The sequence below is a fragment of the Ascidiella aspersa genome, chromosome 8 (genome assembly GCF_963924565.1).
Source record: "Ascidiella aspersa chromosome 8, kaAscAspe10.2, whole genome shotgun sequence".
Classification (NCBI taxonomy): Eukaryota; Metazoa; Chordata; class Ascidiacea; order Phlebobranchia; family Ascidiidae; genus Ascidiella; species Ascidiella aspersa.
Window position 1 is genome coordinate 291275 of NC_139454.1, and position 209314 is coordinate 500588.

Here is a 209314-nt window from a genome sequence, read left to right on the forward strand (position 1 = left end):
AAAAAAACCCGGTGAGTTACGAGCAATACTCGCAAACAAATGAGTTTCGGAAAATATTTGTGCGCGAAATCAAGGGAGTTGTTTGTTTCAAACATGGGAAACAATAGGGACAATAGAAAACAGCGCTTTCAAACAATGGTTTGGAGTTTTCTATCTATTTTGCATTTTTGGAGTTTCAAAGGGGGGAATTTAATTTCTGCGAAAACCTTTGTGACAGCAACAAAAGAAAAGGTGCCACATTTTTTGGGAAGGTTTAATAAAATAGAAGTTGAACAAGATTTAAATTTAAGGAAATAAACCACAGCAACTAATGAGTTTAAATCCATTTTGTAATAACGAACACTTTTTGCGGTCATCTCAAGGCCTACATAAGTATTAAAAATACATTTAAAACTTAAGAAACTAAAATAGAAGTTTGTTATTTCAAACTTCAAAATCTAGCAATATTTCCCAACTCACTAAAGTTTGTGGAATTTAACGATTCCGAACATTTCATCGAAGTTTTTACATTTCGGAAAGTTCGCTGCGCAGACACGTTTGTGACGTCATAGAACAGTGCCTTGGGCGGGGAGTTACTGTTTTACGTCACACAAGGCTTTTTGCGATTACAGTAAAGCGCTCGGGGCGCTTTTGTGACGTTTGGTCACGTAACATCGGATTGGTATTACGTCATCACATTTAAACGTGAAGTTTTGTCTTGGTTCAAAGTTTCTGGCGAAATATTCCGTTTAGAATTTAACGATTGTCGAAAGTTTCAGCTTTACTTTGGTAAATGTTTCGTGTGAATTTTAAAAATAAATAGGATTTCAATGTAATAATATTGCATATTAAACTGCCACAATTTACTACCTAACAATTAACACTTGTTTCCTTTCTCAATGGTTTGCATGAGACAACTTTAGCTTGTGACCGTGGGTTATTTTCGCTTTGCGTTGCATTTCTTCGAATCCAAAAAACCTACAAATTCCCACATTCTGTGCCTTGTATGCAAATGCACAGACACTACAGTCACAACTATTTGGAGCTCATAAACTTATTCCGGTAAAATACATCTTCAAATAATTAAATTACTTTAAGTGGAAATTTTTAAAGTAAACGCGTACAGAAGTTAGGCTCATTGTTTCAACGTTCCAATACAACAATTAACAGTAATGACGTCATAATAGCATAAGGTTCCAGTAAGATATACAATATTCAAAGCTCAACTGCAGTAGCGGAAGTTGCGTAAACGTTTTTTCTAAATAGGCTTTTACATTAGCAAGCTTGTTAAGGGGCGGTGAACAGTGGAGCGTGTCCGATAATATCAGATCGGCACCGATACCAGCCTAGTATCGGACGACAACCGTTGCCAATATCACCTTTAAACCAATCCAACGCAATCTTTTCACCGTTAGGGTAAACTACAGGGATATAAGTAAATTAGAGCACAAGGATGTTCCATTTTTAAATTCTTAATTTTTGCTTACCTGCCTGGCTTTAATTTTATCGTATCAGACTACTTTTTACCACAATATCAGGTATGGGACTACGAAATATCAGACATCTTTAGTATAGTGACATCACAATGAAACACATCAAAAAAAGCGGAGCCAGCACTGAAACAAGTTCCTGAATATTGGACAAACATGCCCGGTTTAAACCATCGGTAATATTTCTCAAAAGCACAACAGCTAGCCTGGTGTTGTTTAACCCGCTGTGCAAATATCTGGTCGCGTTTAGTTGATTTATTTCCCCCTCAGCAGAACCGGTAATCCCGCAGATTTCCGCACTTTGCCTCTCGGCGGGAAATCAAGACAGAAATTCCCGCGGAGATCGCGGTTTCCGATTGTGGGCTGAATGCACTTTCGCGAGGAAATGATTGTTGCGTGACAATTACGTCGCTTGACGAATCGCGGTGTGAGCGGAAACTGGGATGTCCGATAATATCGGATCGGAACCGATACCGAGTGGTGTTGGTATCGGTGGTATACCGAAGACGACAAAAATATCGCCTTTTTACAAAATGTAAAATATAATTAATTGCAATAAAATAGGTAGAATCCAACGTTCAACCATGTTGTTCATCAAAACTTCACTCTTTCATTACTTGCATATTTATTACTAAAAATTCTAGCTGCAAGATTGGCTTTAAAAAGCCGTGATCGTATATTTACTCATGTTTGCCTCGCCGTACTTTTGATAAAGTTTACTACCTTATAAATACATAATTTATTTCCCTTTGCGTTTGCAGCCTCAAAAACACAATAAATTTAATTTGGAAGTTGCTATTTGCCCGGCTCGCTCAGGTACACATACACTCATTAGTGATTACATATCGATTTGGGTTTAAGTTTACTTTCCTGTTTCGCATTATTTCGATGATTTATTCCCAAGTCCATTTAAATTACTTTTTTATACGAGTAAATAGCTCCAGCAAGTGCCCGTTGCCTATTTCCCCTGCTGTGGTACAAATACAGTAAACCTATTAGCAAACATACATCGGTTTCCGACTTTTTATTAGCCGGGTAAATAGCCTCTTTCGTTTAGTAAGTGAACTGTTGCTACAGGAAGAGTATTGAGTATTAATCGCGCACGAACACAAGCAACTAAATTATACACTGCCAAGGCACAAACGTACAAAAGTTTACATAATAACCTGTCAGATAACGAACATACACATACTTTTGTGTTGAACAACTGCGATGGTTTTCGGTGTGCTATTCCAAATAGTTTATAAATTTTAACGAAAGCGGCAATATTCTAAACATTCACGACCTAGGATTCTCACAAGAATTGAAAACACAACTTCTCGAACTTTTAAGCAATATGTAGGTATCAGCAGTGTACTACAAACAGCAGCTTGCCTAAGCTTAAACGTGCGTTGTACATTAACAGCAGCTGACTGGGGATTCCCCCAGTTGCTGTTTGACGTCACAGACGCAACTGAAATTGCGTCAAACGTCACAATGGCTGGCCTTCGGTGGTCTGTTACGTGCGACAGTGAAACAATGTAGTCTGGAATTAAGGCCATAAAAGAAGATGTGTGATGTAATAGACGGACCTTCGATTGGAGGAAATAATTTAAATTGAAGTGGGAAGTTTACTGAACTCTAAACGTCATTTTTATGCAGGGTCAATTCAAGGCAGTATGACCAAAACTTATTACCGAAATCCAATGACAAAATGATTTGAGTGTAATATTTACCAAAAAGAAAAAAAAAACTCTTGAACTTCAATAAAAAGGCCAAATTAACGATATTTTCAAAATGCCACCTACTTCTGTATGGGCTTTGATACTTTTTTTATATCAACCTCCAAACCATTGTGCTTCAAGAATGGTTATAATAAACAGAAATTTTAATTAATAGTTTAAAAGTCATCAAACAATTCTATTTGCTCACATAGTTATCACAAACTGAATCAATTTAAAGTAATACAGAGTGAAAATATATTTCAAAAAAGATTATAAACATTTAAAAGCAAAGATATGAGTTCTGAAAAATGGCACCCAATAAATATCAAGAATTACCACAAATTAACGAATCCGCTAATTTCCTTTTGTCCATTAAAACATGAATTTGGCTAATTTAAAGTAAGTTAAAACACAATTATAGCCTTACATTAAACAAAAAGCCCTACAATTAACCAAGAAGCATTAGTTATATAAACCAATACATTGCTCACAAATACAAAATGTGTATCTGCAAATATGTTACTATCTTTAATTAACACCATTGAAATATTGAAAACAATTTTCTCTTGTATTTCCTTCTAAGCCACAGCAGCAACTTCGAATCGATCAAATAAGGGAATTGAAAAACCACAATATCTAAAGTTTTATTTGCTGACATATAAATGTAATCACAACTTTTAAGTAAGTTCAAAAACAACCAGAAAAAACATAAAAATAGCTAGTTATTAACTTGAAAACAAAGAGAATAACATAATTAGAAAGACATCATAAAAATAGTTTGTTAACTAAAAGTATATTTATTAAGCAGTGTAAATAATCCCATGCCATTCATAATTTCTGTAGAACACTATAAGAGGGTCATAGATCACAAATGTTAAGCCTTTAATGTGTCCTGGTAGGTTTTACCAAATTATTTTTTTTAATTGCAGTTTGTTTGTGATTTAGTTCACATGTTAGAAAAAAATGATGCAAAAGTTATAAGAAATATACAAATGCAACACATCTTAACCAAAAACTATTTTGCAGAGTATCTTCAAAAAATGCATTAAATTCTTTAAAAATAGAAAACCATTGTTATACTGACACAAAGTTTTAGACTAATGCGTTGTGATTCTTATAAACAAGTCATTTTAGTTCCAGTAGAGTCATTTGTAAAATAACTGAAGTCAAAGTCAAGAATTTTAAAAAGTAACAAATCAAGTCATTATGAGAACAAGTCGACTTCAAGTCAAGTAACTGAGATAAAATAAAAGTTGAACTATTAAAATTGGAAAGCTCGTCCGATTATTTGGGCAATAACTCAACTAAAAAAACACAACAAATAGGAAGTGTTCATGCATCAAAATTACAAAAAATAGACTAATTTTATTGAAAAAAAAAAGCTAAACTAAAACAACATATATCAAAGTCCAATAGAAACTGTAAATGAATGATTGTTTAAGAGCATAACAAAAATCAATTTATGCCAAATATTGCTTAACACATGTCATATGCAGGATAAAATGTTTGCGGGCCGTACTCTGGTTCGCCCTGCTTTAAACGAATGAACCTAGGCTTTCAATAAATGATTTATTTACCACAGCAGATATTCTTACGTTCGGACTTTTTGCAATCATTTCCCGAATTTTAGATCATACTTTATCCGCGTGGAAATGTTGACCTTCAGTAATCCTGTTTGTTGGGAAAATAGTTAAGGATTGTTTGTTTTACAAAATAAAGCAAAACATAAAAAAGTAGATAATTATTGCCCCTGTGGTTATCCAACATGTCATTGATGCATCTTTGATTTTAACATAAAAAGTGTAGATAGAAGAGTAAATTTGAACTCCACTTTTAGCAAATCTTCTACTCACTGACTTAACAAGTTTGATGAGGTTAAATTTGTTCACCAGTTTGTATTTTACAAAACGAACGTATGACGTAGTTTGCGCCACAGTCAACAAAAATCGCAACAAAAGACGAAACTTTAACAAAAAGAAACTAGACGGGGGTGCGGTTGTTGTATATTTTGTCAGGGGATATATTTTCAGGGCTTAGTGTTTATTTTCAATTTTTACTTTATTTTAATTTTTTTTTTTTTAATTTTTTTTTTAATATTTTGTATTGTGTACTTTATATTATATATTTTGTTTTTCATTTTCCTTAACTTGTTTCTGCAAGCAAAAACAGATATGGGCCGAAAACTTCCCCACTTAAAATATGCCTTTGATGCGAAAGTGGTTCAAATATGGCGTAGAATTTGGGGAATGATCGAAACATATATTTGATAAATAGAATTTACTTAGATAATGCATATGGCTATTTTATTAAATTTTGACCAGCTTACGTGTTTGAAAATCAAATATTATCATTCTCTTAAAGACTAAAAATGGTTTAACGCCTATGGTTTGCTATACTTTTGCAAACTTTCACTAGGTAATTTTTTTACCATAGCTTGGTCCGAGCAATCACTGTTAAAACAGGCTTTAAATCTGTCGTTTCAAACAATATGAAAAACACTATTACGTGCCTAATACGCAAACTATTAAATCGAAAGTTTTGCTAGATAAGTTTAGGCCTGATGTTGGTATGCTGGTTGGAGCAAGATGCACAACAGGTGCTAACAGAGAGGCGTAGACTGCCTTAAGATTTCGCATTTAAACTTGCGGCGGTAAATACACCCTATTGACACTTAATTATTAGGTGAAGCTTATCGCGAAGTAATTGGTCGCCCCAAAAAATGCTGACGCCGCATTTAAAGCAAGCATTATAAATGTGTCGCCGATATTCTGCCTTGAACATCCCTACTCGAAATGCTTCCCTCCATTAATTGTACGGTGGGTGAAACTTTATTCACGGCCTTACCTCTTTGTGTATTACCGCGACAATACGATGAAATACGATTTGGAGAATATTGGAAACATCGTATTTGGAGATTATTTGCTATTTGCACCTGTTCTGTATGTTACTCCAATCCAACATATCTACACACAATTATAAGTTGTGTATAATAATATAATAACTTATGGCTTTGAAGCGAAGGGGGTTCAAATATGGCGTAGATTTTGGCAAATGATCGAAACATACATTTGATCAATAAAAATTTACGTAGATAATGCTTACGGCCATGTTATCACATTTTGGTCAGCTAGCATGTTTAAAAAGTCAATATTTTCATTCTCTCTAAATGATTTAACGTCTATGGTTTGCTATACTTTTTCCAACTTTTACTGTGTAAATTTTTACCATGCCTTGGTCTGAGCAATCACTGTTGAAACAGAGTTTAAATCTGTAGTTTTGAGCAATATGCAAACACGTTTATGTGCCTAATAAGCCACGTTTTATATTGAAAGTTTTGCCAATTTAAATCCAATAAACGCAAGATTTATTTATTTATGACGCCATGTTATGACGTAGCTTTGTAACGTCGTCGTTAAGAATGCGTTAAACTTAAGCTTTTTGTTGTTGCGGCCCTTGTATAATTATATTTGCTTAGACCTGGTGTTGATATGTTTGAATGGTGCAACAATTACAACATGTGCTAACAGAGATGTGTACACTGCCTGTAGGATTCGCATTTAAATTTGCGGTGGTAAAATATTTTGTGTTGTAAGAGCAATAGGTTTTTTTTACTTAGAGAGGCCTCTTTATGAAAGGCAAGTCGCATGTTCATAGTTTTACTAGGCGAGCCACTTCCAACACAAATGTTGCACGCGCGGGACAATAGGGCGCAGCAGGGATGCCAGCAGCCGCCTCGTCGCGACGCGAGGTGGACAAAGCAAGCGAATATGAACGAATTCTGTATGAAAGTTTTTCTGCTGCTAGATGGCTGTCGTTAGCTACAAAGTGCTAAAACGCACTATTTCAGGTTTTTACCCCCCAAGCAAAGGCCCCTGGGAGTGCAGCCTCATAAACTTTTACAAAGCACCTACATACCACTCTACGCCATGTCTGAAAATTTGAAGGTTCTCCAAAGTCTACTTTTTCTATAAAGCTTCGGACAAAAGTCGGTCTGAAACAAACCATAGGAAACCATAGGAAACCATAGGAAACCAAAAAAGAACTAGACGGGGGTGCGGTTGTTGTTTATTTTGTCAGGGGGTATACTTTCAAGGTTTAGTGTTATTTTTTTTTAATTTTTAATTTTTTTTTTTTTTCGATTTTTTTTTTAATATTTTTGATTGACTTAATTATTTATTTTTATTTTTCAATATTTTTATTTTTTAATGTTTTTATTTTTATTATTTATTTTTTTGATTTATTTTTTTTTGATTTTTGTTTTAATTTTTCATTTTTTATGTCTTATTTTTATTTTCATTTTTTTTTTTATTTAATACTTTTTATTTTTTAAATTTTGTATTGTGTATTTTATATTATATATTTTGTTTTTCATTTTCCTTAACTTGTTTCTGCAAGCAAAAACAGATATGGGCCGAAAAATTCCCCACTTAAGCCTTTGATGCGAAAGGGATTCAAATATGGCGTAGATTTTGGGAAATGATCGAAACATATATTTGATAAATAGAATTTACGTAGATAGTGTGTATGGCCATTTTATTACATTTTGGCCAGCTTACGTGTTTGAAAAACAAATATTATCATTCTCCCAAAGACTTAAAATGGTTTAACGCCTATGGTTTGCTATACTTTTGCAAACTTTTACTCGGTAAATTTTTACCATGGCTTGGTCCGAGCAATCACTGTTAAAACAGACTTTAAATCTGTAGTTTTAAACAATATGAAACACACTATTATGTTCTCAATACGCAAACTATTAAATCGAAAGTTTTGCTAGTTGTTTAGGCCTGATGTTGGTAGGTTGGTTGGAGCAACATGCACAACAGGTGCTAACAGAGAGGCGTACACTGCCTTAAGATTTCGCATTTAAATTTGCAGCGGACACTTGATTATTAGGCGAAGCTTATCGCAAAGTAATTGGTCGCCCGAAAAAATGCTGACGCTGCATTTAAAGCAAGCATTATAAATGTGTCGCCGATATTCTGCTTTGAACATCTCTACTCGCAATGCTTCCCTCCGTTAATTGTACGCTGGGTGAAACTTTATTCACGGCCTTACCTCTTTGTGTATTACCGCGACAATACGATGAAATACGATTTGGAGAATATTGGAAACATCGTATTTGGAGAATATTTGCTATTTGCACCTGTTCTGTATGTTACTCCAATCCAACATATCTACACACAATTATAAGTTGTGTATAATAATATAATAAATTATGGCTTTGAAGCGAAGGGGGTTCAAATATGGCGTAGATTTTGGCAAATGATCGAAACATACATTTGATCAATAAAAATTTACGTAGATAATGCTTACGGCCATGTTATTACATTTTGGTCAGCTAGCATGTTTAAAAAGTCAATATTTTCATTCTCTCTAAATGATTTAACGTCTATGGTTTGCTATACTTTTTCCAACTTTTACTGTGTAAATTTTTACCATGCCTTGGTCTGAGCAATCACTGTTGAAACAGAGTTCAAATCTGTAGTTTTGAGCAATATGCAAACACGTTTATGTGCCTAATAAGCCACGTTTTATATTGAAAGTTTTGCCAATTTAAATCCAATAAACGCAAGATTTATTTATTTATGACGCCATGTTATGACGTAGCTTTGTAACGTCGTCGTTAAGAATGCGTTAAACTTAAGCTTTTTGTTGTTGCGGCCCTTGTATAATTATATTTGCTTAGACCTGGTGTTGATATGTTTGAATGGTGCAACAATTACAACATGTGCTAACAGAGATGTGTACACTGCCTGTAGGATTCGCATTTAAATTTGCGGTGGTAAAATATTTTGTGTTGTAAGAGCAATAGGTTTTTTTACTTAGAGAGGCCTCTTTATGAAAGGCAAGTCGCATGTGCATAGTTTTACTAGGCAAGCCACTTCCAACACAAATGTTGCACGCGCGGGACAATAGGGCGCAGCAGGGATGCCAGCAGCCGCCTCGTCGCGACGCGAGCTGGACAAAGCAAGCGAATATGAACGAATTCTGTATGAAAGTTTTTCTGCTGCTAGATGGCTGTCGTTAGCTACAAAGTGCTAAAACGCAATATTTCAGGTTTTTACCCCCCAAGCAAAGGCCCCTGGGAGTGCAGCCTCATAAACTTTTACAAAGCACCTACATACCACTCTACGCCATGTCTGAAAATTTGAAGGTTCTACGATGTCTACTTTTTCTATAAAGCTTCGGACAAAAGTCGGTCTGAAACAAACCATAGGAAACCATAGGAAACCATAGGAAACCAAAAAAGAATAACGGCAAAAACAAGATATGTCCCGAAAATAAATTTTCGGCCCATATAATAACGGCAAAAACAAGATATGTCCCGAAAATAAATTTTCGGCCCATATAATGAAATCGACATAAAATATGAACATATACAAGTCGCATAAAACTTTATTTTGTTTATTGGTTTAAAAAACAAACATATTATGTTGTAAACTGCGCAGAAATGTGCATTTTAATCGCAACACACTGTAATGAAATAAAGTACTGGAAAGACGCTTTGTAAATCACCGACTTTTTGGAATGGAATATTTGACAAGATTCCAATGGTCCGGATCTCACTGTCGACTCCATACAAAGTCAAAAAAGCAAAGCGAAAAAAAAAACGAAATAAAAAAATCGGAACTGATTGAAAGGTAAAAAACATAACTGGGCGATAATAATGAAAAACAGCTCCCCTGGTATTTGTAATTCTTTACCAACGTTTCGGCAAACTATGGAAGTCGCCTTTGTCAGGGTGAATGACACTGAACCCTCGTAGTACAGTATATGGAAAAACACAAAAGAAAAAATGCGTTTATATTGCACAATGAGCGTTCAGTGTCATTCACCCTGACGAAGGCGGCTTGCATAGGTTGCCGAAACGTTGGTAAACATTTACAATTATTATAAGAGTTGTTTTTTATTAGTATTACTATGCCTGGTAGAGCAACAGTTTGTATAACTGGGCAAGAAACACATTAACACAGTTCGGGATTCTAGGTTTTTGGGACATCAAGAATGAAAAACATATAATTTTACACCAAATGCGAGTTTTTAAAATGTCCAATGATTTTAAAAAGCGGTATTCACCAAACTATTGGCGGAAATAGGCAGGTTGAAGTTGCTTATTAAATGCCCGTGGTAACCAGCTGCTAGATCTGGGGTTAGTAAACTTTTTTCTGGACCCCCGAAACATTTTACATGGACCAGGGTGGACGAAAGTTTTAAAGAAATGACGTCACAGCACAAGATATTTACGAAACCTGCTGTTCTTGCTTTTATGCAAATATTAAACTTGTCTCAAAAAATCACATGGATTGCAAAGCGTTTGTTACTTTCGATTTTAAATCGTCCAATAAGAATTCAATGGGCCTTCATGGAACCCAAAAAATTACCCCAGGTAGCCCCAAGGAGGTCAATGAACCCAAGCTTAAGAGCCCCGTTTAAAACCAATACATTCTACACTTTCCTCTTCAAGAATTGCACGTTTCTTCCTGCAACCGCGCAACCCCACCTAGCGACGATCCCATGATAAACCTGGATCCGCATGTTGGCGCCAGAGAGCAGATATTAGTTGGTCTGATCTCTGGCGTCGCCTGGTGGGTAGGAGAGCATTCTATCGATATCTACTTCATTGTGACGTAACCAATCGTGCTGGTTCCGATTGCGCCCCTGAAAATAAAAGTTGAGAATGTTTAAATTGGTGATTTAAACAAGAATAATTCGTTTTGGTTTCTCCACAAGATTTTACTTTTAACAACTTGGTTTAACAAACGTGGTTTTGTGATGAAGAGGTATTTTAGTGGCACACGATTATAAACCCTTCTTTTAAAGGCGAATTAAAACCACTGAAGGCTGAAGATTTTATAAAAATGTTTCGATGTACTCGTGCAAGCAACGTGATATGCTCGTATGCTGGGGAATCTGCCCAGGAACGGTTGCAAACAGAGATGACCAATGCCCGGTATTTTTGACAAAACTAACGCGATCCCCTACCAATGACGTCATTACTTTGTTTAAACAAGCAAAATAGATTAAATTGAAGCAGTTAACGGCAATTTTCCAGGTGAGCAGGTCAAAGTTTACTCCGCGTTAAATATTTAGTTACCAGCAATCATCAACCTGCTATTATTAAGAATTTAGGTTTTAAGGTAGAAGTTGCTGAATCGCAAATCATGACTAAAATATCTAAATTAATTTCGGTATCAGACGAGAACCGATACAACCACTTGGTATCGGGTATCGGCCCCGATCCGATATTATCGGACTCCCCTAGTGACGTCATTACCTCTTGTGTGTTGTTTGTTGTCGACCTCGGTCTCCTGCGCGGCAGCGCCCCCCGGTGGAAGTTCTCCTCTCCGCCGTTGAATCTGAACAAAGGAAGCATTGTTACGTCAACAATCAACTTGTTTTTGTTCAAACGTATTTGCAAATAAGAGGACAAGATGGCGTTATTCAAGAAATAAAAGCAAGGAAACAATCGAGCTGAGCTGGGATTTGCGCTTGATCTGGTGATGAAGAACGTTTGTGCGACAGTTTGCCTTTTTATAAATCTGTATATTTTCATCAGCTGCGAACCCGAAGCTTGCTTCTGTCACTTTCAACAAATTCTCGAGCGGCAATTAAGCAAAACAAAAGCATGACGTCATTATGACTCTGATTGCAACATGACGTCACTAGCTGATTATAAGCGTGGTTGTGCGAAATCTTTGTCAACATTATAAAGAATTCGTCTTTTAACGGTGACACATGATTTCCAGAATTAAAATTAGACAAACACAGCCATCGTCAAAGACTTTTATGTTAACTATTAATTTGCACGAACCGGTGTGCGAAGTAGTCGGGGGGATCGAGGGGGGTTCCCCCGAACAAATTGGCGTCGCCCTGGTAACGGTTCCGGCTCGACGAATCGCGATGCATCTGGAAACAATGGGTGGGAATTATAATCGTGCTGACGTCACATAAAGTTTGAAAATTGTTTGAAAACCGGGAAGCAACCTTTCGCAGTTTAATTATAACAGGATTTTTTTGTCTAAAACTAGTAAATAAAAATAAATAAATTTAAAATACAGCGCAAACCGTGATCATCTATCTTTTAAACCACTCCTTAGAAATGTTTTTTATGTTCCAAATAAAATGATATCCATCTATCTTATAGTGATACAAATACGCATTGAAATGCTTAATTATGATGATGTTAATTTAATTAACTTACACCAAAGTAATACGCTAAATTAAAAGAGTAAAAACTAACAATAAAAACAATAAATCACAAACCACTCCTTACAAATGTTTTGATGGCACTTTAAAAAGAGTTTAAAAAAACTAATAAATAAGTGCGATACTACCACTTATCTGGGGTTATCGACTGTAAAAAAACAAACAAACAAACATAGAAGCCACAAACCGCGTTCATCTGTCGCTTAAGGCGCTCCTTGTCTCGCCTCTCGTGCTTAAAGTCGGCCTCATGTTGCACGATTTGTTGCTGGAGTGCCGACAACTCGTGCCTCGCTCCGACCAACTCGTCGCACAGCTTCTGCTTCTCAACTTGGCTCTTCTCACGATCGCGACGCTCTGTCTCGAAATCCTCGCGGTAGATCTTCACCTGCAATAAAAGGCATTGTTCGAAAGAAGCTGCGAACAATAGGCATTGTTGTAAAGTAGCTGGGAACAAGGGGAAGTATGATAACATCGGATCAGACCCGGTGCTAGTTGGTGGTATCGGTGCCGATCCGATACCAAATAATATGGTAATTTCAGCCAAATTTTTCACCAAATAATCGATTCTGCGCAGGTAAATGTTTTTATTGTATAGGTATATAAAAACTTGAAGTAACGGAACTTATAATGGTAAATCAAATTTTGGCTAACAATCTGTAAAAAAAGCAAATTGAACGCTTCCATTCCACATATCGCATAGTTATGACGTCATTTGGTATCGAATCGGATTGTGATGTTTTTTTTTTGAACAAAATATCAGGTATCGGGTACCCCCTTATAGGCATTGTTATAAAGAAGTTGCAAACAATGGCCATTGTCACCAGTTTAAAAAACAATAGAAAAATGAACTTTAAAAAAATATCATCGTAGAGTTTTCAGAAAAAAACATCTTATTAAACTCCACGATCACTTATTCCTCCACCTGCTCTTGTAGGACTTCCACTTGCGTCTTCAAGTCATCCAGGTTTGTTCCTGAAGGTGAGGATCGCATCCGGTTTTCCGCATCAAGCGCGTTGTACACGTCGCTATCTAGCGGATGCTGCTGGTGGTGTTGTTCGCCGCTAGAGTGCAGTACAGAGGGCGCTCGCTGGAGCTGGATGCTGCGAAGATTTTGGCAGGTTTAGGTTTCAAAAGATCGAGTGTTACTTGTTTTTAATCGAGGTCAGGATAAAAGGAACGTGACGAATAATACTAGTGTGTAAATTTACAAAAAAATTGCCTATGATTTTAATCTTTCTTAGCCACAGAGCTGCGGAGTCGGTTAATAACAAGACTCTAGCGGAAAATTTGAAATTGAGTCGGACCCAGAGCCTACAGCCTGTATTTCAACCATCTACGTAACTATATAAGCTGGATATTCATCAACCACTCAGAGGGTGTCATATAACTCATCTACCCGCAATACATGGTTGGAAAATATACCTGTTATCCAACATAGTTTACGGTTTCGAAACTTGCGCATGCGCACGTCGGACTCAGGACTCGCGTTGGTTTACTTAACATACGTAAGTAGTTTTGTTGAGTCCCGAGTCCGACTCCGCAGCCGTGTTTAGCATATCTTCACGAAATCAACATTTCCAAAAAGTGTAAAACACTCATTTATTTGTGTCTTTTGTATCCTTAGCTTGGCACCATTTGTAAAAATCATTCAGAGCCAGCAAAGTCAACAACTAACTTAATTAAATTAAAAAAATTAGGATTTTCATTATTCCTAAAAAATAATTCGAAATCTGAAGAGCTTGTGAATTAATTGCAATTCAAAATAATGCAAAATTAAGAAAAATACTTTTTTTGGCATGATCTAACAAAGTGATTTACCTGTAAGCTGACTCAAGTGCGAGGTTAAGTCGCTGGTTCTCCGACTCGAGCAGTCTCTTCTCCATTTCAACTTTTTTTCTTATTTCTTTTGATTGGTTCAACTCTCTCTTCAGTGATTGGCTGAGAGAGTGGGCGTTGGCAAAATTCCGAGCCAATTCACCTTTATCTTGCTGCAAAAACGAATTATGAATTTAAAAAACGAAAAAGTAAAATTCTGTTATTAATATGTGGGATAATATCGAGGACAGGAAAGAATAATATCAGTTTGGGGCCGATACTAGATTCCAATCGAGGTAACCGGTCCGATGCTAGGGCGGTATTAGTGCCAATCCTATATGCTAATATACATATAACTTGTAATCATAAAAATATATACTGTATATCCACAGAGCAGTGTCTCCAACCTATGGGTCGCGACCCAATGTGAGGTCGCCATCAATCACCAATTTCTGCAGTTTTAGTGATTTCGTTGCGATCATTGGCGTAGCCAGCCCCCAATTTTTATCTGGAGGGGGGGGGCTAAAAGTTTGAACTTTTTTGTTTAGCTTTTTCCATTGTATGAACTGCCGTATTGAACACAAATAAATATGCTAGCAAACCGTTTCGAGCAGCAACTGACTGAGTTTTAAAGCAATGCTGAAAAACCATTTAAAGAGCAAGGGTTGTGACACCCCTGGCTACGCATATGATTGCGATAGACGAGCGCAATTAATGTATTAAAACTGCTAAAAAAAATTTAAAAAAGAATCTGAACTTGTGTATAATTTAAGCATAATATAATCGATCGCTTGTGTTATTTAATTCAAGTATTACTCATCAGAAAAGTTGGGTTGCATGTAAATGCTGATTCTAGTTTAACTAAATTGAGATTAAGTAATAAAAAGGTTGATGACCACTGATGTGCTCAGATTATTTATTTTGAATATAATTCAGTTAATTTTAAAGTCCAGGCTTGTAAGGTCCAATAGTCGATACTTTATTCTGAAACCTTATAAGTTTAACAAAAAATGTTGGGATCCAATTTCATCCCTAAGAAAATTGGTCAAAAAACATTACAAAATAATATTTTATTAGGCAAAAACAACCTTATTGTTAACATTATATTTTCAAACAAAAATTACTTATTAAATAGAAAAAGCTCAGTTTGATCCCGAAGTACAAAATAATTTGGAATCAGATTGGCCGCAATATGGCCTTAGTATCGGAAACGATACAATATTATGGGACGTCCCTAATTCAGAAAGTTAATTCCTGCAAACTGTAACATAAGCAAGCAGTTTACTTAATTCATTTTGACTTTTTATTTAATTTAAACCTAAAATCAATGTAGCACTGAATATGTGATATTGGAAATCACCTTGACCGACCTCAATTCCTGATCAGTAACAGGACAATACTCCAAAAAGCTAATAATTCAGCTCAGACACTTTTTATAGATATATATTGAAAGATATATATACACTTATATTATTCAAATATAGTGACAGTGCCTTTGCCTGCAGAATATATATATACATATCTTTTAACATCTATAAATAGTGTCTGACCTGAGTTACTAGCTTGGCTAGACTATTCTGCTAAACTTGAAATCAAATATCAGGTGTGCTGTGGATATGTTAGACTCTTATGGCATTTTACTCGCGCTTGTGCTTCTACTTCATGTATGTTAATTGCTTTCATTTTTACTTGCTAAAGCGCAGTTGTGTGAAAGCTTGTTGAGATTTTCATAGAATTTGTCTTTATATAGTGCCATCTAATTACGCTTTTTAGAATTAGACAAATACGACAATTTACAAAGTTCGGTAAATTAATTAAGAATTATCTCACCATTAGAGCACGGATTTCCTTTTTTGCATTTGCGAGCAAAATGTCGACATCTTTTCTCCGCTTTTGCTCACCCCCACTCTGGCTGGTGGTGGAACCCGAGGGGCCCGGTTCAACCTGGAACTTCGTCGGGGTCTTTGCAGGGGTTTCCCCTACAACTAGCGCCGACTTGGTGTCGAATTCGTGCTTTAAACGACGATACTGAGTGTCCCACTGTCGATTGACGCGGAGAATCTGGAAATCAAATTTTATTTAAAACCAGTCACATAATAGAAATATTGAAGCCCACATAAAAGTAATGTTTCGAATAAATAATAAGATAATGTCTCTAAAGACTGATGTTGCCTTTTTAGTCGAAATTCATTGATATTAAAAACTTATAAATGACTGAATTTTAAACAGAAAAGCATCGCTTACCTTTAAGTGCGAGGAAATTAAGTTTTTAGGCAATTTTCTGCCATATTTCTTATTTTAAACACTTTCTTCTAATATACAATAAGTTTATTTACCTCGGTCCTCTGGCTTTCCAGCTTTTTAACCCTGGCCTGAAGTTTCGCCAGCAGCTCCACATTATCGTCTGCTGCCATCGAGTGGTCACTAGTGTCGACTTTAACAAGTTTCTGATTGGTGTTCTGTTGAAGAGCTTCGTATTTTTGCTTAAGTTCCTCAAGTTGAGTCTTTGTCTTCACATTTTCTTTCATAAGAGCATCACAAAAGGCCTGCATCACGAACAACAAATTAAAACTTGCACGGCCGATAATATCAGATCAGAGCCGATACCCGATGCCAAGTGCTAGTATCAGTACTTGTCCGACACTAGGGCGGTATCGGTACTTGTCAGATACTAAATTAATATAAAAATTACAGACATGATTTCCGATCATCGCAGCAAGTCATAGAGAGCAAAAAACACTCAACAAATTAGCTTTAAAGAATTTATTCACAAAGTGAAGGTCACGACAATTTTGTGTAAATATCCTAAAAAAAAAATTGCATAAACCAACTGTTAAAATTATTGCAGACATAACGTAAAAAAATACTTAATAATATTTTATTTATTTTTATCGACAAACATACCGCGCTGTGCAGTAGGAGGGGTACGGCCATTCCGGTTCCGTCGACCTCGTCCAGGTACCTCGGGTAAAGAGTCTTTAGGTTGCGAGCGAAATCCTCGCACACCTTGGCCGCATCCACCACACCATTTGGGAGGTCATTATCACCACTTGTGACATCATCGCTTGTTGAAGGCCGCGCCAAGGTTGGCACGGAAGTGAAGACAGGCTCGTCGTTCGAGCCAGATTGTTCGCTGTCAGAGTTTGCGTCTTCAGAATCGCTTTTATCCATTATTTCACTAGGTGGAGACACAGTCATTTCTTCCTCGTTTTGCCCAGACATTCTTTTGTTGAAATTAGCACCAAGATTTTAAGAAAAACTTAAAAAAGTAAAAGACACACATTGTTAAAATGTCAAGCTTTTAAAACATATTTGCATTTAAATGATTTTGCTAAGTTTATCGTTTAGCAAACCTTTTACATAAAAAAGATAATTAGGAATTAAAACACTCTGAACTCAAATCATTAAACCCACCATCAATTAAAGCACAAAGGGTTTAGTTTAACTAACATGGGGTGCAGTTGGCTCGATGTACCTTACGGACGGTCATTTACTGCATCCTGGAGCAAACAACTGTAATTTTCTTTGTTACTTTGTACTGAGTTTTAGTTGTTTCATTTCCAAAAAAATAAATCTATCTATCAGCAATTACATCATAAGCTCAATTTGAAGAGATGAAAAAACAGATATCTAGGGAATGATTGAATTCAATGAACTTGCAGTAGAAGCTAGTGAGGTTTCAAACTATGTTGTAACTTTAATATTGTAAAAAAATTTAAAATAGAAAAATTTTTAAATAGAAAAAGTTGGAAAGTCTGATACGGAGAGATCCTTTTGATTAAGGAAAAAAAAAACTGATTCTATGTACAGAACCTTAAAAAATGAGCTACCTTGTAATTCAACCAGGCTGAAATAAATCAAAACTCAAAAAAGACACTTAATTAAAATACAGCATCTCAAAAACTAAAAAAGTAGTAATTTTTGCAATACTATTTTAGACGCTTAATTATTAATCAGCAGTATTGCAAACAAGGCACAAAGCAAATTGTTTTACTGGCAAAAACAAGGATAAAAACAATTTTAGTAACAAAATGTATTAAAAACACATAATTTCAACCAGAATCATTTGACACAATAAATGTCTAGTCATTTGTCTAAAACACTCAAGCCCAAGTTAAGTCATTTGTCCAAAACACTTCAGTCCAAGTCAATCATTTAAAAACAATGACCTAAGTATACTTGAGTCAGTCACCAAGTCTTTACAGCACTTCAGCAGCAGTAGGCCTAGTTATCGACTTTTCCTCCACCGAAATGCCCGTCTTACCAAAGGTTCACTTCCAAATACTGCTCAAAACATCGCAGCTCGCCATTTTAGTCCAAAGCAGAAGCATAAAGTCCCTAGTTCAGAAAGCACCGAAGTAAAAAATTCCCTGTGGGCGGCCACCGCTCCTAAAATGTAATTTGTTTTGCGCAAAAGAAGAGAAATACCCGGGAAATAACCGCTCATTTCACCGGGGAAACACCTACTCGGTAGTTCCACTTTTGAGTTGTATGGCGACAACACTGGACAGAAAAACGCGTTCAGATGCTTCTCGTTTCGCAACTATGGTTATATTGAAGCGGTGGCTTATTGACGTTTGCCGTTTTACCGCTGGTGAAATCACAGCTTTTCCCTCTGGATAAAAGAATGTTCTTCAATGTGAATGGTGAAAAATGATCGGTTCTAAAGTGTTAATATCAAACTAAGTAGGCCTATAAATCTTTAAAACAAAAATCAGTTTGTTGGGATATAAATATAAGCACATTTGGGAACACACAATAAGACCTACAAGGCAACAATACCAGAAAAGTATGTAATATCATAGTATTAAGGCCACCGACATAATACAGCCAAATACGACCATGAGGTATTAGTCCTATTTTGGTCTTATTCTGACGTTGATGTTGTTCTAATTTCGGTCTTTAAGGCTGGAGTGTATATTTCACTAATATTGTTCAATGCAGCGACCAATTAACAAAAATGTTTAATTTGGTATCGGATCGGCACCGATACCACCCTAGTATCGGGAGAGAACCGATATTTTCCCTTGGCATCGGGGATCGGCTCCGATCCGATATTATCGGACATCCTTAGTTAGCACGATACAAGATGAACGTTTTGGCTTGTTTATAAAGCCCACTGAAAAGTTCCACGTCGTTCTTAAGATATTAATGAGATGCTTTTTATGGTGGGATACATGAACTAACAAATTTTAACAATGGTTTATTATTTAAAAATTGAATAGTGAAGGTAATGTATAACTGGAGCTCCACTATCACAGCCCTTAGTCGTTAACATACTTAACTTTTATCGCATATATGCTACATCAGTGTTTGTAAACTCATGAGCCATGACCCACATTTGTGTGGCAGTTTTGGTTGGGTAGTTTAAATGGTTAGATTTATTGAGATTGGTTCTGGGAAAAATTGCTCCAAAATTTGAGAAACAATACGAAGGCATGGCTCATAAAACGATTAAATTCGAACTTATTTATCCAAATAACGTCTCATGTTTTGTTTGCGTTAAGCTTAAAACAGTTCAGCAAATATGAGGTCGCCAAAGCTTCGTTGTCATACTAACGCTTAGTATCTTGGGTCGCAGGAAAAAGGTTGAGAAACACTGTGTCAGATCACAAGAACAACTGCGTGTATTTAACTACAGGGTTCTTAAACTGGGTTCCGTGGGTCACTTGGTGTTATGTGGACCAGTTTTAAGGGTCTGCAAAGGCCTACTTAAATCTTAGTTAGTGAATAAGTTAAAAAAATCGAAGAAAATGTTCAAGAGCAAAACTGTAAATAAAAATAGTTTTTGCACCTTCTTGGATAAAATTTCACTTTTTTTGGACCGAAATCAGAAGGTTTCTTATGTCTACTTGTTTTGTGGCGTCAATTTATGACGTCATATCGACCTTGGCCAACACGAACATTTTTTGGCCTCCAACTCTATGTGTTAAGAAAAGTTTAAACGCCCCTCGCCCAAAAATACCAACAGAGCAGTTAATATGTTGGCCTGACCTAATCCTAAAAAGTCTCTTGCTTATGATACGACCTTTTTAATTTGAAAAGTGGAAACCAAAGTGTTATTGAGTTGTAGAAAGGAGAACTAGAGACAAAAAACAGAAATACGTCGAGTTACTTTTTGAAACGGGGTTTACCATTTTAAGGAAACTGAAAATTTACTTCCTGTGTAAGGAAATATGTTTGACCTATATTAACCCCGAGTATCACCCCACATTGGGGGTAACAAGAGGTCATAAGCCACTATCTGTGTATGTTGCGTTTATAAAGTCTACTTTTATATAATGCTGGTCTATAAGCTCTTGTTTATTGCGAAATTTGCGAGGGTTCAATTAATCCTATTTTAGTTTCACTCAAAGTGGTGAAATCAACCAGATTTTGTCATTTGAGGTTAACAACCACACAAAACTGTTGTTTCATATCAGAGGTTTAGAGTTGGACAAAATAGACCTGTTGAAAATAAACAATTTTTCCTGTTGTATTACGAATAACAGAGACAATACAATGGTAGGCAGCATTTTAAATGTTTCGAATAACTGTATTCGTTCACCTCCAACCCTTATGCTTTTTTTGCTATTATTGTATAATGTAAATATATAAAAACTGCCTAAATTTGTTCAAAAAGGGAAAGTGTGCTTTAAACGTTAAAAATAAACCTGTGTTTTGGTTTTAACAAACAAATAAGACAGTTGCTACGTTTACATAGATATATATCAAATATGTACCTTTGATTTTAAATAGCAACAAATTGTCACAATCGGTCACCGTTTGGTTTTGCTGCCGCCATTTTTACCTTTGAAAGCAATTTTGAGCCAACAACATTATGGAAACCAGGGGGTTAACAGATGAGTGGATTGCTGTTTTGTTTGGAAGCAAAACTCTACAACTTTCACTTTAAATACCAACAAACACAAGCAAACCTTCTGATGTAACAATGCTCATTGTTATGGCGGTTGTGAACCAACAATGCGGAGGGAGATTTCGAATGAGACAACAAAGAGCCCAGAAGAAAGCGAAAATTGAAATCCCCGATTGTGAATAAGAGCTCGCGTGTTTCCCCGATGACCTTAAGTGACCTTCCGTGATCAGTCACGCGTAGCGAGAGTCGGCAGACAAGTGTCCAATAGTAGAAAGCCAGTAAGAGAGTAAGGTATGTTTGCTTAAAACCCAATAAGCTGCTGCTAGACAAGGGCACCCATTCTATAACGATTGTTTCAATCGATAAAAGTCTTTCAATGTCTTTGAATTTAGTTGCATAATAATTGAAAAGCAAAAGTTTTTTCAAAAGTTTATTAATAGTTGCTCTAGCTAGTCTAAAATGAAATAATATTTTCTAAGACTTTTAAAAAAATAAAATAAAAATCGCTTTGTCGCCTTGTTTATGTCTTCAATTTATCAAGTCATTTTTGTAAATTTCACGCCTACCCTAGTCCACATAAAGCAGCAAGTTTTCAGGGGTGTGCGTTACAAAAGGTTTAAGAACCCCTGCTATCGACAAGCTCCTCATAAAAACCACTTAAGCAAGATGCGAATTCAATAGTTCAACGTTTTCCAGAAAAACACTCAAACTGCTGGCAAAGGTATATATCGCTTTATATTGATGTGGGGTGTCATAACTCATCTATCTACAATACGTGGTTGGAAAATATTCCTCATTTACAAATTACAGTCTTCGGTCTTATCAGTTTCGAATTTGGTACTGCGCATGCGTACTGCGTACTCGGGTAGTCTTACTGGACATCCAAATCTGTATTTAACCCATTTACGTAATTAAAATAAGGTATAAGGCAATCCACTTATAAGTGTGTCCATTCAACTCCACAGCTTGCTTGTAACGCAAAAGGTTGCCAAATTCTGTCGTATGACCTGGTGTCTAGTCAAACGAAACAGGTAAATTTCCTGAGAAGAGAGCAAGAATTACACGCATTGTGAGTCAGTTGTGACGAAACACTCGACATTCTTCGCACAACAGTCAAACAACAATGCGATATTTTCAAATAACAACATAGTCGGTAGTTGTTAACTTTTTGGGCAACGGCGCCCGCAAAAAGGAGTGATAGATTGCGATAACCTCACTGGCATTTTTGAATTTACTGTGTTTTCATATTAAATTAATTAAAACAACAAGCATCAACTGTGCACAATGTAGGAAAATTTGATTAATTTATTACATTATACTTGTGTGCTTATTGTCATGTTAAACTAATTAAAAATATATAAAAGATAAACGGGATGCTTGACCAAGTCACATAAATATGCACATCAACCCAGTAAGCCCGTTTAACCAGGATTTAGTTAGATTTAAAAAACGGTCTGAAAATAAATTCTTCTGGTACTTATTGCTTTGCCCGATGCATAAACAGGGGACGTGGGGTTACTGTGCAAAAATGTGCGCATATTTTAAACTGCCTTTAAAAAAAGTGCGCACATTCTTGAGTTAGAGTTAAATTTACCATTTTTATCAAAAAATGTGCGCACATTTTGAAAGAACCAGTGTGCCCACTTTTTGCGCATTTTCGCGCGAATTGTGCAAAGAATTTTCGCATCCCCGTCTTTATCACGCCCAACAGCACACAAGAAAAACTACACATAAAAAAATATAAAAATGCGCTAAACAACGTTTTTTTAAGAGCGACCACACACAACTAAGTTATTATCTTTACAGACAATTTAAGTTATTACGTGACGTCACATAGCTACGTAACCTTTTGTACACAATTTTTATTTTTTTAAAGTTTTAGATTGGAGAGTTGTTACTTTTAATACAAAAACTGTTGCGTTGTTATTAATTCGCGCAAAACGAAAGACGCATTTATATCGCTAGAGCTTTTGGTTTTCCAAAAATTTTCGATGTTGCGATAGGTCGTACGACGCCTTTGGGACAAAACAATTTGTCAAAATAAGCATTGAGCAACATATTAAGAACAATTTCCAATATACCTAGTTGAAATGGTTTCTGTAGTGTACACATCCAAATATAAAACACTTCCTGAAACATTTTCCCAGGGTAATTTAATCCACTCAACATAATTAGAATTTCGCGGAGCCCTCCTAAAATTTAATATACTGAGTTGAAAAGGCCTAAAAATAAAGTTTGGAGGGGTCACGTCAAGTTAACTGTTTAACCACCTTTACAATAGCTCGCGTGATTAACAGGCGGAAAATGAGTAAAGGCGTTGGGGGCCAAACTGAATGGATGGAGCCTTAACGTCATTTCCTTTAGAACAAGGAAATACTTGCAGTCCGCCTTCAACAAAGAGCTAGCGTTTGGTTGTTGCCTGCAGCTTGATGCAAGCGCTTTACTGCTGTACTGAGGTGAACGCGAAATGTTGTGTTGGTATATGAACTGGAATGTCAGGTTGCTTTACAACGTACAAACCTTATATCAGTCAATCTAATATCGTGACGTAGTAATGTGACATGTTAAACTTAACATGAACATACCCAGTCTTGTTTGAACGGCTTTGTTTAAAGTTAAACTTGTGAATTTATTTGTCACATACTATAACGCATTACGTCATATCGTGACGTAGTAATGTTATATATCAAACTTTGCATAAACATATCAAGCCTTATTTGAGCAGCTTTGTGTAAAGTTAAACTTGTGAATTCATTTGTCAAATACCATAACGAATTACGTCATATATTGTGAGGTAGTGATATATGTTAATCTTTACATGAACATACCAAGCCTTGTTTAAGAGTTTTGTGTAAAGTTAAACTTGCGAGTGAAAATGGCCGAAGCAGCCGAAGCTGAACAGGAGATTGTTGAAAATGTTCAAGATATTAACTTGGTGAGTTTGTTCAATTTTAAACTAAATATTTCGTGACAACTTTGTGGAAACATAGAGTGAGGTTTACAAACCAACAATATCGTGGGTTTAGGTAGGATTGTCATACGTCCCGGTTTAAAGGACTTGTCCCGGTGTCCCGCCCGGTTAACCAATTTGTCCCGGATTTTTCAATTTGAGATTTACAAAAAAAAAAATAAAAAATGTAAAAACTCTTAAGTTAGCCAATTAGCAATTCTTTCTCAAAACTAAGTAACACTTTTTACTTTTCATTTTTGGTTGGTAAGGCTGAGCAATTTGTTTAACATAAATTAATTATTTTTCCAGCGGGTTTTAAGAAATATTTTTCTGGGGTTGAGGTTGCTGGGGCTAGTTTCTTTCTTGTTTATGGTAAGTAATTTAGGTAAAGTTCGCAAAATTTCGCATTTAATGCGGCGGTTTTAATTGTAACCAATTTTCAGTTCAAACGAGATTTACTTACGTTGGACGCAGTATGACACCAGGATTACTTATTTGCTGAATATCACGTAATGCGAACAATGGCTGCTACAACTAAGGTTTTACGTTTGTGAGTGGTCAGTGGTTTTCGTTACGTAAAATATGTTTGACGTGCTTAGCCGTTTGGTATTTAGTCGTTTCATTTCAAATAAGCACACATTATTTGCAATTTTGTTTCAACAAAATGTAAAATGTTAGTTTGCGAAGACGAACAATTACGATGTTTCACAGTAACGCAGATAAATACGATAATTTATAACACGCCATTCGATTAAATGCTGCTTCCACACAGGCTAAATAATGTGACTCCATTTGTGGGGAATCATTTTTAGTTAACCCATTTCATGCACAATAAGCAAAGAAAAATAGTCAAAGGACGACCAACATCTGTGCTGTAACAATTAACGATTAGAAAAATTAAAATGTTTTATTTAGAAAAAATTAAAATGTTACGAACTATTTAGCACTCAAGCCAGGAAATTACGCTATCCGTAACATTACTTTTTAGTAACATGACAAATTACATTTTTTAAATCATCAGCAATAAAACGCGGCTCAAGCAAATGACGCAAAGTACAACATAATATGTAATAGTTTTAAGAGGCCACAGCTTGATGGAATCTTACATTTTGTTTAACCCAAACTCGGGAATGATTCGGGGAATACGAATTTGTTATGGACACACCGCTTTTCCAATATGTAGGGCCTAATATTGTTGCTGCTTTCACGAGGGCCGCGTCCTACTTTGATTGTATAAAGTAATTACCCGACTAATTTTTTTATTATACAGAACATTACTATCGGTTACAATTTAAATTACTTAGAGAAACTAACCTTCTAAATAGGGCCCTGAAAAATACCCGCTGACAAAATATCAAACAACCGCAACCCCGTTTAGTTAATTACCTGCATTAAATTATTTTGTATTAGGTCTACATTAAGTTTGTTTGCATTTTTCAATATGCGTCCCGGATTTACGTTTCTAAAAAATGGCAAGTCTAGATTTAGATCTTATTAAGACTTTGTTCCGTCTATTAGCTATTAATCCTATTTTTAGTCTTATTTTGACGTTAACGTTATTTAGATTTCGGTCGTATTGCTATATATTGATGTTAACTTACCTTTTTCATCTCAACAGAACAACGCAACTATTTTCGCTGGAGCAGAAGTTCACCTGACAGAAGTGACGCAAAATATCAACGTTACAGAAGTGACGCAAAATACCAACGTCACAGAAGTGACGCAAAATACCTACGTCACAGAAGTGCGTAACGTCACAGAAGTACGTAACGTCACAGAAGTACGTAACGTCACAGAAGTGACAGAAGTGCGTAACGAGTACAACGTTCAAAACATGGTCGCGGGTGACGCCTACTTCGGTAACCTTGGCAACGTTGTAGAAGCAGATGACGTCACTGCACGAGGTGAGGAAACGAATGCAAAAGTTTTCCGATATAACCTTCCTTCTGTTATGAGTATGTTTCGCCCGTTTTGGGAAAATTTATTCAGTTAAAAGCGCAATTCAAAGTATAGCCTACCATGTTGTGAAGTGTGAACTTACAAATTCGAAAAAAAGCAGTTTCTCTTTAGAGTTTATAATTATAAATGCCATCAAGCAATATGCGAATCTCTATTATGCGCCTATTGCGTTACGTGTCCTTTACATTTGTATTTTTCTTGTGGAAGTAGCAACAGTATTGCATATTAGCAAAGGCGCTGGTGGTCCCTGTGATGTTTGCAGCTTATTGTGGTAAAATGTCCCCACTATACTATTAATAAAGGACACAGCCCGCGCGGATCCAGCAATTAAAACAAACGCTTATTGCCGGCGCCAAATCGTCCTCGGCTAGGTTGTGTGGCACTTGTGATTTTATAGATCTGTCGAATATATTTGAACTCAGTGACGTGCGGCGAGGTTCTTAGATGGTGAGGCACTAAATTTTTTAAGTCACGTTTAAAATAAATTTTATTTAACAACCACAAAGCGATATCGTATAGGTGCTAAAAAAAAATTAAAAGTATGCTTTCACATTTATTTAAAATTTATAAACAAGAGACGAAAGCAGAAACGTAGGCTGCCAATCCCTCTGAAAGTTGCAATGCAAACCTTTTAAATGTGGAACAGGTCTCAGCTGAGATACTAAATCTTTCTGCAAGAAGTCACTGTACATCGGGGCTGCCACACTAAATTTTCATTTCCCCCCCATCACACTTGACAGTTCCCCTACATATTGGCGGGTTGATCTGTGGGCCATATGACGACTTTACTGACGTTAACACTGAGGTATTGTAACAATCTGGCTGAGTCAAACATAAGTTAATTAAGGTAGCTTATTGTGCTTTGTTTTAGCATTGTTTTTGAATAGTAGCCTAATATTTGAAGTAACAAACACACACAATGACGGCATAAGCTTACGGTCCGATGGCCTCAAAATAGACAAGATGTGGTGGTGGGAACACACAATAAGACCTAAAAAGCAACAATACCTAAAGCAGAAAAATCTATAAAACCATAGTATTAAGACCAACGACATAATAAAGCCAAATACGCAGTAATGTCCAGTACAGCATAAGATCAAAATCGTCTGAATAAGACCTAAATCTGCCGGAATACGTCGTAAAATCATCGGAATAAGGCAGGGGTGCTAACCTTTTTGGCTTCTTGTACCCCTTTGTCAGCGTTCTTCGTACCCCCAAACAATTCTGATGGAATTTTTCAAATATATAGTGCTAAATGACTTTGCTTTTATAGCTCAATTAAAAGTTAAACTGGTATTTTACTAAACAATTCAAAAAATCAGAAATAAATTAAATGCCAGTTGTTTTGTTTGTCACTTCTCAGTTAGATATTTGTTGCTTCATTAATAAAATTCGCTCAAACGATGGTTCGATTATACTCAAGGCGACACAGAAATCATCTGCAGTTAAAAAACGCATTGTTATGAGTAATGAGGTTTCTTACTAAATAACAAGTATTTGTAGAAATTATTTTTTTTAACGCAAACACTTAATGATATAGCCTAATATGGTTGAAAATTGTAAAATAAAACTATATTGTAAAATATGTTTGAAAAGCTGCTCCGTGGCCCAAGGATCTTCGTACCCCTTGATGTTCAATCTCCCCCGGTACCCCCGGTTGGTAACCCCTGGAATAAGGCCTAAATGTGTAAAATAATCCCTATAACTGTAGGTAGAGGGTATGGGACAATCGGGGGTCGTCGGTCTGACATCGGCCGTTTTGGTGACGACGTTTGGACGCCCTAGTTTTGACCGGTGCTGTTTGGCACTGGATTGTTTCTCCTGTTTGGGGTTATAGGTGGGTAATGGGTGGGATTATAAAATGGGTTAGGGTTGGAATTATTACGGAAGTTAGTGATTGTACGTTATATAGGCCTAATTCTAACCCTTTAAGTATTATTCCGACGGTTTTAGGAATAATTGCGATTTAGACGGTATTAATACCATTAGGTATTGGTCCTATTTTGGTCTTATTCCGAATTGTGTTTATTGATGTTGTTCTCTTCTCGGTCTTATGGCTGGAGTCCGTCTAAAAGTAGTAAAACTACATTACTGTATAGCAAACGTTGTATTAAAACTACATCGTTTGTGACGTAACAATGCATGACAATTGAAGGCGTGGCATGCCTGTGATTGACTGTTGTGGTACTGCTCATAAATGCTTATAAACAAATTATTAAGAGGAAAATATTTATAAATATTTTTTTTTCTGGGGGGGGGGGGGGCATGGTCCCTCATCCCCCCTGGCTACGCCTATGCTAACTGACAAAAAAATAAAAACACATTACAGCAAGTTGAGACGTAGCACTTCCATTGTGATGTAACACAATTAAATTGTCAAATGGAAGCCAGCACTTAAAAAAGCTCGCATGTACTGAATTTGAGTTTATGCTGTTGTTCTGTAAGACAGCTAGTCATGTCGAAATTAAGAAGATATGCAATTATCTTAAGTTAGGATTTACGACGATAGTGAAAAGCCACACTGCTACAGTATGTTCTATTGTCCTATATTGTGCTATGTTACTTTATTGGAAAGAATTAAACGCAGATATTACACCACAAATAATGAAAGGGTCCTCGACTATTTGAAAGCATTAAAAAGGAGTCACGGGTGCAAAACCAATGATGTATACTTTATTAATTTTGATTCTTTTGTCTCTAATAGCCTTATTAGGCTTAACTTTGGCAAGTAGGCCTACTTTTATGGTTTCACATTTATTTAATGTTAACCTAATATTTTATAACTTGTCCCTTTAAACCAGTGGTTCTTAACCTTTTGTGTCCGTGGCCCCTTGTTGATGCTTTCTAGTGGTCCCTTCATTTTTCTGGTGTAATATCTGCGTTTAGTTCTTTTAAGTAGACCTGTTACGTCACATTAAATGCGATTTACAAGTTACAACGTGATTTTGTCACTTACCAAGATTGTGATTAAGTAAGTTTTCAAGCGTCAATTAATTTACAGAAGGTATATTTAGAAGTTTTTGCGGACCCCTTAAAACATAATTGTGTAATATTCGGCTCCATTCCAGGTCGTCTCCTTAATATCTTACATAACAATAACGTTCTGGTTCGGGTTCGGTTATAATATGAAAATATTTATTTCTAATACTTTATGAAATTGGATTATAAACGCTTTCTAATTATCTGAACGCCGATAGAATACTTTGAAGTTTAGGGTGAATATCCACTTATAATGAACATGGAGTTTTAACTTGAGCCCACCTTACTTATGCATGCGTTTGTGTGGCTTTTGTGGGTAAGTTGCGACTTTTGCTACGACGGTAAAAGTACAAATAAAAACATTCTAAACCCCGTCCCAAAATATGATTTGTTTTATTGGGTGCTGGCTGAATCCGTGTGAAGATATAAACTCGTTATAATGACGTCATTTTTTTTTCAATTAAATTTTAAACATTGCTTTAATTTATTTTTAGCCGGGTAAATAGCTTCAGAAAGTTCCCTTTGTCTATTTACCCGGTTTATATAAATGAAAACAAGTTTTAATTCGGAAGAAACTGGTAAGGGTCCTCTTCCGAATTTAAAACTTGGTTTAATTTATATTTTTATGGTAACGAGCTGGATGTTGTGGTTTCATAAAACTAAAACTTTCAGGATTCTAACCCAAATAGTGTGCGTTGTGGTCGGATTGTAATGAGCGTAATTCGCAGATGGTTTTAATTTTTTTGCGTTACCTTCTACGTATCAAAACGAAATAGCCCCAATCTTTCTTAAAAAATAAAGGCTAAAAAATGCTCATATTGTTATTATCAGCAGTACATTGTGAAGTTATTCGATTATTGTAACTTGTAAGCAAGCAATTTAACGGACGCTGTTGTTTTGCTTAATAGAAGATATTATGAAATATTTTGTGTAATTTGAGTGGCGACCACAAACGTATTCTTTCACTTGTTTTAAACTTTTATTATTCTTATTGTACATTTACGGCATTGGCTGCTTATGACTGATGTTGCTATTGCCAAACTGTTAGGTTTTAGCATTTTGTAAAACACTTGCTTAAAATTTCATTCTTTATCCAATTTGTTTCTTTAATACCACTTGTCCACCGTGTTACTTAAAAAATATTTAAATATTTGAAATTTAAATTATTTAAATATTTAAAAAATCTTACTGTATATCCTACCAACTCTTTTAAATTGCTTTAATTATGATATTTTATGTTTTTTGTCATCGCTGTTGAACTACAAAAATTGTTCTGTTAATCTGTTGTAAGTTGTACTGCATTATTTTGCTTTCCTAGTCTCATTTACTTAGTAATATAATTTATTTATAATTTCTTTGCAATTATAATGTCTTCCTTATTCTTGATATGGCTGGTCACTGAGTAGTTTGGTGAAAAGGTTGTTGGATGCTGTGTTCAAAAAGGGAACAAAATGCAGATATGTTTAGTTATTTTCTGTAGCCATCCTATATAAGCAAATTATTATCTGGTTCTATTTTGTAGGGGTTAAGCACAAAAAAGGGCATTTTGGTTTGTTCGCTTCGGTCGAGTGACGATTGACACCCACTCGCATGATTGGCGAGTGACTTCGGCGAGGAATTTAATTAGTTAGTGTAGGGCAATTTGTGCTAAACACCACTAAGGCAAAATATTACTTAGCGCCAGTTATTTCCTTAAACACTAAGGCGCAAATACATTCAACCCTACACAAATAATAAGGTTAATGGAGGTCATGTTCGAAACTCGTAATAAAGACTCCTTGTCCCGTTTTAAAAAATTGTTTACCGGCAATCAAAAGACGTCATTGCTGCAGTGGTAACTAGTTATTTAAATGTGTTACCGTGATCTGTACAATAATTAATCAACTCCGAATCCTAGAGTGTTAATTATTTTTTCCCTGATTCATTTTCGTCCATTCTGTGAAAGTTGATAAAACCTAATTATTGAGAAAACGTGGCAAAGCTTGCTCAACTTTATATTAATGTCAAGAGAAAACGTGGTAAGATAAGAAATAAAAGCGATGAAAGCCTTAAAAGAAAAAAAAAAGCATTTTAGGTTTTTTGTGCGACTTTTTTACGTAGGCTATTTTAATGTTAAATTTTTGGTCAACGCTCCCGCAACTTGGTAAACGCCAAAATATCAAGCAATGTATTTTTTTTTTTTTTATCTGTGCTCAATTGAAACCAATATAGTCGCAATTTTTTTGTTTAATTATGACTAATAACAAGTTCGTTAGCTTATTTGTTTTATTGCGTCAGAGTATGACGTCATATTGCGTGTCATTGAGATCCTATTTTAGACTCGGCCGCCGCAATATTTAAGTTTCTCGTGCGGCCCGCGGTTAAAAATAATTACCCACCCCTGTTCTTGGTGTTATTGCAAACATTGCACCAGAGAAATTGCAACCGAACCTCACATGTAAAAAGGCCCATTATTGAAGCAAAGGTTTGTGATTATTCACTTTGAAAAGTAGCATTTTTAAACCTTGACTTATAACTCTCTTCGTAGCCGCCAACAGCAAAATTTGCAACAAATAGATCAATATTTGCGCTCGAGTCAACCAGCAACACAAAATTTCCTATCGAAAATTAATTCGAGATTCCCAAAACAACCAAACATACCGAAAGTCACCATAAAACATTATTAAACTTAAAAGTAACAATTCTACTTTCGTTTTAATTGCTGGCAAAAAATGTCCTCTTTTTTGGTGCTGAAAATATGGTAGCCATATTGTAGCAGTGACTCTTAACCTCTGTAATTGCCGAGTTCGACAAATTACGAAATCTTTCGTTGAACTCCGAATTTTGGCTCAGTCACCGAAATAAATATCCGTCACATTTGAAATAGATTTCTGTATCAAATCGAGTTCTGTTGTTGATATGTGATAGAACAATATTTTTTTGGGTGACCAGTTGTGAGAATTGAGGCTTTAATGCAGTAGGTCTCTAATGTTTGTGGCACACTACAAAAATCGCAACACACTTTCTATAAAAACAATTTTATAACTTGACAATTGCCCTTCATACATGGCAAGGCAATTGGTAAATGTCTTAAAGTTATCAGTTTTCTAATATATAGTGTGCCAAGCTACAAACCCCACCATGCCACTGAGCAGCAACAAGTAGTATTACCAATGTTATCTTTTTATTTCTTTGTGAACACTGGCTTTAATGAACATGTATTTTGCTAAATATTCCACAAACCACTCAAATTACATGAAATATTTTATATTCTCATGTTGTTATGTAAATATGCGTCTTTGTATATTTTGACAGTGGACACCAACTTGTGTATTGTTTCACTGGCTAGTTTAGTGGACATATTAGGTTGCAACAGTTCTGACACAGTTCTAACAGTTATTTTTTGAGTTAAAGTGGATCTGAAACCTCCGGGCAATCTAGTCACATAATATCGATGTGTTCATTGCATTGTTGTGGTCGTCCAGAGTGGAGAAGTTATTTGGATGAATTGTTTCTAGGATTGCATAATAGCCGTTAAATGTGATGTCTGGTCTAAACCTGTGCTTGGTTTTGAAAAGAGGCAGGCCGGATGATTTGCATTTGTCAGTCCACAGGTTGTCGATCCCTGCTTTATAGAATTGCAGTCTCTTTTCTGTCATCTCTCAAATCCAGTTTGAAATGTAATATTATCATTGTATGTTGACTCAGATTTAAACTTTTTCTTCGTTTGATTTATTTTAAACTTTTGTTCAACTCATTAAACCATTACAAGGCCCCAATTTGTCGGCTAGCGATGTTCAAAGTAGGGTTCATTTGGATATTAAGAGCTATTAGTATTTGAATAACGGATATATCTGGATATCTGTACTTTAACCTAACCGGTTAATCGCATAAAAAAATCTGCATTCTAGAAAAGGAAAACATTTGCCCACAGCAAATTTGGCGAACACAAGCTAAAAAGGTGTACTTTTCAAAAAGTAGAATATGGGGTCTGAAAGATAAAAACTCTCAGATTTTTTATTCGAAATACTGCTGTTTATTCATGTATTTGGAGAATCAAAATTTCTTTAAATGGTTTCACCGCGGAAGTTTGTGTGTAATTTGCATATAAGCAAGTGTAAAGGTTTAAAGTGTCTATTGCTGTGGTAAATTTTTCTAACACCCTCAAATGTCGAAAGAACTTTCCTTGATGTTAGTTTTTGTTCTATTTCAGAGGTCGGGAACCTTTTTAGCTAGAAGGGAGTCATGAAAGTAAAATATTCTTGATTTTGAGAGACGTATAATACTTTTAACATCTGGCAAAAACTATAAATTGTTCAGGGCCGTTTATTTGGTTCTCATTTAAAGGACAAAACCAAAAATTTCCCAAAAAAACAGCTTTGGTTACGGAGTTCTGTTGAAAGAATAGGGCCTTTCGGATATAAAGAGATTCGCGCGAAGCGCCAAAAATTTGATAATTTGTGTAATAAAAAGGAAATATAAAGTTAGGAAAGCCGTCGTTTAGCCGCTTACAATTTCAGATTATGCTGTGAAATGATTTATCTGCAGGAAAGATTCTTTCATCACTAGAGCCATATATGGCTCGCAAGCTAAAGGTTCCCGACCCCTGTTCTATGTAGAGGTGCCTTCCAAATTATTGTTACACAGACTTTTTGGAAAAGAAATGATTAATTAAAATCTAAAGCTTTGAAAAAGGTGTATTGTAAACGACCTTTTCATTTCACTCATTATAGTAGACCAGTGGTTTCAAATGCTGCTTACTGTTTCGTAATTGTCACCATAGCTGCGTTTCCTTATTTTGTGTTGTTTCTTGAAGTTGTGCTTTTGCAAAAATCTGTTTGATTGTGCAGGGCTTAAAGTTCCATTTCATATTATCTGTTTTTCAAGTGTTGAGTTTCAGTTCAAGTTCTTCAATTTTAGTCCAGTTTTTTAATTCTCAGATGCAGCTTTGCGAGCGAACCAGAAAAAAGTGGCCAACATCAAAATCAAATCTCAAGAAACAATCTTGGTTAAACTCCTGGTCATTAACAGGAAGAATGTCGAAGAAGAAGGTTTTAACGCAATGTTGCTCTATAGAGCAAATGAGAAAAATGTTACGTTTTTTGAGGTGGATGAATTCTCTCAGGCTGCAAAAGAAAATGCAATCAAAGAAGCAGAATCTAAGTTCAGCGACCAGGCAGCGAAAATTAATTTCATTGGAAAGTATGGCAACTTCATAGTTATTATTGGTGGAGCTGGTTATGGCAAAACCACCTTAGGGATACAAATTCTGCAATATGGTTGTGATACTCAACCTGCATCTGGCTACATCTTCTATGTAAACCTGCCATCGTTAGACAACAGCAAAGAAATGAGTGTTTTTGAGTTCCTGATAAAGCTATTCAACTCCAACTGGAAATATCATTTGGAAACAGACAATAAAATTCTAGAAAGAATCTCCAAATCAAATAATGTGTTGATCATCATGGATTCAATGGATGAAACAGGTTTTAATCTTTCAATGAAAGCACCAGTCATTGGTTTGTACGATAGAGCAAAACCAGAAGTCATTCTCCAAAACCTTTTGCGGTCTGACGTTCTTGGCAATGCTTTCAAGTATCTTATTACACGACCGGAAGCATATCTCCAGTTGAACCCAGACTGCAAGTCACACTTCCCACTTGAGGTACTTGGTCTCGGCGAAAATTCACAGGATTTGCTTTTCAAGAAAATTTGCAAAAGTCAGAAGAAATACGAAAAAGTGAAAGAGGTTCTCAACCAAAATCCAGCAGCCAATGCATTAAGCTTCATCCCATTATTTGCCAAAGCAATTCCAAAATACATTCTAAAGCATGGATTGGATGGTGGTGCATTTACTACTACTGATGTGTTCACATCGTTTCTGAACGACTGCATTCGCTCACCTCACTTCAAGAAAGACGAAAAGGTACTTCGCAAGCTCTCTGATTTAGCTTTGTATGGAATGCTTAAGAAGAAAGTCACCTTTGAAGCACAAGATTTCAACAACGTTGAACTTGAAACAAAAGGTTTAGGGGATTTTCTCAAAGTTCAAGGTCGGTCCAGTGATATCAGCCTTAAAATCTTGGAAGGAGACAGAACAATTTTGTTCAATCACAAGCTCCTGCAAGAGTTCTTCGCAGCACTCAAGATTATGTTTGACACCCCCATTAAACGGTTTAAAGAGCTACTGAAAAACTTGAAAACTGGCGATTGGGAAATGGTTCTTCAATTTCTCTTCGGTCTGCTTAATCCGAAACTCCAATGCAAGCTAAACGCGCTGTTTCCAATCTCTTCAGCTGATGTTTCTGCCAAGAGAGGCCTGCTCAAGGAACTGCTTGTTTCCATGACCAAAGATTTCGCCCAAACATCTGTGAAGGATTTCCCAGTTTCACTCGCTTTATTGTATGAATTTGGTGTTGAGGCTCTTGTAAAATACGGAGAGTTCAACGCTCGTCCAGACGACAAGAAGTTGTTCACGCTGTGCAGTCTCGCCTACGAGTCTATGCTTGATGACATCACAAGATCAGTGGTGGAAGTTTTCCCGGACATGGTTTTGCTTTCGCGCACGATTCTTCCCAACCACGTGGCAAGTCTCTGTCACGTGCTTCGCGCCGCCGACCATCCAATCACCATCAACGTTGGAGCTTTCGGGGAACGAGCCAAGTTCATCGCGGATGGATTGAAGATGCTGATCGAGACCGTTGCTGAAACACAACACACGGTTGGTTATTTATAAAGTATAAAATATTGTATTTTGTCGATCATATTGTTGTTAGCATTGTTTGTACAAATTACAGAATCTAAACTTGCTTGGATCATTTTTAGCATTTCTATTTATTGCTCAGATTATTTAAACCAAGATTTGGGTGAGTGTTGCCAAAATCAATCGGCCTGACGTCAATAGGAAAAAGCTAATTAGAATTCGCCAATAAACGCCCAGCAAAAGCAAAGATTTAGACGCAAAGCGAACAGGTGCGTCGTCAACACTCCTCGCCACGTGCAATACTAAACGAAGAACGTTTTTTTGGGGTGTTTTATGTCACGATTAGTACAACATCTGCGCTGAACAGTGTGCCAATTAAGTAAGCTAAAATACAAGCTGCGGTGGAGGTAAAACAAGTTGTCTCATTTACACACTTAACACGTAGTCTTAGGATATGCTTATAGAGAATAATTTTTCGGTGACTATCATTACATAAAATTGGCGACTATAAAACTCGCACGACAGTCACAGTTAGCCAACTTGTCGTAGGGGAAGGCGGGGCAAAACGGACCCCATAAGGATTAAATGCTATATTTCGAGTTTCACAAATATTTTTTGATGAGTAGCCTATTAACTGAAAGGTCTTTCTGAAAGTTACTCCTATGCTAAAAAAACAACTGAAAGAAACACCGTACCTTCTGAATAAATTAACTTTTGTTGTCGATTTTTAAACGGGGCAAAACGAACCCCACTTATAAAATTTAATTTAAATGATTTGTTGTGTGGAAATGCTGGATAAATGATTTGTGTTCAAGTGACGAGTAGAAATTTTCAGAGATATTGTCACAAGTTACGTCACAACATGACGTCATAATTTAAGTAATGGTATAGGGCAGGGATGGTGAACCTTTTCATCGCGCGGGTCACAAACGCAATCCCGATCGTTGCAAAATGCACAAGGGGGTCGTTTTGTAATATAATGATAATTTGATGCAAAATTTTGCTGCTGCGTCGTTGCAAGTGTTATTGTCTTGGGGTGGTAATTCAAGGTTTTTGGGCGATTTCCAAATACGAATTCCCACGAAAATTAAGAAGCTAAATAGTTAACAAATGTTGCAGCATTTTTTTATGGGATTGCAGAAAAATGATTGACAAAATTTTGATATTTCTAGAGAGACAGGTGGGTCATTGAAAATCTGTGGTGGGTCACTTTGTGACCCGCGGGTCAGTGGTTTCGCCAGTCCAGGACTGGTATGGGGGAGGGTTGCCCTAGATGGGACGTTGCCTGAGTCGGGACCTTGGGATTACGTCAACGCGTTTTTTGGTGGCGCCAATTCGTAATTATTTTTTGAAGCACCCAATGGTAGCCATCATTTTAACACAAAAACATTTCAGTAGGCTGACGGCGTTTTTACAATATATCAATTTAAAGAATATAAGGGTGTTTTTTTGCTAGTTTAATTGTTTTTATATCTATGTTATTTCATATTTGTTGAAGTTGTATAAAATTCATTTTTAACTGATGTATGGGTAACTTACGAGGCTTACTTCTACAAGTAAGTTTTTTTTATTATCTTGTACCTATAAGCAGCCAGTATATTTTCTGTATATGGTGATGTGGGGTGCGTAAGATGGGACAGGCCGTTCCCAAGTGAGGAACTATTTGTTACAACCTACATTTTGGGTTATTGTGACAAAAAATTGGACTAGCCATACCTCTTTTTAAGAAGCTAACATTTTGTTATAGTTCAAAAGATTTTTTTTAACAAATTTTAATATAGTTAGTTTTAATTTTTTGATGTATGTCGTAAAACATTTTACATGGTTTTCCTATCCATAAAATACGTTAAGAAATGCACCTGGTTAAAATGGATCTCCGTATCAACATGTTTGTAAGAAATATTACAAATACAGGTAAAACTTCACTTAACAAAACCCATACCTATTCGAATTATAACAAAATTATTGTTTAAAAGTCCACTAAAAAACAAACGATATTAATAAACAGACCCTTACCTAAAAATTATTTAGCAAAAAAATTACTTCGCCTTTACTTGAACTTTAGTTATAAAGGCATCTTTTAACTGCGCTATCCTTATATCAATATCCCCCGAACACATTTTCTCCCCTCCCTGGTTTGTGAAAAATCGAATCTGCCTATTTTTTAGCCACAAACGTTTTTTCGCCGATAGTCATTGTTCAGCAAACAAATATTGACGCTGGCAATTTTCGTTAACTAAAAGAGTGAGGAATCAGTTTTGTCCCGCTTTCCCCTACTTTTCAAGAAAACATTCCTAAACCAAAGAATAGCGAACTTTACAGTTTTTTCACTTTGTAAGAAGGATTACCTTATTTATTCTTGATGTTTTGGTCAAAAGTACCGCGACCCGGTCCCATACCCAATAACGTCATTACTAAGCTTAAATAGCAAAATAAATAAATTTGCAAATATTTGATGTAATGTTCCAGTATAAAAACTGAACATGGCTGAGTGACTAAAATTATTTGCAATCGGATTTTTGCAAAACCTTATTAAAAACTTGGCAGCCACCGAATGACAGAAGCGTTGATTACTTCACATTTATGACGCCCGTTTTCATTAACTGTGTCCGATAATATCGATTTGGAGACGATACCTGATGCCAAGTGTTAGATATAGCTTGCAATCGAATAGTGAACCTTATTTATTTTTGTATGAAAACTTTTCCGGCAAAGTAGCCTACAGTGTTTTTTTACTACCTCTCAGCATGACTTATAACATGCATTGGTAAAATACGATTGCCTTATACCAGGGGTTACCAAACTATGGTATGTGGGTCAGGTTCGGCCCACCAGTTTAATTCATCCGGCCCTCGGCATATCTTCCTAATAATCCGTAAACAAGCTGATCTATGGTTTATTAACGAAACTTTATCGGGTACAAATCTAAGCTCAATTTTAAACCTAATTCACACTAAACGTCAGTTTCATAAGCTCAGTTTCTTTTATGGAAAATAAATCTAAGGGTTTTCTTTGACTTAGAGTAATCAAGTCAATCTGGTGCGAAATCCCGCCCTTGATGAAAACGTTTGATTTAGCGCACCTAGGAAGTCTAATCTATCATTTGAGTTTTCACACTCTGCTATATTTCAGATTCGCAAGTTCCACGTAGATGAGGCCACCACCAGCATGACAATTCTAGCACCGATGATTCCACAGATGCAAGAATTGGCGATCATACGCAGCAACCTTTCTGCCGACGACATCAAACTTATCTGCGAAAACTTGCAAAGGAAAACACAACCGGTACTAATACATATATCACACATAATAATTGAATTTATAAGCTGTATGTGTTATGACAGAGCATGAATTATTTGAGAGTAAATAATTTCTTTCTAAAGTAATAAAAAAAACACAAAAGTATAAACATGGTAAACACCAAGCCATTCACTATTATATTAGATGCAGGTGTCAATGTTGATATGTGAAACCTGTAATTCTAGTTACGTCACTTGCTTAATATGACGTGACATACAGTCACCCCAGACAACCAACTGGTACAATTTCATCTACTTTGTTGCATGTAGATTGAGTTTCTTGATTTGAGCTACAACAATCTGGATGAAGCTGGGGTGAAGCTGCTATCCGGGTGCATCCCCTACATCGAGAGGCTTAATCTCACGCGATGCGGACTCACATCCGACCATCTCCTGGTGTTGGCGAGCAGCATCAAACAACGACAACATCCCGTGAGTTTTAACAAAGTGTAGTAATATTGTGTGATATTATCGACACTCATCCTATACAAGTGGAACACACAATAAGACGTACTAAGCAACGCTATAGAAAGCAGAATTATCTGTAACAGCATTATTTTACGACCAACAACATAATAAAACCAAATACAGTAATATCTGTGACGAAATAATACCTGAACCTGGTGGAAAAGTAATAAATTATTCAGATTTAGATCTAAAGTCCAAATGACATGTCAAACTGTAGGGCGGGGGTTGATTTGGGGCAAAGGCCTGGCATCGGCCGATTTGGTGCCACTGTTTAGGCCTCCTAATTTTGGCACCGGTTGTTTGCCCCTGTTTGGGCTTAGAATTTCGGAGTTAGTGTAATCCCACTAATATTTTCGTACTGTGACGTAACATACAGTCACCCCAGACAACCAACTGGTACAACTTCATCTACTTTGTTGCATGTAGATTGAGTTTCTTCATTTGAGCTACAACAATCTGGATGAAGCTGGGGTGAAGCTGCTATCTGGGTGCATTCCCTACATCGAGAGGCTTCAACTCAGGCGATGCGGACTCACATCCGACCATCTCCCGGTGTTGGCGAGCAGCATCGAACAACGACAACATCCCGTGAGTTCACAAAGCACTGAGGCTTCGAACCTCTTGATTGCCCAACCCGACATTTCCGTGCAATGGTCGTCCTCTGTCAGACCAGGGACGAATAGAGTGATAAAGGAACCCGGGGCTGCGAACAATTAATCAACCAAATACTTAATTTACAATTCATATGTTTAGTTAAATGTCGTTGAACGACGCAGCATCGTGTTTATTTTATACAAATACACAATTTGTTTACAATTCAGTATTTTTAGAATATTTTTCAATATTTTTTCTATTGTATTTTTCCTTGTTAAAATGCTTTGGCCCCTGTTTGGGACTTTCAACAACACAAACCATTAACAAGGATTTGAGCAACGAAAATTTGAGCAACGTGAAAGAATACCAGAAAGCAATATTGTTGATCCTTGTTTATTTCTGCTGTCTAAACCTCCTTGTGTTTATGCAGATGGATTTGTTGCCCCTTGTTTATTTCTGTTGTTTAAACCTCCTTGTGTTTATGCAGATGGATTTGTTGGCCCTTGTTTATTTCTGTTGTCTAAACCTCCTTGTGTTTATGCAGATGGATTTGTTGCCCCTTGTTTATTTCTGATGTCTAAACCTCCTTGTGTTTATTCAGATGGATTTGTTGCCCCTTGTTTATTTCTGTTGTCTAAACCTCCTTGTGTTTATGCAGATGGATTTGTTGCCCCTTGTTTATTTCTGATTGCTAAACCTCCTTGTGTTTATTCAGATGGATTTGTTGGACCTTGTTTATTTTGTTGTCTAAACCTCCTTGTGTTTATGCAGATGGTTTTGTTGGCCCTTGTTTATTTCTGTTGTCTAAACCTCCTTGTGTTTATGCAGATGGATTTGTTGCCCCTTGTTTATTTCTGTTGTCTAAACCTCCTTGTGTTTATGCAGATGGATTTGTTGCCCCTTGTTTATTTCTGTTGTCTAAACCTCCTTGTGTTAATGCAGATGGATTTGTTGCCCCTTGTTTATTTCTGTTGTCTAAACCTCCTTGTGTTTATGCAGATGGATTTGTTGCCCCTTGTTTATTTCTGTTGTCTAAACCTCCTTGTGTTTATGCAGATGGATTTGTTGCCCCTTGTTTATTTCTGTTGTCTAAACCTCCTTGTGTTTATGCAGATGGATTTGTTGCCCCTTGTTTATTTCTGTTGTCTAAACCTCCTTGTGTTTATGCAGATGGATTTGTTGCCCCTTGTTTATTTCTGTTGTCTAAACCTCCTTGTGTTTATGCAGATGGATTTGTTGCCCCTTGTTTATTTCTGTTGTCTAAACCTCCTTGTGTTTATGCAGATGGATTTGTTGCCCCTTGTTTATTTCTGTTGTCTAAACCTCCTTGTGTTTATGCAGATGGATTTGTTGCCCCTTGTTTATTTCTGTTGTCTAAACCTCCTTGTGTTTATGCAGATGGATTTGTTGCCCCTTGTTTATTTCTGTTGTCTAAACCTCCTTGTGTTTATGCAGATGGATTTGTTGCCCCTTGTTTATTTCTGTTGTCTAAACCTCCTTGTGTTTATGCAGATGGATTTGTTGCCCCTTGTTTATTTCTGATTGCTAAACCTCCTTGTGTTTATTCAGATGGATTTGTTGGACCTTGTTTATTTTGTTGTCTAAACCTCCTTGTGTTTATGCAGATGGATTTGTTGCCCCTTGTTTATATCTGTTGTCTAAACCTCCTTGTGTTTATGCAGATGGATTTGTTGCCCCTTGTTTATTTCTGTTGTCTAAACCTCCTTGTGTTTATGCAGATGGATTTGTTGCCCCTTGTTTATTTCTGATTGCTAAACCTCCTTGTGTTTATTCAGATGGATTTGTTGGACCTTGTTTATTTTGTTGTCTAAACCTCCTTGTGTTTATGCAGATGGATTTGTTGCCCCTTGTTTATTTCTGATTGCTAAACCTCCTTGTGTTTATTCAGATGGATTTGTTGGACCTTGTTTATTTTGTTGTCTAAACCTCCTTGTGTTTATGCAGATGGATTTGTTGGCCCTTGTTTATTTCTGTTGTCTAAACCTCCTTGTGTTTATGCAGATGGATTTGTTGCCCCTTGTTTATTTCTGTTGTCTAAACCTCCTTGTGTTTATGCAGATGGATTTGTTGCCCCTTGTTTATTTCTGTTGTCTAAACCTCCTTGTGTTTATGCAGATGGATTTGTTGCCCCTTGTTTATTTCTGTTGTCTAAACCTCCTTGTGTTAATGCAGATGGATTTGTTGCCCCTTGTTTATTTCTGTTGTCTAAACCTCCTTGTGTTTATGCAGATGGATTTGTTGCCCCTTGTTTATTTCTGATTGCTAAACCTCCTTGTGTTTATTCAGATGGATTTGTTGGACCTTGTTTATTTTGTTGTCTAAACCTCCTTGTGTTTATGCAGATGGATTTGTTGCCCCTTGTTTATTTCTGTTGTCTAAACCTCCTTGTGTTTATGCAGATGGATTTGTTGCCCCTTGTTTATTTCTGTTGTCTAAACCTCCTTGTGTTAATGCAGATGGATTTGTTGCCCCTTGTTTATTTTGTTGTCTAAACCTCCTTGTGTTTATGCAGATGGATTTGTTGCCCCTTGTTTATATCTGTTGTCTAAACCTCCTTGTGTTTATGCAGATGGATTTGTTGCCCCTTGTTTATTTCTGTTGTCTAAACCTCCTTGTGTTTATGCAGATGGATTTGTTGCCCCTTGTTTATATCTGTTGTCTAAACCTCCTTGTGTTTATGCAGATGGATTTGTTGGCCCTTGTTTATTTCTGTTGTCTAAACCTCCTTGTGTTTATGCAGATGGATTTGTTGCCCCTTGTTTATTTCTGTTGTCTAAACCTCCTTGTGTTTATGCAGGTGGATTTGTTGTCCCTTGTTTACTTCTGTTGTCTAAACCTCCTTGTGTTTATGCAGATGGATTTGTTGGACCTTGTTTATTTCTGTTGTCTAAACCTCCTTGTGTTTATGCAGATGGATTTGTTGTCCCTTGTTTACTTCTGTTGTCTAAACCTCCTTGTGTTTATGCAGATGGATTTGTTGGACCTTGTTTATTTCTGTTGTCTAAACCTCCTTGTGTTTATGCAGATGGATTTGTTGCCCCTTGTTTATTTCTGTTGTCTAAACCTCCTTGTGTTTATGCAGGTGGATTTGTTGTCCCTTGTTTACTTCTGTTGTCTAAACCTCCTTGTGTTTATGCAGATGGATTTGTTGGACCTTGTTTATTTCTGTTGTCTAAACCTCCTTGTGTTTATGCAGATGGATTTGTTGCCCCTTGTTTATTTCTGATTGCTAAACCTCCTTGTGTTTATGCAGATGGATTTGTTGTCCCTTGTTTACTTCTGTTGTCTAAACCTCCTTGTGTTTATGCAGATGGATTTGTTGGACCTTGTTTATTTCTGTTGTCTAAACCTCCTTGTGTTTATGCAGATGGATTTGTTGCCCCTTGTTTATTTCTGTTGTCTAAACCTCCTTGTGTTTATGCAGGTGGATTTGTTGTCCCTTGTTTACTTCTGTTGTCTAAACCTCCTTGTGTTTATGCAGATGGATTTGTTGGACCTTGTTTATTTCTGTTGTCTAAACCTCCTTGTGTTTATGCAGATGGATTTGTTGTCCCTTGTTTACTTCTGTTGTCTAAACCTCCTTGTGTTTATGCAGATGGATTTGTTGGACCTTGTTTATTTCTGTTGTCTAAACCTCCTTGTGTTTATGCAGATGGATTTGTTGTCCCTTGTTTACTTCTGTTGTCTAAACCTCCTTGTGTTTATGCAGATGGATTTGTTGCCCCTTGTTTATTTCTGTTGTCTAAACCTCCTTGTGTTTATGCAGGTGGATTTGTTGTCCCTTGTTTACTTCTGTTGTCTAAACCTCCTTGTGTTTATGCAGATGGATTTGTTGGACCTTGTTTATTTCTGTTGTCTAAACCTCCTTGTGTTTATGCAGATGGATTTGTTGCCCCTTGTTTATTTCTGTTGTCTAAACCTCCTTGTGTTTATGCAGATGGATTTGTTGGACCTGAGTGAAAACAAGATCGGGTCACGTGGTGCTGGTTGCCTGGCAACAATTGCGCACAAAGTGAACAAGCTGGTGTTGAGATATTGTGGAATCGATGAAGTTGGAGAACTGAGCGAAGCAATCGCACGCAGGGAGCATCCAGTAAGTTGCCTCATCCAAACTCGATCGTGGTTCCTAGGGCGCGTGCATTAGGAGTGTATATACATATATGTTTTTAGAATTAATATTATTCATTATTGTGTGAAAATATACGCAAAAAATTCCCGCAAAACGTGGCTAATCACCAGGGCTGGATAAAAGTTGATCGCCACCAAAACTAATTTAAACTTTATATTCATTTAATCATTCCCTGAGTAACCATAATGTTGAATTCAAAATTACAAAAATTAAAAAATTATTAAAAAAAAAATTATTATTAAAAAAATATTATTTTTTTTTTTTTTTTTATTATTTTTGAATTATTAAAAAATATTATTTTAGCTTTTTATTGAAGTCCAATAAATGCCTTTTCAGCAGCGTAGATAAAATGTCTGGGCTAAAGTAGGTTCTATTTCAATCGTGGCCTGGGATTACATAAGAGAGGAAATGTATAAAGATAAAATAGTGGAATTATGAAGAGGCTGTCGGTAGTCTTATCATTGCGATACATATTTCGTTTCTATTGGTTTGTTTTATATATTCTTCCTCATACAGCGGTGAACACAATTAGTGGCGAAATACACCGACATTTTGTCAATTAATATAACTTAATGTGCAGGAAGTGTAAGCCGTCCATCAATTACTCTCAGGATTAAAGTCTGATAATATCGAATCCCAGCCAATACGTGGGTGGTATGAGTGCCTTTTCTTTATATGCCAATTTAATATTACAATTTCGGTCATGATTTGCGATCATCGCAGTGATTTCACCTTAGAAGGTGAATTTATATTTATCGAAAAAATGTTACATAAACAATTGATTGTAGCGAAACTTCCCAGGGCTAAAGCAAATTTTAAACTAGAAAAATTATATTTTAACATTTTATTTCCAATTATTTTACTGTTTTTACGATAGCTATGACGTCATTTGGTATATACTTTTTGGAATAAAATGTCGAGTATCTAGATTTCAAATGAGCTATTATGAGTCTATATTGGTTGTCAACATTAAGTATAAGTTTGTTGTTACCTCCAGTTGTAATTGTTCGCAGATGGAGGTTCTTGATGTGACCAACAATCCAATCGGCGACCGCGGGGCCAGTGCGTTGGCAAGATGCCGGGGAAAGATTGGACTGTTGTGGACTACCAACTGCAACTTCACATCAGCTGGAAAACAAAAGTTGGAATCGGCCAAACGACGCCACCAAGTGAGAACTTGTTTCAACTAATCTCTGTTTGATTAATTTGCATATTGCTGATAGTTGGACAACCGGCTGATGGTCGCTTTATGATAAAAACAACAGAATCGATATTTTTCCTCGATAATTTTAGTAGAGCCTGGTTTAAAATGAAGCAACGCAACAAGATGAACCTTTTGCCGACAACTATCGATACTGGATCTTGAAAACCATAGTTAATCTATTAAGAGTTAAGATCACTTTCTAAACGTGTCTGCCTTGTTTGATTAACAATGTTTCGCCACTAGGAGTCATCAGTGAGCGTTCCTACATCAGGGGATTCGACGAAAAATCGACCAATCAAAAAACGATCAAATTGTCACGTGATGTGAAGCAACGATGCGTGACCAAGAAGTTTCATCGCAAAGTTGGAATTGTTCAAATTGAAGCAACTTTTTACGCAAAGTGCTACCTCCAGATTATAACTGCTGGTGTGGAATCGTTCGGGCGTGACCTAATCACCGTCACGCTTGAATGACAATTAAAGGGCCTTTGTATTCTGATCCCTGCATTTTTGTTAGAATTAACCTTTTTTTTCACATAAATATTGTTTAAATTACTTTACAGATTTGCACTTTTAAGGCGCAAGAATTTTTAAATCTTAATTTATTTTCTAAGTTTTCACACTTTGCGTTTTTTTTTTTAGATTTGATTTTGTTTGACAGAATTCCCCCAGCTTGCTTTAATCTGTTGTTTTATGCGAAACTTTGCTTTTTATTTTATATTTTCTTGTTTTTGTAAACGAATTTATTCTTGCGCGATTCACTGTGGCTTTGTGTGATTGACATTTCCACTGTATTTCTCCAGAAACAAAAAACATGATTTAATTTGTAATTAATATCGGTGCATTGTTCGTGTTTTTAAGCTTAAACTCCTGTTAAGTGATCGAATCGTAATTATCAAACATTTTTTTAATTCTTAAGAGTTTTTCTCCAACTGCTGTCAGCTTATCATATTTCTTTTTGCTGTTCTAAGTTTGTTTATTGCTTATATATTTACCCAACTGTCGAGTTTCTCACAGCTTTGCAAGAGTCTACAGACTTCTTTACCGAACATCCATAATTAACATTAGTTTGTAGAAACAATTAACAAATTACCAATTAAAAGTTACAAGCAACCGGCCAGTAACGATGGGTTAAGCCACAGCAGCGGTTGTTTCCCTTGTTGATGAAATATCTATTTGCTTCGATCAGTTGTTTATTGCGAGGCTCAAACTTGTCTGTTGTTTTCTTGCTTTTATTTGAATGAATTTCTTCGTGCTTTATTCTACCTGAATTTTATTTCTTGGAGTTTTTCTCATACTGCTGTCAGCTTATCATATTTCTTTTTGTTGTTTATTGGTTGTATATTTTGTCGGGTTTCTCACAGATTTGCAAGTTCGTTTCCTCAACAATGCCACATAAAAAACCTTACAATGCTTCTCACCAACGCAGCCACTTTTCTTTATTTACAGAGTTGTGTTGTGTAACTTGCTCGCAGTTATTAAACCTGATGTTGTCAGTTGTTTCTTCTGTAAATTTGTAATAATGTTTAAACCCTAATCTCCTTGGGTCTACATACTTTTATCCTGAACATCCATCACTTCCCTTAGTTTAAAAAAGCAAGCAAACAAATTAGCAATTAAAAGTTATAAACACCCGAACAGTGACGATAATGTTTTAAAAACTTTCGCTGAACGGTTGTGTTTTCTCGAGGAATCCCCACAAAGACCCAGGCCACACCCATCTTTTGGTCCACTGCTGCTTCACCTGGGTCACTTTGGGTACCACGGGTTAAGCCACAGCAGCGGTTATTTCCCTTGTTTGATGAAATATTTATTTTCTTCGATCGTTTGTTTAATGCGAGGCTCAAACTTGCCTGTTTTTTCTTGATTTTATTTGAATAAATTTATTCGTGCTTTATTCTGTCTGGATTTTATGCGCGTGTATTTGTCGTAATTAAAATTCCATTTTGATGAAGAAATTTGCAAATGTTAGTTTTAATTAGTTTTCCTTCGGCAATTAACACTTGTAGCAGCTATGTAAGACACACCAGCATCGATAAGCAAACAAACCTAAATAAATCTTGACCCGACACTTCGGCTTGGCTTGGGACGCCCAGGCGAGTAGCAGCTCAGTATACAACAGGCGAGTTAAAGACGCGTTAAGGTTAAGTAAGGGATTCAACGAAAATTCAACACTTAAAAGTTACACAAATCAACACCAACTATAATAATCTGCCCAAGCCAAAAACGCATTGGTGTTTATACAACAGACGTGGTTGCAAAACGTTGCCATCAAAAATGACCGGAGTAATATGCAGGGGGTATAACTGACTGCTAAATTCAATATTTTAATGATGATTAACTTGGTAAAAAAGGTCACTACATAGACCGATGTAAAATGAAAAATGCATAATATAAGCGGCTATTCAATGAAATACGCACACACAATTCACACATGCGTGCCAAACCGGAACTTTTGGTCAATTTTTTCCGAACCTTAACCTAACCCGAACCTGTCAAGAAACTGGTTTACTCCAGGATGACGTAACAACTTGTATTTTAAAGAGTCAAGTTACGCCATGCGCGGAATTTTATGAATAAAATATGAATAACGATTAAATAAAACGAGGATTTTTCTTGATATTTTAATTATCAGTGCTATTTTTTTAATACGTTATGTAACTTAGATTAAATCACTTACAGTTCAAATTTATATTCTCTACGTTTATTGACCCACATTTTGAGATTTAACGCAACTTATAATGTATCCGAACCGGAACTTTATGAACCGGTTCTGAAATAACGACTCGAAAACGCTTGAAACCGAAACTGAACCCTTTTTAAATAAACAACCTAAGAATACTTACTCTTTTAATTTGATATCCATGAATTTTGTCTCCATTATTGTGAGTGGAGTAAGAACAAGCTGATCCATTACGAAAAAATGATGCTTTCGGCACTTTTAGCAGCAATCTTGTTAAAAAGATCACTTGTGATAATTATTGACAAACAATTTAGTATGAGTTTAAAAACTAATAGGAGGACTAGTTTAAACCCATATACAATCACTCCTGGGTCTATGCCAGTCTGCATTTAAATGTGTGCCCACCTAACAACTTCATGTTCAGCTAAAGTTGAGTATAAGGGATTAAAAGTCCCTTGCACACCCGAGGGTTCGACGAAAATTACTCAGGAAATGCAATGGTAGGATTCTACACCAGCGCCGGATAAATACAATAATAATACTCTCATCTAAACCCAAACGCTAACCCGCACCTAACTCAAATAATGTTCGTTGTGGTAGGATTCTAGACCAGCGCCCTAAGTAATTGACTTTATGTTATTATCCCTAATCTGTCTCAGTGTATATCAGTGGTTCTCAAACTGGGGCTCCGCGGTCCTTTTAGGCTCCGCGAGACAATTTTCTGGGACCGCGAAGCACCTAACAAAAAATCAACACGACGCTCCTGAAGAAGAAAATTTTTTGTGCAATAAAATTTTGCGGCAGCTTACTTTTCCAAACCAAGTTGATTATTAGTTGTCCATTGACGTCATTGCACGCTTCAAGTTAAATTGTCCATTGTGACGTCATAGTGTTGCATTGTGCTAGTGGGAACTACGTTTTTACAGCTTGCTGCGCTGCCACTGTAGGCTGTACGGTCACGGTTTTAAAACTGTTCGTGATTGCTTCACTCAAATAAGTGATTTGTTAGAGGTTAACAAAGCCGAGCTGATAGCAAAGAAGCAAGTGCACCCGTCTCATTGATACCATTAAAAACAACATGTTATTTTGTGTTTATTGGTATATTTTTAAGGGACCGTGAACAATTAAAAAAATTGCTGGGGGACCGTTGCGTAATTTTTTTTAAAAAAGTTTGAGAACCACTGGTGTATAGGAACCAAAGCGGGCAATACATCAGCTTTTATTAATTATACACATTAAGTATCCTGGTCACCAAACATAGACAATCGTATCGTCGCTGTATGTTGTCGTTAAACCTACCTTCTTAGCGCCCCGATCTTCACTTTGCTGCTTTAAAATCCACTTTGTGCAGAAGTTTTTCCGCTAAATTACAAATTTATGACGTAACCATGTTGACATTTTCATCCATGATATAACGAAAGTTCCCAAGTTGCTTGTCATGCATAACCGCCCATGTCAAATTCGCCAGTTGATTCATTTAAAGATGTTTAACCTTTTATTTAGTTAAAAATAAATAAAATGTTGAAGTACAATATTAAATCTACCCGCAGCAACTAGCTCTTCCAATCCCTAAACAAATTTAATGCAAAAAGTTTAAAATTTTGGGAAACAGTTTCTAATACCAACTTTTATTCCTGACGTAATTTTCAAATTTTATTTGTCGTCACATGTTTTTCTCGGGATTTCCCCAAACGGATAAAAATATTTGTTAGTCAATTCATGATTTAAAAGCTGTAATGTAAAGCATTTATCAATTTTTTTTCTTAGGCAGAATCCCATCGGTTAGACAAAAACGCTTTAAAGCAGTCTGATCGCGACTAATGAGATGGAACGCTATTTCTTTTGTTGTCGCGTCTCCACCGACCAGACTTGACGCAAATCTTACGCACAGCAGACAGACACGACTAAACGCGTTTTTAGCGAGATAGCGCGTGCACTACTTTTTTACCGTGTCTGAAGATGCTTTTTGATAGAAACCAGGATTTTTTTTACGGGTTTTTATGCGTTTTATAGTAGGATGCATATTTTTATTAGTCTTGGAGCTTGCTGACTGATTTTTGTTCGGAGCGGTTGAGCTTTTCAAGCTTTTATTGTAGGAATGTTACTTTAAAAGGTTAAGCAGGTATTTTTTTAATTCCAATAAAAATTTTTAAAAAAGGTCTAAAAGCCTTTTAATTCGTATCTTTCTTTTCCATGTATGATTTTACCAGCTTGACTAGTTAAAGCCACCCTTGCGTAATTTTGAAACTTATTTTCATGTTTTATTAAAGTGCGAAAAAGTACATGGAAAGAAACCTCTTTACCTTTTTTTCACAAATAGGTTGTACCCAGTACTTGTGTTGTCGTATAAACTGCTGGTTACGTTTCCAAATACATATTTCTTCCAAAATTTACATTTTATTTGCCTTCGCCATGATCACAACTGAATTATATCGCTTAGCTTTGACCAGTTCAAGTTTCGCGCGCTTCGTCGGTGGGGATTGGACAGAGTCGCTTTCAGGCATGACGCGACAAGTCAACAGTCAGACATGTTTCGTCGCGTCGTGCCTGAGGTCCGGTGGGGATCCAGCCCCCAGGCGACGTTTTTTAACCGTATTTTACATAAAAAGTACTGGATAAACAAAAAGTTTGGTAAATCTGATTTGAAACCAAAAGTCTATTTTTTATCACGACCCAGAAATGCTGTAAAGGTCGAGAGCCTGAGGTTGATGTTGGAACCACGACGCAGCAAGAGCTTGACAAACATTAACCCTTCAATCCGCGATTTATTTACTATTTAATCCTTGATTGATATATTGTGAAGCTAACACCAAATCAAGATGAAAATGCCGTTAATTAACGTGAAAAAAATTATGTTTTGAAAAACGACGAAAAGGCGTGAAGTCCCGGAGAGAAACTTTGTGTAAAACTTCAGCATTTCCTTAAAAAAGCGAAAAACACCGCAACATTAAATATAAATCCATTTCCCAGAAAACTTGTTCTTTTCCTTTAAACAACATTGGCACGATGGGTGACGTCACAGCGTGACGTGATGACGTCAACAATACTCAGTTATGACGTCACTACATCTTATGAACTGGTTTAATGCCGAGGATTGCGAAGCAGCGATCCATGACCTTCGCAGTGGCTTCACAGAGAAGGAGACGATTGACGACGTCACCTGAAATACGTCATAAGTAGGTTACGTCATAATCAGGGGTGTCCGATAATATCGGATTGGATGTGCCGCACGATACCAGGGATGGATCGGGCGACATTATCTTGCCTGAAATATCAGAACAAAATGTTGTACCGGTCGTCCTAATAAATCAAACAGTAGTTTTTTTATTCTAAACCAACTTCTGATAAATATTTTACAGACCGAAAATTTCAAAAAGCTAAATACAGTTTTTGTTAATTTTGTAACAATTTTTTGGATTTTGTAAACGATATTGATCGGAAATAATTTGACAAATTATGACCCAACTTGTAAATTTTATATTTTTTAATAATCGCCCTATTTAAGGCACCTGACTGTCGATCCTTCTCGATGCAATAACAATTGTCGTAGAACTCTGTGAATGACGTCGAGAGCTCGTATATGAAGTCACAAAGGAGGTTGGGCGTCAGGTCTTCCTCCACGCGACCAAGCACTTCCGGGAAACGCAGGATGTGACGTAATAACTTCAACTCCTTCGGGTGGTCCACGTGCACGCCGCTGGGGGACGCTAAAGAGGGGAACAATTACTCAGCAATTTGATGGCGTGACTCATCACGAAAAGTGGTGGTAACAGAGTTTTGAATCTTTTTGGGCTTAACCTAACTAATGCAATTTTGTTATTTTGTGGTTTAAGTAAACTTCATTTTGTTGAAAACAATACTTCATTTTATTAAAAACAATACTTCACTAACAATGTCAAACCATCATTTGAAACTCTTTTGATTAATTTTAATTTACTCATTTGGAAATTATAAAGTTTTGAATCAAATAATTAATGAATACGCAACCCCAAAACGACCTTCATCGAAATTAACATTAAATATTTCATCATTTTGAAAGCTGATACTAGAACGAAAAGTCATGTAGTGCTTCCCTGGGACTCGGACCATGAGACCGAGATAAAAACAACATCACCCTCAGAATAAAACAAAATTCGGAATATTACCAAAATAGAGGACTAATACCTAATGATCGTTGTACCGTCTAAATCGGATTACGTCATGAATCCGTCGGAATAAGACCTAAAAGGTCAGAATCAAGCCTAAACAACACTTTATCGAACCCCTAACCCCACCCCTAAGTACATCACTAACTCCCCTAATAATTTCAACCCTAATCATTTTTCTAATCCCACCCATTACCCACCTATAACCCCAAACAGGAAAACAAATCCAGCGCCAAAACCGCGGCGCCCCCCTGCGAACTAAGGCGTCTTAATGTCAACACCAAAACGGCCGATGCCAGACTGATGGCCCTTAATCGTCCCATACCCCCTACCTATAGGGGGGGGGGAATTTGGATTGTTCCAGGTTCCAGGCGTTATTTTGGCCATTTAGGGCTTATTCCGATGAATTTAGGACTTATTCAGGCGATTTCGATCTAATTCTGAATATTACTGCGTATTAGGCTTTATTATGTCGTTGGTCTTAACACTGTGGTTTTATTGATTTTTTTGCTTTAGGTGTTGTTGCTTTTTAGGTATTATTGTATGTTCATTCCCCTGTACCCACCGTAGCATTTTTGCGCGGCAGACTCCAATTCTTCCTGGGGAACTTTTGCAACTCGGGCGATCGACCTGCGAGGAAAAAGTTGTTAGGGAAAAAATCGGGTAAAACATATTGTTTCGATATTATGAGGCAAATATCAAGTGACGAAATTATAAAATGGGCAACATTCAAATCGTTATAACTATTGTAGAGGACGAATAACGATATTATCGGACGAGTGCTAATACTATCGATATCGATCCAATACATCTTACTTCACCCTGGTGTATGCGTATAGAACAGTGGTTCTTAAACTGGGGGGGCACGCCGCCCTTGGGGGCGCGAGAAATTGACAAACACTTTATGAAATTGACAAACCAATTAAACCTTAAGGAGAAGTGATATTTCCCTGCTACTAATACATTTGTTTCCAAAAAACAGTTACTTCCTTCAAATTAATGCAACTTACCTGGAAATAAATTGCTGTTCTGCTCTATTTTTTTTTTTTTTTGAAACAAGGTGGGGCGTGAGTTTTGTTAAAATTGTAAAAGAGGGCGTGTCTCAAAAAGTTTAAGAACCTCTGTTACAGAAGGTAGCAGTATATTTTACTTTATCCTGGTGTATGCGTATAGGAGGTAGGCAGCCGTGTTTCCTCGGTCGTCCAACATTTTGTCGAAGGAGAAAACGTAATCGTTGATTCTGTTCTTGGAGAGATCGGCGTATTTTATGCAACCGTAGGCCACCGCCTCCTGCAAAATATAAAGAAGGGGCGGTTTAAACCCAAGGTCTCAGTATTTTGATCTTGGTCCATCTGCGTATTTGTATTTTTTCATATTTGAATAATTCTTAAAATCTACCGCCCCAGTATCGGACGATACCGCCCTAGTATCGGACGATACCGCCCTAGTATCGGACGATACCGCCCCAGTATCGGACGATACCGCCCTAGTATCGGACGATACCGCCCTAGTATCGGACGATACCGCCCTAGTATCGAACGATACCGCCCTAGTATCGGACGATACCGCCCCAGTATCGGACGATACCGCCCTAGTATCGAACGATACCGCCCTAGTATTGGACGATACCGCCCCAGTATCGGACGATACCACACTAGTATCGGACGATACCGCCCTAGCATCGGACGATACCGCCCTAGTATCGGACGATACCGCCCTAGTATCGGACGATACCGCCCTACTAACGGACGATACCGCCCCAGTATCGGACGATACCGCCCCAGTATCGGACGATACCACCCTAGTATCGGACAATACCACCCTAGTATCGGACGATACCGCCCTAGCATCGGACGATACCGCCCTAGTATCGGACAATACCGCCCTAGTATCGGACGATACCGCCCTAGTATCGGACGATACCGCCCCAGTATCGGACGATACCGCCCTAGTATCGGACGATACCGCCCTAGTATCGGACGATACCGCCCTAGTATCGAACGATACCGCCCTAGTATCGGACGATACCGCCCCAGTATCGGACGATACCGCCCTAGTATCGAACGATACCGCCCTAGTATTGGACGATACCGCCCCAGTATCGGACGATACCGCCCTAGTATCGAACGATACCGCCCTAGTATCGGACGATACCGCCCTAGAATCGGACGATACCACCCAGTATCGAACGATACCGCCCTAGTATTGGACGATACCGCCCCAGTATCGGACGATACCGCCCTAGTATCGGACGATACCGCCCTAGTATCGGACGATTACCAAAACTTCCACTGGGAATCGGTTACGATCCGATATTATCGGACATCCCTGTTGTGTGTTACAAGAGTCTGACCTGGGCGGCCTTGAGTTCGTGGGGGGTTAATTCCTTGTCCCTCCCCCGGTCCGCCAGCTTATCCGCACAACGCTTCAGGCCTTCATCGAGGAGATCCACCAAGCGAACCGTCTCGCCTGAGCGCGTTTTAAACTTCTTTCTGAAAACGGAAAAAAAAATTGCGAAAAGACGGAAGCGGAAAAGCAAAATATTGTTAGATTTAGCTGAATAAAATTATTATTGTCGGTTAAATCACCGTTTGTATAACATTTGTAGAAACAATCAACTTACAAAGACCCTTTGTTTAATACACGCCAGGTCGCTCGTGTCATAGGTGAATCCCCCGTCCGACTTTACTATGGTAAGCGGAAATTGAGAATCTTCTGGAAAAATCAACTTTCTTCCCTCTTCGGTCACAACGATTCCTGCAACATAGAAAGCTTACTTGCGCGGGAAAGTCCCTGGGACAGCACTCTCCTGTTACTTTGTAACGACAGAAAAAACCTTGCTATGACGTAACATGGGAGTCTTGTGATGACGTCATCTTAAGTATTATATTCGCAGGTGCATATCCTGTGATCTATACTCTACATCAGGGGTGGGCAATTATTTTGAACCGCGGGCCACATGACAAACCTACAATATTGTAGCGGGCCGGGTCAAAAAAGAGGATCTCAAATTCACGTAATATGACGTCATACTTTGACGCTAAAAAGACAAATAAGCTAACGAAGTTGTTATTACGTTAGGAGTTGTGCGTAAATGTGAGATTAACGTCGAATTTAACAGAAAGAAAAAAAATGCGACTATAGGACCTTATTAAAAAACGCAACTATACAGTATAACCTTATTACTGACTCGCAAATTGTTTCAAAATGCAAATTTAAATTTAGACATAGAGGGGGACGTCAAGCACAGATAAAAATTGTACATTGCTTGATATATTGGCGTTTATCAAGTTGTGGGACGAGTTGAAATTAAGGTTAAATAGGCTACGTAAAAATTTCTTACATAAACTTACAATGTTTTTTTTGGCTTTTGAGGCTTTAAGTTACCGATGTGTTACTTGTAGTACAATGGCCATATTGCAAAGACGGTAGGCCTATATGTAAAAACGTGATTCTGTATGTTTCAGAGTTTATAAAACCGGTGGTATTTATTTTAAAGAGGAATACATTCGACCGCAGCGCAAAAATATGTATATCCCAAGGTTAAGTTTGTTAAACTTTTGTTGGAGAGACTGCCACAGTGCACAGGACGCTTTTCGTCTGTAAAGATGCCCAAAATTAAAAAAATACAGCAAAGATTTGCGCGAAGCGTCTTTGAAAACAAAAATAGTGTTCACGATACAACGCAACATGTAGAAATTTGTTTTCGCTCGGCTTATGTATTTTAAGAATTTGTTTTCGCTCGGCTTATGTATTTTAAGAAAACTAAGCCCGCGGGCCGTATGTTGCCCAGGTCTGTTCTAGAGTCACTAAACTCATCCGAAATAATTGTCAAGTTTGCAGAAATCAAAATGCGTCAAAAATACATTTTAATAATATTGTTGCAGTTTTATATTTCTTGCAAATAAAATTACATTGGACTGTTTTGTTGTAGAATGTAGATTAAATTCATAAAGTATTTAATTACTCGCGGTGATTATTTTTGTACATCAGATCAATCTGCCACAGCACTTAGTTAATCCGGCACTGCCCTGACCTAGTGCCTTGCCGTTCGTTATTGATTGTCAACTTAATATATTATTGTTTTTGTGGAAAGTGTATGGCGAATATGATTTTTTCCCAGGCTACTTTTGAATTCAGTAAGCCCTAGATAAGAGCAAGGGCCGCAACAAGAAACACTTATTTAGCTGGCCGTATACTAACTTGAATGTAACAACCGTAACATATTATACTGTGATCTAAACAAAAGATATTTCCGCGTTAGATGAATGGAACCAACTGCTTAGAAGGCCACCTTTAAGGAACGTGATACTAATATTATAATGTTAGGATAATGCAATAAGCAAGGAAGTCCGCATTCATTCAGTATTGAAGCCACAACCTTAAACTTGTCATTACATTGTGGATCGCATTAAAAGGTTACGAGGGCCGTGTGCTGCGTAGGATGTTTCATTTAGTTTAAGCGCACAACTTATCTCAATGTGGTCGCTAGAAAAAACCTAAACATTAATTAAAAGATAAGCGCGAGTTTGAACAATGCCCACCCATTATGACGACACACACAGGTCGACAACCCGACTGTAAATCAGTAGTTGTCAGACTTATAAAAAGCCTGCGGCAGACTAAAAAGATAAAAACAAAAACCATGAAACATTTTTCACCAAAACATTCCATTGTACTTGGGTACGCTATCAAAGTCAAGTCTTAATCAAGGCTTAATCCAATCAACCGCTTTGGCTTTGAAATTCTTTCCCACCTACGTACCTTTAATCCTTTATAACTTTACAATCATCACGACAAGGTAGTAAGTAAATACCACAATGTTCTAGTTAACTCATAAATAGTGTACATCTAAGTCTCACATGCGAATTTAAAAAAGTTTATTTTTTCAAATACAGAATGGTTCCGCTTCCACTTTAGAATGTCTTGAGGCACAAAGTTTAGGTTCACCGCCATAGAACAGGGTTTCTCAAACTTTTTTGGACCAAGGACCACTATTTGTGAATGTTTTTTCGCGAACCACAATACAAAGCAAAAAATAAATAAAACCAAATTTCATATATTTACAAAACTGACAACATCAATGGGACGAATGGGATTGCTTCCCTCTGCTTAAATCATTAATTCATCATAATTTCAAAGCGCAACAAGTAAGACTTACGATACTGGATAGCAAAATATTTCGAAATCAATAAGTGGCGAAATCAATAAGCGGCAATTTAATTATTTTTGAAAGAGTACACATACTGTACAATAGGGGTCGGCAAACTTTTTCTAGTCGAGGGCAAAAACCAAACTTAAAAAGGTCTCTGCGAGCCGCACAAAATGATAACTAAGAGTTGTGGTATTAAAATGTTAGAACAACTGGTAATCAGGCGGGCTTCATATATGTTTTTGTACTTAAAAACGTGTTTAGTTACTTTTAAGGAGGCAGTAAAGTGTTGGCGCAATGCGAGACAAAAATCGTTTGTTAGGTTCAAAGTTCAAGTCCACACGTCGTTATTCATATTGAAAAGTGTAATAAAACCACTTTGGGAAAACGTTTCTAATTTCTTGCAAGTTTTTATTACATTTCAAAAATAAAAATTGAAAATGTATGTTCATATTTTTGAACACGTTTTCCGTTTGTACGCGACGCACTTTGCCAATTGGCAGTCAGTCTTCCACAGCGCAAGAAGCGCTGATCTAGTTCAAATGACAGCCTCACAACGTAAATAAACCTGATGTATAAAGATCGTTAACGCAAAGCGCGAACATTTTTCGACTCGGTATTCGGGAGTCGGACTCGGGTGTATTTTTTTGGCCGGAGTCGGACTCGGGAGTCGGACTCGGGTTTATTTTTTTGGCCGAAGTCGGACTCAGGTTGTTTTTAACCGACTCCGCAGCCCTGGTTAAAATAGTCAAAAAGTATGAAAAATGGACTCGTGTTTAGTTTGTCAAAAGATAAATTACATTCGCGGGCCGGATTCGGCCCACGGGCCGTAGGTTGTCGGCCCCTGCTGTACAACGTATATGTGTAACTTTTTAATTTCTTGTCACTTTGCCACGGACCACCTGCGCAGTCGTCGCGGACCACAGTTTGGGAAACCCTGTCATAGAAGGTAAATAAAGGATGTCGATCTGGAAAAGCCATACCAGTGTTTCTAAACCGCTTTTTGGATCGGGGGAAATTAAAAACAACACTCCAATTTATAAAAAAATAATTTATAAAAAAATAAAAAAGTGCTTTTTGAAAACACTCCATTTCAACCAAAGTCATTTGTTCAAAAGACTTTAGTCATGTCATTTAAAAAATAATCAAGTCATTTCAAAATAGTGACTTATAAGCACCTAAGTCAAGTAATCTGCCCGCGGGTCGTATGTTGCTCGCCTCTGCTTTAGATAAATTACCAAACTTGTTATTTCATTAAGGGATAACTGTTAAGATTGGTGTTCGTGGGCCGGATTTAAAATATTTTGTTAAACTTAATTGACTTCATTACTATTAATCAAAGAAAATCCTAAAAAGTATTTTCCAAAATATTAAATCAGCTTTATAAAATCGTTTAGTTTAAAATTTATTTACAATTTATCTTTGTTTACAATTTATCTTTATTTACAATTTATCTTTGATTTGCACCTGGGTGAATTAAACTTGCAGACTGTGGTTTGGCACCCCCCTGCTTTACATTATTTAACTTGGCCCTTTTACTTCCGATGTTTACCAAAGTTGGATTCTTGTAACATTCGACGTAGCAGTTTCACTTTGGTCGTGTTTACCAAAAACACTTCAACATCCGCCATAAGCCACGCACTTTGGTCTTTGGTGGTCATTGCGAACCTTGCACTGAAATATTTGCAAAGTTTAGAAGGCGATATTGCGGTGGAGCATTATTTTGGAAAAGGTTTCCGTTGAGCGTTAAACACATTGTTGTTTGTGGAAGTCAAATTACTTGTTTTTACGCCCATCCCCTAACTCGCGACGGCCTTTGCATCGAACGATTGAATAAGTTTTTTAAAATCGGAAAATCTTTACTTAACCGGAAATCCACGGAAGCACGTAACCTTCCCCTCAAACTGTTTAAATGCAACATTCGCGCATGAAGCTTTTGTATTGGAAGTAACACCTTTTTAACCTGAAACCTATTTAACAAACTCTTCTTAAGATTACTCATCATGTGACGTAACTTTGTTACATTTTGTGTGTGCGGGTTAGATGCAAACCTTGTATTTCAACACAAAGGACCAGCCCACAACAGGTCACGTGACACGAGGCCAGGCCGATATAGCTGCTAGTCGATCACGTGATCACACCAAGGTTCACTTTCCTAAAACAAAACCAAACAAAAATGGTTTCGGTCCACACATTATCCATTTTAAACTCGACTAAAAAATACGTTTTTGGGCTCTATTGTTTCGTTGGGTTTATACACTTTTGCCAGACAAACTTAAACATTAACTAAAAGTTAGGCGCGAGTTTGAACATACATTGTTACGACGCACACAGCTCAACAACCCTTTTACGATTCCATGGCTGTAAACTAAGGTTGTCGATCTCTGTAAAAAGCCACGGCAGTGTTTGCGAACCTCTTTTGGAATCGAAGGAAATTTACGACAGAATTCCAATATTAGGCAAAGGGCTTTATCTGCTGGTAAACCTCGCAGCGCTTTAAAGAGCGTATGTGCAAGTGCAGCTACAAAGCAACTCACCACACAATCGTTATTTTTGTGGCGTATAGTGTTGCAGCACAAAAAATAAGTTTTTAAACATTTTGTCCCTTGCATTGCAATATCTGCAAAGTTTCAACAACAGTTCAAACTGACATGGCCGCTAGTCGATCACGTGAGAAACCTCGCATGTTTGTGCCAAAATAAAACATCGACCCGGCAAATTAAATGTTGTTTTTCATTGTTGTTACATTACTGCGGATTTGGTCCAATAATTTCGAAGGTATTATTTATTATTATGTTATAAATAATTCCCCGCAGATGGCCTGATATATCGTACTGTAGGGGCGGATCAAGAATTTTTTTTTGAGGGGTAAAACAAGTTTTTTTTGCATGACGTCATCAAACAATCTACAAAGCACTTGACTAAAGCGAAGTCGTGTAAAAAAACGCAGCTGAAATGCGTCAATTTGGTTTAAATTAGCTAAATTTTTATTTAAAAGGACACGTAACGTATTAAGCGCATTACAGGGTTGATATTAAAAAAAATTGGTCATTTGGCACGTTTATATGGCGCAACATGTCGTAGTATGCATAGCGTCTTTGGAATAAAAATATTTCTTGAAACGGCCTAAATCATTGAAAAAACGTATAGAAGTTTGTGCAAACGCGAAAAAAAATTAGATTTACATAGTAAAAATTGGCAAAAAAATATATTTTTGGAGGTCATGGCCTGATGGAACACCTTTAGACCGCCCTTGTCTTATTGTATGTTCCCAGGGAAGCCAACACACAAGGAGAAACAATTTGCAGAATAAGATTAAGATTTAAGGTGGTTCCTGTTTCAGCCTCGCAAAACAAGCATCCAAGTCACGTGGTTCAGCAAAGGCCTGTGATTGGTGGATTAGAATGTAACGAATAATCAACTTGTGTTTCAATTCTAGTTTTGACAAAACGAACATGAAATAATATTTTAAAGTTTTAAATAACATGAATTTAAAACCAACTTAAGCAGTCGAATTTTACTTAAATTTTTTTTATTGTAACTGAAAATGCCCTTTATACATTGTGGTTTGTGGACGTGTCAATTCGGAAAGTTGCGCCACACGAGTTAAACATTGACTCGGCTGCGAAACGAACAAAGAACGCGCGCTTTGCACGAAGCGTTGGTATTTGAGCGAAGTTTAGTACAACAACGAACTATTGGAAGGTTGGGTTTCGATAGACAGGATTTGAGCAACATTTTACGCAACTTTTTGCTTTAATATTATCTGATAAAATTGAAAAAGTTTAATTTATTATGATAGAAAGTTTATTTTTAAAATGCAAACAACTACAATGTTAAGAAAAACTTTTTGTTTCAAGAATTCGATTTCCATTTGTTAAACTGAATATTTAAGCCAAGGTTAGTTTTCAATTTAAGGAATTTTTGTATAAAAAAGTTGAGATTCAGACAGATTTTGTTATCTTAATGTTTGACTAAAAACATTTTGATAAAATACATTAGTTAAGTAGAGTCAAAAGCTCATTAAACGCTTAATACATCCATAAATAAGTATGTTTAATGATTGTAGTAATTCTGCGAACTGTCCAAATGTGTAACGCATTTGTTTCTATATTTTACTTTTTTATCTAATTTGTAACCTACTTGTATTGTGACGTCAATAATCAGACTGTTGTTTACTCACGGGCGACAGCTAGCGGGTAACAAAAATAAAATAACCACCACCTGAAGCTTTAAGTTTATTGATTTGGCAACTGAAGTTAGCAAGTTTGATTGTATCGTAAACAGACAGTTGGAATCAAAAATCGTTAAATAAATTTCCATGAATCTATTTGTCACATACCAAACGCATTACGTCATATATTGTGACGTAGTGATATGTTAAACTTTACATAAACATACCAAGCCTTGTTTGAGCAGCTTTGTGTAAAGTTAAACATGTGCGAGTGAAAATGGCCGAAGCAGCTGAAGCGGAGATTGCTGAAAATGTTCAAGATATTAACTTGGTGAGTTTGTTCAACTTTAAACAAAATATTTCGTGACAACTTTGTGGAAACATAGAGTGAGGTTTACAAACCAACAATACTCTGGGTTTAGGTAGGCTTGCCATACGTCCCGGTTTTAGGGACTTGTCCCGGTGTCCCCCCGGTTAACCAATTTGTCCCGGATTTTTCAATTTAAAATTTACAAAAAAAAAAAATAAAAAATGTAAAAACTCTTGAGTTAGCCAATTAGCAATTCTTTCTCAAAACTAAGTAATACTTTTTACTTTTACTATTTGGTTGGTAAGGCTGTCAAAATTTTTTTTGTTTAACATAAATTAATTATTTTCCAGTGGGTTTTAAGCAATATTTTTCTGGGGGTGAGGTTGCTGGGGCTAGTTTCTTCCTTGTGTATGGTGAGTAAAAAAATGTAAATGGATATTATCCCGAAGGTGCTGGGAGATATCTTTTTGTGGAAGGTAAAAGAGCGCCGTCGCAAACCGGTCACCGTTAAGCAATTTTTTTTTTCAAGGATTGTTTTCAAGTATGACGCAGCTTGGTGCCAGTATTATTTGCTTGAATACTACGCAAGTCTAAACAATTGCTGTTAAAACCTAAAGTTTAACGTTGGTTAGTAATTCTGGATCGATAAATGTCGCTGGTTTTCAGCATTACAAATCAAATTAAAGTTATAACACACTGATTGCCTTAATATAAATAAGTTTTAATGGTTCCAACTTAAGTTTTAATGTTTTCCAACTCAAAATTTCGCATTTAATGCGGCGGTTTTAATAGTAACCAATTTTCAGTTTCAAACGAGATTTCATTTACGTTGGACGAAGTATGGTACCAGGATTACGTGTTTGCTGAATATAACGCAATGCGAGCAATGGCTGCTACAACTTAAGGTTTTACGTTTGTGAGTGGTTCTCTATCGATATACGTCAGTGGTTTTCGTTACGTAACAGATGTTTGACGTGCTTAGCCGTTTGGTATTTAGTCGTTTCATTTCAAATAACCACACATTGTTTGCAATTTTGTTTCAACAAAATGTAAAATATTACTTTTGCGAAGACGAATTATTAGATATTTAACAGTTATGCAGTTAGACGCGATAATTTATAACACGCCATACGATTAAATGCTGCTTACACACAGGCTAATTTCAGGCACAATAAGAAAAAAAACAGTCAAGGGACGACCAACATATATGTAACAATTAACGATTGTAGAAATTAAAATGTTTTATTTAGACAAAATTAAAATGTTTACGACTTTGCACACTAGTTAGCACTCAAGCCAGGATATTACGCTATCCGCTTACTTTTTAGTAACATGGTAAATTACCTTTTTAAATCATCGGCAATAACACGCGGTTCAAGCAAATGGTGGAGAGTAGAACACAATGTTATAGTTTGAGAGACCATCTGGATGGAATCTTACATTTTGTTTAATATGCTTGAGAATGATTTGGTCCGGGGATACGAATTTGTTATGGACGCCTTTGCCAACATGTACCTAATATTGTTGCTGCTTTCACGAGGCCGCATCCTACTTTAATTGTACAAAGTAATTACCCGACTCATTTTTTTATTATACAGAACATTACTATCGGTTACAATTTAAATTACTTAGAGAAACTAACCTTCTAAATAAGGCCCTGAAAAATACCCGCTGACAAAATATAAAACAACCGCAACCCCGTTAAGTTAATTACTTGCATTAAATTATTTTGTATTAGGTCTACATTAAGTTTATTTGCAGTTTTCAATATGCGTCCCGGATTTACGTTTCTACAAAGTAGCAAGCCTAGATTTAGATCTTATTAAGACTTTGTTCCGCCTATTAGCTATTAATCCTATTTTTAGTCTTATTTTGACGTTAACGTTATTTAGATTTCGGTCGTATTGCTTTACATTGATGTTAATTTTTTCATTTGAACAGAACAACGCAACTATTTTCGCTGGAGCAGAAGTTCACGTAACAGAAGTGACGCAAAATATCAACGTCACAGAAGTGACGCAAAATACCAACGTCACAGAAGTGACGCAAAATATCAACCTCACAGAAGTGACGCAAAATACCTACGTCACAGAAGTGCGTAACGTCACAGAAGTGCGTAACGTCACAGAAGTAACAGAAGTGCGTAACGAGTACAACGTTCAAAACATGGTCGCGGGTGACGCCTACTTCGGTAACCTTGGCAACGTTGTAGAAGCAGATGACGTCACTGCACGAGGTGAGGAAACGAATGCAAAAGTTTTCCGATATAACCTTCCTTCTGTTATGAGTATGTTTCGCCCGTTTTAGGAAAATCTATTTATTTAAAAGCGCAATTCAAAGTATAGCCTACCATGTTGTGAAGTGTGAACTTACAAATTCGAAAAAAAAGCAGTTTCTCTTTAGAGTTTATAGTTATAAATGCCATCAAGCAATATGCGAATCTCTGTTATGCGCCTATTGCGTAGCGTATCCTTTACATTTGCTTTTTTCGTGCGGAAGTAGCAACAGTATTGCATATTAGCAAAGGCGATGGTGGTCCCTGTGATGTTTGCAGCTTAGTATTTTAAAATTTCCCCACTATACTATTAATAAAGGACACAGCCCGCTCGGATCCAGCAATTAAAACAAACGCTTATTGCCGGCGCCAAATCGTCCTCGGCTAGGTTGTGTGGCACTTGTGATTTTATAGATCTGTCGAATATATTTGAACTCAGTGACGTGCGGTGAGGTTCTTAGATGGTGAGGCACTAACTTTTGAAGTCACGTTTAAAATAAATTTTATTTAACAACCACAAAACGATATCGTACTAAAAACAAAATTAGCAGGTTGCTTTCACATTTATTTAAAATTTATAAATAAGAGAAAGCAGAAACGTAGGCTGCCAATCCCTCTGAAAGTTGCAATGCAAACCTTTTAAATGTGGAACAGGTCTCAGATGAGATACTAAATCTTTCTGCAAGAAGTCACTGTACATCGTGGCTGCCACTCTAAGTTTTCATTTCCCCCCATCACACTTGACAGTTCCCCTACATATTGGCGGGTTGATCTGTGGGCCATATGACGACTTTACTGACGTTAACACTGAGGTATTGTAACAATCTGGCTGAGTCAAACATAAGACCTAAGACATAATAAAGCCAAATACGCAGTAATATCCAGTCCAGCTTAAGATCAAAATCGTCTGAATAAGACCTAAATCTGCCGGAATACGTCATAAAATCATCCGAATAAGGCAGGGGTGCCAACCTTTTTGGCTTCTTGTACCCCTTTGTCAGCGTTCTTCGTACCCCCAAACAATTCTGATGGAATTTTTCAAATATATAGTGCTAAATGACTTTGCTTTTATAGCACCATTAAAAGTTAAACTGGTATTTTACTAAAAAATTAAAAAAAAAATCAGAAATAAATTAAATGTCAATTATTTTGTTTGTCACTTCTCAGTTAGATATTTGTTGCTTCATTAATAAAATTCGCTCATATGATGGTTCGATTATACTCAAGGCAACACGTGAATCATCTGCAGTTAAAAAACGCATTCTTATCAGTAATGAGGTTTCTTACTAAATAACAACAATTGTTTATAGATAATTATTTTTTTCAACGCAAACACTGTAATGATATAGCCTAATATGGTTGAAAATTGTAAAAAAAAAACTATATTGTAAAATATGTTTGAAAAGCTGCTCCGTGGCCCAAGGATCTTCGTACCCCTTGATGTTCAATCTCCCCCGGTACCCCCGGTTGGTAACCCCTGGAATAAGGCCTAAATGTGTAAAATAATCCCTATAACTGTAGGTAGAGGGTATGGGACAATCGGGGGTCGTCGGTCTGACATCGGCCGTTTTGGTAACGACGTTTGGACGCCCTAGTTTTTACCGGTGCTGTTAGGGCGTCGCTGTTTGGCACTGGATTGTTTGTCCTGTTTGGGGTTATAGGTGGGTAATGGTTGGGGTTAGAAAATGGGTTAGGGTTGAAATTATTAGGGGAGTTAGTGATGTACTTAGGGGTTGGGTTAGGGGTTCGATAAAGTGTTGTTTAGGCCTGATTCTGACCTTTTAGGTCTTACTCCGATGGATTTTAAGAATAATTGCGTAATACTATTAGGTATTAGTCCTATTTTGGTCTTATTCCGAATTGTGTTTCATTCCAACGTTGATGCTTTTATCTCAGTCTTATGGCTGGAGTCTGTGGTGAAATCTCTAGAATATAACTTTTTTGGTCTCATCAATTGTTGCGGTGGGCCTATTTTTTATTTTTTATTTATTTTTTTGGGGCTGCAGCCCCCTCAGCCCCCGCCTTAATCCGCCCCTGGACTTAGCAGGCTAAGCACCAAAAAGGCAATTGGCGGAAATGTCTTAAATCGATTGCCGAATATGCCGTATGCCTTGAATGAGGTTTATATTGTTAACAGTGGGGCAAAATGCGGAATGAAGAATATCCGCCAGACTTAGGCATTTTAAAATAAGCGTGAATTTTATACCAAAAAGCATGCAAAGTCATAAAAAGTGGTTCTAGTTAGGCTTGATCCCCCAAGTTAGTTAAATCCCTGTGTGGTCGCATTAGGATGAATTCTATCATATTATATTTACTGTATGGGATTAAATCTTACAAAAGTCAGCTGTGAGTTTCACATAATAAATTCCAATTTCAGTTAATTTGGAACAACACTCAATAACATTTTCTTTTTTACGAAAATCGCCTACTTTCCCTACTAAGTATGATTATCGAAGAAAAATCCTTACCGTAGGGGATTTCACATACGATTGGCGGCCTTGCTGTGCAGTGTACACCGAACATTACCACGTAAATGCTGGAATTTCAGCTGGACGATGAAAGGCTTTATAGCTGTGACGTCATAATTGCGACATGCCTCAAATCATAGCTTATATTTTATGGGCGATTTTGCGAAAGAAAAAGGCGCACATAATGCAGTGTATGGCACTTTTGTGATCTGAAGAGAGGCTTGGCGCTGCCTCACTTCGCGTATTTCAATGATTTTGACCACGTGAACGCTTGATATGAATATCGCCACAGAAATACGAAAAATGAAACACACTTCGGGTGTAGAAACGTAAAATTTGCGGGAGAGGGGCACGACTACAGCAATTCACACAAATTAAAGCACCTAAAAACGTGCAATGTTTAACTACTTATATTTATCCTGTGATAACAATCACTTTGATAAAACTTTTGCTTTGCCAAATATTGGCAGGTGAGGCACTGCCTCGACTGCACGTTCCTGGTTGAACTTTTGTCAACTGTGAATTCGTTACAATTTTCCTTCGACCTTAAAGTTACAACTCGTACTGCGCTACGCTTGGGTTCGTCTATCTGTCAGGGATAAAGCAACTCTTTCTATTTGGAATATTGCGAGACCACCCTCTATCTAGGGGTCGGCAACCTTGTTCTAGTCGTGAGCCAAAACCAAGCTCAAAAAGATCTCTGCGGGCCGCACAAAATTGTGTTATTAAAATGTTAGAACAACTTCAGGCGGGCCTCGGATCTTTTATTGTACTTAAAAACGTGTTTAATTACATTTAAGGAGGTATTAAAGTGTTGGCAAAGCGCAAAAAATAATTGTTTGTTTGGTTTTAAATTCGAGTTCACACGTCGACATCCATACTAGGCTATACATATAAAAAGTGTAATAAAACTACCTCAAGGAAACGCGATAACCGTTTTAGTTAGTCTAGTTCCGTGTATATTAAGCTTTTGTGAAAATTTTTCGCACTTACGTAGTTAAAATAGTGATAAGGTACTTGAAATAGATTCGTGTCTAGTTTTTCAACGAGTCGGCGGGCCGTAGGTTGCCGACCCCTGCTCTACAGACTCGCATATGAAGCTCATTTTTATTCTTTCGTTCTCACTCTTGCTATTCGAACAGAATGGCGGCCAGTCGGTTTATCAACTAATCCAAATATCCATTAAAACTATAGCATGGTAGAATAAGGAGTTGTGGAGGCCATACACTCTGAACCTTTGTAAACCTGCTTTATACAAAACACTTGTCTAGCTAGCCCAACCCTGCTTAATCACCCAAAACTGCCGAATTATTTTGCCGAATGTCTTCGCTACAACTGTCATAAGTTTAGGTTACCGCAATTTAATAGTTAATTTTTTTAAGATTTTTACATATCGTGAATAATAATGACCCTGCGATGTTTTAGAAAATGTGGTGTGGTGTAATTGTTAAACTTACTGTTCTCAGTTAAAAACTATTTTATTTAGAAATAATTTAAAATTAGTAAACATTTTCGATTGCATATTTTATTGCAAAATAAGCATGGCATTTTTTCTAAAATTAAAAGCCTGTTTGTTGAAGCTTATTTTAAACTGTTTTGTTGCAAACGTGTAGGTTCTAACATCGCCTGGCTTGAACAACTCGTTGAAGAAAAAGGTAAGTTCAACATATTTGTTCTTAATAATCTTCTACAACTAGAAATAAGTTAAAGTGTTTTGCCTTGAGACCACCAGATACATTGCACACTTGCGTCTGACCTTTTAGGTCTTATTTCGACGCTTTTAGGATTTATTCCGATTTAGACGGTATTAGTACCATTAGGTATTGTTCCTATTTTGGTCTTATTCCGAATTGTGTTTTATTCTGACGTTGATGTTGTTCTCTTCTCGGTCTTATGGCTGGAGTCCGTCTAAAAGTAGTAAAACTACATTACTGTATAGCAAACGTTGTATTAAAACTAAATCGTTTGTGATGTAACAATGCATGACAATTGAAGGTGTGGTGTGCCTGTGATCGACTGTTGTGGTACTGCTCATAAAAGCTACAAAACAAATTATTATTAAGAATACAATATTTATAAATTTTTTTGGGGGGCATGGCACCTCAGCCTAATTCAGTATATCTGCCTGGTGCACCTTATGTTAAGTAAAATAACAGACAACACGAAATTACTCTATGATACGTTTATATTAATAAGATTTCTGCTGCTGCATTTTCGAAGCAAGTCTTGAAATGGGTGGTTGTGTTTTTGATAAACACATGTAATCTTTGCGAACAAAAGCATAAATTAAAACCAGTTGATGTGAGTTGTAACAATTCATTTTGAAATCTATTTGTGTCACATCACAATGGAAGTGTTACGTCACATTAAATGCGATTTACAACAAGTTACAATGTGATTTTGTCACTTATCAAGATTGTGATTAAGTAAGTTTTCAAGCGTCAATTAATTTACAGAAGGTATATTTAGAAGTTTTTGCGGACCCCTTAAACGTTCTTTTTTCGGCTCCATTCCAGGTAGCCTCCTTAATATCTTACACAACAACAACGTTCTGGTTCCGTTCTAATATGCAAACACTCTCTATTACTTTATGAAATTGGGTTGTAGGCAGTGGCGTAGCCAGCCGAAAATTTTGGGGGAGGGCAAAAAGTTAGAATTTTTGTTTAGCTTTTGTCATTGTATTAACTGCCGTAACGAACACAAAAACAACGTTAGCAAACCGTTTCGAGCATCAACTGACTGAGTGTTAACGCAATACTCCATTTCCAAAAAAAACATTCAAACAGCAAAAACTGACTTAGTAACACTACATTCATGTATAGCAAAATGTAATATTAACTACATCGTTTGTGACGTAACAATGCATAACAACTGAAGGTGTGGCATGCCTGTGATCGACTTTTGTGGCACTGCTCACAAATGCTATAAAAAAAAGTGTTAAGAGTAAAATATTTATACATTTTTGGGGGGCTATGGCCCCTCAGGCCCCCCCTGGCTACGCCTATGGTTGTAAGTGTTTTCTAATTATTCTGAACGCCGATAGAATACTTTGAAGTTTAGGGTGAATATCCACTTATAATGAGCATGAATTTTTGACTTGAGCCCACCTTACTTAAGCATGCGTTTGTGTGCCTTTCGTCGGTAAGTTTGTAACATTTTCTACGACGACAAAAGTACAAATAAAACATTTAAACCCCGTCCAGAATATTATTTGTCATATTGGGTGCTGACTGAATCCGTGTGAACATACAATCGCGCTATTATGACGTCATTATTTTAAGTTATTTCAATTAATTTTTAACTTATGTTTTAATTTATTCTTAGCCGGGTAAATAGCCTTAGAAGGCTCCCCCTGACTATTTACCCGGATTGCTCAAGTACACATACATCCGTTAATGTTTATATATCGATTTAGCTGCTTTGTTGTACTGGTAAAGAGCATCTTCCGAAATTAAAACTTGGTTTTATTTATATTTTTATGGTAATGAACTGGATGTTGTGGTTTCATAAAACTAAAACTTTCAGGGATTCTAACCCAAATAGTGTGCGTTGCGGTCGGATTTGTAATGAGCGTAATTCGCAGATGGTTTTAATTTTTTTGCGTTACCTTCTACGTATCAAAACGAAATAGCCCCAATCTTTCTTATTAAAAATATATGCTAAATAATGGTCATATTGTTATTATCAGCAGTACATTGTGAAGTTATTCGATTATTGTAACTTGTAAGCAAGCAATTTAACTGAAGCTGTTGTTTTGCTTAATAGAATATATTATGAAATATTTTGTGTAATTTGAGTGGCGACCACAAACGTATTCTTTCACTTGTTTTAAACTTTTATTATTCTTATTGTACATTTACGGCATTGGCTGCTTATCACTGATGTTGCCATTTCCAAACTGTTAGGTTTTAGCATTTTGTAAAACACTAATTTGTTTCTTTAATACCACTTGTCCACCGTGTTACTAAACAAATTATTTAAATATTAAAAAAAAATATTACTGTATATCTTACCAACTCTTTTAAATTGCTTCAATTGTGATATTTTATGGTTTTTGTTATCGCTGTATAGTTGCATAATTTTTTCATAAATTGTTCTATTTTGTTAAGTTGTACTGAAATATTTTGCTTTCTTATCATGTACTTCTCACACTAATAATATTTATTTATAATGTTTTTGCAATTGCAATTATAATGTTTATAATGTTTTTGCAATTGCAGTTATAATGTCTTCCTTATTCTTGATATGGCTGGTCACTGAGTAGTTTGGTGGAAAGGTTGTTGGATGCTGTGTTCAAAAAGGGAACAAAATGCAGATGTATTTAGTTATTTTTTGTAGCCATTCTAAAGCCATAATTAGTATCTGGTTTTATTTTGTTGGGACTGAGCACAAAAAGAGCATTTTTTTTGTTTTAATCTCAGCAGGAAAGCTAAAAGTCAAAATAATTAAGATTTGAAAATGCACACGATAACTACAAACACAACTTTTTCCTAATGATTACCAAAAACCTTGTCGACGTTTTTCTGAGTAGGTGCCCTTCACCATTAATGTTTTCATTAATTAATTATTCAAGTGGCCCACCAAACATAAAATATTTCTGGGTAATTTTTTTAGCAGGGTTTCTACATGTTTGGTTCTATCGTAAACACTTTTTCCAGCAACAAATCTAGTCATGTCCCCGCCAACCTCTATTTTAAGCCTGTTTTAAAACTAAAACGGAAACTATTTTCGCGCTTCGAGCGAATCTCTTCTGTCTTTCTCGTATGTTCCACGCGATTTTTCGGCATCTTTACAGACAAATAGCGTCCTATGCAATGTGGCGCTCCAACAAAAGTTTAAAAAGTTAGTCTAATATTTATATATCGTTTGCGCTTCTATCGAAAGTATTCCGTCTTTAAAATATGAACGAAATACCGGCGATTTCTAACCTGTGAAACATTATACCGATTCACATTTTGTCAACCTAATTTAGTTAAAGCCATTGTGTGTTTCTCCCCATTTATATCGTCTTTGCAATATGGCCGTTGTACCGCAAGTAACGCATTTATTGACTTGGACTTTTTTTTTTGCAAATGACTTGACTCGGACTTCATTTCAAAATGACTAGTTCATAACATTATTCTTAAATTTGGAAAGCTCGCCAATGCGAGTGCAGGCGAGTGACTTCGGCGAGGAATTTAATTAGTTAGTGTAGGGCAATTTGTGCTAAACACCACTAAGGCAAAATATTTCTTAGCGCCAGTTATTTCCTTAAACACTAAGGCGCAAATACATTCAACACTACACAAATAATAAGGTTGATCGAAGTCACGTTTGAACTCGTGATAATGACCCATTGTCCCGTTTTAAAAGATCGTTTACTGGCAAACAATCAAAAGACGTCATTGCTGCAGTGGTAACTAGTTATTTAAATGTGTTACCGTGATCTGTACAATAATTAATCAACTCCGAATCCTAGAGTGTTAATTATTTTTTCCCTGATTAATTTTCGTCCATTCTGTGAAAGTTGATAAAACCTAATTATTGAGAAAACGTGGCAAAGCTTGCGCAACTTTATATTAATGTCAAGAGAAAACGTGGTAAGATAAGAAATAAAAGCGATGAAAGCCTTAAAAGAAAAAAAAAGCATTTTAGGTTTTTTGTGCGATTTTTTTACGTAGGCTATTTTAATGTTAAATTTTGGGTCAACGCTCCCGCAACTTGGTAAACGCCAAAATATCAAGCAATGTATTTTTTTATCTGTGCTCAATGCGTCATGCTCCCTCTAATTCTAAATTAAACTTTACATTTTGAAACCAATATAGTCGCAATTTTTTTGTTTAATTTTGACTAATAACAAGTTCGTTAGCTTATTTGTTTTATTGCGTCAGAGTATGACGTCTTATTGCGTGTCATTGAGATCCTATTTTAGACTCGGCCCGCCGCAATATTTAAGTTTCTCGTGAAGCCCGCGGTTAAAAATAATTACCCACCCCTGTTCTTGATGTTATTGCAAACATTGCACCAGAGAAATTGCAACTGAACCTTACATGTAAAAAGGCCCATTATTGAAGCAAAGGTTTGTGGTTATTCACTTTGAAAAGTAGCATTTTTAAACCTTTACTTATAACTCTCTTTGTACCCACCAACAGCAAAATTTGCAACAAATAGGTCAATATTTACGCTCGAGTCAACCAGCAACACAAAATTTCCTATCGAAAATTAATTCGAGATTCCCAAAACAACCAAACATCCCTAAAGTCACCATAAAACATTATTAAACTTAAAAGTAACAATTCTACTTTCGTTTTAATTGCTGGCAAAAAATGTCCTCTTTTTGGGTGCTGATAATATGGTAGCCATATTGTAGCAGTGACTCTTAACCTCTGTAATTGCCGAGTTCGACAAATTACGAAATCTTTCGTTGAACTCCGAATTTTGGCTCAGTCACCGAAATAAATATCCGTCACATTTGAAATATATTTCTGTATCAAATAGACTTCTGTTGTTGATTTGTGATAGAACAATATTTTTTTGGGGTGACCAGTTGTGAGAATTGAGGCTTTAACGCAGTGGGTCTTGAACGTTTGTGGCACACTAAAAAAAACGCGACACACTTTCTATAAAAACAATTTTATAACTTGACAATTGCCCTTCATACATGGCAAGGCAATAGGCAAATGTCTTAATGTTGTCAGTTTTCTAATATATAGTGTGCCCAGCTACCAACCCCACCATGCCACTGAGCAGCAACAAGTAATATTACCAATGTTATCTTTTTATTTCTTTGTGAACACTGGCTTTAATGAACATGTATTTTGGTAAATATTCCACAAACACTCAAATTACATGAAATATTTTATATTCTCATATTGTTATGTAAATATGTGTTTTTGTATATTTTGACAGTGGATACCAACTTGTGTATTGTTTCACTGGTTAGTTTAGCGGACATATCAGGTTGCAACAGTTGTAACACACCTCTAACAGTTATTGTAGTGTTAAAGTGGATCTGAAGCCTCCGGGCAATCTAGTCACATGATATAGATGTGTTCATTGCATTGTTGTGGTCGCTTAGAGTGGAGAACTTATTTTGATGAATTGTTTGTAGGATTGCATAATAGCCGTTAAATGTGATGTCTGGTCTAAACCTGTGCTTGGTTTTGAAAAGAGGAAGGCCGGATGATTTGCATTTGTCAGTCCACAGGTTGTCGATCCCTGCTTTATAGAATTGCAGTCTCTTTTCTGTCATCTCTCAAATCCAGTTTGAAATGTAATATTAACATTGTATGTTGACTCAGATTTAAACTTTTTCTTTGTTTGATTTATTTTAAACTTTTGTTCAACTCATTAAACCATTACAAGGCCCCAATTTGTCGGCTAGAGATGTTCAAAGTAGGGTTCATTTGGATATTAAAAGCTTTTAGTATTTGGATAACAGATATATCTGGAAGGTTTAAAGTGTCTATTGCTGTGGTAAATTTTGCTAACACCCTCAAATGTCGAAAGAACTTTCCTTGATGTTAGTTTTTGTTCTATTTCAGGGGTAGGGAACCTTTTTAGCTAGAAGGGAGTCATGAAAGTAAAATATTCTTGATTTTGAGAGACGTATAATACTTTTAACATCTGGCAAAAACTATAAATTGTTCAGGGCCGTTTATTTGGTTCTCGTTTAAAGGACAAAACATAATATGCACCAACAATTTTTGCACAGCTTTGGTTACGGGGTTCTGTTGAAAGAATAGGGCCTTTCGGATATAAAGAGATTCGCGCGAAGCGCCAAAAATTTGATAATTTGTGCAATAAAAAGGAAATATAAAGTTAGGAAAGCGGTCGTTAGCCGCTTGCAATTTCAGATCATGCTGTGAAATGATTTATCTGCAAGAAAGATTCTTTCATCACTAGAGCCATATATGGCTCGCAAGCTAAAGGTTCCCGACCCCTGTTCTACGTAGAGGTGCCTTCCAAGTTGTTGTAACACAGACTTTTTGGAAAAGAAATGATTAATTAAAATCTAAAGCTTTAAAAAAGTTGTATTGTAAACGACCTTCATTTCACTTATTATAGTAGACCAGTGGTTTCAAATGCTGCTTACTGTTTCGTAATTGTCACCGTAGCTGCGTTTCCTTATTTTGTGTTGTTTCTTGAAGTTGTGCTTTTGCAGAAATCTGTTTGATTGTGCATGACTTAAAGTTCAGTTTGTTTGACATATTATTTGTTTTTTAAGTGTTGGGTTTCAGTTAAAGTTCTTCAATTTTAGTCGAGTTTTTTAAATTCTCAGATGCAGCTTTGCGAGCGAACCAGAAAAAAGAGGCCAACATCAAAGTCAAATCTCAAGAAACAATCTTGGTTAAACTCCTGGTCATTAACAGGAAGAATGTCGAAGAAGAAGGTTTTAACGCAATGTTGCTCCATAGAGGCAATGAGAAAAATGTTATCTTTTTTGAGGTGTATGAATTCTGTCAGGCTGCAAAAGAAAATGCAATCAAAGAAGCAGAATCTAAGTTCAGCGACCAGGCAGCGAAAACTAATTTCATTGCAAAGTATGGCAACTTTATAGTTATTATTGGAGGAGCTGGTTATGGCAAAACCACCTTAGGGTTACAAATTCTGCAATATGGGTGTAATACTCAACCTGCATCTGGCTACATCTTCTATGTAAACCTGCCATCGTTAGACAACAGCAAAGAAATTAGTGTTTTTGAGTTCCTCATAAAGCTATTCAACTCAAACTGGAAATATGATGTGGAAACAGACAATAAAATTCTGGAAAGAATCTCCAAATCAAATAATGTGTTGATCATCATGGATTCAATGGATGAAACAGGTTTCAATCTTACGATGAAATCACCAGTCATTGGTTTGTACGAAAGAGCAAAACCAGAAGTCATTCTCCAAAACCTTTTGCGGTCTGACATTCTTGGCAATGCTTTCAAGTATCTTATTACACGACCGGAAGCATATCTCCAGTTGAACCCAGACTGCAAGTCACACTTCCCACTTGAGGTACTTGGTCTCGGCGAAAATTCACAGGATTTGCTTTTCAAGGAAATTTGCCAAAGTCAGGAGAAATATGAAAAAGTGAAAGAGGTTCTCAACCAAAATCCAGCAGCCAATGCATTAAGCTTCATCCCATTATTTGCCAAAGCAATTCCAAAATACATTCTAAATCATGGATTGGATGGTGGTGCATTTACTACTACTGATGTGTTCACATCTTTGTTGAACGACTACATTCGCTCACCTCACTTCAAGAAAGACGAAAAGGTACTTCGCAAGCTCTCTGATTTAGCTTTGTATGGAATGCTTAACAAGAAAGTCACCTTTGAAGCACAAGATTTCACCAACGTTGGTCTTGAAACAAAAGGTTTAGGGGATTTTCTCAAAGTTCAAGGTCAGTCCAGTGATATCAGCCTTAAAATTTTGGAAGGAGACAGAACAATTTTGTTCAATCACAAGCTCCTGCAAGAGTTCTTCTCAGCACTCAAGATTATGTTTGACACCCCCATGGAACGGTTTAAAGAGCTACTGAAAAACGTGAAAAGTGTCGATTGGGAAATGGTTCTTCAATTTCTCTTCGGTCTGCTCAATCCGAAACTCCAATGCAAGCTAAACGCGCTGTTTCCAATCTCTTCAGCTGATGTTTCCACCAAGAGAGGCTTGCTCAAGGATCTGCTTGTTTCCATGACCAAAGATTTTGCCCAAACATCTGTGAAGGATTGCCCAGTTCCAATCGCTTCATTTTATGAATTTGGTGTTGAGGCTCTTGTAAAATACAATGATTTTGAATCACGTCCAGACGACAAGAGGTTGTTCACGCTGTGCAGTCTCGCCTGCGAGTCTATGCTTGATGACATCACAAGATCAGTGGTGGAAGTTTTCCCGGACATGGTTTTGCTTTCGCGCACGATTCTTCCCAACCACGTGGCAAGTCTCTGTCACGTGCTTCGCGCCACCGACCATCCAATCACCATCAACGTTGGAACTTTCGAGGAACAAGCCAAGTTCATCGGGGATGGATTGAAGATGCTGATCGAGACCGTTGCTGAAACACCACACACGGTTGGTTATTTAATAAATATATAAAGTATAAAATATTGCATTTTGTCGATCATATTGATGTTAGCATTGTTTGTACAAATTACAGAATCTAAACTTGCTTGGATCATTTTTAGCATTTCTATTTATTGCTTAGATAATTTAAACCAAGATTTGGGTGAGGGTTGCCAAATCAATCGGCCTGACGTCATTAGGAAAAAGCTAATTAGAATTCGCCAATAAACGCCCAGCAAAAGCAAAGATTTAGACGCAAAGCGAACAGGTGCGTCGTCGACACTCCTCGCCACGTGCAATACTAAACGAAAGAACGTTTTCGGGGTGTTATATGTCAAGATTAGTACAACATCTGCGCTGAACAGTGTGCCAATTAAGTAAGCTAAAATACAAGCTGCGGTGGAGTTAAAAAAGTTGTCTCAATTACACACTAAACACGTGGTCTTAGGATATGCTTATAGAGAATAATTTTGCGGTGACTATCATTACATAAAATTGGCGACTTTAAAACTCGCACGACAGTCACAGTTAGCCAACTTATCGTAGGGGAAGGCGGGCAAAACGGACCACTTAAGGAATTAGTGCTATATTTCGAGTTTCACAAAATATTTTTGTATGAGTAGCGTATTAACTGAAACGTCTTACTGAAAGTTACTCCTATGCTAAAAAAACAACTGAAAGAAGCATACCTCCTGAATAAATGAACCTTTGTTGTCGATTTTTAAACGGGGCAAAACGGATCCCACTTATAAAATTTAATTTAAATGATTTGTTGTGTGGAAATGCTGGATCAAGGATTTGTGTTCAAGTGACGAGTAGAAATTTTCAGAGATATTGTCACAAGTTACGTCACAACATGACGTCATAATTTAAGTAATGGTATAGGGCAGGGATGGTGAACCTCTTCATCGCGCGGGTCACAAACGCAATCCCGATCGTTGCAAAATGCACAAGAGGGTCGTTTTGTAATATAATGCTAATTTGATGCAAAACTTTGCTGCTGCTTTGTTGTAAGTGTTATTGTCTTGGGGTGGTAATTCAAGGTTTTTGGGCGATTTCCAAATACGAATTCCTACGAAAATTAAGATGCTAAATAGTTAACAAATGCTGCAGCATTTTTCTGATGGGATTACAGAAAAATGATTGATAAAATTTTGATATTTCTAGAGAGACAGGTGGGTCATTGAAAATCTGTGGTGGGTCACTTTGTGACCCGCGGGTCAGTGGTTCGCCATCCCTGGACTGGTATAGGGGAAGGTTGCCCTAGATGGGACGTTGCCTGAGTCGGGACCTTGGGATTACATCAACGCGTTTTTTGGTGGCGCCAATTCGTAATTATTTTTTGAAGCACCCAATGGTAGCCATCATTTTAACACAAAAACATTTCAGTAGGCTGACGGCGTTTTTACAATATATCAATTTAAAGAAAATAAGGGTGTTTTTTTGCTAGTTTAATTGTTTTTATATCTATGTTATTTCATATTTGTTGAAGTTGTATAAAATTCATTTTTAACTGATGTATGGGTAACTTACGAGGCTTACTTCTACAAGTAAGTTTTTTTTATTATCTTGTACCTATAAGCAGCCAGTATATTTTCTGTATATGGTGATGTGGGGTGCGTAAGATGGGACAGGCCGTTCCCAAGTGAGGAACTATTTGTTACAACCTACATTTTGGGTTATTGTGACAAAAAATTGGACTAGCCATACCTCTTTTGAAGAAGCTAACATTTTGTTATAGTTCAAAAGATTTTTTTTAACAAATTTTAATATAGTTAGTTTTAATTTTTTGGTGTATGTCGTAAAACATTTTACATGGTTTTCCTATCCATGAAATACGTTAAGAAATGCACCTGGTTAAAATGGATCTCCGTATCAACATGTTTGTAAGAAATATTACAAATACAGGTAAAACTTCACTTAACAAAACCCATACCTAATCGAATTATAACAAAATTATTGTTTAAAAGTCCACTAAAAAACAAACGAGCAAACAGACCTTACCTACAAATTATTTAGCAAAAAAGTAACTTCGCCTTTACTTGAACTTTAGTAACAAACGCATCTTTTAACTGCGCTATCCTTATATCAATATCCCCCAAACACATTTTTCCCCTTCCTGGTTTGTGCAAGATCGAATCTGCCTAATTTTTGGCCACAAACGGTTTTTCGACGATATTCAATGTTCAGCAAACAATTTTCGTTAACGAGAAAAGTGAGGATCCGTTTTGTCCCGCTTTCCACTACTTTTCAAAAAAACATCCCTAAACCAAAGAATAGCGAACTTTACAGTTTTTTCACTTTGTAAGAAGGATTACCTTATTTATTCTTGATGTTTTGGTCAAAAGTACCGCGACCCGGTCCCATACCGAATAACGTCATTACTAAGCTTAAATAGCAAAATAAATAAATTGCAAATATTTGATGTAATGTTCCAGTATAAAAACTGAACATGGCTGAGTGACTAAAATTATTTGCAATCGGACCGGAACCTTATTTAAAACTTGGCAACCACCGAATGACAGAAGCGTTGATTACTTCACATTTATGACGCCCGTTTTGATTAACTGTGTCCGATAATATCGATTTGGAGACGATACCTGATGCCAAGTGTTAGATATAGCTTGCAATCGAATAGTGAACCTTATTTATTTTTGTATGAAAACTTTTTCGGCAAAGTAGCCTACAGTGTTTTTTACTACCTCTCAGCATGACTAATAACATGCATAGGTAAGATACGATTGCCTTATACCAGGGGTTACCAAACTATCGAATGTGGGTCAGGTTCGGCCCACCAGTTTAATTCATCCGGCCCTCGGCATATCTTCCTAATAATCCGTAAACAAGATGATCTATGGTTTATTAACGAAACTTTATCGGGTACAAATCTAAGCTCAATTTTAAACCTAATTTACACTAAACGTCAGTTTCATAAGCTCAGTAGGGGTTTTCTTTGACTTAGAGTAATCAAGTCAATCTGGTGCGAAATCCCGCCCTTGATGAAAACGTTTGATTAAGTGCGCATCTAGTAAGTCTAATCTATCACTTGGGTTTTCACACTCTGCTATATTTCAGATTCGCAAGTTCCACGTAGATGAGGCCACCATCAGCATTGCAATTCTAGCACCGATGGTTCCACAGATGCAAGAATTGTCGATCTTGGACAGCAACCTTTCTGTCGACGACATCAAACTTATCTGCGAAAACTTGCAAAGGAAAACACAACCGGTACTAATACATATATCACACATATTAATTGAATTTATAAGCTGTGTGTGTTATGACAGTGCATGAATTATTTGAGAGTAAATAATTTCTTTCTAAAGTAATAAAAAAAAACACAAAAGTATCAACATGGTAAACACCAAGCCATTCACTATTATATTAGATGCAGGTGTCAATGTTGATATGTGAAACCTGTAATTCCTGTTACGTCACTTGCTTAATATGACGTAACATACAGTCTTCCCCACACAACCAACTGGTACAACTTCATATACTTTGTTGCATGCAGATTGAGCTTCTTGATTTGAGCTTCAACAATCTGGATGAAGCTGGGGTGAAGCTGCTATCCGGGTGCATCCCCTACATCGAGAGGCTTGGACTCGTGGAATGCGGACTCACATCCGACCATATCCTGGTGTTGGCGAGCAGCATCGAACAACGACAACATCCCGTGAGTTTCAACAAAGTGTAGTAATATTGTGTGATATTATCGACACCCATCTAATACAAGTGAAACACAATAAGACTTACTAAGCAACACTATAGAAAGCAGAATTATCTGTAACAGCATAATTTTACGACCAACAACATAATAAAACCAAAAACAGTAATATCTGTGACGAAATAATACCTGAACCTGGTGGAAAAGTAATAAATTATTCAGATTTAGATCTAAAGTCCAAATGACATGTCAAACTGTAGGGCGGGGGTTGATTTGGGGCAAAGGCCTGGCATCGGTCGATTTGGTGCCACTGTTTAGGCCTCCTAATTTTGGCACCGGTTGTTTGCCCCTGTTTGGGCTTAGAATTTCGGAGTTAGTATAATACCACTAATATTTTCGTACTGTGACGTAATATACAGTCACCCCAGACAACCAACTGGTACAACTTCATTTACTTTGTTGCATGTAGATTGAGCTTCTTGATTTGAGCTACAACAATCTGGATGAAGCTGGGGTGAAGCTGCTATCCGGGTGCATCCCCTACATCGAGAGGCTTGTTCTCGAGCGATGCAGACTCACATCCGACCATCTCCTGGTGTTGGCGAGCAGCATCGAACAACGACAACATCCCGTGAGTTAACAAAGCACCGAGGCTTCGAACCTCTTGATTGCCCAACCCGACATTTTTATGCAGATGGATTTGTTGCCCCTTGTTTATTTCTGTTGTCTAAACCTCCTTGTGTTTATGCAGATGGATTTGTTGATCCTTGTTTATTTCTGTTGTCTAAACCTCCTTGTGTTTATGCAGATGGATTTGTTGCCCCTTGTTTATTTCTGTTGTCTAAACCTCCTTGTGTTTATGCAGATGGATTTGTTGCCCCTTGTTTATTTCTGTTGTCTAAACCTCCTTGTGTTTATGCAGATGGATTTGTTGGCCCTTGTTTATTTCTGTTGTCTAAACCTCCTTGTGTTTATGCAGATGGATTGGTTGCCCCTTGTTTATTTCTGTTGTCTAAACCTCCTTGTGTTTATGCAGATGGATTGCTTGGACCTGAGTGAAAACAAGATCGGGTCACGTGGTGCTGGTTGCTTGGCAACAATTGCGCACAAAGTGAACAGGCTGTTGTTGGGAGATTGTGGAATCGATGAAGTTGGAGAACTGAGTGAAGCAATCGCACGCAGGGAGCATCCAGTAAGTTGCCTCATCTAAACTCGATCGCGGTTCCTAGGGCGCGTGCACAAGGGGTTATCATATATATATATATATTTAATATTATTCATTATTGTGTGAAAATATGACGCAAGGAATTCCCGCAAAACGTGGCTAATCATCAGGGCTGGATAAAAGTTGATCGCCACCAAAACTAATTTAAACTTTATATTCATTTAATCATTCCCTGAAAAACCATAATGTTAAATTCAAAATTAAAAAAATTATTAAAAAAAATGTTTTAGCTTTTTATTGAAGTCCAATAAATGCCTTTTCAGCAGCTTCGTTTAAATGTCTGGGCTGAAGTCCATTCTATTTCAATCGCGGCCTGGGATTAAATAAGAGAGCAAATGTATAAAGATAAAATAGTGGAATTATGAAGAGGCTGTCGTTATTCTTTTTATTGCGATAAATATTTCGTTTCTGTTGGTTTGTTTTATATATTCTTCTTCATACAGTGGTGAACACAATTAGTGGCGAAATACACCGATATTTTGTCAATTAATACACCGTCAAATTAATATATTTTGTCAACGAAATACACCGATATTTTGTCAATTAAATTTGTTGCCCCTTGTTTATTTCTGTTGTCTAAACCTCCTTGTGTTTATGCAGATGGATTTGTTGGCCCTTGTTTATTTCTGTTGTCTAAACCTCCTTGTGTTTATGCAGATGGATTTGTTGGCCCTTGTTTATTTCTGTTGTCTAAACCTCCTTGTGTTTATGCAGATGGATTTGTTGACCCTTGTTTATTTCTGTTGTCTAAACCTTCTTGTGTTTATGCAGATGGATTTGTTGACCCTTGTTTATTTCTGTTGTCTAAACCTCCTTGTGTTTATGCAGATGGATTTGTTGCCCCTTGTTTATTTCTGTTGTCTAAACCTCCTTGTGTTTATGCAGATGGATTTGTTGGCCCTTGTTTATTTCTGTTGTCTAAACCTCCTTGTGTTTATGCAGATGGATTTGTTGCCCCTTGTTTATTTCTGTTGTCTAAACCTCCTTGTGTTTATGCAGATGGATTGCTTGGACCTGAGTGAAAACAAGATCGGGTCACGTGGTGCTGGTTGCTTGGCAACAATTGCGCACAAAGTGAACAGGCTGTTGTTGGGAGATTGTGGAATCGATGAAGTTGGAGAACTGAGTGAAGCAATCGCACGCAGGGAGCATCCAGTAAGTTGCCTCATCTAAACTCGATCGCGGTTCCTAGGGCGCGTGCACAAGGGGTTATCATATATATATATATATTTAATATTATTCATTATTGTGTGAAAATATGACGCAAGGAATTCCCGCAAAACGTGGCTAATCATCAGGGCTGGATAAAAGTTGATCGCCACCAAAACTAATTTAAACTTTATATTCATTTAATCATTCCCTGAAAAACCATAATGTTAAATTCAAAATTAAAAAAATTAAAAAAATTATTAAAAAAAATGTTTTAGCTTTTTATTGAAGTCCAATAAATGCCTTTTCAGCAGCTTCGTTTAAATGTCTGGGCTGAAGTCCATTCTATTTCAATCGCGGCCTGGGATTAAATAAGAGAGCAAATGTATAAAGATAAAATAGTGGAATTATGAAGAGGCTGTCGTTATTCTTTTTATTGCGATAAATATTTCGTTTCTGTTGGTTTGTTTTATATATTCTTCCTCATACAGCGGTGAACACAATTAGTGGCGAAATACACCGACATTTTGTCAATTAATATAACTTAATGTGCAGGAAGTGTAAGCCGTCCTACAATTACTCTCAGTATTAAAGTCTGATAATATCGAACCCCAGCCAATACGTGGGTGGTATGAGTGTCTTTTCTTTATATACCAATTTAATATTGCAATTTCAGTCATGATTTGCGATCATCGCAGTGATTTCACCTTAGAAGGTGAATTTATATTTATCGAAAAAATGTTACATAAACAATTGATTGTAGCGAAACTTCCCAGGGCTAAAGCAAATTTTAAACTAGAAAAATTATATTTTATAATTTTATTTCCAATTATTTTACTGTTTTTACGATAGCTATGACGTCATTTGGTATATACTTTTTGGAATAAAATGTCGAGTATCTAGATTTCAAATGAGCTATTATGAGTCTATATTGGTTGTCAACATTAAGTGTAAGTTTGTTGTTTACCTCCAGTTGTAATTGTTCGCAGATGGAGTATCTTGTTGTGAGCAACAATCCCATCGGCGACCGCGGGGCCAGTGCGTTGGCAAGATGCTGGGGAAAGATTGGAAGGTTGTACACTAGCAACTGCAACTTCACATCAGCTGGAGAACAAGAGTTGGAATCGGCCGAACGGCGCCACCAAGTGAGAACTTGTTTCAACTAATCGATGTTCGATTAATTTGCCTATTGCTGATAGTTGGGCAACTGACTGATGGTCGCTTTATGATAAAAACAACAGAATCGATATTTTTCCTCGATAATTTTAGTAGAGCCTGGTTTAAAATGAAGCAACGCAACAAGATGAACCTTTTGCCGACAACTATCGATACTGGATCTTGAAAACCATAGTTAATCTATTAAGAGTTAAGATCACTTTCTAAACGTGTCTGCCTTGTTTGATTAACAATGTTTCGCCACTAGGAGTCATCAGTGAGCGTTCCTGCATCAGGGGATTCGACGAAAAATCGACCAATCAAAAAACGATCAAATTGTCACGTGATGTGAAGCAACGATGCGTGACCAAGAAGTTTCATCGCAAAGTTGGAATTGTTCAAATTGAAGCAACTTTTTACGCAAAGTGCTTCCTCCAGATTATAATTGCTGGTGTGGAATCGTTCGGGCGTGACCTAATCACCGTCACGCTTGAATGACAATTAAAGGGCCTTTGTATTCTGATCCCTGCATTTTTGTTAGAATTAACCTTTTTTTTCACATAAATATTGTTTAAATTACTTTACAGATTTGCACTTTTAAGGCGCAAGTATTTTTAAATCTTAATTTCTTTTTAAGTTTCACACTTTGCGTTTTTTTTTTTTTAGATTTGATTTTGTTTGACAGAATTCCCCCAGCTTGCTTTAATCTGTTGTTTTATGCGAAACTTTGCTTTTTATTTTATCCTTTCTTGTTTTTGTAAACGAATTTATTCTTGCGCGATTCACTGTGGCTTTGTGTGATTGACATTTCCACTGTATTTCTCCAGAAACAAAAAACATGATTTAATTTGTAAGTAATATCGGTGCATTGTTCGTGTTTTTTAAGCTTAAACTCCTGTTAAGTGATCGAATCGTAATTATCAAACATTTTTTTAATTCTTAAGAGTTTTTCTCCAACTGCTGTCAGCTTATCATATTTATTTTTGTTGTTCTAAGTTTGTTTATTGCTTATATATTTACCCCCACTGTCGAGTTTCTCACAGCTTTGCAAGAGTCTACAGACTTCTTTACCTAACATCCATAATTAACATTAGTTTGTAGAAACAATTAACAAATTACCAATTAAAAGTTACAAGCAACCGGCCAGTAACGATGGGTTAAGCCACAGCAGCGGTTATTTCCCTTGTTTGATGAAATACCAACTATTTGCTTCGATCAGTTGTTTATTGCGAGGCTCAAACTTGTCTGTTGTTTTCTTGCTTTTATTTGAATGAATTTCTTCGTGCTTTATTCTACCTGAATTTTATTTCTTGGAGTTTTTCTCATACTGCTGTCAGCTTATCATATTTCTTTTTGTTGTTTATTGGTTATATATTCTGTCGGGTTTCTCACAGATTTGCAAGTTCGTTTCCTCAACAATGCCACATAAAAAACCTTACAATGCTTCTCACCAACGCAGCCACTTTTCTTTATTTACAGAGTTGTGTTGTGTAACTTGCTCGCAGTTATTAAACCTGATGTTGTCAGTTGTTTCTTCTGTAAATTTGTGATAATGTTTAAACCCTAATCTCCTTGGGTCTACATACTTTTATCCTGAACATCCATCACTTCCCTTAGTTTGTGAAAGCAAGCAAACAAATTAGCAATTACAAGTTATAAACACCCGACCAGTGACGATAATGTTTTAAAAACTTTCGCTGAACGGTTGTGTTTTCTCGAGGAATCCCCACAAAGACCCAGGCCCCACCCATCTTTTGGTCCACTGCTGCTTCACCTGGGTCACTTTGGGTACCACGGGTTAAGCCACAGCAGCGGTTATTTCCCTTGTTTGATGAAATATTTATTTTCTTCGATCGTTTGTTTAATGCGAGGCTCAAACTTGCCTGTTTTTTCTTGATTTTATTTGAATAAATTTATTCGTGCTTTATTCTGTCTGGATTTTATGCGCGTGTATTTGTCGTAATTAAAATTCCATTTTGATGAAGAAATTTGCAAATGTTAGTTTTAATTAGTTTTCCTTTGGCAATTAACACTTGTAGCAGCTATGTAAGACACACCAGCATCGATAAGCAAACAAACCTAATTAAATCTTGACCCGACACTTAACGGCTTGGCTTGGGACGCCCAGGCGAGCAGCAGCTCAGTATACAAACAGGCCAGTTAAAGACGCGTTAAGGAAGTAAGGGATTCAACGAAAATTCAACACTTAAAAGTTACACAAATCAACTACATAATTAAATCGGTTTAAGCCAAGAACGCATTGGTGTTTATACAACAGACGTGGTTGCAAAACGTTGCCATCAAAAATGATCTGAGTAATAAGCAGGGGGTATAACTGACTGCTAAATTCAATATTTTAATGATCTCTTTGAATGATGATTAACTTGGTAAAAAAGGTCACTACATAGACCGATGTGAAATGAAAAATGCATAATATAAGCGGCTATTCAATGAAATACGCACACACAATTCACACATGCGTGCGAAACCGGAACTTTTGGTCAATTTTTTCCGAACCTTCACCTAACCCGAACCTGTCAAGAAACTGGTTCACTCCAGGATGACGTAACAACTTGTATTTTAAAGAGTCAAGTTACGCCATGCGCGGAATTTTATGAATAAAATATGAATATCGATTAAATAAAACGAGGATTTTTCTTGATATTTCAATAATGAGTGCTATTTTTTTAATACGTTATGTAACATAGATTAAATCACTTACAGTTCAAATTTATATTCTCTACATTTATTGACCCACATTTTGAGATTTACCGCAACTTATAATGTATCCGAACCGGAACTTTATGAACCGGTTCTGAAATAACGCTCGAATCCGCTCGAAACCAAAACTGAACCCGATCCTGAAAAAACACTGAACCCGAACCGAACCGGAATCAGAAAAAGTCCAATGGTTCGACTCCCTTATTTCAATCATAGCTAAAGCTTATTGCTTGGATTTGTCCATGTTATTCTTGGATGTATTTTATTTTGCATTTTTATTATTTTGAATATATTTTTTACTATTTATTTGTACAGATAAACTGACGATGTTATCCATTTATGTCGCAAAATGCGTATTTACATTAAAAGTTTTAGACCTTGCTGACTGATTGTTGTTCGGAGCGGTTCGCTTCTCAAGCTAAAGTTTATATTATCATTGATTATTCAAAGTAATATGAGTTGCAAACTCAGTTTTGACAAAACAAGTCTTTCAAAGTAAAATCACCACATTTGATCAGTAATCAAGGCTACTTAGCCAAACTAAGTGTTAGATACAATAAAAACTCAAATATTGGACAAGTACTTGATATTTTGACTTTATGCATTAGTTCCGGTCCAATAATATTGAAAATCTCTAGTGGCAAATATATAATTTAAAATGAACACAATGATTTTCTGTGGAATTTCAATGTTAATATCACCTTTGCCGTTTAACATTACAACTACATAAAAGTATGCCTTTAAATCTTTCCATTTATAATATTTTTTTAAATAAACAACCTAAGAATACTCACTCTTTTAATTTGATATCCATGAATTTTGTCTCCATTATTGTGAGTGGAGTAAGAACAAGCTGATCCATTCAGAAAAAATGATGCTTTCGGGACTTTTAGCAGCAATCTTGTTAAAAAGATGGTCACTTGTGATAATTATTGACAAACAATTTAGTATAAGTTTAAAAACTAATAGGAGGACTAGTTTAAATGCATATACAATCACTCCTGGGACTATGCCAGTCTGCATTTAAATGTGTGCCCACCTAAAAACTTCATGTTCAGCTAAAGTTGAGTATAAGGGATTAAAATACCCTTGCACACCCGAGGGTTCGACGTAAATTACTCAGGAAATGCAATGGTAGGATTCTACACCAGCGCCGGATAAATACAATGATAATACTCTCATCTAAACCCAAACCCGCACCTAACTCAAATAATGTTCGCTGTGGTAGGATTCTAGACCAGCGCCCTAAGTAATTGACTTTATGTCATTATCCCTAATCTGTCTCAGTGTATATCAGTGTTTCTCAAACTGGGGTCCGCGGTCCTTTTGGGGTCCGCAAGACAATTTCCTGGGACCGCGAAGCACTCAACAAAAAATCAACACGACGCTCCTGAAGAAGAATTTTTCTGTGCAATAAACTTTTCAGGAAACTTACTTTGCCAAACCAAGTTGATTATTAGTTGTTCATTCACGTTATTGAACACTTAAAGTTAAATTTTCCATTGTGACGTCATAGTGTTACGTTGTGCTAATAAGAATTACGTTTTTACAGCTTGCTGCGCTGACACTGTGGGCTATATACGGTCACGGTTTTAAAACTGTTCGTGATTGCTTCACTCAAATAAAGTGATTTGTTAGATAAAAAAAAATATAAAATATTTGTTAGTCAATTCATGATTTAAAAGCTGTAATGTAAAGCATTTATAATTTTTTTTACTTATTTTAAGACCGTATTTTACATAAAAAGTACTGGATAAACAAAAAGTTTGGTAAATCTGATTTGAAACCAAAAGTCTATTTTTTATCACGACCCAGAAATGCCGTAAAGGTCGAGAGCCTGAGGTTGATGTTGGAACCACGACGCAGCAAGAGTTTGACAAACATTCACCTTTCAATCCGCGATTTATTTACTATTTAATCCTTGTTTGATATATTGTGAAGCTAACACCAAATCAAGATGAAAATGCCGTTAATTAACGTGAAAAAAATTATGTTTTGAAAAACGACAAAAAGGCGTGAAGTCCCGGAGAGAAGCTTTGTGTAAAACTTCAGCATTTCCTTAAAAAAGCGAAAAACACAGAACATTAAATATAAATCCATTTCCCAGAAAACTTTTTCTTTTTCTTTAAACAACATTGGCACGATGGGTGACGTCACAGCGTGACGTGATGACGTCAACAATACTCAGTGATGACGTCACTACATCTTATGCACTGGTTTAATGCCGAGGATTGCGAAGCAGCGATCCATGACCTTCGCAGTGGCTTCACACAGAAGGAGACGATTGAAGTGGATTTTGACGACGTCACCTGAAATACGTCATAAGTAGGTTACGTCATAATCAGGGGTGTCCGATAATATCGGATCGGATGTGCCGCACGATACCAGGGATGGATCGGGCGGCGTTATCTTGCCTGAAATATCAGAACAAAATGTTGTACCGGTCTTCCTAATAAATCAAACAGTAGTTTTTTGATTCTAAACCAACTTCTGATAAATTTTTTACTGACCGAAAATTTCAAAAAGCTAAATACAGTTTTTGTTAATTTTGTAACGATTTTTGGATTTTGTAAACGATATTGATTGAAAATAATTTGACAAATTATGACCCAACTTGTAAATTTTGATATTTTTTATAATCGCCCTAGTCATGGCACCTGACTGTCGATCCTTCTCGATGCAGTAACAATTGTCGTAGAACTCTGTGAATGACGTCGAGAGCTCGTATATGAAGTCACAAAGGAGGTTGGGCGTCAGGTCTTCCTCCACGCGACCAAGCACTTCCGGGAAACGCAGGATGTGACGTAATAACTTCAACTCCTTCGGGTGGTCCACGTGCACGCCGCTGGGGGACGCTAAAGAGGGGAACAATTACTCAGCAATTTGATGGCGTGACTCATCACGAAAAGTGGTGGTAACAGAGTTTTGAATCTTTTTGGGCTTAACCTAACTAATGCAATTTTGTTATTTGGTGGTTTAAGTAAACTTCATTTTATTGAAAACAATACTTCACTAACAATGTCAAACCATCATTTGAAACTCTTTTGATTAATTTTAATTTACCCAATTGGAAATTAAAAAGTTTTGAATCAAATAATTAATGAATACGCAACCCCGAAACGACCTTCATCGAAACTAACATTAAATATTTCATCATTTTGAAAGCTGATGCTAGCACAAAAAGTCATGTAGTGCTTTCCTGGGACTCCGACCATGAGACCGAGATAAAAACAACATCACGCTCAGAATAAAACAAAGTTCGGAATATTACCAAAATAGAGGACTAATACCTAATGATCGTTGTACCGTCTAAATCGGATTACGTCATGAATCCGTCGGAATAAGACCTAAAAGGTCAGAATCAAGCCTAAACAACACTTTATCGAACGCCTAACCCCACCCCTAAGTACATCACTAACTCCCCTAATAATTTCAACCCCAACCCATTTTCTAACCCCACCCATTACCCACCTATAACCCCGAACAGGACAACAAATCCAGCGCCAAAACAGCCGCGCCCCCCTGCGAACTAAGGCGTCTCAATGTCAACACCAAAACGGCCGATGCCAGACTGACGGCCCTTAATCGTCCCATACCCCCTACCTATAGTTCCAGGCGTTATTTTGGCCATTTAGGCCTTATTCCGATGAATTTAGGACTTATTCAGGCGATTTCGATCTTATGCTGTACTGAATACTACTGCGTATTTGTCTTTATTATGTCGTTGGTCTTAATATCATGGTTTTATAGATTTTTGTGCTTTTTAGGTCTTATTGTATGTTCATTCCCCTGTACCCACCGTAGCATTTTTGCGCGGCAGAATCCAATTCTTCCTGGGGAACTTTTGCAACTCGGGCGATCGACCTGCGAGGAAAAAGTTGTCAGGGAAAAAATCGGGTAAAACATAATGTTTCGATATTATGAGGCAAATATCAAGTGACGAACTCATAAAATGGGCAACATTCAAATCGTTATAACGATTTTAAAGGACGAATAGCGATATTATCGAAAAGTGTGTTTAAATACTATCGGACAAGTAACAATATTATCGGACGAGTGCCAATACCACCAACCGATATCGGATATCGATCCAATACATCTTACTTTATCCTGGTGTATGCGTATAGGACAGCGGCGTATTTTATGCAACCGTAGGCCACCGCCTCCTGCAAAATATAAAGAAGAGGAGGTTTAAACCCAAGGTCTCAGTTTTTTGATCTTGGTTCATCTGCGTATTTGTATGTTTTCATATTAGAATAATTCTTAATCTGGAAAAAAGGTGGCACTGTTTGCAGCAAGTTTAAATATAAAAATGGTTGTCGCGACGCTTTTCCCAAAGTTTGCTAAATTGCTTTACCTCCAGTCGAACTACTAGTTTGATAAATTTACCTTTTAAATAAAATAACTTTAAGGGTGATGGCAAACTATAAATGAATTTCCTACATTAATTTAACATCCGATCGACACCTATACCACCCCAGTATCGGACGATACCACCCCAGTATCGGACGATACCACCCTAGTATCGGACGATACCACCCCAGTATCGGACGATACCGCCCTAGTATCGGACGATACCACCCTAGTATCGGACGATACCGCCCTAGTATCGGACGATACCACCCTAGTATCGGACGATACCACCCTAGTATCGGACGATACCACCCTAGTATCGGACGATACCACCCCAGTATCGGCACCGATACCACCCCAGTATCGGCACCGATACCACCCCAGTATCGGACGATACCACCCCAGTATCGGACGATACCACCCCAGTATCGGCACCGATACCACCCCAGTATCGGACGATACCACCCCAGTATCGGCACCGATACCACCCCAGTATCGGACGATACCACCCCAGTATCGGACGATACCGCCCTAGTATCGGACGATACCACCCCAGTATCGGACGATACCACCCCAGTATCGGCACCGATACCACCCCAGTATCGGACGATACCACCCCAGTATCGGACGATACCACCCTAGTATCGGACGATACCACCCCAGTATCGGACGATACCGCCCTAGTATCGGACGATACCACCCTAGTATCGGACGATACCACCCCAGTATCGGCAACGATACCACCCCAGTATCGGCACCGATACCACCCCAGTATCGGACGATACCGCCCTAGTATCGGACGATACCACCCCAGTATCGGACGATACCACCCCAGTATCGGCACCGATACCACCCCAGTATCGGACGATACCACCCCAGTATCGGACGATACCACCCTAGTATCGGACGATACCACCCCAGTATCGGACGATACCGCCCTAGTATCGGACGATACCACCCCAGTATCGGACGATACCACCCCAGTATCGGAGTATCCTTGTCCCTCCCCCGGTCCACCAGCTTATCTGCACAACGCTTCAGGCCTTCTTCGAGGAGATCCACCAAGCGGACCGTCTCGCCTGAGCGCGTTTTAAACTTCTTTCTGGAAACGGAAAAAAAATTGCGAAAAGACGGAAGCGGAAAAGCAAAAGATTGTTAGATTTAGCTGAATAAAATTATTATTGTCGGTTAAATCACCGTTTGTATAATTTAGTTTCGTTTGTGCGTATGTCATACAACTTATCATAAAGCATCAAAGCACATGGTAAAGGGTAAAGCCGGTTTTGTGAAAATAATTAAAATAATTAAAGTTTCAAGAAACTATTTCAAAGTTGTTGTACCTGTCTTCCCCGAGCACCACGCCGAACCCCACGTGCTCGACCCTTGTGACCTTGGGATCATACCAACCGACAGAGCGCGCCACAGAGAAAACATATTTGAAGTGGCTCGCTTGGCCAGAGTCGGTGACGTAGATCAGAATATCACCTTTCTCATCCTAAACACGTAAAGTATTTCAGCAAAAATATTGAAACTGGAACAACATCAACGTTGGAATATGACCGACTAGTACAAATACCTGATGGTCGGAATAGCGTCTAAATCGAAACAGGCCATTAATCCGCGAGAAAAAGACTCAAATGGTCTGAATCAGGCCTATACACCATTTTACCTAACCTCCAACCCCACCCCTAAGTACATTGCTTTTCAGGAATTGAACATTTTATTTAGATAGAAATGACCCGACTCGGATTTAGGTTATTTCTAAAATATTTGTTAGCAACTTTTGTAGAAACAATCAACTTACAAAGACCCTTTGTTTAATACACGCGAGGTCGCTCGTGTCATAGGTGAATCCCCCGTCCGACTTGACTACGGTAAGCGGAAATTGAGAATCTTCTGGAAAAATCAACTTTCTTCCCTCTTCGGTCACAACGATTCCTGCAACATAGAAAGCTTACTTGCGCGGGAAAGTCCCTGGGACAGCACTCTCCTGTTACTTTTGTAACGACAGAAAAAACCTTGCTATGACGTACATGGGAGTCTTGTGATGACGTCATCTTAAGTATTATATTCGCAGGTGCATATCCTGTGATCTATACTCTACATCAGGGGTGGGCAATTATTTTGAACCGCGGGCCACATGATAAACATAAAATGTTGTGGCGGGCCGGGTCAAAAAAGAGGATCTCAAATGCACGTAATATGACGTCATACTACGACGCTAAAAAGACAAATAAGCTAACGAAGTTGTTATTACGTTAGGAGTTGTGCGTAAATGTGAGATTAGCGTCGAATTTAACAGAAAGAAAAAAAATGCGACTAAAGGACCTTATTAAAAACGCAACTATACAGTATAACCTTATTACTGACTCGCAAATTGTTTCAAAATGCAAATTTAAATTTAGACATAGAGGGGGACGTCAAGCACAGATAAAAATTGTACATTGCTTGATATATTGGCCTTTATCAAGTTGTGGGACGAGTTGAAATTAAGGTTAAATAGGCTACGTAAAAATTTCTTACAAAAACTTACAATGTTTTTTTGGCTTTTGAGGCTTTAAGTTACCGATGTGTTACTTGTAGTACAATGGCCATATTGCAAAGACGGTAGGCCTATATGTAAAAACGTGATTCTGTATGTTTCAGAGTTTATAAAACCGGTGGTGTTTCGTTCATATTTTAAAGAGGAATACATTCGACAGCAGCGCAAAAATATGTATATCCTAACGTTAAGTTTGTTAAACTTTTGTTGGAGAGACTGCCACAGTGCACAGGACGCTTTTCGTCTGTAAAGATGCCCAAAATTAAAAAAATACAGCAAAGATTTGCGCGAAGCGTCTTTGAAAACAAAAATAGTGTTCACGATACAACGCAACATGTAGAAATTTGTTTTCGCTCGGCTTATGTATTTTAAGAAAACTAAGCCCGCGGGCCGTATGTTGCCCAGGTCTGTTCTAAAGTCACTAAACTCGTCCGACATAATTGTCAAATTTGCAGAAATCAAAATGCGTCAAAAAGACATTTTAATAATATTGTTGAAGTTTTATATTTCTTGCAAATAAAACATTACATTGGACTTTTTTGTTGTAGAATGTAGATTAAATTCATAAAGTATTTAATTACTCGCGGTGATTATTTTTGTACATCTGATCAATCTGCCACAGCACTTAATTAATCCGGCACTGTCCTGACCTAGTGCCTTGCCGTTCGTTATTGATTGTCAACTTAATATATTATTGTTTTTGTGGAAAGTATATCGCGAATATGATTTTTTTCCCAGGCTAGTTTTAAATTCAGTAAGCCCTAGATAAGAGCAAGGGCCGCAACAAGAAACACTTATTTAGCATACTAACTTGAATGTAACAACCGTAACATGTTATAATGTGATCTAAACAAAACATATTTCCGCGTTAGATGAATGAAACCAACTGCTTAGAAGGCCACCTTTAAGGAACGTGATACTAATATTATAATGTTAGGATAATGCAATAAGCAAGCAAGTCCGCATTCATTCAGCATTGAAGCCACAACATTAAACTTGTCGTTACATTGTGGATCGCAATAAAAGGTTACGAGGGCCGTGTGCTGCGTAGGATGTTTCATTTAGTTTAAGCGCACAACTTTATCTCTATGTGGTCGCTAGAAAAAACCTAAACATTAACTAAAAGATAAGCGCGAGTTTGAACAATGCCCACCCATTATGACGACACACACAGGTCGACAACCCGACTGTAAATCAGTAGTTGTCAGACTTATAAAAAGCCTGCGGCAGACTAAAAAGATAAAAACAAAAACCATGAAACATTTTTCACAAAAACATTCCATTGTACTTGGGTACGCTATCAAAGTCAAGTCTTAATCAAGGCTTAATCCAATCAACCGCTTTGGCTTTGAAATTCTTTCCAAGCTACGTACCTTTAATCCTTTATAACTTTACAATCATCACGACAAAAAAATACCAAAAAAAATGTTCTAGTTAACCAAAATGTTCTAGTTAACTCATAAATAGTATACATCTAAATCTCACATGCGAATTTAAAACAGTTTATTTTTTCAAATACAGAATGGTTCCGCTTCCACTTTAGAATGTCTCTTGGCACAAAGTTTAGGTTCACCGCCATAGAACAGGGTTTCTCAAACTTTTTTGGACCAAGTACCACTATTTGTGAATGTTTTTTCGCGGACCACAATACAAAGCAAAAAATAAATAAAACCAAATTTCATATATTTACAAAACTGACAACATCAATGGGACGAATGGGATTGCTTCCCTCTGCTTAAATCATTAATTCATCAAGAAAAACGTTTTCAAGAAAACGTTTCAAATTTCTTGCAAGTTTTTATTACATTTCAAAAATAAAAATTAAAAATGTATGTTCATATTTTTGAACACGTTTTCCGTTTGTACGCGTGGCACTTTGGCACTTGTCAGTCTTCCACAGCGCAAGAAGCGCTGATCTAGTTCAAATGACAGCATCACAACGTAAATAAACCTGATGTATAAAGATCGTTAACGCAAAGCGCGAACATTTTTCGACTCGGTATTCGGGAGTCGGACTCGGGAGTCGGACTCGGGTGTATTTTTTTGGCCGGAGTCGGACTCGGGAGTCGGACTCGGGTTGTTTTTAACCGACTCCGCAGCCCTGGTTAAAATAGTCAAAAAGTATGAGAAATGGACTCGTGTTTAGTTTGTCAAAAGATAAATTACATTCGCGGGCCGGATTCGGCCAACGGGCCGTAGGTTGTCGGCCCCCCCCCAACGTATATGTGTAACTTTTTAATTTCTTGTCATTTTGCCACGGACCACCTGCGCAGTCGTCGAGGACCACAGTTTGGGAAACCCTGTCATAGAAGGTAAATAAAGGATGTCGATCTGGAAAAGCCATACCAGTGTTTCTAAACCGCTTTTTGGATCGGCGGGAAATTAAAAACAACACTACAATTTATAAAAAAATAATTTATAAAAAAATGAAAAAAGTGCTTTTTGAAAACACTCCATTTCAATCGAAGTCATTTGTTCAAAAGACTTTAGTCATGTCATTTAAAAAATAATCAAGTCATTTAAAAATAGTGACTTATAAGCACCTAAGTCAAGTAATCTGCCCGCGGGTCGTATATTGCCCGCCTCTGCTTTAGATAAATTACCAAACTTGTTATTTCATTAAGGGATAACTGTTAAGATTGGTGTTCGCGAGCCGGATTTAAAATATTTTGTTAAACTTAATTGACTTCATTACTATTAATCAAAGAAAAGCCTAAAAAGTATTTTACAAAATATTAAATCAGCTTTATAAAATCGTTTAGTTTAAAATTTATTTACAATTTATCTTTGGTTTGCACCTGGGTGAATTAAACTTGCAGGCTGCAGTTTGGCACCCCCCTGCTTTACATTATTTAAATTTAACTTGGCCTTTTACTTCCGATGTTTACCAAAGTTCGATTCTTGTAAAATTCGACGCAGCAGATTCACTTTGGTCGTGTTTACCAAAAACCCTTCAACATCCGCCATAAGTCACGCACTTTGGTCTTTGGTGGTCATTGCGAACCATGCACTGAATTATTTGCAAAGTTTAGAAGGCGATATTGCGTTGGAGCATTATTTTGGGAAAGGTTTCCGTTGAGCGTTAAACACATTGTTGTTTGTGGAAGTCAAATTACTTGTTTTTACGCCCATCCCCTAACTCGCGACGGCCTTTGCATCGAACGATTGAATGAGTTTTTTAAAATCTGAAAATCTTTACTTAACCGGAAATCTTTACAGCAGATGCACTTTGGCTGGGTAAGATGCGGTTTCACGGAAGCACGTAGCCTTCCCCTCAAACTGTTTAAATGCAACAATCGCGCATGAAGCTTTTGTATTGAAAGTAACACATTTTTAACCTGAAACCTATTTAACAAACTGTTCTTAAGATTACTCATTATGTGACGCAACTTTGTTACATTTTGTGTGTGCGGGTTCAATGCAAACCTTGTATTTCAACACAAAGAACCAGCTCACAACAGGTCACGTGACACGAGGCCAGGCCGATATGGCTGCTAGTCGATCACGTGATCACACCAAGGGTCACTTCCCTTAAACAAAACCAAACAAAAATGGTTTCGGTCCACACATTATCCTTTTAAACTCGACTAAAAAATACTTTTTTGGACTCTATTGTTTCGTTGGGTTTATACACTTTTGTCAGACAATCTTAAACATTAACTAAAAGTTAGGCGCGAGTTTGAACACACCTTGTTACGACACACACAGTTCAACAACCCTTTTACGATTCCATGGCTGTAAACTAAGGTTGCCGTAAAAAGGCACGGGAGTGTTTGCGAACCTCTTTTGGAATCGAAGGAAATTTACGACAGCATTCCAATATTACGCAAAGGGCTTTATCTGCTGGTAAACCTCGCAGCGCTTTAAAGGGTGTATATGCAAGTGCAGCTACAAAGCAACTCACCATATAATCGTTATTTTTGTGGCGTACAGTGTTGCAGCACAAAAAATAAGTTTTTAAACATTTTGTCCCTTGCATTGCAATATCTGCAAAGTTTCAACAACAGTTCAAACTGACTTGGCCGCTAGTCGATCACGTGAGAAACCTCGCATGTTTGTGCCAAAATAAAACATCGACCCGGCAAATTAAATGTTGTTTTTCATTGTTGTTACATTACTGCGAATTTGGTCCAATAATTTCGAAGGAATTATTTATTATTATGTTGTAAATATTTCCCCGCAGATGGCCTGATATATCTTACTGTAGGGGCGGATCAAGAACTTTTTTTTGAGGGGGAAAACAAGTTTTTTTTTTGCATGACGTCATCAAACAATCTACAAAGCACTTGACTAAAGCGAAGTCGTGTAAAAAACGCAGCTGAAATGCGGTCAATTTGGTTTAAATTAGCTAAATTTTTATTTAAAAGGACACGTGACGTATTAAGCGCATTACAGGGTTGATATTCAACAAAATTGGTCATTTGGCACGTTTATATGTCGCAACATGTCGTAGTTTGCATAGCGTCTTTGGAATAAAAATATTTCTTGAAACGGCCTAAATCATTGAAAAACGTATAGAAGTTTGTGCAAAACGCGAAAAAAAAATAGATTTACATAGTAAAAATTGGCAAAAAAATATATTTTTGGAGGTCATGGCCTGATGGAACACCTTTAGACCGCCCTTGTCTTATTGTATGTTCCCAGGGAAGCCAACACACAAGAAGAAACAATTTGCAGAATAAGATTAAGATTTAAGGTGGTTCCTGTTTCAGCTTCGCAAAACAAGCATCCAAGTCACGTGGTTCAGCAAAGGCCTGTGATTGGTGGATTAGATTGCGCCGAATATTCAACTTGTGTTTCAATTGTAGACTTTTGCAAAACGAACATGAAATAATATTTTAAAGTTTTAAATAACATGAATTTAAAACAAACTTAAGCAGTCGAATTTTACTTAAATTTTTTTTATTGTAACTGAAAATGCCCTTTATACATTGTGGTTTGTGGGCGTGACAATTCGGAAAGTTGCGCCACACGAGTTAAACATTGACTCGGCTGCGAAACGAACAAAGAACGCGCGCTTTGCACAAAGCGTTGGTATTTGAGCGAAGTAAAGGACAACAACGAACTACTGGAAGGTTGGGTTTCGATAGACAGGATTTGAGCAACATTTTACGCAACTTTTTGCTTTAATATTATCTGATAAAATTGAAAAAGTTTAATTTATTATGATAGAAAGTTTATTTTTAAAATGCAAACAACTACAATGTTAAGAAAAACTTTTTGTTTCAAGAATTCGATTTCCATTTGTTAAACTGAATATTTAAGCCAAGGTTAGTTTTCAATTTAAGGAATTTTTTTTAAAAAAAATTGAGATTCAGACAGATTTTGTTATCCTAATGTTTGACTAAAAACATTTTGATAAAATACATTAGTTAAGTAAAGTCAAAAGCTCATTAAACGCTTAATACATCCATAAATAAGTTTGTTTAATGATTGTAGTAATTCTGCGAACTGTCCAAATGTGTAACGCATTTATTTCTATTTTTTACTTTTTTGGCTAATTTGTAACCTACTTGAATTGTGACGTCAAAATGAGACTGTTGTTTACTCACGGGCGACAGCTAGCGGGTAACAAAAATAAAATAACCACCACCTGAAGCTTTAGGTTTATAGATTTGGCAATTAAAGTTAGCAAGTTTCATTGTATCGTAAACAGACAGTTTGAATTAAAAATCGTTAAATTAATTTCCATAAATCTATTTGTCACATACCAAACGCATTACGTCATATATTGTGACGTAGTGATATGTTAAACTTTACATAAACATACCAAGCCTTGTTTGAGCAGCTTTGTGTAAAGTTAAACTTGTGCGAGTGAAAATGGCCGAAGCAGCCGAAGCGGAACAGGAGATTGCTGAAAATGTTCAAGATATTAACTTGGTGAGTTTGTTCAACTTTAAACAAAATATTTCGTGACAACTTTGTGGAAACATAGAGTGAGGTTTACAAACCAACAATACTCTGGGTTTAGGTAGGCTTGCCATACGTCCCGGTTTTAAGGACTTGTCCCGGTGTCCCGCCCGGTTAACCAATTTGTCCCGGATTTTTCAATTTAAAATTTACAAAAAAAAAAAATAAAAAATGTAAAACTCTTGAGTTAGCCAATTAGCAATTCTTTCTCAAAACTAAGTACCACTTTTTACTTTTACTATTTGGTTGGTAAGGCTGTCAAAATTTTTTTTTTTAACATAAATTAATTATTTTCCAGTGGGTTTTAAGCAATATTTTTCTGGGGGTGAGGTTGCTGGGGCTAGTTTCTTCCTTGTGTATGGTGAGTAAAAAAATGTAAATGGATATTATCCCGAAGGTGCTGGGAGATATCTTTTTGTGGAAGGTAAAAGAGCGCCGTCGCAAACCGGTCACCGTTAAGCAATTTTTTTTTTCAAGGATTGTTTTCAAGTATGGCGCAGCTTGGTGCCGGTATTATTTGCTTGAATACTACGCAAGTCTAAACAATTGCTGTTAAAACCTAAAGTTTAACGTTGGTTAGTAATTCTGGATCGATAAATGTCGCTGGTTTTCAGCATTACAAATCAAATTGAAGTTATAACACACTGATTGCCTTAATATAAATAAGTTTTAATGGTTCCAACTTAAGTTTTAATGTTTTCCAACTCAAAATTTCGCATTTAATGCGGCGGTTTTAATAGTAACCAATTTTCAGTTTCAAACGAGATTTCATTTACGTTGGACGAAGTATGGTACCAGGATTACGTGTTTGCTGAATATAACGTAATGCGAGCAATGGCTGCTACAACTTAAGGTTTTACGTTTGTGAGTGGTTCTCTATCGATATACGTCAGTGGTTTTCGTTACGTGAAATATGTTTGACGTGCTTAGCCGTTTGGTATTTAGTCGTTTCATTTCAAATAACCACACATTGTTTGCAATTTTGTTTCAACAAAATGTAAAATATTACTTTTGCGAAGACGAATTATTAGATATTTAACAGTTATGCAGTTAGACGCGATAATTTATAACACGCCATACGATTAAATGCTGCTTACACACAGGCTAGTTTCAGGCACAATAAGAAAAAAAACAGTCAAGGGACGACCAACATATATGTAACAATTAACGATTGAAGAAATTAAAATGTTTTATTTAGACAAAATTAAAATGTTTACGACATTACACACTATTTAGCACTCAAGCCAGGATATTACGCTATCCTTGACATTACTTTTTAGTAACATGGTAAATTACCTTTTTAAATCATCGGCAATAACACGCGGTTCAAGCAAATGGTGGAGAGTACAGCACAATGTTTAATAGTTTGAGAGGCCATCTGGATGGAATCTTACATTTTGTTTAATATGCTTGAGAATGATTTGGTTCAGGGAATACGAATTTGTTATGGACGCCTTTGCCAACATGTACGGCCTAATATTGTTGCTGCTTTCACGAGGGCCGCATCCTACTTTAATTGTACAAAGTCATTATCCGACTCATTTTTTTATTATACAGAACATTACTATCGGTTACAATTTAAATTACTTAGAGAAACTAACCTTCTAAATAAGGCCCTGAAAAATACCCGCTGACAAAATATCAAACAACCGCAACCCCGTTAAGTTAATTACTTGCATTAAATTATTTTGTATTAGGTCTACATTAAGTTTATTTGCAGTTTTCAATATGCGTCCCGGATTTACGTTTCTACAAAGTAGCAAGCCTAGATTTAGATCTTATTAAGACTTTGTTCCGCCTATTAGCTATTAATCCTATTTTTAGTCTTATTTTGACGTTAACGTTATTTAGATTTCGGTCATATTGCTTTACATTGATGTTAATTTTTTCATCTCAACAGAACAACGCAACTATTTTCGCTGGAGCAGAAGTTCACGTAACAGAAGTGACGCAAAATATCAACGTCACAGAAGTGACGCAAAATATCAACGTCACAGAAGTGACGCAAAATACCAACGTCACAGAAGTGACGCAAAATACCAACGTCACAGAAGTGCGTAACGTCACAGAAGTGACAGAAGTGCGTAACGAGTACAACGTTCAAAACATGGTCGCGGGTGACGCCTACTTCGGTAACCTTGGCAACGTTGTTGAAGCAGATGACGTCACTGCACGAGGTGAGGAAACGAATGCAAAAGTTTTCCGATATAACCTTCCTTCTGTTATGAGTATGTTTCGCCCGTTTTGGGAAAATCTATTCATTTAAAAGCGCAATTCAAAGTATAGCCTACCATGTTGTGGAGTGTGAACTTACAAAATCGAAAAAAAAGCAGTTTCTCTTTAGAGTTTACAATTATAAATGCCATCAAGCAATATGCGAATCTCTATTATGCGCCTATTATCCTTTACATTTGCTTTTTTCGTGCGGAAGTAGCAACAGTATTGCATATTAGCAAAGGCGCTGGTGGTCCCTGTGATGTTTGCAGCTTAGTATTTTAAAATTTCCCCACTATACTATTAATAAAGGACACAGCCCGCTCGGATCCAGCAATTAAAACAAACGCTTATTGCCGGCGCCAAATCGTTCTCGGCTAGGTTGTGTGGCACTTGTGATTTTATAGATCTGTCGAATATATTTGAACTCAGTGGCGTGCGGTGAGGTTCTTAGATGGTGAGGCACTAACTTTTGAAGTCACGTTTAAAATAAATTTTATTTAACAACCACAAAACGATATCGTACTAAAAACAAAATTAGCAGGTTGCTTTCACATTTATTTAAAATTTATAAATAAGAGAAAGCAGAAACGTAGGCTGCCAATCCCTCTGAAAGTTGCAATGCAAACCTTTTAAATGTGGAACAAGCCTCAGCTTAGATACTAAATCTTTCTGCAAGAAGTCACTGTACATCGGGGCTGCCACTCTAAGTTTTCATTTTCCCCCATCACACTTGACAGTTCCCCTACATATTGGCGGGTTGATCTGTGGGCCATATGACGACTTTACTGACGTTAACACTGAGGTATTGTAACAATCTGGCTGAGTCAAACATAAGACCTAAGACATAATAAAGCCAAATACGCAGCAATATCCAGTACAACATAAGATCAAAATCGTCTGAATAAGACCTAAATCTGCCGGAATACGTCGTAAAATCATCCGAATAAGGCAGGGGTGCCAACCTTTTTGGCTTCTTGTACCCCTTTGTCAGGTCAGAGCGTTCTTCGTACCCCCAAACAATTCTGATGGAATTTTTCAAATATAGTGCTAAATGACTTTGCTTTTATAGCACCATTAAAAGTTAAACTGGTATTTTACTAAACAATTAAAAAAAAAATCAGAAATAAATTAAAAGACAATTATTTTGTTTGTCATTTCTCAGTGAGATATTTGTTGTTGTTTCATTGATAAAATTCGCTCAAACGATGGTTCAATTATACTCAAGGCAACACGTGAATCATCTGCAGTTAAAAAACGCATTGTTATTAGTAATGAGGTTTCTTACTAAATAACAACAATTGTTTATAGATAATTATTATTTGTTTCAACGCAAACACTTAATGATACAGCCTAATATGGTTGAAAATGGTAAAATAACACTATATTGTAAAATATGTTTGAAAAGCTGCTCCGTGGCCCAAGGATCTTCGTACCCCTTGATGTTCAATCTCCCCCGGTACCCCCGGTTGGGAACCCCTGGAATAAGGCCTAAATCTGCCGGAATACGTCGTAAAATCATCCGAATAAGGCAGGGGTGCCCAACCTTTTTGGCTTCTTGTACCCCTTTGTCAGCGTTCTTCGTACCCCCAAACAATTCTGATGAAATTTTTCAAATATATAGTGCTAAATGACTTTGCTTTTATAGCACCATTAAAAGTTAAACTGGTATTTTACTAAACAATTCAAAAAATCAGAAATAAATTAAATGCCAGTTGTTTTGTTTGTCACTTCTCAGTTAGATATTTGTTGCTGTTTCATTAATAAAATTCGCTCAAACGGTGGTTCGATTATACTCAAGGCGACACGTGAATCATCTGCAGTTAAAAAATGCATTGTTATGAGTAATGAGGTTTCTTACTAAATAACAAGTATTTGTAAAAATTTTTTTTTTCAACGCAAACACTTAATGATATAGCCTAATATGGTTGAAAATTGTAAAATAAAACTATATTGTAAAATATGTTTGAAAAGCTGCTCCGTGGCCCAAGGATCTTCGTACCCCTTGATGTTCAATCTCCCCCGGTACCCCCGGTTGGGAACCCCTGGAATAAGGCCTAAATGTGTAAAATAATCCCTATAACTGTAGGTAGAGGGTATGGGACAATCGGGGGTCGTTGGTCTGGCATCGGCCGTTTTGGTAACGACGTTTGGACGCCCTAGTTTTGACCGGTGCTGTTAGAGCGTCGCTGTTTGGCACTGGATTGTTTGTCCTGTTTGGGGTTATTGGTGGGTAATGGTTGGGATTAGAAAATGGGTTGGGGTTGAACTTATTAGGGGAGTTAGCGATGTACTTAGGGGTGGGGTTAGAGGTTCGATAAAGTGTTGTTTAGGCTTGATTCTGACCTTTTAAGTCTTATTCCGACGGATTTTAAGAATAATTGCGTAATACTATTAGGTATTAGTCCTATTTTGGTCTTATTCCGAATTGTGTTTCATTCCAACGTTGATGCTTTTATCTCAGTCTTATGGCTGGAGTCTGTGGTGAAATCTCTAGAATATATCTTTTTTGGTCTTATCAATTGTTGCGGTGGGCCTATTTTTATTTTTTATTTATTTTTTTGGGGCTGCAGCCCCTCAGCCCCCGCCTTAATTCGCCCTTGAACTTAGCAGGCTAAACACCAAAAAGGCAATTGACGGAAATGTCTTAAATCGATTGCCGAGTATGACGTATGCCTTGAATGAGGTTTATATTGGTAACAGTGGGGCAAAATGCGGAATCCGTCAGTCTATGGCATTTTAAAATAAGGGTAAATTTTATACCAAAAATCATGCAAAGTAATAAAAAGTGGTTCTAGTTAGGCTGGATCCCCCAAGTTAGTTAAATCCCTATGTGGTCGCATTAGGATGAATTCTATCATATTATATTTACTGTATGGGATTAAATCTTACAAAAGTCAGCTGTGAGTTTCACATAACAAATTCCAATTTCAGTTAATTTGGAACAACACTCAATAACATTTTCTTTTTTACGAAAATCCCCTACTTTCCCTTCTAAGTACGATTATCGGAGAAAAATCCCTACCGTAGGGGATTTCACATACGATTGGCAACCTTGCTGTGCAGTGTACACTGAACATTACCACGTAAATGCTGGAATTCCAGCTGGACGATGAAAGGTTTCATAGCTGTGACGTGATAATTGCGGCATGCTTCAAATTATAGCTTATATTTTATGGGCGATTTTGCGAAAGAAAAAGGCGCACATAATGCAGTGTATGGCATTTTTGTGATCTGAAGAGAGGGACGGCTTGGCGCTGCCTCACTTCGCGTATTTCAACGATTTTGACAACGTGAACGCTTGATATGAATATCGCCACAGAAATACAAAAAATGAAACACACTTAAAGCACCTAAAAACGTGCAATGTTTAACTACTTTAACAACTAATATTTATCCTGTGATAACAATCACTTTGATAAAACTTTTGCTTTGCCAAATATTGGCAGGTGAGGCACTGCCCCCTCCCCTGACTGCACGTTCCTGGTTGAACTTTTGTCAACTGTGAATTCGTTACAATTTTCCTTCCACCTTAAAGTTACAACTTGTACTGCGCTACGCTTGGCGTTCGTCTATCTGTCAGGGATAAAGCAACTCTTACTATTTGGAGTATTGCAAGATCACCCTCTATCTAGGGGTCGGCAACCTTTTTCTAGTCGTGAGCCAAAACCAAGCTCAAAAAGGTCTTTGCGGGCCGCACAAAATTGTGCTATTAAAATGTTAGAACAACTTCAGGCGGACCTCGGATCTTTTATTGTACTTAAAAACGTGTTTAATTACATTTAAGGAGGTATTAAAGTGTTGGCTCAAAGTGCAAAAAATAATTGTTTGTTTGGTTTTAAATTCGAGTTCACACGTCGACATCCATACTATACATATAAAAAGTGTAATAAAACTACCTCAAGGAAACGCGATAACCGTTTTAGTTAGTCTAGTTCCGTGTATATTAAGCTTTTGTGAAAATTTTTCGCACTTACGTAGTTAAAATAGTGATAAGGTACTTGAAATAGACTCGTGTTTAGTTTTTCAACGAGTCGGCGGGCCGTAGGTTGCCGACCCCTGCTCTACAGACTCGCATATGAAGCTCATTCTCATTCTTTTGTCCTCACTCTAGCTATTCGAACAGAATGGCGGCCAGTCGGTTTATCAACTAAGCCAAATATCCATTAAAACTATAGCATGGTAGAATAAGGAGTTGTGGAGGCCATACACTCTGAACCTTTGTAAACCTGCTTTATACAAAACACTTGTCTAGCTAGCCCAAACCTGCTTAATCACCCAAAACTGCCGAATTATTTTGCTGAATGTCTTCGCTACAACTGTCATAAGTTTAGGTTACCGCAATTTAATAGTTAATTTTTTTAAGATTTTTACATATCGTGAATAATAATGACCCTGCGATGTTTTAGAAAATGTGGTGTGGTGTAATTGTTAAACTTACTGTTCAGTTAAAAACTTTTTTATTTAGAAATAATTTAAAATTAGTAAACATTTTCGATTGCATATTTTATTACAAAATAAGCATAGCATTTTTTCCAAAATTAAAAGCCTGTTTGTTGAAGCTTATTTTAAACTGTTTTGTTGCAAACGTGTAGGTCCTAACATCGCCTGGTTTGAACAACTAGTTGAAGAAAAAGGTAAGTTCAACATATTTGTTCTTAATAATCTTCTACAACTAGAAATAAGTTAAAGTGTTTTGCCTTGAGACCACCAGACACATTGCACACTTGCGTCCGCAAAAAGTTTAGGCCTGATTCTGACCTTTTAGGTCTTATTTCGACGGTTTTAGGGTTTGTTCCGATTTAGACGTTATTAGTACCATTAGGTATTGTTCCTATTTTGGCCTTATTCCGAATTGTGTTTATTGATGTTGTTCTCTTCTCTGTCTTATGGCTGGAGTCCGTCTAAAAGTAGTAAAACTACATATAGCAAACGTTATATTAAAACTAAATCGTTTGTGATGTAACAATGCATGACAATTGAAGGTGTGGTGTGCCTGTGATCGACTGTTGTGGTACTGCTCATAAAAGCTACAAAACAAATTATTATTAAGAATACAATATTTATAAATTTTTTGGGGGGGGCATGGCATATCTGCCTGGTGCACCTTATGTTAAGTAAAGTAACAGACAACACGAAATTACTCTATGATACGTTTATATTAATAAGATTTCTGCTGCTGCATTTCCGAAGCAAGTCTTGAAATGCGTGGTTGTGTTTTTGCTAGACACATGTAATCTTTGCTAATAAAAGCATAAATTAAAACCAGTTCAAGTGAGCTGTAACAATTCATTTTGAAATCTATTAGTGTTACATCACAATGGAAGTGTTACGTCACATTAAATGCGATTTACAACAAGTTACAATGTGATTTTGTCACTTATCAAGATTGTGATTAAGTAAGTTTTTAAGCGTCAATTAATTTACAGAAGGTGTATTTAGAAGTTTTTGCGGACCCCTTAAACGTTCTTTTTTCGGCTCCATTCCAGGTAGCCTCCTTAATATCTTACACAACAACAACGTTCTGGTTCCGTTCTAATATGCAAACACTCTCTATTACTTTATGAAATTGGGTTGTAAGCAGTGGCGTAGCCAACCGAAAATTTTGGGGGGGGGCAAAAAGTTAGAATTTTTGTTTAGCTTTTGTCATTGTATTAACTGCCGTGACGAACACAAAAACAATGTTAGCAAACCGTTTCGAGCATCAACTGACTGAGTGTTAACGCAATACTCCATTTCCAAAAAAAAACATTCAAACAGCAAAAACTGACTTAGTGACACTACATTAATGTATAGCAAAATGTAATATTAACTACATCGTTTGTGACGTAACAATGCATGACAACTGAAGGTGTGGCATGCCTGTGATCGACTTTTGTGGCACTGCTCACAAATTCTATAAAAAAAAGTGTTAAGAGTAAAATATTTATACGTTTTTGGGGGGCTATGGCCCCTCAGGCCCCCCCTGGCTACGCCTATGGTTGTAAGTGTTTTCCAATTATTCTGAACGCCGATAGAATACTTTGAAGTTTAGGGTGAATATCCACTTATAATGAGCATGGATTTTTGACTTGAGCCCACCATACTTATGCATGCGTTTGTGTGCCTTTCGTTGGTAAGTTTGTAACATTTTGTACGACGACAAAAGTACAAATAAAACATTTAAACCCCGTCCAGAATATGATTTGTCATATTGGGTGCTGACTGAATCCGTGTGAACATACAATCGCGCTATTATGACGTCGTTATTTTAAGCTATTTCAATTAATTTTTAACTTATGTTTTAATTTATTTTTAGCCGGGTAAATAGCCTTAGAAGGCTCCCCCTGACTATTTACCCGGCTTGCTCAGTACACATACATCCGTTAATGTTTATATACCGATTTAGCTGCTTTGTTGTACTGGTAAAGAGCATCTTCCGAAATTCAAACTTGGTTTTATTTATATTTTTATGGTAATGAGCTGGATGTTGTGGTTTCATAAAACTAAAACTTTCAGGGATTCTAACCCAAATAGTGTGCGTTGTGGTCGGATTGTAATGTGCGTAATTCGCAGATGGTTTAAATTTGTTTTGCGTTACTTTCTACGTATCAAAACGAAATAACCCCAATCTTTCTTATTAAAAATATATGCTAAATAATGGTCATATTGTTATTATCAGCAGTACATTGTGATGTTATTCGATTATTGTAACTTGTAAGCAAGCAATTTAACTGAAGCTGTTGTTTTGCTTAATAGAAGATATTATGAAATATTTTGTGTAATTTGAGTGGCAACCACAAACGTATTCTTTCACTTGTTTGAACTTTTATATTTTTATTGTACATTTACGGCATTGGCTGCTTATCACTGATGTTGCTATTTCCAAACTGTTAGGTTTTAGCATTTTGTAAAACACTAATTTGTTTCTTTAATACCACTTGTCCACCGTGTTACTAAACAAATTATTTAAATATTTAAAAAAAATATTACTGTATATCTTACCAACTCTTTTAAATTGCTTTAATTGTGATATTTTATGGTTTTTGTTATCGCTGTATAGTTGCACACATTTTTCATAAAATTGTTCTATTTTGTTGTAAGTTGTACTGAAATATTTTGCTTTCCTAGTATCATGTACTTCTCACACTAATAATATTTTTTTATAATGTTTTTGCAATTGCAGTTATAATGTCTTTCTTATTCTTGTTATGGCTGGTCACTGAGTAGTTTGGTGGAAAGGTTGTTGGATGCTGTGTTCAAAAAGGGAACAAAATGCAGATGTATTTAGTTATTTTTTGTAGCCATTCTAAAGCCATAATTAGTATCTGGTTTTATTTTGTTGGGACTGAGCACAAAAAGAGCATTTTTTTTGTTTTAATCTCAGCAGGAAAGCTAAAAGTCAAAATAATTCAGATTTGAAAACGTACATACGCAACATATTTCTTAATAATTACCAAAAACCTTGTCGACGTTTTTCTGAGTAGGTGCCCTTCACCATTAATGTTTTCATTAATTAATTATTCAAGTGGCCCACCAAACATAAAATATTTCTGGGTAATTTTTTTAGCAGGGTTTCTACATGTTTGGTTTTATCGCGAACACTTTTTCCAGCAACAAATCAAGTCATGTCCCCGCCAACCTCTATTTTAAGCCTGTTTTAAAACTAAAACGGAAACTGTTTTCGCGCTTAGGGCGAATCTCTTCTGTCTTTCTCGTATGTTCCATTCGATTTTTCGGTATCTTTACAGACAAATAGCGTCCTATGCAATGTGGCGCTCCAACGAAAGTTTAAAAAACTTAGTTTAATATTTATATATCTTTTGCGCTTCTATCGAAAGTATTCCGTCTTTAAAATATGAACGAAATACCGGCGATTTCTAACCTGTGAAACATTATACCGGTTCACATTTTGTCAACCTAATTTAGTTAAAGCCATTGTGTGTTTCTCCCCATTTATATCGTCTTTGCAATATGGCCGTTGTACCGCAAGTAACGCATTTATTGACTTGGACTTTTCTTTTTGCAAATGACTTGACTCGGACTTCATTTCAAAATGACTAGTTCATAACATTATTCTTAAATTTGGAAAGCTCGCCTATGCGAGTGCAGGCGAGTGACTTCGGCGAGGAATTTAATTAGTTAGTGTAGGGCAATTTGTGCTAAACACCACTAAGGCAAAATATTTCTTAGCGCCAGTTATTTCCTTAAACACTAAGGCGCAAATACATTCAACACTACCCAAATAATAAGGTTAATCGAATTCATGTTCGAAACTCGTAATAAAGACTCCTTGTCCGGTTTTAAAAAATTGTTTACCAGCAATCAAAAGACGTCATTGCTGCAGTGGTAACTAGTTATTTAAATGTGTTACCGTGATCTGTACAATAATTAATCAACTCCGAATCCTAGAGTGTTAATTCTTTTTTCCCTGATTCATTTTCGTCCATTCTGTGAAAGTCGGTAAAACCTAATTATTGAGAAAACGTGGCAAAGCTTGCTCAACTTTATATTAATGTCAACAGAAAACGTGGTAAGATAAGAAATAAAAGCGATGAAAGCCTTAAAAGCAAAAAAAAAAGCATTTTGGTTTTTTTGTGCGACTTTTTTTACGTAGGCTATTTTAATGTTAAATTTTGGGTCAACGCTCCCGCAACTTGATAAACGCCAAAATATCAAGCAATGTATTTTTTTATCTGTGCTCAATTGAAACCAATATAGTCGCAATTTTTTTGTTTAATTATGACTAATAACAAGTTCGTTAGCTTATTTGTTTTATTGCGTCAGAGTATGACGTCATATTGCGTGTCATTGAGATCCTATTTTAGACTCGGCCCGCCGCAATATTTAAGTTTCTTGTGCGGCCCGCGGTTAAAAATAATTACCCACCCCTGTTCTTGGTGTTATTACAAACATTGCACCAGAGAAATTGCAACCGAACCTCACATGTAAAAAGGCCCATTATTGAAGCAAAGGTTTGTGATTATTCACTTTGAAAAGTAGCATTTGTAAACCTTGACTTATAACTCTCTTTGTAGCCGCCAACAGCAAAATTTGCAACAAATAGATCAATATTTGTGCTCGAGTCAACCAGCAACACAAAATTTCCTATCGAAAATTAATCCGAGATTCCCAAAACAACCAAACCTCCCTAAAATCAGCATAAAACATTATTAAACTTAAAAGTAACAATTCTACTTTCGTTTTAATTGCTGGCAAAAAATGTCCTCTTTTTTGGTGCTGAAAATATGGTAGCCATATTGTAGCAGTGACTCTTAACCTCTGTAATTGCCGAGTTCGACAAATTACGAAATCTTTCGTTGAACTCCGAATTTTGGCTCAGTCACCGAAATAAATATCCGTCACATTTGAAATATTTTTCTGTATCAAATCGACTTCTGTTGTTGATTTGTGATAGAACAATATTTTTTTGGGTGACCAGTTGTGAGAATTGAGGCTTTAACGCAGTGGGTCTTGAACGTTTGTGGCACACTACAAAATCGCAACACACTTTCTATAAAAACAATTTTATAACTTGACAATTACCCTTCATACATGGCAAGGCAATAGGTAAATGGCTTAATGTTATCAGTTTTCTAATATATAGTGTGCCCAGCTACCAACCCCACCATGCCACTGAGCACCAACAAGTAATATTACCACCATTGTATTTTTATTTATTTCTTGGCGTTTGCTTTAAGGAACATTTATTTTGCTAAATATTTCACAAACACTCAAATTACATAAAATATTTTATATTCTCATGTTTTTATGTAAATATGCGTTTTTGTATATTTTGACAGTGGACACCAACTTGTGTATTGTTTCACTGGTTAGTTTAGCGGACATACCAGGTTGCAACAGTTCTGACACAGTTCTAACAGTTATTTTTTGTGTTTTGGACCTGAAGCCTCCGGGCAATCTAGTCACATGATATCGATGTGTTCATTGCATTGTTGTGGTCGTCCAGAGTGGAGAAGTTATTTGGATGAATTGTTTCTAGGATTGCATAATAGCCGTTAAATGTGATGTCTGGTCTAAACCTGTGCTTGGTTTTGAAAAGAGGCAGGCCGGATGATTTGCATTTGTCAGTCCACACTTTGCCGATCCCTGCTTTATAGAACTGCAGTCTCTTTTCTGTCATCTCTCAAATCCAGTTTGAAATGTAATATTAACATTGTATGTTGACTCAGATTTAAACTTTTCTGTGTTTGATTTATTTTAAACTTTTGTTCAACTCATTAAACCATTACAAGGCCCCAATTTGTCGGCTAGAGATGTTCAAAGTAGGGTTCATTTGGATATTAAGAGCTTTTAGTATTTGGATAACAGATATATCTGGATAATTGTACTTTAACCTAACCGGTTAATCGCATAATAAAAATCTGCATTCTAGAAAAGGAAAACATTTGCCCACAGCAACTTTAGCGAACACAAGCTGAAAAGGTGTACTTTTCAAAAAGTAGAATATGGGGTCTGAAAGATAAAAACTCTCAGATTTTTTAATCGAAATACTGCTGTTTATTCATGTATTTGGAGAATCAAAATTTATTTGAATGGTTTCACCGCGGAAGTTTGTTTGTAATTTGCATATAAGCAAGTGTAAAGGTTTAAAGTGTCTATTGCTGTGGTAAATTTTTCTAACACCCTCAAATGTCGAAAGAACTTTCCTTGATGTTAGTTTTTGTTCTATTTCAGAGGTCGGGAACCTTTTTAGCTAGAAGGGAGTCATGAAAGTAAAATATTCTTGATTTGAGAGACGTATAATACTTTTAACATCTCGCAAATACTATAAATTGTTCAGGGCCGTTTATTTGGTTCTCGTTTAAAGGACAAAACATAATATGCACCAACAATTTTTGCACAGCTTTGGTTACGGAGTTCTGTTGAAAGAACAGGGCCTTTCGTATATAAAGAAATTCGCGCAAAGCTCCAAAAATTTGATAATTTGGGCAATAAAAAGGAAATATAAAGTGAGGAAAGCGGTCGTTAGCCGCTTGCAATTTCAGATCATGCTGTGAAATGATTTATCTGCAAGAAAGATTCTTTCATCACTAGAGCCATATATGGCTCGCAAGCTAAAGGTTCCCGACCCCTGTTCTATGTAGAGGTGCCTTCCAAGTTATTGTAACACAGACTTTCTGGAAAAGAAATGATTAATTAAAATCTAAAGCTTTGAAAAAGGTGTATTGCAAACAACCTTTTCATTTCACTCATTATAGTAGACCAGTGGTTTGAAATGCTGCTCACTGTTTCGTAATTGTCACCATAGCTGCGTTTCCTTATTTTGTGTTGTTTCTTGAAGTTGTGCTTTTGCAGACATCTGCTTGGTTGTGCATGACTTAAAGTTCAGTTTGATTGACACTTTATCTGTTTTTTAAGTGTTGAGTTTCAGTCAAAGTTCTCCACTTTAGTCGAGTTTTTTTAATTCTCAGATGCAGCTTTGCGAGAGAACCAGAAAAAAGAGGCCAACATCAAAGTCAAATCTCAAGAAACAATCTTGGTTAAACTCCTGGTCATTAACAGGAAGAATGTTGAAGAAGAAGGTTTTAACGCAATGTTGGTCTATAGAGGCAATGAGAAAAATGTTACTTTTTTTGAGGTGTATGAATTCTGTCAGGCTGCAAAAGAAAATGCAATCAAAGAAGCCGAATCTAAGTTCAGCGACCAGGCAGCGAAAGTTCATTTCATTGCAAAATATGGCAACTTCATTGTTATTTTTGGAGGAGCTGGTTATGGCAAAACCACCTTAGGGATACAAATTCTGCAATATGGGTGTGATACTCAACCTGAATCTGGCTACATCTTCTATGTAAACCTGCCATCGTTAGACAACAGCAAAGAAATGAGTGTTTTTGAGTTCCTTATAAAGCTATTCAACTCCAACTGGAAATATGATGTGGAAACAGACAATAAAATTCTGGAAAGAATCTCCAAATCCAATAATGTGTTGATCATCATGGATTCAATGGATGAAACAGGTTTCAATCTTTCAATGAAAGCACCAGTCATTGGTTTGTACGAAAGACCAAAACCAGAAGTCATTCTCCAAAACCTTTTGCGGTCTGACGTTCTTGGCAATGCTTTCAAGTATCTTATTACACGACCGGAAGCATATCTCCAGTTGAACCCAGACTGCAAGTCACACTTCCCACTTGAGGTACTTGGTCTCGGCGAAAATTCACAGGATTTGCTTTTCAAGGAAATTTGCCAAAGTCAGGAGAAATACGAAAAAGTGAAAGAGGTTCTCAACCAAAATCCAGCAGCCAATGCATTAAGCTTCATTCCATTATTTGCCAAAGCAATTCCAAAATACATTCTAAAGCATGAATTAGATGGTGGTGCATTTACTACTACTGATGTGTTCACATCGTTTCTGAACGACTACATTCGCTCACCTCACTTCAAGAAAGACGAAAAGGTACTTCGCAAGCTCTCTGATTTAGCTTTGTATGGAATGCTTAACAAGAAAGTCACCTTTGAAGCACAAGATTTCACCAACGTTGGTCTTGAAACAAAAGGTTTAGGGGATTTTCTCAAAGTTCAAGGTCAGTCCAGTGATATCAGCCTTAAAATCTTGGAAGGAGACAGAACAATTTTGTTCAATCACAAGCTCCTGCAAGAGTTCTTCTCAGCACTCAAGATTATGTTTGACACCCCCATGAAACGGTTTAAAGAGCTACTGAAAAACTTGAAAAGTGTCGATTGGGAAATGGTTCTTCAATTTCTCTTCGGTCTGCTCAATCCGAAACTCCAAAGCAAGCTAAACGCGCTGTTTCCAATCTCTTCAGCTGATATTTCCACCAAGAGAGGCTTGCTCAAGGATCTGCTTGTTTCCATGACCAAAGATTTCGCCCAAACATCTGTGAAGGATTTCCCAGTTTCACTCGCTTCATTGTTTGAGTTGGATGAAGAGGCTCATGCAAAATACAGTGAGTTCAAAGCTCGTCCAGACGACAAGAGGTTGTTCACGCTGTGCAGTCTCGCCCACGAGTCTATGCTTAATGACATCACAAGATCAGTGGTGGAAGTTTTCCCGGACATGATTTTGCTTTTGCGCACGATTCTTTCCAACCACGTGGCAAGTCTCTGTCACGTGCTTCGCGCCACCGACCATCCAATCACCATCAACGTTGGAGCTTTCGGGGAACAAGCCGAGTTCATCGGGGATGGATTGACGATGCTGATCGAGACCGTTGCTGAAACACAACACACGGTTGGTTATTTAATAAATATATAAAGTATAAAATATTGTATTTTGTCGATCATATTGTTTTTAGCATTGTTTGTACAAATTACAGAATCTAAACTTGCTTGGATCATTTTTAGCATTTCTATTTATTGCTTAGATTATTTAAACCAAGATTTGGGTAAGTGTTGCCAAAATCAATCGGTCTGACGTCAATAGGAAAAAGCTAATTAGAATTCGCCAATAAACGCCCAGCAAAAGCAAAGATTTAGACGCAAAGCGAACAGGTGCGTCGTCAACACTCCTCGCCACGTGCAATACTAAACGAAGAACGTTTTTTCGGGGTGTTTTATGTCACGATTAGCACAACATCTGCGCTGAACAGTGTGCCAATTAAGTAAGCTAAAATACAAGCTGCGGTGGAGTTAAAAAAGTTGTCTCAATTACACACTAAACACGTGGTCTTAGGATATGCTTATAGAGAATAATTTTGTGGTGACTATCATTACATAAAATTGGCGACTTTAAAACTCGCACGACAGTCACAGTTAGCCAACTTATCGTAGGGGAAGGCGGGGCAAAACGGATCCCTTAAGGATTAAATGCTATATTTCGAGTTTCACAAAATATTTTTGTATGAGTAGCGTATTAACTGAAACGTCTTACTGAAAGTTACTCCTATGCTAAAAAAACAACTGAAAGAAGCATACCTCCTGAATAAATTAACTTTTGTTGTCGATTTTTAAACGGGGCAAAACGGACCCCACTTAAAAAATTTAATTTAAATGATTTGTTGTGTGGAAATGCCGGATCAAGGATTTGTGTTCAAGTGACGAGTAGAAATTTTCAGAGATATTGTCACAAGTTACGTCACAACATGACGTCATAATTTAAGTAATGGTATAGGGCAGGGATGGTGAACCTTTTCATCGCGCGGGTCACAAACGCAATCCCGATCGTTGCAAAATGCACAAGGGGGTCGTTTTGTAATATAATGCTAATTTGATGCAAAAGTTTGCTGCTGCGTCGTTGTAAGTGTTATTGTCTTGGGGTGGTAATTCAAGGTTTTTGGGCGATTTCCAAATACGAATTCCCACGAAAATTAAGAAGCTAAATAGTTAACAAATGTTGCAGCATTTTCTTATGGGATTACAGAAAAATGATTGATAAAATTTCGATATTTCTAGAGAGACAGGTGGGTCAAGTAGGACAAAACATACAAGAAAACCACAATAGCACTATCCTAAGTATCATTGCAACTATATATATAAGTTACATGGTTATAAAAAGGCCGTACGTAAACTGCCTATATATTTATCTTAATGTATACCAACTCATAAATATTAAAACAAATAGCAATCGAGCTTTTTTACAAGAGATCTTGGTAAATTTCTGATTGTTTGCCCTTCCTACAAAACTAATCTAAACATATAAAATAATGATTTATTATTTAATTTTATTCAATTTCCAAAATGTTTTACTGAAAGGCTAATCAAAGTTACAAACAGGGCAATTATAAGTTTCAGTCATACTCTAGTAATAACGGATTAACTTGGGAGGGGTCTGTTTTGCCCCAACAATATCTATCGCATTAAAACCTGATTTCTTAAAAAATTTTCAAATTAAAATGCCGACTGTTTTAGATTAATAAACAGACCCTTACCTACAAATTATTTAGCAAAAAGTAACTTTGCCTTTACTTGAACTTTAGTAATAAACGCATCTTTTAACTGAGCTATCCTTATATCAATATCCCCCAAACACATTTTCTCCCCTCCCTGGTTTGTGCCAGATCGAATCTGCCTAATTTTTGGCCACAAACGGTTTTTCGCCGATAGTCATTGTTCAGCGAACAAATATTGACGCTGGCTTCGTTAACGAGAAAAGTGAGGATCTGTTTTGTCCCGCTTTCCACTACATTTCAAGAAAACATTCCTAAATCAAAGAATAGCGAACTTTACAGTTTTTTCACTTTGTAAGAAGGATTACCTTATTTATTACTTGATGTTTTGGTCAAAAGTACCGCGACCCGGTCCCATACCCAATAACGTCATTACTAAGCTTAAATAGCAAAATAAATAAATTTTCAAATATTTGATGTAATGTTCCAGTATAAAAACTGAACATGGCTGAGTGACTAAAATTAATTTGCGGATTTTTGCAAAACCTTATTTAAAACTTGGCAACCAACGAATGACAGAAGCGTTGATTACTTCACATTTATGACGCCCGTTTTGATTAACTATGTCCGATAATATCGATTTGGAGACGATACCTGATGCCAAGTGTTAGATATAGCTTGCAATCGAATAGTGAACCTCATTTATTTTTGTATGAAAACTTTTCCGGCAAAGTAGCCTACAGTGTTTTTTTACTACCTCTCAGCATGACTTATAACATGCATAGGTAAAATACGATTGCCTTATACCAGGGGTTACCAAACTATGGTATGTGGGTCAGGTTGGGCCCACCAGTTTAATTCATCCAGCACACGGCATATCTTCCTAATAATCCGTAAACAAGATGACTAATAGATCATTAACGAAACTTTATCGGGTACAAATCTAAGCTCAATTTTAAACTTAATTTACACTAAACGTCAGTTTCATAAGCTCAGTTTGTATTATGGAAAATGAATTTAAGGGTTTTCTTTGACTTAGAGTAATCAAGTCAATCTTGGTGCGAAATCCCGCCCTTGATGAAAACGTTTGATTTAGCGCGCCTAATAAGTCTAATCTATCACATGGGTTTTCACACTCTGCTATATTTCAGATTCGCAAGTTCCACGTAGCTGAGGCCACCATCAGCATTGCAATTCTAGCACCGATGGTTCCACAGATGCAAGAATTGACGATCTGGAACAGCAACCTTTCTGTCGACGACATCAAACTTATCTGCGAAAACTTGCAAAGGAAAACACAACCGGTACTAAATTACATATATCACACATAATAATTGAATTGATAAGCTGTGTGTGTTATGACAGAGCATGAATTATTTGAGAGTAAATAATTTCTTTCTAAAGTAATAAAAAAACACAAAAGTATCAACATGGTAAACACCAAGCCATTCACTATTATATTAGATGCAGGTGACAATGTTGATATGTGAAACCTGTAATTCCAGTTACGCCACTTGCATACTATGACGTAACATACAGTCTTCCCCACACAACCAACTGGTACAACTTCATATACTTTGTTGCATGTAGATCGAGTTTCTTGATTTGAGCGACAACAATCTGGATGAAGCTGGGGTGAAGCTGCTATCCGGGTGCATCCCCTACATCGAGATGCTTTTTCTCAGGCGATGCGGACTCACATCCGACCATCTCCTGGTGTTGGCGAGCAGCATCGAACAACGACAACATCCCGTGAGTTTCAACAAAGTATAGTAATAATGTGTGATATTATCGACACCGATCTAATACCAGTGAAACCCACAATAAAACTTACTAAGCAACACTATAGAAAGCAGAATTATCTGTAACAGCGCACTTTTACGACCAACAACATAATAAAACCAAATACTGTAATAGCTGTGACGAAATAATACCTGAACCTGGTGGAAAAGTAATAAATTATTCAGATTTAGATCTAAAGTCCAAATGACATGTCAAACTGTAGGGCGGGGGTTGATTTGGGGGCAAAGGCCTGGCATCGGTCGATTCGGTGCCACTGTTTAGGCCTCCTAGTTTTGGCACCGGTTGTTTGCCCCTGTTTGGGTTTAGAATTTCGAAGTTAGTGTAGTACCACTAATACTTTTGTACTGTGACGTAACATACAGTCACCCCAGACAACCAACTGGTACAACTTCATCTACTTTGTTGCATGTAGATTGAACTTCTTAACTTGAGCGGCAACAATCTGGATGAAGCTGGGGTGAAGCTGCTATCCGGGTGCATCCCCTACATCGAGAGGCTTCAACTCGCGCGATGCGGACTCACATCCGACCATCTCCCGGTGTTGGCGAGCAGCATCAAACAACGACAACATCCCGTGAGTTAACAAAGCACTGAGGCTTCGAACCTCTTGATTGCCCAACCCGACATTTTTATGCAATGGTCGTCCTCTGTCAGACCAGGGACGAATAGAGTGATAAAGGTCCCTGGGGCTGCGGATAATTAACGACCCAAACCACAATTTACAGTTTCATATTTTTATTGAAATGTCGTTGAACGATGCAGCATCGTGTTTATTTTATACAAATACACAATTTGTTTACAACTCAGTATTTTTAGAATATTTTCCAATATTTTTTCTATTATATTTTTCCTTGTTAAAATGCTTTGGCCCCTGTTTGGGACTTTCAATAACACAAACCATTAACAAGGATTTGAGCAACGAAATAAACCAGAAGGCAATATTGTTGACCCTTGTTTATTTCTGTTGTCTAAACCTCCTTGTGTTTATGCAGATGGATTTGTTGCCCCTTGTTTATTTCTGTTGTGTAAACCTCCTTGTGTTTATGCAGATGGATTTGTTGCCCCTTGTTTATTTCTGTTGTGTAAACCTCCTTGTGTTTATGCAGATGGATTTGTTGACCCTTGTTTATTTCTGTTGTCTAAACCTCCTTGTGTTTATGCAGATGGATTTGTTGCCCCTTGTTTATTTCTGTTGTGTAAACCTCCTTGTGTTTATGCAGATGGATTTGTTGGCCCTTGTTTATTTCTGTTGTGTAAACCTCCTTGTGTTTATGCAGATGGATTTGTTGCCCCTTGTTTATTTCTGTTGTCTAAACCTCCTTGTGTGTAATGATTTATGTTTCTATTGTTGACTCTGATTTCTATGCTATCTGCTTCTGTGCGTTTCTCCTTTCTTTTCCTTGCCTCTCTCCGTAATTATCATTATACGTCCCGCGTCTTGTTACATTCTTCCCTTCCCTTTATAACTCGTGTAGCTTTACTGTGCTTCGTCAGTCTTTGCCAGTTTCTCTTATTGGGTACTCTTTTATATTCGTTACTAATAACGTTCTTTTTGTTACAGCACTCTATGTTGTAAATTGTTGATTAAAGCTATAGTAAACGAACTGGACGACGTTTATTGTTAGTTACTTCAATTTAATCAACAACATTTTCCATGATGGAAAACCGACAACTTTTGCGGCCTAAAACTTTGACGATCAAGCCCGAAGCTCCTAATGCTGCTCGACACTTCGCGTATTGGTTACGCTCCGTTAACGACTTTGTCGACCATCTCGACGAAGGCGATAACACCACTTCCGCTGCAAACAGGAAGCGCTTCATAGTCAACTGTTTATCTCCGGATATATTCTCTTATGTAGAGGATGTTGACTCCTTCGAAGAAATCGTCAGTACATTAAAACAAATGTACGTGAAGAAGAAAAATAACGTATTCGCTCGCTATCTACTTGTAAGTCGTCATCAAGGCCCCGACGAGACACTCGCGGAGTATTTGCGGGAACTTAAACTTTTAGCGAAGGATTGTACTTTTCTTCCAGTATCGGCTCATCAATACAAAGACGATCTTACCAGAGATGCGTTTATAAACGGTCTTTCGGCTCCGTTCATCCGTCAACGTCTCTTGGAAATAGAAGATCTTGATTTAACTAAGGCTTCTCAGCTTGCTGAAAGCCTGTCCAAAGCGCAGCAGCAGTCTGTTTTGATGGGCAAGACAATTCCTTCTATGGCGTCTGTTCCCGCCTTTAAAGAGCTGGAAAGCGACGGGAATGGAAGTTCCGCCACTTCTTCCGAGTCTATTTCTCTGGCAACGGCTGACAGAAGCTTAAAAGCCAAAGGTAACTTGTGCTATTTCTGCGGTGGTGGACAGCACAGCAGCCGCGCGACCTGTCCTGCCCGTAACGCTACTTGTTACCAATGTGGAAAAAAGGGACACTTTTCACGAATCTGCCAGAGTCGTTCTTCGTATTCCTCCCGCCGGGTGAATTCACGACCCGCGTCTCCGACCGCCGTTGGTTCTTCCATGATTTCTGGTCATCTTCCGCCCTCGTTTCTGGCCGGTGCTCCTTCCTGTCTGGGTCCTGCGTTAGTCGATGCGACTTTACAATCCACTCCGGTCCAAGTTTTGATCGACTCCGGGGCTTCCGAAAACTTTGTCAACAAAAGGTTAGCCACCAAGCTTCGTCTGAAGACCTTCGGACCCCAATCCTCCGTTTCCATGGCCTCCTCCCGTCTCTCTATCGCTACTTCGGGAAGAACCACCGCTACCATAGCCCTACTAGGTCGATCATACATCCTAACCTTTGGTGTTTTAGATGACCTTTGTGCTGACGTTGTTCTCGGTCAGGACTTTCTGAAGAAACATGTCGAGGTTAGTTTCTTCCTGGGTGGACCGGAAGCACCCCTGAAAATTGGATTCGATGATTTCTCCCACCTTTCTTTGGCCGTCGCTGACTTAAACCCCCCTCGCCTTCAATCAATGATGAGATCCGGCGTCTCTTGGAGTCTGATATTATAGAACCTGCTCGTTCTCCTTGGAGAGCTCCTGTACTAGTGGTCTCTCGTGGTAACAAGAAGAGACTGGTTGTCGACTACTCTCTCACCATAAACCGATTCACCCAGTTGGACGCCTATCCATTGCCGAAAATTGAGGAAATAGTAAACAAGGTCGCTCAAGATAAGTTCTTTAGTTCGCTCGACCTGCGTTCCGCTTATCATCAAGTTCCGTTGTTACCTGGGGAGCGACACTACACGGCTTTTGAGGCTGGCGGAAAACTGTATCAATACAAACGCCTGCCGTTCGGCGTCACTAATGGGGTCGCCGCGTTTCAGCGCGCTATTGACGAGTTTATTGAAGCTAATAAGCTGAAAAAGGTCTATGCCTATCTCGACGACATAACTGTAACGGGTACGACTTTGGAGGAACATGACAGCAACCTTCGAGCTCTACTTCAAGCTGCTGCTCGGCAGAATCTCACTCTTAATGAAGAGAAGTCAATGATTCGCCGTACTTCTTTAGATTTCCTGGGATACCGGATTAGTCAAAACAAAATACAGCCGGATCCTCAACGTCTACAGCCTCTTCTCGAGCTCTCGCCACCCACGTCACCCAAAGCCTTGAAACGCGTCTTGGGGATGTTCTCCTACTACGCTAAGTGGATCAAGGACTTTTCTCGTCGCGTACAGCCTTTGCTCACTGCAAATCGTTTTCCTCTGAATGAGACGGCCGTCCGTTCCTTCCGTGATTTAAAGACTGAGCTCGAAAGGATAACTCTTGGGGCTATTCGCGACGGCGTTCCTTTCGAGGTGGAAACCGATGCTTCCGACTTCGCTATTGCTGCAGTTTTATCCCAGAACGGGCGCCCTGTAGCTTTTATGTCACGTACTCTTAGCAAGTATGAGCGGAACTATCCTGCTATTGAGAAGGAAGCGACCGCCATTGTCTAAGCAGTCCGCAAGTGGGCTCACTTCCTAAAGGGCCGTAGTTTTACTCTCATCACCGATCAAAAGTCTGTGTCCTATATGTTCGACCGAACCAATCGAGGTAAAATTAAAAACGCAAAGATCACTTCGTGGAGGCTAGAGTTGGGTCAATATTCTTACGATATCCGTCATCGCCCTGGTGTTCAAAACGTGGTCCCCGACGCTCTATCACGGGTATGTGCTTTCACAGGTTCTACGCGAAATCTTGAGGAGTTACATAAGGCGATGGGACATCCGGGATACGCCCGTATGTATCACTTCATAAAAAGTAAGAACCTACCGTTCACTCCCGAGGAAACCAAAGCCGTCGGGCGGAACTGTCGCTCTTGCGCCGAACTAAAACCACGTTTCTACAGACCGGAACCTCGGGATCTGGTAAAAGCAACGAGATCGTGGGAGCGACTGAGCATGGACTTCAAGGGTCCTGTACAGGGACCGAATCCGTACCTTCTAGTGCTAGTTGATGAGTATAGTCGATATCCGTTTGTTTTTCCTTGCAGAGACATGACGTCCCGCTCCGTCATCGAGTGTCTCTCCGTCCTCTTCTGTTTATTTGGTTTTCCCGAATATATTCACAGTGATCGTGGGACCTCTTTTATCAGCAAAGAAACTCGTCAGTTTCTTACTACTCGGGGCACTGCAACGAGTAAATCGACACCCTATCATCCACAAGGTAATGGTCAGTGCGAAAAGACAAACCAAACGGTTTGGAGAACTATTAAACTTCTCCTTCACAGTCGTGGTCTGTCAGGCAACCGCTGGGAGGAAGTGTTGCCAGAGGCTCTTCACGCTATTCGTTCGCTTCTCTGTACGGCGACTAATGAAACACCTCATGAAAGATTCCTCCGTTTCCCGAGACGAGCTTTAACCGGAACCGCTATGCCTTCGTGGCTACTTAATCGAGGTGTTGTTCTTTTACGTAGGTTTGTTCGAACCAAGGGAGAGCCCCTGTCCCTGTCACATTGCTCGACGCGAATCCATCCTACGCCCATGTTCGGTTTTCTGATGGGCGCGAAAGTACAGTCTCTACATCCGACCTCGCTCCGTGTCCTGGTTCTCCTGAGTCGCTCCATGACGCTTTTCCCCCTTGCGACGCCGAAACCTCTCGGACCTCTGAAGGCGAGGCACCGGTACCGGTTGAAGATGAACCGACCTCTGAACCCGCCCCATCTCCTGGAGACGAAGTACCTCTCCCCGACATCCGACGATCGGGTCGTGAACGTCGGGCTCCTGTCCGCTACGGAGACTGGTCTGTCTGAAGGGTCTTTTATCTAGAAGGGATGATTGTAATGATTTATGTTTCTATTGTTGACTCTGATTTCTATGCTATCTGCTTCTGTGCGTTTCTCCTTTCTTTTCCTTGCCTCTCTCCGTAATTATCATTATACGTCCCGCGTCTTGTTACATTCTTCCCTTCCCTTTATAACTCGTGTAGCTTTACTGTGCTTCGTCAGTCTTTGCCAGTTTCTCTTATTGGGTACTCTTTTTTATATTCGTTACTAATAACGTTCTTTTTGTTACAGCACTCTATGTTGTAAATTGTTGATTAAAGCTATAGTAAACGAACTGGACGACGTTTATTGTTAGTTACTTCATTGTGTTTATGCAGATAGATTTGTTGCCCCTTGTTTATTTCTGTTGTCTAAACCTCCTTGTGTTTATGCAGATGGATTTGTTGCCCCTTGTTTATTTATGTTGTCTAAACCTCCTTGTGTTTATGCAGATGGATTTGTTGCCCCTTGTTTATTTCTGTTGTCTAAACCTCCTTGTGTTTATGCAGATGGATTTGTTGCCCCTTGTTTATTTCTGTTGTCTAAACCTCCTTGTGTTTATGCAGATGGATTTGTTGCCCCTTGTTTATTTCTGTTGTCTAAACCTCCTTGTGTTTATGCAGATGGATTTGTTGCCCCTTGTTTACTTCTGTTGTCTAAACCTCCTTGTGTTTATGCAGATGGATTTGTTGCCCCTTGTTTACTTCTGTTGTCTAAACCTCCTTGTGTTTATGCAGATGGATTTGTTGCCCCTTGTTTACTTCTGTTGTCTAAACCTCCTTGTGTTTATGCAGATGGATTTGTTGCCCCTTGTTTATTTCTGTTGTCTAAACCTCCTTGTGTTTATGCAGATGGAATTGTTGCCCCTTGTTTATTTCTGTTGTCTAAACCTCCTTGTGTTTATGCAGATGGATTTGTTGCCCCTTGTTTACTTCTGTTGTCTAAACCTCCTTGTGTTTATGCAGATGGATTTGTTGCCCCTTGTTTACTTCTGTTGTCTAAACCTCCTTGCGTTTATGCAGATGGATTTGTTGCCCCTTGTTTACTTCTGTTGTCTAAACCTCCTTGTGTTTATGCAGATGGATTTGTTGCCCCTTGTTTATTTCTGTTGTCTAAACCTCCTTGTGTTTATGCAGATGGATTTGTACCCTTTTTTATTTCTGTTGTCTAAACCTCCTTGTGTTTATGCAGATGGATTTGTTGCCCCTTGTTTATTTCTGTTGTCTAAACCTCCTTGTGTTTATGCAGATGGATTTGTTGCCCCTTGTTTACTTCTGTTGTCTAAACCTCCTTGTGTTTATGCAGATGGAATTGTTGGCCCTTGTTTATTTCTGTTGTCTAAACCTCCTTGTGTTTATGCAGATGGATTCGTTGGCCCTTGTTTATTTCTGTTGTCTAAACCTCCTTGTGTTTATGCAGATGGATTTGTTGCCCCTTGTTTATTTCTGTTGTCTAAACCTCCTTGTGTTTATGCAGATGGATTTGTTGCCCCTTGTTTATTTCTGTTGTCTAAACCTCCTTGTGTTTATGCGGATGGATTTGTTGCCCCTTGTTTATTTCTGTTGTCTAAACCTCCTTGTGTTTATGCAGATGGATTTGTTGCCCCTTGTTTATTTCTGTTGTCTAAACCTCCTTGTGTTTATGCAGATGGATTTGCTGACCCTTGTTTATTTCTGTTGTCTAAACCTCCTTGTGTTTATGCAGATGGATTTGTTGAACCTTGTTTATTTCTGTTGTCTAAACCTCCTTGTGTTTATGCAGATGGATTTGTTGCCCCTTGTTTATTTCTGTTGTCTAAACCTCCTTGTGTTTATGCAGATGGATTTGTTGCCCCTTGTTTATTTCTGTTGTCTAAACCTCCTTGTGTTTATGCAGATGGATTTGTTGCCCCTTGTTTATTTCTGTTGTCTAAACCTCCTTGTGTTTATGCAGATGGATTTGTTGCCCTTGTTTATTTCTGTTGTCTAAACCTCCTTGTGTTTATGCAGATGGATTTGTTGCCCCTTGTTTATTTCTGTTGTCTAAACCTCCTTGTGTTTATGCAGATGGATTTGTTGCCCCTTGTTTATTTCTGTTGTCTAAACCTCCTTGTGTTTATGCAGATGGATTTGTTGAACCTTGTTTATTTCTGTTGTCTAAACCTCCTTGTGTTTATGCAGATGGATTTGTTGACCCTTGTTTATTTCTGTTGTCTAAACCTCCTTGTGTTTATGCAGATGGATTTGTTGAACCTTGTTTATTTCTGTTGTCTAAACCTCCTTGTGTTTATGCAGATGGATTTGTTGCCCCTTGTTTATTTCTGTTGTCTAAACCTCCTTGTGTTTATGCAGATGGATTTGTTGACCCTTGTTTATTTCTGTTGTCTAAACCTCCTTGTGTTTATGCAGATGGATTTGTTGCCCCTTGTTTATTTCTGTTGTCTAAACCTCCTTGTGTTTATGCAGATGGATTTGTTGCCCCTTGTTTATTTCTGTTGTCTAAACCTCCTTGTGTTTATGCAGATGGATTTGTTGGCCCTTGTTTATTTCTGTTGTCTAAACCTCCTTGTGTTTATGCAGATGGATTTGTTGACCCTTGTTTATTTCTGTTGTCTAAACCTCCTTGTGTTTATGCAGATGGATTTGTTGAACCTTGTTTATTTCTGTTGTCTAAACCTCCTTGTGTTTATGCAGATGGATTTGTTGCCCCTTGTTTATTTCTGTTGTCTAAACCTCCTTGTGTTTATGCAGATGGATTTGTTGGCCCTTGTTTATTTCTGTTGTCTAAACCTCATTGTGTTTATGCAGATGGATTTGTTGCTCCTTGTTTATTTCTGTTGTCTAAACCTCCTTGTGTTTATGCAGATGGAATTGTTGCCCCTTGTTTATTTCTGTTGTCTAAACCTCCTTGTGTTTATGCAGATGGATTTGTTGGCCCTTGTTTATTTCTGTTGTCTAAACCTCCTTGTGTTTATGCAGATGGATTTGCTGCCCCTTGTTTACTTCTGTTGTCTAAACCTCCTTGTGTTTATGCAGATGGATTTTTGGCCCTTGTTTATTTCTGTTGTCTAAACCTCCTTGTGTTTATGCAGATGGATTTGTTGGCCCTTGTTTATTTCTGTTGTCTAAACCTCCTTGTGTTGATGCAGATGGATTTGTTGCCCCTTGTTTACTTCTGTTGTCTAAACCTCCTTGTGTTTATGCAGATGGAATTGTTGCCCCTTGTTTATTTCTGTTGTCTAAACCTCCTTGTGTTTATGCAGATGGATTTGTTGCCCCTTGTTTACTTCTGTTGTCTAAACCTCCTTGTGTTTATGCAGATGGATTTGTTGCCCCTTGTTTATTTCTGTTGTCTAAACCTCCTTGTGTTTATGCAGATGGATTTGTTGCCCCTTGTTTATTTCTGTTGTCTAAACCTCCTTGTGTTTATGCAGATGGATTTGTTGCCCCTTGTTTACTTCTGTTGTCTAAACCTCCTTGTGTTTATGCAGATGGATTTGTTGCCCCTTGTTTATTTCTGTTGTCTAAACCTCCTTGTGTTTATGCAGATGGATTTGTTGCCCCTTGTTTATTTCTGTTGTCTAAACCTCCTTGTGTTTATGCAGATGGATTTGTTGCCCCTTGTTTACTTCTGTTGTCTAAACCTCCTTGTGTTTATGCAGATGGAATTGTTGGCCCTTGTTTATTTCTGTTGTCTAAACCTCCTTGTGTTTATGCAGATGGATTTGTTGGCCCTTGTTTATTTCTGTTGTCTAAACCTCCTTGTGTTTATGCAGATGGATTTGTTGCCCCTTGTTTATTTCTGTTGTCTAAACCTCCTTGTGTTTATGCAGATGGATTTGTTGCCCCTTGTTTATTTCTGTTGTCTAAACCTCCTTGTGTTTATGCAGATGGATTTGTTGCCCCTTGTTTATTTCTGTTGTCTAAACCTCCTTGTGTTTATGCAGATGGATTTGTTGGCCCTTGTTTATTTCTGTTGTCTAAACCTCCTTGTGTTTATGCAGATGGATTTGTTGCCCCTTGTTTATTTCTGTTGTCTAAACCTCCTTGTGTTTATGCAGATGGATTTGTTGACCCTTGTTTATTTCTGTTGTCTAAACCTCCTTGTGTTTATGCAGATGGATTTGTTGACCCTTGTTTATTTCTGTTGTCTAAACCTCCTTGTGTTTATGGAGATGGATTTGTTGAACCTTGTTTATTTCTGTTGTCTAAACCTCCTTGTGTTTATGCAGATGGATTTGTTGCCCCTTGTTTATTTCTGTTGTCTAAACCTCCTTGTGTTTATGCAGATGGATTTGTTGACCCTTGTTTATTTCTGTTGTCTAAACCTCCTTGTGTTTATGCAGATGGATTTGTTGACCCTTGTTTATTTCTGTTGTCTAAACCTCCTTGTGTTTATGCAGATGGATTTGTTGCCCCTTGTTTATTTCTGTTGTCTAAACCTCCTTGTGTTTATGCAGATGGATTTGTTGAACCTTGTTTATTTCTGTTGTCTAAACCTCCTTGTGTTTATGCAGATGGATTTGTTGACCCTTGTTTATTTCTGTTGTCTAAACCTCCTTGTGTTTATGCAGATGGATTTGTTGACCCTTGTTTATTTCTGTTGTCTAAACCTCCTTGTGTTTATGCAGATGGATTTGTTGCCCCTTGTTTATTTCTGTTGTCTAAACCTCCTTGTGTTTATGCAGATGGATTTGTTGACCCTTGTTTATTTCTGTTGTCTAAACCTCCTTGTGTTTATGCAGATGGATTTGTTGACCCTTGTTTATTTCTGTTGTCTGAACCTCCTTGTGTTTATGCAGATGGATTTGTTGACCCTTGTTTATTTCTGTTGTCTGAACCTCCTTGTGTTTATGCAGATGGATTTGTTGAACCTTGTTTATTTCTGTTGTCTAAACCTCCTTGTGTTTATGCAGATGGATTTGTTGGCCCTTGTTTATTTCTGTTGTCTAAACCTCCTTGTGTTTATGCAGATGGATTTGTTGAACCTGAATAAAAACAAGATCGGGTCACGTGGTGCTGGTTGCCTGGCAACAAGTGTGCCCAAAGTGAACCAGCTGTGGTTGGAAGATTGTGGAATCGATGAAGTTGGAGAACTTATATTCATTTAATCATTCCCTGAAAAACCATAATGTTGAATTCAAAATTACAAAAATTTAAACAAATTATTAAAAATATTATTTTAGCTTTTTATTGAAGTCCAATAAATGCCTTTTCAGCAGCGTTGATAAAATGTCTGGGTTCTATTTCAATCGCGACTTAGGATTACATAAGAGAGCAGATGTATAAAGATAAAATAGTGGAATTATGAAGAGGCTGTCGGTAGTCTTTTCATTGCGATAAATATTTCGTTTCTGTTGGTTTGTTTTATATATTCTTCCTCATACAGCGTTGAACACAATTAGTGGCGATATACACCGACATTTAGTCACCTTTATATTTATCACTTAATGTGCAGGAAGTGTGTTGTAGGTCGTCCTACAATTATTCCCAGTATTAAAGTATGATAATATTGAATCTCAGCCCATACTTGGTTGGTATGAGTGCCTCTTCTGTATATACCAATTTAATATTGCAATTTCAGCCACATTTGTGATAATCGCAGTGATTTTACCTTTAGGTTATTAACAACTGACGGTAGCTAAACTTCTCAGGGCTAAAGCAAATTTTAACCTAAAAAAATTATCTTTTTCCATTTGTTTTGCTTGTTTGACCATAGCAATGACGTCATTTGGTATTTGTTATCGGAATAATGAGTATCTAGATTTCAAATGAGCTATTATGAGTTTATATTTGTTGTCAACATTAAGCGTAAGTTTGTTGTTCACCTCCAGTTGTAATTGTTCGCAGATGGAGTTTCTTGATGTGAGCAACAATCCAATCGGCGACCGCGGGGCCAGTGCGTTGGCAAGATGCCGGGGAAAGATTGGAACGTTGTGGAGTGACAACTGCAACTTCACATCAGCTGGAGAACATGAGTTGGAATCGGCCGAACGACGCCACCAAGTGAGAACTTGTTTCAACTAAACGCTGTTCGATTAATTTGCATATTGCTGATAGTTGGACAACTGACTGATGGTCGCTTTATGATAGAAACAACAGAATCGAAGTTGATCCTCGATAATTTTAGTGGAGCCTGGTTTAAAATGAAGCAACGCAACAAGATAAACCTTTTGCCAACAACTATCGATACACGATCTTGAAAACCATAGTTAATCTATTAAGAGTTAAGACAACATTTTAAACGTGTCTGCCTTGTTTGATTAACAATAATGTTTCGCCACTAGGAGTCATCAGTGAGCTTTCGTATATCTGGGAAAATGAGTGAAACTAAAATGTACTTTGGAGTCGAATTTGAGAAACACAACGATTTTTACATTAACATTAACCAACGAACGATTTCACAAGTTCCTGCGAAACACATGGTTTTAAATGACGCGATTTGTTTTAAAAACGTTTCCGAACAGTTTTAACCGTCTGTAAGTCCAGAAGTAAACATTTTAAATCACCTACACAGGGATCATAAGTAATAGTAATTGGCAATAATAATTTAGTGCTTCATGTTTTTTAATATTTTGTTTACAGGTAAAACCCGAAATAAAAAAATTACACAAATACTTTTCATCGACGCGTTATACCCGAAAATTAATATATTTTTTCTTCTAGAAAAAGCGACCAAAATGCCACGTGATGTGAAGCAACGATGCGTGACCAAGAAGTTTCATCGCAAAGTTGGAATTGTTCAAATTGAAGCGAATTTTTACGCAAAGTGTTTCCTCCAGATTATAACTGCTGGTGTGGAATCGTTCGGGCGTGACCTAATCACCGTCACGCTTGAATGACAACTAAAGGGCCTTTGTATTCTGATCCCTGCATTATTGTTAGAATTAAACTTTTTTTTCTCATAAATATTGTTTAAATTACTTTACAGATTTGCACTTTTAAGGCGCAAGTATTTTTAAATCTGAATTTCGTTCTAAGTTTCACATTTTGCATTTTTTTTTAGATTTGATTTTTTTTGACAGAATTCTCCTACCATGCTTTACTCGGTTGTTTAATTGAAAACTTTGCTTTTATTTTTATCTTTTCTTGTTTTCTTGTTTTATGAATGAATTTATTCTTGTGCAATTCACTGTGACTTTGTGTTATTGACATTACCACTGTATTTTTTCAGAAACATAAAACATGTTTCAATTTGTGAGTAATATCGGTGCATTGTTCGTGTTTTTTAAGCTTAAACTTCTGTTAAGTGATCGAATCGTAATTATCAAACATTTTTTTATTTCTTGGAGTTTTTCTCCAACTGCTGTCAGCTTATAACATATCTTGTTGCTGTCCTAAGTTTGTTCATTGCTTATATATTAACCCCTACTGTCGAGTTTCTCTCAGCTTTGCAAGAGTCTACAGACTTCTTTGCCGAACATTCATAATTAACATTAGTTTGTAGAGACAATTAACAAATTACCAATTAAAAGTTACAAGCAACCGACCAGTAACGATGGGTTAAACCACAGCAGCGGTTGTTTCCCTTGTTTGATGAAATATCAACTATTTGCTTCGATCAGTTGTTTAAAGCGAGGCTCAAACTTGCGCTTTTTCTTGCTTTTATTTCAAAGAATTTCTTCGTGTTTTATTCTATCTGGATGTATTTTGTGGTAATTAAAATTTCATTTTGATGAAGAGATTTGCAAATGTTAGTTTTAATTTTTTAATTAGTTTTCCTCGGGGAATTAACACTTGTAGCAGCTATGTAAGACACACCAGCATCGATAAGCAAACAAACCTAATTAAATCTTGACCCGACACTTAACGGCTTGGCTTGGGACGCCCAGGCGAGTAGCAGCTCAGTATACAAACAGACCAGTGAAAGACGCTCGCCTTAATTCTTCTGTAGCGCCGTTTCTATTAAGGAAGGGTTTCCACCAAATTTCAAAGCCTAAAAGTTACACAAATAAACTCCAACTATGATAAGCCAAGAATACGTTGGTGTTTGTACAAGCAAGTAGTTGTAAAACGTTGCCATCAAAAATGACTGTAGGAATAAGCAGACTAACTGCTAAATTCATTTTTTTAAATGATCTCTTGCAATGATGATTAACTGGTAAAAAAGGTCACTACACAAAGACCGATGTAAAATAAAAAATATAAGCGGCTATTTATCGAAAGACGCAAACAACAAGCGGTAGATTTACTTGAGGTAGTTACTATTTCAAACAGTAACCGAACCTGAACCGTTTTTTGTAAGATTTTAAGGAACCGAAATGAAAATATCCGAATAATTTAGAATAACGTGAACCTTAACCGAGCCTAAACCTGTAAACAAAACCGGTTCATTCCAGCATGACGAAACAACTTGTAGTTAAAGATAAAAAAACGTTGATTTTTTTCTTGATATTTCAATAATGAGTGCTATTTTTTTAATACGTTATGTAACTCAGATTAAATGACTTACAATTTAAAGATTATTCTCTACATTTATTGACCCACATTTTTAGATTTAACGCAACTTATAATGCATCCGAACCGGAACTTTATGAACCGGTTTTAAAATAACGACGGTCAAACCGGAACTTTATGAACCGGTTCTGAAATAACGACTCGAAAACGCTTGAATCCGAAACTGAACCCGATCCTGAAAAAACACTGAACCCGAACCGAACCGGAATCAGAAAAAGTCCAATGGTTCGACTCCCTGATTTTAATCATAGCTAAAGCTTATTGCTTGGATTTGTCCGTGTTATTCTTGGATGTATTTTATTTTGCATTTTTATTATTTTAAATATATTTTTTACTATTTATTTGTACAGATAAACTGACGATGTTATCCATTTATGTCGCAAAATGCGTATTTACATTAAAAGTTTTAGACCTTGCTGACTGATTGTTGTTCGGAGCGGTTCGCTTCTCAAGCTAAAGTTTATATTATCATTGATCATTCAAAGTAATATGAGTTGCAAACTCAGTTCTGACAAAACACGTCTCCATTAAGTTGAGTAAGAACAAGCTGATCCACTCCGAACAAATGATGCTTTCGGGACTTTTAACAGCAATCTTGTTAAAAGATGGTCACTTGTGATAATTAATGACAAACTATTTAGTATAAGTTTAAAAACTAATAGGAGGACTAGTTGAAATTGTCGGTTTTAAGCACAATGAAATAATGTTTATTGCAAATAAACAAGCGGCAAACGACAAACTGTACTTACACAGGTACTTACGATACATACAATAAATTACCTCCGTATAACGTACGCGATCTGGACTCCACAATGAACAGTATGTAAGACTGTTGTTTTTGGTATAAAATGAAATCCCTTTTATACAGCATTCCAGCTGGCGGTAATTAAATATCGTGACAATGCGGTTCGGCGACGCAACAAAAAACAGGAAATTTCGGAAACACGATCAGCAATATGCTGTTAAATTAATGAATACATACAGCAGGCTAGCGAGGCTACGACACAGTCCACCAGGCTGTTTCAATTGAATGACCGAAGTTTCAACTCGGTAACAATATGGAGCGCAAACGCTACATGTCACTCCCCTTGTCTTTGAAAGAATAGGTCCGGAGAGACTCCATGTTGGACTTGTTCCTCCAGGAAGTCAAACATTGTTCATGGGATGATCATGTCCTCCTTGTCGATCGGCTCTTTGTAGCACAAGTCAGGAACGGTGGCGACCTCCGAAACATAGATGACTGTTGTCCGGCGATGAAAAAGCTCGCTCCGTACGAAGCACGATGGTAGTCAAAGTGCTGAAACTGAACTGCTCCTTATAGTGTTCGAGATCCCCTCCGTCATCCAGCTGGTACTTTGTTGCTGAACGATCTGTGTCAAAATTCTTACACCGGCGTTTTACAACATGCGAATACAAGAAATGTACAGCCTACAATGCAGAAATAGAGCCGTAAAAATCGTAATTTAATGTTCAAAGGCTAAACCGTCAGTCAAATGCCTAGAATCTATCGTTCTAGAATACCGAAATCAAGGAAGTAAAAGGTGCTAAACTCTGAAACTCGAAAACAAAACTAACGCCATGTCCATTTTAAAAGTAATTCCTAAATGACAGACATTTTAACCTTGGCGTAAAGGTTAAACTAAAAAGTTACACTATGCAAGCTTGTAACCAAAATGAACATGTGACGGTACCTCAGCGGTCAGTAAGGTAAAAAAGCATCACGGCATCACGTGGCCTTGAAATCATCGGGAGCTTTGCCCGGAATACAAACAAAACGGTCAGGTTATTTTAGGTGTGATATCTCTGATCAAACACCGTAAACCATATAGGACCAGACTGCAGGTTAGCTGCAAACGGAAATGCACTTCAGAAAGGCGCAACTTCTGTAAGTGTGAGAGATAAATATATCTGTTTATAGGCTTAGAGAATAGTTTACGAGAGAAGAATATTTTCTTACGTAAAGTTTCACCTTTAACTTAACAAAAAGAGACGTAATTTTGCAAATGACCGAACAGCTATGCCGTAAATTTAGTTTTAGCTCAAAAGCGGTTTTAAATCTGCATTGTTCGAATGATATAGCAACATTAAAACGTGCGCATAATTACGCAGCAACATACTTACAATGGCGGCGGATTAGAGAGAAAAACAGGGGTGGTGCGTTAAAAGGTAAACAAGGCATGTATCAATAACTGACAATGCATAGCGCGAAAAACATTACGAATAAACTATAGCTGCCATCCTACGTGAGCGTATTAGTGAAATTCAATTTGATTATGCAAGGCCCATCCCTGCGTTAGCGATAACCTTAAGCCATAGGCGCTAAAAATTACCCAAAAATGTTAACCAAACGTCTATAAAAAAACTAGCAAAAGGCTGAGAAATAAGGGGAAACCATAGTTTAGGAAAGTCGAAGGTTAGAATAGTAAAAGGCCGTAGCTAGATAAGGTAAAGTAAAGTTATGAAAGCTTACTATGTTATCATCAGGTGTAAACGTCGTAAGAAGGTGCTGCCTCTGTCGCAACAGATCCGCAAGATTTGCTTGCAAGCTGTTAGGTCCGGCGGACGATACCAGTCATCGAGATACTTAAAATCATCAATCGATCGACAAGAATTCTTGTCTGATAAGATTAGGTAAAGAGAAAGTTGAAAAAGATAGGTTAAAAGTCCTTTTCGAATAGAGTCTGGCTTTAAATAGCATGTCGTCATAGATGTTTGGAACGTCGTAGATGCAGTAAACTCGCTTTGTTGACGAGGCATCGCTTCTGCATTTGAAAGTTCGCTGTTGGACGTAACTGCAACAGGCTGAAAAGATTTTACCGGAACATTTAAAGGTTTTGCCGTGTTGCAAAACGACGATGGAGCGGCTTCGAAAGTTGAATTTGGTTGGTCGTTGTCAAACTGCAGGTCAGCTGAAAGAGAAGCTGCAGGTTGCAAAACTGAATCGTTAGACGAGATTGGCACTGCAATCGGTGGAACAACTTGAACCGATGGCATTAGAACATCATTTTCTGTAACTTTCTTTTTAGAGAAAGGAGAAATAGGTTTAGAAAAAGGGCCTATTTTCGTATGACGTAGCTTAGAAATGGAAAAGTTCGATTTAATTCCCTTAGGTTTCGGAAAAACATTACCTTCCCTTATATTACATAGCATGGTAGCTATACGCGTTGAAGTTTTGACGTTGCAAGCTTTAAATTTGCTTGAAACCTTTGAAAACAAAACGGAAAAGTTATTCTTCGACATAACGATTTTAAGAATAGCACACGGTAAATAAGACTAAAAATAGGTACAAAAGCGTAGGTTACAAAATAGATTTAAATCAACACAATAGGTTAATATTAATTATTTTAGAATATTAGTTAATCAGAAGGAATTGATGCGTGTTCAATATCACGTCAGGTGCGTCAACAATTTGTGGGGCGCAGCCACAATGAAATAAATTTATTGCAATTAAACAAGCGACAAACTGTACTTACACAGGTACTTACGATACATACAATAAATTACCTCCGTGTAACGTACGCGATCTGGACTCCACAATGAACAGTATGCAAGACTGTTGTTTTTGGTATAAAATGAAATCCCTTATATACAGCATTCCAGCTGGCGGTGATTAAATATCGTGACAATGCGGTTCGGCGACGCAACAAAAAACAGGAAATTTCGGAAACACGATCAGCAATATGCTGTCAAATTAATGAATACACACAGCAGGCTAGCGAGGCTACGACACAGTCCACCAGGCTGTTTCAATTGAATGACCGAAATTTCAACTCGGTAACAATATGGAGCGCAAACGCTACAAAATCTACATATAATCACTTTTGGGTCTGTGCCAGTGTTACGTGCTCAATTAGCACTACAAAATTATCACCGGTTGCTGATTACGCCGACTGTAAATTCTAACATTCATTATTAATTTTGCGCCTTTGTTCTTAAATGTAGGGCTAGGAATTAGGTTTTCGCATTTCGAGACATGTATAATTGTATACTAACATAATATTTTTTTGCGCTCTGGTGTTCGCCGTTAATTGGACTCTAGACATGTTTTTTCCTGCTCTAAACAACGCTGCAAATCTCACGATCATTTATCGCTTGTTTTCCGGCGCGGTTTAACTTCTCACGAAAAGGTCCGCCCAATGTTATCTTTCCACGAAACGGCCGCCCTGTAAGGCGGGCCTGGGGTTTCCGGGAGCGCGTCGGTTCCCGTGAAAAGGAGTTTTGTTTTAGCGTATATTACGAGCGGCTGACCGCCTACAGCTCGATAGACGTCTGGGTGTAGCCTTAAGTAATTGTGTGTGTCTAAGTGTCATTATTGTTTGTGGTGTGGTAATATTCTACTCTTGCAACCAATACATCTGTACATTGGGTTTTCTTGTTGTGGTCTTTAATATAAGTTCTCTTTGGTAGGTTATTTATTGCCCGAAAATAAGAACTCACAGCGACTTTACAGGAGGCCTAGGTAATTTTCTAGAATTACTAGTAAAGTCGTAACAGCCAGTCTGCATTTAAAATGTGTGCCCACCTAAAAACTTCATGTTCAGCTAAAGTTGAGTATAAGGGATTAAAAGTCCCTTGCACACCCGAAGGTTCGACGAAACTTACTCAGGAAATGCAATGGTGGGATTCTACACCAGCGCCGAATAAACATAATAATAATACTCTCATCTAAACCCAAACCCGCACCTAACTCAAATAATGTTCGCTGTGGTAGGATTGTAGACCAGCAAGTAATTGACTCTACGTCTTTACAGCACTGATGATCCCTAATCTGTCTCAGTGTATGTGAACCAATGCGGGCAAAACACCTTTCATTTATTATACACATTAGGCATCCTGGCAACTAAACATTGGCAATCGTCAGTTAACTGTATGTTGTCGTTAAACCTACTGTAGAGGAACGACGCATGTCTGTTTGTGCTTGTAATTATAGCGTGTTCGCCTGGTAAAGTGTTAAATATTTCACCTCGATACTCATTTCCTTTCGTGGCCGTTCTGGCAAATCCAGCCGGCATTTCAACTCAATTAATCCCCATCGCAGTCGCTCTTGTGCTATATAGTGTCACGCTACTGCTGGATAAAACACAACAGTCAACAATGCACGCCTTACTGGCAACACGTGTTTTTACTGCGCTGTAAGCTATTTCATTGAAAGTGAGCTATGCTAAATTATGTGAATGTACAATAAATCTGTAAGCGACCTGACAGTATGCAATTTGAAATGCTTTAAATTACAATAAAAGTTTGTTTTAGTTTCGATTTAGTGGAGTCAGATAGCACGGTGGTCATGTCTCAAATGTTGAAATATACACTACCTTCTTAGCGTCCTAATCTTCATTTTTCTGCTTTAAAATCCACTTTGTGCAGAAGTTTTTCCGCTAAATTACAAATTTATGACGTAACCATGTTGACATTTTCATCCATGATATAACGAAAGTTCCCAAGGTGCTTGTCATGCATAACCGATCATGTCAAATTCGCCAGTTAGTTCATTTTAAAGATAGTTTAACCTCTTATTTAGTTGAAAATAAATAAAATGTTGAAGTACAATATTAAATTTACCCGCAGCAACTTCCAATTTGACAATTTTTTAATTTGTAAACAGTTTCTGTCTAGCAACTTTTATTCCTGACGTAATTTTTAAATTTTATTTACCGTCACATGTTTTTCTCGGGATTTCCCTAAACTGATAAAAATATTTGTTTTTACGGTTTTGTATTAGAAATGTTACTTTAAAAGGTTAAGCGGGTATTTTTTAATTCCAATAAAAATATATTCCTGGAACGGTCGAAAAGCCCTTTAATTCGTATCTTTCTTTTCCATGTATGATTTTACCAGCTTGACTAGTTTAAAAACAATTTTGAAGACACCCTTGCGTAATTTTGAAATTTATCTTCATGTTTTAATAAAGTGCGAACAAGTACATAGAAAGAAACCTCTTTGTACCCTTTTTTCACAAATAGGGTACACCCACTAATTGTGTTGTCGTATAAACTGCTGGTTACGTTTCCAAATACATATTTCTGCCAAAATTTACATGTTATTTGCCTCCGCCATGATCACAACTGAATTATATAGCCTAGCTTTGACCAGTTCAAGTTTCGCGCGCTTTGTCGGTGGGGATTGGACAGAGTCGCTTTCAGGCACGACGCGACAAGTCAACAGACAGACATGTTTCGTCGCGTCGTGCCTGAGGTCCGGTGGGAATCCAGCCCCCAGGCGACGTTTTTTGACCGTATTTTACATAAAAAGTACTGGATAAACAAAAAGTTTGGTAAATCTGATTTGAAACCAAAAGTCTATTTTTTATCACGACCCAGAAATGCTGTAAAGGTCGAGAGCCTGAGGTTGATGTTGGGACCTCGACGCAACAAGTTAAGTTTGACAAACATTCACCTTTCAATCCGCAATTTATTTACTATTTAATCCGTGTTTGATATATTGTGAAGCTAACACCAAATCAAGATGAAAATGCCGTTAATTAACGTGAAAAAATTATGTTTTGAAAAACGACAAAAAGGCGTGAAGTCCCGGAGAGAAGCTTTGTGTAAAACTTCAGCATTTCCTTAAAAAAGCAAAAACACCGCAACATTAAATATAAATCCGCTTCCCAGCAAACTTGTTCTTTTTCTTTAAACAACATTGGCACGATGGGTGACGTCACAGCGTGACGTGATGACGTCAACAATACTCAGTGATGAGGTCACTACATCTTATGAACTGGTTTAATGCCGAGGATTGCGAAGCAGCGATCCATGACCTTCGCAGTGGCTTCACAGAGAAGGAGACGATTGAAGTGGATTTTGACGACGTCACCTGAAATACGTCATAAGTAGGTTACGTCATAATCAGGGGTGTCCGATCAACATAAAAATGGCAATATGTTGTCGCGATAACAATCTAGTGGTTTTTCACCGGATCTAGTGTTTTTTTTAATTTTGAGAGTGGCAACCCTGCCGAAGCGGTTCCGCTTCAATTTAAAGACGAGCGTTGGTTCCGTTAAACTTAAACAAAACAAGACAGAAAGCTCGTTTATTTGATCGGGAAACTTAATATGGCCGCCATTATTCACTTGCTCGCGTGAGGCAAGTTGCCAACGAAACGAGAAAAAAGGTTTGTGAGCGAACAAAGGACGCGAGAGTCTGGATTGCAAGGTTGTCTGTGTGACCCTTCGTACTTCGCCCAACATTTAGCACTTGTTGTTTAACCATTAGCGACTAGAAGTTTGAGATTTTGGTGAAAACCTTCTGAATGTAAAACAGAAAGCAGAACTAAGTACGGTTCGGTGTATTTAATATAATGCCTTTTTACTAGTTTTATTCAGTTTTTGAATAAAAAGCAGTCGTTATGTTTGCTTTGTGACGTTAATAACCGTTAATATCTGATAACAGTAAAGACCAGCGAATAATAATTAATAATATGTTTAATGACGTTTTGTCTTGGCTTTGTTTATTGTATCTTTGCTATCTTGCTTTCTAATAAACATACCCAGCCTTGTTTGAGCAGCTTTGTGTAAAGTTAAACTTGTGAATTATTTTTGTCACATACCATAACGCATTACGTCATATATTGTGACGTAGTCATATATTAAGCTTTACATGAACATACCAAGCCTTATTTGAACATTTTTGTGTAAAGTTAAACTTGTGCGAGTGAAAATGGCCGAAGCAGCCGAAGCGGAACAGGAGATTGTTGAAAATGTTCAAGATATGAACTTGGTGAGTTTTGTGTTTAGCTTTAAACAAATATTTTGTGACAAATTTATCATGTGAACATAACAATTTTTATAAGGAGAGAGTTAACCTGATGGTCATGGGTGACGCCTACTTCGGTAACCTTGACAACGTTGGAGATAACGTCACAGCATCAGGTAAAATATTTCTGTGTTGATTATTTTTTGAAAGTGACTGATTCGATAGGTCCACATTTAGTTTGTTAGATAGGTTGGATTGAAGTTTTGACGTCATACAAAATCGTTAGTAACGTCACACAAAATCGTGACCGACGTCAGTCACAAAGATAAGTGACGTTCAGCGTGAACCGGGCAACCAGGCCATAGCTCCCAAAACTTATTTATTTATGTTAACAAACGTGTGCAACGTTCCAAATACAGACTTAAGTTCAAAAATGCAAAATTTAGGCAGAGTTCGCAAAATATCGCGTTTGTTGTCGCAGTTTGAACAGTAAGCAATTTATATTTTTCAACGGGTTAAGGGTTTGTCTGACGTTGGACGCACCTTAATTTGGCGTTTAGTGAAGACGTAACAAACACTGTATACAGACTTGGACAACTAGATAATTCTGGTTTTCTAATTCATTGAATTAGAGCAAAATGTGACTAATTCTAATTCTAATCTAATTTGGATTTTACCAAAAATGCTACTTTGTCCAACGGCATTTTTAGTCTCTCAGTTCAAACACAGAATTTCAATTCAAATTTTCTGGTTGGAACGACTAATATGTAATTTTTACAGTCTAAAAAGCATTAACTATTCGCGTTCTTATTATAATAAATTGCGATTAAATTAAATTAGTTGTAAAAACTAAATTTAATTCTAGTTGAAATTTGATTTTTTAGGAATTCGGTAATTCTAATTCTACTCTAATTTGAGAAAACTCAAAACGATCTAATTTTAATTCTAATCTAATTTTAAAAAGCTAAAATAAATCTAGTTGTCCAAGTCTGACTGTATACTACACACAGTTTAAATAAACATCAAGAAACGTACAAAGTTTATGCTTTTATGTTTAGTAGCTTTTTGCATTTTTTTTAACCACGTAAGAGATAGTCTAAATTTAACGTATCCGCGCAAAACTTTTTTTTAAGCGCAATTACCTGCCTGGACATAAAAAACAACCTAAGTTTATTTCCTTAATAAAGTAAAGTTTAATGTTTCCAACTAAAGACTATTATGTTTAGGAACTTATCGATGTTTGTTACCGCGTAAAATTTAGAACGTAACCGCGCAAAACTTTTTTTCAGGCGCAATTACCTGTCTTTCATAAAAAATCAAATTAGGTATATTGCCCTAAAAACAATAAATTTAATGTAGGCCTATTTATTCTAAAATATGTTTGACGTGCTTAGCCGTTGGCTATTTAGTCCTTGCAGCGGTTTTAATAGTAAACAATTTTCAGTTTTAAGCGAGATTTACTTACGTTCCAAGAAGTATGGTACCGGGATTACGTAAAAAGCACATCACATGTTATAACTCATGTTAACAAACGTGTGCAACGTTCCAAGTAAAGACTTAAGTTTAACAATGCCAAATTTAGGCAGAGTTCGCAAAATATCGCGTTTGTTGCAGCGGTTTGAACACTAAGCAAATTTACTCTTTTTACGGGATTTTTTTTTCGTTGGATGCAGTATGCCACTTACCGGGATTACGTATTTGCTTGAATTTCGCGCGATTTAAATTGGAGCTGCGGCTTTTTTTACGTTTGTTAGTAATTTTTAATCGACATATGTCACGGGTTTTCGTTCACGGGTAAGACACAGGTTAGACGTCTTTTAGGCAATAGCTCCATTTTAAAAACAAGCAACGTTGCAATTTGGTTTGATGTTAAATGTATTTTTTAAATTATCGGCTGTAACATGCGGCTTCAGAAGAATGCTGGTGGTCAGAGCGCGTTCGCGCCTTACCTTTAGTGACCTATTTCAGACACAAAACTGCTTTTTATACGTTAATTTTACACTGGTTTAACCAAATGCAAAATTTAATGGCAATTTACGGAGACAAAGAATTAGATCTTTAGAGCCACGCAAATAAGTCACTTAATTAAACCCGCCATTCCATTAATGCCGCTTTCACACAGGCTGCGGGGTGTTACTCTGATTGTGGAAAGCATTAGGTAAACCTTTTTTAAGACACACGATACGACATGATTTGAAACACATCACATGATTTGAAATTTCTATTTAGTGACACGCAGTGCAACGTTTAGGCATAAGCGAATTTGTTATGATATTACAAAAATATATTTGCATTATTTATGCCTCTTGGGAAGTTCTTACGCTATCCGTAACATTACTTTTTGGGTATATTCTGATTTACCACTTAACCAGACAAGTTTAATGGATTGCTTCATTTTGTTTAACCAGACAAAATTCAGGTAGACTTCGTTCATTGTGATGATAGTAGTGGTGTAATTTACTTTTAACCAGTTAAAATAACTTGGAACCTGGGCAACGCCGGGTATTTCGTCTAGTAGACTGTAAATGCCTGCCATTATATCGAGCAATATGCGATTCTCTGTTATGTTTCTATTGCGTCACGTATCCTTTACATTTGTTTATTTTCATGTGGAAGCAGCAACAGTGTTACGTTTTAACAACGGCGTATTACATATTAGTAAATGACATGTCAAAAATTCGTAGGAGTACGGGGTTCAAGTGACGTCACTGTTATGTCATCATGTTTTTAAGTTGTTCATATATTTTGTGATGAAAATTTTCACTCACTTATTATTCCGGAATTTATAACTGGAAAAACATTTAGCTGGAATTGTGTAAATAACTTTGTAGTTTTGTTGAACATAAGCAGTAACCCTTTCTATCATAGCCTACTTATTACCTTAAAAGGAACTCGTCTGTCTTGAACTATTGCTAGGAATAATAATATGCCATCAATATAATATCATTGTTACCAGGGAACTCATTACAGATCAATTGTTGATGAATATTTACGAATGTTTTTTCTAACGTGAGAGTTTGATTTTAATTTTACAGCCCATCATAAAATGATAAGAAAAACGTACAATGTTTGTTCCATTCACTTGGAAATGAATTTCCGATAGAATAACTTATTTTCATGTATGCGTCAATATTTTATCTCTCGCCCACTAAAAATGGATCTGCGGCCCACAGTTTGCCGACCACTGGTTTAGCCCAACCCTGCTTAATCACCCTAAACTGCCGAATTATTTTGCCCAATGTCTTACAATGGCCATAAGTTTAGGTTAATACATTTTCATAGTCTAATTTTTTAAAGATTTGTACATATCGTGAATAATAATGACCCCGCGATGATTTACACAATTTGTTGTGGTGTAATTGTTAAACGTACTGTTCAGTTAAAAACTTTGTTATTTAGAAATAATTTAGAATTAGTAAAAATTTTCGATTGCATATTTTATTGCAAAATAAGCATGGCATTTTTTCTAAAATTAAAAGCCTGTTTGTTGAAGCTTATTTTAAACTGTTTTGTTGCAAACGTGTAGGTTCTAACATCGCCCCGCTTGAACAACTCGTTGAAGAAAAAGGTAAGTTCAGCATATTTGTTCTTAATATTCTTCTACAACTAACAATAAGTTAAAGTGTTTTGCCTTGAGACCACCAGACACATTGCACACTTGCGTCCGCAAAAAGTTTAGGCCTGATTCTAACCTTTTAGGCCTGATTCCGACGCTTTTAGGATTTATTCCGATTTATGTAACGTCAGATTAAATGCGACTTGCAACAAGTACAATGTGATTTTGTCACTTACCAAGATTGTGATTAAGTAAGTTTTCAAGCGTCAATTAATTTGCAGAAGGTATATTTAGAAGTCTTTGCGGACCCCTTAAAACGTTCTATTTTCGGTTCAGCTGCAGGTCGCTCCCTTATAAACTTACAACAAAGCGGTTCGGGTTCGGTTATAATATGCAAATACTAATTTCTACTACTTTATGAAATTGGGTTGTAAGTGCTTTCTATTAATTCTAAACGCCGATAGAATACTTTGAAGTTTAGGGTGAATATTCTTCACTTATAATGAACATGGATTTTTGACTTGAGCAACACATGCGCCTGTGTGGTTTTCGTGGTTAAGCGTGTGGTATTTGCTACGACGGCAAAAGTACAAATAAGACATTTTAAATCCAAAATATGATTTGTCTTACTGGGTGCTGGCGGAATCCGTGTGAACATAAAAAAGCGCTATAATGACGTCATTTTTTTAAGGGATTTTAATTCAATTTTAAACATTGCTTTAATTTATTTTTAGCCGGGTAAATAGCCTCAGAAAGTTCCCTTTGGTTATTTACCAGGTTTATATAAATGAAACCAAGTTTTATCCTCTTCCGATTTAAAACTTTGTTTTATTTACATTTTTATGGTAATGAGCTGGATGACGTAGTTTTATAAAACTTTCTCTTTTAAAAATAAATGATAAAAGTCATATTTCTATTATTGTTACCACGTTGTGAAGTTATTCGATTATTGTTACTTGTAAGCAAGCAATTTAACTGACGCTGTTGTTTTGCTTAATAGAAGATATTATGAAATATTTTGTGTAATTTGAGTGGCGACCACAAACGTATTCTTTCACTTGTTTTAAACTTTTATTATTCTTATTGTACATTTATTGCATTGTCTGCTTATCACTGATGTTGCTATTTCCAAACTGTTAGATTTTAGCATTTTGTAAAACACTTGCTTAAAATTTCATTCTTTATCCAATTTGTATCTTTAATATCATTTGTCCACCGTGTTACTAAAAAATTATTTAAATATTTAAAAAAAGTTCTTACCAACTCTTTTAAATTGCTTTAATTGTGATATTTTATGTTTTTTGTCATCGCTGTTGAACTACAACAAATGTTCTGTTAATCTGTTGTAAGTTGTACTGCCTTATTTTGCTTTCCTAGTATCATGTACTTCTCACACTAATAATATTTATTTATAATGTTTTTGCAATTGCAGTTATAATGTTTTCCTTATTCTTGATATGGCTGGTCACTGAGTAGTTTGGTGGAAAGGTTGTTGGATGCTGTGTTCAAAAAGGGAACAAAATACAGATGTGTTTAGTTATTTTTTTGTAGCCATTCTAAAGCCATAATTAGTATCTGGTTTTATTTTGTTGGGACTGAGCACAAAAAGAGCATTTTTTTTGTTTTAATCTCAACAGGAAAGCTAAAAGTCAAAATAATTCAGATTTGAAAACGTACATACGCAACATATTTCTTAATAATTACCAAAAACCTTGTCGACGTTTTTCTGAGTAGGTGCCCTTCACCATTAATGTTTTCATTAATTAATTCTTCAAGTGGCCCACCAAACATAAAATATTTCTGGGTAATTTTTTTAGCAGGGTTTCTACATGTTTGGTTTTATCGTAAACACTCTTTCCAGCAACAAATCTAGTCATGTCCCCGCCAACCTCTATTTTAAGCCTGTTTTAAAACTAAAACGGAAACTATTTTCGCGCTTCGAGCGAATCTCTTCTGTCTTTCTCGTATGTTTCACGCGATTTTTCGGTATCTTTGCAGACAAATAGCGTCCTATGCAATGTGGCGCTCCAACGAAAGTTTAAAAAACTTAGTTTAATATTTATATATCTTTTGCGCTTCTATCGAAAGTATTCCGTCTTTAAAATATGAACGAAATACCGGCGATTTCTAACCTGTGAAACATTATACCGATTCACATTTTGTCAACCTAATTTAGTTAAAGCCATTGTGTGTTTCTCCCCATTTATATCGTCTTTGCAATATGGCCGTTGTACCGGAAGTAACGCATTTATTGACTTGGACTTTTTTTTTTGCAAATAACTTGACTCGGACTTCATTTCAAAATGACTAGTTCATAACATTATTCTTAAATTTGGAAAGCTCGCCAATGCGAGTGCAGGCGAGTGACTTCGGCGAGGAATTTAATTAGTTAGTGTAGGGCAATTTGTGCTAAACACTACTAAGGCAAAATATTTCTTAGCGCCAGTTATTTCCTTAAACACTAAGGCGCAAATACATTCAACACTACACAAATAATAAGGTTAATCGAAGTCACGTTCGAAGCTCGTAATAATGACTCTTTGTCCCGTTTTAAAAAATTGTTTGCCGGCAAGCAAAAGACGTCATTGCTGCAGTGGTAACTAGTTATTTAAATGTGTTACCGTGATCTGTACAATAATTAATCAACTCCGAATCCTAGAGTGTTAATTATTTTTTCCCTGATTCATTTTCGTCCATTCTGTGAAAGTTGATAAAACCTAATTATTGAGAAAACGTGGCAAAGCTTGCTCAACTTTATATTAATGTCAACAGAAAACGTGGTAAGATAAGAAATAAAAGCGATAAAAGCCTTAAAAGCAAAAAAAAAGCATTTTAGGTTTTTTGTGCGATTTTTTTACGTAGGCTATTTTAATGTTAAATTTTGGGTCAACGCGCTCCGCAACTTGATAAACGCCAAAATATCAAGCAATGTATTTTTTTATCTGTGCTCAATTGAAACCAATATAGTCGCAATTTTTTTGTTTAATTTTGACTAATAACAAGTTCGTTAGCTTATTTGTTTTATTGCGTCAGAGTATGACGTCTTATTGCGTGTCATTGAGATCCTATTTTAGACTCGGCCGCCACAACATTTAAGTTTCTCGTGAGGCCCGCGGTTAAAAATAATTACCCACCCCTGTTCTTGGTGTTATTGCAAACATTGCACCAGAGAAATTGCAACTGAACCTCACATGTAAAAAGGCCCATTATTGAAGCAAAGGTTTGTGATTATTCACTTTGAAAAGTAGCATTTGTAAACCTTGACTTATAACTCTCTTTGTAGCCACCAACAGCAAAATTTGCAACAAATAGATCAATATTTGCGCTCGAGTCAACCAGCAACACAAAATTTCCTATCGAAAATTAATTCGAGATTCCCAAAACAACCAAACATCCCTAAAATCAGCATAACACATTATTAAACTTAAAAGTAACAATTCTACTTTCGTTTTAATTGCTGGCAAAAAATGTCCTCTTTTTTGGTGCTGAAAATATGGTAGCCATATTGTAGCAGTGACTCTTAACCTCTGTAATTGCCGAGTTCGACAAAATACGAAATCTTTCGTTGAACTCCGAATTTTGGCTCAGTCACCGAAATAAATATCCGTCACATTTGAAATATTTTTCTGTATCAAATCGAGTTCTGTTGTTGATTTGTGATAGAACAATATTTTTTGGGGGTGACCAGTTGTTAGAATTGAGGCTTTAATGCAGTGGGTTTCTAATGTTTGTGGCACACTACAAAAATCGCAACACACTTTCTATAAAAACAATTTTATAACTTGACAATTGTCATTCATACATGGCAAGGCAATAGGTAAATGTCTTAATGTTATCAGTTTTTTAATATATAGTGTGTCCAGCTACCAACCCCACCATGCCACTGAGCAGCAACAAGTAATATTACCAGTATCTTTTTATTTCTTTGTGAACATTTGCTTTAATGAACATGTATTTTAATTTGTGTAATAAAAAGGAAATATAAAGTTAGGAAAGTGTATTTTGGTAAATATTCCACAAACACTCAAATTACATGAAATATTTTATATTCTTATGTTGTTATGTAAATATGCGTTTTTGTATGTTTGGACAGTGCATACCAACTTGTGTATTGTTTTACTGGTTATTTTACTGGACATATTAGGTTGCAACAGTTCTGACACAGTTCTAACAGTTATTTTTTGTGTTAAAGTGGTTCTGAAGCCTACGGGCAATCTAGTCACATGATATCGATGTGTTCATTGCATTGTTGTGGTCGCTTAGAGTGGAGAACTTATTTGGATGAATTGTTTGTAGGATTGCATAATAGCCGTTAAATGTGATGTCTGGTCTAAACCTGTGCTTGGTTTTGAAAAGAGGAAGGCCGGATGATTTGCATTTGTCAGTCCACAGGTTGTCGATCCCTGCTTTATAGAATTGCAGTCTCTTTTCTGTCATCTCTCAAATCCAGTTTGAAATGTAATATTAACATTGTATGTTGACTCAGATTTAAACTTTTTCTTTGTTTGATTTATTTTAAACTTTTGTTCAACTCATTAAACCATTACAAGGCCCCAATTTGTCGGCTAGAGATGTTCAAAGTAGGGTTCATTTGGATATTAAAAGCTTTTAGTATTTGGATAACAGATATATCTGGATAATTGTACTTTAACCTAACCGGTTAATCCCATAATAAAAATCTGCATTCTAGAAATGGAAAACATTTGCCCACAGCAAATTTGGCGAACACAAGCTGAAAAGGTGTACTTTTCAAAAAGTAGAATATGGGGCCTGAAAGATAAAAACTCTCAGATTTTTTAATCGAAATACTGCTGTTTATTCATGTATTTGGAGAATCAAAATTTCTTTAAATGGTTTCCCCGCGGAAGTTTGTTTGTAATTTGCATATAAGCAAGTGTGAAGGTTTAAAGTGTCTATTGCTGTGGTAAATTTTGCTAACACCCTCAAATGTCGAAAGAACTTTCCTTGATGTTAGTTTTTGTTCTATTTCAGAGGTCGGAAACCTTTTTAGTTAGAAGGGAGTCATGAAAGTAAAATATTCTTGATTTTGAGAGACGTATAATACTTTTAACATCTGGCAAAAACTATAAATTGTTCAGGGCCGTTTATTTGGTTCTCGTTTAAAGGACAAAACATAATATGCACCAACAATTTTTGCACAGCTTTGGTTACGGAGTTCTGTTGAAAGAACTGGGCCTTTCGGATGCAAAGAGATTCGCGCGAAGCGCCAAAAATTTGATAATTTGTGTAATAAAAAGGAAATATAAAGTTAGGAAAGCGGTCGTTAGCCGCTTGCAATTTCAGATCATGCTGTGAAATGATTTATCTGCAAGAAAGATTCTTTCATCACTAGAGCCATATATGGCTCGCAAGCTAAAGGTTCCCGACCCCTGTTCTACGTAGAGGTGTCTTCTAAGTTATTGTAACACAGACTTTCTGGAAAAGAAATGATTAATTAAAATCTAAAGCTTTAAAAAAGGTGTATTGCAAAAGACCTTTTCATTTCACTCATTATACTAGATCAGTGGTTTCAAATGCTGCTTACTGTTTCGTAATTGTCACCATAGCTGCGTTTCCTTGTTTTGTGTTGTTTCTTGAAGTTGTGCTTTTGCAGAAATCTGTTTGATTGTGCAGGGCTTAAAGTTCCATTTGTTTGACATGTTATCTGGTTTTCAATTGTTGGGTTTCAGTTAAAGTTCTTCAATTTTAGTCGAGTTTTTTAAATTCTCAGATGCAGCTTTGCGAGCGAACCAGAAAAAAGAGGCCAACATCAAAGTCAAATCTCAAGAAACAATCTTGGTTAAACTCCTGGTCATTAACAGGAAGAATGTCGAAGAAGAAGGTTTTAACGCAATGTTGCTCCATAGAGGCAATGAGAAAAATGTTACCTTTTTTGAGGTGTATGAATTCTGTCAGGCTGCAAAAGAAAATGCAATCAAAGAAGCAGAATCTAAGTTCAGCGACCAGGCAGCGAAAACTAATTTCATTGCAAAGTATGACAACTTTATAGTTATTATTGGAGGAGCTGGTTATGGCAAAACCACCTTAGGGTTACAAATTCTGCAATATGGGTGTGATACTCAACCTGCATCTGGCTACATCTTCTATGTAAACCTGCCATCGTTAGACAACAGCAAAGAAATGAGTGTTTTTGAGTTCCTTACAAAGCTATTCAACTCAAACTGGAAATATCATTTGGAAACAGACAATAAAATTCTGGAAAGAATCTCCATATCCAATAATGTGTTGATCATCATGGATTCAATGGATGAAACAGGTTTCAATCTTACGATGAAAGCACCAGTCATTGGTTTGTACGATAGAGCAAGACCAGAAGTCATTCTCCAAAACCTTTTGCGGTCTGACATTCTTGGCAATGCTTTCAAGTATCTTATTACACGACCGGAAGCATATCTCCAGTTGAACCCAGACTGCAAGTCACACTTCCCACTTGAGGAACTTGGTCTCGGCGAAAATTCACAGGATTTGCTTTTCAAGAAAATTTGCAAAAGTCAGGAGAAATATGAAAAAGTGAAAGAGGTTCTCAACCAAAACCCAGCAGCCAATGCATTAAGCTTCATCCCATTATTTGCCAAAGCAATTCCAAAATACATTCTAAAGCATGGATTGGATGGTGGTGCATTTACTACTACTGATGTGTTCACATCGTTTCTGAACGACTACATTCGCTCACCTCACTTCAAGAAAGACGAAAAGGTACTTCGCAAGCTCTCTGATTTAGCTTTGTATGGAATGCTTAACAAGAAAGTCACCTTTGAAGCACAAGATTTCACCAACGTTGGTCTTGAAACAAAAGGTTTAGGCGATTTTCTTAAAGTTCAAGGTCAGTCCAGTGATATCAGCCTTAAAATCTTGGAAGGAGACAGAACAATTTTGTTCAATCACAAGCTCCTGCAAGAGTTCTTCTCAGAACTCAAGATTATGTTTGACACCCCTATGAAACAGTTTAAAGAGCTACTGAAAAACTTGAAAAGTGTCGATTGGGAAATGGTTCTTCAATTTCTCTTCGGTCTGCTCAATCCGAAACTCCAAAGCAAGCTAAACGCGCTGTTTCCAATCTCTTCAGCTGATGTTTCCACCAAGAGAAGCTTGCTCAAGGATCTGCTTGTTTCCATGACCAAAGATTTCGCCCAAACATCTGTGAAGGATTTCCCAGTTTCAATCGCTTCATTGTATGAACTTGGTGTTGAGGCTCATGCAAAATACAGTGAGTTCAAAGCTCGTCCAGACGACAAGAGGTTGTTCAAGCTGTGCAGTCTCGCCCACGAGTCTATGCTTGATGACATCACAAGATCAGTGGTGGAAGTTTTCCCGGACATGATTTTGCTTTTGCGCACGATTCTTCCCAACCACGTGGCAAGTCTCTGTCACGTGCTTCGCGCCGCCGACCATCCAATCACCATCAACCTTGGAGCTTTCGGGGAACAAGCCAAGTTCATCGGGGATGGATTGAAGATGCTGATCGAGACCGTTGCTGAAACACAACACACGGTTGGTTATTTAATAAATATATAAAGTATAAAATATTGTATTTTGTCGATCATATTGTTTTTAGCATTGTTTGTACAAATTACAGAATCTAAACTTGCTTGGATCATTTTTAGCATTTCTATTTATTGCTTAGATTATTTAAACCAAGATTTGGGTGAGTGTTGCCAAAATCAATCGGTCTGACGTCAATAGGAAAAAGCTAATTAGAATTTGCCAATAAACGCCCAGCAAAAGCAAAGATTTAGACGCAAAGCGAACAGGTGCGTCGTCAACACTCCTCGCCACGTGCAATACTAAACGAAGAACGTTTTTTCGGGGTGTTTTATGTCACGATTAGTACAACATCTGCGCTGAACAGTGTGCCAATTAAGTAAGCTAAAATACAAGCTGCGGTGGAGTTAAAAAAGTTGTCTCAATTACACACTAAACACGTGGTCTTAGGATATGCTTGTAGAGAATAATTTTGTGGTGACTATCATTACATAAAATTGGCGACTTTAAAACTCGCACGACAGTCAGTCACAGTTAGCCAACTTATCGTAGGGGAAGGCGGGGCAAAACGGACCCCATAAGGATTAAATGCTATATTTCGAGTTTCACAAAATATTTTTGTATGAGTAGCGTATTAACTGAAAGGTCTAAGTTACTCCTATGCTAAAAAAACAACTGAACGAAGCATACCTCCTGAATAAATTAACTTTTGTTGTCGATTTTTAAACGGGGCAAAACGGACCCCACTTATAATATTTAATTTAAATGATTTGTTGTGTGAAAATGCAGGATCAAGGATTTGTGTTCAAGTGACGAGTAGAAATTTTCAGAGATATTGTCACAAGTTACGTCACAACATGACGTCATAATTTAAGTAATGGTATAGGGCAGGGATGGTGAACCTTTTCATCGCGCGGGCCACAAACGCAATCCCGATCGTTGCAAAATGCACAAGGGGGTCGTTTTGTAATATAATGCTAATTTGATGCAAAACTTTGCTGCTGCGTCGTTGTAAGTGTTATTGTCTTGGGGTGGTAATTCAAGGTTTTTGAGCGATTTCCAAATACGAATTCCCACGAAAATTAAGAAGCTAAATAGTTAACAAATGTTGCAGCATTTTCTTATGGGATTGCAGAAAAATGATTGACAAAATTTTGATATTTCTAGAGAGACAGGTGGGTCATTGGAAATCTGTGGTGGGTCACTTTGTGACCCGCGGGTCAGTGGTTCGCCATCCCTGAACTGGTATAGGGGAAGGTTGCCCTAGATGGGACGTTGCCTGAGTCGGGACCTTGAGATTACGTCAACGCGTTTTTTGGTGGCGCCAATTCGTAATTATTTTTTGAAGCACCCAATGGTAGCCATCATTTTAACACAAAAACATTTCAGTAGGCTGACGGCGTTTTTACAATATATCAATTTAAAGAATATAAGGGTGTTTTTTTGCTAGTTTAATTGTTTTTATATCTATGTTATTTCATATTTGTTGAAGTTGTATAAAATTCATTTTTAACTGATGTATGGGAACTTACGAGGCTTACTTCTACAAGTAAGCTTTTTTTATTATCTTGTACCTATAAGCAGCCAGTATATCTTCTGTATATGGTGATGGGGGGTGCTTAAGATGGGACAGGCCGTTCCCAAGTGAGGAACTATTTGTTACAACCTACATTTTGGGTTATTGTGACAAAAAATTGGACTAGCCATTACCTCTTTTTAAGAAGCTAACATTTTGTTATAGTTCAAAAGATTTTTTTAACAAATTTTAATATAGTTAGTTTTAATTTTTTGATGTATGTCGTAAAACATTTTACATGGTTTTCCTATCCATAAAATACGTTGAGAAATGCACCTGGTTAAAATGGTTCTCCGTATTAACATGTTTGTAAGAAATAGGCCTATTACAAATACAGGTAAAACTTCACTAAACAAAAACCATACCTATTCGAATTAAAACAAAATTATTGTTTAAAAGTCCACTAAAAAACAAACGAGCAAACAGACAAGATTTGACATCGGTCGTGTGTGTTGAGAGCTATCAACACAGGCAGAATATTTGTATAATGTATTCAATGTAAAAATATAGACACAACAAAACTAAAGTTCCAAAACAGTCACTCTTTGCCACGCACTTGTCCTGTTAATTTAAAAATGTCAATTTTCGCTTACCACAGCAAATTCGTTGTAAGATTCTGTGAAATTGTTCTAAATACGCTAGTTTTAAATTTATGTAGGTGTAACGGGTGGAGTTAAAATCGTTTTTAATGCTTGTGGTACAAACTGATCAATTTAAAACAACGTATTCTCCCTGTCCCATCATATGAAACTCTGGTTTCCAAAGACGGGACACAACAACGTTTTTTCTAAGATGATTTAATAGAAAAGTTAAAAAGCTAGAGACTAAGTTATAAGTGTTTTTGAAGCGTTAAGGGCAGAGGCATGATATTATTTAAAATTATTGTTATAACTGAGAACTACAATCATTAGAAAAAAAGTGTCCCATCACGGGCAACCTTCCCCTACAGGTTGAAAATATCTCACAAAAGTAGGACAAAACATACAAGAAAACCACAATAGCACTATCCTAAGTATCATTGCAACTATATATATAAGTTACATGGTTATAAAAAGGCCGTACGCAAACTGCCTATATGTTTATCTTAATGTATACCAACTCATAAATATTAAAACAAATAGCAATCGGGCTTTTTTACAACAGATCTTGGTAAATTTCTGATTGTTTGCCCTTCCTACAAAACTGATCTAAACATATAAAATAATGATTTATTATTTAATTTTATTCCAGTTCCAAAATGTCTTACTGAAAGGCTAATCAAAAAACAAACAGGGCAATTATAAGTTTCAGTCATACTCTAGTAATAACGGATTAACTTGGGATGGGTCTGTTTTGCCCCAACACTATCTATCGCATTAAAACCTGATTTCTTTAAAATTTTTCAAATTAAAATGCCGACTGTTTTAGATTAATAAACAGACCCTTACCTAAAAAAAGTAACTTCGCCTTTACTTGAACTTTAGTAATAAACGCATCTTTTAACTGAGCTATCCTTATATCAATATCCCCCGAACACATTTTCTTCCCTCCGTGGTTTGTGAAAAATCGAATCTGCCTATTTTTTGGCCATAAACGTTTTTTCGCCGATAGTCATTGTTCAGCGAACAAATATTGGCGCTGGCTTCGTTAACGAGAAAAGTGAGGGGCCCGTTTTGTCCCGCTTTCCCCTACTTTTCAAGAAAACATTACTAAATCAAAGAATAGCGAACTTTACAGTTTTTTCACTTTGTAAGAAGGATTACCTTATTTATTACTTGATGTTTTGGTCAAAAGTACCGCGATCCGGTCCCATACCGAATAACGTCATTACTAAGCTTAAATAGCAAAATAAATAAATTTTCAAATATTTGATGTAATGTTCCAGTATAAAAACTGAACATGGCTGAGTGACTAAAATTATTTGCAATCGGATTTTTGCAAAACCTTATTTAAAACTTGGCAACCACCGAATGACAGAAGCGTTGATTACTTCACATTTATGACGCCCGTTTTGATTAACTATGTCCGATAATATCGATTTGGAGACGATACCTGATACCAAGTGTTAGATATAGCTTGCAATCGAATAGTGAACCTTATTTATTTTTGTATGAAAACTTTTCCGGCACAGTAGCCTACAGTGTTTTTACTACCTCTCAGCATGACTTATAACATGCATAGGTGAGATAAGATTGCCTTAAACCAGGGGTTACCAAACTATGGTATGTGGGTCAGGTTCGGCCCACCAGTTTAATTCATCCAGCACACGGCATATCTTCCTAATAATCCGTAAACAAGCTGATCTATGGTTTATTAACGAAACTTTATCGGGTACAAATCTAAGCTCAATTTTAAACCTAATTTACACTAAACGTCAGTTTCATAAGCTCAGTTTCTTTTATGGAAAATAAATCTAAGGGTTTTCTTTGACTTAGAGTAATCAAGTCAATCTGGTGCGAAATCCCGTCCTTGATGAAAACGTTTGATTTAGCGCGCCTAGTAAGTCTAATTTATCACTTGGGTCTTCACACTCTGCTATATTTCAGATTCGCAAGTTCCACGTAGCTGAGGCCACCACCAGCATTGCAATTCTAGCACCGATGGTTCCACAGATGCAAGAATTGGCGATCTTCGCCAGCAACCTTTCTGTCGACGACATCAAACTTATCTGCGAAAACTTGCAAAGGAAAACACAACCGGTACTAATACATATATCACACATAATAATTGAATTTATAAGCTGCGTGTGTTCTGACAGAGCATGAATTATTTGAGAGTAAATAATTTCTTTCTAAAGTAATAAAAAAAAAACACAAAAGTATTAACATGGTTAAACACCAAGCCATTCACTATTATATTAGATGCAGGTGTCAATGTTGATATGTAAAACCTGTAATTCCAGTTACGTCACTTGCTTAATATGACGTAACACACAGTCACCCCAGGCCACCAACTGGTAGAACTTCATCTACTTTGTTGCATGTAGATTGAGGTTCTTGATTTGAGCTACAACAATCTGGATGAAGCTGGGGTGAAGCTGCTATCCGGGTGCATCCCCTACATCGAGAGGCTTCTTCTCGAGCGATGCGGACTCACATCCGACCATCTCCTGGTGTTGGCGAGCAGCATCGAACAACGACAACATACCGTGAGTTTTAACAAAGTGTAGTAATAGTGTGTGATATTATCGACACTCATCGTCCCATCTATACAAGTGAAACCCACAATAAGACTTACTAAACAACACTATAGAAAGCAGAATTATCTGTAACAGCATTATTTTACGACTAACAATATGATAAAACCAAATACTGTAATATCTGTGACGAAATAATACCTGAACCTGGTGAAAAGTAATAAATCATTCAGATTTAGATCTAAAGTCCAAATGACATGCCAAACTGTAGGGCGGGGGTTGATTTGGGGCAAAGGCCTGGCATCGGCCGATTCGGTGCCACTGTTTAGGCCTCCTAATTTTGGCACCGGTTGTTTGCCCCTGTTTGGGCTTAGAATTTCGGAGTTAGTGTAATCCCACTAATATTTTCGTACTGTGACGTAACATACAGTCACCCCAGACAACCAACTGGTAGAACTTCATCTACTTTGTTGCATGTAGATTGAGCATCTTCATTTGAGCTTCAACAATCAGGATGAAGCTGGGGTGAAGCTGCTATCCGGGTGCATCCCCTACATCGAGAGGCTTGCTCTCATTGAATGCGGACTCACATCCGACCATCTCCTGGTGTTGGCGAGCAGCATCAAACAACGACAACATCCCGTGAGTTCACAAAGCACTGAGGCTTCGAACCTCTTGATTGCCCAACCCGACATTTTCCTGCAATGGTCGCACACTGTCAGACCAGGGACGAATAGAGTGATGAAGGTTATATATATTTTTCCTTGTTAAAAATGCTTTGGCCCCTGTTTGGGACTTTCAACAACACAAACCATTAACAAGGATTTGAGCAACGAAATAAAAGTGAAAGAATACCAGAAATTAATATTGTTGCTCCTTGTTTATTTCTGATGTCTAAACCTCCTTGTGTTTATGCAGATGGATTTGTTGCCCCTTGTTTATTTCTGTTGTCTAAACCTCCTTGTGTTTATGCAGATGGATTTGTTGCCCCTTGTTTATTTCTGTTGTCTAAACCTCCTTGTGTTTATGCAGATAAATTTGTTGCCCCTTGTTTATTTCTGATGTCTAAACCTCCTTGTGTTTATGCAGATGGATTTGTTGCCCCTTGTTTATTTCTGTTGTCTAAACCTCCTTGTGTTTATGCAGATAAATTTGTTGCCCCTTGTTTATTTCTGTTGTCTAAACCTCCTTGTGTTTATGCAGATAAATTTGTTGCTCCTTGTTTATTTCTGATGTCTAAACCTCCTTGTGTTTAAGCAGATGGATTTGTTGCCCCTTGTTTATTTCTGTTGTCTAAACCTCCTTGTGTTTATGCAGATAAATTTGTTGCCCCTTGTTTATTTTTGTTGTCTAAACCTCCTTGTGTTTATGCAGATGGATTTGTTGCCCCTTGTTTTCTTCTGTTGTCTAAACCTCCTTGTGTTTATGCAGATGGATTTGTTGCCCCTTGCTTAATTCTGTTGTCTAAACCTCCTTGTGTTTATGCAGATGGATTTGTTGCCCCTTGTTTTCTTCTGTTGTCTAAACCTCCTTGTGTTTATGCAGATAAATTTGTTGGCCCTTGTTTATTTCTGTTGTCTAAACCTCCTTGTGTTTATGCAGATAAATTTGTTGGCCCTTGTTTATTTCTGTTGTCTAAACCTCCTTGTGTTTATGCAGATAAATTTGTTGCCCCTTGTTTATTTCTGTTGTCTAAACCTCCTTGTGTTTATGCAGATAAATTTGTTGCCCCTTGTTTATTTCTGTTGTCTAAACCTCCTTGTGTTTATGCAGATAAATTTGTTGGCCCTTGTTTATTTCTGTTGTCTAAACCTCCTTGTGTTTATGCAGATGGATTTGTTGCCCCTTGTTTATTTCTGTTGTCTAAACCTCCTTGTGTTTATGCAGATAAATTTGTTGCCCCTTGTTTATTTTTGTTGTCTAAACCTCCTTGTGTTTATGCAGATGGATTTGTTGCCCCTTGCTTAATTCTGTTGTCTAAACCTCCTTGTGTTTATGCAGATAAATTTGTTGGCCCTTGTTTATTTCTGTTGTCTAAACCTCCTTGTGTTTATGCAGATAAATTTGTTGCCCCTTGTTTATTTCTGTTGTCTAAACCTCCTTGTGTTTATGCAGATAAATTTGTTGGCCCTTGTTTATTTCTGTTGTCTAAACCTCCTTGTGTTTATGCAGATGGATTTGTTGCCCCTTGTTTATTTCTGTTGTCTAAACCTCCTTGTGTTTATGCAGATGGATTTGTTGCCCCTTGTTTATTTCTGTTGTCTAAACCTCCTTGTGTTTATGCAGATGGATTTGTTGCCCCTTGTTTATTTCTGTTGTCTAAACCTCCTTGTGTTTATGCAGATGTATTTCTTGGAACTGAGTGAAAACAAGATCGGGTCACGTGGTGCTGGTTGCCTGGCAACAATTGCGCACAAAGTAAACAAGCTGTGGTTGGAAGATTGTGGAATCGATGAAGTTGGAGAACTGAGTGAAGCAATCGCACGCAGGGAGCATCCAGTAAGTTGCCTCATCTAAACTCGACCGTGGTTCCCAGGGCGCGTGCGCAAGGGTATATATATATACATATATGTTTTTAGAATTAATATTATTCATTATTGTGTGAAAATATGACGCAAGGAATTCCCGCAAAACGTGGCTAATCATCAGGGCTGGATAAAAGTTGATTGCCACCAAAACTAATTTAAACTTTATATTTGTTTAATCATTCCCTGAAAAACTATAATGTTAAATTCAAAATTAAAAAAATTAAAAAAAATTATTAAAAAATATTATTTTAGCTTTTATTGATGTCCAATAAATGCCTTTTCAACAGCGTTGATAAAATGTCTGGGCTAAGGTAGTTTCTATTTCAATCGTGGCCTGGGATTACATAAGAGAGGAATTGTATAAAGATAAAATAGTGGAATTGTGAAGAGGCTGTCGGTAGTCTTTTCGTTGCGATAAATATTTCGTTTCTGTTGGTTTGTTTTATATATTCTTCCTCATACAGCGTTGAACACAATTAGTGGTGAAATACACCCACATATTGTCACCTTTATATTTATCCCTTAATGTGCAGGAAGTGTGTTGTAGGGCGTCCTACAATTATTCCCAGTATTAAAGTCTGATAATAACGAATCCCAGCCAATACGTGGGTGGTATGAGTGCCTTTTTTTATATAAACCAATTTAATATTGCAATTTCAGCCATGATTCGCGATCATCGCAGTGATTTTACCTTTAGGTTATTAACAACTGACGGTAGCTAAACGTTTTAGGGCTAAAGCAAATTTTAACCTGAAAAAATTATCTTTTTCCATTTGTTTTGCTTGTTTGACCATAGCAATGACGTCATTTGGCATTTGTTATCGGAATAATGAGTATCTAGATTGCAAATGAGCTATTATGAGTCTTCATTTGTTGTCAACATTAACAAGCGTAAGTTTGTTGTTTACCTCCAGTTGTAATTGTTCACAGATGGAGGTTCTTGATGTGAGCAACAATCCCATCGGCGACCGCGGGGCCAGTGCGTTGGCAAGATGCCGGGGAAAGATTGGAAGGTTGTGGAGTGACAACTGCAACTTCACATCAGCTGGAGAACAAGAGTTGGAATCGGCCGAACGACGCCACCAAGTGAGAACTTGTTTCAACTAATCGCTGTTCGATTAATTTGCATATTGCTGATAGTTGGATTAACCTTGTTTGATTAACAATGTTTCGCCACTAGGAGTCATGAGTGAGCGTTCCTACATCAGGGGATTCGACGAAAAATCGACCAATCAAAAAACGATCAAATTGTCACGTGATGTGAAGCAATGATGCGTGACCAAGAAGTTTATTGAAAGTTTGAATTGCTCAAATTGAAGCGACTTTTACAAGTGATCCCTGCATTATTACTGGAAGTAACAATTTTTTTGCTCATAAATATTGTTTAAATTACTTTACAGATTTGCACTTTTAAGCGCAAGTATTTTTAAATCTTAATTTCGTTCTAAGTTTCACATTTTGTTTTAGATTTGATTTTTTTTTGACAGACTTCTCCCACCTTGCTTTAATCGGTTGTTGAATTGCAAACTTTTCTTTTTATCTAATCTTTTCTTGTTTTAGTGAATGAATTTATTCTTGTGCGATTCACTGTGACTTTGTGTGATTGACATTTCCACTGTATTTATCCAGAAACAAAAAACATGATTTAATTTGTAAGTAATATCGGTGCATTGTTCGTGTTTTTTAAGCTTAAACTTCTGTTAAGTGATCGAATCGTAATTATCAATCATTTTTTTATTTCTTGGAGTTTTTCTCCAACTGCTGTCAGCTTATAACATATCTTGTTGTTGTTCTAAGTTTGTTTATTGCCGATATATTTAACCCCACTGTCGAGTTTCTCACAGCTTTGCAAGAATCTACAGACTTCTTTCCCGAACATCCATAATTAACATTAGTTTGTAGAAACAATTAACAAATTACCAATTAAAAGTTACAAGCACCCGACCAGTACCTCGGTTAAGCCACAGCAGCGGTTGTTTCCCTTGATGAAATATCAACTATTTTCTTCGATCACTTGTTTAATGCGAGGCTCAAACTGCCTGTTTTTCTTGATTTTATTTGAATGAATTTATTCGTGCTTTATTCTACCTGAATTTTATGCACGTGTATTTTATTGTAATTAAAATTCCATATTGATGAAGAGATTTGCAAATGTTAGTTTTAATTTTTTAATTAGTTTTCCTCTGGGAATTAACACTTTAACAGCTATGTAGACACACCAGCATCGATAAGCAAACAAACCTAATTAAATCTTGACCCTACACTTAACGGCTTGGGACGCCCAGGCGAGTAGCAGCTCAGTATACAAACAAACCAGTCAAAGACGCGTTAAGGTTAAGTAAGGGATTCAACGAAAATTAAACACTTAAAAGTTACACAAATCAACTACATAATTAAATCTGTTTAAGCCAAGAACGCATTGGTGTTTATACAACAGACGTGGTTGCAAAACGTTTCTATCAAAAATGACCGGAGCAATATGCAGGGGGTATAACTAACTGCTAAATTCAATATTTTAATGATCTCTTTGAATGATGATTAACTTGGTAAAAAAGGTCACTACATAGACCGATGTAAAATGAAAAATGCATAATATAAGCGGCCATTCAATGAAATACGCACACACAATTCACACATGCGTGCCAAACCGGAACTTTTGGTCAATTTTTTCCGAACCTTAACCTAACCCGAACCTGTCAAGAAACTGGTTCACTCCAGGATGACGTAACAACTTGTATTTTAAAGAGACAAGTTACGCCATGCGCGGAATTTTATGAATAAAATATGAATAACGATTAAATAAAACGAGGATTTTTCTTGATATTTTAATAATGAGTGCTATTTTTTTAATACTATATGTAACTTAGATTAAATCACTTACAGTTCAAAGATTATATTCTCTACATTTATTGACCCACATTTTGAGATTTACCGCAACTTATAATGTATCCGAACCGGAACTTTATGAACCGGTTCTGAAATAACGACTCGAAACCGAAACTGAACCCGGTCCTGAAAAAACACTGAACCCGAACCGAACCGGAATCAGAATTAGTCCAATGGTTCGACTCCCTGATTTTAATCTTAGCTAAAGCTTATTGCTTGGCATTGTCCATGCTATTCTTGGATGTATTTTATTTTGCATTTTTATTATTTTAAATATATTTTTTACTATTGACTTGTACAGATAAACTGACGATGTTATCCATTTATTTGGAAAAATGCGTATTTACATTAAAAGTTTTAGACCTTGCTGACTGATTGTTGTTCGGAGCGGTTCGCTTCTCAAGTTAGCTAAAGTTTATATAATCATTGATTATTCAAAGTATTATAAGTCGTAAATATAATAAAAATGCTCTCATCTAAACCCAAACCCGCACCTGACTCAAATAATGTGCGTTGATTTAATAAATGTGGTAGGATTCTAGACCAGGGCCCTTAAATCAAGTAATTGACTTTACGTCATTATCCCTAACCTGTCTCACTCAGTGTATATGAACCAAAGCGAAGCGGGCAAATAAAACTTTTATTAATTATACACATTAAGCATCCTGGTCAATAAACATTGACAATCGTCAGTTAACTGTATGATTTTATGTAACTTACCTTTTAAGCGTGCCAATCTTCATTTTGCTGCTTTAAAATATACTTTGTGCAGAAGTTTTTCCGCTAAATTACAAATTTATGACGTAACCATGTTGACATTTTTATCCATGATGTAACGAAAGTTCCCAAGTTGCTTGTCATGCATAACCGATCATGTCTAATTCGCCAGGTAATTCATTTTAAAGATAGTTTAACCTTTTATTTAGTTGAAAATAAATAAAATGTTGAAGTGCAATATTAAACTTACCCGCAGCAACTTCCAATTTGACAATTTTTTAATTTGTAAACAGTTTCTAATAACAACTTTTATTCCTGACGTAATTTTTAAATTTTATTTGCCGTCACATGATTTTCTCGGGATTTCCCTAAACTGATAAAAATATTTGTTTTTTACGGTTTTATATTAGAAATGCTACTTTAAAAGGTTAAGCGGGTATTTATTAAATCCAATAAAAATATATTCCTGGAACGGTCGAAAAGCCCTTTAATTCGTATCTTTATTTTCCATGTATGATTTTACCAGCTTGACTAGTTAAAAAAACAATTTTGAAGACACCCTTGCGTAATTTTGAAACTTATCTTCATGTTTAAATAAAGTGCGAAGAAGTACATAGAAAGAAACCTCTTTATACCTTTTTTCACAAACAGGGTACACCCACTAAACGTTTCCAAATACATATTTCTGCCAAAATTTACACGTTATTTGCCTCCGCCATGATCACAACTGAATTATATCGCCTAGCTTTGACCAGTTCCAAGTTTCGCGCGCTTTGTCGGTGGGGATTGGACAGAGGCGCTTTCAGGCACGACGCGGCAAGTCAACAGTCAGACATGTTTCGTCGCGTCGAGTCTGAGGTCCGGTGGGGATCCAGCCTTAGGCGACGTTTTTTGACCGTATTTTACATAAAAAGTACTGGATAAACAAAAAGTTTGGTAAATCTGATTTGAAACCAAAAGTCTGTTTTTATCACGACCCAGAAATGCTGTAAAGGTCGAGAGCCTGAGGTTGATGTTGGAACCACGACGCAACAAGTTAAGTTTGACAAACATTAAAAAGGCGTGAAGTCCCGGAGAGAAACTTTGTGTAAAACTTCAGCATTTCCTTAAAAAAGCGAAAATCGCCGCAACATTAAATATAAATCTGCTTCCCAGAAAACTTTTTCTTTTTCTTTAAACAACATTGGGACGATGGGTGACGTCACAGCGTGACGTGATGACGTCAACAATACTCAGTGATGACGCCACTACATCTTATGCACTGGTTTAATGCCGAGGATTGCGAAGCAGCGATCCATGACCTTCGCAGTGGCTTCACAGAGAAGGAGACGATTGAAGTGGATTTTGACGACGTCACCTGAAATACGTCATAAGTAGGTTACGTCATAATCAGAAGTGTCCGATAATATCGGATTGGATGTGCCGCACGATACCAGGGATGGATCGGGCGACATTATCTTGCCTGAAATATCGGAACAAAATGTTGTACCGGTCTTCCTAATAAATCAAACAGTAGTTTTTTGATTCTAAACCAACTTTTGATAATTTTTTTACTGACCGAAAATTTCTAAAAGCTAAATACAGTTTTTGTTAATTTTGTAACGATTTTTTTGCATTTTGTAAACGATATTGATTGGAAATAATTTGACAAATTATGACCCAACTTGTAAATTTTGATATTTTTTAATAATCGCCCTATTTAAGGCACCTGACTGTCGATCCTTCTCGATGCAGTAACAATTGTCGTAGAACTCTGTGAATGACGTCGAGAGCTCGTATATGAAGTCACAAAGGAGGTTGGGCGTCAGGTCTTCCTCCACGCGACCAACCACTTCCGGGAAGCGCAGGATGTGACGTAATAACTTCAACTCCTTCGGGTGCTCCACGTGCACGCCGCTGGGGGACGCTAAAGAGGGGAACAATTACCCACCAATAATCCCAAACAGGACAACAAATCCAGTGCCAAACAGCGGCACCCCCCTGCGAACTAAGGCGTCTCAATGTCAACACAAAAACGGACGATGCCAGACTGACGGCCCTTAATCGTCCCATACCCCCTATCTATAGTTCCAGGCGTTATTTTGGCCATTTAGGGCTTATTCCGATGAATTTAGGTCTTATTCAGGCGATTTCGATCTTATTATGTACTGAATATTACTGCGTATTTGGCTTTATTATGTCGTTGGTCTTAACACTGTGGTTTTATTGATTTTTCTGCTTTAGGTGTTGTTGCTTTATGGGTATTGTTGTATGTTCATTCCACTGTACCCACCGTAGCATTTTTGCGCGGCAGAATCCAATTCTTCCTGGGGAACTTTTGCAACTCGGGCGATCGACCTGCGAGGAAAAAGTTGTTAGGGAAAAATCGGGTAAAACATATTGTTTCGATATTATGAGGCAAATATCAAGTGACGAACTCATAAAATGGGCAACATTCAAATCGTTATAACGATTTTAGTGAACAAGTAACGATATTATCGGACGAGTGCTAATACTATCGATGTCGATCCAATACATCTTACTTCACCCTGGTGTATGCGTATAGGACAGTGGTTCTTAAACTGGGGGGGCGAGAAATTGACAAACACTTTATGAAATATGACTAACCAATTAAACCTCAAGGCGAAGTGATATTTCCCTGCTACTAATACTCCAATTAAACATTTGGTATCCAGAAAACAGTTACATCCTTCGCATTAGTGCAAATTACCTGGAAATAAATTGCTGTTCTGCTCTATTTTTTTTTTTTTTTGAAACAAGGTGGGCGTGAGTTTTGTTAAAATTGTAAAAGGGGGCATGTCCCAAAAAGTTAAAGAACCTCTGGTACAGAAGGTAGCAATATATTTTACTTTATCCTGGTGTATGCGTATAGGAGGTAGGCGGCCGTGTTTCCTCGATCGTCCAACATTTTGTCGAAGGAGAAAACGTAATCGTTGATTCTGTTCTTGGACAGATCGGCGTATTTTATGCAACCGTAGGCCACCGCCTCCTGCAAAATATAAAGAAGAGGAGGTTTAATTTCAAGGCAAGGTCTCAGTTTTTTGGTCTTGGTTCATTTGCGTATTTGTATTTTTTCATATTTTGAATAAATAATTCTTAATCAGGAAATAAGGTGGCACTGTTTGCAGCAAGTTTAAATATAAAAATGGTTGTCGCGACGCTTTTCCCAAAGTTTGCTAAATTGCTTTACCTCCAGTCGAACTACTATTTTGATAAATTTACCTTTTAAATAAAATAACTTTAAGGGTGATGGCAAACTATAAATGAATTTCCTACTTTAATCTAACATCCGATCGGCACCGATACCACCCCAGTATCGGACGATACCACCCCAGTATCGGAAGATACCACCCCAGTATCGGACGATACCACCCCAGTATCGGACGATACCACCCCAGTATCGGACGATACCACCCCAGTATCGGACGATACCGCCCCAGTATCGGACGATACCGCCCCAGTATCGGACGATACCGCCCCAGTATCGGACGATACCACCCCAGTATCGTCCGATACCACCCCAGTATCGGACGATACCGCCCCAGTATCGGACGATACCGCCCCAGTATCGGACGATACCACCCCAGTATCGTCCGATACCACCCCAGTATCGGACGATACCACCCCAGTATCGGACGATACCACCCCAGTATCGTCCGATACCACCCCAGTATCGGACGATACCACCCCAGTATCGGACGAGTATCGGACGATACCACCCTAGTATCGGACGATACCGCCCCAGTATCGGACGATACCACCCTAGTATCGGACAATACCGCCCCAGTATCGGACGATACCACCCTAGTATCGGACGATACCGCCCCAGTATCGGACGATACCACCCCAGTATCGTCCGATACCACCCCAGTATCGTCCGATACCACCCCAGTATCGTCCGATACCACCCCAGTATCGTCCGATACCACCCCAGTATCGAACGATACCACCCCAGTATCGGACGATACCACCCCAGTATCGGACGATACCACCCCAGTATCGGACGATACCGCCCCAGTATCGGACGATACCACCCTAGTATCGGACGATACCGCCCCAGTATCGGACGATACCACCCTAGTATCGGACGATACCGCCCCAGTATCGGACGATACCACCCTAGTATCGGACGATACCGCCCCAGTATCGGACGATACCGCCCTAGTATCGGACGATTACCAAAACTTCCACTGGGAATCGGTTACGATCCGATATTATCGGACATCCCTGTTGTGTGTTACAAGAGTCTGACCTGGGCGGCCTTGAGTTCGTGGGGGGTTAATTCCTTGTCCCTCCCCCGGTCCGCCAGCTTATCCGCACAACGCTTCAGGCCTTCATCGAGGAGATCCACCAAGCGGACCGTCTCGCCTGAGCGCGTTTTAAACTTCTTTCTGGAAACGGAAAAAAAATTGGAGAAAAGACGGAAGCGGAAAAGCAAAATATTGTTAGATTTATCTGAATAAAATTATTATTGTCGGGTAAATTACCGTTTGTATAATTTAGTTTCGTTTGTGCGTATGTCATTCAACTTATCATAAAGCATCAAAGCACATGGTAAAGGGTAAAGCCGGTTTTGTAAAAATAATTAAAATAATTAAAGTTTCAAGAAACTATTTCAAGGTTGTTGTACCTGTCTTCCCCGAGCACCACGCCGAACCCCACGTGCTCGACCCTTGTGACCTTGGGATCGTACCAACCGACAGAGCGCGCCACAGAGTAAACATATTTGAAGTGGCTCGCTTGGCCAGAGTCTGTGACGTAGATCAGAATATCACCTTTCTCATCCTAAACACGTAAAGTATTTCAGCAAAAATAGCTGGAACAACATCAACGTTGGAATAAGACCAACTAGTACAAATACCTGATGGTCGGAATAGCGTCTAAATCAGCGGTTCTCAACCATTGGTGGGCCATGGAAACTTTTTAGTTGGGCCACAGACCAATTTAAAAAGCTAGATATATTAAAAAAATTAGTTTTATTTGTGTCACTATTCCTAATTTTACAGGAATAATGGCTTGGTGAGGAATTGAGTAAGAATGTAAATTATTGTTATATGCTCCGTTATATTTTGTTCTAAACTTTTTTTATAGTTTGTCCATTCATAAAAATTTTTTGGTCCACAGAATTTTTTTCCAACGAAAATGGGTCACGAAAGAAAAACGTTTGAGAAGCACTGCCCTAAATCGAAACAAGTCATAAATCCGCAAGAAAAAGACTCAAATGGTCAGAATCAGGCCTATACAAAAAAAATCACATAAATTTGCTCGCTAAATGTTGATCTTTGCCATTTTTAGCTCAGCTGTATTTATGATTAAAAAAGTTAATCCGCGAGAAAAAGACTCAAATGGTCTGAATCAGGCCTATACACCATTTTACCTAACCTCAAACCCCACCCCTAAGTACATTGCTTTTCAGGAATTGAACATTTTATTTTGATAGAAATGACCCGACTCGGATTTAGGTTATTTCTAAAATTCTTGTTAGCAACATTTGTAGAAACAATCAACTCACAAAGACCCTTTGTTTAATACACGCGAGGTCGCTCGTGTCATAGGTGAATCCCCCGTCCGACTTGACTACGGTAAGCGGAAATTGAGAATCTTCTGGAAAAATCAACTTTCTTCCCTCTTCGGTCACAACGATTCCTGCAACATAGAAAGCTTACTCGCGCGGGAAAGTCCCTGGGACAACACTCTCCTGTTACTTTGTAACGACAGAAAAAACCTTGCTATGACGTGACATGAGAGTCTTGTGATGGCGTCATCTTAAGTATTATATTGACAGGTGCATATTCTGTGACCTACATTCTATATCGTCGTAAACAGCAATAACAACGGCGCAATTTGCTATTTTTTTACTATATGTTTTGAAAGGCTTTTTACCAAATTTATTTTTTTGTCTACAGCAATCGTCACAAATAAATGAAAAAAAAATCGTAAAAAATACAATTTGGCAACGAATTAACTTCCAACCCAAACTATAAAGTTTGCAACTAACTTTTTTTACGACCAAAACTAGTTTTAATAAATTTTAATAAAACCTTGTATTTTAATCACGAAGTAATTTATTAAAGGCGCTTCGCAGCTTTCCAAGGTTGTTCTTACCAGCTTGTTCCAACTCTTGCACGACCTGAGGCATGAGTTGGTGGTAGAACGACTCTCCACGTTCATTTAAACCCACGATTCCCAACCTCGAGTAGATGAGGTTGAACTCGCGCCTGCGTCGGTAAAATCGTGCGGTTATACTCACCATCAAACATATAAGCCAGGGTTTTTTAAACCGGGCTAATGGACCCCTTGTCCCCCTGGGGTGCGTGTACTACTTTTAGGGGTTTAAAACGGCTTAAAATAAGTCTGGTGTATTAATAAAACATGGATTTTTATCAAAGAAACTAGTTAAATTGAAAAACCCTTTGCCGCCTTCTATTCAAGTGTATTTAGACTCCATTCCAGTTTTACATTAGTTAGATGGAAAACAACAGATTTCTTGTGACTTCGTGTTTCATGACATCAGTTTATGACGTCATCTTGAAAATTTCCATACCGACCCTGGCCCAAGCAAACCCGAAGATGTTTGTTATGGTGAATAAAATTGTGAAGGAAAATTAGGATCTTATTCGAGTTTATGTTTTAGTCAACAGAAAGCAAATTAACGCCCGTTGTGACGTAACTTATGACTTTGTGACGTAACTTGTGACGTTATGACGTAACTTTTAAAACACACAAACCTGGAAACATCGCAGATGAGATTCCAAGCTTTGATGAAGTCGGGTTCCTTGCTCTGTAGCGCCACCACGCAGCTGTAAGCTCGCTTCTTGAACTCGGGGTCATCATCGAAACGTTTCTTCGATTGTTTGTAGAAGGCCTGACATTTGCGAGTTAGTTATTAAACCACGGAATTAATCATTTTACAGTTTATAGAGCGACATAAACACAAATTCAACAATTTTTAAACTTCATAGAATACTTACTTAGTAAACTATATAAAAACATCCTTAAAATTAAAAGTTGCGATTTCTAAAAATACGTGACTTTATACAATTTTGTATGCACAACACAAAACAGTGATATAGGACCTGTATAGGATGCCGAAACGTCGATTGATTATAATAAAACTGCTGGATGAGCAACACTCGGTTATACATTTTGTCTGGCAGCAATAGCTTATTTCATAAAACAGTGACTTTAGTCAAGTCATTGACTTATGTCATTACAACACAGATTTCCGGTAAATTTCTAGAAATGCTATTTAATACTTGGGAGAAAACAATGTTAAATATTAAGCTCGTTTACGCAACAGGTTGTACAAATAAAAGGTCTGCCGCGAAACATTATTTTATTCTATTTTTGAAACTTGAGCGTGCTTAAAAAACAAACACGGAAGTGGTGAGGACAGCCAAGTTTCGAAACAGTGAAACAAGTCCGTAAACGTCTCCGTCAGGGTTTTGGGTGGAAAGGCGACGAGTTCAGTCACCTGCAAATCTTCGATCGGGGGAGATTCGTCTTTGTAGTTTGGAAACTTGTCGATAAGATGGGCGATGAGCATTCCAAACTGGGTCCCCCAATCGCCAACGTGGTTCAACCTGAAGGAAAGAATAACATACAAACTGAAGAAGATCGTGGAATAAAGAAGACCTGGGTAAGCCATGGTCGGCGGCTAATTCTGGCCCTGGTTTGAGGGTAATTTTAAAAGTATTTTAGGCAAAATAAGCCCCACCGTTGTAAGGCATCCCCAAACAATCCTATCGTTACCAGCTTGTCAAACAAGGATTCAATTACGCATATATTACTTCCTGACGATCCGCTTTCGGTTTGTTCAAACACGACGGTATGTAAATATTTGAGACGACACCCTCACTTTCGCTATCGTTAAGCGCGCTTAGAAAATGTCCCTGTTGCAACTGGGTAACAGCTTTCGTTTAAAATCAATCATACTTTATATTACGTATATTTCGGATCCCCCTTTTAACTCGGCCCTCCAAAACATTTTTTGTTTCTCCTGTTGGCCGCTGTCAAAAACCACCCCTGAAATAAACAATGATGTACATAGGAACAGTAACTTTATTATATCTACATCTATTACCATATTTACCAACATCATAAATAAAGCTATAAACGTTTTTTGTTAAATTTTTTCACCTCATAGTAGCGGTAAAATTACGCCGGAACAGTATGGAAGGGCATTACGGTAAAAACATTTTATAGATTCGCAATATCGGTAAAAAAAATGTTATTTAAAAAACAAATTACCAACCCTTCCCAAGAATTTTACTAAGATTTTAGTTGCATTTTAGTTTTCCTGGACAGTGACCTTAGCAACTGGTCTACGCAAGATCAGCGCTGTCAAAAGCAAAAAACACTAAATATCGTCACCAAATTGCAGAAATATAGATTGCGCATGTGTATGAGGGAACGTATGCGCTTTTCGGGGCTCTATTACTTGGAAAGTCACAAAGTACTAATCGTAGTTACTTGTTTTGTTGCGACGTCATCTCTGGAGGTTTCAATGCGTTTCGGTAAAAAAATTGTTCATCGTTTAAAACTTATCTACTTTCACTCCTGCCATAACGACAATTTCATAATAACATTTGTGTGATAATGTGCCTTTCGTGTTTCTATAGGGCCTATTAGACTAAATGTCCACCAGAAAGCTAAATTCCATTATCAACATTAAACTTTACATTGCATTGCAATCACCTGAGAACATCGTGTCCCAAGAACTCAAATAAGTTGGCCAAACAATCCCCGATGATAGTTGAACGAAGATGACCAACGTGCATTTCTTTGGCAATGTTCGGCGAAGAATAATCAATAACAACCTTTAAATACAAGCAATAAAAATATAATATAGCACACTGCATTGTTTGCACCTGCTATTCTTATCAGCTTTGATTTATGTGGTGAACAAGGTCATGCACTTATTTTTAGCTTTTCATATTTTGGTTAAAAAAAAATTTGGGGGGAATTTTGCTGAGATTTTGGCAGCAACATAGATTTGAAACTAAACTTTGCTATTTACAAAATATACGGTTTGCAGGGGAATAACATGGTCTTTGTATGCTTATTCTTCTGATTTTACCAGATATTTAAATGTGAGCAAATAAGCGGTATCCATTAATTTCACATCAAAAAAAGCTGTCATTGGAAATCATTTTAAAGATATTCAACACTTTCAAAAAAACCTTGGTATGTTGCAGTGGTTTAAAAACTGTTTTTCTGGTTGTTAATTTGAAAAAGTAATCGCAGCCTTCTCAAGTGATCACACACAGAGGTTGGTTTAGTTTAGCTTAAATTCTGCTATTCAACAAATGCACAGATTAAGTTCAAAAACCAAGAGAACTTAAACTTACCCTTCCAAGTTTTCCCTTTGGTCTTTCTAGAACGACCCCGTTAACCAACAAATCGGCGAGTTCTTTGCATAGAAACGTTGAGCTGAGGTGGATGTTAATGAATCCGGGGCCAGCAATGCTCGTCTAATTAAAAACGTATTGTTTTTAAGGATTACAAATATCTGCATAGCAGAGCAGGTTTAATTTAACATTATATGCTTTTATTATTTTAAGAGACCTGTACCATTTAAATTAAATATGAAAAAATAAAATCCTCTGCTGTAGTTACACAAGTAGAGACCTTTGGAAGAATTTGAAAGAACATTTCAGTTCCTCAAAACACCTTAAAATCACTTGAGGTAAAGCAAGTTGGAAAAGTTAATCAATGAGTATGGCCGACAAAATGACGACTTCAAGTTTAGTACTTTACATCTCATCTTGTTTTTTTATGTCTTAACTTATTTGAATGTACTCGTGAAATTGCAGTTTTTTAGAGACAGGGGTGTCAGGCTAAAAAATTAAATAAACTAGAAATTAAATTTAAATAACTGTAGTTAAAAGAATGAGTGGAATTTTTACATTCTAACAGTCTTAAGTGAAAGCAATAGGAAACCCACAATTCAGAGGTTATTTTTAAGTTAAATATATATTTTTTTATAACATACACATTGGACAGTATACAAACAACTTTTCAGACCACAATATTTCCATAAAAAACTACAATATTTTTACTAAAACATGCTAAAATAACTGACCTTGTCAATCAATGTCGAAGGAGGTAAGTTTTGCAAAATAGAGTCTGCAACTTGTCTTGGTGATATTTTCGTTCCCTGGGCCTTTAGCGCCTAAATATTAAGAACATAAATACTTGGTTTACATTTTTTGTCAGAATAATTTTAAATATCCTAAACTAATTCAGGGGTAACTGTTTTTATCCAGAATTCACAAAACGGAAAGTTTATGTGATAAGAAACAAAGCCCATACAGAAGTAGGAAGCATTTTGAACATTTCAAATAAATCTTTATTCATTTTCAACATCATTCATTTTCAAGATGTTGAAAATAAAAGTTAATGTTTTTTTTTTAAGAAATGGTAAACAAACATTGTTTAATACCTAAAACAGTATGATTCATAAATTAGCAAAACTTGAGCACTTTTCTATTTCTCTAGCTTTCCCAACATTATGAAGTATTAGTTGAAATGTGTTTAACAAAAACTAATACAAGATAGAAGTAGAACAAAGGTGGATTAAATGACTTTAGTAATTATCAAAAACTATTTACTCGACCTGTACAAAACTAGGCTTGCTACAAAGAAAACTACAAAGACTGAACATTTAAGAAAAGGCGAGCCTTAACAACAATTACCGTGTTGATAATATTTTATGTTACGTCTAACCACTTACCCCAGATATTGCCATGGCGCTGTTGCACTGGTAATCCCCAAACTTTTCGTTTCCACTTATTGTCACAGAAACTGGAGGAGAATCCAGGGTTGGAAATGATTTTACGATCGCTTCTTTAAAGACCTTCGTTAGTTCAGAGACAATGTTCTTTAAACCTTTCTGATTTCCAACATCAAGCTTAATCTTCTTTTTTTCAACTTCTATTGCCTAAAAATGTACTGTGCTTCAGTCATTTTTAATCATTGTTTAGTTCAGGGTTTAGCAAATTTGATTAGCAAGTTGCTGGGTTGCAAGTAGGCCAAAATTAATTTTTCACCAAACTTATTAATAATATAATTGATTTAGAGATCAAACGATATATTACTTTTTACAAACAAAAGTTTGGTACGATTGAGTAAACAACTAAAGTATTTTACAACAAAACAATATTTACATTTTTTAAATGGCCAGATTGGTAAAGGAGCTTAGCATTCATTGTTTTCAATTCCTCGATGGCTTTCGAAGTCTCGTTGCATTTATAGTTTCCCGACTCGATTTCATTTATTTCTTTCAGAATCCTCTCTGCTTCTTTTTCCTAAACATTAAATTTTCAGTTGGACATTAAATACTTGAATTACAGGAAATTTAAACCGTGCATATTTAAAAAATAGTTTTCTTCTTATTATTGATTGGATTATGATCCTGACCCGCTAAGGGCATAACTTGGCACTAATCTTAAGCATATCTTACCACTTTTTCCACAGTAATGAAACGAGTTTTCAAAATTAAAATTGCAAGTATGAAATAAATATTAGAGAATAAATATATAATAATAATACTTGACCCATCCAAACCCTACCACAATTAACTTTGGGGTAGGTTAAGCAATATTATTAAATAATATAATACCTTTCCCAAACTAAAACAAACGCTAACCCACACCCTAACCTAAATACTGTGGGTTGATTTAATTGTTTTAACGCTGAGGATTCTAGACCAGCGCCCCTTAATATTTTCGTGAGTATGTTGCAAGAATGTTTACAAGTAGACAAACTAATTAACTTGGAGATCATACGTTTCAAACAGTAATTCAAAATAAATAACTAGAATGTAAAATTTCACCTGTTTAGACAAAATATCTTCAAGATTCTTTATATTGGCGGCGCTAAGAGTTGAGGAATTCATTGTCAGAAAATTTAACGTTTTTTTACTTCCAAGACTGAAAATGTGGAAAAAATATTCACCAAAAAAAAATGTTTCCACCAGACCAGAGCAAATTGTGGGGAATTCCCCATGACGCAATCGCAAATCACCATGAGCAATTCAAAATTATCCAAAGCGGTAGAACACTGCGTTGCAATAATAGTTACACATAAACAAAAACAGCTGTAAATAAAGTGACTGAATTGACAAATCAATTTGCTCTCCCGTAAAAACTTGAAGAGATTTTGCGATCAAAATAAAATAAAATTTAAACGACTTAAGACATGAAAATACCAAGAAAATGTAAAGTATCGAACTCATTTTTTGTGACCCCACTCATTGTTAGATTTTTCTAACTTGCTTTATCCGTAATAATTAAAATGTTCTCATAAATTTCCAGGGAGTCGAACCGGAACCGAAACGAAACTTTATGAACCGGTTTTGGGTCAATTTTTTCAGAACTGTAACCGAACCTGAACCGGTTTTTATAAGATTTTAAGGAGCTGAACCGGAACTGAACCGAATATTTTGAAAATACCTAAACCTTAACCGAACCCGAACCTGGAAACAAAAGCGGTTCGCTCCTGCATGACGTCACAACTTCTATTTTACAGAGTCAAGTTACGCCATGTTCGAAATTGAATGAAAAAATATGAATATTGAATAAAAAATTGTTTATTTTTTATTTTTTTAGATATTTCAATAATGAGTTGCTGTATTTTCAATAAGTCACGTAATTTAGATTAAATGACTTACAATTCAAAGATAATTCTTTACATTTATCGACCCACATTTTGAGATTTAACGCAAATTATATTGTATCTGAACCGGAACTTTATGAACCGGTTTTGAAATAACGATAATTGAACCGGAGCTGAACCGGAACTTTTAAATTCCTCCGACCGAAACCGGAACTGAACCGGATTCCGAAAAAATCCTTGAACCCGAACCGAACCTGAACCGGAAAAGTCAAACGGTTCGACTCCCTGTAAATTTTCTCTCGAAAGGAACTTGTGGTTAAAAAGGCCTATTTTTTTTAACAGAGATTAAATTAATCACGAATAAAACTACATGTATAAAAAAAGGAAAAAGTAATTTAAATCGCAGCAAAAACATGCTATTGTACGAAAAAATCGTAAGTAAACAATTTAATGCACTTAATTCTGTCATTAATTACACAAAAAGTGGATAAGACGTTTTAGCAAACGAGATCAGTCCTTTAAAGCAATTGTTCCCAAAGAATGGGTTGCGAAGAGCAAAAAATGGATCACACATGGATAATTGATTTCACCAAAAAATGAACTGCTTTAAAATTATCTGATTTTTCTTTCTAAGTAAATTCGTTTTATTCTAACTCAGACCAATTTATGCATTGTACGAAGTTATTTGGCTTTATCTTGTTGAACTAAATTAAGGCGTCATAATTAGTTCGGGTTAGTACAGTTAAATTTAAATTATCAGTAGCGTGTTTATTGCTTTAACAGCAAAAGCAACGTGCTTCAATTTTTAAAAAGTCAGTCTCTTTGGCCCTTAGAATTTATCAATTCGGATAGGGTGTTGTTCTACACATGAAAATTCAATTAACAGGTCAAAGTCGTCGGAATTACCAGCAGTGCTTTAATGCATTTAAGTCACTTTCTTAAAAAAATGTGGAAATCTTATTTTTCCCCCCAAAAAAATTAAAATGTTATATGTTCAATAAAACATATATACACACATATATGTGTTAATAACTGGAATCTAGCCCTTCTGAAGCTGCTTTTGACCAACGATTACGGCTTACGTATCATAGTACACTAAAAGCCATTGCACACTCACCGAATCTGTCGATCAATGATGCAAGCGGATCAGGCTAGAAAAACAACTAGCCTGCAGTGAGGTTCGAACTCACGACCTCAGTTAAGCAACATAGCTCAGTTGGTAGAGCGACGGTCCCGGCTTGACCGGAGGTCGTAAGTTCGAACCTCACTGCAGGCTAGGTGTTATTCTAGTCTGCCCTGCTTGCATCATGGATCAACAGATTCGGTGAGTCTGCAATGGCTTTCGGTGTACTAATGTTGTATTGATTTAAGCCTACAAGCATTTAACGTTCTAAAAATCTAGCGAAGGGTTTTGTGCCCGAATTGCAAATCGAAACAAAGTTTAAGTTCACTTTATTTAAGAAACTGTTCCTGGGTTGGATCCAAAGCTTCATCTCAAACTTGAGGCTAACGACCTTGACTTTCTTAGTTTATTATTGTCAGTTTCTATTTACACAGCCTTTCAAGTTCTTCTCAGATTTGTTACCTCCCACATATTCTGCTTCTAGTATTTCTGTAGCAAACGTTTCAAGAACAATACAATTTGCGGATGTATTTTGGTGTTCATCAAAATAATTTGCAAAGTAGGAAATTTCAAATCTTGAAGTTTATAATGTCAAACAATTAAACTCATATCAAATTTCTCAAACCCTCAAAATATTAAATATCACAAAATATCACCAGAATCACTTAAATTTTTGTTATGAATATTGCAGTTAAGTTCAGCTAATAAAAAAACTTCGTGTTTTTGAACATAATGACTGGAGATTGTAGTTAGACGTAGAATCAGTATCAAAGCCCATGCAGAAGTAGGCAGCATTTTAAACGTTTCCAATATATCTTCATTCATTTCCAACATGATGTATTTTTTGTATGCATTGACATTCACTCTATTTCGCGTTTTCTTTGTTACTTTCACTTTTATTTTTCGAATCCGCAACCTCGGTCTGGATAGAAACGGTGCTTCCCCGTTTCCGGTAGTGGGAAGTCCCCCGAACCCCCCTAGACACGCTGATGGTGTCCCCCCCGGAAGTTGAGGGGGTCGAGGGGGTCGAGGCCAGGTCACATGACCTACAGCAGGGCCAAGGGAGCAGCAACTTCCGCCAGGTGGCGAAACAGAGCACCAGGCAGCTGAGGTTGAAGAACTGGTCAAGGTCAAGAATTAGAATCGTGACCTTGAAGAAATAAAAGTAATAATAGTTTAAATCACAACAAAAGTTTAAACTAAACAGTGTGCATTGTTTGAGTCACAATGGGTGATGATATTTAGATAGTGACATTGTTTAATTGTTCGAATAAAACAATACGCATTATTTACGTCATAATGTGGTTATAGAGAAACGAGATAACAGAGTCAAAGCAGTGGTAAAAATTACGCACAAGTTTTAAATAGAATTAATTATTTTTTTTGGGGGGGGTTGGTTTGTTGTCCGAGGTCAAAAATACAACTTACTTGCTTGCCAGGAGAAAACTTTATTATTTTACGTTTCATTTTTCAATTTGAAGTTTTATTTTTGCCACAAAGACTCACTCACCAATTCTGGGACGAGGGTCTTTATCAACGTCACAATGATGAGACAAGAGATGTCTGTGAAAGCACAAAGCGCAGCGAGGATGCAGCACTTGGTCACAAGAAGGCGTGTGCGCTTGTACCGACCCGCGTGTACCACAACAGGGAGATCCCCCCGCCAGTACCATCGCTTGATGACGAGCAAAGCGAACAACGTCAACAACGAACCTAAATGATTGACAGCTCAAAGTAATTGACAGGTTAGATTGATTGACAGATGAATGTGATTGACATTTTAAGGTAAATGACAGTTTAAGGTGATTGACAGCTCAATTGATTGGCAGCTCAAAGTGATTGACAGTTTAACTGATTGACAGATTAATGTGATTGACCAGTTAAGGTGATTGACAGCTTGATGTGGTCGACAGCTCAATTCATTGTTAGCTAAATGTGATTGATAGCTTGATGTGTTTGACAGTTTAATTGATTGACACGTTAAGGTGATTGACAGTTAAAGTGAGTGACAGCTTAATCTGATTGACAGTTTAAGTGATTGGCAGTTAATTGATTGACAAGTTATATGATTGACTGTTCAATGAATTGACAACCTACATGATTGGCAGCTCATAAGGTTTTTGACCTTTAATCAGAAAGTCATTTCGGTCGCTCATAAAATAAATCACCGATCTTCAATGAGGAACAACCCTGGTGTGACGTCACAATTACCTTGCACGACGACGGCGGAAATGACGCCGGAGAGGGCGGAAGCGGAAAGTCCCGAGTCGGAAGTGACGCATAAGTTGTCATGTGACCACTTTTTCAATCCGATTATGACGTAGCCGCTAACAAAGGCGATCGCGATTAACGCGAGGGTGATGCGGCTCCACCTAACGGAAAAAATATTTTATTTTTATTTTGGTTTAGGGACACCTAGCGGCCAAGTAGAATGAAAGCAGTAATATAATTATATTTCAAAAATTATTAAAATTGATTTTAAATTATTAACAGTAGTTGTTTTCGAAAAGCGCTTACTCACCATTTGACACCGGGAGCCGTTAGGTGTCGCAGTTGAGGCGTTTCGTATAAAACGTGTTGACGGAACCAAAGGAACAACGACAGGAGGGCGAAGCCTGGGTAAAAAAATAACTAAAAAAATAGACTTTTAACTTAAAAAACAGAACATAAAGCAATAATAATTTTAAATCGACTGATAAAAGGTTTGGAGTCGTTCTTGTCACGATTGTATGCAAATTAGCTGCCCTTGGGACAAACGGTGGTTTGTTTTACGTCACAAACATCTCTTGTTACGTAATAGTCTGTCATTGTGGTGAGCGTCTCGCGTCACGCGGAGCCTAGCGGAACTAAGTGAGATTCGCGGCAAAAATGCAGGAAAATTGGAAATATTTTCAGTTTTTGTCGCTTGGTCGTGCATCGCAACGAAATGTATTGAATTTTAAAATAAAATGGTCATTATTTTTCTCACGTCACTTCATTGATCGTTTATTTAAAGATTTAATTAGAACTATTTAATTTCGAGGTTGTTGAATAATTCAAACTTTTACAAGGAATGGACAACTCTAAGGTCTGACCACCGAAGGCCGGTTATAACATTTTGCGTCAAAAAACAATTGATTAATTATTATTGTTAAACCAATTAAAAATAAATAAATAATAGAACCAAAATATTATAGTAGGATTTATTATTGCTTAGTTTGAAATTATATTAAAATTTAGTTTTCGTTTGCATCTGACAACATTTCAACTTTATATTATTTCTTATCTTTCTTTCTTGACTTGATTATTATTGAACAAAGAAAAATTTTCATAATCTAGTCATTCAATCGTATTTACCTTAAATCGAGGAAATCTGCCACAGGACAACTTTTGCGTCCCCTGGTCTAAATGTTACATTTTTACATCACAAGTGTAATTATTACGTCATAAGTGTTCACCCGTGAGATGCAGGAAGCGATTGGCCTTTGCGAAGTCGCCGCACTTTTCCCCTGTGACGTCACTGTAGAACATCACTTGCGCCAGGATGAACTTCCCGATGCTTGCAGCTGTGTAGGCCGCCACCAGCAGCAGGAGGACTCCGTTGTAGATGCGAGTGCTCGGAGACTTGGTCAGCCCTAGAAACCTTCGGCGTCTGCCAACAACGTTCGCGTGAGTTGGTTGTTTATATGGATGTCCAAAAAATATCGGATCGGAGCCGATTACCGGTGACAAGCGGTAGTATCGTTACTCGTCCGATACTAGTTGAGTATCGGTGCCGATCCGATACCAAATTAATATAATAATTCCAGCCATGATTGGCGACACAACATAGTGATTGTATGTTAAAAGGTAGTTTCATCAACGAATGTTAGTTTGACAACTATTAGTAACTGGACAAGTCAAGTTAGGGCTGGAACACAAGTATTCCCAACAACCTAATGCAATTTGAATGACTTATTTTACTGGAAACATGTGTTACTAGGTTTTTGACACATTTCCCTCTTGCAGAATATTGAATGCTCGTCCATACTTTTGTCAAATATCCTAAACTTTAATGATTAATTTTTGGGGATATTTTAGTTATTTTAACGTTTAAGTGTTTAAAATTCACGAACGTTTCAATTATACCTTTGTCCAAAATGTCTTGTATTCGATATCCCTAGTTCGTGTTACCCCATTGACCCATTATTATTTAAATATTCGCTATAAATCCTTTTTTCGTCGCCTAAACGATTTGTTACCAGCAATTGCGGATTTTGCGTCGAATATATTACAACATATACCCTTTATTACGTCATCAAAAGCATTAAACAGTCATTATTCGGTTTATTGCTGAGGTAAACAGCGTTTTTTGAAAAATGCAACCAATAATACTTAAAAGGAGCATCAAAGAGTTGGTGGTAAAACTATAGTTGCTTTTCAAACTTATTTACAAAAAGTAAAGTGCATTGTTTTTCGGTTAAAACCTTCACTGAAGAACAAGCGAAAGAATTTTATAAATGACCAAAATTTTAAAACTATAAAAATGCCAGCAACCAGGAAAACGAATTCCCTTACATTTTTAGATTAAGTGGAACGCGTTCTTTGCATATTTTGTGCCGGGGCAGGTTTAAAGGGGGACTTCGAAATATCATTTTACGTGAAATTGGTTGAAAGTTGAGCAATTGTGGAGCTGCTAACGACCTCTGCAATGCATCATCGTTATTGAAGCTGTCAAACAACCGCACGCCCATTAAACCTTGAGACGGACTTGATAAAATCACAAGAAGGAGTTTAGCTGTCCCTATCATGTTCCCAACCAAAGCAGTGGTCGCATTTCCCTAAGGGCCTGAGTTCGAACCTCACCCAAGCTGGTCTGTTTTTAGTTTATTAAGCAGTTCGCATTACGAAGGTTGTGACTTGTAAGCATGTTCGATATTATCGAATCGCACACGATACCAAGTGGTTGTGTCGGTTCTCGTCCGCTTCTATGGTGGCCCATTTGATTTAAATAAGTAAAAGCATTTCGGCTAAAACATATACATGTAGAAAGTTAACAACTGAACGTAACGAAATAATAAACTGGAAAAAAAATTACGATTTAAGGTTTCAATCGCATTGTTTTTTATTAAGCGTAGTAATTACGTCATTTGATAGCGAATCGAACCTCGGTACTTGCTGTAATTTTGTCATTCAATTCTCATACTTGTGACACAGTAACACAATACCAAAATGTGAGTTAGTTTTGGATTTGACTGAGCGAAGAAATAAATTACAGTGATATATTCTCTGTGTTTGATTCAGCTTCCCCGCACCCCCTTGGAACATTTTTCGCACACGTTGCAAGCTATCAACGACTAACCATCTTTTTTCGTCTGCACAAGGCCAAAAAAAATGTAAAAAATAGACAGATCCTAAAACTTTGCTTGTATATCCTGCAAATCACGAAAAATATATTTCAATATTTACAATAAAAGTGGATCTTGTTTTAGATTTCAGGTTTTTTGCACTGTCCGGCAAGATTTCGCGGAAAGCCAATTGTTCTGAATCATTGTTTACGCCAAGCTTGGACAAACGGTGTCTCTTTGTTTGGTAACAAACGCGAGCGCTTGTAATCGCCGTCACGCTTCGTTTCACCCGAAAATTGGCCCGGTTTGTCACGCTCGACTGCACATTCCTTCTTGTGCCTTCAAACCAGGCCGTATTATATACAAGGAAGAATTTTAAGTCGTTTTTTACCAAATTTTTATCTCCCTGAAGACGCTTTGTAAGCGCATTCCATAGCAGGGATGACTTGTATGTTAAACCACTTGTAGATTTGTAAACAAGTAAATTAGATCGGTCGTTTTGATATTTTAACAATTTCTCGGGATACGTTTAAATGTTGACAAACACCTTTCATTAGTTCGGGGTTATCTGCAAACAAACTTGAACAAGAATATATTTAAGGGAAGGTCTGGCTCAAGTCGAATTGAAAGTAGAATAATTTTTTACTGAAACGCAAAATGCCTCAAACTCTTACGGCACAGCTAACTTAAAGGTCTATTTAGGTCGAAGATGTAGTTTTTTCTTCGACAGTTGTTTATCAATGCTTATCCTTATGCGCAGCAAATAAAAATTACTTACACTAACAATGTTTACTGGCCTAGGGTATTATAAGCAAAGTCAACCCTTTTTTACCAGGAATTACCTTGAAATGATGTGGAACACGAGTGAAACGAAGAGATAGGTAGATCCCACCAGCATTACGCTTTCCACCACAACAAATCCAACCCACAACTCCCTCGAAATATTTGCTTCTTCGCTAGTGCTGTTCGCAGTTGCGGTGCTTTCCCGTGGGTATTCCCCGGTTTGGGCGGTTGTGTATCCCATGTTTATTTTTTTTCATGCAGATGGTTTTAATTGCTGCTGGAAAGAATGAAGTGCCCATTAAACGTGGTTACATTCCAACAAGGCTCTCAACTTTGTGAACGCGTCAAGTTTTTCTCACCTACACACATAGCTCTGCTCAGCTAGATTTATTATAATTGTTGTACTCGAAATTGAGAAGGCTAAATTAACGCGAATTGTTATTCACACTACAGCAGGGGTAAAGTAGAATGTTTTTCTTACAGGAACTTTCAGTGATGACGTCACAAATTTACGTCATAACTCGACTAAACGTTTGTGTTAACTATCGCAAATAAAAAAGAATAAAAAAACAACACGTCATCAAAAAAAGATATTTTTAGCAGGTGGTTGTTTTCTAATTTAGCTTCTCTTTATCATTTTTATTCCAAAAAACTTTTTATTAATAAAAAATAAGATTAACAGGTAAACAACAACAGGCAGCATACCTAAAGTTCTAAAAACAATTCTCGCTCAAAACGCTTCCTACTTTGTGGTAGCTTTGATATTCATTCTAACTACAACCTCCAGCCAATAACTTAAGAATTATTTGAAACAGTCACAAAATGCAACCTACTTCTGTACGTCCTTACTGAGTCCTATAAACTCCAACAATTCTTGCTCCAATGCTTTTGTTTACGTTTCAACTTACAGCAGCGAGCGCCGGCTTCAGCTCAACCTACCTGAACAACTAGTTGTGCGAATGAAGCGGGGTAGCCACTTTATAGTGAAAAGCACGAAAAAGGCAAATTGTTCACTTGCCGCCAGCAAACTCAAGCTCTTTCTGTTGGCTTCGATCACAACGGTTTGAAGGAATTTGCTTCAAACATGGTTTAAGTATTTTTTTTTTGATTTTTTTTTTCAATTTGTTTAATTGAAAGTTATTATTATATTTTTTTATTTCGTTAACCGATTTTTTATACAAATGTGGATATTTTGTGAAAAAACAGGACAGCAGCAAATAAAATTGGGTTTATCTGGAAGTATCGATAGTTAAGTGGTCGTGTGAAATAATTATTTGCGTATTTTTGTTACTGAGCGTGACTAATTTTAAAAATATATCAATTTTTGTATATTCAATACAGTGACGTAAAATAATTTATGCTTTTTTCTCTTGACAATAATTAAACTATTTCAGTTTATTCTTGGAACATTATATAAGGATTTATGGCACTTTTGTAATCGGACGCTTTTAAAGGTGAAACATATCACTCCAAATAATATTCCTCAGAATGCTTGAATAGAGAGATTAAAAAAACAAAAAAACATAAAAAATGACTTTAGATGTCTGACCGACTTTTATAAAAATATCTTCTAGATTTAATCTCTAGAGTTAAACTCCCACTCCAAGATACAGTTATCACAGTGCTTTTCAACGAAATAAGCATCGAATCGACATTCGATACTAAAATTGCCCGCTTTCTCTCATAAAGCAAAATGAGGCTTTGATATCAATAAAAATTGTTCCAGACACACTGAAGGTTCTGGGTTGGTTAAATTAGCGCAGTTTTTAAGTTGTTTTCTTCGACTCTCGTATTTCCACAGATGGTCATAAATTTTGTCTAAAGATATCTGAAGATGATACAAGTTTGTATCGAAACATCCTGCTGTCGATTTTCTCAGATCCGTGCATAGTGTACATAAGTATATTGATCATAAATTATTATCATAAAAAAACACGGGACATTTCATGGAGAAACTGAAGGTAAATAAAACACAAGAAGTTGAGTGACATTTTTCGTCATGTTTTTTTTTTAATGTTCTTTTCGAGAATGGAGGATGTAATGGATACATTGAATTTTAATGGCAATTATCGGCCCGCGTATAAAAACATTACTGACGATGTGAAAATACATAATTGTATAGCCGTCTTAATCTAAGAAAATACATGCTTTGAAAATTTGTACAAAAACTTTGTATATTCAAAGGATACGTGACCAAACAGTTTTTTGGAATTTTATCCAAAAAAAAACACATTTTTAATAAAGTTCCTGGGGTAAATGATTTTAAATTCAATCAATTTTACCTTAAACCATTCATCTATTGTCCTGAAAATTACCGAATACAAAACATTTATAAATTAAAAAAAGAAGGTAAGCGAACAAAACTGAATTGTGATCAACTTGTTTGTAATAAATCTAACAGCGAATTAATTTCAACTTAAACAATACATTTAAAGCCCTAACAATTTACGGGTTTTATTTTAAAGATAACAAACCATGAAAAGTAAAAAAAAATTGAATAGTTTCGTTTAGAACCCATAAAAATAATTCTCGACATAAGAATAAAATTCTCCCAAAAAGGTCTAAACTTGTCAACTATTTGCAGAATGTTGCAGAAATCATGTTAAACAAGAGAAGTTAGTTGTGGTTCTACTTGTTGGCAGCTGCAGAAGTGAGGAGAAAATCGCTTTGCAAGAGAAAATCACGGCACTCAATAACACAACACGTGGCTTAATAACAAGCTTCCTCGCAAAAACATTTGTCCCAGGAATGAACTTGCACTTAGAGAAGACGACCACAGCACGAAGTTATATTCCTTGAGTGTATCTTGTCCCTAAGGTGTCATTAGACCGAGATAGGATTGCAAATAACCACCTTGACTTGTCTTGTTTATTTCCTCACAGCCGCATTGATGCTATCAACCAACACGACTTCCCTTTTACACAGTTTGGCCGCCATTTTGTGGTGGTGAACAGATGGGATTATTGAGAGAAGGAAAAAGCAAATCTCCTAACTATGTATATAAGTTTGTTGGGCTGGCGAAAATATGCGGCATCAAGCAAGAATGGAGCAAAACAGCCTAAAAATACTACAACCTGATTAGGCGATAGATTTTGAAACAGCCTTTCCGAAGGTATTTGGTATAATATCATAAGTATTTTGTAATAGTTGCTCAGTAATCATTCAATAGAAATGACCACAGTATATGCCCACACATATTACATGACTCAATTTTATATCAGTTCACCAGGCTTAAAAATATTTTTGACAATTTTAAAATGTATTTTATTATTTAACAGAAAAAATATAGGGAAACTTAATAATTTTGAAGCGTTCACTTCAGTTATTCTTAAACAAGTCAACTTTCAACATTGTGAGGAAATATAATTTGTCAAGCCAAAAAGGTCGAGTAGATCGACATCATCTTGATCAAGACGTTTCGATACGAACTTGTATCATCTTCAGTAATGTGACTGAGAAATGAATTGAAGCATCACTTATAAAAGGTGGGACTCTAGAATCGGCCCATAAATAATCTAAAACCAGCAGCTAGCGTTGTGCAATCTCTAATGTTGAAAGGTGTTTTTTAACCCCCAGGCCCAAATAGACCCAACTTAGTAAGGTTGTTTAAGACACTTTGACAATGATTCTCAAACTGCGTGCCACGGAAAAATAGAAAACAAGATAAAATGGTTGGCTAATAATAATACTAAAGCACATTGTAATTTCGTTATCAAACCAACTAATACCTGTGTTGTGGTGTTAGGGCTAGATAAAAACGTTTTTTTTTGTTTTTTTTACAAACTAAAGCAAATTAAAAAAACAAGATTTTAGAAGCCGGGTTGAAACCGGTTTGCCGGTAAAGATTGATAACGACAGGTTCAGAGCAAAAGATTAGCGTCTGTTCATTATATGGGCCGAAAATTTATTTTCGGGACATATCTTGTTTTTGCCGCTATTTATATGGGCCGAAAATTTATTTTCGGGACATATCTTGTTTTTGCCGTTATTATATGGGCCGAAAATTTATTTTCGGGACATATCTTGTTTTTGCCGCTATTCTTTTTTGGTTTCCTATGGTATGTTTCAGACCGCTTTTTGTCCGAAGCTTTATAGAAAAAGTAGACATCGTAGAACCTTCAAATTTTCAGACATGGCGTAGAGTGGTATGTAGGTGCTTTGTAAAAGTTTATGAGGCTGCACTCCCAGGGGCCTTTGCTTGGGGGGTAAAAACCTGAAATATTGCGTTTTAGCACTTTGTAGCTAACGACAGCCATCTAGCAGCAGAAAAACTTTCATACAGAATTCGTTCACATTCGCTTGCTTTGTCCAGCTCGCGTCGCGACGAGGCGGCTGCTGGCATCCCTGCTGCGCCCTATTGTCCCGCGCGTGCAACATTTGTGTTGGAAGTGGCTTGCCTAGTAAAACTATGCACATGCGACTTGCCTTTCATAAAGAGGCCTCTCTAAGTAAAAAAACCTATTGCTCTTACAACACAAAATATTTTACCACCGCAAATTTAAATGCGAATCCTACAGGCAGTGTACACATCTCTGTTAGCACATGTTGTAATTGTTGCACCATTCAAACATATCAACACCAGGTCTAAGCAAATATAATTATACAAGGGCCGCAACAACAAAAAGCTTAAGTTTAACGCATTCTTAACGACGACGTTACAAAGCTACGTCATAACATGGCGTCATAAATAAATAAATCTTGCGTTTATTGGATTTAAATTGGCAAAACTTTCAATATAAAACGTGGCTTATTAGGCACATAAACGTGTTTGCATATTGCTCAAAACTACAGATTTAAACTCTGTTTCAACAGTGATTACTCAGACCAAGGCATGGTAAAAATTTACACAGTAAAAGTTGGAAAAAGTATAGCAAACCATAAACGTTAAATCATTTAGAGAGAATGAAAATATTGACTTTTTAAACATGCTAGCTGACCAAAATGTAATAACATGGCCGTAAGCATTATCTACGTAAATTTTTATTGATCAAATGTATGTTTCGATCATTTGCCAAAATCTACGCCATATTTGAACCCCCTTCGCTTCAAAGCCATAAGTTATTATATTATTATACACAACTTATAATTGTGTGTAGATATGTTGGATTGGAGTAACATACAGAACAGGTGCAAATAGCAAATATTCTCCAAATACGATGTTTCCAATATTCTCCAAATCGTATTTCATCGTATTGTCGCGGTAATACACAAAGAGGTAAGGCCGTGAATAAAGTTTCACCCACCGTACAATTAACGGAGGGAAGCATTTCGAGTAGGGATGTTCAAGGCAGAATATCAGCGACACATTTATACTGCTTGCTTTAAATGCGGCGTCAGCATTTTTTGGGGCGACCAATTACTTCGCGATAAGCTTCGCCTAATAATTAAGTGTCAATAGGGTGTATTTACCGCCGCAAGTTTAAATGCGAAATCTTAAGGCAGTCTACGCCTCTCTGTTAGCACCTGTTGTACATCTTGCTCCAACCAGCATACCAACATCAGGCCTAAACTTATCTAGCAAAACTTTCGATTTAATAGTTTGCGTATTAGGCACGTAATAGTGTTTTTCATATTGTTTGAAACGACAGATTTAAAGCCTGTTTTAACAGTGATTGCTCGGACCAAGCTATGGTAAAAAATTACCTAGTGAAAGTTTGCAAAAGTATAGCAAACCATAGGCGTTAAACCATTTTTAGTCTTTAAGAGAATGATAATATTTGATTTTCAAACACGTAAGCTGGTCAAAATTTAATAAAATAGCCATATGCATTATCTAAGTAAATTCTATTTATCAAATATATGTTTCGATCATTCCCCAAATTCTACGCCATATTTGAACCACTTTCGCATCAAAGGCATATTTTAAGTGGGGAAGTTTTCGGCCCATATCTGTTTTTGCTTGCAGAAACAAGTTAAGGAAAATGAAAAACAAAATATATAATATAAAGTACACAATACAAAATATTAAAAAAAAAATTAAAAAAAAAAAAATTAAAATAAAGTAAAAATTGAAAATAAACACTAAGCCCTGAAAATATATCCCCTGACAAAATATACAACAACCGCACCCCCGTCTAGTTCTTTTTTGGTTTCCTATGGTTTCCTATGGTTTCCTATGGTTTCCTATGGTTTCCTATGGTTTCCTATGGTTTGTTTCAGACCGAGTTTTGTCCGAAGCTTTATAGAAAAAGTAGCCATCGTAGAACCTTCAAATTTTCAGACATGGCGTAGAGTGGTATGTAGGTGCTTTGTAAAAGTTTATGAGGCTGCACTCCCAGGGGCCTTTGCTTGGGGGGTAAAAACCTGAAATATTGCGTTTTAGCACTTTGTAGCTAACGACAGCCATCTAGCAGCAGAAAAACTTTCATACAGAATTCGTTCATATTCGCTTGCTTTGTCCAGCTCGCGTCGCGACGAGGCGGCTGCTGGCATCCCTGCTGCGCCCTATTGTCCCGCGCGTGCAACATTTGTGTTGGAAGTGGCTTGCCTAGTAAAACTAAGCACATGCGACTTGCCTTGCATAAAGAGGCCTCTCTAAGTAAAAAAACCTATTGCTCTTACAACACAAAATATTTTACCACCGCAAATTTAAATGCGAATCCTACAGGCAGTGTACACATCTCTGTTAGCACATGTTGTAATTGTTTGCACCATTCAAACATATCAACACCAGGTCTAAGCAAATATAATTATACAAGGGCCGCAACAACAAAAAGCTTAAGTTTAACGCATTCTTAACGACGACGTTACAAAGCTACGTCATAACATGGCGTCATAAATAAATAAATCTTGCGTTTATTGGATTTAAATTGGCAAAACTTTCAATATAAAACGTGGCTTATTAGGCACATAAACGTGTTTGCATATTGCTCAAAACTACAGATTTAAACTCTGTTTCAACAGTGATTGCTCAGACCAAGGCATGGTAAAAATTTACACAGTAAAAGTTGGAAAAAGTATAGCAAACCATAGACGTTAAATCATTTAGAGAGAATGAAAATATTGACTTTTTAAACATGCTAGCTGACCAAAATGTAATAACATGGCCGTAAGCATTATCTACGTAAATTTTTATTGATCAAATGTATGTTTCGATCATTTGCCAAAATCTACGCCATATTTGAATCCCCTTCGCTTCAAAGCCATAAGTTATTATATTATTATACACAACTTATAATTGTGTGTAGATATGTTGGATTGGAGTAACATACAGAACAGGTGCAAATAGCAAATATTCTCCAAATACGATGTTTCTAATATTCTCCAAATCGTATTTCATCGTATTGTCGCGGTAATACACAAAGAGGTAAGGCCGTGAATAAAGTTTCACCCACCGTACAATTAACGGAGGGAAGCATTTCGAGTAGGGATGTTCAAGGCAGAATATCGGCGACACATTTATAATGCTTGCTTTAAATGCGGCGTCAGCATTTTTTGGGGCGACCAATTACTTCGCGATAAGCTTCGCCTAATAATTAAGTGTCAATAGGGTGTATTTACCGCCGCAAGTTTAAATGCGAAATCTTAAGGCAGTCTACGCCTCTCTGTTAGCACCTGTTGTGCATCTTGCTCCAACCAGCATACCAACATCAGGCCTAAACTTGTCTAGCAAAACTTTCGATTTAATAGTTTGCGTATTAGGCACGTAATAGTGTTTTTCATATTGTTTGAAACGACAGATTTAAAGCCTGTTTTAACAGTGATTGCTCGGACCAAGCTATGGTAAAAAATTACCTAGTGAAAGTTTGCAAAAGTATAGCAAACCATAGGCGTTAAACCATTTTTAGTCTTTAAGAGAATGATAATATTTGATTTTCAAACACGTAAGCTGGTCAAAATTTAATAAAATAGCCATATGCATTATCTAAGTAAATTCTATTTATCAAATATATGTTTCGATCATTCCCCAAATTCTACGCCATATTTGAACCCCTTTCGCATCAAAGGCATATTTTAAGTGGGGAAGTTTTCGGCCCATATCTGTTTTTGCTTGCAGAAACAAGTTAAGGAAAATGAAAAACAAAATATATAATATAAAGTACACAATACAAAATATTAAAAAAAAAATTAAAAAAAAAAAAAATTAAAATAAAGTAAAAATTGAAAATAAACACTAAGCCCTGAAAATATATCCCCTGACAAAATATACAACAACCGCACCCCCGTCTAGTCTTTTTTGGTTTCCTATGGTTTGTTTCAGACCGAGTTTTGTCCGAAGCTTTATAGAAAAAGTAGACATCGTAGAACCTTCAAATTTTCAGACATGGCGTAGAGTGGTATGTAGGTGCTTTGTAAAAGTTTATGAGGCTGCACTCCCAGGGGCCTTTGCTTGGGGGGTAAAAACCTGAAATATTGCGTTTTAGCACTTTGTAGCTAACGACAGCCATCTAGCAGCAGAAAAACTTTCATACAGAATTCGTTCATATTCGCTTGCTTTGTCCAGCTCGCGTCGCGACGAGGCGGCTGCTGGCATCCCTGCTGCGCCCTATTGTCCCGCGCGTGCAACATTTGTGTTGGAAGTGGCTTGCCTAGTAAAACTATGCACATGCGACTTGCCTTTCATAAAGAAGCCTCTCTAAGTAAAAAAACCTATTGCTCTTACAACACAAAATATTTTACCACCGCAAATTTAAATGCGAATCCTACAGGCAGTGTACACATCTCTGTTAGCACATGTTGTAATTGTTGCACCATTCAAACATATCAACACCAGGTCTAAGCAAATATAATTATACAAGGGCCGCAACAACAAAAAGCTTAAGTTTAACGCATTCTTAACGACGACGTTACAAAGCTACGTCATAACATGGCGTCATAAATAAATAAATCTTGCGTTTATTGGATTTAAATTGGCAAAACTTTCAATATAAAACGTGGCTTATTAGGCACATAAACGTGTTTGCATATTGCTAAAAACTACAGATTTAAACTCTGTTTCAACAGTGATTGCTCAGACCAAGGCATGGTAAAAATTTACACAGTAAAAGTTGGAAAAAGTATAGCAAACCATAGACGTTAAATCATTTAGAGAGAATGAAAATATTGACTTTTTAAACATGCTAGCTGACCAAAATGTAATAACATGGCCGTAAGCATTATCTACGTAAATTTTTATTGATCAAATGTATGTTTCGATCATTTGCCAAAATCTACGCCATATTTGAATCCCCTTCGCTTCAAAGCCATAAGTTATTATATTATTATACACAACTTATAATTGTGTGTAGATATGTTGGATTGGAGTAACATACAGAACAGGTGCAAATAGCAAATATTCTCCAAATACGATGTTTCTAATATTCTCCAAATCGTATTTCATCGTATTGTCGCGGTAATACACAAAGAGGTAAGGCCGTGAATAAAGTTTCACCCACCGTACAATTAACGGAGGGAAGCATTTCGAGTAGGGATGTTCAAGGCAGAATATCGGCGACACATTTATAATGCTTGCTTTAAATGCGGCGTCAGCATTTTTTGGGGCGACCAATTACTTCGCGATAAGCTTCGCCTAATAATTAAGTGTCAATAGGGTGTATTTACCGCCGCAAGTTTAAATGCGAAATCTTAAGGCAGTCTACGCCTCTCTGTTAGCACCTGTTGTGCATCTTGCTCCAACCAGCATACCAACATCAGGCCTAAACTTATCTAGCAAAACTTTCGATTTAATAGTTTGCGTATTAGGCACGTAATAGTGTTTTTCATATTGTTTGAAACGACAGATTTAAAGCCTGTTTTAACAGTGATTGCTCGGACCAAGCTATGGTAAAAAATTACCTAGTGAAAGTTTGCAAAAGTATAGCAAACCATAGGCGTTAAACCATTTTTAGTCTTTAAGAGAATGATAATATTTGATTTTCAAACACGTAAGCTGGTCAAAATTTAATAAAATAGCCATATGCATTATCTAAGTAAATTCTATTTATCAAATATATGTTTCGATCATTCCCCAAATTCTACGCCATATTTGAACCCCTTTCGCATCAAAGGCATATTTTAAGTGGGGAAGTTTTCGGCCCATATCTGTTTTTGCTTGCAGAAACAAGTTAAGGAAAATGAAAAACAGAATATATAATATAAAGTACACAATACAAAATATTAAAAAAAAAATTAAAAAAAAAAAAATTAAAATAAAGTAAAAATTGAAAATAAACACTAAGCCCTGAAAATATATCCCCTGACAAAATATACAACAACCGCACCCCCGTCTAGTTTCTGTTGTTGTTATCGGAAGATATTTCGTCATGGTGTAGTTGAATCCGACCGTTTAACTCTCGATTAATTGTGCGCAGCACATTAAAATGCATTCACATATTCCGAGATGGCGAAACGTCAATTGTTGGTAGTTTACTCCCACAGAATGCCAACGTAAAACATTTTTAGATTTACGTAATTAAGATCGACAACAATAATGGGTAACGGCTTCTTGCAGTTTGCAAACGAAGTGGCAGCTAAACACAAATTGTTACGCGCCCAATAAATGTTTAGAGCCCCAGGTTTAGAGCGAATATGATTGGCATCGGCTCTGTTGTGTTGTTGATAGCGGAAGATGTGTCGCATATTTTCACGCTCTTAGCCCAGATCGAAACAACGATAAAACGCCGCGCGATTTTTCACGCTGTAAAGACTCGAATTAGTCCCGCTCGCTTAAGTTACGTCACAATAACAATACTAGGATCGTACAACAACGAAAGGGTCAGCTATCGAGAAGTCATTCTATATTGAAATGTTAGGGGGGGGGGGCAAAATAAAAGTTTGTTTCTATTAATTAATAAAACGCATAAAATGCTGAAAAAAGTATGGCATTTGCTGCAGAAACAAAATATCATTGCAGACATTTCATCTTAATGACTTAATTTGCTTTTATTTTGGCCTGGATCGAAGTTATTTTATAAATGACTCGACTCAAGCGTTTCAAAACGACTTGTTTACTTGCAGCACAATTTAACTTTGAACGAGAATCAAAACAAGAATATGTGGGCTTTCAGAAAAATCATTTTTTTCACGAAGTTCTTTAATCAATTATAAAGAGGGTTCTTCTGACAAATATGTATTCTGTACCGACGTTTCGATAACCTATCCGGGTAATTTTCTTGAGGGCAATAAACTTGTAACCTTGCAGAAAGGTATATATACAGTGAGTCAAAAGACGAAAAAACAAGGTTGGGGCGAAAAAAGGAAACAAGGCGCGAATAACTAGTTCTTTAAATAGAATTAGTTTAAGATCAACACGAATTTACGCGGAATAACAGTGGCTGAAAAACAGAACAAGAAAACAAAAACAATTTAGTCGAAAAATTAAGACTTCAAAATCTTTTGAAATTATATATTTCACAATAACGAATAATCTACAAGTTTGGCACAAACTTCAAACTTAAAAATTTAATGAAAGTGTAAAAATTCGAAATAAGGCACTACCGGTACTAAAAGTCGCGTTTTTCTCCGTTGAGTGTGTCAACGTTTAAAATCAATTATTCGCCGCGTGTCTCGGGTGTTATCCGCTATTTAGTGAATGCGCCAAGAATTGTTGACAAGCATGAAATCTAAATTCCCAACAAAAACGTCTGCTGTCATCCGATTGAGCGATATTCCTTCATCTGATTGGATTAAGATAATTATTTCATGCGAACTGGGGATTGGTATCATCCAGGTATTTCCACGAAGCGATAATGACCTCAGTTTAAAATGACTTGGCGACAAATCCTTTACGTTACTGAGATTCTTTAGATTGACCTAAACTATTCACCACACATTTTTAATCGCTGAGTAGCCTACTACAAACAAAGTGCAGGATGCTGTACTTACAAATTGCTAACAAAGCCGCGGATTTTTTGCGAAAAAAATATTTTAAAAGTGGGTAGCATTTTGTGAACGTATCGAATAACTCTTTATTCATTTTTTAACAGATGAATAAAAAGATATTCGGAACGTTCACACAAAGCCCCTACTTCTGTACAGGCTTTGATATTCATTCTACTTCTATCTACAACCTCCAGGCATTATACTCCAATGTTTAATCATGGTTTGGGTTGCAAATAGTTGAGCAAAATAAAATTTTATGCTGAGGAGACAAAAAGATTTACAAACACTAACTAACAGTGTTGGAACCTTGAGCAGATTTGAGCGAGATAAGATCATAGTGATCCGCTGCACCTGCCCATCGTCATACAATATTTCACGCTCGCTTTGTTGAGATTCCAATCCGATTGACACGTCATAACAGCCCCATTGACCCCTGAAATCAGCCCTTGAGATCCCGGCGTCCTTGAGCCACGATTTCAAGGTCATTTGTGAATTTTACGGCTGTTAGTTGAAGGTTGTGTGTGGGCGGATGTTGGAACTAGCGCTCGATACTTTAACAACTCCTAAGTTTAAATCTTTTTATAACACTTCATTTTAGATAATTTTTGTCAAAAACAGATTACTTACTCCACTATTCCCAAATGTTTTTTCTGGTTCGCATTTTTCCATTCCCATTTTTCTTTGCTATAAAATTGAATTTAACCGACCTCACAAATTTTGAGAAACCGACATCCTTACAACAAACTCCAACCTAACCAAGTTGAAGTTTTTAGCGTTTGCTTTCAAGTGTAATATATGTGGTGCACACAATCTGCTATGCTGGAAAATTTTTGAGCTATATCTGCATTTGTGCCTTTGGAAGTGTTGATTCAAGATTTTCACAATTCCTTTTTTGTTTAGAGCACACAATCAGGTACCTAAAGTATTAACTGCTGCGCAATCATTACAACGAGTCAGTCATTTAGTTTTGGTGCTTGTATTATCAACATGCACAAATCACACGTGTACGAAATAACACGCAGCTACATCGAACATTAAGTTACCACGAAAGGACAGAAATTTACGATCACAATATATTATATAATCTGCGATTAAAAAACGTTTAATAACAACATTTAATTCAAATCTACAAACTGTAGCTGCTGGGCATATTGAGCACCTAATCTCTTCTAGAAGTTCGTTTCAACGTCCAATTCATTATTTCAAACTTCACGATTAGAAAAAAAAAATAGAATTCTGCAAAAAGTGTTTTGCGCGATGTTTTTGTGGTTTTCTTATGGATGTTAATTTGAAATAAATATTTTTCTCAAAAATGTTTACAATTTTGATTAATTAACTCAATCGCGGATGATGTTTCAATCAGTATTTTAGTTTGTTCACTCAGTATTTTAGTTTGTTCACTCAGTATTTTAGTTTATTAATTCATTGTGTGTGGTTAATCTTGCCATTTTTGCCAAATTTCGGAAAGAAAGAACGAAAAGAAGAACAAACTTTAGATATGATTACAGCAGTAATAATAAAGCATCTTCCTTCTAAGAAGAATGTTCACAGATATGTGTGAGGTTTTGTGAGTCCGAATTAGAAGACATACTCGTCGCTTTACTCGGCTTGGTGAATTAAACTCAGTAATGCGACTGATTTCGGCAAACCTTACGAAAAGCAATCGCTGTTTGTCAAATGTTTGTAAATACAGAATAAAGCCGTGCAATAAAATTTTAAGCATTATCCCTTCCTTCGTTTAAAAATAAAAGTTCTAGAAAAAATAACTAAGTGCAACGTATTTTCAGCATTAATTATTATCAATGCTTGTGCTCGCAAGAACAATAGATTTCTTATTTTGTAACAATTGGCTTCTTAACGGTGATTATTTCTCCTTCCAACAGTTTCCTTCATTTAGTCGCATGCAACAGACCATGACCGTGTGAACTGGTGCGTGTCGTGTGAAGTCAAGCGTGATTTTCTTCCTCCACGTCAGACGTTCCAGTTATCTAAAAAAATATCGTGGAATTAAACAAAATAAGCACATTTAGAATTGGCAACAACCCCCCAAAAAGATATTATTCTAAAACTTGTCACTGTTCAAAGCATTTTACGTAAAAAAACAATTATTTACAGTTTCATCTGGGTTAGCGTTTTCCTCCGATACTTTTCTTTCCGCCCCCGTCGTTTCTTTTTCTTCCACGGTTTTAATTGTCGTTTCTTGATTTTGCGCTATTTCCGTTTCCGTATTTTCCTTTGTTGTCTTTTTTTCATTAGTTTTCCCTTCTCCAACTATTTCCGCTTCCGTAGTTTCCCCTTCCACAACTATTTCCGCTTCCTTAGTTTCCCCTTCTTCAACCATTTCCGCTTCCGTAGTTTCCCCTTCTTCCGCCGCTTCCGTTTCCTCCACATAGTCACCGCCACCTTCTTGTTCGCTTGGAGCTGTGTTGCTCTCTGTGTTGTAACCTTCGTCGTCGTACACTATTTGTTCGGGGTCTGGAGCCCGGGGGAGGAATTCATCGTCGGGGCAAACCTTCTCGAACACTTCGCGCGCCTGACAATCGACAAACAATGGCCATTATCGAATCACAATCGGCATAGAATGGCCATTGATCACAGTCGAGTATTAAGGAGAATAAGTATCCACTAAAAATACTAATTACTTAAATTGTGCAAAAAAAGCAAGTTCAAAAGTAATCTTTTTGGTAACTTTAGGTGTGTTGTAAGTTGAAAAACGCATATTGTGCATCACATCACAACCTTTTTGAAAAATCAAGACAAAAATTTCGTTTTTTCGCCGCATATTTCCAATTGAATCATCGTTATAGTTCTCCAGCAGTGTTTCGGTATGGATGCCGAAGTAATGTAATTTATTATAAATTCCACTTTATCCAACAAGTGAGACGTTGTTGGAAACAAAATAAAAATGATTTAAAATTTAACCTGGTAACTCTGAATCCGTATCGCGCAACTTTAACCGAAAACCCATGTTCTTTGCCCCCAAGTCACCCATTTAACCCCCAAGTCACCCATGTTACCCCCCAAGTCACCCATGTTACCCCCCAAGTCATCCATGTTACCCCCACTCACCTCTTCCATTGTTTTGTCGAACCCGAGGGAATTCCCCGGCCCGTTGATGACGTGTACGTTGCCAGGCAACTGATCACGTGACACTCCTCCCTCGGACATAGAGAAGTAAGTTGACCACATGATGGCGGGCTTGGGAGAGGTTTTGTCAAAGTCTGAAAAAAAAACGCTTTGTGATTGATGGATGATAATACGTCTAGAATTCGCCTTCTTTAATAATGTTGTTCAAAATAATGGTAAAACAACGAAAACAACAGAATATATTATTGCACTGGAAATAAGAACCTCGCAGCAATTCGAATTAAACGGGCCAGTCTTTCAACGTGTGTCTGTCACCTCTTACTTGGTGGCCTCTGACTTTTATATTTTCGTTCGTTTTTCTTCTGCCATGTAATTTAATACCGCTTAATAAACTGTTCGCAAGAAAAAAACATTTTTTTTGTATTACAAGTAACACCTCTAGAAGCTAAAACTTTAACAAAATCAACGAACTTTGTCATATTCTAAAGATTACTTCTGTGTGACGTCACGCTTTGACAAAACTTTGTGACATCACGTTATGACGTAAATTTGTGACGTCACGTTATGACGTAAATCTGTGACAAGTCGGGAAAATGTATGGTCCCCAAAGAAAGATTCCGGGTCGGCGCCTGACCAAGAGTCTTGGAATTAAAGCAAAAATATTTATTCAATTCAGAAAGAGCGTGACGTCACACGTTCCACCTTTGACCCCTGACCTCACCTTCAGCCGTCCCACTGAACAATATCTTCTCCACTTCTTGGAAAACTTCTCTTGGAAGCTTGCCTTCCGTTACGTCACTTGTTGATGACGTCATTGCGTGAACCAGAACTAAAAATAACAGTTTGTTTCGTTAAAAGTTGGTAACGAACCAAAGGCAAACTTTTCGGGCATTACATGTAAAGATGTTGGGTTTTTAAAATATTTTAAATATAAGGTAATATTTTTTGCAACATAAAATAAGTTTTTGATTAAAATGATCTAATCATTACAACTTAAATAAATTATAACAAATATATCTATGAAGTTTACAAAAGGATCGAAACATAAGTGTTTGTATTCAACATTATTTTATATAATGGGTTATTTAACTTATTAACAAAACAGTATAGACTTTGTTGTCTCAGTCAAAATCAGTCACTATAGGTCCTAGTTTATAAAAGAGAAATATATTTCGCCGATCACGACATCATCAGTCTCTTAATTCGAATGAATGAATTCAATAAATTAACAAGAAAGTCTATACTGTTTGCTACCATTCGAAGTCATTGTCGTCATTAACGTGCATTAGGACGAGAAGATATCTTCATTTTTACATATTAAGTTTGCACTTAACTTATTAATTAATTATTTATTGTTGGATAGGTTATCCAGTTTTGGTTTTATTTTGCGTCATTGACTTGACTTGGAGTTGCCATGCAGTAATGATGATTTGACTGGGACTTACTTGTTATATTTCAAAAGACCTGTTTTTCAAAATCACTGTTAACGGACTAAGAAATATTTTTTTTGTCAAAACTAAACACAAACTCACATAAGTTGTTTGGGCACACGCAGCATTGGGGACCAACTTCGATCAAACGAACTGATGCTCTGCTGCCATCTGGTGGTAGTGTGATCAGAGAAACCTAATGAGAAAAATAAACTGAACTTTGAATTTCAAATAGTAAAATGCAGAAAGGTATTGCAATACAGTTTCAGCTTAGCATCTGTTTCCACAACAGAATCGAATCCTAACAGAACTCATAATGCGAAGATGAAAGATTTTTAAATTTTAATAGCTTGAGAAGCTAACGGCTTTAAATAACAATCCGTCAGCAAGGCCTAGAACAGGGGTTCTTAAACTTTTTTTAACGCAGACCCCTAAAATTTTTTTTGACGTTGCGTAGACCACGATAGAAAATTTTTTTCAAAAAATGACGTCATGAATTGACGTCACAATACAAACGAATTTCATAAATCTGTTGATTTAGGTCTAAAAAATGTGAAAGTGAAATGAAGTTTTAATACAATCAGTGATAGAATAAATTGTTTTTTTAATTAAACTGCTTTCTTTGAAAAAATGATTACTTTTTAAATTTACACTAATATTTCAATTTGGCCTTCATGGACTCCCTAAAACTAATTTACAGACCCCTAAGGGATCCATGGACCCCAGTTTACCTGGCCTAGAACTTTTCATATAAAATATGCATTTCGCCATAATGGATGGCATCGTCAGTTTACATATACAAATAAAACTTACAGTGCCATCCGTTTATGACGGAATGCATATTTTATTTATATTATAAGTTTTAGAGCTTGCTGACTGATTTTTGTGGGAAGCGGTTGAGCTTCTCAAGCTATTTCAATGCATTTTCCTACTAAATTGTTAATAATTACAACAGTTTTAAAGGCATTAATCAAAATAGTTTGCTTAACTTCTTGCCATTCATTTAAAACAAATTATAAAAAAAATATACAAAATTAAGCATTTGTAAATACAGTGACAAATGGAATCCTGATAAACACTCACATGTTCTTTGTCAGCGGACAGCAGTGATTTATTGGTGACATATACAGCGCGTAAAACTTTTGAAGTAAATTGTTGGCGGAAAGTGTCGGGTACGTTGCTCTCATCCAAAATAAGATGTTTGCAGCGGATCTTTTGACCTGAAACGAAGCAACATTTTTAAAGCTTCAAAGAATAATATAACAAACAAATTTAAACACTTGCACTTTTAAGACAAAGTTAGCATAAAAAATAAATTTAAATCATAGGGGTGTTACTTAAAATTTTGTAATTTAGGAAAATTGATGAAGTTTAAAAAACATATTTCTACCTTGTGAGTCCACAATGGCAGAACAATGGCCATTATCTTTGTTTGTTACGATGCCAACTGCATTTCTGCGAAGACAAAATGTTCCCCCAAAAACTGCGCTTAATCTGGAACAAGAAGAATGTGTCACATTAATATGGTGGAAGTTGTTTCAATACTTGTTTTTGTTATCGATACAAAAATTGTTGGAATATTTTTAACTAGTAATAAGCATTGTGATTTATTTTGTATTAATTTATTTTGAAAAGTTAATAATGTATAAAAACAACTTTTTTTAAGCTGAAAATACCTACTTCATTAAATATAACAAACAGCACAAAAAAATCAGAAACAATTTTAAGGTATTAATTTTTATCGGAAAAGGCCTGAAAATTGGTCATTTGCAATAATCAAGCACTGTTTAAGTCTCAACAACTATATTTTTCACCAAAGCACATTAAAAGGTAAAAATTTGGATATTTTCTAAATGAGTTCCAAAAAAGCATCTAAGCAGCCATCAAGAAAAAAACCGCCCTGGTTTTTACAACTATATTCTTTACCAAAGCAATTTAAAATACATAATATATATCCCACCTGGAGAAAGCTTGGGGTAACTCCCCAACCCCATACATCGGCCACAAGAAGGCACTGTTGCCATAGCGACCGAGGCTGTGCAGGAATTTGCGAGTTGCTTCCAAACCTTGGAGGGTCAAAGTTCGCGGGTCGATCATAGCGATCGAGTGGACTATAAACTCTTGGACTTTGGAACTCATCTTCTTAGATCCAAGGAACTCAACGAACGGCTTGTTAACGAAATCTTAATAAAAAAAAACCCAAAAAAACAATCTAATAATTTTTTAATAAGTTGGTGACACACGATTAAATCACAAATAAATACATAACTGGAATGTCTGCCTTGCATGCATATAAATCCTTGAAAGCTATTCATTTTAAATTAGTCAAGACCCTAGGCATTTTTAGAAGGTTTATTAAATTTAATGAGAAAACAGAAGTCAGTGTCAAGGATAGAAAATCTTTCAGGAAACACAACAACATAAGTGAAAAGCACGATTACCTTGATATTCCTCGGGGTGTGCTTCATAATTTGCACACAAAGTCAAAACTCGCATCAGAATCCGCTTTTCAATTATCGACACAAATCTGCAAAACAAGTGTTTATAGTTGATTACATTTAATTCCAATAAAAACATTATGCACAGCTAATTTAATAACCTTTTCAAACACTAGTATATATATGTTGGGAGCATGATGGCTGGAGATTGTAGTTAATCGAAGTAGGGCATTTTTAGGGTTAGGGCTATATATCACTTTATATATTTTATATATGATGTTAAAAATGAATAAAGAAGATATAAGAAATGTTCAAAATTTTACCTACTTTTTATTAGGCTTTAATATTCGTACTAAATAGGTTAAGATTCGTTGTTTGTAACAGAATTGTCTGCAATATAGTGACACCATTGTATGTGGCAGTTAAGCAGTTATTTAACGTAAGTATTCAAATGTCCATTACAACACCCTCTACATATATAAAAATTGGCTAGGTTGACAATAATTCTAGTTATTTATATCATGGAAAAACTGAAACTGGTTTGACACACTTTTAAACACATAATATCTTTTCGGGAAATGACTTTTTATGTTTGGATAATAAAAATTGCTGAGTGCACCTATTTGCGGCTATCCAGTTATAACATGTCTGACTGAATAAATCCATGCATGAGCTGTGCATTTGTTAATTTGTATATAAGCAGATGTAAATTACTTCCTTGCGTTTGTCAACTTACTTGCTGTTGAAGACGTCGGCTCTTGAGCACGGAACAGGTCGAAGGTCACTTTGTCCGCTCAAGAGGGTCAAAGTTCGTGTGAGGTTGCGGAACTCGAGATAGCGCGCCACGTTCGATTGGATCAAAAGCTCGACCAGTTTCCCTCTGGAAAACATCACCTGAGGGCAGGAGAGAGCAGGCTCAGTCAGACGAAAAAAGCATGGCAAAATTTTTACTAGGGCTGCATATCGAGGTTGAGATATTTTTTTGTGTTTTAGAAGTTACCAAAGTTCTATTTTTTACAAAAATGTTTTCAATCGAAACACTTCGTCAGGACATCTGCCCGAAAGACCTTTGAAAAAATTTAACACTAAAGTCACTGTTTTCAAATGACTTGACTTAAGTCTTTTTAAGGAATGACTTGGGTTTAAATGAAGTATTTGCGTTTTTATTAATTTAATTTTGTTATTGCTCATAATTAGACAAGTTTACCAATTTAATGTTCACTTTTTATGACAAGGACATGACTTGGAATTGACTTTGAATTGACTTGCTCTAATTATAACTTGACTTGGTATTAATTCCAAGATGACAAGTTTAAAACACTGAATACTAGTTCCTCCAAATTTGGTTGGGATGATGATAAATAAAACATCACCTTTGGAGCAAGATCAATATTATATTTCCTCCAGTTTTCGTAAAACTTTTCATAAGTTGGGAATTGTTCCACTTCTGGTTGCTTTTCATCATCTTGCGAGCATTTTTCATCAATTTTTCCTTCGGACACTTGCTCAACATCTGTAGCTTGAGTGGAAGGCGATTGTGCACTTATTCCATCACCTTTTGCTTTTCCGTCATCCTGTATTTCTTGCTTTGTGATGCCACAAGAGTCAAATTTGCCTCTTTCATTTGCTTCTTCATCGTTTTCTGCTTGTTGCGAGACATCAGACGAAATATTTTGTTTCTCATCGGAAGATGTAGATGCCGGGACATCATTCGACGCTTGTGAGTTTAAAGTATCTTCGGTTACTGGAGCTTTTCTGTTCATTTAAAAACATTAAGTTGAAATCAGATTTTAAGATGTAGAAAAACAACTTTTCTTTAAAAACAATGTCCACAAATTTATTTTTTTTTTACCTTTGAATATACCAAACATATACTACAAAATTTGGATAAAAATAAGAGTTTTAGAAAATTATTTACAGCCATGTCATAACATTGAGATTGATAAGTGACTAATTAATCTACAAAAGTTATTACCTGAGGAAGCATTTTGCACAACCATCATTTACAATTTGTCGAGGTGACAAAATAGGAAGAAATGACTCATTTTCTCCAATGAAAGTTGTCGCATCAAAATCTAAAAATTGTTCAATAAATTATACTAAAGCCTACGTAAACTTGTAATAGGTTTTGCTTAAGACAATGATAGAATATTAGTTGAAAAATGGAAACAAAAATACTTTAATACAGGGTGCGCCAGAAAAACCTACCACATTTTAAATTGTCACTGTACCAAAGCTGTAGCAGTCAGACAAGAGGTTGAATTGAAATTTTGCAGCAGAGGACTTACCATTTGTGTTTCAGGTTTTAATTAATATAAGTAAATAATGTTTCGTGCAAATTTAAAAAAAATTTGTATCTGTATGTAAAATGGCCTGGACTGGCGAACACTGTACGTTTATTGTGGAAGATTTCGTTGAAAATGGGGAATATGTGACTCGAGGGCGCCATCTACAGTATGTAATCTTAAAACATAAATACATCAAATGGTAACCTTGTGACTTTGAGATGAGACAATAAATGTTTTGATTGCTTATAAATTTTGTCTCTTTTTCCTTGTTTGAAATGAGGTAGGTTTTTGTCGTACCCTTCACCAGTCCAGGCAACTTTACATACAGATAGGAAACTTAAAAACCTTATATAAGTTCAATTTGGTCATAGAAACAATTTGGTATTTTGCATTTAATTAAATAGATGTTCGATACCTGACAGTTTTCCATAACAATCCCCGGTATTTTCGGCAAAAAATTGCGATTCGATAGGCCTACCATGTGACGTTATTATTATACTCAAAAGTAAGTAAGATATTCTTCCAAAATCTGCTGCAGCCTAGGCACAAACCTTAGAGGAGAACTGACACTACCACATTGGGGTATTGGCTCCAATCCAATAATATTGAACATTCGCAATAAGAACTTACCAGGTTTTTGTGTTTCATCGAAGCGTCCATCCACGACAAACTTTTCAAAGTCCTTGATGTTGAACGAAGCCCATGAGCTCCCGTAGAAGGTGTTTTGGTCGATGTGCAACACCGATTTGCCGATGCGTGATATTGCACCTGAGATAACCGACTCACCAAGACCTGAACAATATATTTTTTATTACTTTTGTGTTTTATTTTATTAAAATCTTCTGCCAATTTGTACTAAATGTAAACAATTGTTTCCAATTGCGGCTGTATCTATTGTTATTGTTTGTTCATTTGTTACAATTTTTTAATTAAATATCTATTCTATGTTGGACAAGTGCTAGTATATGCAATGTTCAATTAATTTAATTACTAAGCATATATTAATTATTAAAATAAACTTAAAGAAATTGATGACTGCGATAAATGTTTTATACTAACTCACTATTATTTTACACAAATTTATGGTTAAAGGTAGCCTATCAAATCACGAGAAAAACACAAATATGGTGGCCCGATTACATGTTGGTGCCTTCTCCCAAAGATGGGAATGCTTGCTCAAAACCCAAGCCAATGATGTTATTTCGCATAAATTGTCGCCGGTCTAGTTAAAAAATATCCATTTTGACATGAATGGCGCAAATCTTTGGCAGCCACAAAGTATTGCATGCAGAAGTGTTTGGAGGAATTGGCTAAAACAAAAAGGTTCTGGGTTGCTTTAGCTAAGAAATTGTGCATTGTTTGAGGATATCTATAAACACAGGACAACAATTAAAATAAAACATGTTACAAAGGAGATTTAATCATGGAAAAAATGGAAAACTCAATAATTTTAATACTACCACTGGGCATACGCTGAGTTTGAAGTGGCTGATGCTAGTGTACGCTAAAATTCAATCCGGTTTTATCAAGTTGCGCTGGTTAAGTTTGGTTAAGTTAAGTAAGTCAAGTCTCGTTTGGCCAGATGTAAACAAATTTTGTACACATCGCTTGGTTAAGTAAGTTTATTTCCAACACAGTGCTTGACCCAGGTTGGAAAGTAAGACCTGTTTCCCGCTCAGCCACGGTCATAGCCGCACATTTCATGTAAAATCAACAGAAAATGCGGTCAGTCGCTAAAAATGCAAATTTTACAAATAATGTTATTACAGCCGCACAATTTCAAGCTGCAAAATCGTCTCCCCCGCAATAAATCCAAAGTTTCCAATCTGGTGCTTCACCATAGAATCGTTTAGTAGAGGCGTGTTGACTGAATAGAAATAACATCTCTGTGTTACTTTACGCAATGTTTTACGGTGACAGGACCGCGTTTGGGTCATGTTACAAAGCTGGTTGTAAAACTTAGTTTCAAATAAGAACAAACAATAAGACGTCCCCTACACCACCATCCAAACCCCAACACTAACTTCTACCCCAACTTTAATTCAAATGTGTAATGAGTAATCACTAAGTGATGTATGAGTTGACCTAGCCACCGCCCACCTTAAACTTGGAATTATTTAAATAAAGTGAATCTGTCTCTTTAATACGAACGGAAAACTGAATTTAGGACAAAACTTCGATATTTACCTGTTCCTATAATCACAACGTCGAATTCTTCGGGCAATGCGTCGTCCATCTTAATTTTATTATTTCTTATAAATGCTTAAAACTAGAAAAATATTTTATTTTAGTAAAACACAAAAACCTCATGAAAATCTGTTGTTGCTAAAATCTCTCATGCATGACCAACATTGGAAACTATTTCGAGAAGTAAAAAGTTATCACTGACCTAACTTTGTCATTTTTGTTAAATTAAACATCTAACATCTCTCTCTCAACATAAAGTCATCAATTGCAGAAAAATGAAGCTGTTAACCATTCTATCCACGATTATTATGGTTTGCTACGAAACTTGACGTTCTTGTTTTTATTTTTATCAGCTGATTACTCAACACTGCCTCTGGTGGCAAATTAAAGCTGAGTAAGTTGAAATAAAATCCCCAAATTAAGTTTAACTTTGTATTTCTTTCAAAATATTGATAACAACACATTAAAATTAGACCTTTAGAGATGGCCTCTTCAGATCAAATAAACTTGAAAGAAATCCTGGAATTCGGTGAAAACCTGGCAAGAAAAGTTGGAAAGGTTTATTGTTATTTTTGCTTATTAAAGTTAAGAGTAAATATTTTGTGAAATCCTGCAGAGTTTGCAGACAAAGCAATATAATCCTTAGATGCACTTTATGCAGACATATGACCTGATCATTTTTGTGTGAAATTTAGCCCGCCTGCAAATTTAGCCCGATTCATTTTCTGTTGGCCACTGTGAAAGTATGGAAAGCTCGTGTAAAAGTTCAAAATCTCGATGTATTTTTTTAGTTTTTTAACAGACCAAACAGCACTGGAAAAAATATAACAACAAATTTAGACGTTTCGATTTCACTAAAAGCTATTTTTCAGGTTAAATGCATTCAATTAATGCAGCACTTTACTTGCAGAAAATTGCTGATGCTTTTTTGCAAGACAAGAACGTTGTGACAAAATCGTGCGACACGGATCTTGTGACAGAAACTGACCAACAGGTTGAAGCAATCATCATTCAAGAAATTAAAGACAAATATCCTTCTCATAAGTAAGTTCAAATGATGATGAAATATTTAGTTTTAAAAAAATATCTGATTACAATATGTAAACAATTACTTTGCTTTGTAAATTTTTTTACACAAATTATTATTATTTTGATTATAATGCAAGGTGGTAAAACATATGCAACTACTTTATCAATACTTTGTGCGTTATAAATTTAAAAGCAAACAACTTTAAATTTAGGCCATTTTTAAATATCATAAAAAACACACAAATTTAAAGCATTTTGTTTTGTGTTTGCAGTCGGCGTATTGTAACTTAACAGTAAGAATGTTTAGGTATCCTAATATTGAGCTGAAATTCAAAATGTTTTTCTTGCAGATTTATTGGGGAAGAGTCAGTCGCTGGTGGAGCAAAGTGTGATTTAACCGACAATCCGACGTGGATTGTTGACCCAGTTGACGGGACAACAAACTTCGTCCACAGGTAAAAGTTGATTCTAACCAGGGATGTAAAAAACTAAACCCGGGTCCGACCTTGGCAAAAGTAAGATTTAGTTGAGTCCGGCTCCAACACTGAAGCCTGTACTCCACCCAAGTAATTAAAATAACTTGGATATTCAGCAATCCAGTTATAGGGGTGTCTTATAATTTATCAACATGCAATACGTGGCTTGAAAATATCCACCATATGCTATTACAACTTTACGATTTACAGTTGCCTCATCAGTTTTAAATTTAAAAATAATGTTATTAGATGTATTTTAACCATTTTAACCATGAATAAGGTTTCCGTACGTAGCTGTGTGTCTTGGTTTTTGCGTTAACAAAGAGAGAACGATTGGCGTTGTTTACAATCCAATCCGAGATGAGATGTATTCAGCCATTAAAGGTCGTGGGGCTTTCTGCAACGGAAATCCAATCAAAGTATCAACTGAAAAAGGTAAACTGCGTTACTATGAACTTTCGTAAAATCCACTTTGCCTGTAAACAAATTTTTCCTCTGCATCCTAACTTTATATTCGCACACCACCTGCAAATTGTTTTATTGAAAAGGTGAAAATGTTATTTAAGTTTGATATATAATAGCTGGAGGTTGTAGTTAGACGTGGAATAAAAATCCATTCAGAAGTAGGACAAGGTAGAATTTTGTTGACACTTTAAATAAATCTTAAGATCATGACTGGAGGTTGTTATTAGACATAAAAAGAATATCAAAGCTCATACACAAGTATGTGGCATTTTGGGAGCATTTAAAATAAATGTGGTCATTTTGAAAGTTTTTTGAGAAAACATCAATTTAGGAACAAACATTTTCTATTCAGATTTACGCAAGTCCCTGATTTTGGCCGAGTTTGGTTCATCGAGAGAAAAGGAGCATATGGACACTGTGTTCGCCAACCTGCGAGCTATCATTTCCACCCCTGTGCATTCGTAAGTTTGGTGGACCCTTATGTTGCTTAGATAATATAATGACTTTTTATTGATGTTACAACCCAGTTTTTATGTTTTATTGTTTGTTTATTCTCAGCAACTAAAGATAAATATATAATCTTTAAAAATGGGGAACCTTGATTAAATACCACAGAAAAAAAAAATTAACAGAATGGCTTGTATTTATTTGTGTGAAGGATTTTTTTATTTTTTAAAATCTGAAAAAAATATGACGTTTTGAGCGTAAAAAGTGCAAAATTTCGGCTTGGACTAACTAAATATGATTTAAAAATTCACAAAAATTTTTTTTTTCAAGTAAAGAGAAAGATCACTTGAACGTGAATTGATTTTTAATACCGGTAGTAAAAAAAAACACTTTAAAATAAGTCGTTTGATATGTAAACCTAACATGACAACTGGTACATGGGTAAATATTTTCCAAAACAATATGTCATGTAGAATCCACAACATGGGCTCGGCAGCCCTGAACATTTGCGCGGTTGCAAGTGGACAAGCAGAGGCGTACTATGAGTTTGGAATCCACTGCTGGGATTATTGCGCTGCATCGCTCATACTCGATGAAGCTGGCGGTGTTTCAGTTGACACAACAGGTCATCTTTAGTAAAGATCTTTGTTTAACTACGTTTCCTGGTTGTGTGAGCTGAAATATAAAAGCATCCTTGCAAAATATCCAATGCAGCTTAACATTTTTGTGCTGCGTGATACACTTGGTACATGCTTTTATTTCTTATTGATTAATCCATTCAATGAATTGAGTCACTATTTTCAAATGACTTGACTTGAATTAAGTAATTTGGACAAATGTCTTCGTTTTTATTTAGGATTTTTTTTTATTACATTGGGTTATAAAACAATTTGCGTGCAATATCCGCTTTTGTTATTTTTTACTAAGTTATTGCTCATATTCGGTTAAAACGTTTTATTTTTATGACAAGGAATCAAAATTGTCTGGAACTTAACTTGTTATATATTCGAAAAGATTTGACTTAGACTTGAGTATTTTTACGATTGACTTTTTCATTTCAAAATCACGTGGTTACAACACTTGAATTTAAATCAGGATGCCCGAACAGAATGTAATTCAACAAAGTAGCATGAGACAAAGAGAACTACGGAGATGGAAACATAACTAAACTTTTAACATGCAGATTACAAATTGAGCGAATCAAAAGGGTAATTTTAATGAAAAGTGGGCACATTGAAAGCGTTTCGTTTTGCCTTCACACAAATAGGAATAAACTACAACTTACATTACAGGCGGCCCTCTCGACTTGATGTCCAGGAGATTGATCGCAGCTTGCAATTCACAAATCGCTTCCAGTATTTCGCCGAAGCTCATTCAAACCGAACTACCGAGGGATTAACCAGCTGTTGGGTTGTACGATAAATCGCGCACGATACCAGGGCGTTAGTATCGGTACAACGCAAAGCCAAATCATTGTAGGTATTTCAGCCATGACTACAGACCAAACAGCATTTTTTCGAGATTTATTTTGTTATGAAAATGTAATTGCACAATTTTATTCATTTAGTTCTCTGTTTGTAATTTGCACAAACGCTTATTTTCCAGTAATCCGTTTATTCCGATTTCCCAAATACGATTCTGGTGTTAAGGTTAGTTTCACTGTAGGTGCCGGTATATCAAATGTTTAAAACGAAGTTAGCCTGTCCAGGCAATAAGTTATATTTTTGCACATAAAAAACGTAAGAATGTTCCGGTTTAAATGGAATTATATTTAAGCTAAATTCTCTATGACGTGTTTTGTATTATGTATGCAACTTTATTTCTTTTAAATCTATTAACATCCGCTAAGTGCAGTACGCAGAATATACATTGATCGAAATAAAAGTTTCAACTGAATTCATATTTGCTGGTGTCCGTGCAATATTCAAGGATTTGTTGAAAGCAGTCTTTGTAAATTGTCGTATTTGTCTAATTCTAAACAGGGTAATCAGGTGGCACTGCATAAAGACAAATTGTATTGAATTCTCGACAAGCTTTCGCACAACCGTGATTCATCAGGTCAAAGTGTTTAAAGCAGTGTTTCTAAACCTTTTTTTCGCGGCGCCCTCAAATACTTAGCGTTGGTGAAGATTCGAGAAATATCGCTTAAAACTAAGCTTAATAAACCTCAGCGCGTGATGGACTACTGCAGTCGGTGACCCAATCATGTTAAGCGGCGACACAGAGTTGAGAAATATTTACTTAAAATCTGGACAAGCAGATCATTTAAGCAGTTTTGTTATAAATCACTCTTTTTAAATCAAAATAACTTAATTGGAGTTCAGCCATTAGGGTTGTTTTCATTAAAATAATTTTGGTTTATTTTTCTGCTTGTGAAACAGTTTGTTCACAATTACGTTTTTGTTGTTTGCAAATAATATCGTTCAGGATCAAGAGTATACTGGTTTTAATAATTGAAAAATGTTTTTTTACTTTAAATAA

At 36.8% G+C, this 209314-nt stretch overlaps 10 protein-coding genes across 13 annotated transcripts; 4 read left to right on the forward strand and 6 right to left on the reverse strand.

Moving 5' to 3' along the window:
• Nucleotides 1–9528: 9528 nt before the first annotated feature.
• On the reverse strand, nt 9529–17448 carry LOC146134739 (uncharacterized). The gene is made up of 9 exons (XM_083395608.1): nt 17099–17448; nt 16531–16740; nt 16025–16255; nt 14198–14367; nt 13302–13491; nt 12567–12764; nt 11985–12079; nt 11448–11529; nt 9529–10831 (listed from the first exon to the last, which is right to left on the reverse strand). The coding sequence occupies exons 1-9, from the start codon at nt 17414–17416 to the stop codon at nt 10730–10732; spliced, it is 1596 nt and encodes a 531-aa protein (XP_083251734.1). The 5' UTR covers nt 17417–17448; the 3' UTR covers nt 9529–10729.
• Nucleotides 17449–23925: 6477 nt separating this feature from the next.
• Nucleotides 23926–45808, forward strand: LOC146134740 (NACHT, LRR and PYD domains-containing protein 14-like). The gene is made up of 9 exons (XM_083395609.1): nt 23926–23985; nt 25619–25904; nt 33858–35638; nt 38753–38905; nt 39190–39351; nt 39814–39975; nt 43940–44095; nt 45145–45300; nt 45665–45808. The coding sequence occupies exons 1-9, from the start codon at nt 23926–23928 to the stop codon at nt 45806–45808; spliced, it is 3060 nt and encodes a 1019-aa protein (XP_083251735.1).
• A 4762-nt stretch (nt 45809–50570) lies between these two features.
• LOC146134741 (arginine--tRNA ligase, cytoplasmic-like) lies at nt 50571–96382 on the reverse strand. The gene is made up of 8 exons (XM_083395610.1): nt 96364–96382; nt 92648–92781; nt 92184–92338; nt 54516–54654; nt 53313–53452; nt 52728–52792; nt 51510–51724; nt 50571–51172 (listed from the first exon to the last, which is right to left on the reverse strand). Exons 1-8 carry the CDS (start codon nt 96380–96382, stop codon nt 51080–51082), a joined length of 960 nt encoding a protein of 319 aa, XP_083251736.1. The 3' UTR covers nt 50571–51079.
• LOC146134742 (arginine--tRNA ligase, cytoplasmic-like) lies at nt 88602–92096 on the reverse strand. The gene is made up of 6 exons (XM_083395574.1): nt 92080–92096; nt 91861–91945; nt 90595–90656; nt 90290–90354; nt 89148–89345; nt 88602–88799 (listed from the first exon to the last, which is right to left on the reverse strand). Exons 1-6 carry the CDS (start codon nt 92094–92096, stop codon nt 88690–88692), a joined length of 537 nt encoding a protein of 178 aa, XP_083251700.1. The 3' UTR covers nt 88602–88689.
• Nucleotides 96383–99205: 2823 nt separating the features above from the next.
• LOC146134743 (NACHT, LRR and PYD domains-containing protein 14-like) lies at nt 99206–119677 on the forward strand. The gene is made up of 7 exons (XM_083395611.1): nt 99206–99265; nt 101196–101472; nt 112924–114704; nt 117450–117602; nt 117889–118050; nt 118514–118675; nt 119663–119677. The coding sequence occupies exons 1-7, from the start codon at nt 99206–99208 to the stop codon at nt 119675–119677; spliced, it is 2610 nt and encodes an 869-aa protein (XP_083251737.1).
• Nucleotides 104791–173320, reverse strand: LOC146134744 (arginine--tRNA ligase, cytoplasmic-like). 4 transcript variants are annotated; one of them, XM_083396345.1, is made up of 16 exons: nt 173194–173320; nt 172526–172666; nt 172093–172299; nt 171442–171531; nt 170708–170830; nt 170055–170176; nt 168832–168940; nt 168086–168222; nt 167463–167575; nt 166870–167003; nt 165988–166142; nt 165610–165748; nt 164207–164346; nt 163630–163694; nt 163066–163263; nt 162549–162714 (listed from the first exon to the last, which is right to left on the reverse strand). In XM_083396345.1, exons 1-16 carry the CDS (start codon nt 173254–173256, stop codon nt 162605–162607), a joined length of 2046 nt encoding a protein of 681 aa, XP_083252471.1. In that variant the 5' UTR covers nt 173257–173320; the 3' UTR covers nt 162549–162604. The 4 variants fall into 4 exon arrangements, 2 of the variants coding, with proteins under 2 accessions (XP_083252471.1, XP_083252472.1); XM_083396346.1 differs by having other exon boundaries at nt 163066–163253; nt 163626–163694; XR_014501632.1 differs by lacking the exons at nt 162549–162714; nt 163630–163694 and adding an exon at nt 104791–104804 and having other exon boundaries at nt 163063–163263.
• Nucleotides 139441–158861, forward strand: LOC146134745 (NACHT, LRR and PYD domains-containing protein 14-like). The gene is made up of 8 exons (XM_083395613.1): nt 139441–139500; nt 139574–139652; nt 148764–150544; nt 154637–154789; nt 155077–155238; nt 155707–155868; nt 157570–157725; nt 158685–158861. Exons 1-8 carry the CDS (start codon nt 139441–139443, stop codon nt 158859–158861), a joined length of 2730 nt encoding a protein of 909 aa, XP_083251739.1.
• A 2314-nt stretch (nt 173321–175634) lies between the features above and the next one.
• On the reverse strand, nt 175635–181459 carry LOC146134746 (uncharacterized). The gene is made up of 6 exons (XM_083395828.1): nt 181247–181459; nt 178536–178729; nt 177620–177713; nt 177310–177470; nt 176609–176811; nt 175635–176248 (listed from the first exon to the last, which is right to left on the reverse strand). The coding sequence occupies exons 1-6, from the start codon at nt 181426–181428 to the stop codon at nt 175964–175966; spliced, it is 1119 nt and encodes a 372-aa protein (XP_083251954.1). The 5' UTR covers nt 181429–181459; the 3' UTR covers nt 175635–175963.
• A 13473-nt stretch (nt 181460–194932) lies between these two features.
• Nucleotides 194933–204508, reverse strand: LOC146134747 (rab proteins geranylgeranyltransferase component A 2-like). Its single transcript, XM_083395614.1, has 14 exons — nt 204417–204508; nt 202860–203021; nt 201917–202016; nt 201315–201696; nt 200678–200835; nt 199945–200030; nt 199464–199686; nt 198894–198997; nt 198587–198723; nt 197606–197699; nt 196795–196902; nt 196056–196207; nt 195100–195519; nt 194933–194974 (listed from the first exon to the last, which is right to left on the reverse strand). Exons 1-14 carry the CDS (start codon nt 204463–204465, stop codon nt 194933–194935), a joined length of 2217 nt encoding a protein of 738 aa, XP_083251740.1. The 5' UTR covers nt 204466–204508.
• A 391-nt stretch (nt 204509–204899) lies between these two features.
• On the forward strand, nt 204900–208238 carry LOC146134748 (inositol monophosphatase 1-like). The gene is made up of 7 exons (XM_083395173.1): nt 204900–204974; nt 205327–205460; nt 205796–205900; nt 206202–206356; nt 206739–206847; nt 207307–207458; nt 208126–208238. The coding sequence occupies exons 1-7, from the start codon at nt 204900–204902 to the stop codon at nt 208230–208232; spliced, it is 837 nt and encodes a 278-aa protein (XP_083251299.1). The 3' UTR covers nt 208233–208238.
• Nucleotides 208239–209314: the final 1076 nt, after the last annotated feature.

Bases quoted from the DNA above. Each gene is read 5' to 3' on its own strand.
- LOC146134745 (XM_083395613.1), top strand. From the start codon at position 139,441: ATGGCCGAAGCAGCCGAAGCGGAACAGGAGATTGTTGAAAATGTTCAA. The intron at 154,790-155,076 runs GTACTAATACAT...TGTTGCATGTAG, and splicing joins TGCAAAGGAAAACACAACCG to ATTGAGGTTCTTGATTTGAG. The intron at 155,239-155,706 runs GTGAGTTTTAAC...TGTTGCATGTAG, and splicing joins TCGAACAACGACAACATACC to ATTGAGCATCTTCATTTGAG.
- LOC146134743 (XM_083395611.1), top strand. From the start codon at position 99,206: ATGGCCGAAGCAGCCGAAGCGGAACAGGAGATTGCTGAAAATGTTCAA. The intron at 101,473-112,923 runs GTGAGGAAACGA...TTTAATTCTCAG, and splicing joins AGATGACGTCACTGCACGAG to ATGCAGCTTTGCGAGAGAAC. The intron at 117,603-117,888 runs GTACTAAATTAC...TGTTGCATGTAG, and splicing joins TGCAAAGGAAAACACAACCG to ATCGAGTTTCTTGATTTGAG.
- LOC146134739 (XM_083395608.1), bottom strand. From the start codon at position 17,416: ATGTCTGGGCAAAACGAGGAAGAAATGACTGTGTCTCCACCTAGTGAA. The intron at 16,741-17,098 runs GTATGTTTGTCG...TTCGTGATGCAG, and splicing joins CCCTCCTACTGCACAGCGCG to GCCTTTTGTGATGCTCTTAT. The intron at 16,256-16,530 runs GTAAATAAACTT...TTTGATTTCCAG, and splicing joins TGGAAAGCCAGAGGACCGAG to ATTCTCCGCGTCAATCGACA.
- LOC146134742 (XM_083395574.1), bottom strand. The intron at 90,355-90,594 runs GTAAGATGTATT...TTTTCCTCGCAG, and splicing joins TACGCATACACCAGGATAAA to GTCGATCGCCCGAGTTGCAA. The intron at 89,346-90,289 runs GTGGGTACAGGG...TCCCCTCTTTAG, and splicing joins TGCCGCGCAAAAATGCTACG to CGTCCCCCAGCGGCGTGCAC.
- LOC146134747 (XM_083395614.1), bottom strand. From the start codon at position 204,465: ATGGACGACGCATTGCCCGAAGAATTCGACGTTGTGATTATAGGAACA. The intron at 203,022-204,416 runs GTAAATATCGAA...TATATTGTTCAG, and splicing joins CGTTGTGATTATAGGAACAG to GTCTTGGTGAGTCGGTTATC. The intron at 198,724-198,893 runs GTAGAAATATGT...GCTTCGTTTCAG, and splicing joins TGCCATTGTGGACTCACAAG to GTCAAAAGATCCGCTGCAAA.
- LOC146134748 (XM_083395173.1), top strand. From the start codon at position 204,900: ATGGCCTCTTCAGATCAAATAAACTTGAAAGAAATCCTGGAATTCGGT. The intron at 205,901-206,201 runs GTAAAAGTTGAT...ACCATGAATAAG, and splicing joins ACAACAAACTTCGTCCACAG to GTTTCCGTACGTAGCTGTGT. The intron at 206,357-206,738 runs GTAAACTGCGTT...TTTTCTATTCAG, and splicing joins CAAAGTATCAACTGAAAAAG to ATTTACGCAAGTCCCTGATT.
- LOC146134741 (XM_083395610.1), bottom strand. The intron at 54,655-92,183 runs GTACAACAACTT...TTCCGTTTTCAG, and splicing joins GTGGTGCTCGGGGAAGACAG to AAAGAAGTTTAAAACGCGCT. The intron at 51,173-51,509 runs ATTATTAAAAAA...ATTTCAGGTGAC, and splicing joins CAGGTGCCTTAAATAGGGCG to GTCGTCAATCGTCTCCTTCT.
- LOC146134746 (XM_083395828.1), bottom strand. From the start codon at position 181,428: ATGGGATACACAACCGCCCAAACCGGGGAATACCCACGGGAAAGCACC. The intron at 177,714-178,535 runs GTGAACACTTAT...TTTTTTACCCAG, and splicing joins TCGCTTCCTGCATCTCACGG to GCTTCGCCCTCCTGTCGTTG. The intron at 176,812-177,309 runs GTAATTGTGACG...TCAATCATTTAG, and splicing joins TTCCGCCGTCGTCGTGCAAG to GTTCGTTGTTGACGTTGTTC.
- LOC146134740 (XM_083395609.1), top strand. From the start codon at position 23,926: ATGGCCGAAGCAGCCGAAGCTGAACAGGAGATTGTTGAAAATGTTCAA. The intron at 35,639-38,752 runs GTTGGTTATTTA...GCTATATTTCAG, and splicing joins TTGCTGAAACACAACACACG to ATTCGCAAGTTCCACGTAGA. The intron at 44,096-45,144 runs GTAAGTTGCCTC...AATTGTTCGCAG, and splicing joins TCGCACGCAGGGAGCATCCA to ATGGAGGTTCTTGATGTGAC.
- LOC146134744 (XM_083396345.1), bottom strand. From the start codon at position 173,256: ATGAATTCCTCAACTCTTAGCGCCGCCAATATAAAGAATCTTGAAGAT. The intron at 172,667-173,193 runs GTGAAATTTTAC...TTTAATGTTTAG, and splicing joins AAGATATTTTGTCTAAACAG to GAAAAAGAAGCAGAGAGGAT. The intron at 168,941-170,054 runs GTGATTGCAATG...TCTTTCCTTCAG, and splicing joins TTGGGACACGATGTTCTCAG to GTTGAACCACGTTGGCGATT.